At 41.3% G+C, this 243,725-nt stretch overlaps 2 protein-coding genes, 2 long non-coding RNA genes and 1 other non-coding gene across 10 annotated transcripts; 3 read left to right on the plus strand and 2 right to left on the minus strand.

Annotated features, from left to right (window-relative positions):
- Positions 1–13,831: 13,831 nt before the first annotated feature.
- Positions 13,832–75,669, plus strand: LOC140188747 (uncharacterized). The gene is made up of 3 exons (XR_011883376.1): positions 13,832–13,930; positions 67,011–67,123; positions 75,171–75,669. It is a non-coding gene; the product is annotated as an uncharacterized lncRNA (long non-coding RNA).
- cep104 (centrosomal protein 104) lies at positions 36,403–171,050 on the minus strand. 5 transcript variants are annotated; one of them, XM_072245347.1, is made up of 23 exons: positions 170,917–171,050; positions 167,460–167,514; positions 164,621–164,747; positions 162,675–162,848; positions 160,849–160,987; positions 147,720–147,782; positions 139,491–139,567; positions 135,360–135,528; positions 129,739–129,894; positions 128,460–128,675; positions 122,493–122,714; positions 120,845–121,012; positions 107,897–108,070; positions 100,218–100,394; positions 94,086–94,292; positions 93,687–93,803; positions 85,350–85,386; positions 80,689–80,764; positions 76,986–77,094; positions 72,031–72,169; positions 62,528–62,595; positions 45,352–45,439; positions 36,403–39,091 (listed from the first exon to the last, which is right to left on the minus strand). In XM_072245347.1, exons 3-23 carry the CDS (start codon positions 164,731–164,733, stop codon positions 38,955–38,957), a joined length of 2,826 nt encoding a protein of 941 aa, XP_072101448.1. In that variant the 5' UTR covers positions 164,734–164,747; positions 167,460–167,514; positions 170,917–171,050; the 3' UTR covers positions 36,403–38,954. The 5 variants fall into 5 exon arrangements, with proteins under 5 accessions (XP_072101448.1, XP_072101447.1, XP_072101449.1 ...); XM_072245346.1 differs by having other exon boundaries at positions 170,937–171,043; XM_072245348.1 differs by lacking the exon at positions 170,917–171,050 and adding an exon at positions 170,831–170,854.
- Positions 74,323–74,476, minus strand: LOC140188816 (small nucleolar RNA U109). Its single transcript, XR_011883402.1, has one exon. It is a non-coding gene; the product is annotated as a small nucleolar RNA U109 (small nucleolar RNA).
- A 64-nt stretch (positions 171,051–171,114) lies between the features above and the next one.
- Positions 171,115–195,027, plus strand: LOC140188613 (uncharacterized). Its single transcript, XR_011883339.1, has 5 exons — positions 171,115–171,218; positions 171,407–171,532; positions 190,903–190,982; positions 193,550–193,632; positions 193,753–195,027. It is a non-coding gene; the product is annotated as an uncharacterized lncRNA (long non-coding RNA).
- A 9,019-nt stretch (positions 195,028–204,046) lies between these two features.
- dffb (DNA fragmentation factor, beta polypeptide (caspase-activated DNase)) lies at positions 204,047–232,777 on the plus strand. Of its 2 annotated transcripts, XM_072244735.1 has the most exons (8): positions 204,047–204,458; positions 213,214–213,340; positions 215,999–216,193; positions 217,219–217,298; positions 222,300–222,476; positions 225,860–225,960; positions 228,560–228,632; positions 232,466–232,777. In XM_072244735.1, the coding sequence occupies exons 1-8, from the start codon at positions 204,351–204,353 to the stop codon at positions 232,496–232,498; spliced, it is 894 nt and encodes a 297-aa protein (XP_072100836.1). In that variant the 5' UTR covers positions 204,047–204,350; the 3' UTR covers positions 232,499–232,777. The 2 variants fall into 2 exon arrangements, with proteins under 2 accessions (XP_072100836.1, XP_072100834.1); XM_072244733.1 differs by lacking the exon at positions 232,466–232,777 and having other exon boundaries at positions 228,560–228,884.
- Positions 232,778–243,725: the final 10,948 nt, after the last annotated feature.

Genomic DNA, 243,725 nt, shown 5'->3' on the forward strand with positions numbered 1-243,725 from the left:
TGGATTGACAATGCTTCTTTTGAACTACATATCTACAGTGGGACGCTGGAAAATAGTCCAAAAAGTTCTGAAGACTGAAAGCCAGATACCCAAAAATTAATGTTGTCAGGATCATCTCTGAGTAATCCAATATCCTGAATACACAAAAATAATTGATTGCCTACACCCGTGATCATGTTTGGGATGTCAAGTGACAACACCGGTTTGGTCTGCCAGTGGGAACTCAAGTCAAAATGGTGCAAATAACCTTGCCTATGCTTATTTGCAAAGGTGTGCTGTTAACTCCATTTAGTCATAGTCATAGTCATAGTCATACTTTATTGATCACAGGGGGAAATTGGTTTTCGTTACAGTTGCACCATAAATAATAAATAGTCATAGAACCATAAATAGTTAAATAGTAATATGTAAATTTTGCCAGTAAGTTATGAAATAAGTCCAGGACCAGCCTATTGGCTCAGGATGTCTGACCCTCCAAGGGAGGAGTTGTAAAGTTTGATGGCCATAGGCAGGAATGACCTCCTATGACGCTCAGTGCTGCATCTCGGTGGAATGAGTCTCTGGCTGAATGTACTCCTGTGCTCACCCAGTACATTATGTAGTGGGTGGGAGACATTGACCAAGATGGCATGCAATTTAGCCAGCATCCTCTTTTCAGACACCACCGTGAGAGAGTCCAGTTCCATCCCCACAACATCACTGGCCTTACGAATGAGTTTGTTGATTCTGTTGGTGTCTGCTACCCTCAGCCTGTTGCCCCAGCACACAACAGCAAACATGATAGCACTGGCCACCACAGACTCATGGAACATCCTCAGCATCGTCCGGCAGATGTTAAAGGACCTCAGTCTCCTCAGGAAGTAGAGACGACTCTGACCCTTCTTGTAGACAGCTTCAGTGTTCTTTGACTACTACTGAACTTTCCATTCCACATTAAGAACTGAAGTCTGGTTCTTGTTTGAACCATATTTAAATAACTCCAGAATACTACCTAGCAATACATTAGTGATAATAATCCTGATATGGGAGGGGGTAAGGAGAGGAGGGAGATAGATGGGAGTATAAGGTATGTGCTGTAGCCAGTTAAAGTGAAGGTAGAGTGGCTGGGAGCTCATTTTGTTTTATGTGTGCCATAGTATTGAATTTTCTGGATTTCAGTGATGTTCTGCAACATTTCAAAAACCTAACAGCTATGCTTGGCTTTGCCAATTGTCGTAGGCTTTCTGGACAGTTTCTTGGATAGCTCTTCTGGCACACCCCTGATTTCCTACCACATCTCCCAGAACTCTGGCACTACACTGGGGCTGTACTGGTCTGGCCCAGGAAGATCAACCGTTTGGATTCAAACCAAGTTAGATGGGGTAATGGGGAAACAGAGCAGTGGATATGCAGTAAGTCTTGTCAGGAAAGCTGTTCATGAAAAAGATCTTCAAAACCATCTAGTGAACTCCTATCTGCCTTTTCTTGACAGAAAGTCAAATCTTACTTCCAAACAATTGTGTTATTTTCTTGCTATTGCTTTTCCTTATTCCTTTTCACATCTCAAGCTAGCTAGCTTAAGTATTTGCAGGTTTTCAGTAAAATGTTAATTCCAAATATAGGCCATCTTTTTTCTAATAAAGCTGCTAAAATCTCTTGTGAATGTAAAAAGAATTATTAAATAGTTTCCCATTGCATGTTTTGGTTCTGTGAAGGTGTTTTTTGAGGGGCATATTTGCAGCACTAACAGCTTTTCACAACTTGACCATACTGAAGTACTCACATTTACAGAGGAGGGTGCTTTCAACTGGATATATCGTGAGATTGGTCTATGTTTCACGGTGGCAGTGTACTGTGAAATATACCATATTAAGCCATGTGTTGGTCAGCCTGTCAGATCCTATGACGTGATTTGGGTTACTGATTCTCTTAGTTCCTCTTTTCCATTTCACTCTTCTTCCCCAGCATTTCTGACTTTCTTCTTTTAAGAGTTATAAGCTCTATATTCTTTTTATGTACATGCAGAAGTTTCAACAGACCACCTTTATGTTCCATGTAAGCTTAATCTCATACTTTGTCTTTGCTCTGCTAAGCAAACTCTTGATCCGAAGCAACACGCACAAAATGCTGGAGGAACTCAGCAGGTCGGGCTGCATCAGTGGAAAAGAGGAAACAGGGAACATTTCAGGTGGAGACCCTTCACCTTTACTGTATTTTGAACCACTTGATCCATTTTGATGAAATATGAACTAATCCAAATCCTCATTATTGCTATTCTTGCTGACCATTTTATTCACATCCTCCTTACATCTATTTGTAACTTCTTTGGTTCATTTTGCATTTTTCCTTCTGTGCTTTTATTCCTAAAAGATTTGACAATTGGTACATCTGTGGCATTGGTTTCTTAAGTATCATTTTTCGTTGTAACTTCCTACTACACATTCAATCTTAATGCTTTTAGAATGTAGGACTTAGATCTGGATTGAACATTGCACTGTAATAAAGTTAAGATCATCCTTCACAACATAATAATTAACTAACTCCTTGTTACACAGTACCTAATCCAGAATAATTGGTTCCTTAATTGGCTCCTCAGTTTATCAGTCCAACAAAAATCATCTTGTGCAGTCTCCAGAAATCCTCCAGTGTAAAGAAAGGAAAAAAAAGGATGAACTGTAGCAGTGTAGATTAAAGAGGAGAATAGAGAGAGGAACGCACAAAGGGATCTAAGGCACAGAGCTAAGAAACTGTTTTTGGAAGATATACAGGTAGGACATATGGAATAGTCGGCAGGGACCTTAGGGTTGTTGACGTACAGGTAGAACTTGGGGTGTAAGCCCTTAGCTCACTGAAAGTGGCAAACTAGGTGCATAATCTACTGAGTATTCCAGGCATTTTCTGCTTTATTTTAGATGGGCAGATTTTTTGGGCATTCTAACAGAAGGAACTAAATTGATTTGCTGTCTATGGTGGGACTACTCAGAAGGCTGGGAAGCATGATTGGACAGAAAAGTAGTGAACACTTCAGGTCAACGAACTTTCGATTCTCTCTGTCATACCACCATCCTGGGAGTCCAAGATTGTTCAGGCATACTGCAGCCACTGACAGCAAGATCTGCCCCTCCTGAAGCCCTCTGATTCTGACAATGTTCAGAAGACTAGGCGCCCTGAGGAATGAATGGTTGGCATAAAAACAGCGCAGTTAAAGCTGCTCCTACACAGGTCCAGTGACCCAAGTTTGATCCTGACCTTTGGTGCTGCTTATGTGGAGTCTGCACAACATCCCTGTGATCCTGATCCTTATCCCTATGGATTCCACTGGATGCTCCAATTCCCCAGACATCCCAAAAGCACATTCATAGGATAGATGCGGACTAAAATTGCTCCTCGTGGAACAGAGTGACATCAGAATCAGAGTGGAATGGATGGGCATGTTAGAGAACAGCTGGCAAGGAAGTAAGTGATGGAATGGAACCAATATGAATGGGCTATGAACTGGCATAGACTTGATGGACTGAATGGCCTCATAAGTTATGAAAAGGTTGCATTTGCTCAACTGCATTAAATTTATCAATTACAGCACAAAATTTGAGCATGTGCCCTGGGTCACTTTGAGAACAGGGAAAGGACAAGCATTTACCATTAACAGGTTAAATGCACTGGCAGGGTGTAACTGGAGAAAATGAAATGGAAGAACTTTTGAGGGACATGATTTTGCACTAAAAAGCAGAGAACCCGTAATCAAAGAACGCAGTTGTCTAAGCTGTGGGACTGAAGGTAGTTATGTACGTGATAGCATAATGATTCTGCTATTGGATCGAGTCAGCCCTTCCATTTGGGACTGAGAGTTGAAATCTCCCTATGGTAGCTGGTAAATTTAAATTAAATCTGCCTTGAATTTGAAATAAAACTAACATCTCAGTATTGGCGACCATGAAATTATCAGATTGTCGTAAAATCCACACTTGGTTCATCAGTTCCCCTGAAGACAGTAAGTCTGATTTCATTACCTTGTCTAGCCTGGACATCACTGGACTCCCACGAGTATGATTGCTTCTTAACTGCCTGCTCTGTTTGGAGGCAGTTAGAGATGGACAGACAGTGTGGAAATACTAATAAAGTCCACACCCTGTGGCCAAGGAAGGAAATGAGAGTGGTTGACAATTTCAAAAGAAAGGTTTTGGTGAAATCTGAGCAGCAGGGGAGTGATGGATTAACAAGGCTTGGTGTGAGTTAGGACGTTGGCAGCAGAGTCTGAAATGAGATCAACTTTATGGAGAAAACCCAACAGACCAGAGGGCTCTCACTGGTGGAAAATAATGAACTCCACAGATCACCAGAAAGCGTGGGATGTGTTCAATACCTCTCACCCCTGTAGACATGGTAACAGTTGATAATGCTTTCATAACTTTCTCTTCATTCCACTGTTCTGTTTCTACTGTCACTGGTAACGAAGATCCTCCTTGTTTTATCATAAAATCTTAAACTACATAATCCCAGTTTCACTAGGGACAAATGCCAGGAACCAGACCAAAGTATATTTTCAGAAACCAAAATTATTCTCTTACATCTCGGTGTTAGTCACCTTTCACACTTAAGGCTGATTTATACTTGTGCGTATTAGCTTACGCCGTAGCCTACGCAAGTGGGCTACGCCGTTGTGAGCATTTATACTTGTGCGTTGGTGTGTCTGCATCACTCTGCAGTTCACCGCCAAAACACTAGTTGGTGGTGGGGTTTCTATGCCACTGTGTTGAGTTTCTTCATGTTGAAACTCAACACGAAGAAACTCAAACTTCAAACAATGGCGACTGAAACTGAAGGAGGGTGAATTTTCTGTGCTTGTCTGGCCACTGAGAGACATGGTTGAGGAAATGCATTTCAAATATTTTCAGATGTCGGCAGGTAGATTTGACGATTTGGTTCATCGTCTCCAACCCTTTATTTTGCATCAGTGTACGCACAGTATACTCAGGGACTGGCAATAACCATTCGAGTTTTAGCTTCAGGTGGAGGTCAACAGGCTGTAGCAGCCAGCTACAAACTGGCATCAAGCACAGGGTCCTCCATAATTTTGGAGGTCTGTAAAGCTTTATGGAAAATATTGCTTCCAGAGTTCCTTCCCAGCCTTTCATTCGCTCAATGGGAAGCTATTGCAGAGTAGGAGGAAATGCGATGCTACCAAGTGGACCAATCACAGTTGTTGTGATCTGTGTCGCCACGATGCGCAGTTACATTTTTGGGGAGGTGCACATCAGGCTAAGGTGTAGGGTAAGGTATAGGGTATGCGGCTATGCCGTACCTACGACGTACATTTGATGCAGAAGTATAAATTGGGCTTAAGAGACAGGCATGGCTCATTGAGAAACCAATTTGGTACTTGGTTTGGCATACATCCTGTATGAAAGTACAGATTCAGATTGTTATGAAATAGCATTTAATATAACATTTCACAGTAAAAGCAGCTTCTGAGTGGTGTTGAACACCAATTGACTTTCTGATTAGAGTTACGTTTGATAAGGATATACATTTACCCCTTCACCTCACCCAGCTTTTCAATTTCCAAACACAATTGGGCAGCCGAGCCAATGCTTATTGTTACACCACCTTCAGTGTCCAAACCCTCTGGGTCTCTAAAGTTGTTTCACCTCTGTGATGGGGTCCTGAATTACCCCTATAAACTGTGCTCGATTACCCTAATGAACTGTGCTTTTTAAAAGAGAAAGAGAGAGTTATTTAATACTGACATCTTGTTTTAAAGAGAGAGAGAGACAAAGACAGCTCACGAGTTGTTTATACTTTCTCCAAGGACATGACCTGCTAGTGCATTCTTACACAGAGAAAGGAAGGAGGAGTTATTTGAGAGACAGTTGGTATTCAGCACGGTGAGATAAATAGAAGGTCAGATGATAGACCTGAGACACACGATTTTGGACACTGAATGAGCGTTGTTGTGCCCACAGAAAACGTGGGCTTTTTGGAGGATCGATCAGTGGCTCTTGCAGTGTGAAGAGGAAGTGACCGGTGGGGAGTTGTTCATGTGTCCAACGCTCGGTTGATAGCTCCACCACAGAAGAACGGTCCCCTTGGTTGTGGTCACAGTCGGTGACTTTTAAAGGATTTTGGAGGACAACAGGAAGATCGATGGTGTCAGCTCACCTGAAGACTCAAATCTCTCCCTCTCTCTCTCTCTCTCTCTCTCTCTCTCTCTCCATCACTACTCAAGTCAATACCACAAACCGAACTGAAATTTACTCATTATCGTAAGACCGTATCTATTTACCCCTAGACTTGAAGAAGCTTGGTTTTCATATATTTCCACACTTACTTATATATAATCATTGCTAACCTGTTTGATTTATCTGCATTTATTTTACTGTATTGTGCAGTTACTAATAAATATGATTAGTTAATAGCAATACTGAACCCCAAAGTTTTTTCCATTTCTGCTGGTTTTTTAACCCATCATGGGGTATGTGACACCTCCAAAATACAAACAGCTTTGGCTGAATGCCAAGATTTTTTAAGGAATAGTGAAGCCAGTACAGTTCACACTTACAACCAAAGGTCCACGGCGTTTCCTCTTCCCACACCAGAGACACCGAATCTAATTGTATTTTCTCAGCTGAGAACAATTAACACAGCAAATGTCACCAAGGTGAACATATTACACCTCCAGCTATACAAAATAATAGGACAAATAAAATGTATTTTTCTGCTTGCAATTTTCTTGTAAGTTGTTAAACTGCAGCATGCAACAATTGAGCATTCTTTTCCTCAAAATTCTGTATCAAACCTCAAATGAAATTAGTCTGTATGGGCCAACACTCCATTTGGCATGACATTTACTGATGGAGACAATGGAATACTCAATTGTTTTCCCTCCCATGGGCATTAAGGCCCATAAGTTCTACTGCATGATTTTTAAAAGAGCAGCTTTATTTGTCACATGTACATTGAAACGTTAAAACATACGGTGAAATGTGTCGTTTTGGCAAACACAAACTGAGTGTGTGCTGGGAACAGTCAGCAAGAGTTGCCATGCTCCTGCGATAGCATTGCATGCCCAAAACTTACTCACCTGCACGGTTTTGGAATGTGGGAGGAAATCGAAGCACCTGGAGGAGAGCAATGGGGTCATAGGGAGAATGTATAGACAGCGGCAGGAATTGGACCCCGATCACCAGCGTTGTTAAGTGTTATGTTAGCTGCTTTGTTACCATGCCACCTGTATCCTATATCACAAACTTCTATCCAAAACCAAATCAAGCAAGCATACGAGAAGATGAATCACACACAAGAATTCATGAGGCTGAGTTTCTTTCCCTGCGGTACCACAGTGCCTTCCAACAATAAAATTTATGGGGAGAACCTGGAAAATGCAGACCATTTCCTATCTCTAAGGAGTTACCTCTTGGCAAAGGCAAACATCAATGAGACAATTCACCTCCGCCTTCAAAGCCCCATCACAGCTTTTGGTTAATTGAATAAAGGATATTTGAAAATTAAGGCATCATGACAAACAAAAAAAAAATCCTGGTCTACTTATGGCAGATATTGTCTGAATATCCACCAAATGCACCAGAAGGAGAACAAACATCTCAGCATTGAGATACAAATAATACTCTGTCGAATATGTTGGGCAAACAATTCATTCACAGCCTTGAAATACAACATTCCTTCTGACTCCCATGGACCTCTGACCCATGTGTACTCAAATCTGAGAATGCCAAGGGAATGCATTGAGAGTATATAGCATCTCACAAACTGCCCATCCTCTCAGCCACCTCCTGCCAGACAAATGATAGAATCTATGGCTCCCACAGTGACCTCATCAGCTCCGTGGATTCTGAAATGGACGGAGCAGAATCACGCTTGGACCCATGTACTAGCTGAGAAGAATGAGGGGAAGAAGGCGATGGGAGAGAGAGTTGAGATATTCTAAGCCAAAATGGCTCCATGTTCTTTGCAACTCCACAATTTCTGATCTACTGTAAAGACGACATTCTCTTTCCAGCCAGTTTCTCATAATGGATCCCATCTAAAAGTTTAACAATCCTGTGAATTGCACAATGATCTAAATTTGTAAATGTTATATTGGAAGGTGCTTTGGACTTTCCTCTTATAATTTTGCATTAGAACACACCAATTAATAGCATGAGAGTATATAAGCATAAAAATATGTAAATGCTTGCATGTATGTGCGTGAGTACATATGCATAAGCATAGCCATTTTTGTGTGCATCACTATGGGGACACAGGATGTAACCAGGATGTTCATATAAAATCTTTTGTCAGCTTCCATTGCTATCAAGTGACTGGTATAATATAGAATAATAAACAAACCACTGGAAGAACTTAGCAGGTCAAGCAGCATTTGTGGAGACAAAAGTTGCATGTTGATTTTTTTAAAGTCCAGATCTTGCATCTGGACTGAGGGGGATTGCGGATATAGCAGTACAAGGGAGCGTGGTACTGAGGCTCATGGGTAATCAGAGGAATTGAGGGGGCAAGCATCAATAGGCAAATGGATCCAGGTTCATGACGGGTAGGGATAGGCGAACAAGAGAATGAAAAACCTAGGACGTCAGCTGAGGAGGAGAGCACTGGTGATGAAATTGGAATTTCTTGTTCAAGAAAGGAAATAGAGATAACAGAGGAAATTATAGACCAGTGAGTCTTACTTCAGTGGTGGGCAAGTTGTTGGAGAGGATCCTGAGAGATAGGATTTATGAGCATTTGGGGAGACATAATCTGATTAGGGATAGTCAGCATGGTTTTGTCAAGGGCAGGTTGTACCTGAAATTGGAAAATACGGAGTTAATATCATTGGGTTGTATAATGGTTTGTTCATTGTGTCCTGTGTTGTATGACGTGGGTGATCATGGTCTTTCTATGGACATGACTGCTCTTGGAAAATTTTTCTACAGAACTGGTCTTCCGTTGCCTTCTTCTGGGCAGTGCCTTTTCAAGTTTGGTGACCCCAGCCGTTACCAATACTCTTCAGAGATTGTCTGCCTGCTTGCATAACAAGAGCTTGTGATACGCACCAGCCGCTCTTGCAACCATCCATCACCTGCTCCTACGCTTTCATTTGACCCTGATCGGGGGGGGGGGGGGGTTGGGGAATTTAAGCAGGTACTGTACTACACTTATTCCAAGGATGACCTGCAAGTTAGCAGAGGGAAAGAGCACCTTGCACCTTCTTTGATAGAGATACGTCTCCACCCTACCACCCATGAGGTATAATACCCAAGCTGAATATGAGATGATGTTAAGGTGGTGATGAACAATTTGCATGTATCATCGACATGGCAATAGAGAAGGCTGCAGGCAGACAGTTTGGTTTAGAAGTGGAAAGGAGTTAAAATGAAGTTTAAGATGGCACAGCATAGCCACATCACAAAGCAGTAGCCTGGCATTTCAGAACAAAGGAGATGTCCTCTTTTGTCAAAGAAAGGGGCTTCTTTTCCTCCACCATCTACGCTGCTCTCAACCATATCTCTTCCATTTCATGCACGTTAAACTCTCACCCCATCCTCCCACCAGGGACGAGGTTCCTCTTGTCCTCACCTACCACCCCACCAGACTCCGCATCCAGCACATAATTACACACCATCCTTACACACCTGGAGAAGAACGATGCCTATGTGAGAATGCTGTTCTTGGACTACAGTTCAGCATTCAACACCATGATTCCATCCGGACTTGACAAGAAGCTCAGAGACCTTGGCCTTTACCCTGCCTTGTGCAGCTGGATCCTAGACATCCTGTCAGATTGCCAGCAGGTTGTAAAAGTGGGCTCCCTCACCTCTTAGGCTGTGTCCTAAGCCCCCTCCTTTATTCTCTGTATACCCATGTTGCCACCCACAGCTCCAATCTGCTGATTATACTACGTTGATTTACCTTATCTCAAATAATAACGAGGCAGCCTACAGAGAAGTCATCAACCTGACACAGTGGTGTCAAGAAAACAACCTCTCCCTCAATGTCAAAACAAAGGAGCTGGTTGTGGACTACAGGAGGAATGGAGACAGGCTAACCCCAGACATCACTTCAGTATACACATCACTGAGGATCTCACATGGTTTGTACATACTGGCTGTGTGGTGAAAAAAAATCATAACAGAGCCTTTTTTACCTCAGATGGTTGAAGAAGTTTGGCATGAGTCCCCAAATCCTAAGGACTTTCCAAAAGGGCACAATTGAGAGCATCCTGACTGGCTGCATCACTGCCTGGTATGGGAACTGTACTTCCCTCAATCGCAGGACTCTGCAGAGAGTGGTGCGGACAGCCCAGCACATCTGTAGATGTGAACTTCCCACTATTCAGGTCATTTACAGAGATAAGTGCGTAAAAAAGGCCCGAAGGATCACTGGGGACCCGAATCATCCCAACCACAAACTGTTCCAGCTGCTACCATGCGGGAAATGGTACCATAGCATAGAAGCCAGGACCAACAGGCTCCAGGACAGCTTCTTCCACCAGGCCATCAGACTGATTAATTCATTCTGAGACAGTTGTATTTCTATGCTATACGACTGTCCTGTTCTACATACTATTTATTACAAATTACTATAAATTGTACATTAAGACAGAGAAGTAACGCAAGGATTTTTACTCATGTATGTGAAGGATGTAAGAAATAAAGTCAATTCAATAATTCTCTGGAACTTGTGCCATCTCCAACAGGATGCCACCAGCAAGCACATCTTTTCCATTTTCTGCTTTCTACAGTGATCGCTCCCTAAATGACTTCCTTGTCCATTCATCCCTCCCGACACTTATCCTTGCAAGTGGAACAAGTGCTACACCTACCCCAACGCCTCCTCCCTCACTACCATTCAGGACCCCAAACAGTCCTTCCAGGAGGGGCGACACTTCACCTGGAAGTCTGTTGGGTTCCTATACTGTGTCCGGTGCTCCCGGTGCTCCCGGTGTGGCCTCCCATATACCAGCAAGACCCGAAGTAGATTGGCAGACCGCTTTGCCAAGCACCTATCTGCCATCCACCAGAAGAAGCGAGATCCCCCTGTGGCCACCCATTTTAATTCCACTTCCCATTCCGATATGTCCTCCACTGTTGCGATGAGGCCACACTCAGGTTGGAGGAACAACACTTTATATTCTGTCTGGGTAGCGCCCACTCCTCTCCTTCACCGTTCCCCACCCCGTTTTCCCTCTCTCACTTTATCTCCTTGCCTACCCGTCACCTCCCTTTGGTTCTCCTCTCTTCCCCACACCTTTCATTCCTCCATGACCTTCAGTTCTCTCCCACTAGATTCCCCCTTCTCCAGCCCTGTATCACCTTCACCACTCAACTTCCCAGCTCTTTACTTCACCCCTCTCCCCACTCCCAGTTTCACCTATCAATTTATGTTTCTTTCCCCTCCCCCACCTTTTAAATCTACTCCTCAGCTTTTTCTCTCCAGTCCTGCTGAGGGGTCTCGGCCTGAAATGTCGACTGTACACTTTTCCGTTAATGCTGCCCGGCCTGCTGAATTCCTCCAGCATTTTGTGTGTGTTGCTCTACCTTCACCAGTGTGTCTGCCAATTTTCTCTTATCTGAGTTGGGTCTAACGCTCGGTTTCACCAATGTAGAGGAGTCACAACGTGAGCATCGAATGCAGTAGGCCAGGTCGGAGGAAGTGCACGTGAACCACTGCCTCACCAGCAAGGGTTGTTTAGATCTCTGGATAGCAGTGAAGCAGGAGATGGTCAACTGTTATGCCTGCTACTGCTGTTGGTTAAAGTACCAGAGGATGGAGTCAGTGGCTGGGAAGAAAAGAGCTGGCCAGGGAATCATGAGGAAAGAGGTTCCAGTGAATATTAGAAAGGGAATATTTGAGCAGAAGGGAAGGTTGAGTGGTACTGGGATCACATTAGAGCCGGTGGAAGCAGCGAAGGGTGACGCATTGGGTGCACGGAAGGGAGGGGGGATGGCAAGGACCAAAGAAACTCTCAGAACATAGAAATCTACAGCACATTACAGGCCCCTCAGCCCACGATGTTGCACCGACCATGTAACCTCTAGAAACTGCCTAGAATTTCCCTACCACACAGCCCTCTATTTCTCTGAGCTGCGTGTACCTATCTAAGAGTACACCACTTCCACCACCACTGCTGGCAGTACATTCCATGCACCCACCACTGTGTGAGAAACTTACCCTTGACTACTGTACCTACTTCAAACTTACTGCACCTTAAAACTATGCCCCCTGGTGTTAGTCATTTCAGCCCTGGGAAAAAGCGTCTGCCTATCCACATGATCAATATCTCTCATCATCTTGTACACCTCTATCAGGTCACCTCTCATCCTCCGTCGCTCCAAGGAGAAAAGGCCAAGTTCAATCAACCTATTCTCATAAGGCATGCTCCCCAATCCAGGCAACATCCTTGTAAATCTCCTCTGCACTTTCTCTATAGCATCCACATCATTCCTGTAATGAGGTGACCAGAACTGTCCTCCAAGTGGGGTCTAACTAAGGACTAATATAGCTTTAACGTTGCCTCACGACTCTTGAACTCAATCCCACAGTTGATGAAGGCTGACATACCATAAGCCTTCTTAACAACACTGTCAACCTGCAGAAGAGCTTTGAGTGTCCTATGGACACAAAGCCCAAGATCTCACTGATCCTCCACACTACCAAGAGTCTTATCATTGATATTATATTCTGTCTTCAAAATTTGACCGACCAAAATGAACCACTTCACACTTATCTGGGTTGAACTCCACCTGCCACTTCTCAGCCCAGTTCTGCATCCTATTGATATCCCTCTGACAACCCTCCAGACAATCCACAACACCCCCAACTTCTGGATCATCAGCAAACTTATTAACCCATCCTTCTGTTTCCTAATCCAGGACATTTATAAAAATCACAAAGAAGAGGGGTTCCAGAACAGACCCCTGCAGAACACCGTTGGTCACCGACCTCCATGCAGAGTACAAACCATCTACAACCACCCTTTGCCTTCTTCTGTGGGCAAGCCAACTCTGGATCCACAAAGCAAGGTCTCCTTGGATCCCATGCCTCCTTACTTTCTGACTGAGCCTTGCAAGGGGAACCTTATCTGATATCCACATACACTACATCCACTGCTCTACCTTCATCAATGTGTTTTGTTCCATCCTCAAAGAATTCAATCAGGCTTGTAAGGTACAACCTGCCCTCGACAAAACCATGCTGACTATCCCTAATCAGATTATGTCTCTCCAAATGCTCATAAGTCCTGTCTCTCAGGATCTTCTCTAACAACTTGCCCACCACTGAAGTAAGACTCACTGGTCTATAATTTCCTCGGTTATCTCTATTCCCGTTCTCGAACAAGGGAACAACATTTACAACCCTCCAATCCTCGGATACTTCTCCCGTCCCTATTGATGATACAATGATCCTTGCCAAAGGCTTGGCAATCTCCTCCCTCACTTTCCACAGTAGCCTGGGATACATCTCGTCTGGTCCCGGTGACTTATCTAACTTGATGCTTTTCAAAAGCTGCAGCACATTCTCTTTCTGAATGTCAGTATGCTCAATACAATTGCTGTGCTGCCTGGAGAGGCTGCAATGGTGGGGGGGGGGGCAGGGGCAGAGATTGGGAACAGACATGCAGGAAATGGAGGAAATGTATGTTAGAGTTCCATCAATTAGAACAGATAGGAAACCACATCTCAGGAAGGAGGATATTTCAGAAGCACGCTTAAGAATTGATAACATGGAGATGGAGAAACTGAGGAAAAGGGACAACATCTGATTGCAAAGATAATGGAAATAATGGGTGGGTTCTCGATGAGTTCAGGAAACAGCATCAGTGTAGTTATTGGTGTAACTGAGAAAGAATTGGGTACGAATGTTGGAAAAGGTTTGGATCAAGAACAGTTCCACTGAACTGAAAGGACAGGCATTGCTAGGTCCCAGGATTACAATGGAAAGAGAAGCTGTATAGGTAAGGACAAGTTCTGTTTTAGTCGAGGAGAACTGGTTGGGTATTTGATCAATAAAAAAACGAGGGCCCCTAGACTTTCCCTGCTGTGTGACTTGAGGTTTATGGAGTCTGGACATTCACGGTAAAGGTGAACTTATTGGCACCAGGGAGGGGATTGAGAGTGCATGGGGGTGGAGGGCATGAGATGTGTCCAATGTGTAAGTGTGCCTAAAAGCATAAGTATCAAATGGGTAGGTGTTTTCATGCCTCTGCAACTTGCAGAACTTAACACAGTTAAGAATACAGTGCTGTTGCCAACATGGGCAGAATCCTCGTCAAATTAAAGCCAGTTTTTTTTTAAAAGATAAACAACATGCTTAACTGTTTAGTTTGAAAAACGTATTACAAATATTTCCGAGACCAAAGTAGCACAGATGCATTACATTCGTCACACCATCCGGAAAGTAAAGAAAGGAAGGATATTGAAGAAAACGTTCATCCTGTTCTCCATCAATGGTCTTAGATTCCTCCTGAACACTGCAGAATTTCAACAAAAAGTGCTAATCCTTAACTAATGTTCCCTTCTAAGTTATTTGGCCTCAAGGCTTTAAATACAGTCTACCAGAAGTGCAAAAAAGTACCACAACTTATTGCTTTACTTTTCCCAGAACTAATTATCTCCAATGTAGAAATCGCCTTCTCTCACTTGCAAATCTTTGATTTTCTATTTTTTTTTTGTTTTTCAGTACCTCCTGGGCCCCTAGGAGCATTAGAGTCAATGAGTTATTTCTAAAATGACACTAGTTATTTAAAAAACAAAGCAGCCAACAGATCCACAAAACAATTTTCTACAATAAGTTTAACTCAACAATTTCAGGAAAATTATCCAGAGACTGAGTATCCCTGCCCCACCACACATTTGTCTATACTAGACACTAACATCATTGTGCACCAAACTCACTGTTATTTTGACAGCAAAATCCAGGTTTATCTCAGTTGATAATACATAAAGTGAATGGACAATTGCATAGGAGTACGCTTAGTGTTTATGCATTAACAACTTAACTTCAAGGTCCCGAAGTCCCAATCACAACCTCACTGCGTTTCCTCGGGTTGCTTGTTTTTTAGCCTGCTTCCTCTCCATCTGAGCTCATTTTTAATGAACAGTGGCAATTGTGTCTTGGCAAGTTGGTTTAAACAGCAGAAAGACAAACATCATTAGGACTTCAAGGAATACTATCCTTTTGGAAAACACAAGCACCCTGAGAACTCCAGTCACAGTTACATAACAAGTAATTCAAGCCAACATGAAGAATTTCACTTCCATTTGCAGAAATTAATGTGCTCTTGCAAGAAAAAAACAAACCTTTCTTCAATAAAAACCCTATGTTGGAGATAATTAGCAAGTGGAGAGAGAGAGAGAGATAATTTTTCAAGTTGATGGCCTTTTCATAAAAGCTGGACAGGTAAGGCAACAGGAGCAGAGAGCAGTGGGTGTGGGGCGTGGATGGCTGAGAGCGAAAAAACAACAGGAACCTATGTAATAGGATGGATGCCATCTATCATATCCCAGGAGACCTGAAATCCTGTTAACTCTCTTTCTTTCTATGGATTCCGTCTGACCTGATGGTTCCCAGTATGTTGCTTTTATTTCAGATTATGAGCTTTTAAAATTCACTAATCTTTTTTATGTTATTATAGTAGCCCTTCATAATCTGAGCTCATCAAACTGATCCATAAACTCAAGTACGCATTTGCCCATCATTGTTTTGCTCACTGACCAACATTGCCTCCTGGATCACCAACATTTTGATGTTAAAATTCTCAACTTTCATTCCTCTGTAGCCTCCACCACCCATTTGAGATCTCTGTACAAGAGAGACTTATTTCTCTGAGGCAGTAGGCATTGGAACAACTGGCTGTCCTGTGAAACACATGCCAAATCTCTCAACTCAGATAGACAAGATTCTGGCTAGGCCAGCATAACCAGATTCTAATTACTAACTCAACCGGTCTGGATGCATAAATATTGTGGTTATCAGCATTGCTCAGATACCTGGATACCCTGTGCTGAGCGACTAATCTCTTACACCTGATAACCTTTCCACTATTTAAAAGGCACATCAGGAGTGTGCTGGAATACTCTTCACTTGCCTGGAGGAGCACAACTTAAGCAATCATCAAGCTCAACACCAAAGTTAGGTGCTTGAATCACTCCATCAACCACACTAAATATTGGTTACCACCACCAGATGGACACCAAGGCTGTGGTATATACCATCAGACATTCCACCCTGCAAAAACTCATTTCAGGGAGGTAGCACCCCTGCCCCCCCGCAACCCCATATCACCCCTCCCCCATCAACCTCCAAGGGTGTATGTAATACTTTGTTTAGTGATTTTGTCTAATCTGTAAACCAAGTTGGGTATATGCGAAAATGTGACATTAAAATACGTACTTATATTATCATGTTTATTCTATTACAACTTTAAGCAAGTTTGCCCTCATCACGTAGGACATCAATACAGTAGCTCCTTAGCAGCTATCCAGCTAGTTTAAATAACGTCAGCTACGCTAATGAATGACTGACACCTGTTAAACTCACCTCAACATGTCTTTTACATTTTAAACCACCATGGGCAATAGAAAAGTCACTGTTGCAAACAGTGCAGCGAGCAACACTGTCATTATTTTTGAGGTCAACTGTAAAGCCCGCCCACAGAGAAAACTGATAGGTCTACTTAGCACAAAGTAGACCAATCATCCTGCCAATCAGAATGCTCACTCTCGCTCTCCCTCTCAAAAAAAATTGATTTCCGGGATATTGTATATAATTTCCGGGCATCAGGGAGCCGCTATCAATATACGGGAGACTCCCGGAACTTCCGGGAGAGGTGGGATGTCCGATACCATCTACCCTGAAGTTATTTGCCAAAGGCAATCTGATAGCACCTTCTAAACCTGGACAAGAGCAACAAATACTCTGAAACACCATCATTTGTAGTCTCCTCCATATTCATCTTTAACTGTCTTCCCTGTGCCACTGGGTCTAAATCCTAGACTAACTTATCCTACTGTACTGTGAGAACCGCTCCCAGTAGAAGCAAAGTAGTGGTTCTAAAAGGTTGCTCAGTACCACCTCCTCAAGGACAGTTAAGGACTGGTGTGACCAGGATTTATCCTGAAATTTGAATAAATTAATATGCATGCAATGGTGGGATCAACTTTCAAGGCACACCAGTTTTTCTTATTAGCTTTGTAAGAACATTGCTTGCATATCAGAAGGCCTTAGATATCCACAAGAAAATGGGGAGACATTGTGCTCAGCCTAATCCCTACATCATATTTCCTCTCCTCCTTACAATTCCTGTAATTCCCAAAGTTTTGTGGCTTCATTGAACAAAACAGAAGAGATGCTAACAGTGACCAGACACTCAGGAGTTGGATTCTGAGGTTCACTTCTGGACTGCTGATATGGCCTCATGACATCTCTCAATTCTTTCTGAATATTTCTGAATAACCAGACATTTGAAGACTATCATTGTACATTTAAATTGCTAAAATTAAAATAAATAAAACATGCATTTACGAACATATTTAACTGAAATGAAATCACTTTAAAAATCTTTCACACTGCTTTCCTTTTCATATCATAGCCCCCTTGTAAATGGTTGGTCATTAAGTTACACACACCAGGAGTTGCTGGTGAATGCAGCAGGCCAGGCAGCATCCCTAGGAAGAGGTACAGTCGATGTTTCGGGCCAAGACTCTTCATCAGGACTAACTAAAAGAAGAGCTAGTAAGAGATTTGAAAGTGGGAGGGGGAGGGGGAGATCCAAAATGATAGGAGAAGACAGGAGGGGGAGGGATGGAGCCAAGAGCTGGACAGTTGATTGGCAAAAGGGATATGAGAGGATCACGGGATGGGAGGCCAAGGGAGAAGGAAAAGGGGGAGGGGGAAAAAAACCCGGAGGATGGGCAAGGGGTATAGTCAGAGGGACAGAAAGAGAAAAAGGGGAGGGAGAGGGAGAGGGAGAGGGAGAGGGAGAGGGGGAGGGAGAGGGAGAGGGAGAGGGGGAGGGAGAGAGGGAGGGAGAGGGGGAGGGAGAGGGAAAGAGAAAAAAAGAAAGAATGTGTGTATAAATAAATAAATAACAGATGGGGTACGAGGGGGAGGTGGGGCATTAGCGGAAGTTAGAGAAGTCAATGTTCATGCCATCAGATTGGAGACTACCCAGACGGAATATAAGGTGTTGTTCCTCCAACAAGAGTGTGGCTTCATCTTTACAGTGGAGGAGGCCTGGGCCTCCTATCCCATGATTCTCTCATATCCCTTTTGCCAATCACCTGTCCAGCTCTTGGCTCCATCCCTCCCCCTCCCGTCTTCTCCTATCATTTTGGATCTCCCCCTCCCCCTCCCACTTTCAAATCTCTTACTAGCTCTTCCTTCAGTTAGTCCTGACGAAGGGTCTCGGCCCGAAACATCGACTGTACCTCTTCCTAGAAATACTGCCTGGCCTGCTGCGTTCACCAGCAACCTTGATGTGTGTTGCTTGAATTTCCAGCATCTGCAGAATTCCTCGTGTTTAGGTCATTAAGTTAGGAGGTCTGATACAAAATGTGTCCAGTGTGGTCTAGTCCCCTAAGTCAGTGCTGAGTCCAGAGCTGGAGTGGGAAGTCAGATGAACACACACCATTTTGCTCCTGATATCTATGTCTGAAAGTTCAGATGTGGAAGTCTGTCACATGAAGACCAGCTTGCCAGCAATTCCCCCGGGATCAATAAAGTATGACTATGACTATGACTACTATTCACCGTGATACAGATAAAAATAAAACAGAAAGTGGAGATGACGCAGCCACAGGAAAACTGGAGATGGTTGAACATCCCGATGCTTTTAAACTCTGTATAGAGATGTCCATTGTACTATTTTCTGCCGTCTGAGTTTGGCCTAGCCCTCTTATGACTGGTGTTGAGGCCACACCCTATAGTTATTATCTAGTTTACACAGCTAAAAAAGTTACTTTAAACGCTGCTCCAACAAGTATATAATGGACTGTATATTAGTAAAGGACAAGGAATTGCTTTTGTATAGAACCAGACATAAACAAAACAGCCTCGAACACTTTGCAACCAAGTGCATAGTAATTGTTGAAATTCTGCCAGTTTGCATACTACATGCCATCATGTATGGAAATATGTTAATATAATAACATATATTGATTATTAATTATATTATATTATATTAATATAATAACACTGATTGATAAATGTTGTCTTAGCTACAGGAAGAAATTCCCCTGCAATTATTCAAAATAATGTCATAGGATTTCATACATCTGCACAAGAAGACAGAATGAGCAGCTTTAACAGCTCATACCCAAAGGCTCAAGCATTAAAAAGGGCCACTTTTCAACATAATTGTATAAGGGCTAAGAGAGTTGTAAAAGAGCACCTGAAGGCTTTGTGTATCAATGCAAGGAGCATTCGTAATAAGGCGGATGAATTGAAAGTGCAGATTGTTATTAATGATTATGATATAGTTGGGATCACAGAGACATGGCTCCAGGGTGACCAAGGATGGGAGCTCAACGTTCAGGGATATTCAATATTCAGGAGGGATAGACATGAAGGGAGGGAAGGTGGGGTGGCGTTGCTGGTTAAAGAAGAGACTAACGCAATAGAAAGGAAGGACATAAGCCAGGAAGATGTGGAATCGATATGGGTAGAGCTGCGTAACACTAAGGGGCAGAAGACGCTGGTGGAAGTTGTGTACAGGCCACCTAACGGTAGTAGTGAGGTCAGAGATGGTATTAAACAGGAAATTAGAAATGTGTGCAATAAAGGAACAGCAGTTATAATGGGTGACTTCAATCTACATGTAGATTGGGTAAACCAAATTGGTAAAGGTGCTGAGGAAGAGGATTTCTTGGAATGTATGCAGGATGGTTTTTTGAACCAACATGTCAAGGAGCCAAATAGAGAGCAGGCTATTCTGGACTGGGTTTTGAGCAATGAGGAAGGGTTAATTAGCAATCTTGTCGTGAGAGGCCCTTTGGGTAAGAGTGACCATAATATGGTGGAATTCTTCATTAAGATGGAGAGTGACATAGTTAATTCAGAAACAAATGTTCTGAACTTAAAGAGGGGTAACTTTGAAGGTATGAGACGTGAATTAGCTAAGATAGACTGGCAAATGACACTTAAAGGATTGACGGTGGATATGCAATGGCAAGCATTTAAAGGTTGCATGGATGACCTACAACAATTGTTCATCCCAGTTTGGCAAAAGAATAAATCAAGGAAGGTAGTGCACCCGTGGCTGACAAAAGAAATTAGGGATATTATCAATTCCAAAGAAGCAGCATACAAATTAGCCAGAGAAAGTGGCTCACCTGAGGACTGGGAGAAATTCAGAGTTCAGCAGAAGAAGACAAAGGGCTTAATTAGGAAGGGGAAAAAAGATTATGAGAGAAAACTGGCAGAGAACATAAAAACTGACTGGAAAAGCTTTTATAGGTATGTAAAAAGGAAAAGACTGGTAAAGACAAATGTAGGTCCCCTATAGACAGAAACAGGTGAATTGATTATGGGGAGCAAGGACATGGCAGACCAATTGAATAATTACTTTGGTTCTGTCTTCACTAAGGAGGACATAAATAAACTTCCAGAAATAGTAGGGGACAGAGGGTCCAGTGAGATGGAGGAACTGAGCGAAATACTTGTTAGTAGGGAAGTGGTGTTAGATAAATTGAAGGGATTGAAGGCAGATAAATCCCCAGGGCCAGATGGTCTGCATCCTAGAGTGCTTAAGGAAGTAGCCCAAGAAATAGTGGATGCATTAGTGATAATTTTTCAAAACTCGTTAGATTCTGGACTAGTTCCTGAGGATTGGAGGGTGGCTAATGTAACCCCACTTTTTAAAAAAGGAGGGAGAGAGAAACCAGGGAATTATAGACCGGTTAGACTAACGTTGGTGGTGGGGAAACTGCTGGAGTCAGTTATCAAAGATGTGATAACAGCACATTTGGAAAGCGGTGAAATCATCGGACAAAGTCAACATGGATTTGTGAAGGGAAAATCATGTCTGACGAATCTCATAGAATTTTTTGAGGATGTAACTGGTAGAGTGGATAGGGGGGAACCAGCAGATGTGGTATATTTGGATTTTCAAAAGGCTTTTGACAAGGTCCCACACAGGAGATTAGTGTGCAAACTTAAAGCACATGGTATTGGGGGTAAGGTATTGATGTGGATGGAGAATTGGTTAGCAGACAGGAAGCAAAGAGTGGGAATAAACGGGACCTTTTCAGAATGGCAGGCGGTGACTAGTGGGGTACCGCAAGGCTCAGTGCTGGGACCCCAGTTGTTTACAATATATATTAATGACTTGGATGAGGGAATTAAATGCAGCATCTCCAAGTTTGCGGATGACACAAAGCTGGGTGGCAGTGTTAGCTGTGAGGAGGATGCTAAGAGGATGCAGGGTGACTTGGATAGGTTGGGTGAGTGGGCAAATTCATGGCAGATGCAATTTAATGTGGATAAATGTGAAGTTATCCACCTTGGTGGCAAAAATAGGAAAACAGATTATTATCTGAATGGTGGCCAATTAGGAAAAGGGGAGGTGCAACGAGACCTGGGTGTCATTATACACCAGTCATTGAAAGTAGGCATGCAGGTACAGCAGGCGGTGAAAAAGGCGAATGGTATGCTGGCATTTATAGCGAGAGGATTTGAGTACAGGAGCAGGGAGGTACTACTGCAGTTGTACAAGGCCTTGGTGAGACCACACCTGGAGTATTGTGTGCAGTTTTGGTCCCCTAATCTGAGGAAAGACATCCCTTGCCATAGAGGGAGTACAAAGAAGGTTCACCAGATTGATTCCTGGGATGGCAGGACTTTCATATGAAGAAAGACTGGATGAACTGGGCTTGTACTCGTTGGAATTTAGAAGATTGAGGGGGGATCTGATTGAAACGTATAAGATCCTAAAGGAATTGGACAGGCTAGATGCAGGAAGATTGTTCCCGATGTTGGGGAAGTCCAGAACAAGGGGTCACAGTTTGAGGATAAAGGGGAAGCCTTTTAGGACCGAGATTAGAAAAATTTCTTCACTCAGAGAGTGGTGAATCTGTGGAATTCTCTGCCACAGGAAGCAGTTGAGGCCAGTTCATTGGCTATATTTAAGAGGGAGTTAGATATGGCCCTTGTGGCTACGGGGGTCGGGGGTATGGAGGGAAGGCTGGGGCGGGGTTCTGAGTTGGATGATCTGCCATGATCATAATAAATGGCGGTGCAGGCTTGAAGGGCCGAATGGCCTACTCCTGCACCTATTTTCTATGTTTCTATGTTTTTCTGGAGTAGGATTTAATCTACAACTTCTACCTTATGGACAGGAGTAATACCATTAAATTCAAGGCAAACTAAAATGGATTCTGTTCTTTTAAACTGATAATTGTACAACATATCAATATCTAGCTCTAGATTATTACTCAACAATCAGGAAAAGCAGGAACTTGGCTTTTAAAGTACTTCCTCCTCTTTGTACTCTGTCGTGAGCAAAGTTCATTTTGACCCGAACGGTGATGAGTTACCTGTTGTTAGGACAAAAGCCTTATGCAAGTTATTTATAAATTTTTTAAAGCTGCCATGGCAATGCTTCACTGGGTATCGACACACATCATAGATCTATAGTGGTTAAGTTATACAAAATAGTAATTAAATAAAATATGTCCTTTCTCTGTCCCTGTGCCTTTGATTTTTCATGCCTGGTGGTGCTGGTCACTGATACTGGGGATGATTGTTCTCTCATCAGAACAATAAATCACATGACCATAAACCAGCAGAAAATCAGGATTACAATCCAAAGGATCATGTAACTCTAAACATACTGGAGTGTCAACCCAGATTGTGTACTATTGTATATTAGGTTAGATTATGAGGACACGCAGTCCTCTTTTATTGTCATTTAGTAATGCACGCATTAAGAAATGATACAATGTTTCTCCAGAATGATATCACAGAAACACATGACAAACCGACTGAAAAACTGACAAAAACCACATAATTATAACATATAGTTACAACAGTGCAAAGCAATACCATAATTTGATAAAGAACAGACCACGGGCACGGTAAAAAGTCTCAAAGTCTCTCGAAAGTCCCATCTTCTGATGCAGACCGTCAACCTCCAGCACCGCAAACTTGCCGATGCAGTATCCTGGAAGCATCCGAACACAGTCCGACTCCGAGTCCGTCCAAAAACTCTGAGCCTCCGACCAGCTCTCCAACACCAAGCACCATCTCTGCCGAGCGCTTTGACCCTGGCCCCAGCAACAGGCAATAGGCAAAGCTGAGGATTGTATATTGTATATTCTTCATGACACTTCCATAAACCAGTGCCTGGATCACACATTTCACTGACATGGGCATACATCATTGTTCTTTCACCCACAAAGGCAAAAAAAAATGTTGGAAGAGTAGATTTAAAAGGTCGGGGGAGGGGAGGGGATCTCCTTTCTAGCACTTAACCTTGCAAGTGCTACACCTGCCCCTACACCTCCTCCCTCACTACCATTCAAGGCCCTAAACAGTCCTTCCAAGTGAGGCAACACTTCACCTATGAGTCTGTTGGGGTCATTTACCAGCGTGTTACCAGCGTGGCCTCCTGTATATTGATGAGGCCCAGCATAGATTGTGAGACTGTTTCCCCAAGCATCTACACTCCATCTACCAGAACAAGTGGGATCTCCCAGTGGCCACCCATTTTAATTTCACTTCCCATTCTGATATGTCCATCCATGGCCTCCTCCACTGTTGTGATGATGCCACACTTAGGTTGGAGGAATAATATCTTATATTCCGTTTGGGTATCCTCCACCCTGATGGCATGAACATCGATTTCTCAAACTTCCGGTAATGCCCCCCCCCCACCATTTCCCATCCCCATCTCACCTTATCTCCTTGCCTGCTCATCACCTCCCTTTTGTGCTCCTCGCACCCCCCCACCTTTTTCTTTCTTCCATGGCCCTCTCTTTCACCAATCAACTTTCCAGCTCTTTACTTCATCCTTCCCCCTCCCCCTACACCTTTTAAATCTACTCCTCAGCGTTTTCTCTCCAATCCTGCCGAAGGGTTTCGGCTCGAAATGACGACTGCACTTTTTTCCATAGATGTTGCCTGGCTTGTTGAATTAATTCCTCTAACATTTTGTGTGTGTGCTGCTCGTTCTTTCACTTCTGGTGTATTTAATATTTCAGTAATATTCAATATTGTAAATATATGACTTAAGATTCTTTGTTTGGTTACATAGTTCACTATGGGTTATATACAAGATGTGGATGGCATACATCATCACGGTACCAAGTCCTACGTGCATGCCTCACTAAAGAAAGCAAAACTAAGTAAACATTTTTCCAGCTCCCATGTTTTCATTTCGATTAGTTTTTGGAGTTACTAAACATAACATCACCAATTAAACAAGATCCAAAATCTACTTATCTTTAAGCAATGTGAGAATAACAATATCACATAGATGGCAGTGTTTCAAGAAAACCCACCCAAATGCAGCTTTTCAAGCAAAGTTGTCAACATCTTGCTGAAAAAGACCAACATAGACTTGAAGCTGCAATTCAGATAATTGCAGGACCAGCAGCGTTAATGAAAAGATGTTGAGAAATGACGTAATGTCTGATATTACTCCCAATATCGTGTCTACATTCTCAGGTCAGAAGCAAATTACAGGAAGAGACTCTCATGATTTTGTGGCCTGCTTTTGGGGCATCCAATAAAATAGTAATATTTCACTGAATATTGCCACAAATTACAGAGCACGCAATACTCTTGATAAATATCTCTGTCTCTCTTCCACCCACCTAAGATATTTATCAAGAGCCCTTAGGATGGTCAAGGATCCCTCTCATCTGTCTCACAATCTGTTTGAGCCCCTACCATCAGGTAGGAGTACTGTAGCATTAGGACAAGGACTGTTAGGACGTGGAACAGCTTCTTCCCACAGGTCATGAGATGACAGAATGCCCTGCCACCACTAGCAGTACACGGTTTACTTTTTAAACTTGCATTGTAAATGCACCTTACACTAAATGTCAGCCTACTGGAATAAATGTTATTATTTGTTAATTTATTTCTGGTAGTATTACTTTATGTGCTTGTGCACAAGTTATACATACTGTGTTGTACCTTGGTCTGGAGGAATATTATTTTGTTTGGCAGTATACATGTACAGTATGTGGTTGAATGACAATAAACTTGAACTTATCCAGAACTTCATACATATTTATTATGGCTAATGTGTTCATTTAACCAAGAGTAAAACATAATTGCAAGTAACTGTAGTAATGAATGCAAGTCCCAAAACATCCAAGAAGTGCATCATTGTCCAGGACAGGACTGCCCAATTGACTAGAACTCCATCCACCAACCTGAAGATTCAAACTATCCATCAGCACTGATTTCTGGCTACAGTGTGCAGACCTCACAATATTCATTCTATTACTTCATCTCAATGAAAATTACATCCTTTCACAAGAGATACCTGACATCTTATAGTCTCAAGAAATGATTGACCAATCTCCATGAACATAGTAGGCACAGACGCAGGTTCAGATCACTTGTAGCCGATTTGGTGATATGCTACTGTTCTAATTCCTTTCAAGGTGTGAAATATTTGAAGACAAAGTTTAGAACTAGTTACAAAATAAGATATATTTTGTCAACTTTGATTTGAATAGCTGCCACTTAACATTTACTGGCATTCAAATATTAAAACATTGAAATCATTTACTCCAATAAAAAGATTTTTCTGCCAACTAACTTAAAAGTTATCATGCAACACACATCAAAGTTGCTGGTGAATGCAGCAGGCCAGGCAGCGTCTCCAGGAAGAGGTACAGTCGACGTTTCAGGCCGAGACCCTTCGTCAGGACTAACTGAAGGAAGAGTTAGTAAGAGATTTGAAAGTGGGAGGGGGAGGGGGAGATCCAAAATGATAGGAGAAGACAGGAGGGGAAGGGACGGAGCCAAGAGCTGGACAGGTGATTGGCAAAGGGGATATGAGAGGATTATGGGACAGAAGGCCGAGGGAGAAGGAAAGGGGGGGGGAACCAGAGGATGGGCAAGGGGTATAGTCAGAGGGACAGAGGGAGAAAAAGGAGAGTGAGAGAAAGAATGTGTGTATAAAAATAAATAACAGATGAGGTACGAGGGGGAGGTGGGGCATTAGCGGAAGTTAGAGAGGTCAATGTTCATGCCATCAGGTTGGAGGCTACCCAAACGGAATATAAGGTGTTGTTTCTCCAACCTGAGTGTGGCTTCATCTTTACAGTAGAGGAGGCCGTGGATAGACATGTCAGAATGGGAATGGGATGTGGAATTAAAATGTGTGGCCACTGGGAGATCCTGCTTTCTCTGGTGGACAGAGCGTAGGTGTTCAGCAAAGCGGTCTCCCTGTCTGCATCGGGTCTCGCCAATATATAGAAGGCCACATCCGGAGCACCGGATGCAGTATATCACCCCAGCCAACTCACAGGTGAAGTGTCGCCTCACCTGGAAGGACTGTCTGGGGCCCTGAATGGTGGTAAGGGAAGAAGTGTAAGGGCATGTGTAGCACTTGTTCCGCTTACACGGATAAGTGCCAGGAGGGAGATCAGTGGGGAGGGATGGGGGGGACGAATGGACAAGGGAGTCGCGTAGGGAGCGATCCCTGCAGAAGACGGGGTTGGGGAGGGTGGGAGGGAAAGATGTGCTTAGTGGTGGGATCCCGTTGGAGGTGGCGGAAGTTACGGAGAATAATATGTTGGACCCGGAGGCTGGTGGGATGGTAGGTGAGGACCAGGGGAACCCTATTCCTAGTGGGGTGGCGGGAGGATGGAGTGAGAGCAGATGTGCATGAAATGGGGGAGATGCGTTTGAGAGCAGAGGCGATAGTGGAGGAAGGGAAGCCCCTTTCTTTAAAAAAGGAGGACATCTCCCTTGTCCTGGAATCAAAAGCCTCATCTTGAGAGCAGATTCAGCGGAGATGGAGGAATTGTGAAAAGGGGATGGCATTTTTGCAAGAGACAGGGTGAGAAGCGGAATAGTCCAGATAGTTGTGAGAGTCAGTAGGCTTATAGCAGACATCAGTGGATAAGCTGTCTCCAGAGACAGAGACAGAAATATCTAGAAAGGGGAGGGAGGTGTCGGAAATGGACCAGGTAAACTTGAGGGCAGGGTGAAAGTTGGAGGCAAAGTTAATAAAGTCAACGAGTTCAGCATGTGTGCAGGAAGCAGTGCCAATGCAATCGTCAATATAGTGAAGGAAAAGTGGGGGACAGATAGCAGAATAGGCACGGAACATAGATTGTTCCACAAAGCCAACAAAAAGGCAGGCATAGCTAGAACCCATACAGGTGCCCATAGCTACAACTTTAGTTTGGAGGAAGTGGGAGGAGCCAAAGGAGAAATTATTAAGACTAAGGACTAATTCCGCTAGACGGAGCAGAGTGGTGGTAGAGGGGAACTGATTAGGTCTGGAATCCAAAAAGAAGTGGAGAGCTTTGAGACCTTCCTGATGGGGGATGGAGGTATATAGGGACTGGACATCCATGGTGAAAATAAAGCGGTGGGGGCCAGGGAACTTAAAATCATCGAAAAGTTTAAGAGCGTGAGAAGTGTCACGAACATAAGCAGGAAGGGATTGAACAAGGGGGGATAATACCGTGTCGAGGTATGCAGAAACGAGTTCGGTGGGGCAGGAGCAAGCTGAGACAACAGGTCTGCCGGGACAGGCAGGTTCTTGGGTAGGAGGTAGAAACGGGAAGTGCAAGGTGTGGGAACTATAAGGTTGGTAGCAGTGGATGGGAGATCCCCATAGTTATCATAATTTTAAACAAACACATTTCATCTTTATGGACTAAAGAAAATAATAACACTTTTCCAAGAAGCATGCAGTACAGTCCTACTAATACTTTATGATCTCTAAGCACTGGCCATCAAATGCAGAATACTGGCTCATAGGAATGCCATCAATTGTTCAATCTGATATCCTAACTGATCTTACCATCATGGGCCAATAATCGAAAACCTGTCATCGGAATGGAAAATCAGAACTGTACAAGTGCTATCAACCACAGGAACCAGAGAGAAGGAACTGTACAAAAAAAACAACCATGTAGCATATCTGATACCAATCAAGGAAGCAGTGCAAGCTCCACTAATTACAAAAGGTGGATGGACAAAGAGAGGATTATGTTACTTGAAACCTTGGATCGTGTTACTGCATTATAATTCTGACATACCCTTCTATCTTTCTTAAATAATAGTGCATACAATTTGCATTTTAATCAATCCAGTAACTTCCTGACAGACTTCTCTGAAGGCCCTTGAAATATAAGAAGGGTGAGAACTTAAACTTTGCTCTCATTCCCTAACAAATGGATCTTCTATTGACATATTATCAAGCAAGCATTTCTGTATAAGTAAGTCTGAAATCAACATGTTCTCCAACAGCATTTATATTAAAACTATAGCATATTTGTGATACATGGCTGGACTACCAGCATGTTAAAGTGAGATACTTTGGTGAAGACCAGATTTTGCTGAAAACTATCTGCCAACACATGGGCCTCCTTTTTATTTTAAGGGAAGATCGACATGCTCTGGGTATATATCCAAATTGATTTTACATTTTAGATCTATGATTATTATTCAAATTATATTGTATGTGAAGATGTAATATGAAGGAATGAGACTGGCTTGTTCAGCTTGTTTACACTGAAAAGAAAGGAGTGATGAGGAATTCAAGGAGCCTGTTGACCAGATGGGTAAGAAGTACATCCAGCTGCAGCTCCTGGTTAACCACTTTAAGGAGCTGGAGTTGTGAATGGATTCACTGTAAACTATTGATGATGCAGAGATGTGCTCGCACAGCACCCTCAGTGAGGTCTTCATACAGCTGGTAAAGAATGCCAGGCAGAGTGGAGGAAGATAAGTATACAAAATTTCCCCGTAGTCACCACCCTCTCTAACGCATACCACTTTGGATTACCAGTTGGGAAGAAGGCTTGTTTATGTATCACCAGAGGCTTCTACTGCACAGCAAGGAAGGAAAAAATGGGAACATACAGATTTTTCTGTGGCTGCAAAGGAAATTCCAGGAAGATTCACTGCTTCCCTGGTACTGGGGCCAAAGATGACTCAGATATTCTGGACCTGGAGGGAGAGTGCTGCTTTAGTGGTATGTAGGGTAAAAAAAGAAATAAGACACTATAAACCGAATGTAGGACATCAAAAGGCAATTTAAAATGTAGAAGCTCAGAATTAATTATCTAAACACTACTCAGTGAAATTAGTCTTGATGCCAGGTCTTGACCCAAAACATTCTTCAGTCTGCAAAAAGTAGATGAAATAACAGCAAATTTTGATATGGCTGCATGGTCACCGAAGAAAGGAGATGAACATTTAAGAGTATTGGTCTTTTAAGAGTATTTGGTAGAAGGAATAAAAGCAGAGACTATTTTCTAAACAGGGACCTACTTCAGAAATCAGAGTTGCAAGGGGACTTGGGAGTCCTAATATTGGATTACTTAAAGGTTAACTTGCAGGGTAACTCAGCAGTAAGGAAGGCAAATGTAATGTTAGCAATCATTTTGAGAGAACTAGAATGCAAAAACAAGAATGAAATGTTGAGGCTTTACAAAGCACTGGTCAGACCACACTTAGAATATGGTGAGCAGCATTAGGCTTCTTATTTAAGAAAGGCGGTACTGGCATTGGAGAGGGTCCAGGGGACATTCATGAGAATCTCAGGAATGAAAAAGTTAAGGTTATGAGGAGCATTTAATTGATCTGTGTCAGTACTCGCTGGAGTTTAGAAGAATGACGGGGGAAGGGAGTAATCTCATTGAAACATAATGTTACGAAACCACAGGTTTCGTTTACTGTGGACTGTCACTTCAAGAGTGCCTAAATGAGGCGGGACTATGATGTCCTTCACTGGCTGACTTGCAGTTTATAAACAAGGACACAGACAGTCACAGTCGAGGGAGGAGAGGGAGAGAGAAACTGGGAAGCTAGTAGCTTCAGCTGGTCGCAGCTGAGGCTTGGAAATCTTTTATGCCCACAAGGGTGGGTGAAACATCGTCACGGAGTACATAACAGAATGTGCGTCTGTCACTTCGTATAATCCCAAAGGAGTGGGTTTTTCGGGATATCCTGTGGAGACCACTCGTGTGTTAATCCTTGCCTGGGTATGTTGTGTGGTGCTAATCCCTTGAAAACGATATCCCTGTGACATATCACTTTTGGTGATAACTTGTATGTGGATTTGGAACAAAACGACGACGACGATACTTTCGTTTACCTGTGGAATTCAACGTATCCACCTTTTCTCTACATTCACCCTGGATTACAAATATCTCTCTCCCATCATTCCTTCCGTGGATGAACTGAACTTTCCTATTTACCATTTTAAGACTCGAAACTTTGTTTCCCCAAGCTTAACTTAGTTTGGGAGCTGTATTTTTTTTACACACATACATACACTGTTAACATTTGTTTATCTTGGTTAAGTTACGATATTATAAGTAGATACTAATAAAGATAGTGGTGTTAGCATTAAACCCCGACTCACTGTGAAATCTCTTGCTGCTGGTTTATTTCTAAAACGTTACAGTTCGTAACAATATTAAATATTGAAAGGCCTAGATAGAGTGGACAGGGAGAGGATGGTTCCTATAGTGGGGGTCTAGAACCCGGGGGCACAGCCTCAGAATACAAGGACCACCCTTTAGAACAGAGAAGAGAACTTCTTTAGCCAGGAGGTGGTAAATCTCCGGAATGCATTGCCACGGGCAGCTGTGAAGACCAAATAGGCTCTTGATTAGTAAGGTTACATGGAGAAGGGAGAATAATGAGGTTGACTGGGATAATAGATCATCCATGATGAAATGGCAGAGAATGGCCCAGTTCTACTTTGTGAATTATGGCCTTAGTTTTATTCAATATTTTGGAAGGACAAGCAAAATATGAAATGGGGTGGGATAATGATATTAGTAAATAAGAAAATCTATTCAATCACAGAAAATAAAGATTTAGAAATAAAGTCACTGCTGTAATGCAGAGAAATAAATAAATCATCCATATTAATATAAATCATATTGAGCCTGAAGAAATGACTGCTATTTTTAAACAGGTCTAGCTGGTGACCCCTCATTTTGGATACTGCAGCCAAAAAGTAAAATTGAAGCAATAATATTCATTATTAAATTAAGATTAAAAATAGCAGGATGAAGGCAAAATATAGTCACAAAACAGGTAGACCATGATGCCCTGTCCAAGCCAGTCCCATTTGCTTCTAAATCTCTGTACCTGTCCAGCTGTCTTTTAAAAGTTGTTATTGTACTTGCCTCGACAAACTCCTCTGGTAGCTGATTCCACAAAGATACCATCTTTTGTGTAAAAAAAAACATGTTGCCCCGTGAGTTCCTCTTAAATCTTTCCCCTCTCCTCTTAAATCTATGCCCTCTAATTCTTGACACCCCAACTCTGGGAAAAAGACAGTACATTCACTCTATCTATACTCATCATGCCTTATACACCTCTCAGTCTATGCTCCATGGAAGAAAGTCATAACTTGTCTAACCAATGCAGTAACTTAGTCCTTGAAGTCCTGGCAGCATCCTTGTAAATCTTGTCTGCTCTTCTTCCAGTTCAATAACATCTTGCCTATAGTAGAGTAGCTAAAACTGAACACAATACTCCAAGTGCAGCCTCAACAGCCCTCTGTACAACTGCACAATGACTTTTTAACTTTTATATCCAATGTCTTGATATATGAAGGCCAGTGTGAAATAAGCCTTCTTCACCACCCTGCCCAGCTGTGACTCCACTTTCAGTGAACCATTTTCCCTTTAACTGACACTTTGTTTTAGCCTGTAAAATTGCCACATATCACAATGTGGTCTCTCCAGTCGAAAGACTGAATGCAGATTGGATATTTGCTTTCCTTATGCAATATGTGATATTCAAGATAAAGCAAGTACCTAATCTGTGATTGAATATATTGATAAATTGAAAATACAAGTAAATTACCTTTTCATAGGTATACTGAGAAGAATGGAGGTGAAAGAGCACATTTTGAAAAACGTGGTTTTGTATGGGAGAAAAAAACTTGTTTAAGTGCTGGTACCTTTACAATCAATATGTAGAAGATTCTTTAGCTTGAGATCAATAACCAGGACTGCAGATTTCTGCCTAACTGGAAGCCAGATCATTTGAGTTTGTCAGTACTTTGAAAGGATGGGCACTGCTTCAGACCATTTCACGATTCTATTGTGCATGGTGTGGAGTACCAAGATGAAACAATGATGAGGTGGACATGAGTGGATATTCTATTTTTGAGATTCTTTCCTGGATGTTTTTGTTGCAGAGATGGAGGCAAGAAATAAGGCCCTTATTTTGAAAATCCCGAGCAGGTCAATGCAACGTCAGAATATCTGGTCACTATGTAGTAAAGGGTGACAAAGCAGCAAGCTTTAACTACCAGCAATTAATCAGCTAATTTACTATTCCTGCAACTTTCACACTTAACTTGCACATTGCAATATACAGTATATTTCTGACTAATCAACCATGTTCATTAAAAGACCAGCTATAAAGTAGTCACCAGGGATAGCACTACGTGATTCAATTTTAAATATATTTGTAAGGAGGCTCTATTTGCAAATACTGTATTTTACATTAATAAATAAAACAGTACATCTTTTTACAAACTTTATCAGGATTGGCTCACTACATTATAATTAATTCCATACCAGCCATGTAATTATGTCAATGAATATTGACTTCCAGCAGTTTTTCTTCTCCTTCCTCCCTCAGTGAGCTCAACCGGAAGAATGACTCAAAATACATTTATCATCAAAGTATGCATATAGAACACAGCTCTGAGATTCGTCCTCTCACAGACAGCCACGAAGCAAAGAAACACCTTGCAACTAGCTCAAAAAAACTTCATCCAACACGTAAAAAAACAATGTATTGTGCAAATGGCATAAAGCAAGTGGACAACACATGCTTTATGCCATCAAACCAATCAAACCAGGAGTCCACTAGTATCTAGTTTAGTTCAATTAAGAAGAGTTACTTGACCCTCCAGGAAACATGGACCATGGTCATGGACACGGACACGGACCATGAGAAAAGTTCTGTAATAATCAAGTGCATCTTGAATGTTGAGTAAATAAAAACAAAGGGATTGAGAATTTTTGATGGGAATCTGAGCTGCCTGAATTTTGCTGCCAGATCTCCATGACACACAAGGTCACTTCCTTAGAAATCAAGATACATGGTTGCTCAGTTCCAATGATATTTCTAACACCGCCGACAATTTGCCACCTATAATGATCCTTACAGTAAGTAGTGGAAGTTTCTAGATTCTTGACCTATATAACAATGGCTGTCCATATCTGGTGATTACTCTCATTATCTCAATTACAACACTTGGAAACTCAACACTTCAGACCTTGTTCCTCAGAGATTAAGATGGGATTGACTAGTATATGGTTGGTGAAGCTAAAATGGCAGCAGGAGGTGATTTCTTCTAGCTCATCAACAAAACAGCTTTAATTCCTCTCTTTGATATCTCTTTTCTCCCTTTCAAGGTGGCTGGGTTTCAATTGGAGTCCATGATCTATAGCTGCATTCTAATTGCCACTCTTCACGGCAGTGGGTTCTTATTCCTGGAATTCGCCAACAGGCCACTTTCAATATCTCCAGGAGCGGCCAGGAAGACACCCATCTACAGGGTGCAGCCTTGTGTACTCAATTCCTCATTGGTGTCGGCAGCTGAGGCATTTTGGGAGATAGGAACATTGGGACAGCAGGCGTGGCATCCGCAAGCCTTGGCACTTGGGGCAATCACTTTCTCTCTTGATGGTAGGGGAGGAGGGTGGAGTTTGCTGCCAATTCTCAAGTCAGAGGAACTTAGAATAAAAACAACGCTGCAGACTGTAACATCATAACAGCGAGCTGTTTGTTGGTCTCTCCTCTCACTGTGGAAGAGGTGGGTGTTAATGCTTCCTGCTGCAACAAGTGGGGGGAGTGGGGAGGGTTGATCCTTTGCTGCTGCTTGTGCATGGGAGGGGGAAGGGGCTTTGGGATTCTAACGTTTTTGTCTTTCATTCTTTGGGGTTCCCTTCTGTTTCATGGATATCTGTGAAGAGCAAGAATTTCAGGTGGTATACTGTATACATTCTCTAATAAACGGAACCATTGAGCTTGTAAACATGGCATTTTTGCCACATACACTTGATTCCTCTCCCAGGCATCCAAAACTCCTTTTGAATTTGTGATCAACAGCCTTAAATTCCTGTTTAAGAAATGCCTCTAGTGGTCTAATCAGAGGCATACATTATTCACTTAGTAGTTCACAGAGAATTACAGCACGGGAAACAGGTAATGACATTTCTAGTATTTGGCCCAACCTATCCACGCCAACCAGAGCTACTCCCATTTGCCAAGAATTGGGCAGTATCTCCCCAAACCTTTCTTATCCACGTATTTAGTAAAAAGCATTAGCAATTAGTTTCAAGCACAGCCTGAACATTTTGGAGAACAAACAAGCAGTGAGTTTTAAAGCTGCTTGTTAAGACTCTTAGAAGTGCAGAGTATTCACAAAATAGTTTCTGAATGGAAAATGTCTTAGGTTGTGCATCTTGCTCTTCTGATTGGTAGATAGTTTTCTGCAGCTGAAATTGCATTGATCATGGGAAGAACAACAGAGCGTCATAGGAAGTCATTCCTGCCTGTGGCCATCAAACTTTACAACTCCTCCCTTGGAGGGTCAGACACCCTGAGCCAATAGGCTGGTCCTGGATTTATTTCCTGGTATAATTTACATATTACTATTTAATTATTTATGGTGCAACTATAACGAAAACCAATTTCCCTCGAGATCAATAAAGTATGACTATGACTATTAAACTTCCCGTGGAGTGCCTTTTTTTCAGAAAAAAATGTAATTTTGTTTTACTGAGTATTATGTTTTGCAATCATACAGCTATAAAACTAATACAATCATATTAATAACAAACTCCATTTCTCTCCTTGGTAACTGCTGGAAACCAGCTATAATCTTGGCACAAAAATGAATTTCAGACTATAAATTCATCAATATTACATATTTCCATCTGACATTGCCCAAATCTGCCCCAATTTCAACTCATTCAAGCCTTTATTATTTTAAAAGTCAACGATTCCAATTACTTCCTAGCTGCCATCCAATCCTCTATGCCTGAGATCATTGAAAACCTTTGCTTATGTGCTAATTTGCATCAGGTTGCATCCATCCATGAAGTATGTGTTAATGGGTTTATTCTGGATTCAAATTAAATCCTGCCCTTGGTTTTCCAATTCTCATGCTTTTCAAAATACTATCATCTAGTATCTCCATATCTGCATAATCTCTAGTCCTATAACCCTCTGCAAGTATCCTTCATGAAATTCCTTGATTTTGCCATCTGCCTTAATATCTGAATTAATTTTAAAAACAAAACACTGGAAACCATCAGATTAAGCAGTAACTACGGAAAGAGAAACAGGGTTCATGTTTCATGTTGAAGACCTACTCTAATTTTTTGCTTTAGAACTGTTAAATATAGTTTGATAATATTCCTGATTAGTGGATCTGGAAGAAATTCAGCATTTAATGGGGAAGAAAATTATTCACGCAAGACTTACTCAGAGATTGGGAGTCATTACCATTATGACTCAAACGGACAGAAATACATTTCGAAGTATTTTGAACAACTAAAGTGCAAATCTTTCTCTTTCCTTTGCCTTGCTGGATATAGTTTAGTTTAATTGAACATTTGCAAGGCAGTACAGGAAATGGGCATTAAGCTTCTCAGTATTCTCACAGGCTTTTCTTTTCAAAAATAGCCAGTTCCTTGAGTGATCTGTAATTTTCTTTAAACATTAAAAAGTGAAGAGTATATGCTTTGTTTTTCTTCTGAGGCCTGCTTATGAATATAGGCCTGGAAACTGTCTAGTTCTCATACTGATCAGCACAGCCAGTCTATCCATAAGCAAGATGCTTATGTTCTATGAAAGCAATAATACTTGTGAACCAGAAATTCTACAATGGGCCTCACCTTTCTTTCATAAGAGTGATAAATCAGTTAAGCAATTAGCTCCAAGAATTGGCAGGGACTCATTTCTGGAAGGATGTACACAAAAAGATAAGATTGGGATTTGTTTCATTTTATGCTTTTGTTTGAAAACTACCTGCTATACAGGGGCAGTATGAAAAGTTATTACTGGAACAGTGATCATCAACCAAAAACTTCTCAAGTGGGGATGGGAAGGAATAAAGGGAAAGGATCTGTTCCCAATGCATATAGTGCTGCACAGTACATTTAGGAAAGCTGAATGTATAGGCTCATGGAAACTATTTAAAAGATTGCGTAAGATCCAAAATGAATTAATGAAAACAGATTAAATGTTACAGGAAAGTGTAATAAATACAAAACATCCGACAAAGATACATACAAATCAGCAAAAAATATACAATAAATATTTGATTTAAGCTAAACACAGTAGTAGAATCTGGAATAAGTAGATTTCATCTCTAATTACTGAACGATTGTGATTAATCATTAATAACACATCATTCATTTAAAAAACTCAAACCCAACTTTACTCAGTTGTGTTAAACACCCTGAAACCATGAATCTGAAGCAAAGAAGATTAAATCAGATTATATAAAAACTTTGAATTACTGTCATATGCTGAAGACTGTTTTGGCAATTTTGTTGGTAATCACCAAAATAAGGCTTCACAGGACTGCAACAGTCAACATGAGCAGCAGGAATGAAAATCTTTTTCTATTACCACTCTTAGCAAAGTTTGATCAAAAATGCCTGTCATGTGCACAGCAATTTTGAGTCATTTTAAATCGTAACAAAACTAGTCAGATAGTTAACCTAGCTCCAGTGATTCAAGGTGAAGTATTGAAAATTTTCACTGTGCTTCTAACATTTAATATAATACTTTTCTATGACTTTGATATTGTAGGACTGAATCTTGCTTTTGATCGGAACAAACACCTCAGATAGCACAGGATGAAAAGAAAGTACTTTTTGCATAAACACTGCATTCAACACAACCCAGGAAGGAATGGGGGGCATTTAACATCTTTAAAAGACAAAATGCGCATTGCAGATGAAGACACCGAGGCATTAAAGATTTCAACCAGGATTTGTTTGCAATTTCTTTTTTGCACACATTCCAGTATTTCACTAAATGTCCAAAGTTAAGTAGATCAAAAACCAGGTGAATTTTAAAAGTACATCTGTTTTCAATTGACGTTTCATTATGTGCTCCACCCAGGTAATTATTTAACATCAATGCATGAAACTAGAAATACTGTCTTTTATTTTATTTCATGGATCCCATCATGAATGTTTTAACATCAATGTTTTCCCTGTCAAGAGTTTACATAAGCAAAGTTAAGTCACTTGACTGTGAATGAACCTATTCATAATCAGACCTGTACACCAGAGATTCATGAAAAAACTGCAATAAGAGTCCTGTTGCCTAGCTTTTCTCAATCTCTTCCAGACTGAACTCCCCATGTAAAGGTCGTAGAAATATTTGCTGCAGATTTACTGCATAAAAATTTTACAACTTCATGAAGAATGTTTACAGTAAATGGGAGTACTCGCTTTCAGTCCAGCCTCAAAATAATGAATGATTTTTCTTATCATGATAAGTTTGATTCAATGCCTCTTTGGTGATTGTATAAAAATTTTACTTTCAAACAGGCTAATAAGAGTTTAAACCCTTTACGTGAATTTAGCACAACTGAGATTTTAAATATTATTGGCAGTGTTAAAAGGGACACTGTGGCTGGTCAGAATGCCTTAATCTGAAATGGAATTCACAAATTAGACATCAAAATTTTAACCAGAATGAATTCCTCTTGAATAAAACGTGGCAAAATTCCATCTAATATAAGGAACAGTTGGACAGTTCTTATTCCCAAGTCTGAAGATGACAATAAATTAAAAATCATTTAGAATTAGTGATCCATCATCATCAGGTCAATACTATTGAGGACAGTTATCAAAATCTTAACCAAACATTTAGCTAATATGAAACCCTTATGGTCATCAGAAAGGATTTGCTGTGGCCACTCACTGACGTATCCAAAAAAATGGCCATTTTAAATAATTTAATTATGTGGGCTATGAGTAATTACAAGGATCTGGCGGTGCTTTTTAAAAAATAGATAGATAGATAGATAGACAGACAGATAGATAGATAGATAGATTTAGCCAGAGCATCTGACCATCAACCACCAGCTGATTTTTAAGGCTTTGGGCAGGATGGGTTTTGATGCCCACTTTATGTATCTCACTTTAGATGTAAGTACAAACATAGGCATCTTTATTGAAAATGCCAAAGGACCAGATCCATTCCTTCATACAAACTATGTGCATTCTGCAAATTCAATTGTTGCTCTGGCCGTCTGTTCAACCAAGCACAAAATTTAAAGGAATGACTGCATATATATTATTTTCCCAAAAAGAATGTACTCTAAGGACTCCTATAAATGATTACTCCACAGCTGTGTAATTGCATTCTCAGCCAAGACTGGTGAGTCAAAAGAAGGCAACAAAAAGTGTAAATTGTACAATGAAGTAGCTCTGTTAAAACAGGATTCAGTAGATTACTTCCTTTCCAAGTGTTCTGCTTCTGGTTCCTAGGCATGTGTCTGCTACAAAATAAATCTATTGAACTCCATTTTTTCCTTGGTACCAGCAGAGTTCTTTAAAGAATTAAGTGCTGCCTGAGTAGGTTTTTGTCAGAACTTCAAAATGACTCCAAGAGCTCAGGAGTTCTTTACCTTCATGCTAAGTCTTGTTAATTATATTGTGATTTTACAGCCCTGTGTGCTTTCACAAACGGCAACGCAAACCCAAATGCTTTGAATTGATGATGTCGAGGTTTCATTAGGTTTGCTGCCTGCCTTATCCAAACTGAATTCAACGACGATTTGCAGTTCTGCTCGTGGTTTTGTTTAATCCTGCTCTTGGAGCAGGAATTTTACTGCTGGTGGTTGGAGAACGTCCTTTAATTCCTGTAGGTCCTGGCCTAGGAGGAGCTGTAGTTCCTAGTTTTGCTGTGTAGGAAAAAAAACACAATTACATTAATTAAGAACTTCTAATAATATTCTAATAGTCTGAATAGTGGCTAAAAAAAACTGGGAGCTAATTTTAGTAACAGTCCTAATCCTTTCATCACAGAAGATTCAACTCAAACCAATCCATTAGAAACAAGAGGAAGACTGCTTAAAAGCAGAACAAAAATCAAATTTCTTTACGGTTAATATGTATAAATAACTTGTAAAGGGAAGTACTTAATCTCCTTTCAGAGGATGTAATTTTATAAGAAAAGAGCTGGGAAACAAACACTTTCTCTGATTACAATAATAAAAGCTTTGCATCAATAAAAGTCTATACAACAAATTAATTTTTGCAACACACAAAAAGTGCTGGAGAAGCTCAGCAGGCCAGGCAGCATCTATGGAAAAGAGTACAGCTGACATTTCGGGCCAAGACCCTTCAACAGGACTGCTGGGTCTCTGCCCGAAACATCCACTGCACTCTTTTCCATAGATGCTGCCTGACCCCGAGTCCCTCCAGCATTTTCTGTGTTGCTTGGATTTCCAGTATCTGCAGATTCATTGTTTGCGACTGGAAATTAATTTTTGTTGAATAGGTCGGTACGGTACGAACGCTGAACATTTGGAGGGTTTGAGATTCCCAGAGCTGCTGGCTTGTAAATTTTGAGTGATTTTTGAAAAAGTGAGTAGGACAGTAGGGATATTTATCAATCTTGAGATCATAGGGTTATTCGGTATTTGAGAAGGACCAATAAAGAGGCTTTAAACAAGACGGACATTGTTGGTGTGGACAGAACTGGAGTGGAGAGCTTGAGGCATTGGCTCAAAAGGCTTCACAAGAAGAGGCACAGGCTAAGACAGGTTTCCAGCAAGTTAATCTCTTCCTTTCTTTTTGTGCAATTAAAGTAGTGGAAATGCCAGGCAAGATAGCGGAATGCTCACGCGGGTTGTGGGAGAGACCTCCAGTGTCCCTGATGACTACATGAACTCCAGATCATGCAGGAGGTTGGGGGGGGGGGGGGTTAATTGATAGGCAACAGAGGGAGGTATAACACCCAAGCTGCAGGATACAGTTAACTGGGTGACTTCTAGGGGAATAGGCAGACAGTACAGGGCACCCCTGTGGCTGCCCACCTCAATAACTCAATAACAAGTATACTGCTTTGGATCTGTTTGGGGGGGGGGGGGGGGAGGATGAACTAGCAGTGGAAAGCCACAGCGGTCAGATCTCTGGCACTGAGCCTGGCTCTATGATTCAGAAGGGGAGAGAAGAGGCAAGCAGTAGTGATAATGACATTGGATTGGACCAGTGGTTCTGTAGATGAGAACAAGATTACCAGATGGTATGCTGCCACTCAGGTGCCATGGTCAGGAACATCTCTGAGTTCACAGCATTCTTAAGTGGGAGGGTGAGCAGCCAGAGGTCGTGATCCACATTGGTGCCAATGACATTGGCAGGAAGGGAGATGAGGTCCTGCAAACTGAGTTCGGGGAGCTGGGTGATAAGTTAAAAGGACGGGACCTCCAGGGTTGTGATCTCAGGTTTGCTACCCATGCCATGTGCTACTGAGGCCAGAAATAGGAAGATAACATGTGGCTAAGGAGATGGTGCAGGAGCGAGGGGTTCAAATTTTTGACTTGTTTGGCTCACTTCAAGCAAACACGGGACCCGTACCGACAGGATGGTTTGCACCTCAACTAGAGGGGGATTAATATCCTTGTGGGAAGGTGCTACTTTGGCGGATTTAAACTAGAGTTACAGGGGTATGGGAATCAGAGCCAGGACAGATAGGTGAGTGGATGTAGGGAAAGATGTTGTTAAGCCAAGACACAAAGACAGGAATCTAAAGGTTAAGAATGGTGGAAATAATGTTCTGGGTTTCATCTACTTCAATGCAAGGAGTATTGTAGGTAAGGTGGATGAGCTTAAAATATGTATCAGTACATGAGACAGGGCAGGTGACAAGAGTGTCTGTAGGGAAATACTTCCAATCTTGTGATCATAATTCCATTAGCTTCAAGATAATTATGGAGAAGGATAGTTCTGGTCCCCAGTTTAAAATTTTAAATTGAAGAAGGGCCAATGTTAATGGCAAGTGCAGATTGGGACAAGTTTTTTCTGGCAAAGACATGCCCAGTAAATAGGAGGCCTTCAAAAGTGAAATATTGAGGTTACAGAGTCTGTATGTTCTTGTCAGAATAAATAGCAAGGCTTAGCAAGTTTAGGGAACCTTAGTTTCTGAAAGATACTGAGTCCCTGGTTAAGATGATGTTTCCTGTGGTTCAAATGCAGTACGCAATCCCAAAAACTTATATGAAGACTGCTAGACTGAAATTTCATCTACATGGAGGTTATACAAACCAGTGGAAATTACTACTTAGATAGAAAGTGTTAATGAATTAATTTGTAGGGTGGAAGTGGGCTCATGATTTCATTAGGCAACTCTTGCTAAGGCCCAAATAGTAACACCATTCATGAATACTTTCTAAAAGCTGCTTTAAGTCCGTGATTTTTTTTTACAAAAAGTTTCCTGAGCAGTAGTTACTGGCACCCAAGGACAACAGCAATCGAAAGCAATACTCGGTGGTTGAGAATGAACAAAATATTTACATTTCAATGTTTTTGTATCATCGAAAGTGGCTTTTAGAGATGTAAAGGGCCACTACTGTTGAAATTTTACATCACCAGCAAGTGCATTGGTGGGTTTAATGCAGATCTACTTTGTTACCAGATGGATTATAGTAACATATTTTCTTCTTAAGAATAGGACACTAGCTAAGCAGCAATGCTCCTCAATGCCACATAGGAAAGAACTAATTCAATACTTAAAAGTTGACAAACAAATGATTAATGACATTTTGCAGATTTTTGAAGAGGAGGGGCAAGAAAAGAAGAGGAAAACAAGAAAACAAAAAAACCACTTGGAATTGAGCAACACACACAAAATGCTGGAGGAACTGAGCAGGCCAGGCAGCACCGTTGGGAAAAAGTAAACAGTCGACGTTTCGGGCTGATATCTTCCATCAGGACTGGAAAGGAGGGGGGAAGTCAGAGCAAGAAGGTGTTTGGAGGGGGGAAGGAGAGAGGGGAGGAAGTAGTACAAGGTGACAGGTGAGACCAGGAGAGAGTGCAGTAAAGAGCTGGGAAGTTGATTGGTGAAAGAGAAAAGGGGCTGGAGAAGGGGAAAAGGGGAAGGAGCACCAGAGGGAGTGATGGGCAGTTAAGGAGATAAGGTGAGAGGGAGGAACAGGAATGGGGAGTGGTGAAAGGGGCTGGGAGGGGAAGAGGAGGGGCAATTACCAGAGGTTAGAGGCTACCTAGACAGAATATAAGGTGTTGCTCCACCAACCTGAATGTGGCCTCATCACAGCAGTAGAGAAGGCCATGGACTGACATGTCAGAATGGGAATGGGGAAGTCGAATTGAAATGGGTGGCCACCGGGAGATACAACTCTTTGTGGTGGACGAAGCGAAGGCACTCAGCGAAGCGGTCTCCGAATCTGTGCCTGGTTTCACCGATATACAGGAGGCCACACACTAGGAGCACAGCATACAGTAGGTGACCCCAACAGACTTGCAGGTGAAATGTCGCCTCACCTGGTAAGACTGCTTGGAGCCCTGAATGGTAGTGAGGGATGAGGTATAGGGGCAGGTGTGGCATTTGTTTTGCTTGCAAGGATAAGTACCAGGAGCGAAATCAATGGTGAGGGACAAGTTGACAAAGGAGTCCGATCCCCACGGAAAGTGCACGGGGGGGGGGCGCGGTAGCGCGGGTAGGAAAAGATGTGCTTGTTGGTGGAATCCCACCAATTACAGTGCCTATTAAAAGTATACACCCCGCCCCCCGCCCCCCCAGAAGTTTTTGTGTTTTATTGTTGGATTAGGATTTAATCTGGCTTTCTTTTGACACTGATCAAAAGACAACTCTTGACACTGTCAAAGTGAAAGCAGATCTCTGCAACGTGATCTAGATTAATTACAAATATAAAGCACAAAATAATGGATTGTATAAGTATTCACCCCCTGCAAGTTAGTATTTAGTAGATGCACCTTTGGTAGCAATTACAGCCTTGATTCTATGTGGTTAGGTCTCCACCAGCTTTGCACATCTGAACACTGCAATTTTTCCTTATTCTTCTTTACAAAACTGCTCAAACTCTGTCAGATTGCATGGGGATCATAAATGAACAGCCTTTTTCAAGTCCAGTCACAAATTCTCAACTGGATTGATGTCTGGAACCTGACTTGGCCACTACAGGATATTAACTTTGTTGTTTTTAAGCAATTTCTGTGTAGCTTTGGGCTTTATGCTGGGGTAATTGTCTTGCTCGCAGACTGCATTAGGTTTTCCTCCAGGATTTCCCTGCATTCATTTTACCCTCTTCCTTCACAAGCCTTCCAGGGTGTGCTGCAGTGAAGCATCCCTACAGCATGAAGCAGCCATCACCATGCTTCACGGTAGGGATGGACTGTTTTTGATGATGTGCAGTGTTTGGCCTTCGCCAAATATAACGCTTAGTCTGATGGCTAAAAAGCTCAATTTTGGTTTCATCAGATGCATAGACCCTTCTTCCAGCAGATTTCAGAGTCTCCTGCATGTCCTCTGGCAAACTTTAGTCGAGATTTCATGCGAGTATTTTTTTTCAACAGTGGCTTTCCCTTTGCCACTCTCCCATAAAGCTGTGACTGATGAAGCACCCAGGCAACAGTTGTATGTGCAGTCTCTCCCATTTCAGCCACTGAAGCTCGTAACTCCTCCAGAGTTGTCATCAGTCTCTTGGTGACCTCCCTCTCTAATCCCCTTCTTGTACGGTTCTTCAAGTTTTTGAGGATGGCATGCCCTTGGCAGATATATATCTGTGCCACATTCTTTCCATTTCTTGATAATTGATTTGACTGTACTCTAGGAGATATTCAGTGAGCTGGAAATTTTCTTGTATCCATCTCCTGACTTGCAGTTTTCAATCACCTTTTGTCTTCATGGTGTAGTTTTTGCCAAGATACTGACTCACCAGCAGTTGGACCTTCCAGATACAGGTGTATTTCTACTACAACCAATTGAAACACCTTGACTGCACCAGTGACGATTAGGTGTGTCATATTAAAGGGGGGTGAATACTTATGCAATTAATTATTTTGTGTTTTACAATTGCAATGAATTTAGATCACTTTGTAGAGACCTCTCTTCACTTTGACATGAAAGAGTCTTTTTCTCTTGATCAGTGTCCAAAAAAAAAGCCAAATTAAATCCACTGTGATTCAATGTTGTAAAACAATAATGCTGGGGTAATTGTCAGGGGGGTGAATACTTTTTATAGCCATTGTACGTGCTGGATGCAGAGGCTGGTGGGGTGGTAAGTAAGGACATGATGAACCCTACCCCTGGTGTACTGGTGGGAGCATGGGGTGAGGGCAGATGTGTGCGATATGGAAGATATCCAAGATAACAGAAATAGAAAGAAAGTGAATCCTGAAACAATAATTTAGACAAACAAATTGATAGACTAAGTTGGCTTATTAATAGAACCTTAAAAGGTAGATCCTGCAATCAAAGGCTGAGTTGTTTTTCACACATCTTCAAGTAGCCCTCCACTGAATACCTTGAAGAGGAAGAAATGATGTTTGCTGATCTATTAACAGCATCTACTGGATCAGCAGTGAGTGGGACATGAAGGGCATTAGAAAGGTGGGACACTTTCACTGCCTGAATTCAATGGAGCATGGTCATATTTTATGCACTGCCAGTTAAACATTGCCAAATAACAGTAATAACACCAGTAAAAGAAGCAATTAGAATGAGAAAACATGTGGTGACAGAAATGATTCAAGTGTGTGAAAATAGTTCCTAAGTGTCACTCAGGTGTGAAGGTTGAAATTATATTGAAAGGCTTTTGGTTAAAGCTTTTGCACTTTGCAGATGTATCTTAGCCTTTGAAATAGTGGGAGGGTAAATCCACCAGTTTTCAAAATTTAGATTTGAGGGAGAAATGCATAAAAAGAGAGATAACTACCTATTGACCAGTCTAACCATCTCTATTTCTCTACATTGGGCTGAAAGACAAAATGATTACATGCAATCTTTGCACAGACTATCTGGAAAAAAAATGCCTCCATTACCAATACCAAAAAAATTCCTAGATTGAACAAATTATTTTGTTTGTGTAGAAATATGCATTTTGCTTCAATGCATGTGATTAAATTGAAGAATTATTTAAAAACTTATTAAAATGGCTTTGATTTATAAGAAGTATTTTACCTTGGAGTTGCTGGGTCCTCTGTAATGTCTGCATTCTGCGGGAATTCATTTTACAGCCGTCTCTTCCCATGAGATGAAGTTTCCAAGGCTAAGAAAATTGGAAGAACAAGAAGGCCTCTGTTAGTCACAATCTGTGCAGTGAGCAGCTCCTTGTGGAGCTGAGATGCAGACAGAGTGTTGGTTGAAATATGTGTAAACCACACAGGGCGAGCAGGTCACCATGTCTGCCAGATAGCATAATTCTTCCTTTCAATGTACAAAGCCATAGCTTTATTCAAAGACTCAACGTACTTTATGAAGTGAAGGTTTAAAACAGGACCACAGTATTTTCTGCACATTTTTCTCTTAAGACTGTAATGCTGAAGTATTCATGTGTCTCTGCAAACCAGACTTTGATAAATTGGAAACCCTAACAGGAATCTCCCAGTTCTTTGCACAAAAAAAGTCACAAGTTTATCTTCACTGTTCAATTGGGTTAATCTTACCTTACCTCCATTGCAAGAAGAAAATAAGATCAGGAGGATGAACATAAGTCCCATTCATAGACTACACCATTTTAAATCATTAAATCAGATATTTGGAACTCAATTATACCAAAGGAACACCCATCTATTCCATCATTATTATCAGTCGATTACCTCATGCAGAAATGGCCTTGGTCCTAACAGAAGCACACCCATTTTCCTTCAGCTGTCAGAACTTTGCTGTGCAGTTCCTAACGCTGGGCCTCAGCCCTTTATGACACATGCCTCCACGGCAGCCAGAGAGCAGAAAAACATATACTTACTGCCATGAAGCAGAGAGAGTACAGGGAAAATGTGGAGAACACTGAAATCCTCCGAGATGCATTAATAAATTGTTGTTGATTAGATCAATGCAAAATATATGTCAGAATGATGGTTAAGGCAGTTAGTTAGTTTGCTAACGTACTATATTCCAGGACTGACTTAATCCATATAATGCAAAGTAGGAAAAATACTGTCACCTCTCTGAATGTGAAGAAGTGCTCTTCAGCACTATTAAAAGCTTTGCATTCACGTGTTGAGACCATCTCTTCCCCACTTTGTTGAATCATTTACACAATGCATCTCCTCATTTTAGGCAGACTGCCAGCAACCAAAGACAGGCAAAAAGAGATTACAGGAAAGACCAGAAGATATCAAAGTCCAAAGTAAAGTTATTACCAAAGCGCATGTATGTCCCATATTCAACCCTAAGATTCATGTTTTGCAGGCATTCATCCAACAGATTGGGCAGACAACCAATGTGCAAAAGGCAACAATCTGTGCAAATGCAAAAATAAAGAAAAAAACTATCAAGAATATGAGATGAAGCATCCTTGAAAGTGAGTCCATAGCTTGTGGGAACAGTTCAGTGATGGGGTGAGTGAAATTATCCCATCCGGTTCAGGAGTCTGATGGTTAAGAGGTAATAACTGCTCCTGAACCTGATGGTACAGGTCCTGTACCTCATTCCCGTGGCAGAACTTCATGCAGATGTGCTCAATGGTGGGGAGGGCTTTACCCGTGATGGACTGGGCTGTACCCACTACTTTTCGTAGTCTTTTCCACTCAAGAGCATCTGTGTTTCTATATTAGGCCATGATGCAACCAGTCATTATACTCTCCACCATACATCTATAGAAGTTTGTTGAAATTTTAGACAACGTGCTGAATCTTTGGAAAGGAAGTAGAGGTGCTGCTGTGCTTTCTTTATAATTGCACTTAAGTGCTGGGCCCAGGACAGACCCTTCAAAATAATAGCACCAAGGAATTTAAAGTTGCTGACCCTCTTCAACTCTGATGAGGACTGACTCATGGACTTCTCGTTTCCTCCTCCTGAAGTTAATAATCAGCTCCATGGTCTTGCTGACATTGAGTAAAAGGCTGTTGTTGTGGCACCACTCAGTCACTTATCTTCTTCTTGTAACTCCTTTTTCTCTTCTATTAGTGAGTGTACAAAGAAATAACCAGGAAGTTCCAACAGCTATTTTTTTCTTAACTGCAGTATGCCTCTGTACTAAGGCTAATGGTACTCTTTAATTACTCTCCTGATACTGCCCTAGAGCCCTCACAATGATACACAGCTATAATATACAAAGTGCAGGCAGGTGCAAGAAACCATGCAAGGAATGCCACCCAAGATCCTTCTGTCATGGCAATGCTATCTGCCAAAGAAGTCTGTTAAACTGGAAGGAATCAACTGACAATGATCACCAAAAGACCAACCACATCAATAGCCATTGCTATTAAATTCAGTGTATGCTTGGGAAGTCCATGTGAGCAGCATAGTAAATGGCAAACTATCCTGCAGAAGTATGTAGTCTCACAGTTTCCTCAGTTGGGACTATACATGGTTTTTCTCCTCGAAGTTAGCAGCTGGAAGCAGACACCTCTAATGGTATGCAGTGTAATCCATGGCATGATGGGCTTCAGTAAGACTTTTGACAAGGTCTCAAATGGGAATTTGGTTAGGAAAGCCAGTTCCCATAGGTGAGCCAGCAAATTAGGTACAGAATTAGCTTGGTGGCACTGGAGGATTGTTTTTCATATTGGAGGTATATGACCAGTGGTGTGCTGCAGGGATCAGTGCTGGGTCCCTTGTCATTTATATTAATGATCTGAATCAAAGTTCAAAGTATATTTCTTATCAAGTATGCATACAGTACACAGCTTTGAGCATCGCCTTCTTGCCGGCAGCCACAAAACAAAGAAACACCATAGACCCCCACTTAACGAAATGCCGTAAAGAACAAGACCATCAAACATGTGATAAAGAAGAACAAGTCACACAAACAAATAACACATAGGACACTAAACACCAAACCACAGAATCCCTAAAAGTGAGTCCACAGCCACAAGTCCCAAGACAAGTGATGACGGTCCAGGAGTTAATGGCCGCGACCACAGCCACAGACCCAGTTCCGTGTCTAAGTACCTCAATCAATTGCACAAACAGCAAAACATGCTCAGCGCTGAGGACATCAAATCAGGCCAAAAGTGAGTCTACATCAACGAGCTGCTGAGGAGTTGAATCTTGCAGTTATAGGATCCAAGACTCCTGCACCTTTCCCCGGCAGAAGCAAGAGGGAGACCGACCAAATGCAGATAGATGGCCCTGACCATGTTTGTTTTCCACTCTTGTTCTCGTTGATTTTAATCTTGCTCGTCACTTCAATCGGCGTGAAGTAATGGAACTGACCATAGGCTTGTGGTCTGCCATTAGGAATCAACGCAGCCAGCCCCAGGGACAACAGTATTTGCATTCTACACCAAATCCCCCAAGTGATTGCAGAAGCGCTAGATTGTTCAGTCGGTCAAATACACATTCCTAAGATGGGAATTACAGGCTGTAACCAATTGCAGTTCGGAAGAAGACGTGCATCTAGGAGAGGAGTATCCAGTAGTTTTGTCAGCTACTTGCAAGATGTCGCCATCTTGCCGGAATAAGAATGCAGATGGCACGATTAATAAAGTTTGCAGATGACAGCAACATTGATGGTATAGTGGAAATGAAAGGTTATCTGAGATTACAACAGAATCGAGATCAACTAGGAAAATGGGCATGATATAGCAGATGAAATTTAACTCAAGACAAATGCAAAATTAATAAGTTAAATGAAAGCAGGACGTACACAGTAAATGGCAGAGCTCTGGAGTACAACAGACAGACCTTTTTTTTGGGGGGGGGGGGTTGTCTTGTAGTTTCCCTTAAAGTGGTAACTAAGGAGAAAGGGTGGTGAAGAAGGCATTTGGATTCTTGCCTGTTCAGTCAGGGCACTGAGTACAAGAGTTGAGATGCTAACAACAGGAATTCTGCAGATGCTGGAAATTCAAGCAACTTTGATGAGTGTTACAAGAGTTAGGAAATCAGGTTTCAGCCATACAGACATTGGTGGATCCACACTTGAAGCAGCTGTGGTCACTAGGCTATATTAAGCAAACAAGGATGCAAAATAAATTCTATTTGTTGCTGGGACTGGATAATTTAAATTATAAGGAGGAACTGGATAAGCTGGGACTACTTTCCCTGGAGCTTGAGAGGGAACCATAGCAATTTATAAAATCAAGAGCATAGATGAGGTGGACAATCACACTCTTTCTTTCCCCCTCCCCTCCCCAAACCGCCCACTTCCAGGTAGGCAATTCTAAAACTTGAGAGCATAGGTTTAAGTTAGAGAGGATAGATTCCAAAAGTACTTGAGGGGCAGTTATCTTCCACACTAAGAATGGTATGTATATGACCCAAAGTGGTAGAGAAAGGAACAATTAAAACATTTAAGATATTTAGACAGGTACATGGATAGCAAAGCATTAGAGGCAGATGGGTCAAAAATAGCTCTGCTGACTATTCCTGTATAAACATAAATCCAAGAACTGATGCATTAAAGAAAATAGATTTATTTAATAATTCTTAACCAAAGGGCCAAGTAATGGTGTCCTTGTTTGCTGAATTCAGTGAAGCTAGGCTGGGCTCAGAGGACAATTTGACTAACTGTAGCATTGTGTACACTGCATCACAGAAACAAAAAGTATTAATGCAAAGGCCCAAAACTGCAGAGAATCTGAGGCTTGCTCTAAATATATTCATTAATACCGAGCATGAATACAATAACACAAAACCACTGGGGTAATGTGTGGATTTAGCTGCAAGGAACATACAAGTTTAAAATCAATGCCTTTGTGACTATTTGTGATCCAGTGTGGTACTGGCTGACTAAGATATCATTTTCTTCAATGTTAAAAATTATGTTCCGGTAGAAATACAGGAAAGACTAATATTTATTCTAGAATATATTTCATGTTTCATCTACTGTGTCAATATTCTTCCATTTACCATCTACAGTACTAACAATATGTCAATTTCAAGATGCACAATGAAATACCCACTGAAAATGTATTAATCCTACTGCAGGTTCTAATTTACAATGCAAAATACAAACGTATGCTGCAGTTCAATACATAGAGCCATGAGGCACTTAGCTTCATTCAATATACCAATAAATAAAACAGTAAACACCATCAATATCATGGAGCTCATTTGATAGCAGTGGCAGAATACTGCCTACCCATTCTCCCTAGTGAATGGATTTGAATGGTTGAAGAGGGAAAACAAGTTACTATGGAACAAGCACCTCACGATTTCTCAAGTGAATTTAGTTCACTTGTTCTAGAAGTGGATCCCATTACTACTTGAACACTGTTTTATTATTTGGTAGCAGGACAGCCAGCCAAATAAATGAATGAGAAAACAAATCTGAACTGTATTACGCAATTCTCTTTGGACCATGGCCTTGTTAGTGAACTAAATACTTATAACAATTTTAAATAGTGATTTTAATAACTTTTTAAAAATTAATTTTGCTAATGACTCATGGTGTCAAATAAAAATGTACCACATGTGTGCAAAACTAGTCAACATAGTCAAGTTTGTTACAGTGCCAAATTTCTCAGTGGAAACTTGAATGGGACAACTATTCAAATGATACCTTTTACACATAGGTTTAAGCTGTCAAGTATATTAACAAAGCTAGTCCATAGGAAACATTATCAAGTATAATTTGAAAAACTATATCATGAAAGATAATATGCAGCATGTTAATTTGAAAACTTTTCAATTTCACCCAAGTATCTATTCGCTGTTGAACTGTTTACTCTACACAACATTGCAAGAGGCAGATCTCTCCTTAGAACTCAAGGCCTTGAAATTTGTCAGATGATTTTTCTTCCAAAACCTAAGTACCACTAACTAGAGTTAGCATTAAAGTGTGATTATTCTAAATCGCTGAAATTTTGGTGGCAATAATAAATCTGCAGACATCTTTATTTTTATTCAGATATCTTAGAACAAACAAAATCATACTTACAATGGTTCAGGGCCTCAAACTCTGAGATATAAACATCACCAATTGCTTGCCCTGGTCTAACCATGTAGATGACATGGCCACAAAAGCACAGTACTGTCTCTAACTAGAAGGCTAAGGAAATTCAGCAAGTCTCATTGACCCTCAATTTTTAATCGATGCGCTACTGCTCGGTATGGCAACTGCTCTGCCGAAGAAATTGCAGTGTGTGGACACAGCTCAGTGCATCACAAAATTTGGCCCTTATTCCATGAGCCCTGTCTATACTTCCTTCTGTTTGTGAAACTCCACCCAGATGTTCCATTGGGCAGAAGATACAAAAGCCTAAAAACACACATCATCAGGCTCAAGAACAGATTCAATCCTCCTCTTACAAGGATCTTGAATGGATCTCTTGTACAATCGATGAACTTTCTTCATGGCCCTTCCACATTATTATTTACAGGTATACCCTGCTTTACGTCACTTCGCTTTTACGAAAGACCTACATTAGTACCTGTTTTCGCTAACCGAAAGAAATCCAAAGAGGACTTTTGCTTTTATGAAAAAAGGCAAAAAGCGAAAATAGTGTTCAGTGAATGTTTTGCAGCGAGCTATTATAGAGGCAGCGCGCACCCTGAGCAGCGAGAGTGGCGACAAGTGAAAATAGTGTTCAGCGTTTGTTTTGCAGCCAGCTATTATAGAGGCAGCGCGCACCCTGAGCAGCGAGAGTGGCGACAAGCGAAAATAGCGTTCAGTGAATGTTTTGCAGTGAGCCGTTATAGAGGCAGTGCGCACCCCGAACAGCGAGAGTGGCGACAAGCGAAAATAGCGTTCAGCGTTTGTTTTGCAGCCAGCTGTTATAGAGGCAGCACGCACCCTGAGCAGCGATAGTGGTGCTGCCAAGCTCCCTCCCCGGGAACTACACTTAGCATCAAGCTGCCATAGCTTTGAACTGCGTGAAATTTTTGCTACGATTGACAGTGCTGCAATGATTGCAGAAAAGTATGACTTTAATTTTGAAAGGGCACGTAGGTTTAGGGCAGGTTTGCAGGATGTTTTGAGTGCTTCCAAAGAACTGTATGATAGAAAAATGAGTGAACTTTCCAGTGTGCTCGCTGTCTTCCCGATTCTGGTAAGTAAAACTACACTGTACTTACATTATTTCTAATTTATATAGGCTGTGTATTTATCAATTATTCCGTCTTTTACTATATGTTAGTGTCATTTTAGGTTTTATGTGTTATTTGGTATGACTTGGTAGGTTTTTTTTGGGTCTGGGAATGCTCAAAAAATTTTCCCATATAAATTAATGGTAATTGCTTCTTCGCTTTGCGCCATTTTGGCTTACGAAAGGTTTCATAGGAATGCTCTACTTTCCGATAGCGGGGGGACACCTGTACCTGCACTGTAAACAGTATATTTTACATCCCCATTGGCTTTTCCCTTTGTTCTACTCTGAAGTAATTTTGAAATGATCTGAATGATTGGAATGCAAAATAATGTTTCTTTTAGTACAGGGGTCCCTAACCTTGTTTGCACTGCGGACTGGTTTAATATTGACAATATTCTTGCCCCGAGAAAGACTATCATGACCATGAAGCCTTGCGTGGGCACCTGTGCTCGCATGTGTGTAGGTGCCGATTTTTCTCTACAAATCGTTTTTGGCCATTCTGTTCGGGGGCGGAGTTGTTAATCACGACTAGAATATAGGTGATAAATGGCTAATACACTCAATTTCGTTTCTAAAACCGCTTATCTAACGAATTTAATATTAAACACACAGCACGTATTTTCCTCGCATGAATATAGTGATAAGTCAATTATCAGGGGAGGACAGGTGAGCTTGAAGTAAGTGTTGAATGAACTTCCAGTAGAAGTGATAGAGGCAGGTTTGATATTATCATTTAAAGAAAAATTGGATAGGTATATGGACAGGAAAGGAATGGAGGGTTGTGGGCTGAGTGCAGGTCCATGGGACTAGGTGAGAGTAAGCGTTCGGCATGGACTAGAAGGGCTGAGATCGCCTGTTTCCGTGCTGTAATTGTTATGTGGTTATACAAGTCACTTATAAGTCAATAGCATCATAACATTTTAAGTAACATTTGGATATTAAACACACAGCACATATTTTCCCCATATGAACATATAAAATCATTGCAACACACCAATATCGCTGAATCAGTGGGAGCCCTGGGCTTGTTTCCCTGCAACAAGATGGTCCCATCGAGGGGTGATGGGAGACAGCGATACTCGGACAGGGTTCCTTATGTCCAGTCTCTTCCGCAATTTAGTTTTCATTGCATTCATTGCAGAGATATGTTGGAAATGGAAGCAAGGTTTTCAGTGTTTTCATGGCTATCTCAGGATATTTAGCCTTGACCTTGATCCAGAATGCTGGCAGAGATGTTATGTCAAACATACTTTTCAGCCCGCTGTCATTTGCAAGCTGACATGGATGACGCGCGGGTAATGACCTCGCATGCATTCGAGCTCAATAGTGGGCGTGACAGGGAATGAGGAAAGGTGCAGCTGACTCACATCACCAAATCATAGGGTTTCCTCGCGGCCCGGTAGCACATGCTTTGCAGCCCGGTACCAGTCCGCGGCCCTGTGGTTGGGGACTGCTGTCTTAGTACATGTGATAATAAACCAATTACTTAAACTTGAGGCCGAGTTGGGTATTGAAAATACAACTTGCATTTAAAAAAATCTGTTCACAGACAGTACAGCAGTAAATCAATTGGCTGGCAAGCAAAACTGAGGCACCTTTTATATTTCATGTCATCTTTGCCATAAGAATGCAATTCTTTGTGATGCATTGCAGAGTTCTGCACTCATTATCACTCTGATAAAAGGTCACTGACCTGAAAGAAGAATTCTTTTCATTCTCCACGAAATCTGCCTCATGATGAATATTTTGATAAATTCCCAATGTCAGTTTTGCTTTATAAATACAACTGCTATACTTTAGCACAAAGCAAGCAAACAGAATCAATGAAATGTTCCATGCAGCTATCTGGCTCTTCAGTGAAGGACAAAGAACCCATGACATGGATAAAATATCTAAGTTAACATTTTCTTGTTCAATGGAGAAACACTTGACATGATTTATGCACATGAATAAAGTCTATCTGAAAACTTGGGAGTTCCTCTGCAACTGTACATAGATAAATTTACTTATTGGTTAGATTTCAGTATTGATTTTAGCAAAACAAAAGAGCTGCTTATTCACCACAGGAAGAGGAAACCGGAGGTCTATAAGCCAGTCCTCATCAGAGGATTACAGGTGGAGAGGATCATAAACTTTAAGTTCCTCAGTGTGATCATTTCAGAGGATCTGCCCTGGGTCCAGCATGTAAGTGCATTACAAAGAAGGTACTTCTACTTTCTTAAAGGTTTAAGAAGATTCAGCATGTCATCTAAAACTCTGACAAGCTTCTATAGATGCACAGTGGAGGGTATATTGACTGGGTGCAGCACGGACTGGTACGGAAACACCAATGCCCTTGAATAGAAAAGCTGATAAAAGAGCAGTGATTACATTCTACCATCATAGGTAAAGCCCTTCCCCCCACTGAGCACGTGCACAAGGAATGCTGCCACAGGAAAGGGCCCCTGCCACCCAGGGCATATTCTCTTCTTACAGCTAACATCAGGAAGGAGGTAGAGAGCCTTAAGAACGAGCACTTTTTCACTGATTCTGCTGCGTTTCTTTGTCCTTACAGTGAATGACTGCAAGAAAATGAATCCCAGGGTAGTATGTGGTGACATAGATGTACTGTAATAATAAGTTTACCTTGAACTTCAAATTTAGACAAGGACAACATTGAGTCAAGTTGATTTACACACAGAAACCCACGCTAAAATGGGACACGTTTAGTTCCTGTCGGCACCCAGCTTAAATGAAAGCAGACGATACTGCTGCAAATTAATTACAAAAGGGTATTAGTCTTTCGAGGCACATTCCCACTGCAGAGGAGGGCAACACTTTGTACTGATCAATCTATTGATTGCAAGCCAAATGAAACAGAGCTTCTATTATTGAAACCTGGCACTTGGGACCCCATTTGTACTTGGAAATGATCAACTGTGGTAGCTGCTTAAAATGAACATAATTTGGAGTTTTATAAGGGAAATCTTATTGCTGAATGATTGTGGACTTTGTTGGCTTGAAATGTCGGTCCTACAGGGCATTTCCCTAACAACTAAATGAGAATACTTTTGTTTATTACTCACACTTGTTGTGCCTATAATATTGAGCACCAGTCCAACTCTCAACCAGTATTCTGACCTGAAGAGTGAAGATGTTCTAAGCAAAGCATATTTTGTGCAGAGGTCAGATTGAGACAAAAATCACTCACGTCAAAACAGAATTGCAGCAGGCCATTGACTGGAAATCAATCATTACTGCAGGATGAGACGGGATCTTGTGCACCATCTAGACATTCCAAGCTGATTGTTGAAGAACTACACAAACATGAGGAAATCTGCAGATGCTGGAAATTCAAGCAACACACACAAAACGCTGGTGGAATGCAGCAGGCCAGACAGCATCCATAGGAAGAAGCAAAGTCGACGTTTCAGGCCGAGACGAAAGGTTGACTGTGGATCTTCCTATGGATGCTGTCTGGCCCGCTGTGTTCCACTAGCATTTTGTGTGTGTTGATGTATTATTTTAGTTTAAAAGTAGCTGTCTGAAAACTGAGATTTGCTTCGCATTAGGGATTTTTGCATTTTTCTTATGAAGGAAGTCCTTGTATCCCAAATGCCCCAGATTCCAGATTTCCTTCTCTTTGTGTACTATTCTCTTTTGGCAAATTATTGCAGCCAATTGCAGATAAGTCACCACTTCTTTCTATCTTTCTGGAAACCACAACAATATTCTCTAAACTGCAGAGAAAAGCTTCTCATTGTATCTGCATTCTGGTGAGAAATCACACTGGAGTAGGCGAGGAAGTACAGCACATCCTTGTTCTCCAAGATTTATCCCTACGACAGTGCAGCTACTGAAAATGCCCATTCAGTGCACTAGATGGATAAAGAATGCATGCTTTCCATAAATGTGGATTCATCATGCTGTGATCCACAATAACATACACAGTAATGGAGTAAAAATCTTCCCTGCTCATAAGATGGTAAGTGCTTCACAAGGATACCAGTGAAACCTACGGCTATCAAGGAAGCCAGCAATAATGGCATATCCCAATACTTGACTTATCACCTACCCATCACTGAAATCAAAACAAGTGAAAGCATTTGTTTAAGAGTAGAGCTTGATGTAGAAGTGAACAGCAAATTGCACAAGGAAAGATCTGCTGCAGTCTTTAAAAAGAACCTGTTGCAAGGAGTACCAAGGTGGAAGTTAACTTCAACGGAGTCCAGTCAATGTATCTAAAGGTTTTGCTGTATAAAGTTTCATGTATCATTGATAACAACCTTGGGAAAACTCAAAAGCTGCAAATGCTAGTTTACTGGTCCAAGCTTCATGGTGTTTCTGAAGACACTGGCAGTAGATTAGGTGATTACAAATAGCCTAAAGTTCCTGATTTATTCATGGGCATCATAATTTTATTCAATAATGAAATTCGAAGTTCAACATAAATTTATTATCAAAGTACATATGTCACCATATACTACTTTGAGATTTGTTTTCTCAAATGCTACCACAGTGTCACCATTGAGGCAATAAATCAAGAAGTTTCTTACAGCTAAACATGGAAAATAGCATGGACTTTAGAAAGTGTTTGAAACATCCATAATCAATGAAATGATCTGTTATCAGCAGCTTTGAGAGCATTAAACCATAAGACACAGGAGCAGAATTAGGCCACTTGGCCCATCAAGTCTGCTCTGTCATTTCATCATGGCGGATCAATTTTCCTTCTCAGCCCCATCTCTTGCCTTCTCACCACATCCCTTCAAGCCCTGACTAATTAAGAATCTATCAACTTGTGCCTCTACGGCTGCCTGTGGCAACAAATTCCACAGATTTAACACAGTCTGGCTAAAGAAATTCCTCATCTCCATCCTAAAAGGATGCCGCTCTATTATGAGCCTGTGTTCTAGTATTAGACACTCCTACCATCGGAAACATCCTCTCCACATCCACTCTATGAAGGTCTTTCAATATTTAATAGATTTCAATTAGGTTGTCCCTCGTTCTTCTGAATTCCAGTGAGTATAGGCCCAGAGGCATCAAACGCTCTTTAAATTACAAGCCTTTCAATCCCGGAATCACCTTCATGAATCTCCTTTGAACCCCCTCCAATGTCAGTATATCCTTTCTCAGATAAGGGACCCAAAATTGCCACAGTACTCCAAGTGAGGCCTCACCAGTACTTTATAAAGCCTCAACATTACATTCTTGCTTTTATATTCTAGTCCTCTCGAAATGAATGCTAATATCACGTTTGTCTTTATCACCATCGACTCAACCTGCAAATTAACCTTGAGGGAATCCTGCACAAGGACTGCCAAGTCCCTTTACACCTCAGATTTTTGAATTTTCTCTCCATTTAGAAAACAATCTACCCTTTTATTTCTTCTACCGAAGTGCATGACCATACACTTCCCAACAGTATGCTATCTGCCACTTCTTTACCCATTCTCCTTCTGTAGCCTCTCTATTTCTTCAAAGCTACCTGCCCCTCCACCTATCTTCATATCGACCACAAATTTTGCAACAAAGCGATCAATTCCATCATCCAAATCATTGACATATAATGTAAAAAGCAGTCCCAACACAGACAGACTCCTGTGGATCACTAGTCACCAGCAGCCAACTAGAAAAAGCTCCCTTTATTCCCACTCTTAGCCTCCTGCCAGTCTGCCACTGCTTTACACATGCTAGAATCTTCCCTGTAATAACCTTGGGCTCTGCAGACTTCCTCCTTCCTTACCACTACCTTAACCTATCTTTGTATCATCTGCAAAATATTCCATAAGTTATCAATTCCATCATCCAAGTCCCAATGCCAACCCCTAGTCACCAGCAGCCAAGCAGAATAGGTCCCTTTATTCTGACACTTTGCCTCCTGCCAATCAGCCAAGCTTCTATCCATGCTAGCACCTTTCCTGAAATACTAAGGATAATGTTAAGCAACCTCATGTGTGGCACCTTGTCAAATGCCTTCTGGATATCCAAGTACACAACATCCACTGATTCTCCTTTGTCTATCCTGCTTGTTATTTCTTCAAAGAACTCCAACAGATTAGTCAAGCAAGATTTTCCCTTGAGGAAACAGTCTATTTTATCACATGCCCCCAAGTATCCCGAAAACACATTCTAACAATCAACTTCAACATCTTCCCAACTAGTGAGCTCAGACTAACTGGTCTATAGTTTCCTTTCTTCTGCCTCTCTCCCTTCTTGTAGAGTGGAATGACATTTACAATTTTCCAGTCTTCTGGGGTCATTGTAAAATTTAGCGATTCTTTAAAGATCATTATTCTTGCTTCCACAATCTCTTCAGCCATCTCTTTCAGAACCCTGGGGTGTACACCATCTGGTCCAGATGACTTAACTACCTTTAGACCTTCCAGTTTCTTAGGAATTTCCCATTACTTCTCCCTAGTAATGGCAACTTCACACACACTTTTCCCCGGCATTCTCGAACTTCCAGCATACAGCTATCGCCTTCCATAGTGAAGACCAATTCAAATACTACTTCAGTTCATCCAGCATTTTTCCCAATGTCTTCTGTTGGTCTTGAAAAGCATCCCAATCCTCTAACTTCCCACTAATTTTTGCTCTATTATATCCCCTCTCTTTGGCTTTTATGTTGGTTTTGACTTCTTGTGTCATCTTGCCTTTACAGTACTTCTCCCTCTTTGGCATGTATATATTTGTGCCTCCTGAACTGCTTCCAGAAATTCCAGCCACTGCTACTCTGCCATCATCCCTGCCGGTGTCCTTTTCCAATCAATTTTGGCCAGTTTCTCTCTCAGGCCTTCTAAATTCACAATTTGTGGATCACTCGTCAGTAACAAACCTTGTCAGCACTAACAATTTAGGTAGCACAGCAGAATACATAAAATGATAAAAGGCAACATGGTGTATGAGCTGCATTGTTTCCCCATTATCCTGTAAACTGCACAAGTATTTCTTAGCATCAATTTAAAATTTTAAGCAACATCTTGATATTCTTGCTATTGAGGGAGTGCAGCGGAGGTTCACGAGGTTAATTCCCGGGATGGTGGGACTGTCATATGTTGAAAGATTGGAGCGACTGGGCTTGCATACACTGGAATTTAGAAGGATCTGATTGAAACATACGAGGCATTGGACACGTTAAGAGGCAGGAAACATGTTTCCAGTGTTGGGGGAGTCCAAAACCAGAGGCCACAATTTGAGAATAAGGGGTAGGCCATTTAGAACAGAGTTGAGGAAAAACTTTTTCACCCAGAGAGTTGTGGATCTGTGGAATGCCCTGCCTCAGATTGGAGGCCAATTCTCTGGATGCTTTCAAGAAAGAGTTAGATAGAGCTCTTAATGATAGCTGAGTCAAGGGATGTGGGGAGAAGGCAGGAACGGGGTACTGATTGTGGATGATCAGCCATGATCACAGTGAATGGCGGTGCTGGCTCAAAAAAGGGCCAAATGGCCTACTCCTGCACCTATTGTCTACTGTCTATCCTGTTTTGGCAATGTCTAAATTGTCAAGGCTCCTTGAACTATAATACTGTAGAATAAATTGTTCAGATAATACCTACAGTATTTTCATTTCATTCTATACCTAGACAGTGAAGGAGAAAACCCATGTGATCTTTTTCCAGCTAATTAATAGACAATAAACAGAATTTATGAATTCACAAAAGAATGAAACCATATTCATATTTTAAACTAACTTCATCCTTAATTGACCTCAAGTCAGCTCACTCTGCTGGTGGCACAAAATAAAACAAGCTCCTGTTTACATCAACAGTACTGACGTCAAGAGAGCTGAAAGCTTCAAGTTCCTAAAAGTAAACATCACCTATAGCCTGCCCCAGTCCAACTACATTGACATCATTGAAGCTCACCAGTGCCTCAACATCCTTAAAAGCCTAAAGAAATTTGGCATGTCACCTTTGATCTTCATTGATATTTATCCATGCATGATACAGTGCATCGTGCAGATGGGGCTCGCCAGCCATGATAGGTAGCTCATCTAGGAGAAGGAAAACTCTGATCACAAACCTTCACTGTCTTATGGCTATACCCACTCATGTTGAAGACTTCAGGAGTAAATCCCGAGGGGAAAATTCTGGAGCTGGAGTCCCTAAAGCAGTCTGATGTTGAGTTCAACATTGACTGGCAACTTCTGCAATGTTGCTGGTGCCAAACTGCATCAGTCTCTGCTTTTGCTTTGGGTTCATCAGAATCATGGAGAGGAGGAATTTGTTAAATGGGCAACAGTTTGTTCTCCACTTTGTACTGCCCTGGCTTGCGTATCTAGACAGCTGGGATGCAATATCCTTGGTCAACCCTGAAAAGCATGGAGGCCCCAGTTAGAGTGCATCCTATCTGGATGCATCACAGCTTGGTATGGCAACTGCTCTGCTTGTGAAAAATAACTGAAGAGATGTGAACACAGCTCAGTACATCAGAGAAACCAAGCTCCCTTCTATGGACTCCGTTTATATTTCTCACTGTCTCAGTGAAGCACCGGCATAATAAAGACCCCACCCACACCGGACATCCTCTGTTCTCCACTTCCCATCAGACAGAAGATAATAAAACTTGAGAGCACATACTGACATTATTGAATGCATACTTAGTATAAGATGGATTCTTGACCCCACAGTCTAACTCCTTGTGACCTTGCACCTTTCTTTCTACTTGCAATGCACTTTGTCTGTACTTTAACATTTTATTCTGTGCTCTGTTATTGTTCTGCCTTGTACTACCTCGATGCACCATTGTAATGAATTCCATCAGCATGGGTAGACTGCAAAATTTCCACTGTACCTCAGTACATATGGCAATAAACCAATTCACCAACTTGGCTTAATACCTTCATTTGCTCATGTGAACTTACGTGAGAATGTTGTTCTTCAACACCATAATTCCCTCCAGGCTCCACAAGAAGCTCAGAGACCTCTGCCTTCACCCTACCATGTGCAGCTGGATCCTGGACTTCCTGTCAGATCACTGGCAGGTTGTAAGGGTGGGCTCCCTCACCTCTGCCCCTCAGGGTGTGTCCTAAACCCCCCTCCTTTATACTGTGCATACCCATGACCGTGTCGCCACCCACAGCTCCGATCTGCTAATTAAATTTGCTGACGTTACTACATTGATTGGCATAATCTCAAATAATAACGAGGTAGCCTACAGAGAAGTCATCATCCTGACACAGTGGTGTCAAGAAAACAACCTTTCCCTCAATGTTGCAAAAACAAAGGAACTAGTTGTGGACTACAGGAGGAATGGAGGGACAGGCTAGCCTCTATTGACATCAATGTATCTGGGGTTGAGAAGGTGAATAGCTTTAGGTTCCTCATCACATCACACACACAATAGCATACACATCACCGACGATCTCACGTGGTCTGTACATATCGGCTGTGTGGTGAAAAAAGCACAACAGCACCTCTTTCACCTCACACGGTTGAAGAAGTTTGGCATGGGTCCCCAAATCCTAAGGATTTTCTACAGGGGCACAATTGAGAGCATCCTGACTGGCTGTATCACTGCCTGGTATGGGAACTGTACTTCCCTCAATCGCAGGACTCTGCAGAGGACAGCCCAGCGCATCTGTAGTTGTGAACTTCCCACTATTCAGGACACTTACAAAGAAAGGTGTGTAAAAAGGGCCCGAAGGATCATTGGGAACCCGAGTCACCCCAATCACAAACTGTTCCAGCTGCTACCATCCGGGAAACGGTACCGCAGTATGAAGGCCAAGACCAGGAGGCTCCGGGACAGCTTCTTCCACCAGGACATCAGACTGATGAATTCACAGTGATACAATTGTATTTCTATGTTATATTGACTGTCCTATTGTACATACTTTTTATTACAAATTACTATAAATTGCACATTAAGATGAAGACCTAATGTAAAGATTTTTACTCCTCCTGTATGTGAAAGATGTAGGTAATTAAGTCAATTCAATTCGAGGAAGGATATATGCATGAATAATGACTAATCACAAAGCTGATGCATTCAATTTAACTGCTATTACAAACGTATTATCATAAACTTTCAGAAAAACAGGTAACAGAAGCCAGAAACAATACTGGAAGTATTTACTACAATGAAAGAAAGGTTACATCTCATCTATAATGTAAAAATGAAAAAAAACACTGCACCAAAAAGATGAATTCACACAGTATTTTTAAGGTTCTTACTTCCTCTCCTGGTTGAAAATTTTCATGGCAGAGCGGACAGTGATTGGCAATTTTCTCAGGCTTTGCAGCTGTAGAAAGAGATAGAAGAAAACAGCTCAAAACTCTGTACATTATGCATTTTAATTGTTAACCATTTATCCAGCTTTATAAACTGTCCATATAGGAGAATATTTACACATATTGCAAAAGATTACAATCTATTGGAATTCTGACCTGATGAGTTTCCACTTCAACCTTGCTACCACATTTTCTATATCAAAGATCATTTGTTAATCAGTATGATAGCATAATCGCTGCATGACTGATCTAATATCTGGAGGCCTGGATCACTAACCTGGAGATAAGAACCTGAAGCCTACCACAGCAGACAGGTAATTCAAAATCTACTAATTCAATAAATCTGAAAAGTATTGGTAACTTTGATCATTCTAAGACAGTGAGTTTAAGTTTCTGATGACAGAGGAATGGACTCTTAGAAATAAATTCTGTTTGCAGCTCATTGTCCAAAAAAACACTGCACCAAAAAGTCCATGATCACTTCATTGATAAACAACATATAAAACTATTTTAAAATAACCATAACAATGGTTCCATTGCATTGCTATTGGAACTTTCCAACTTACTGTTTTTTTTAAATCTTAAAACCCATGAAAGGATATGTCTCAGCCAGAATGCCAAGTGACTGAACCACCTGGAGCAGCATTCCATGGGGATTGTGTCAAAAGCCATGCTAATTCTCATGTAGATAACATCCACAGCTTTTACTTCGTCAACTTTCCCTGTAAACTCCTCGAAAAAGACACAACCTACCCAGGGCCTGTCTATCAAATACTTATACAGAGCTTTGAAAAAGTATTCAGCCCACCAAACTATTTTTACATTTTACCATCTCATTTTCTGAACTTAAAATATATTGAAGTGGGATTTTTTGAGCTAATCTACAAAACCTGTCAGCAATTTACTAAAAATTAAACACTAAATTGAGAGGTTGAAAAAATATTCATCCCCTTTATAATTACTACACTAACTTTCCTTTATCGCAACATACAGTATTACCCTACCAACAAATTTGTTGATGCAGAAAATTGAGGATCACCTGTTCTCAATGAATTTATCAGGATAAATACCCCTTCTCTCTGTAAGGTCCAACAGTACGGCAGATTTTCAAAAGACCAAACCAAAATGAAGACAAAAGACAAGGCAAGGAAATAATAGAGAAGCACAAATCTGCAGAAGGATAAAAGATCATCTCAAAGGCACTGAACATACCTTGGAGCTCAGTGCAATCCTTCGTGAAAAAGTGCAAAAATTATAAAAACCACAGCCACGCTGCCTAGGTCAGGCCACCCCTCTAAACCTGAGTCACTGGAGAAGAATGGCACTTGTAAGAGAGGTTACTGTGATGCCAACAGTTATTCTGAGTGAACTGCACAAGTCAGTGGCTACAACCGAAGATGATGTTTAATGGCTCGAGAATCTCTAAGATCTTGCACAAGAAGGGTATTTATGGAAGAGTGGCAAGGAAAAAAGTCCTGGCTTTAAAAAAAATGCATATCCTTGCCCATAAAGACTTGGCAAAGCATCACCTAGAAGATACTGTAAAGATCAGGAAGAAGCTCTTGTGCTCGAATGAAACTAAATCGGAACTTTATGGCCTCAACACTAAGCGGTATGTGCGACGCAAATCTAATACTGTGCATAAGAGTATCACCATCCCTACTGTAAAAGGATGTTTTCAGCAGCAGGGACTGATAATCTGGTCAGGACCGATGGGAAGATGAATGATAAATACAGAGAGATCCTGGATAAAAATCTGCTAGCTACAGCAAGTTTAAACTTGTGAGGAAGTTTGTTTCTCAGCAGGACAATGAACCAAAACGCACAGTCAGAGCAACCATGGAGTGGCTGAGTCAAAGCTCTGACTTTAAACTGATCAAACATCTCTAGCAAGACCTCAAGATTGCTGTCCACCACCACCACTCCCCATTTAACCTGGCACAGCTTGAGCATTTTGCAAGCATTGGGGGGGTGGGGGGGGGGGGGTTGAATACTTTTTCAAGGCACTGTTCCTTAGCGTACCATCCAATAATTGTCCCACAACTGATAATAGCCTCACCAGACTTGAATGTTCCATCTTATTCTTTGAACCTTTCTCGCACATTTGCTGTCCTCCAGCACCTCACCTGTGGCTACTCTGCCAGTGCCCCTACAATTCCTACAATAGATCCCACAAAGACTGAGAAGACAGCTTGTCAAAACCTTAGGGATTTATCCACTCTAATTTGCCTCCAGATAGCAGGCACCACCTTTTCTGTAAACCAGATGCAGTCCAAGACCTCACTACTGTTTTGCCTCAGTTTTACAGACTGTGTCACTCTCCTGAGTAAATACAGATGCAAGAAAACCATTGAAGAATTTGCCATCTTTTTCAGCTCCATGCACAAATGACCACACTGATCTTCAAGTGGACTGACTGTGTTCCTTACTACCCTTTTGCTCTGAATATATCTGTAGAAACTCCTGGAATTCTCCTTCAACATGTCTGTCAAAATAATCTCATGCTTTCTTTCAGCCCTCCTGATTTCCCTCTTGTATTCCCCTGCGTTTCTTATACTCAAGTATCTCATTTGTTCCTTACTGCCTATACCTGCAATGCACCTCCTTCTTAATCAGGGCATCAATATCCCTCAAAAACCAAAGTTCCTTAAATCAGTTAGCCTTGCCTTTTACTCTAACAGGAACATACAAATTCTGTACTCTCAGAATCAGAATCAGGTTTATTATCACCAGCATGTGACATGAAATTTGTTAACTTAGCAGCAGCAAGGGACTTCTGCCTGCTGCCTAATGGAGTGACATACAATTTGTGTGGCTGCATTTAATTCTTCCTTTTCTCCAGCTTAAACTCTTAATTTTTAACTTTTATTTGTCGGATCTTAGAGGGGAATAGTTGTTATTATGTCACAATCTTTAAGAAGTGGAAAGCAGTTCTCTGAATCCAGCAATGGAAAGGGAAAAACTTCGAAAGAAAAATCAAAGGATATGCCTATTTGGGCTGAGCGTTTAGAACATGTGTTGATGGCTCTCGACAAGAAAATAGATAACAACACTACTGAGATGAAGTCATTTTGACTGAGTTTTCATTTCGTAGAGGAAAGTATTATTTCCTTGAATTCTGAACTTAAAGAGTTGAAGCGTCAGATAGTGGAGATTTCAGCCCTCTTGGAATAGTCTCAACGCAAGATTATCGATCTGGAAGCAAGATCTCGTCGGAATAACATTTGAATTGTTGGACTGAAGGAAGGATCTGAGAGTGGGGATTTATTGGACTATTTTGCTAATTTGTTTCAATCTCTGTTTCCGGATATTTTACCTCAGTCTCCCGATATTGAAAGAGCACATAGAATTTTCACTTCGAAATCTCAAGATCCGAATAAACCAAGGACAGTTTTGGTCAGCTTTCTTCATTTCAAAGTTAAAGACCAAATCATGAAATATGCAAGGAAGCACAGAGTTTTTAAATTCAAGGGTTCCGAGATTCGTCTTTATGAAGATTATCCACGGGAAGTTATGGAACAGCGGTTCAAATTTGATCCAGCTATGAAGATAGCCCATGATAAGGGATTATTCCCATCACTTCGCTATCCAGCCCGATTAAAATGATTTCCTAAAGATTCGACTCCACGTGTTCTTCCGGATCCCAAAGCGGCATTGGACACTGTTAATTCTATTTTGGAGGTGGTCGAGGTTTGAATGGCATTAGGTCTGCTGAATAATTTTCTGAAAGAAAACAAGCTTTGAAGATTTCTGATATGTTGAAAATGTTCTTTGATCGATGGACCATTTAAAGAAGACGCGAGCTTCTTGATTTGACTGATGAATGGCTTTCCTGAAATCTGTTTGGTATACTGAGTGAATTAACACAGCAGATAGATCGTTAACTGGTTTGATTGTTTGTTTTTATCCTTTTTTTCATTAAGTGATAGTTTTCAGAGTTTATAAGGACTTTTTCTTTTATATGTGTGTGTGTATATATATATATACACATACACACACACACACATATATATATATATATATATATATATATATATATATAGAGAGAGAGAGAGAGAGAGAGAGAGAGAGAGAGAGAGAGAGAGAGAGAGAGAGAGAGAGAGAGAGAGAGAGAGAGAGAGAGAGAGAGAGAGGAGAGAGAGAGAGAGAGAGAGAGAGAGAGAGAGAGAGAGAGAGAGAGAGAGAGAGAGAGAGAGAGAGAGAGAGAGAGAGAGACACTTAGTAGATAGATAATTAGTTTCAGTTTTTCTTCTACAAAGTTTTTTTTTTTAAATTGGGCACGCAAGTCAAATGGATAATGGCATCGACATAGACATTTTTCTTTTTGTTTAATTTTATTGTTTTGACATCTTTGGAGATTGTTTTTGTATTCCCCAGCTTATTTTTAATGATTAAGTATAAACATCATTTTTTTCCTCCTCTGCAGGGCTTTCTTATGCATTTAGGAAACTGATGGCAGAGAGGAAGAAGCTGTTCCTGAATCGCTGAGTGTGCCTTCAGGCTTCACACCTCCTACCTGATGGTAACAGTGAGAAAAAGGTATGCACTGGGTACGGGAGGTCCTTAATAATAGACGCTGCCTTTCTGAGACACTGTTCCCTGAAGATGTCCTGGGTACTTTGTAGGCTAGTACCCAAGATGGAGCTGATTAGATTTATAACCCTCTGCAGCTTCTTTCGGTCCTGTGCAGTAGCCCCCCGCCCCCCCCCCTTATCAGACAGAGATGCAGTCTGTCAGAATGCTCTCCTCAGTACAACTTTAGAAGTTTTTGAGTGTATTTGTTGACATGTCAAATCTCTTCAAACTCCTAATAAAGTATAGCCGCTATCTTCCCTTCTTTATAACTACATCAACATGTTGGGAACAGGTTAGATCCTCAGAGATCTTGACACCCAGGAACTTGAAAATGCTCACTCTCTCCACTTCTGATCCCTTTATGAGGATTGGTATGTGTTCCTTCGTCTTACCCTTCCTGAAGTCCTCAATCAGTTCTTTCATCTTACTGACGTTGAGTATCAGGTTGTCGCTGCAGCACCACTCCATTAGTTGGCATATCTCAATCCTGTACGCCCTCTCGTCACCACCTGAGATTCTACCAACAATGGCTGTATCGTCAGCAAATTTATAGATGGTACTTGAGCTATGTCGAGCCACACAGTCATGTGAATACAGAGTGGGCTAAGCACATACTCGAGGTGCACCAGTATTGATCGTCAGCAAGGAGGATATGTTCTCACCAATCCGCACAGATTGTCGTCTTCCAGTTCGGAATCTGAAGATCCAATTGCAGAGGGCCAGGTTCTGCAACTTCATAATCAGGATTGTGGGAATGATGGTATTAAATGCTGAGCTATAGTCGATGAACAGCATCCTGACATAAGTGTTTGTGTTGTCCAGGTGGTCTGAAGCAGTGTGGAGAGCCATTGAGATTGTGTCTGCCATTGAACTAAGAAGGAATATAACAAATATGTGTCGGCCGTTGACCTATTGTGGCAATAGGCAAATTTCCCTTACAAGGCCTCGCAGTTACCAAGTATTCTTCTGTCAGAAAACAACCTATCCTGCTCTACACCTGCCAAATCTCTATGATGCCATCAAAATTTTCCTTTCTCCAATTCAGAATCTCAACCAGAAGGACCAGTGTTATCCTTCTCAATAAACATCTTGAAACTAATGGAATTATAATCACCAGATCTAAAATGCTCCCCTACACACACTTCTGATAATTACCCTGTCTCATTCCCTGATAGGACATCCCATATCTCGCTCTCACTCTAGTTGGGAACTGTATATACTGATCAAGGCAACTTTCCTGAACACAAATTCACAAAATCAATTCCATCCAGTCCTTTTACAGAATGGGAGCCCCAGTCAACATGCAGAAAGTTAACATCAACTACTCTCACAACCTTAGTTTTCTTGAAACTCTCTGCTACCTCTACAAATTTTCTCCTCTAAATCCTGTTGACTATTGGGAGGTCTACAATCCCAAATCTGATCATCCCCTTCGTAATCCTCAGTTCAACTCACATAGTCCCAGTAGACAAGTCCTCCAGTTTCCTCCATCTGAGGCTGTCATGACAATTTCCCTGAAGAATAATGCTATCCCTCTTTAATTACCCTCCCCCCCCCCATCATGTCTAAAACAACAGAAGCCCGGAACACTAAGCTGCTAGTCCCGACCCTTCTGCAACCAATACAACTATTGGCTACAATATTATAATTCCACATGCTGATCCATGCTTCAAGTTCATTTGACTCACCTACAATACTCATTGCATTTAATTAGAGCAATTCAGAATATTAGTCTCACCATGTTCAACCTTTCAGCTCCTATCTTTAGTGGCATTTCCTACATTTACTTTCCCCACAACTACTCCACTATTTGCCTTGGTACTCTGGTTGCCAACCCCTGGAACTCCAGTTTAACCCTACCCCCCACCCCCACCCCCAAGAGCATCACTAGCAAACCTTTTCGCAAGGATATTGGTCACCGTCTAGTCCAGGTATAAACCATCTTCCATGGAAGGTAATCCAATGATCCAAAGATCCAAAAATGTGAAGCCCTCACTTCCTACACCATCACTTTTGCTATGTGCTAAACTACATTATTTTCCTATTTCTTACTAACATGTGGCACACATAACAATCCTGAGACTGCCACACTGGATTTTCCCATCCTTTAACTTAGCACCTCCCTCCCTGAATTTGTTTTGCAGAACCTTGGATCTCTGTCTATGTCTGATGTGGACTCCAGCCTCTGGCTGCTCAATCCCTGCCACCCCCCGCCCCCCAAAGAATAGACTTGAACACCATAAAATTGCAATATTATGTCCCTACTCTTAAACTTGATGCTGTGACTGATGAAGATACGCTAAATGCCTTCGTCCGCGCTCTATCTGCTTGCAAGACTGCTTTCCATGAATTATGCAGTTGTACTCCCAGGTCCCCGTGTCACAACATTCATCAGTGCCATGCCTTTCACTGTACAGGCCTACCGTGGCTTGACTGTCCAAAATGTATCACCTCATATTTACCCAAATTGAAATTTATTTGCCATTTCTTAGCCCATCTTCCTAACTGTTCAAGATCTCTGCAATTCACTGTAATCTGCTTCACAGTCACCAAGATCCCCAAATTTAGTATCAGCAAACTTGCTCACCAGGCAACTTACATTCACATCAAAATTATTTATATAAATAATAGGTCCCAGCACTGACCCTGTGGCACTTCACTAGTTACATGCTTACAGTCAGAGAATTGACCTTCAACCATCAACCTCTGCTCCCTATCATCGAGCCAATTCTGAATCCACCTTGCTTACTCTCACTGAATCCCTTGCAACCTAACCTTTTAGATCAGTCTGTCACATTGGATCTGACCAAAGGTTTAACTGAAGTCCATACGGACAACATCCACTGCACTACCTTCATTTATCCCTTTGGGAAAAACTCCAAAAGATTCATCAGGCATGACCTCCCACCAGGCTGACTGTTCCTGATCATGCCTTAACTATCCAAGCAATGGTCGATCCTGTTCCTCAGAATTCCCTCCAGTAACTTCACTCTAAATGAAGTCAGCTTTACCAGTCTTTAGTTCTCTGGTGTCCTTGTCCCCTTCTTGAACAATGGAACAACATTTGCCACCCTCCAGTCCTCTGGAACCTCACCAGTAGCTAATGATGAAGTCTCTACAAGGGCCTTAATCTCCCATAAGATCTGGGAGTGCATTTGGTCAGGCCCTGGAGAGTTGCTCACCTTAATGTGCTTCCAAGTTGCAAATAACTTCTTCTTTGTAATATGTATATGTCCAAGACCTCACTGTATACTATCATTTCTTTGCATCCATATTCTCCTTTCTAAACACCATGGAGAAATAGATCAAAAATCTCTTGTGGCTCCACACATAGGCCTTAGATCATAGATGATCTTTAAGAAAACATAGTCTCTTCCTGGTCATCCTTTTACTGTTAATATAACCTGAGATTACCTTTAAATCTGCTTCCCTAATCCATTTCATATCCACTTTTTGCACTCCTCGAGTAAGCCTGCTCTTAAGCATTTTTTGTCAAGGAATTCAAGCCTAAATACAATGTGTGCTTCCTTCTTTTTCATGACCACAACTTTGAGAAACTCTCATCAGTCAGGATTAGAATTTAGTCTCTCTACCCTTCACCCTAACAGGAACATGGTCCACCTGGATTCGTGATATGACCCTTTCAAAAGCCTCCCACTTGCCGTATGTTCCTTTGCTTTTAAAAGTCACCCAATTGACCCCAGCTAGACGAACCTAATGCCTTCAAAACTGGCCCTGTTCCAGTTCAGGTCTTTAAAATATGTATTTTTTTAATATTAGCTTTATTTGTCACATGTGCATCAAAACATACAGTGAAATGCATTGCTTTATGTAAAAAAATCAGATTGTGCTGAGCAGCGCACAATGTCACTATGCTTCTGGTGCCAACATAACATACTTACGACTGGCCCTAACTGTACATCTTTGCAATGTAGGAGGTAACCCATGCAGTCACAGGAAGAACATACAAACTCCTTACAGACAGGGTAGTAATTGAACCCAACCAGTCATCACTAGCACTGCAGAATGATGCGCTAACTGCCACACTTCCATGCCACTTCCCTGGAACCTTTTCTATCCATACCATAACTATTTTAAAATAGAAATATGGTCATTGGACCCAAAGTGTTCATTAACTGCTAAATCAGTTACGTGGCCTGCCTCATTCCTTCAGAGTATGCCCTTGGTCCTTCTAGAGTAGATTCTTCTAAGTTTGTATTGCACCACACAAAATTCTACCTCATCCAGGTTATTTGCACGCTGTCAGTACCAGGAAAAAATGAAACCTCCCTCTTGCACTACCCTACCATTCTCAGAACAATATGCAATTTCTTGATATAACTGCTCCTTAAGAGGGCGGAGAAGTCTATAATATAACCCTACCAAGGTGAGTGTACCCTTCTACGTTCTAAGTTCTACCCAATAGCTTCATTAAATGACCACTCAAGATTATCCTCTCTAAACACTGCTACTGTATCCTCCCTAACAAAAAAGGCCACATTCCCTCTATTCTTCGCTGTTGCTGTCATACCTGAAGCATTAGCATCCCGTAAAATTAAGCTGCAGTCCATCCCTTCTCTCAGCCATGTCTGTTATGGTCACAATATCCCAATCCCTAGAGGCAATCCATTCACTCAGTTTGTCCAACTTATCTGTTAAGCTAAGTGGAGAAAGATCCTGATCATATGTTGTCTGTAGGTAATCGAGAGCTTTACAGCATACATGTACAGTGTACAAGCATGTTGATGAACTCTACATATATAGTCACATGGGATTATAATCATGATGTTCTCCCAAATAGACTGCTCAATCAGTACATTAGTTTCCTAATACTTAACAAATTAGATTGACAAACACTTTTTTTGGCTTACCATTGCAGTTCTTCATCTTCAGATGTTCCTGGAGATCCTCTTTTGCTATTGCCTCATTACAACGAGGACACTTCCCAAAGCTATCTTTCTTCTCACACTCAGTCAGCCTGTGCTCAGTGAGACTGGCTATTTCTACTACCTGGATGGAGAAAAGGAATCCAAAATTATTTTTGTACCACAGCAATTGAATTAATTGCTCACAGAAATAGAATAAGTTACATATATGGAAGACTGAGGGAGAAGACTTTGCCATCTCCATTATGGTAACAGCTGTTGTTAATTCCAGCTCCTGCAAACAAAGTTCAATCCTGACCTCCAGCACTGTGGAGGTTACACATTTATCCTGTTACCATGTGGATTTCATTTAGGTGTTCAAGCTTCCTTCCACACCCCAAAGATATGCAAGATGGTGGGCTAATTGGTCATTATAAATTAACCTTATTTGTATAGATGAATGGTAATGTTGGATTAATTTAAATGGGAGCTTGCTGGTCAGCAGGGACCCAGTGGGCTGAAGGACCAATTTCCATGTTTAATGTCTCCACAATCACCCTAAGAATGTGATGAGGTGCTACATGCATTTTCATTAACTAAAAGTTAATTTCTCATGCACTGCCTTAGGCAATAGGGATATGAGGTTGGTTAAGAGTGCAATGCAAGTTCCACTGAACATAGACCTAAGTAAACATGTAGCCTTCAGCAAAATTGCACAGACAGATACCATGAGTGTGCTATGAAAAATGATGGCACTGTGGTAAGCATCTTGGAGGAGGAAAAAAAGCCATCAGGCTTTATTTGACAACATACCTTTTCAATCACATACATCGCACTTTATTGATTGGCTTAAAATTAAACGTGAGATTAAAAGTACCACATTTACCCTTTATTCTGCTCTCTAATATGATCATAACTACTCATATGACCCTAACTGCTTACATTTGTCTTTCAGATAACTTTCATTACCTTTTGTTGAAACATTTATCTATTTGTGATTATAAAAGAACAATATCAAATATCATTTACAGAGGAGTCGTGAATTACTCTTCCCTCTGCACAAACATGAGTTTCCTAATTAGCTTGGTTCTTTTAACCTATGCTTGTTTAACCAAGGCTTCTTAATTTTTTAAACATTATTTATACCTCTTTTCTTTTTAAAAAAAAAACATACTTGAAAGCTTATCCTTTAAACTTCTACATTTCATGTAATATAACCAAGGCCAAAAATCAGCCAGAGACAGTGCCTGTAAGTATTCAGTTCTGCTAGAATTTTTCCATGGCATTTCAATTATCTACATAAATAGCCCTTTAGTCTGTTGGATTTCCAGTGCTTTATCATTTTACTGTTTTAAATTTTATGCCTAAATCCAAATTGGATGACCCCAAGTTCTCAGTCAGTTTCAGTTTACAGCTCTAGATGCTTAACATCCAGTTGGTTACAAAATGTTAAGTATTTTGCATCTCACTGCAAATGCAAAGACCAAGAAAATCAAACCTTATAAAAAAATTATTCCTTGAAAGTCTATTTGCCCAAAAATCTGTCAAATCTTTTAACATCCCTTTGTAATTTATGTAACAGCCTGTTCACAAAGCAACAGAGCAATGGCTTGTATCACTGGCCATTCCCAATTTTAAATTATCTTCAACTATAATATATAGCTGCAGCCCTAATGTAAATCTTCTGATATCCTACTTGACATATCTTGTCATTTTGAATACTTAAACACAACTCTATGAGGTTTGAGAGACTTTAAAACTAGCCTTTTGTTTTTTCATTCATAGATAGCAAGGAAAACAATTATAAGGAACTCATCAATTCAAGATGCCAGCCAGATTAACACATTCAAAATCATGAATCATTCTTTTTGTGTAGATTTTTCCAAGTTCATTCCTCCACTATTTTTCCTCAGAAACTAAAAGTTGTTACCTTACTTGAACATCTCTGTAGTAGAATGGATAGACAAACTTTAGGATTATGGAAATTGATGGGTTAAAGTTTGAGCAAATCTTGCAGAGTGAGTTGCACATTTAATCAGTAGGCAAGTCTTTGAGTCAGGTACAAGTTGAGTCACAGGATTTCAGTTTACAGCTCTAGATGCTTAACAGATTAACTGGGTATCTGGTTGGTTACTAAATGTTTCTTAATAAGTACTTGGCATCCCACTGCATATGAAAAGATCAATAAAATCAAACCTTCAAAAAAGAAACATTTCCTTAAAAAGTGTTCATTCCGTTGACATTATGCTAAAACATAATACTCCATGGTAACTCCAGAGTTACTAAGTATTATGTTAGTTATGTTGCAGACTTATACTACCGTTGAGTCTGTTCTTTAGAGACTCACGGCCCTGATATCCTCATTTACTCTAGCACGTTGTTGAAATACCAGTCTTTATGAGAGAAAGAGCCGATATCAGACCTCTCAGCCAGGGAGAGGAAAAACGTGCATGTTAATTCACAACAATGGACATCACATGCAATATACTGACCAACTCTTTCTTTTCCTTATACATTTATTCTTTTCATCTCTTACTTCTATACTGTCTAGACTAGTTTTACAGCAGTTCCATTGCGTTTCAACACATAGTACAAGAAATGTGAACTTTTGGGTTACTATATCTCCAAAGTAGGCACTTCAACACAATACTGTCGGTCCCCAATGGGGAATGAGAAAATGAAGAGTATTAATCACCTTGTGTCCTACTATCACCCAATGTGCATATATGCAGGCTTCTGATTGCTACCTTTTTGCCCCTCATTCCAAATCAAACCACACAGCAAAATCTTAGACAAAATCTCCTGCATCTCAGCCCTAATGCTTTGAAGCCAACTATAATTTAAATCTTGGAACTTCTGATTTGCACCAAGGTGCTGCATTGAACATGTATCTGCAGTATCATTAGCTGGAATGTTACAATTATTTCATAATATTCATTACATTCCAGAATATTTAAGTGCAACTTTCTATAAAAGTACAAGTAGAACCAGGATGCAAATAATGAGCCATTTGTAAAAACATACATTTTATAGATGCAAATAACATTGCTCTTAGGAGAACGATGGCACCTAACGGCAAATCCTTTGCTTGCATCTTTGGAAACAGCTCTATTTCTATTTTTAATATCTCTATTTTCCCTTTTCAGGGTTCTTTTGAAGACCCTGACCTGGAGTTACATGCTGACTTCAATTCTTTGAAGGAATGGGACCTGCTCTCGGAGTCCCATGACTGACCGCTATTCGATATGCCAAGGATGCGGTCTTGTAAACTAGCATACCTTCAGGGTTCCGGGATTTCGTGGTTCTGGAGGTGGGCGGACTCTAGGTTGGTGCCGCTGCAGGAAACTGGTGTGTCGTGGGAGACAGAAGATCGAAAGCAGCAAGTTGACTGCGTGCTCAGAGACCCGAGTTCTTTGGGCACAGAGCTCGGAAAAAGCGATGCAACAGACTTTTAACATTGTAAATCAGCAAGTTGTTTGTTATGTCTCCCCCCTTGCTATTAAAAGGGGAACACCTCTTTTTCCCTTATTAGGGAAAGAAAGAGAGCCTGTGGTATGTCAAATTACCAGGTGAACGAGTAGTCTTTGAGGTACTGCAAGTCTGTGTCTTTATTGATGCTTTGCTGCATGCTTCAGTGCTCGGTGGGGGGGCCAATGCTTTTTTGCTGGTGGGGGGAGGTTCGTTGCTTTGCTATGCATGGGTGGGGGGAGCTGGGGGTGGCTTTGGGGTTCTAGCATTTAACTGCCATTCATTCTTTGGGGCACTCCTCTGTTTTCACAGATGTTTGCAAAGAAAAAGAATTTCAGGATGTATACTGTATTCATTTCTCTGACATTAAATGTACCTTTGAAACCTTCTCTATTCAAGTGCTCCACCTTCAACACTTGCATAACATGGACATTTCACCAAATCAAAGTGCAAAAACAAAATGGAATTAATATTAAGTATGCTGATGACTTGTTAACTTAAGTTGACAAACTCAAAGCTGCTCGAGTGCACAGGGTATCTAGATTGGCTGGAAGAAAAGCAAGAATGAACATGGTACATAATGACAGGTGCAAAACAAATCAGTATGAATTAAACAAACTAAAAGAAAATCTGATCAATGGTTAGGACTGGGAGGAACAGGAAATACAAAAATAAATTCCACACATTAATAAAATCAATATCCTTGCAGAACAAGTTTACTAGTGGTAACTGGGAAGGTTTGAATTTGTGGTGGTGGCTGGGAATAGGAATCAGAGCAGTTGGTCAGAAGTGAAGTTAGATAGATGGGGTTTGTCACATGTAATATACAACATTAAAACATACAGAGAAATGTATTATTTGTGTCAAGACTAACATTCTGATGATAAGCTGGGCAGCTCACAAGTGTTGCCATGCTTCCAATGTCAATCTAGCATGCTTACAACTTACTAACCCATAAACCATACATCTTTGGAATGTGAGAGGAAACTAGAGCAGCCGGAGAAAGCCCACATGGTCACAGGGAGAATGTACAAACACCTTACAGACAGTTGAACCCGAATCACTAGCATTGTAAAACATTGTGTTAACCACTATGCTGTTGCGCTGTTTGCTGGTGGAGACTTGAAAAGTTAAAGAAGGTTGGCTCTTTTCTTACAGGGAGTGGTAGGTGTCTGGAACTCATTGCCAGGAAGATGGTAAATGCACAAATGATAGCAATACCTATGAGTCATTTAGACAGACATGAAGTTAGGAAATAGAGGGATATGGATCATATACACAGGCTAATAGGGTTAGTTTAGACATTGTGGTCAGTGCAAATAGTGGCCAAAAGTTCTGTTCCTACAGTTCTATGAATTAAAAAAAGCTTGAGGGTGCTTACTCCTATGTAAATAGCATTTTTGCATATAGTGCTTGAAAACACTGACCTCATTCTGACAAGAAAACAAGATTACAGTGGTTAGGAAATAAGACTGTAAATGAATTCCACATACTTGTTTGCAATGCTCACAGCGTTTCAACATTGGGCAGTGCTTCCAGTAATGGATATCCAAGCCTTCATCAGTAAACATTTCATTCCTCTCCCCACAGAATATGCACAAACTGAAAAAGGAAATTGAGACATCATAAAAAAAACCAGTCAATAACAGAATGCAAACCAGCTTAAAATTTTAAACAGGCTGACCTCTGGATTGTTCAAAATATGGATCAACAGAGAAGCAGGCACAGACAACTTTTGTGAACACACTGTTGAAGGACAGTATATTAAGAATGCAAATTGATGGCAACAGTGCAAGCGCCCAAAGCAAAGAACATTTACTTAAACAAATATGAGTACAATCATAATTCACGTACTGGTTTAGACAAGTTCTAAGAAATGAATGACTGATTCATTGGTACATGGTTTCTACACTGTTTTATACAAATGATCAATGTTTCAATTCCAGCAAGTTTATATAGTACATTACATTTTTGCCACAAAGGATGCCAGTTTCTTCCCCTCCGCCATCAAATTTCTGAATGGACAATGAACCATGAAAACTACTTCACTACTTTTTTGCTCTCTTTTTAATTTAATTGATATATATTTCTTAATTATAATTTAGTTTTTTTCAAAAATTATGTATTACAATGTACTGCTAATGCAAAACAACACATTGCATGACATTATCAATGACATTAAACCTGATTCTGAGCTCTTCTTGGAAATGTTGAGTGTTTGCCTTCACGCTCTTGCTCCTGCTCAATGATGGATGACACCTTTTTGAACCATAGCCATTACGAGGAGATCTCGATACTGGGGAAGCTAGTGCCCATGATAGAGCTGGCTGAGTTTACAACTTTATACAGTTTTTTCACATCCTTTTTATACTTTGAACATTGAGGTTTGGTATCCTAGAAAGGCCAGACTAGTTAGGATGGGTATGTTTTCTTCTGCAATATTTTAAAATGATTTTTTAAAATGACATTCCAATAGTTTGTCACCATTACTGATACAAACTTTAAATTCCAACTTAAATTTAGTTAAATGAATTTAGATCACCTCACACCATTTATCTCCAAAATTGATATTCCATATTTGTCAACACTAATCTTTTAATTTTAGAACAATCCCACCTGATTTTGCAACAAAACAAATAAATATTTTGGTATGGAAAAAGTATCTGAAAAAACCCTCCATTCAATATAATCCCGTTCTGTAATAAAATAGTATGACCACCACCTTCAAAGAGCAAAGGACTGCAGACCTCAAACTAACTAATCCCATTTTCCCACATGAGGCCAGTATCCCTTTAATCACCTCCTGTTCAAAACATTTCTCACTGAATTTACTTTGACAGGATTGTACTAAAGTTAACTGGAATTACTTCAAAGACAGCTTGTCAGGATGTTCGTGAAATAGAACACAGTTTTTGTCAGAGAAAGTGGCTGAAGTACAAATGAAGGCAACAAACTTGGTAGGTACCAGAGCACAGCATGGGTGTATATTGTGGATTTGGATTTGCTAACTGGTTGCACAGTATCAAGGAACAAGAGACTACACAAGATGTAAGAGAAAAAGGGAGATGAGAAATAATTCAATTTTGGAAATGATTAACAGAGAAATCAACATCAATCCAGGTGAAAGGTATAGGATTTTGAAACAAAGGATCCAAATCAAAAAGCCAAACTAAAGTTATATAAATTATTTTAATATTGAAACCTATTAAGTCAGTAAGTGACAGTAAAGACACACAGATGTGAAGGTATCAGTTTTGACCTTAAGTTCAAGTTCCTTGCAAGCTGTTGTTGGGAGATACGGCAGATGATTTGAAATTGATTTCAGTGATGAAAACTGATCACATTCCTCATATTTTATGTAGATAAGTGGAGTGGTTGATTGACCATACCTACATTCACTATGCACCAATATTTCGTTTAAAGAACAGTCATTTGGGTAATCTACCAAAGAGCAACTGATTCTTGAATAATTTAGGAGACAACACCTCAACTGTCAGGGCAGGAAAACTGATGCATGTGAACATGAGTGCGCATAGAGTTGAAAACGACAAAAATAAACTCATATATAAATAAGTAACAACAACATCTCATGTTACATTGTGCCCTGCAAAGCTATATAATCACGGAGCTCAGAAGACCTTATTCTGTCCATACAGTAACTTAATACATACAATTAGAGCAGGCAAATAAAGTTTTGATTGCTTTAATAAAGGAACAATGTCCTTTAGTATCTTCAGTCAAGTTGCTGCTACATTGGCTGATAAGTGACTGCCAGTATACTGTATCTAAACATTGCATAAAAACATTTGATAAAATAAGGCACCTACACATCTATTCTACTTTGCATAAAATGTTCACTCAACTCACAGTTATTACCATTTGATTTAACAGCCTTGGACAGTTTCAGCCAGCAGTGTAAAAATGTGATCAGAAATATTATTGATTTCCTCATGATGAGTTTCAGAGGCAGGGAGAGGGGAGGGAGCAGAAAGCACCAGAGCGATATTTTATTATGATCAATATTGTTTGGAATCAAATGACTGTGTCTGGTGTCAGGGCTGGGTGTGTCTGCACCTCCCTACCCCTGACAGTCCTTCTCTGCCACACCCCTTCTGCAGCACACCACCCTCACTATTCCTATCATACTTTGTTCCCGCAAAATTTACAAACTCGCTCTCTGCTCCACCTTGACAAATACAGTACTGTATGAATTTACTTTAGGATGGATTCGTCAGCCCTGGTATAGCCACATTACCATGATTAATCAGTGGTGGACAAACAGTCAAATAGCTGATGAACTGTACCTAAATGTTTTCAATATAAAGTACAAAGATCCCCTCTCATCCTTCAGAGAATCAGAATCAGGTTAGTCCTGACGAAGGGTCTCGGCCTGAAGCGTCGACTGTACCTCTTCCTAGAGATGCTGCCTGGCCTGCTGCGTTCACCAGCAACTTTGATGTGTGTTGCTTTAATATCACCGGCATATGTCGTGAGATTTGTTGGCAGCAGTACAATGAAATACATGATAAATAGATATAGAAAAAAAACCTGAATTACAGTAAATATATGTCTATTACATAGTTAAGTTAAAAGTGCAAAAAAAAAGTAGTGAGGTAGTGTTCATGGGTTTATGTCCATTTAGAAATCAGATGGCAGAGGGGAAGTTCCTGAATTGCTGAGTGTGTGCTTTCGGGTTTCTGTACCTCCTTCCTGATGGTAACAATGAGAAGGCATGTCCTGAGTGGTGGGGGTCCTTAATGATGGGTGTCGCCTTCCTAAGGCACCACTCCTTGAAGGTGTCGCCTTCCTAAGGCACCACTCCTTGAAGGTGTCTTGCATACTATGGGGGCTAGTAACCATGATGGCTCAGAGTAATCTTACAAGTTTCTGAAACTTGTGCAGTAGTTGCCCAACCCCCGCCCCCAACCCCATACCAGATGATACCAGATACCTTGGAATTAAAATCTAGATAAACCTGACGATTGTTTATAATTACATACCAACCAGCTTGGGACTGAATGTGGATGTAAAGTTACTCACAAACACACCCTAAATTCTATTCATTCATAATTGCTGAAGTGCTACTTATCAAATCTTACACAGTTTACAACATAACCAAAATGAAGAGAAATAACTAAAGTCATAGTGCAAAGGAATCTGGTTGTTACAGGGTTGTAGTGTTAAATGTGGGCTTACTTATCCAAATAATCAGCAACTGTGGACTGTTCAATTGATATCTCTGGTTGCAAGGCAGGAACTTTTGTCCCATGATCTAGAAAGAAAAATAGTTAAAAATCCAATAAATAATTACCTTTTCAGTTAATTACAGAGATTGATAGAGTTTTAAATGTTAAGGACACCAAAACATTTATGACTGTTGTCAGAAAGTAGCCCTGACACAAAAGATCTGCCACGATATTACTGAATGACCAAAATGTATGAGAGGACACAACAGCATCTTCCTGGTTTATTTCTCACATTATTTTCATTGATTTTAATTTCAAATATTATCACGTTTTGTTACTTCAGCCTGACATTAATTAATAATACACAAATAAAATTGGAAAATTCACACACGTGCTGCAATATTTGGATTGCCTCAGATCGCAGCATAATCCTTCTAAATGTTTGTATTGAATCATATTTCATTTTTATTGTTAGAAGCAATAAAGCAATCAGGAAGGAAATCAAGATACAGGTGTCCTCCACTTTTCGAACGTTCGTTTTACTAAACCTCACTGTTTAGTACCCTGTTTTCGCTTTCAGAAGGTGTTTTCACTGTTACGAAGAAAGGCAGCGTGCGATAAAAAATCAGCGCGCATCCCGAGCAGCCACTCTTCCCCGGATTCGGAAAGGCACTGCTTAAACACATGCCTGTGAGCAGCCGCAAGCAAGATGAGTTCTGAGGTATTCGAAAAGCTTAAAAGAGCTCGTAAGGGTGGTACACTTAGCGTAAAACTAGACATAATTAAGCGTTTCGATCGTGGTGAACGAAGCAAGGACAAAGTGAGTTTGGCTTGTGGAAGTTGACGAAGATGATGTTGAAGAGGTTTTAGCATCCCATGACCAAGAACGGATAGATGAAGAGCTGATGCAATTGGAAGAGGAAAGGATAACAATCGAAACCGAATGCAGTATCGAACAGACCAAAAGGGACTGCGTGAGATTTTCGATGCAATGATAAAGTACAACTTTAATTTTGAGAGGGTACGTAGGTTTAGGGGATATTTGCAGGAGGGTTTGAGTCCTTACAAACAACTGTATGATAGAAAAATGCACGAGGCTCAGCAGTCAAGCAAGCCTTCCACATCAGCCACAGCAGACGACGAACCTCGATCTTCGACATCGAGGCGGGCAGTCACAGGAGAAGATGAGCTGCCTGCCCTGATCGACAATGAGGTGACACCCCATGTCCCACCACCCCAACACCTGGGCCCCGGACAGATACTGTACCGATTCGCGGAGAATGCAGCAGTAGCCGGGAGGCACACAACACATCTTTAAGAAAAAAGCCGAAATAAACAAGCTAATTAATTAGGTGCCACCGACACGTAATTGTCGGCCCAGATCAGTGCCGATTTCCGATTGTATCTCCTCTGATCTGGGCTGACAATTATGTGTCGGTGGCACCTAATTAATTAGCATGTTTATTTCGGCTTTTTTCTTAAAGATGTGCTGTGTGCCTCCCGGCTACTGCTGCGTTCTTCGCGGCAATGTATCGGGTAGGCGGCCCGGAGGGTGGGGGCCACTGCACCACCCAGCCTGCAACGACTCAGTCTAACACACCATCATCAGTTTGCTCAGCAAGCTGTCTTCCCGATTCCGGTAAGTAACACTACACTGTACATACATTATTTCTACTTTATATAGGCTGTGTATTTTTACGTGTTATTTGGTAGATTTGGCAGCTTCACAGCTTAAAGGTTACTGGAGAGCGCGTTTACGCCAACAGCGCTTACATGAGATTTTCTGCCGAGAGCACTTGCGTGAGATTTTCGCTATGGAGATCTCCGCAGGCAATCGTTGTAGAGAAGTATTTCTACTTTATATAGGCTGTGTATTTATCGTATCATTCTTGCTTTTACTATATGTTACTGTTATTTTAGGTTTTATGTGTTTGTCATAATTTGGTAGGTTATTTTTGGGTCTGCGAACACTCACAAAATTTTCCTATATAAATAAATGGTAATTGCTTCTTCGCTTTACGATATTTCAGCTTACGAGCAGTTTCATAGGAACGCTCTACCTTCGGATGGCGGGGGAAACCTGTACAAGTTTATTGTCATACACACGTGCACACATACGCGTAGGTGCAATGAAAACCTTACCTATAGCAGTATCTTAGTCACATAGCATTAGAGACTTTTATAAAAAAGGGGAAAAAAATAAACAAAATTATACAAGAAAAAACATTTTGAACAAAAAAAAAGTCAGTTGTAGGGCCAAGTTATCAAAGTGGTGGTAGTTTTGCTATACTGAGTTAGTAATTAGGGGGTTCTGCAGGTGGCTCAAAAACCAAATGGATGAAAGGGAACAGCTATCATTCTAGACACTCAAATTTGAGCATGTGGTGTTATTTCTATTGCCCAGTTTGTAAGTGATCATTCACCTCAGAGTCACTGTTAAACATGGAAGCAAAAACATTTGCCAAGTACATTAAGTCTTTATGTAATATTAACATCTTTATGCAAAGTGTTATACTATATGAAGAATTGAGCAGAAAAATTGTGCCCTAACTTTTTTCATGAAGCAGTAAACGACAGACCACAGAGGGAACAAAACATTGCTCGAGAATATGAACATGTCTACCTATATGATGAAGCAAAGACTGATGCAAATTCTTTGTTGTTACCAGATCTAAGAACAACTTGGAAAAACTTCAACAATTCACATCAGATATCACATACTTGAAAGAAACAAGGGACCGAAACCTGCAAAATGATGGTACTGAACACAAAAGTTGTACTACATTCTTTTCTGTATTCATTCTTTTGAGCAAACTTGTTAGCAACTAAGCCTTCCATTCCTGCCATAAAAAATGTCACCATGCACCCAGACTTGCTAGGGAAAAGCCTTCATAAGTGCACTGGTTTAGGATTCACACCCAGATGCAAGTCCTATTTCTTTTAATACTCTTCATGAAGTCCAACAGTGCAGCACAAATTTGATGGATACCTCAGCAGTTTTGCAGGGAAATCTGCATCAGGTTAGATCCAGCAAATATGCATGTCTTATTTTCAATGGAGGTATTACAGCCAAAAAAAAAGGGTAAAGGACCTCATTCAACTTCTTGTCATCAACTGTTAAATTGATTTTAACAGCTTTTCAACAATTGCAAATTATTTCTGCTGCAGCACCACCAAATACTTTTAATGTAACAACAAACAAAAGCAGACCAGATTCCTACTTAATATCCCTAATCATTTGCCCCTCTGCTAGTTGAGAAACAGGGAGTCAGCAATGTAAGGCTGGGCGGTAACTGACAAACTGCAAGGGGGTTGGGGAAGAAAGAGAGCATGTGCAGAATATGCTGTGCTTTATGTTGCTCACAGGTGTTTTTGAAAACCTTTCGGCAACAGAATTTCATTCAGCTGCTTGTTTACAGCAGTGCTCAGAAGTTTGTGAACCTTTTAGAATTTTCCCTATTTCTGCATAAATATGACATAAAATGTGATCAGATTTTCATGCAAGTCCTAAAACTAGATAAGGAGAACCCAATTAAATAAATAACACAAACATTATACTTGCTCATTTATTTATTGATCTAATATTACATGTATTTGCTGGAAAAAGTACGTGAACCTCTAGGATTATCAGTTCATTTGCAGGGGAAATTAAGAGTCAAGTGTTTCAACCAGTGGGATGACAAACAGTTGAGTGTGGGACAGCCCGCCCTATTTAAAGAACATAAACCTGGGTCTTCACTATCAAAGTTTGATCTTCACCACACACGTTTACAGAAGTGTACCATGCTTTGATCAAAGGAGATTTCTGAGGACCCCAGGAAAAAAATTGTTGATGCTCACCAGACTGGAAAAGGATTCAAAACCACTCCCAAAGAGTTTGGGCTTCACCAATCCACAGTCAAGCAGTGGTATACAAATGGAGGAAATTCAACACCGTTGTTACTCTCCCCATGATGGCCAACAAAAATCACTAAGTGTAAGGGTTGTAATATTCCAGGAGGTCACAATGAACCCCAAGGTAACAACTAAGGAACGACAGGCCTCTCTTGCATTGCGTGAAGATCTGATCAAATTTTAGGTCATATTTATGCAGAAGTAGAAAAAATTCTAAAGGGTTCACAAAATTTCTAGCACTACTGTATATAGATAAATTATTTTTAAACTATTTAATTGCTATTAAACAATGAGAATTTCAAGAGATGATAATTTGGATGGGAGATGTTGAGCCTAATCCAGCTTCAACCAGTAACTGAGTCAGGTTAAAATTGGAAATTCAATGGTGTAAATGATTTCATTCCCGAGTAATTGCCAAACCAATGGAGTTAAATCAATAGATCCAGTGAATTTTGTTATGTATTTTGTCAAATGTATTGGAAAATTCTCTTAGAACATTAGTGTTGTGGAATATATTTAAAACAATAAGAAATCTGTTTAGTTCCAGTAGAAGAAAGCATGAAATAGTTGTTTACATCCTTTGACTGCCTTGCTCCGTTTAATATCAGAAGCTGAAACATTTTTTCTATCCTGCTTACAACAATTCTTGCTTCATTGTGAAGAGGGAACAAGATCTAAATTTAAATCCCAGCCTCAGTAGACTCATCACTGAAGGATAAGTCTCCAATGGCTTTTCTTTCATATGTGCATTAGTAATAGAAAGAAAGTTACACAAACCTGATTTAGAATGTTTGCTGCCTTCAACATCTTTCCCCTGGCAAAAAATGTGAAATTTAAATCATTAGAATCCCAACAACATGCTTAATTATTGAAATAATCAATGCTTAACATTCAACTGCAGTACCAATGAAAATGCTATACAATTTAACAAAAAACATCCAGAGAAAATATTCTGTTTAAACTACCATACAATGCCTGGCTTCAATGAACAGTTCGGTCAGATCAAAATTGACTGTCCTGTTATGCAAACTATAGTTGGGTTAATTTCCAATTTAAAGACATTAAAATCTTTTTTAAAAATTTAAACAATTCAATACTATCCCAGTCATTTTTATCATACAAATCAAAGTTTTATTACTTTATAAAGAAATTCTCAAACTGAAACTGGACAAACTTATTACCCATTCTGAACACTCCTAAAAAGAGTAATTAGCCTAGAGCTAATCACTTTTCATTCTTGATGGCGGATTTTCTTCCCAGAAGGATCATATTGAACCAGTTTGATTTTGAAATAAAATAATTTGGTTTGGTTTATTACTAGTGTCATATGCACAGAGATACAGTGAACAGTTTGTCTTCCACACTGCTCATACAGATCAAATTATTACAGTGCATTGAGGTAGAACACAGTAAAAAAAAACTGCACACAGACCCTGGATAACACTGATTCATTACAACATGGTTATTCAATTTTTAACTGAAATTTTTAAAACGACAAAAGTGTTAAACAACACTTAAAACTTCTCAAGAGTGGCTGCCATTACAGTAAACAATCAGCCAATGAGCGTGCTTTACATACGTTCTGAGCCACTCCCAACCACCTATTAGTTCATGCCCTGCATCCCATGTGTATTAAGCTTTCTTGCTCCCTCACCAACTTATTGCATTTTTTTTGTAACACATGCCTGGGAAACGGCCTGCAACTTCCACTGAGGGTAGTACAAATGTATTGGAAAACCATTTGCATAGATGTGAAACTGCAATTGGTACAGCGTTTGGAAGCTGGTGAGTGTCAGGTTGATGATGGCGCCTCTTTGAAATTGGCTACATCAATGATCAGAACAATTATAAAAAATACAGACAACATAAAAGCTTCTGCAATGACGACATCAAAGTTATCAAAGGTGAGTCGTTCAAGGAGCCATTTGCTTGAAAAAGTGGAAGACAGACTAAATATATAGGTGGATGACCAACACAACACGCCCCTAAGCCAGCTGATAATAATGGAAAAGGCAAGAAGCACCTTCAATCATATTCAAGAAGATGATACGTTGATAACACTCACAGACAGCAGAGGTTGGTTTGATAGATTTAAACAGTGCAGTAACCTCGATAGCATACCTATCTCTGGTGAAGCAGCTAGTGCGGGCAGTAATGCAGTCCAGGATTTTCCTGCAACAGTAAAGAGCATAATCAAAAAGGACGACTATCCTCCTGAGCTGACATCAATGTAGATGAAATGGGCCTATTTTAGAAAAGAATGCCTTCTCATAATTTCATCTCCTGAGAAGAGAAACGTGCATGTGTTCAAGGCAGCAAAGGAGCGGTTAACTCTCTTGCTAGGAGGCAATGCTAAAGGTGACTTTAAGTTAAAGCCTGTGATCGTGCATCACTCAGAAACACCACGAGCAATGAAAGGTATTTTAAAGTCAATCTACCAGTGACTGGAAATCAAACAAGAAAGCCTGGATGATGACTGATGTTTGCCAAAATTTGTTTGTTTCACATTTTAGTCCAGCAGTGAAGCTGTATTGTTAGGAGCATGACTTTGAACCTAAAGCATTGCTGGTGCTTGACAATGCCCCAGGCCACCCTGAAATCCTGACATGCTTCAGGCCTCTATTCCTGTAGAAGTGGTTTACTTTCCACCCAGCACCACTTCATTACTTCAACCAATGGATCAAGGAGTAATATCGAATTTTAAAGACTACTACTGTACCTTTGTCGCACATTCAAGCAACTTGTAGAGGAAACAAAAGGTCAAGACAAACAATTCATCAGGCAATTTTGAGAAAACTACAATGTCATGAAAGCTGTAGACAATATCAGAGCAGCCTGAGATGAAGTAACTTCAAACTGCATAAACGGAGTGTGGAAGAAGCTATGCAACAACATCTGAGAATTTCAGGCGGAACTAATCGTCCAAAACATCACTGAACTGGCCAGTGAAGCGGGATTAGAGGATGTTAATGATGGCGATGTTGAAGAGTTACTGCATTCTCATGGTGAGAGCCTTAATAACAAAAGAGCTTCAAGAACTGGCTGAGCAACACATCCTGGGTGAATCTGAGGACACAGATAGAGAAGAGGAAACACCAGCAAGAAACCTCACCACAAAATTCTTCAGCACTAACATCACCACGATCACACAGATCATTGACCAGTTTATCGATAATGACCCTGACTGGCAGCAGAGGCAAAGAGAGGTGTTCTTGACATGATTTCCTGCTACCGAGAACTTAAGAAAAGGCAGACAAATCTTGACACCTACTTGAAGGTGGCAGCAAAGTTAGAGGAGAACTCACAGCTTTGTCCCTCCTCTGAAACCACCGCCCGCCTCTCTCCACTGCTGCTGTGAAGTGTTGCTGCTCCACCGATATACAGGTTAGGCTTATTTGCAGGTTTGTTACTCCACAAGTTACTCTGTATACATAAAATATCATATATCTCAGGGTTTTTTTTCCTTCACAGATGTCAGTTTACATAATGCTATAATGCCCAGAGCGCTGATTTACATAGTGCTCCACCTCCAAGGAACTCATCCTCAGTGTTAAGTGGGTCTGAGCGCATAACAATGCAGAACAAAGTGCACAGCTACACAAAAAGTGCAGTGCAGGTAAACAAAGTGCGAGATCATGACAAGGTTAATTGTGAGGTCAGAAGTCCATCTCACTGTACAAGGGAATGATTAGTCTTTTAACAACAGGGTAGAAACTGTCCTTGTGGTACGTGCTTTCAGGCTTCTGTATCTTCTACTCAATGGGAGAGGGGAGACAGAGTGTGACTGGGGTGGGTGGGATCTTCCATAGATGCTGCCTGACCTGTTAACTGTTTGCAACATTTTGTGTTTATATATGTGTGTGTGTGTGTGTGTGTGTGTGTGTGTGTGTGTGTGTGTGTGTGTATATACATACACACACATATAGTAATTAATCAGTCATATAGTAATTATATTAATTTAGCCATTAAATTCAAAGCTTTTATCATTAGACTTTTTAAAATCATATTATGCTTAAGTATTAAATTAGCATTATCTAAAAAAAAATATACCTATACAATACTCTAGAAATACTTGACCTGTAAAGCAGTGTGAAGAATGAGAAGAAATTAATAAAATTGTTCAGCTACTGAGATGGCTTGAAAAGCATCTGTATTTTGTCCAAAGTATTAAATAACTGAACATAATTCCATTAATTAAAAAGGGACATTTTCCACTAGCTTTAATTTCACTATTTGATTAGTTACTCGGCAAAGTAAGGCAGTGACCTAAATTGATATATGATTATGGTTATATTGCAGTGACCTTAGTGACGTGTATCAAACCATTGCACATCTGAAACATTATACTGAATGGTGTCAAGTTTGTAAATTTGCATTATTCATCAAAAAAGTGCCAAGCTCACTACGTATCAGGAAAGAGAAAAGACATTCACCACTTCAAGATGGAGTCTCAGGTGGCAAGACCTCTTGGCTGCAACACAGCCTGGTATGGAAACACCAATGCACTTGAATCAAAATCAGGTTTAACATCACCTGCATATGTTGTGAAATTTGCTGTCTTTGCTGCAGCAGCACAATGCAATACATAATAATAAAGGGGAAAAAACTGTGATTAAATAGTTAAATTAAATAAGTAGTGCAAAAATAAAAGTAAAAATAAAGCAGAGAGTTAATATTCATGGATTCAATGTCCATTCATAAAATTGGATGGCAGAGGGGAAGAAGCTGTTCGTGATTGTTGATTGTGCACCTTCAGGCTCCTGCACCTCCTTCCTGATGGTAGCAATGAGAACAGGGCATATCTTAGGTGCTGGGTGTTCTTAATTATGGATGCTGCCTTTTGAGGCACTGCTCCTTGAAGATGTCTTGGATACTAAGGAGCTAGTGTCCATGATGGAGCTGACTAAGTTTACAACTCTCTGCAGCTTATTTCAATCCTAAATGGAAAATCCTACAAAAAGTAGTGGATACGACCCAGTCCAACATGGGTAAAGCCCCCCCCCCCCCCACCATTGAGCACATCTACATGGAGCGCTGTTGCAGGAAAGCAGCATCCATCATCAGGACCCCCACCACCCAGGACATGCTCTCTTCTCGCTATTGTCATCAGGATAGTAGCACAGGAACCTCCAGATTCACACCACTGGGTTTAGGAGCAATTATTACTCCACAACCAGTGGGCTCTTAAACCAGGTGGGACAACTTTTATGAACTTCATTATCCCAATGTGGATAGATACTGGATATCACCAAAAAAAAGACATGGAATGTGCAATAATTATGTACCCATATTAATAGGTTAAGAGACACGAGGACTGAGGTTATTCGGTGCGGTGCACCTCTGCTGTGTATATTTACTTTTGCCTTTATATTTTTCTCCCTTTTGCTGCTCAATATTTAATTTGATTTTATTAGTGGCCTTTGTGGGTGTGCTGTATTATTTTTTGTTTTTTTGTTTGTAATAAAAAAATATTAAAAAAGATACAAGAGAAATGAAATAACGTACTTACATTTGTATGACCACAATGTGACCAATTGTTTAACCTGAGCATCTATATTGGGGACACAAGAGTTTCTACAGATAGCTGGAAATCCAGAGCAACACACACAAAATGCTGGAGGAACACACTGTAGGTCAGGCAGCATCTATGTTAATGAATACATACATTTTAGGCGACACCCATAGAAATGTTAGCTGTTTATTCATTTCCATTGATGCTATCTGACCTGCTGGATTTCCTTTAGCATTTTGTCTGTATTGGGGTTCTCCATTTCACTATAATTATAATACATGGCATAGAAAGAGCAACATAAATTCATTCATACTAACTGATATCATCAAATGATGCAATAGTACTGAGGGAGCGGAAACTTGCAAAGGGCAGATAGATTAAGTTATAAATAAACTAACAGAAAAGGGTTTCATCCTCTCTAGACCCAACAACATTCTAATACTTTCTTCATGAAGTGGAGCTCAAAACCACAGAGAAGCAGTTATCTTTAGGCATGCATACAAAAGGACGGGCCAATAGGAGTAAGTCAAAGGACATAAACATGCAGAACAGAAGATCAGTCTTTCAGTGAATCCATGAAAGGCATCCAGCCCTGATGGTGTCCCTGGCTGTCTCCTTATCTCCTGTGCAGATCAGTAGGCAGAGGTATTTTCAGACACTTAACCTCTCCACGCTTAAATCCAAGGTTCCCACCTACATTAAGACCACTATCATTTTGGCACCCAAGAAAAACAAGGCAGTGTCCCTTAACAAAAAGAGCCCAGTGGCTCGAACATCACCTTGAAGTGCTTTGAGAGGCTGGCCATTGCACACTCACCTCTGGAGCACTTGGACAGTAAAGACATCTACATTAGACTATTTTTTTTATTGTCTACAGCTCTACTTTCAATACTACAATTTCAACTCGCTTCCAAACTCCTCGACCTGGCATGGCAATACCTCTAATCTACAATTAGATCCTTGACTTCCTAATCAGACACTAATAAGGATAGGCAGCAATAACTCTGCCATGATTATTCGCATTACTGGGGCCCCGCAAGGATGCATCCTCAACTCCCTTTTTAACTCCCTGTACACTCATGACTGCGTGACCGGATTCCACTCTTATTTCATTGACATATTGACAAATGACACCATTGTAGTGAACCATGTCTCAAATAACAATGAGTCGGTGTACTGGAAGGCATTTGACAAGGTACCCCATGCAAGGCTAATTGAGAAAGTAGAGAGGCATGGGATCCAAGGGGATATGGCTTTGTGGAGCCAGATCTGGCTTGCCCACAGAAGGCAAAGAGTGGTTGTAGACGGGTCATATTCTGCATGGAGGTTGGTCACCAGTGGAGTGCCTCAGGGGTCTGTTCAGGGACCCTTACTCTTCGTGATTTTTATAAATGACCTGGATGAGGAAGTGGAAGGATGGATTAGTAAGTTTGCTGATGACACAAAGGTTGGAGGTGTTGTGGATAGTGTGGAGGGCTGTCAGAGGTTACAGTGGGCCACTGATCGGATGCAAAACTGGGCTGAGAAGTGGCAGATGGAATTCAACCCAGATAAGTGTGAAGTGGTTCATTTTGGTAGGTCAAATATGATGACAGAATATCGTATTAATAGTAAGACTCTTGATAGTGTGGAGGATCAGAGGGATCTTGGGGTCCGCGTCCATAGGACGCTCAAAGCAGCTGCGCAGGTTGACTCTGTGGTTAAGAAGACGTACAGTGTATTGGCCTTCAACTATCGTGGAATTGAATTTAGGAGCCAAGAGGTAATGTTACAGCTATATAGGACCCTGGTCAGTTCCCACGGGAGTACTGTGCTCAGTTCTGGTCACCTCACTACAGGAAGGACGTGGATGCCATACAAAGGGTGCAGAGGAAATTTACAAGGATGTTGCCTGGATTGGGGAGCATGCCTTATGAGAATAGGTTGAGTGAACTTGGCCTTTTCTCCTTGGAGCGACGGAGGATGACAGGTGACCTGATAGAGGTATATAAGATGATGAGAGGCATTGATCATGTGGATAGTCAGAGGCTTTTTCCCGGGGCTGAAATGGTTGCCACGAGAGAACACAGGTTTAAGATGCTGGGGAGTAGGTACACAGGAGATGTCAGGGGTAAATTTTTTACTCAGAGAGCAGTGAGTGTGTGGAATGGGCTGCCAGCAACGGTGGTGGAGGCGGATACATAGGATCTTTTAAGAGACTTTTGGATAGGTACATGGAGCTTAGAAGAAGGGCTTAGAAGGGCTATAGGTAAGCCTAGTAATTTCTAAAGTAGGGACATGTTCGGCACAACTTTGTGGGCCGAAGGGCCTGTATTGTGCTGTAGATTTTCTGTTTCTGTGTTTCATAACAACCTTCCCTTCAAAGTCAGCAGAACAAAAGAGCTGGTCATTGTAAATGCAAATGTTTACATCAGTGGTGTTGAGTTCAAGACGAAAACTTCAAATTCCTAAAGGTAATGATCACCAGTAACCTATCTTGCTCCAACCATGGTGAATGGCACAATGAAGAAAGACCATCAGACCCTCTGCTTCCTCAGGAAGCTCAAGAAATTTGGCATGTCCTCTTTCACTCACCAAATGTTATTGACATACTATAGCAAGCATCCTATCTGGACACTTTACAACTCAGTATGGCAACAGATCTGCCCGTGACTACAGGGAACTGCAGAGAGTGGTGGACACTGCTTAGTACATCTCAGAAACCAGCCTCCTCTCCATTGACTCTGCCCACACTTCTCAGTGGCTCAATAAAGCAGCCAGCATAACCAAAGAACCCAACTGCTCCAGACCTTATACCCCACCCCCCAAATGCTCATCCGACAGAAGACACAAAAGCCTGAAAGCAGGCTCAAGGATAGCATTTTTCATTGATATAAGACTACTGAATGTTCCCTAGTATGATAATATGGACTCAATCTCACAATCCTCATCATTATGACCTTTCATTGTATTGTCTTCCTGCAATGTACTTTCTCTCTGTGACCACTACTCTTCATTCTGCACTCTTACTGATTTAGTTTGTACTACCTCAATGCACTGTTGTACTGAGTTCACCTGTATAAACAGTCTGTAAGGCAAGAATGAACTTTGGTACATTTTGACAATAATAAACCAATTTACTAATTAACCTCCTTATAGATCTATATTCAGTATGGAGCACTATATTTTAGGAAGGACATTTTGCACAACATAACTGAAGAATGCAACAGGGTGGTAAGAACCACTATTCACTGTCTATTGATTAAACAAGATTAGAGCTTGTCATTGATGTTATGGAACTGTGGTGTGTATTAATATAGCAAAATTACAAACAAAACTTAGTGGGTAGCACAAAGTAACCAATTAACATCTGAGCCATATGACAAAATGAATTTCTCTTCTTTTGTCTGTTCACCTATCATCTCCAAGACAACAAATGATTAAGCCCATTGGCCATGTGAAAAGTACAGAACAACATGGCAACTCATTTAGTCCATCATGTTTCTTTTGGCTCCTTGAGCCATCTAATTAGTCTCTCATTTGGATTTTAACCCCACTGCACATTTAATTTATTGCTTTCCTACCAACAGTTGTAAATTGCACCTGAAGTCACATTTATACACCTTTTCAGTTTGGACTTCTGCCTGCATTTCTCTCAATGCTGCTAGCTGTTCCTGAAGAGCTCGAATTTCCTCCTTCTTCCGCCTCTCTGCCTCTTCGGCAGCTGCCTTTTTATGTGCCTATCAGAAACACATGACCAAATAAACCATTTAAAAACATTTGTATCTGCATGAGTGATCATTACTCAGATGGCTTTCAATAATTTTTAGTATCATTTCCCCTTTCTTACATCGTTTTTAATGAATTGCGATGCTTCCTTAAAAAAGTCATCTTTCATTTATATCATCCAATAACTATTTAATTTTCTTGAAAGTCAGATATTTTCTGTGAACTGGAAAGTGTTAAAAGATAAAATAAAACATCAATTGACAGAAGCACACTTCCACCACTGCAGAACTTACTCGCTGTTCAGCTTTTGTTGGCTTCCCATCAATTTTTGCGAACCCATCAAAAAGTGATTTGTACAGCACATTTTTGCGAATATTTGCATCTTCGGATGGAAGGTAATGCAAAATTGCACTCCTATGCTGTCGATACATATCAAAGATAATCCGTATAGCTGTATCTCTGACTTCCGATGCTGAGTGTTCCAAAGCTTCTGCTGCAAACTTAGAGAAGTTTGAGAGATTATTCATTATCTTAATCAAAACAAAATATATCTATAAATATTCAACCAGTTTCCCAGTAGGAGCCACAAAAAATCTTTCCTTCCACCAACAAAATGACCTGAAAGGTGTACTGAATTCACTCACATATGACACTTCCAATTATCGCCATTGGTTACAGAACATTTCTTCCCCTTATTCCAACTCTCAAACTCCTTGTACTTGATCCAGTACTCTTTAAGCAAGAGTACTTCGATAACTACAGCTGTACCAGTGTTAATTACAATCACATTGGGGAGCCTGGAGTCACAGAGGCCAAACTGGACAAGAACAAACCAGATCTAATTCCCTCAAACAAGAGAGAATCTACCTCGGTCCTGTTGAAGGATCTTACCCTGAAACGTCGACTATACTTTCTTCTATAGATGCTGCCTGGCCTGCTAAGTTCCTCCAGCATTTTGTGTCTGTTACTCTCATTCCCTCAAGACTGGTTTTAAATATTTTGTTTACAAAAGATCAGTGGCAACATCACCACCATTACTAAGAGCAGTTTTTAATTCCAGTTTTATTTAAAAATAACAACTGACATGGTGAAATTAGAACTGTATCAATAACCCAACTCTCTGGAAACAAATCTAATAACTTAAGTCATTCAAGAGTCCCAGTCCAAAGAATTACTCTCATTAATTAGACAAATTTGATTAATTAATCAGAACTTTCCTGTTGTATTGTTGGCATGTATCAAATTACAGTCTTCTACAGATGTTTAACTTGATTCTTTCCCTGCATTACCACTAATATAGCAACACAGATTCCCTAAAAATCACCTTGAAAATTCTTGGAGAATCTTGGCAATCTTTTTACTAGCTTAATTTTTCACTGGATGGATAGCAGTTATCTTGAAAATCCTCAGCAGCAACAGCGTGTATGAGTTTTTATCTGCCATCAGCCTTGAAGGATCACAGACACACATGCTTCCCTACTGATCTGTGCTTCTGCCAGAGACTGGGACTTAAGCACCATCTCCTTGCCCAGCTGCAGATAAATTAAGGTATCCAGATATACAATCACTTTCAAACAGTTATGCTACCTATATAAAACAAACAGACTTATGCTAGAAGGGCTCGCACAAAGCTATTTTGATAGCTGCATTCCTTTTCTTAACATCCAAGCTGGCATTGCCTGTCCTAAGATTTTACTACTGGGCAATTAATATCCGATACTTAATATTTTGGACACAAGATTGGAATACGACTCCAAGCCCACATTGGGAAAACCTTGAAGGCCATTCTGTACAAGGGATTTCTTTAGCCTCCATTCATTGCCTTTTGCACTATCTAAAATGAATAAACAAATTTTCAACCCTATAGTTAAACATACATTGTGAATATGGTTTCAATTTTGTAAATTTTTTGGCCTGAATGAATTTATGTTATCAAGTCCTATTATATCTAATTTCTTTTTCCAACCTTCGGTAATGGACCAAGCCTTTTTGATATGGAAAACGAAAGGCATGTCTTCGTGATTTATTTTTGGATAACTGCTTTATATCTTTTGAGCAGTTATCTGAGAAATTTGATTTGCCTAGATCACATTTTTTTAGATACTTACAAATAAGAAATTTTTAAAATATTACGTTGCCTACCTTTCCGATTTCCAATCCTTCTGGCACTCTTGATAAAATTTTAGGTTTTAATCCTTTGCAGAAGGGATTAATAGCAATAATTTATGATATAATTATGAAATTACAGCCAGATATATCTGATAAAATTAAAAATGAATGGGAAAGGGAACTTCAACTTTCCCTACCTACAGAGAAATGGGATAAAATTTTTAATTTAGTTAGTACTACTTCTATATGTGCTAAGCATACTTTAACACAATTTAAAGTAATACACAGAGCTCATATGTCCAAAGATAAACTAGCTCGTTTTCATTCCCATATAAACCCTACCTGTGATAAGATGTCACTCTGAAGTGGCTTCTTTAACTCATATGTTTTGGTCCTGTTCTCTTTTGGAAAAATATTGGAAAGACATCTTTGATATTATTTCAACAGTTCTATGCTCTGATTTAAAACCCCATCCTATTATGGCAATCTTTGGATTGCCAATGGTAGAACATAGACCTTCGTCTTCTTCAGCCTGTCGAATGATAGCTTTTGTTACTTTAATGGCGAGAAGGTCTATTTTGTTGAACTGGAAGGAAACTAATCCTCCAACTACATTCCAATGGTTTTCTCAAACCATATTAAGTTTAAATTTAGAAAAAATTAGAAGTGATATTTTTGACCCTTCGGTTAAATTTGAAGAAACTTAGAAACCTTTCATGCAACATTTTCATATAATGTAATCTGACCTTTCTGAATCTTTTTTCTCAACTTAAATTATATGATGAGAGGAGCGGAGTTAACGACATTATTGAACGTGTCCGATACAAGCTGTTGGTCTAGCCCTGAACAACAGGAATTCTGCAGATGCTGGAAATTCAAGCAACACACATCAAAGTTGCCGGTGAACGTAGCAGGCCAGGCAGCATCTGTAGGAAGAGGTGCAGTCAACGTTTCAGGCCGAGACCCTTCGTCAGGACTAACTGAAGGAAGAGTGAGTAAGAGATTTGAAAATTGGAAGGGGAGGGGGAGATCCAAAATGATAGGAGAAGACAGGAGGGGGAGGGATGGAGCCAAGAGCTGGACAGGTGATAGGCAAAAGGGGATACGAGAGGATCATGGGACAGGAGGTCGGGAAGAAAGACAAGGGGGGGGGGGGGACCCAGAGGATGGGCAAGAGGTATATTCAGAGGGACAGAGGGAGAAAAAAAGAGAGTGAGAGAAAGAATGTGTGCATAAAAATAAGTAACAGATGGGGTACGAGGGGGAGGTGGGGCCTAGCGGAAGTTAGAGAAGTCGATGTTCATGCCATCAGGTTGGAGGCTACCCAGACGGAATATAAGGTGTTGTTCCTCCAACCTGAGTGTGGCTTCATCTTTACAGTAGAGGAGGCCGTGGATGGACATGTCAGAATGGGAATGGGATGTGGAATTAAAATGTGTGGCCACTGGGAGATCCTGCTTTCTCTGGCGGACAGAGCGTAGATGTTCAGCAAAGCGGTCTCCCAGTCTGCGTTGGGTCTCGCCAATATATAGAAGGCCACATCGGGAGCACCGGACGCAGTGTATCACCCCAGTCAACTCACAGGTGAAGTGTTGCCTCACCTGGAAGGACTGTTTGGGGCCCTGAATGGTGGTAAGGGAGGAAGTGTAAGGGCATTTGTAGCACTTGTTCCGCTTACACGGATAAGTGCCAGGAGGGAGATCAGTGGGGAGGGATGGGGGGGGAACGAATGGACAAGGGAGTTGTGTAGGGAGCGATCCCTGCGGAATGCAGAGAGGGGGGGAGGGAAAGATGTGCTTAGTGGTGGGATCCCATTGGAGGTGGCGGAAGTTACAGAGAATAATATGTTGGACCCGGAGGCTGGTGGGGTGGTAGGTGAGGACCAGGGGAACCCTATTCCTAGTGGGGTCCTGTTTTGTTTTCTTTTCTTGGGGTTTTTTTTAACCTTTTTCTTTTGGGGTTTTTTTTGTTTATATATTTTTTTTCTTTTTATTTCTTTTTTAATGTTTAATCTTATTATGAGTTTGGAAGTCTTTTATATCTATGTTACTTAAAATTCATTTTATATATGCTGATGAACATTTTTCCAATCTCTTTGTACCAACTTTGTTATTGAGTTTATAATTTTGAAAAATTAATAAAAAGATTTAAAAAGGAACATCCAAGCCAATACTGCATATCACTTGCTCATCCACAGCTCTTCAATTAAACTTCCAAACAGCTTGAAGGGAAAGTCAGGTCTAACACAAGGACAAAAGTTCCTTTTGGTATGGTCAAGTTCTTTTTATTGACCACAAATCTTTTGCAAGGAATAGTCCAGTAATTTGCTTTAAATTGTGTTTAACTAAATGAAAATACTGTTCTTTAACATTATTAAAAGAAAGCAGGAGAGGGAGAGTGAATTAGATGGTTCATACAGATTAGATGAATTGCCTGTTTCATTGACCCAACATTCTATGCATCTGGATCCCAAATAGCCTCAACCTTCATTCAAAACTTGAATGCACTTAAAACATGAAAAACACTTGCCCTTTTCTCAGTGAGAATACCCAATCCACATTTGTAATATCCCTTTGAGTTCTGAAATGGCCTTTGAATGCCACTGCTTAGACCAATTCAAGATAATGAATACAGCCCCTTTGCTATCCATGAATGTTTTCCAACAACAAATCTTCTGTGCAAACAGTTAGTGCCCTTTTCATTTACATAATAAAAGCTAAACTCAGGACATCCTCCCCCTGCCACAGTGTTAGTTAGCTCACCAGGTGTGACTAAAATATCTGCACCTAAACTCAATTTTGACTTGCCCACCAGTATTATAATTCCTACTGTTTAACACCCAAGAGCTAAAATCCATCCCAATTTGCACACTGAAAATGTTATATTACTATCTTTCATCAACCTCTTTCCTCCTTCACAATTCACTCAGTGTTAGTAGCTCTTTAGATACAAAACAGTAATTATGAACTAGATTAAAAAGTAATATAGAACTGCATTCTTCGGCTTATTCAAGCAATTCTAGTTACAAGGTTTTATAATCCAAGTAGCTATACAACAAAATCTCATATGGAGATAGATGGCAAGTTTTCAGTATTCTATATAGCCTTTTATCAATAAAGCACTTGGTAAATATCCAATAATTTAAAGTTTATTCCATCTTGAAGCAATGTCAGGATTCAGCATCCCTAGAAAGGTAGACATTTCTCCTGCCAGTCACTTTTCTTGGATTAAGAGGTTTGTGGCAGCTGTCCAGATGCAGACAGCAAATTGACAACTATAAAAACCTCATCCAGGCTATCCTTAAGTCCCACACCAAGAATGTCTTCATTATCTTTCAGTTAAAATCTTTGACAATTAGAATCCTTTGAAACCTTTGAAAAGAGCTACAAACATAATGCACAACACACTTACACATTCAAATTTAGGATATTGAAGCCAAAAAAACGCCTTCTTTTTGGTCAACAAGCTCCAATTCAGTTGAGTGGGCAAACAGCTATACAAAATTATGCAGGGTACAGATAAGATCTTTTTCCACTGAGGTTGGGTGAGACTAGAACTAGAGAATTTAAGTTAAGGGTGAAATATTTAAGGGGAAAACCTGAGGAGGAACTTTGTCACACACAAGTTGGTGTGAGTGTGTTCAACTGCCAGCTGAAGTGAGGGGATACGGGTTCGATTGTAATATTTAAGTTTGAATAAATACATGGATGGAAGGGGTATGGAGGGCTACAGACCATGTGCTGGCAATTCAACAAGGCAGAATAATAAGTTTGGCATGGACTTGAGGGCCCTCTTCTGCCAGTATGACTCTGTTGTTCTCTGCACAGGGGGGAAAAAACCTGCCCTTTGATAAGTATACAGAAGCACCAGGAAAGCACTAAATGGATCCTGCTTGACAATGGACTATTCAATTTTTTTTAAATGAGGAAATTAAATCTGTTTCCATTTGCAAACAAGAGGCTAAAAGGTAATGCATCAACTTACCCCAGGGTGTAACACTGTTTTATTAAACTGTAAGAAATTTCCTGAACACTAGCTTAAGATTTGCTGCACTATTACTTGTCATGCAATTTACACCAAATGGGTTATAAATAATATATTCAGATGACAATTATATTAAAAACATTTAAAATAAATTCCAACTCTCCGCAGGTCAATATGGACAGAAATCTTCTATCCCATGCCAGAGTTGGTGGGAAAATAGGAGAGAGGAAAGAGGCCTATTTTTAATTAGATATCCTCCTTGGATTTAATATTTGTGCAAAAATGCTCACTGATCCCCGAGGATTTGCCTGTCACTGCAGGGTTTCACTTACCTTCATGACATTGTCTACATTGAAGCCACTATTGTCTGCGCCCAGCTCCTTCAGTAAACGCTCCACCAATTCAATCTGATTTATTACCAAGCGGACTGGAACTTGTGGTTTCAGAGGCTGCATTAACTGGGGTGGGATAATATGAAGCGGTCGTACTTCTTTCAGCAGTGCCATTTCCTGTGAAGGAGAACATGTTTTTTCCCCAATATTGTTGCTTACTTTCATAAATATCAAAGCTGTCTTATCAAGGACAGCACATTTGGTCACTTATTACATAAGTTGGCATTAATAAATTAGAAACTGCAAATAATATTTTTACAGTTATGGGTTCTTATAATATTAGTACTGCTCAACTATACTTTATATCTAGCACCATCATTTCACCACTGAAAATGTACACACTTGCTATTTCTAAATCATAACATGAAATGACATTTTTCATAAAGGTAAGGATTTCTCAGTTCCACCGGACCAAACAATAGCTCCCAGACCTATTCTTAGCCTTTTTGAATATGGTTTGGTAATAACATCTCCTCCTCAAACAGTATAGCTGCACCACAAGGTTGTGTGCTTAGCCATCTACTCTACTTGCTTTATACCTATGATTGTATGACTAAGTACCACTCCAATGCCATATTTAAGTTTGCTAATAACACCACTGTTAATGGCTGAATCAAAGGTGGTGACAAATTGGTACAGAAGAGACTGAAAATCTGGATGAATGGTGCCATAACAACAACCTCTCACTCATCAGCAAAACCGAAGAACTGATTATTGACTACAGGAGGAAGAAGCTGGAAGTCCATAAGCCAGTCCTCATTAGAACATCGGAGGCAACTTTAAATTTTTTGCCATTATCATGTCAGAGGATCTGTACTGGGACCAGCAGAAAGTACCATCACAAGGCATGAAGGCACCTCTACTTTCTAAGAAATGTGCGCAGATTTGGTATGTCATCTGGAACTTTGACAATCTTCTATAGCACAGTGGAGAGTATCCTGACTGGTTGCATAACAGCCAGGTATGAAAACACCGATGCCCAAGAACATAAAGCTCAAAAAAAAGCGGTGGATATAGCCCAGTCCATCACAGGTAAAACCCTCCCCATCATTGAGCACATCTACAAATGCTGCCACAAGTAAGCAACATACATCATCAAGGATCCCTACCATCCAGGCCATCATTTCTTCTCGCTGCTGCATCAGAAAGGAGGTACAGAAGCCTTACCTCCCATGCCACCAGGTTCAGGAACAGTTATTACCCTCAACCATTAGACTCTTGAAGCAGCATGTCTAACTTCACTCACCTCAATTCTGAACTGACTGCGCAACCTACGGACTCACTTTCAACGACTCGACACTCATGTTCTCAGTATTATTTGTCTACTTTTCCTATTTGCAGTTTGTCTTCTTTTGCACATTGCCAGTCTTTGTATATAGTTTTTCATTGATAATATGGCATTTCTTTATTTCTCTGCAAGAAATGAATCTCTGGCATGTGCATTGATTATAAATTTACTTTGAACTTAGTGTACTTCAGAGTGACAGAAGATGCCATTATTTCCTTAGGCAGCATGGGAGTGGTACATTACTAATTTGTGTTGGTGCAATACAACAAACTGGTGTATGGAAGGCTAGGGCTCAGCTATGGGTCAATGGGACTAGGCTGAATAATAGTTTAGTGTGAGCAAGATGGGTTGAAAGACCTGTTTCTATGCTGAGGTGCTCTATGATTCTAAACGTCATCATACCGCACAGCAACAGGTCCTGCGGCACACTGAGTTCACACCAACTATCAAGTGCACATTTATACGAACACTATTTTCTTTTCCCTACATTCTCATTAATTTAGAATTGGGATAATTTATAATGGCCAATTTGCCTAACCCACACTTCCTTGGAATCGGGAAGAAACTTGAACATCTGAAAGATATTCGTATGATCACAAGGGCAATCTGCACCATTTTGCAGGCCAGTTTTGAAACCATGTCACTGAAGACGCTCTACTAGCTGCACAACTTTGCCATCCTAACTGTGTTAATGTGATTTGGATAGCACCAAAGTTAGAGTTTTCTTATAATCTCTTTTACAAAAAAAGGCAGAAGAAGAGTACTGCTGAAATCCTCCAGTCAAATGTGCAATTTGGGCAAAGCACATAAAAGCTTCTTCATGTTAAGGTGCAACTTTTTTTCCCCCCCAATAACTGAGGGCGACAACCTCCCACCCCCCATACCCCAAACACAGCCAATGTTCATTTGCCAGCCAAAGATGATTTTGGCTGCTTATGAATATGCAATTTCAAAGCTTTGACATATAGTCAAATAATCCCAAATAAGTTGATATGCACCTTCATCATTTAAAAAGCATGACAACAATTCAAAGTTAATCACTGGCAACACACAAGCCTTTTCTTCATAGCTACAGTACATTAGGTAAGAAAGACACAAAGTGCAAATTAAAGAACATCTGTCTCAAAGACATTTCACTACTACCTGAAGAAATGATCGATGTGGCTGTACAAATGCAGCCCTGAAGTTGTTAAACAGTCAGTAAAATCAAACCAATCAGGATCCCTACCCAGAATTCTGTTAATATAGTTAAGGTAGGTGGTAATTGGCTAGACACTTTGTTTCACCTTTCAATCAGAACTCTCAAGTGCATTCCTACCAAAGTTACTTCACTGTGCTTCCACAATCAATATAGCAATCTATTCCATCAATGGAACAAGACCAGAAGTTACCAGTTATCAACAAATAAATTGGTATATATGAAAATAAAAACAGTAAGTGCAGCACCATAGAGTAACCAGCAACTGGGTTCAATTCTCCCCATGACCTTGCAGGTTTCCTCCAGGTGCTCTGGCTTCCTCCTACATTCCAAAGACGTACCAGTTGGTAGGCAGGTTAATTGGTCATTGTAAATTGTCCTATGATTAGGCTAGGATTAAATCAGGGGATTGCTGGGTGGCACGGCACTGTATGTCAATAAATACATTTACAGTAGCACAAACATCTGAGAGGAAAAGAATCAACATTTCAAATAAATGGCATGTTAGACCTGGGGAAAATTAGATATAAATGTCACGTTTGAGGGGAAAATCTTTAAGTGGTAACCAAAAGAGACCAAGGAAGGCAAGCTGTGGTGTTGGTAGCTGAGAGAGGGTGGTAATTACTACTGAAAAACAGTTGTTATGATTAAGGGTGAAGAGGAAAACAAAACTGAAAGAAAATTGAGCCTATAAAAGCAAGTGTCAGTAATTACCTCATCAAAAGTAAAAAGGAAAACAGAACAAAACTAACCATCAAACACCACCTAGTGGATTCTGGTTAATTGAGTCACTGGTTAACCAAGATACCCACTTTCTTGGGACAAAAACCTAATCAAGAAAATAGCAAAGATTCCCTTGATTATTTGGTACACTATACCACTTAATTGGGACAGGACACTGTTACCAAATAGTTTCTAACTAGCATCAGTCGCGTGCACTTTTGTGGCCGTTAAGACACATCATATTTATTGTGTACAGTTTTTAAATAACATCAGTTGCACGTGTATATGTTCAAAATCAGTGATTTTTGTCACTGAGAGCTGGCAAGAAATAAGCAGTTATGAAAAATCAGATCTAACTATCTTGCCCGCGACATCTTCAAGCATTCAGGATTGGAGATGCCAGGAACTGAGTGAAAATTAAACGATTTCACTATTTCCTAACCAGTAAGGAATTATGAAGAATTTACTGATATTGTTCATTTACAGTCAATGAAAAGAACATGGCAGCATACACTGGATGAATTCCTCCATGGATAACTACAAGGAAATAATAGTTTTATAGTAGTAGTATAATAATTTGTTCTGTATTTCATTTAAGCACATAAATTGTTACTCAGTAAAAACAAACTGCAGTAGCATCTGAACCTGCACTCTGGCAGAAAGCTTTGGACCAGGTGCTGCACGGCTGTCCAGGCACTCAGTGTTACCTGTATAACATCAATGTTACTGGTAAGGAGGACAAGGAACATCTCCAAAATCTCAAATCAGTGTTAAGAGGATTAAAATATTATGGGCACAGAGCATGATGCAATAAGTATGAATTCATTAAACCAAGCATCACTTACTGTGGTCACACCATTGATGCACAATGATTACACAAGTGTGTTGAGAAAATTCAAACAGTGATGAATGGCCCAAGGCCAAAGGACATTTAAAGTTCAAAGTACATGTATCGTCAAAGTATGTATACATGAAACAACCTTGAGATTCGTCTCCTTACAGGCAGCCACGAAACAAGAAACCTCAAAAGAACCCATTTAAAAAACCATCAAACGCCTAATGTGCAGAGGGAGGGAAAAAATCATGCAAACAATAAAAATAAGCAAATAGTTTCAGAAATTAAGTTTTATGAAAGACACAAAGCCAGGAATCACTGCAGACGAAAAATGCCACCGCCTCAGTTCAGCACAGAGTTGAGTAACAGCATGAGCGGCAAGCAGAACTGGCCCTTGCCTCACCTCCTGTCCTGACACCATGACCTTTTCAATCTGGCCTAGTGTTTAAATTGGCCAAACATCAGTCACTCCTCATTTTCGAACTGCTCTGGGGCCTGAACCCCTCTGCCACAATTCAGCCCGGCACTTAAATTGATCTGACATCGGGACTTCCCTCACTCTTTGGGATGCCACGACTCTGCCTTGACAATGCTTCAACCCCACTCCACCTTTGCTTGCTTTGACCATGCCTTACCTGCGCCTCTGTCATTGCTTTCCTTGACCATTTCTTCCTCTGCTTGCTTCTCAATTGTTAGAGTTGATCTTATTAATAATGTGTTATTAGTAAGGTATTTAATAGTTTTCCTTGCTGCCAGTTAGTTGTCCCTGGGCATCACCAGCAACATCTTAAACCAGAATCACAATTTTTGGTCCTTTTTAAGATTTGTCAATTACTTATTCAAGTTCTTGTCAAACCTGGCTACTGTGCTCCACCCCTTGAACCCTTTTCGACAGATCAAGAAGAAATGGCAATGGACTAAACAATGTGAGGTGGCTTTACAAAAGGTAAAGGAAATAACTGAAAAATTTACAAAAAAGGGCACACTACTTGACATATTCTCCCTGATGCAAATCTAGAGTCTCCCTATTACAGGACAGATCATCCAAAGAGAAACCAGAAAAGACTCCACACTGTGTCAGGTCTACATGGCCACTCAAAATGGCTGGAATGAGCAGCAGAAATTCCAGTTTTTCCATTTTTACTAGCACAGGGATGAACTTGCCCTTGATGAAGGTTGCTTTTTGTTGGGATTGAGAGATGTTGTACCATCCAAGCTGAAAGTTAAAAGTGTTGGAAGAACTACATGCTGGTCTTTGAGCACTGTCAAAATGAAAGGGTTTGCTCTAAGCTTTATCTTGTGGCCTAGGATAGATCAGCAGATTCAGCAGCTTGCCGTGTCCTGTTCGGGATGCCAAGGCACCCAGAAGATGCCAAGAGCAGCACCTCTGCATCCCTGGGAATAGCCTCCATTGCCCTGGCAGTGTCAACTGTTAGAGAAGAAAGGTGTCCGAACCACTTTGTACTGTCCCATAGTCAACTCCTTCAATCACCATGGAGGAGGCCCCAAAACCTAAGATTGCTTCACAGCCACAAGCCTCATCTGCCAAGCAGAGTGAACCAATCCCCCCCCACCCGACTTGTAGCATTTGTACTATGTAGTATAAACATATGTATTTTATTTATAAACCAAATACACACATTGACTAGAGAGCAAAACATAACATATTTGAGTTGAGATGCATTATATATTGAGATTTTCCCGCTGTCCTGTGTTTTTCTTTCGATTAGCTTTGGAGTTACAAAACATAACAAGAAGTACCCAATAGAGTAGCAAAAAAAAAAAAACCCATCATTGCTGATTCTGCAGTTACTGGTGAATTGTCCAGATGGACAAAAGGCATGCAGGAGATCAATTTCAGCAAGTGCATCAACAACTCACAACACCTCAAAGAGGATGCAAGTCAATAGATTGTCAATTTGAGACTTCGTCGTGTCTACAATTATTACTGCCATTGTTATTTGGGTTGCAGCATGAGCAGCAATCGGAGTTGAGCAAATCAACCACGGGGGGGAAAAAACCAGTGCAGGTTTGGGAGAAAACAATAAATGAAAAAGGAAATGAGATTTCCAAAATAGTTTTCTCCCCAAAAAGAGTAATGATAGGATAGCAAAAGGATGTGGTAGGGCATGAGAAAAGAAATGCTAATATTAGTTAACATGACTACCAGCAGGTTTTGTGAAGTGGAGCGGGGATGTCGGGTGGGACTGGTGTGGGGAAGAACTCAGAAGGTGAATCTCATATATGATGTAGAGGGGAAGATAGCAAAACTATAGAAAGATGCCATATCTGGACATGGGGAAGAAAGAACGTTAGAAAAGGTCTGGATAATGAGATAGAAGTACAGAGAGCAAGAGAAGAGGCTGAACTGATGTCATTAATTTTACCGATAATGTATATAGAGTCAGAGTTACACAGCACAGAAAGCTCTTACCTGTGGTAGCCTCACTTATCTGCGTTTGGACCCTATCCCTCTAAACCTTGCTATCCATGTACCTCTCCAAATACCTTCTAAACATGCAGCTGTAGCCACCTCTACAACTTAGTCATTCCATATACCCACTAACCTGCAAGGAAAACCTGCCCCTCAGATTCCCCTTAAATCTTTTCCCTCTCACTTAAACTTGTATTTGGGAATTTTAGACTCCACTTACCTGGGAAAAAGACTAACTAAAATCTATGCCCTTCCTGAGTTTATAAACCTCTTTTGCTCCAGGCCAAATAACCACAGCCTATCCCGTCTCTCCTATAATCAAGCTCTCCAGACCCCGCAACATTTCTGTGAATCTTCCCTGCACCCTCTCCAAATTAATTGCATCCTTTTTATAGTTTGGCAACTAGAAATACTCAGTACTCCAAGTGTGGTCTTACCAATGTCTTAAATAACTGCAAGATGACATCCTAACTTCTGAGCTCAATGCTCCAGCCAAAGACGAAAATCTAATTCTTTTTCATGAACTGTCTACCTGTGTTGCCACCTCCAAAAACAATGCAAGTTCCCCTAGGTTTCTCTGTACAACAGTAGCACTGAAGGCTGGGCTGGACACTATATCCACCCTGGTTTAATTTTAAGTATAAATGAGGGGAAAATACTGAGGTAGTGTTCATGGGTTCTTGCCCATTCATAAATCAGACGGTGGACGGGAAGAAGCTGTTCCTGAAATATTGAGTGTCTTCTCTTCTCTCCTCAATGGTAGCAATATGAGGAGGACACATCCTGGGTGATGGATGCCGCCTCTTTGCTATAGCCAAGGTCTTCATTCTCCCTCAGAATCCCATGCACAAGTAGTCAGTGCTGTCCATCAATCTTATTTCTGTGCACATACCATTTCCAGCAATATAGCTTTTGACTGGAACAAACTAATTCAATTAATTATCTTCTGCAAATGTATGATTCATACTTGGTAACTGCTCTGAAATGTGGTAAAAAACATAAAATTCCTCCAAAACTAATAAACCCAGTAATAATAAACAGAATTCTCTGGCTGGCTTCTAATACGGCAATGTGCTATTTCTCTAAAGGTGTCACTCTATGGTAGTTAAGGCACAAGTATAACACGGACTCAAATGCTTACTTGTATGAAATTCATTGCAGCCACTCGAAGGTGTGTTGTCGCATCTCCAGTCTTGCTGAGGAGGATGGGTAATGTTTTCTCAACACAATGTGCAATTTCCACTTTGCCAAGTTTGTGTTTAGGAGCATACTGTGTTATCAGCATTTTTAGCAACTTCAGAGAGGCTTGGAAAACCTAAGAAACGATATTGATAAAAATAACAAAGATTCTTAATCTGACAGCAAAAAAATCCCTAAAATTTGCTTGTTTAGAATAGCTACAAAAACAATCATAGTGATTTTAAACTGTGAATGGGCTTTTAGTATTTAAAAATGGTAGGCAATTAAACTGGTCTATCATATACAATGGTGCGAGAAAGTTTGTGAACTCTGTAGAATTTTCTCAATTTCAGAATAAATATGATCTAAAATGTGATCAGATCTTCACATTAAGTCCTAAAGCTAGATAAAGAAAACCCAATTAGATAAATAACACAAAAAATTATACTTGTTCATTTATTTATTTAGAAAAATGATCCAATATTACATGTATTTGTTGGAAAAAGTCTGTGAACCTCTGAGTAATGTCTTCTGAGATGAGATTGGAGATGTGGGTTATGGATGTCAGGCCCTATAAAACAGACACAAAGTCAGGTTACTGACAGAGCCTGCTTTTCTCAAAAAAGATCTGATTATGTGCACAATGCCTCGATCAAAACAACTTTCAGAGGACCTCAAAAAAAAACTTGTACAGGTGCATTAAGCTGGTACAAAAGCATGCCTAAAGGCAGGACTGTTCATCAGTCCACAATAAGAGAAATTAATTTCCAAATCCAGGAAACTCAGTACTGTTGCTACTCTCCCTAGGAGTGGGGATCCTGCAAAGGTCACACCAAGAGCACAGCGTGCAATGCTGAAGGAGCTGAAAAAGAACCCAAGGGTAACAACAAAACCCTGCAGAAATCTCTATAGCTTGCTAAAGTCTCTGTTCATTTGTCCACTACAAGAAAAACACTGAACAAGAATGGTGTTCATGGAAGGACACCACTGCTCCCCAAAAAGAAAACATTGCTGCACATCTCAAATTTGCAAAAAACCAGCTGAATGTTCCACAACAATTCTGGGACAATGTTCCATGGACAGATGAGACAAAAGTTAAAACTTTTTGGCAGAAATGCATATTGCTATATTTGGAAGAAAAAGGGCACTGCACACCAACACCAAAACATCATCCCAACTGTGAAGCATGGTGGAAGGAACATCACGGTTTGGGTTACTTTGCTGCCTTAGGACCTGAATAGGTTGCAATTGCTGAGAGAACAATGAATTCAAAATTGTATGAAGACACCTTACAGGAGCATGTCAGGGCAGCAGTCCGTCACCTCAAGCTTAGAGGGAGGTGAATAATGCAACAAGACAATGATCCAAAAGACGAGAGCAAATCAACAACAAAATTGTTTAAAAAGAAGAAAATTTATATTTTGGAATAGCTGAGTCAAAGTCCAGACCTTAACCCTATAGAAATGTTGTGGAAGGACCTGAAGCAAGCAGCTCATACAAGGAAGGCCATCGACATTCCAGGGTTGACGAAGTTTTGTAAGGAGAAATGGCCTAAAATTCTTTCAAACCGATGAGCAGGACTGATCAACAGTTACCAGAAACAGTGGTTGAAGTTAATACTGTACAAGGGGATCACACAAGTTACTTAAAGCAGAGGTTCACATACTTTTTCCAACAAATACATGTAATATTGGATCACTTTTCTCAATAAATAAATGAACTAAACGGTTTTTTCTGTTATATATTTAACTGAGTTCTGTTTATCTGGTTTTAGGACTTACATGAAGATCTGATCATATTTTAAGTCATATTTATACAGAAATAGAGAAAATTCTACAGGATTACAAACTTTCCAACAGCACTGTATTTAAGATTCACCATAAAAGACATCCTTTAGTAAATTCACAAGTAGCAAGATGAAAATTAAAGGTCACTGAAAGAAATAGCCTATCTAAAATTAGATTAATGGCTTGGGGGGGGGGGAATATCTAAAACTATCAAGTGTGGGGTAATTAATTAATTATTATGGAGAGCAGTCAGACAATCTGGTCCCTCAAACCTGCTCAACTCTTCAACATAATCGTAGCTGGTCCACATGTCAGTCACATTTAGCTCCAAGATGTATCTGCCTTACCTCTAGAATACATGCAACACACTGGGAAAGGTTACACTGCTAATATAATGGTTTCTCTGTAGAAGCAGTGTTTGGGTTATGGTTAGAGATAACGGGTGCTTTGGAACGTAGCCATCCAATCAGGGGAGCTAGTTTTTGTGTAGTGTGCCCACCACCAATGTGAGCTGGGGTCCTTTGTTCCGCAGGAGATGAAGAGAGAAGATGCTGGAGAGAACTGCCCATAGGATTCGACCCAGTGGGGGACTGTGATTGGGTGGAGCAAGGTGGCAAAGTCGACTGAGGATCGGTGAATATGAACTTTGGGAAGAGTTGAGCTCCAACTTGTGCACATTTAAATGTTTAATTATAATGGGCCCTTTTTGTTTCTTGTTCTTTCTTTTCTTTACTAACCCATTTAGCTAAGATTCATAAATATAATTCCTTTAATCGTATGCAGCGTGCTGCCTATTATTTCTTGGCACTGAGTTGAAACCAGGGAGCAAATTACACAACATCCATACAAACCAGGTTTGGGGTAGGAGAGCCGTCTCAATCTCACGGGTTTGGCGGGACCAGAGTGTGCAATCCCTAGACTTACGCAGCCAAAGAAACCAGAGGGGTTTCATGCAGAATTCCAGAGATTCAGTACGATAACACTACTGCTTCCTTATCTTGTAATAATTTCCTCATTCCGGATACCTCCATTGGAAGAAGCATCTCAACATCTGCTTTGCCATGCCCTCTTAGGATCTGGTACCTTTCAATAAGATGAGCCCTCTTTATTGTAACAACCACAAGTCCAATTTATTCTAAAAAAAATGACAGTCTTTTCATCCCAGGAATTAAATTGATGGATCTTTTCAGGACCATCTCAAGTGCTGGCATGTTTTCCTGAAATAAGGGAACCAAAACTGCACACAGTACTTCAGGTACAGTTTCCCAACACTATACAATTGCAACAACGCTTCTCTAAACTTCAACTTCTCTAGCAATAAAGGCCTTCCTAACTGCTTACTGCAGCTGTATGCTAACTTCTGAGTTTCAAGCATTAGACAACCCCATTCATTTGTAGTTTCTCCCTCTAGATCAGGGGTTCCCAACCTTTTTTATGCCGTGGACCAATACCATTAAAGAAAGGAGTCTGTGGACTCAATACTGAGAACCCCTGCTCTAGATAATAGTTTGCCTTTAAGTTTTTTCTACTGCAGTGCAAGACCACAACACTTTGCCTCATTAAACTGCATTTGCCAAACTTCTTGCACACTCAACCTATCACTTAAAATTAAGCCCATTCAGTTTAATTGACCTAACATCCTTAAATCTATAACTGGTGAAATGCTTGCAATTTGTAACCATCTACATGGTTTGTGAAGGCAAATTACTCCAAAATGGAAGACAGGAGCAGAATGTATCATTTCTTTTGATCAGAATTTGAATCATTCTACAGTTTCAAACACATTAAATGAATATTATCATGAATATGTTTAAGAAAAAGAACTTAAAATTGAAAACAAAATGATGCCACATATAAAAGCATCAATGCAAGCCTGATTCATCATTCCAAAGTTCCAAAGATTACTAGGAGTAAATATCTGAAGCTTGGCACCTTTTACACTGCTGGGCCAGAGAAGCATCAGGCATAGAATCAGAATCAGGTAGGTCACATTGCTTGGTGTAGTACACACAATATTCAAATATCTAGGGAGAAGACAATAGCAGACTGACTGGATTCTATTGTTAACACCAAAAATGTGTTTTTATGCAGCATCTTTAACAATTCCAAAACATTTAGAGATATATATTTTACACAGGACATACTAGATGTACCAGAATCAGGTTTATTATCACCTGCATGTGACGTGAAATTTGTTAACTTAGCAGCAGCAGTTCAATGCAATACATAATCTAGCAGAGAAAAATAACAAAATAAATATGATAATAAACAAGTGAATCAACTACATATATTGAATAGATTTTCTTAAAATGTGCAAAAACAGAAATATTGCATATTAAAAAAAAGTGAGGTAGTGTCCAAAGATTCAATGTTCATTTAGGAATCAGATGGCAGAGGGGAAGAAGCAGTTGCTGAATGGCTGAGTGTCTTCAGGCTTCTGTACCTCCTACCTGATGGTAACAGTGAAAAAAGGGCATGTCCTGGATGCTGGAGGTCCTTAATAATGGCCACTGCTGTTCTGAGACACCACTCCCTAAAGATGTCCTGGGTACTTTGTAGGCTAGTACCCAAGATGGAGCCAACTAGATTTACAACCTTTTGCAGCTTCTTTCAGTCCTGTGCAGTAGCCCTTCCATACCAGACAATGATGCAGCCTGTCAGAATGCTCTCCACGGTACAACTATATAAGTTTTTGAGTGTATCTGTTGACATGCCAAATCTCTTCAAACTTCTAACAAAGTATAGCCGCTGTCTTGCCTTCTTTATAACTACATCGATATGTTACAGATTCTGCAGATGCTAGAAATCCAGAACAACACACAAAAAATAGAATGTTTGCCTTCCAACTCAGATCAGCAGGTGGTAGATAAGGGACCCTCATGAAGATTGATGGGGAAAGGATAGGAATAATAGAACATAAATATGAACCAGCAGTTCACCACAGGACAGTCTGACCTTGAATAGAGCTGCTAACAAACAAAACAAAGCCTGCCTATGCTGACAACAACATTCAGTGAGGAGGCAATTCCCACTGAAACTTAGGAAAAGCTAAAGAAGCTACGATTCAACTTGCTTATCTTGGCAGCAGCTGCAGTGAAGTGACATTAAAGTTGCTGCCAAGACCCAATGGACTACACCTATAAAAACTCATCTTTTCAAAACAAATTCAACATTCGCTTAGATAATATATTTTTAAGTGGATTAGATGGAAGACAGTGGTAACTAGAACTATATGTGCTGTTAAAGAATATTTCTGACTATTGTCTCTCACTAGAATAACCCAGTTCAAAGGAAGTGGTCAAACTGCAAAACCTGTGAGGAAGAATAACATTTATGGACTCTATTTATTCTAAGTAATTGTCCTTAAAAGAATGCAGTACTGTTTATTTTAAGCAAACAAGGAAATTCAACAATAGTTTAGGACGTTGGTGAATATTGGTAGCTTGGGTTGAGGGGTTTAATATTGTGGTGTTCAACAAGTTTGCAGATATTTCATTACCAGTCAAGATGACATCCTGAACTGGTGATGAAGTGTCTGCAAGCTAATTGCCAAGCTCAATGAACACCGCAACAATTAACAATTCAGCACGTTTTCAAGGCAATAGCCAGTTAAGAACTTCAATCTAAATTTATTCTGCAAAACTTGAGATCCACTAGTTTGTGAAAATGAAGCCAGTATTTAGAACTACTAGTCTTCTTAATCTGTACTACATTCTCTCTGAGGCAAAGAGTGACTTGCTTCCTCTCCAGTTGTTGTCTCGAGATAATTGATGAGACCAGTGTGGGATCCACAAACTCTGCCACATATGCAGCAAGATACACTTTTGGCTCTTACATTTTGGAGCGTCACTGTATTCCAGAGTTCAATTCATAGGTTTTCCCAAGGTGTTTCTGTTTCTTCTCGCAGTTCAAAGATGTTCTGGGTAGGTTAACCAGTCATTGTAAATTGTCCCATGTTGGGATGGGTTAATCAAGGCTGCTAGGGCAGTGTGACTGAACTGGAACCATGGCTGTGGCCTGCAGCCATCAGCCTCCTGGACTGGCTTCACTCGCCTCAGCGCTGAATGAGCTCCATGGTCGTGACCTACAGTCATCAGCCTCCTGGACTGGCTTCACTCGTCCTAGCGCTGAACTGGTTCCACGGCTGTGGACCCACTTTCGGGGACTCCATGGATCATATTGTGTTTTGTTTGCTTTTTTTATTGTTTGAACAATTTGTCCTTTTTATGCACATTGGGTGTTTCATGACCTTTGCCATCTAGGCTTCTTTTTTTTTAACTGGGTTCTAATGTGTTTCTTTGTTTTATGGCTGCCGGCAAAGAGGCAAATTCCAAGGTTATATATAGTATATGTACTTCGATAATAAATCTACTTTAAACTTAGAACATGGTGGGCATACTTTGCTGGCGCCAGAAAGTGTGGCAACTCTTATGGGCTGCCCTGCACATCCTTAGGTTGTGTTGATTGCGGAAGCAAAAGGTGCATTTGACTGCATCCGTATGTTTATATAAATGAATCTGGAAAAAAGTCTTGATTTTGGCATCAAACTGATACTTGGCTGCCCCCTAGTGGCAATTACAAAATACATTAATTATAAATGAATATAGTGCAACTCACAGTTACATAAATTTGAAATTCACAAATAATGGTGCAAATATTTGAGAAATAAAATAAAATTCACTCCAACAGAATTTGTGTGTGTGGGGAGGGAGAAGAAGCAAGTTTTTCAACTCTTTCTTGACAGATACACAGATGAAGTGCTTTGAGAGGTTGGTCATGAAACATCAACTCTTGCCAGAGGACTGACATGGATCTCCTTCAATTTGCCTACCATCACAACAGGTCAACAAATGACACCACTTCACTGCCTCTTCACTCAGCCCTGCAATATCTGACATTCTTCATTGACTACAGCTCTGCATTCAATACTATCATCCCCTCAAAACAAATCAGTAAGTGCCAAGACCTAGCCCTCAATATCTCCTTGTGCAACTGGGTCCTCAATTTCATAAACTTGCAGACCCCAGTCAGTTTGGATTGCTAACATCTCCTCCACAATCACCATCAGCACAGGTGCATTATAAAGCTGTGTGCTTAGCCCCCTGCTCTACTCGCTTTATACAGGTGCCCCCCGCTTTACGAATGTTCGCTTTGTGCCACTTCGCTTTTACAAAAGACCTACATTAGTAACCTGTTTTCGCATTACAAAGAGGATTTTCGCTTTTACGAAAATTTTTCCAATATAAATTAATGGTTCTTTGCTTTACGCCATTTCAGCTTAAGAAAGGTTTCATAGGAACGCTCTACCTTTGTAAAGGGGCGGGGGGGGGGGACACCTGTACTCAAGGCTGTAAGGCCAAGTACAGCATGAAAGCGCCATCACAAAGAAGGCATGTCAACACCTCTACTTCCTTAGAGGTTTGCACAGGTTCAGCATGTCATCTATAACTTTAACAAATTTCTGTGGAGAGTATCCTGACTGATTACATCATGGCCTGATATGGAAACACTGATGCCCAAGAACAGAAAAGCCAATAAAAAGTTGTGATACAGCGCAGTCCATCAAAGGAAAAGCCTTGCCCACCACTGAGAACATCTACAAGGAATGCTGCCACAGGAAAGTAGCATCCATTACCAATAACAAGAAACCACCAAGGCCATGCTTTCTTCTCGCTGCTGCCATTAGCTGGTACAGGTGCCTTAGGTTTCATACCACCAGGTCCAGTTACAGTTATTACCCTTCAACCATCGGGTTCCAAAAACAACACAGATAACTTCACTCACCTCAACACAGAACTGATACCACAACCTATGGACTTGCTTTCAAGAACTCTGCAACTCTTTCTCAGCTTTGTCTGATCTATTTTTTTATTTATTGTATGTGTACAGTTTGTCTTGTGCATATTGGCTGTTTGTCAGTCTTTGTGTGTAGTTTTGCATTGATTCTACCGCATTTCTTTTTTCTACTGTGAATACTTGCAAGAAAATGAATCTCAGAAAAGTACACGGTGACATATACATACTTCGATAATAAATTTTACTTTGAACTTTGATATGGCTTCAATGCAGACTATTTCCTTGGAATACAATCCACCCATTCAGTAACAGAATTTACCTGTTGTCACCTTAAAAAGTAATTTCCCTTCCATTACATCTTCCACACCATTTATCATATTTCTTGGTCATATTAATTTTTGGGCCATAAATATTGTTCCTCTGCTATACAAGAAAAGCATTTTAATTTCCCAATGCATTCTGGGAGCCAATAAAACTGAGAAAAATCAAATATTAAATTGTTCAGCATCTAGCTCACTTATTAGTGAGCATGAGCAAGTGACTACCAGCAGGGTTTATGGCTGCAACACTTCCTAGGGTCTGAAGAACATCTGGGGCTCAAAGATGCGGGCCTCATGTGCAGCGATCCCCAAACTTCCTGCTCTCTAGGAACTCACCAGGTTCACTGCAAAATCTATTACACTACTGTATAGCATGTTTTTAAAATGCTAATAAAAGGTGTTTGATGCTTTAAGTAACAGAGTAGTTCATATAATCTGCTAGTCCAGCACCAAAGTATGGAGTATGCAAGATTATTTGAGTTTTACATTAATGATGAAAGGTAGCTCCTGCAACTTCACAATTCAGTATGCAGAAATCAAAGCTGCAAGGGATTGAAAATTACAAAACAATCAGTTGATTTTGATGGTGTCAAATAATATACTCCATGTAACGTACATCATTCTGGGTGACTACTTAATCTAGGGGATTGAAAATAGACATTTTTGCAAGAAGTTAATTGAAGATGAGTCTATAAAAGTAAATATATTAGGAGGCCTAGGAATGCAAAGTTAATAATGATTAGATAGGACCAGCTATGATCCAACTGAGTGGCAGAGTGGGCTAAAAGCACATTTTAGCCCAATAGTGGTTCTTGGTTCTTTTTTCTTCTTACCCTCAGAATTTAGGAACAGATACTGATACCAAGTAACTCTGGTGAATTTTAAACCTCATCCTTCTTATTATTAGCATGTTTCTCCTGCCTGTGGCCATCAAACTTTACAACTCCTCCCTTGGAGGGTCAGACACCCTGAGCCAATAGGCTGGTCCTGGACTTATTTCATAATTTACATATTACTATTTAACTATTTATGGTTTTATTACTTATTATTTATGGTGCAACTGTAACGATAACCAATTTCCCCCAGGATCAATAAAGTATGACTATGTCTCAATTTACCCTCTTTGCTCAAAAAGACCCAGCCTATCTAAATCTCTCTTTCTAACTGAAGTCCTGCAATCCAGACAACATTCTTATGAATCCTTTCTGCATCCTCTCCAACCTAATCACATCTTTCCTACAGTGTGGCAATTAGAACTGCACAACATTAATCCAAGTGCAGCCAATCAACATTTTGAACACTTTGTAGAACTGCAAAATGAAACCCTTACTCTTTTGTACTCAGTCTCAACTGATGAAGGCAAGCAAGACACAAGCCATTTTCACCACCCTACCTACCCATGTTACTTTTAGTGAATCATGAGCTTTTACACATAGGTCTCTATTCAAAATCTCCCAGGACATTGCCATTGACTCCATGTCCTGCCTTGGTTTAACTTCCCAAAAGCATTTCATATTTGTACAAATTAAAGTATCAGCAGCCAACCTTTGCCCACTTTCCTAGTTGATCAATATCCTGATGTAACTATAGTTAACCTTCTTCAAATTTCACTGCACCACCAATTTTATTTTTAAATCCTACTGAAGCTTCATGTCTTTTACAGCCATTTGACAAAGTTTCTCATGGGATGCTGAAACAAATTCAAGTTGAAAATCATTATATAAATTCCAGAGATAAAGGTTTTGGTTCAGCAATTATCCTCCCCCAATAACTTGCTTCCACGGTTGTTGACTGTGCATGTACAGTGGTGCTAGAAATTTGTTGGCCCTTTAGAATGTTCTTTATTTCTGCATAAATATGATCTAAAATTTGATCAGATCTTCACACAAGTCCTAAAACTAGATAAAGAGAACCCAATGAAAGAAATAATGCAAAAATGTATACTTTTCATTTATTTATTTAGAAAAATGATGCAATATTACATGCATTTGTTGGAAAAAAGTATGTGAACCTTCGCTTTCAGTAAGTGCTGTGACATCCCCCCCCCGGATAAAGCAGTAACTTCAACCAAATATTTCTGGTAACCGTTGATCAGTCCTGTACATCAGCTTGGAGGAATTTTAGTCCATTTCCCTTTACAAAACTGCTTCAACTCTAGTGGCATTCAAAAGTTTGGGCACCCCTGATCAAAATTTCTATTACTGTGAATAGCTAAGCGAGTAAAAGATGAACTGATTTCCAAAAGGCATAAGGTTAAAGATGACATATTTAATATTTTAAGCAAGAAAACTTTTTTATTTCCATCTTTTACAGTTTCAAAATAACAAAAAAAGAAAAGGGCCTGAAGCAAAAGTTTGGGCACCCTGCACGGCAGTACATAGTAACACCCCCTTTGGTAAGTATCACAGCTTTTAAACGCTTTTTGTAGCCAGTTAAGAGTCCTTCAATTCATGTTTGGGGGAATTTTCACCCATTCTTCCTTGCAAAAGGCTTCTAGTTCTGTGAGATTCTTGGGCCATCTTGCATGCACTGCTCTTTTGAGGTCTATCCACAGATTTCAGATGATGTTTAGGTCAGGGGACGCTGAGGGCCATGGCAAAACCTTCAGCTTGCGCCTCTTGAGGTAGTCCATTGTGGATTTTGAGGTGTGTTTAGGTTCATTATCCTGTTGTAGAAGCCATCCTCTTTTCATCTTCAGCTTTTTTACAGACGGTGTGATGTTTGCTTCCAGAATTTGCTGGTATTTAGTTGAATTTATTCTTCCCTCCACCAGTAAACGTTCCTCGTGCCACTGGCTGCAACACAAGCCCGAAGCATGATCGATCCACCCCAGTGCTTAACAGTTGGAGAGTGGTTCTTTTCATGAAGTTCTGCACTCTTTTTTCTCCAAACATATCTTTGCTCATTGCGGTCAAAAAGTTCTATTCAAAAGGTTCAAAGGAATATCTAAACAAGTCTGATGCATTTTGGAAACAAGTCCTGTGGACTGAAGTTAAAATAGAACTTCATGGAGAATCTGTGGATAGACCTCAAAAGAGCAGTGCATGCAAGACAGCCCAAGAATCTCACAGAACTAGAAGCCTTTTGCAAGGAAGAATGGGCGAAAATTCCCCCAAACAAGAATTGAAAGACTCTTAACTGGCTACAAAAAGCATTTAAAAGCTGTGATACTTACCAAAGGGGATGTTACTAAGTACTGCCATGCAGGGTGCCCAAACTTTTGCTTCGGGCCCTTTTCCTTTTTTGTTATTTTAAAACTGTAAAAGATGGAAATAAAAAAGTTTTCTTGCTTAAAATATTAAAGAAATGTGTCATCTTTAACTTTATGCCTTTTGGAAATCAGTTCATCTTTTACTCGCTTAGCTATTCACAGTAACAGAAATTTTGACCAGCGGTGCCCAAACTTTTGCATGCCACTGTAAAGAGAACCCAATTAAACAAATAATGCAAAAAATATATACTTTTCATTTATTTAGAAAAATGATTCAATATTACATGTATTTGTTGGAAAAAAGTATGTGAACTTTCACTTTCAGTAATTGCCACCGTAAAGCAGCAACTTCAACCAAATATTTTCCGGTAACCGTTGATCAGTCCTGTACATTGGCTTGGAGGATTTTTAGTCCACGACTTCTTACAAAACTGCTTCAACTCTGAGATGGTGGTGGGCTTCCTTACATGGAACTGCTTGCTTCAGGTCCTTCCACAACATTTCTATAGGATTAAGGTCAGGACGTTGACTCGGCCATTCCAAAACATGGAATTTCTTCTGCTTTAACCATTCTTTGGTAGACTGACTTGCGTGTTTAAAGTCATTGCCTTGCTGCATGACCCACTTTCTCTTGAGCATCAGTTCATGGATAGATGCCCTGACATTTTCCTGCAGAATTTGCTGGTACAATTCAAAATTCCTAGTTCCATCAATGACGGCAAGCCATCTTGGCCCCGAGACAGCAAAGCAGGCCCAAAACCATGACACTGCCACCACCACATATCACAGATGGGATGAGTTTCTGATGCTGGAATGCAGTGTTTGCTTTTCTCCAAACATAACACATGTTACTTAAGCCAAAAAAGTTCTATTTTGGACTCATCCGTCCACAAAATATTCTTCCAATAGTCTTCTGGCTCATCCACGTGGTCTTTAGCAAACCTTAGACGGGCAGCATTGTTGTTCTTGGAGAACAGTGGCTTTCTCCTTGTAATGCTGTCATGCACAACATTGTCTGCCTGATGGTAGGCTCATGAACACTGACATTAGCCATTGCAAGAGAGGCCTGTAGGTCCTTAGATGTTCCTTGTGAGCTCCTGGAATAATACACACCTCGCTCTTGAAGTGATTTTTGTTGGCTGACCACTCTTGGGGAGAGTAACAACAGTGTTGAATTTCCCCCATTTGTACACTATTCTGCCAAACCCTTTAGAAATGGTGTTGTATCCTTTTCCAGCCTGGTGAGCATCAACAACTTTTTTTCCTCTGAGGTCCTCAGAGATCTCCTTTGATCAAGACATGGTACACTTCCAAACACCTGTGTAGTGAAGATCAAACTTTCATAGTGAAGACCCAGGTTTATGCTCTTTAAATAGGGCAGGCTGTCCCACACTCACACCCGATTGTCATCCCATTGGTTGAAACACCTTACTCTAATTTCCTCTTTTAATGAATTGATAAAACTAGAGGTTCACATACTTCTTCCAACAAATACATGTAATATTGGATCATGTTTTTCAATAAATAAATGAACAAGCATCATGTTTTTTGTGTTATTTAATTAATTGGGTCCTCTTTATCTAGTTTTAGGACTTAAGATCTGATCACATTTTAGGTCACATTTATGCAGAAATAGGGAAAATTCTAAAGGGTTCACAAATTTTCTAGCACCGCTGTAACTGAAAAGACATATGTAAATACACTGAAAAGCATTGGTGAAACCACAAGAATAATTTCAGGAAGAAGTAAATCCAAAAAATTTTAGGTGAAGAGTATGATCAGTGTTTAGTACTTACAGATGATACTTTATCCTTAATCGCTCTATGAACAAGGAAGATTGCTGCTCGTAACATATTCTTTAGCTCGTCCTTAGTTAGATCATCAGAAACAGTGGAAAGCTTTTTATAAACAGCCAGCAAAGCATCTTCCCTATACGACCAAGTTTTTGAATAGGCACCAGCCACCTTTGACAAACAAAATTTTTGAACAGAAATATACAAAAGGTATTTGAATGAGTTAACAGAAATCATGAATAGATTGAAAATTATGCTACTGTATCTATCTGTGGTAACTACAGAGATTTTACCCATAAACAGCTTCCATGACAATGGAACCACTAGTATTCTTTACAATGATTAGAAACACTTGAGGATCATAATGTTTTGACATAGTAGAATTTTGATAATCTAGTTCTGATTGCTTCCAAATCCTCAAGGTCAGACATCCAGCTCATGCATTAGTCTGGACTGCAAGCGGGACGTGTGGTCAAAGCAGAGGTTGGGAGTATGGCCAGAGTTCGAGGGTCCAGAGATTTGTATTTTTCCTCACACCACTTAAAATTTTCAGTTTACTGGAAAATATACACTATTACATACCATGGACATTAAATAACTATGTTATTATTAAATAACTATGGTATTAACATCCAACACCCAGAAAGTCTGCTAATCTCACAAGACCATAGTTTTACTGTTTAACCTGATGCACAGGATCTGCTCATGCACCAGATAATCTATATAATTATACAATTAATCTACAAACGTTTGTATAGAATTAATATTATCATTTCTGCAGCCACCTCAAATTCCAGTCCTCCCCTCAGGTAAACTAAACAATCAGGTAAGGTGCAATCGAAATGATGCCAATACTGGTGAAGTGGTGGCCTTCTGGGAGACTGTAAGTGCAAAAATATATGTACCTGATGACCAGCAATGCTACAACCTCAATCTATTCAATTGTTGGGAAAATATGATCAAAACAGAGTATATGAATTATTTTTCCTGAATGTAGTACTGATGGAGTGGGTTATTAGCAGTTCTGGATTTGTTACCTGGAATGTAATGCTGAGACTTTATAAGGCATTGGTCAGACCACATTTGGAGTATTATGAACAGTTTTGGTCCTTATATCAAAAAAGCGATGCTTTGAAACACTTGCTTTGTTTCATATGGTATCATTCACCAAGTCCACCTACTTCCAGTTTGAGTAATATTTCTCACCTTTCCCCCATTCCATCCCATTCTTCAATAATATTTTCAAGTTGTGCCTGACTCATCTGATCTAATTAATCTTCAGAGGTCTCCAAATCTGAATGATCTTCACCAGTTTCATTTCCTTTGTCCCACTCTCATCTGTTTTACAGTCTTTGTTCTTCACAACCACTCAACCCCCCTCCCCCAAACACTACCCCATATTTTCCCTACAAAGCATTTGTACTTCTAACTCTTTCCTTTTCTGCTAAAGGGTCAACCACACAATTTGCAATTCTGCTTCTCTCCTCAGAGCCACATGACCTGAGTATTGCAGAAATTCCTGGTTTATTGAAATTGCTACTCGTTTCAAGCACTTGTCTGAAAATCAAAATCTCACCAGTAATAGAATGCACTTCCTAAAATAATAATAGCCAATATCACATAATATACAAATGCTAGAGGAAATACTCACCAGAGACTCTCCAAATAACTCAATGGCGAAACTAGCTTCTCTGAAAGCTTTCTCAGTTAGTGGCTCTGGTTCTCCAGTAATCCCATATCCTGATGTAGGCAAAGTGTCTGTGTTTTTAGCAGGATTCTCATTAATGTCTAGCTGGGGAACACTGTACAATTCTGAGGGCTTGCGTTGAGCTGGCAGGGGTCTCTCATCATAGGGAAGTGAGCTTGCATCCACCTACAGAAAGAAAGTGAAAGCAGAAATGTGATGGTAAAGCTTGTGTTTATGTTTTTCTTGTGAATTCTCCTTGTATGATGCTATGTTTCTGTGATGCTCATGCAAGCTTTTCATTGTACCTGTGCACAGATGTACTTGAGCATGTGATTGTGAACTAAAGTAACTTTGATGAAGACTCAGGCCTGTTTCTATGCTGTTCTAAGTGTTATAGGTCTCTATCACCCTACAACTCATTCTCAGTATTCTTTATTTACTTATTTCTGAGGTTTATTTACTTATTACTTAGGTTCTGAACTTAAAGAGGGGTAACTTTGAAGGTATGAGACGTGAATTAGCTAAGATAAACTGGCAAATGACACTTAAAGGATTGACGGTGGATATGCAATGGCAAGCATTTAAAGATTGCATGGATGAACTACAACAATTGTTCATCCCAGTTTGGCAAAAGAATAAATCAAGGAAGGTAGTGCACCCGTGGCTGACAAGAGAAATTAGGGATAGTATCAATTCCAAAGAAGAAGCATACAAATTAGCCAGAAAAAGTGGCTCACCTGAGGACTGGGAGAAATTCAGAGTTCAGCAGAGGAGGACAAAGGGCTTAATTAGGAAGGGGAAAAAAGATTATGAGAGAAAACTGGCAGAGAACATAAAAACTGACTGGAAAAGCTTTTATAGATATGTAAAAAGGAAAGGACTGGTAAAGACAAATGTAGGTTCCCTACAGACAGAAACAGGTGAATTGATTATGGGGAGCAAGGACATGGCAGACCAATTGAATAATTACTTTGGTTCTGTCTTCACTAAGGAGGACATAAATAATCTTCCAGAAATAGTAGGGGACAGAGGGTCCAGTGAGATGGAGGAACTCAGCGAAATACATGTTAGTAGGGAAGTGGTGTTAGGTAAATTGAAGGGATTAAAGGCAGATAAATCCCCAGGGCCAGATGGTCTGCATCCCAGAATGCTTAAGGAAGTAGCCCAAGAAATAGTAGGTGCATTAGTGATAATTTTTCAAAACTCGTTAGATTCTGGACTAGTTCCTGAGGATTGGAGGGTGGCTAATGTAACCCCACTTTTTAAAAAAGGAGGGAGAGAGAAACCGGGGAATTATAGACCGGTTAGCCAAACGTCGGAGGTGGGGAAACTGCTGGAGTCAGTTATCAAAGATGTGATAACAGCACATTTGGAAAGCGGTGAACTCATCGGACAAAGTCAGCATGGATTTGTGAAAGGAAAATCATGTCTGACGAATCTCATAGAATTTTTTGAGGATGTAACTAGTAGAGTGGATAGGGGAGAACCAGTGGATGTGGTATATTTGGATTTTCAAAAGGCTTTTGACAAGGTCCCACACAGGAGATTAGTGTGCAAACTTAAAGCACACGGTATTGGGTGTAAGGTATTGATGTGGATAGAGAATTGGTTGGCAGACAGGAAGCAAAGAGTGGGAATAAACGGGACCTTTTCAGAATGGCAGGCGGTGACTAGTGGGGTACCGCAAGGCTCAGTGCTGGGACCCCAGTTGTTTACAATATATATTAATGACTTGGATGAGGGAATTAAATGCAGCATCTCCAAGTTTGCGGATGACACGAAGCTAGGTGGCAGTATTAGCTGTGAGGAGGATGCTAAGAGGATGCAGAGTGACTTGGATAGGTTGGGTGAGTGGGCAAATTCATGGCAGATGCAATTTAATGTGGATAAATGTGAAGTTATCTACTTTGGTGGCAAAAATAGGAAAACAGATTATTATCTGAATGGTGGCCAATTAGGAAAAGGGAAGGTGCAACGAGACCTGGGTGTCATTATACACCAGTCATTGAAAGTGGGCATGCAGGTACAGCAGGCGGTGAAAAAGGCGAATGGTATGCTGGCATTTATAGCGAGAGGATTCGAGTACAGGAGCAGGGAGGTACTACTGCAGTTGTACAAGGCCTTGGTGAGACCACACCTGGAGTATTGTGTGCAGTTTTGGTCCCCTAATCTGAGGAAAGACATCCTTGCCATAGAGGGAGTACAAAGAAGGATCAGCAGATTGATTCTTGGGATGGCAGGACCTTCATATGAAGAAAGACTGGATGAACTGGGCTTGTACGCGTTGGAATTTAGAAGATTGAGGGGGGATCTGATTGAAACGTATAAAATCCTAAAGGGATTGGACAGGCTAGATGCAGGAAGATTGTTCCCGATGTTGGGGAAGTCCAGAACGAAGGGTCACAGTTTGAGGATAAAGGGGAAGCCTTTTAGGACCGAGATTAGGAAAAACTTCTTCACACAGAGAGTGGTGAATCTGTGGAATTCTCTGCCACAGGAAACAGTTGAGGCCAGTTCATTGGCTATATTTAAGAGGGAGTTAGATATGGCCCTTGTGGCTACAGGGATCAGGGGGTATGGAGGGAAGGCTGGGGCAGGGTTCTGAGTTGGATGATCAGCCATGATCATAATAAATGGCGGTGCAGGCTCGAAGGGCCGAATGGCCTACTCCTGCACCTATTTTCTATGTTTCTATTTATTATTTGTATTTGCACAGTTTGCCTTCTTTTGCACATTGGCTGTTTGTCAGTCCGTGTGTAGGTTTTCATTGATTCCATTGTATTTCTCTGTTCTACTGTAAATGCCTGAAAGAAAATGAATCTCAAGGTAGTATATGGTGATTTGCAGTACCTATAAAAAGCATTCATCCCCTTGGAGGTTTTCATGTTTTATTGTTTTACAACATTGAATCACAGTGGATTTAATTTGACTTTTTCGACACTGACCAACAGAAAAATACTCTTTTCATGTCAAAGTGAAAATAGATCTCTACAAAGTGATCTAATTAATTACAGATATAAAACACAAAATAATTGACTGCACAAGTATTCACCCCCTTCAAGTCAGTATTTAGTAGATTCACCTTCGGCAACAATTACAGCCTTGAATCTGTGTAAATGTAACTTTGCTAAATCAAATAATAACAGCACAAAAAGATCGTTACTTATCTTTTCACCCGTTTACTTCTTTGAGCTCAGCCGGCGAGTGAACTTGGACCCGACATCAGGGAGAGAGAGACCCTTTCTCATCTCCCCGGTGGTTCTACAAGTTCACTGCCTGATGTCAGAATTGTCAGAAGTTATAAGGCCACCGATACAAAAGAACAATCAGTTTGATAACCATTCCGGCCAAGTCAATGGACTATTGATACAAAAGTACAATCAATTTGTTAGACACTCCAGCCATCTTAATTAAAGAATGTCCTACCTGGTTTGCTGGAGCCACAACTTAATTACAAAGATAAGAACATCCGTCAAATTTATGCTTTAATTAAGAAAGGAATGTTCTGTCTAATTTCCATCAGGTACTGCTTTTGTCAAAATCAAAAGGTGTGAAAAGCCCAGAGACATCTATGTGGATCTGGGCAAACTTTAATCATCTTGCTCCAAAGAAGGCATTATTCAAACACACTGCGGTCACAGACATAGTCAGTACTACATAATGGACTGGTTGGGCATAGGAGTACATTCAGCCAGAGATGCAACACAGAGCGTCATAGGAAGTCATTCCTGCCTGTGGCCATCAAACTTTACAACTCCTCTCTTGGAGGGTCAGACACCTTGAGCCAATAGGCTGGTCCTGGACTTATTTCCTGGCATAATTTACATATTACTATTTAATTATTTATGGTTTTATCACTATTTAATTATTTATGGTGCAACTATAACGAAAACCAATTTCCCTCAGGATCAATAAAGTATGACTATGACTATTGTTTACAGGGATCTGAGAATCCCCCATTCCCTTAAACTTTATCATCTGTGTGGATAGGTCTCCATCAGCTATGCACATCTGGATACTGCAATTTTCCCCCATTCTTCTTTACAAAACTGCTCAAGCTCTGGAGATTGCATTGGACAGCTCTTTTTCAAGTCCAGCCACAAATTCTCAATTGGATTGTGGTCTGGACTCTGGCTTAACCACTCCAGGACATTAACTTTGTTGTTTTTAAGCTATTCCTGTGCAGCCTAGCTTTATGCTTGGGGTAATTGTCTTGCTGGAAAACAAACCTTCTCCCAAGTCGCAGTTCCCTTATAGAGTGCATCAGGTTTTCCTCCAGGATTTCCCTGTATTTTACTGCATTCATTTTACTCTCTACCTTCACAGGGCCTGCTGCAGTGAAGCATCCTCACAGCATGAGGCAGCCACCACCAGGCTTCGCTGTAGGAATGGTGTATTTTTGATGATGTGCGGTGTTTGGCTTATGCCAAACGTAGTATTTAGTCTGATGGCCAAAAAGGTCAATTCTTGTTTAATCAGAATACAGAACCTTTTCCGGCTGACTTCAGTCTCCCATGTACCTTCTGGTAAACTCTAACCATGATTTCATGTGCGTTTTTTTCCAACAGTGGCTTTCTCTTTGTCTCTCTCTCTCCCCTCCCCACCCCATAAAGCTGCGATCTGCGAAGCACATGGGCAATAGTTGTTGTATGCGCAGCCTCTACCAACTCAGTCACTGAAGCTTGCAACTCCTCCAGAGTTGTTATCGGTCTCTTGGCAGCCTCCCTCATTAGTCCCCTTCCTGCACGACCACTCAGTTTTTGAGGATGACCTGCTCTAGGCAGATTTACAGCCGTGGCATATTTTTTCCATTTCTTGATGATTGACTTAACTGTACTCTAAGGGATATTCAGGGAGTCGGAAATTTTCTTGTATTCATCTTCTGTCTTGTCGTGAAGTGTTCTTTTGTCTTCATGATGTAGTTTTTGCCAGGATACTGACTCACCAGCAGTTGGAACTTCCAGATACAGGTGTATTTTTACTGCAATCAAATGAAACACCTTGACTGCACATAGGTCTGCAAAAACAGATCTCCATTAAATTAATTATGTGACTTCTAAAACCAATTGTTGGCACCAGTGATGATCTGGTGTGTCATATTAAAGGGAGTGAATACTTAAGCAATCAATTATTTTGTGTTTTATATTTGTAATTCATTAAGATCTCTTTGCAGAGAAATGTTTTCACTTTTACATAAAAGAGTCTCTTTCTATTGATCAGTGTTAAAAAAGCCAAATTAAATCCACTGTGACTCAATTATGCAAAACAATAAAACATGACAATTTCTGGGGAGGGGGGGGTTTAATAATTTTTATAGGCACTGTATACAGTATGTACCTAGACAATAAATTTAATTTGAACTTTTGAGCTCAAGCCTCCACACAATCAAGGACATCTTCAAAAGGCGGCATTAAGAACCCTCACCAAACAGGACATGCCCTCTTCTCATTGCTACCATTGGGAAGGTGGTACAAGAGGCTAATGACTCACACTCAACCTTTCAGGAATATCATATTCCCCTTGCCATCGCATTTCTGAATAGCTAATGAACACTACCCTGTGTTCGGTTTTCGTACAGTTTAGTTATTGTAACTTACAGTAGTTTCTCTTGCACTGCTGCCACAAGACAACAAATTTCACATCATATATCAGTGATAATAAACCCGATTCTTATTCTAAAATAAATCTGTCCAGATTAATTTCCTTTGATATGTCAACAAATTTGACAGTGGGAGAGTAGAACAGAACCTCTTGGAGCATTAGCAACATCAGTGGTGTTAATATCAAATATATCACAATTGTCTTACATTAATATGAAGACTGCAATTCCAGGTTCCAGCAATCTTGCACTTGTAACTAACCATTCTAAGTATTTTCATTCCTTCTTTCAAAGGCCAGTAACTAAAACTCATGTTAAAACATGAAGCATACCTTTGGAGAAGGTAACCTGACAGGTGGGGCAGGAGAATGCAGTGGTGTAGGAGACACCACAGAGGTCTGGTATTGTAGATCAGAATTTGCTTGATGTGCTTCTTCCAGATGGGCTTTCACAGATGCCTGTTCAAATTCGACTCCCAGATCCTTTGGTTGTTGAAGCTTACTGGGGTGATTCACTGGTTCAAGAGGAAACTCTGGAAGCTTTCGAATCTGTACAGTCAAAACAACATTAATTTCTAAACTATTAAATATTAGAACTAATGGAGTCATCTGGTCAACTATAATTACTTTCTTCATGACAAGATGAATTCTAGCATGGTAAACTAAATAATAAAAGATACAGTAAAATATTTAACATCAACTATCCTGATTCTTAATTGTGATTCATGATACATCTAGCTCAGAAAGAAGGTGATTTGCTCAAGGATGACTGAAGCGCAAGACTTGGATTTATTGAATGATTCTTACAATTCCACTTAACAGCCAATAAAATGCTTTTACTGCCATAATGCCGAAACTACACAAATTCCCCAAAACAGAACATTGTGGAACCAGCAAAAACAAAAACATACTCTTTCTGATGTATCACTGGTTACTTCATTGCCTCCTGTAGAGGGTCCAATGCATAGGATCAAAAAAGCTGCTCAGGATTGCACACATACCCAGCTCCATCAAGAGCACTAGCCTCCCCACCAAGGACATCTTCAGAAGGTGGTGCCTTCAGGCAATGGCATCCGTCATTAAGGACCATCGCCATTCAAAACATGCCCTCTTTTCATTACTTCCATTCAGTAGGTGGAAAAGAAGCCTTAAGGCACACACTCAATAATTCAGAAACAGCTTCTTCTCTTCTGCCATCAGATTTCTGAACAGTTTATGAAACCATTATCTCTATCTTATTATGCATATTTTACACTATTTATATTTTTTTATAAATTATAGTAATTTTTGTCTTGCACTGCACAGTTGCAGCTATTTCACCTTTGCCAGATTTCCAAACAGTCCATAAACTCTTAATATTTCTTATTATAATGCAGTCATTTTTAACATCTTGTACTTTTCGCCTGCCACAAAACACCATACTTACATCAGTGATAGTAAACCTGATTCTGATTCAAAGATTCATGAGCATCTTACAGAAGTAATTTCCAATCTCCTTTTCAATTGAACATGAAAATGGAAACAAAATCAGAATGGTAAACTGGCTTAAGGAGCTAATTACTTGGCTGAAGATGTTACCAAATTTAATTTTGTGTGCAGAATTTATACTGACCATTCCCATGTCCAATAGGTTGTGCAGCTCCAGTTGCTTGTAAACTTTCATTCTATAATCATCCATTTGTAGTTTCTTCTGCTTCGCCAGATCATAGTCCTCTTTCTCTATGGCGCATCGCTTTTCCACCTCGTAACGGCCCAGACGTTCTCCAACCTGAATAACAAATTTGAACAACTTAAAAATAAACATTTACATAACAAATTGTCAAAATCATTCTTAAAATTACTTCTACAATAGTATAAATATAATGATCATGCTGGACTTTGTTAATTGTCCCAACTTCTACTTATTTCTTCAAAAGACCCAATTAAAAACCTAAATTCGAAATTCTGATTTTCTTCTAAGTTCCGTATTATCTTTTGCATGGTTGTCCAGCAAAATCGAACTTACTTTTCAAATATTTAAAACCTACAGCATTTTTGTAATAATTACTCATTACCTGGTGTAACAATTTTGAAAATATGTAACACTAAAAGATGGTGGTACAGGAAAGGAAATGATCAATACTGAGCCAAAAATAAAGTGACTTTGTATTCAGAGATTATTTTCATCTGTATTTGGATCGTACCAACACTAAATATCATGGCCCTTTCGCCTGAATCAATAGGTAAAACATAAATTTAATTTTAAAAACATCAGATTAAATCAGAATTATAAAATAAACAAGTTTTAATTATATGCTCTTTTTAGACCAGTGTTGAATGATACTGGTGGCAGCGCTAGCTGCACATCGTTGCATTATTATATTTCGCCACCTGCAAGGGAAGGGTGGAAAATGCTCCCTTTAATCGAACTCTTCAACCTCAAGTAACATCTGAACAGAACAGCAGGGTGTCAAAATGGATAACCTTTCTTTTGAGCTTTGGCTTCCAGGAGCCAATGAAGTAATTAAAAATTATCAAATTCAAAATGAATTTTCTAGAACATAGCATAACACCTTCAATCTAACATTTTCCATTTTGCTGCAATTTAATCTTTTTAATTTAATGTTAATAAACAGGAAACTCTTCCACTCTATATGTAGGACTTCTGAATGCTTGGTTATTTGGCAATGCCTAGAATGTGGCTAGGGCAGAGAGGTTGTGTTGAACTGACAACAGAATTCCCAGCATATATACAAGTCAAACCTTGCTTTTACAACACAACTGCCTGGTTCACACCATAACAGATAATCTGACCATCTTATTGTTATTGGGCTGTTTGTGACAGTTCTATAACTCAAGAGTCTGTCACTTTAATTAGAATGGCAATCCAATGTAAAAGTACTTCATGCTGAATACATATACTTTCCCAAACCTGCCCCAATTTATGCAATTCATAAATTAATGCAAAGTACAGGTTTATTTGTTCCCAATTTATTCCCCAAATTTTGTTGGTCAGTGGCATTTTGTATCAATGCTGAATATTGAACAATGTTATCCTGTTGACCAAACACATTATACGTGAGACTCACAGAACGAAAGCATTCATCCCATCAGTTAAGACCCGCTTTCAATCTTCTTGGCAAGAATAATAAGCTATCAAATTCACTTACAATGAATTGTATTACTAATTACTGGCAGTTCAGAATGGAATCGAAGTTATTTTCTTTCAGGGCTTAAATACACTTTAATGAATTGCTGTTGACATTTTTTTGCCTTCCAAGAACATATGAATACAATCTACACAGCAATGTGTTTGCAAGTTATTGCAACCTCAGTAAAGGTAAGGTCACTATTTCTGCTGCCAGTTAATTGTCTCTCAACTTTCCTAAATACAATGGGATTTTAAGAACTGACCTTCAATCTGATTAAACCTGAACTTAAAGGTCAGTACAACCACGAAACACTGACATTGAAGTATAATGCAACAAAACATTTCACAGCACATCAAAGTCCTCGGAAAAATATGATAAATATATGAAGTACATTACAAAATCATTCTTAAAAGGAGATAGAGGTTTAATGAGAGAACTCAAGAGCTTGGGACCTAGGCAGTTAAGCACAGAATTGCCATGGACAGGATGGTAAAAAATACAGTACATGCAAGAAGAGCGAAATAAAGTTGAAACTGCGTAAAGATGTACTGGGTGGGCACAGGAGTACATTCAGCCAGAGACTCATTCCACCGAGATGCAACACAGAGCGTCATAGGAAGTCATTCCTGCCTGTGGCCATCAAACTTTATAACTCCTCCCTTGGAGGGTCAGACACCCTGAGCCAATAGGCTGGTCCTGGACTTATTTCCTGGCATAATTTACATATTACTATTTAACTATTTATGGTTTTATTACTATTTATTATTTATAGTGCAGCTGTAACGAAAACTAATTTCCCCTGGGATCAATAAAGTATGACTATGACTAAGATGAAAGGATTAGTTAAGACTATTGGAGAAATAAGAAAAGGTAACTGGAGGAATGTTTAAGGGCGAAATATTCCTGTAATCCTGTGCTTATCCTGCAAAACCCATTACAACTAATAAATTAATTTTCACTGTGCTACAAATACAATTGCAAATTTGCATACACCACAGTCACGGACACAATAGAATGTACGACAAATTAATCCATTGCAAGATGATTAATTGCTGGTCAGGATGTGAACAACTCCCCAGCCTTTCTTCCCCCACTCCTCACAGATTTTGATACAGAATTCTACATAACTAAAAAGGGTCTTCTGCTAAGATGGCAGCAGCACCTTCTGCGGGTCAACAAAAGGTACTACTCTCCTATTTAAACATATTTTTTGATTGCAAGATCACAAGATCCTGCTAATCAATGAGAACTTAAAGTACTGTAGGTCTACCCATCAGCAAGTTGTTCATTGGAGGAAAAAAATGAAGAAACTGTGCATTGTGCTGTTGCCTGAGTCGAAGGAGGCATACAGACTAATAGAGGGTGACTATCTTGGTCACTTTTCTTGTGACCACAAGACCCTTTTTGAACATTGTTAATGTGGAATGCCACAAGTTTGACACACTGATTTATTAGCTGACAGCAGCAGTGAACAGCAGGGGAGCTGTATGGCTTCGGTTGTAGCGAGGATTAGGTCACAAACTGCGGTGTCACCTGTTTACAGCCACCAAGAGAGAGGCATCGGAGCTGGTGCACTCCACCATGTTTGGTGTGGCGCGGCATCAGTGCTGCCTGCCCAGTTTTCACTCAGCAGAAGATCAGCTCTATGTAATTGAGTGCAGATATCTGCAGCATTGATGAATTAAGGGTCTAGACTACAAGGGGTGATTGATAAGTTCGTGGCCTAAGGTAGACGGAGTCAATTTTAGAAAACCTAGCACATTTATTTTTCAACATAGTCCCCTCCTACATTTACACACTTAGTCCAGCAGCCATGGAGCATACGGATCTTGGACCTCCAGAAAGTGTCCACAGCAGAGGTGATTGATAAGTTCGTGGCCTAAGGTAAGAGGAGATGAGTTATACAGCTCTCATTACATGCACATGCAGTTCAACTCTGAGTGATTATGCAGAAAGTTTGAAGTTAGTAACTCATCAGGGGTGATTGATAAGTTCATGGCCTAAGGTAGAAGGAGATGAGTTATCAAGATCCAGATGCCCCATGACCACTGAAGTAAGTGTGTAAATGTAGGAGGGGACTATGTTGAAAAATAAATGTGCTAGGTTTTCTAAAACTGACTCCTTCTACCTTAGGCTACGAACTTATCAATCACCCCTCCTATATATACTTTTTGCATGGTTGTATCTTACTGATATCCTATACGTGCTTGCTATCTTGTATGTTTTTTGTCGAAGCCTCAAGCCGCAGTGTTGCCACACCCAGGCTGGAGTTAGTGCCGCCCCCCACCCCCACTTGACAGAAGACAAGCTCTATCGTGGTCGACTGCAGATTTCTGCGGCTCCAGTCACATCTCTTTTATTGTGTGGCTGTATCTTACTGATGCACTTATGTGCTTGCTATTGTGTACATGCTATGTGTGCTTTGTGCTGTGTGACTATTGGTACTGTGCTCTACAACTTGGCCATGGAGCAATGCTGTTTCATTTGGCTGTATTAATGGGTATTTATATATAGATAGTCAGAGGGTGGTAAATCTGTGGAATTTGTTGCCACAAGCGGCTGTGGAGGCCAAGTCACTGGGTGCATTTAAGGCAGGGATAGATAGATTCTTGATTAGCCTGGGCATCAAAGGCTATGGGGAGATGACTGGAAGAATTGGATCAGCCCATGATTGAATGGTGGAGCAGACTCGATGGGCCAAATGGCCTACTTCTGTTCCTATATCTTATGCTCTTATAGTTGAATGACAATTAAACTTGAATTGAATCTACAAGATGGCCATTTACACTTGAAAGCAAACACCAACATAATAATCACCAGTGTCTTTACTTCCTGAGAAAGCTAAAGAAATTTGGCCTGTCCCCTAAAACCCACAATAATTTTTATAGATGCACCGTAGAAAGCATTCTTCTAGGGTACATCACAACCTGGTATGGAAGTTGTCCTGTCCAAGACCGGAAGAGGCTGCAGAAGATCGTGAACACAGCCCAGCACATCACACAAACTAATCTTCCATCCTTGGACTCACTTTACACCGCACGCTGTCAGAGCAGTGCTGTCAGGATAATCAAGGACACCACCCACCCAGCCAACGCACTTTTTGTCCCTCTTCTCTCGAGGAGAAGGTTCAGGAGCTTGAAGACTCGTAAGGCCAGATTTGGGAACAGCTTCTTTGTGATAAGACTGCTGAACGGATCCTGACCCAGATCTGGGCTGTACCCTCCAAATATCTGGACCTGCCTCTCGGTTTTTTTTTTTGCACTACCTTACTTTTCCCTTTCCTATTTTCTATTTATGATTTATAATTTAAATTTTTAATATTTACTATCGATTTGTAATCCAGGGAACGCAAAGCGCAGAATCAAGTATCGCTGTGACGATTGTATGCTCTACTATCAATTGTTTGGCGACAATAAAGTAAAGTAATCTTACTTCAGTATCATCCTGATTATAACTTTAAACCAATCATTCAGATTACTTGAATTGGAGATGTAATTGATATCGTGGCTGATCAAAGCATAGCATTAAAATAGCTGGTTTCAATAAACAGGATGTGCTAAAGGACTACTTCTATCTGTCTAAAACCTACTTCCATTTAAAATTCAGTTTTTCTATGGTTTCTATGTGTACAGGTCAGTGGGACTAGGCAGAAAATGGTTCGGCACAGCCAAGAAGGGCCAAAAGGCCTGTTTCTGTGCTGTGGTTTTTCTATGGTTTCTATGGTTTTCTAATGAATTATGTTATAAAATTATTTACAAGCATCATTCCCATTAATTATTTCTGAAATATTGTCACAGTGCAACATCTGTGATGACACAAATTACAGTATGTAAAACCTTCAATTCAATCAATACCATTTTCAGGCACATATGCCACATCCAATATTGTCTGTAAATAATAGTTATCTACGTATTTCAGTAAAATATCTTTAACACAGAAGCCCAAAAATTAGTGCAGCCTTGATCAGCTTTATATTCAAATATCAGACAATTAATGTTGAAAATTTAACTAAAATTCTGAATGTTTAATTTATAAAGCATAATTAACATGTTGCTGTGATAACTCCACAAATTAGTATATATATTTGAATACCACATTTTACCTTCTGAAGATCAGCTATAGCTTGTTTAAGTTTCTTTGCAAAATCATAGCGCTCATGTTTAACTGCTTCATGTTTCTCTTCATCCAATTTACGTATTATTTGGGCCACCTCAGGATCTTGGTACATATCAAAGGCCAAATCATCCAAGGGCGAGATAACCTCTGACTTACTGAAAACAAAAGTAATGATAACTTGAATAAATCAGAGTTTTTAATACAATTGAGTTGGATTTCACTTTCTCCAACTCAAAAAAAGTAAATAAAATCATTTTTTCTGTTGTTCAAAGTTGAAGTTTTGCAACTGATATACAGCTGCAAGTCTAATCTCGTTCTTGTTATTTCAATATGGATTGAGAATTGGTCAAAAGAAAGCCAACAGTAGGTCAAACAGATCTGTCAACGCGGCATACTGTAACTAATGGGATATGCAATGGAACATATATATATCAATTTATATCAACCATTTGGCAAGGAGACAAAATGCCATGTTTGCTAATTAAATAAAAAGTGACAATAGATTGGATAACACCTATGATCAAAAGGAACAGAGGTGCACTTGTACTCAGGTAACTGAAAGTCAACACATAGACACAAGAAGTTATGAGGGAAGTAAATAGTATAGTCATAATCATACTTTATTGAAGGATTTGATAGCGCCTCAGAAAGACCACACCTTCAATACTGTTTACAGTTTTAGTTTCTTTAACTAAAGGAGGATAGATTTGTCAAGGAGAGTGAGCTTGACTGGAATCCTGGAATTCTGGCTTTGCTACGCAAAACGTATTTTGTGAAGTTGAATAAATATCAATTACAATAAAAGAGAGGACACTGAATAATATTGATGAACCGACCAAAACTGCTTCTCTGAGTACAACAACACCATTCCCTCCGCAGCTTTTTCTGATCCTGTGCATTGGTGCCTCCATACCAGTGATGAAACCAGTCAGAATGCTCTTCACAGTACATCTGTAGAAATATGCATGAGTCTTTGGTAACATACTAAATCTCCTTAAAGTTCTAATGAAATATTACCGCTGGCATGCCTTCTTTCTAATTGCATCAATATGTTGGGTCTAGAATAGATCTTTGGAGATCCAGGAACCTGAAGCTGCACACCCTTTCTATTGCTGAGCCATCAATGAGGACTGCTATGTGTTCTCCCGACTTCTTTCCTACAGTCCACAAACAGTTTCTTGGTCTTACTGACACCGAGTGCAAGGTTGATGTTGTGACATCATACAACCAGCCGATCTAGCTCACACCTGTATGACTCCTTGTCATTATTTGAAATTCTACCAACAGCTGTGTCATAGATGATTTTTGAGCTGTGCCTAGCCACACAGTAACCAGCGGAGAGAGTAGTCACGGGCTAAGCATCCATCTTTGAGGTGTTGATTGTCAGCAAGGAGTTGCTATTTCTGATGCAGAATGAATGTGGTCTCCTGATGAGGCAGGATCCAGTTGCAAAGGGACGTACAGAGGCCCCTGTTTTGAAGCTTGTTGATTAGTAATGAATTACAATATCAAGTTAGTTATTTAACTAAGCCAATAATATTCACAGAATGCAGATGAGACACAATGCCAGAATTTATGATCCATTAATTCCCTTGAATTAAACAGAAAATTAACCACATTAGTGGATCTGGAACTAAATATAGCTCAGATAAAGCAAAACAAGGCATTTCCTCTCCAGCGATATCACAACTGGTCAGTTGAAAGATGACAATTTTTGTGCAATATAGCACATAGGCAGCAGAGTTTTGGGGAAGTGAAATTAACGGAGTGGACTAAGTGAGAAATAACTTGCTAGAACAAGAAAGTACTAGAGGGACAAAATACATGGATGCAAGTTCCAGCAGCAGACAAACTAAGCAGCAAAGTGATGTTGCAGAAATTCAAGAGAGGTAAACTCCATCATAGTCTGGTTATCAAGCTGAACTCAAAGTCAATTTTGTATAAAGTCAAGAACAAGGCTTCACGCAGCTGCCAGTGAATTTTTGGCAGAGACAAAATATGAACTATTTTCAAGAAATTTATATTTAAGTCATGAGTGTCAGACAAATAATCTACTGTGAGTAGACAATTAATGTCTACTACTACTATGAATACGATAAACACAAAAAATTCTGCAGATGCTGGAAATCCAGAGCAACACACACAAAATACTGGAGGAACTCAGCAGGTCAGGCAGCGTCTATGGAAACGAATAAACAGTTGGTATTTCGGGCCAAGACCTTTTTTCTGGACTAGAAAGGAAGGGGGAAGATGACAGAATGATATGAGTTTGTCTATTATCTATTACACATTACTGTGTGATTACTCCACACTTCCCAATTTTCAGAGATTGAGAACAGCTCACTCTTTCACTAAGTGCACAATCACAGGCCATCGTGGTGTGCCACAGGATCCACTGAGACAGTTATCACTTGCAGACTGTTCCACCTCATGAAACAACCATGACAACCAGGTTTGAGATCGATTAGCACTGAATTTGCTGTACCATTAATGCAGCTGTAGTTAACATTATAAGGAATATTACTCAAAAAATGCCTTAAAATTTTCCAATTACATCTGCCTTTGATCAAATCTATACTTATAACCTTGCTCAGCTTTTTCAAATGATTGTCTAAGAATAACGGTTAACTTTATTCCTAAGATTCTTAAATGTACAGATACTGACTTAAATATTTTCAGAATCAGGTTTACTATCACCTGCCTGTGATGCAAAATTTGTTAAATTAGCAGCAGCAGTTCAATGCAATACATAATACAGAAGAAAAAAATATATAATAATAATAAATAAATCAATTACAGAATATGTCTATTGAATAGATTAAAAATTGTGCAAAACACAGACATACTATATATTAATAAAAGTGAGGTAGGGTCCAAGGGTTCAATGTCCATCTAGGAATTGGATGGCAAAGAAGCTGTTCCTGAATCACTGAGTGTGTGCCTTTAGGCTTCTGTACCTCCTACTTGATGGTAACAATGAGAAAAGGGCATGCCCTGGGTGCTGGAGGTCCTTACCAATTGACACTGCCTTTCTGAGATACCGCTCCTGGAAGATGTCCTGGGTACTTCGTAGGCTAGTATCCAAGATGGAGCTGACTAAATTTACAACCCTCTGCAGCTTCTTTCAGTCCTGTGCAGTAGCCCCCTCATACCAGACAGTGATGCAGTGATGCAACCCCAGGAAGAAGTCAATATCTGCACACAGCAATTTTCCCCGTTCCCACCAGGCCAAACAAAATTTTTCCTATCCATTTAATTGTTCAGTTAACAGAGTGCACACAAAGCAATTTATATTGCAGGAAACCTTCATTAAGGTCTGAACTGTGTTCTCATGACGGCCAGTTGGGACAGGCTAATCCTGTTGGAACTGTACTGAAGTGAACATCTAATAAAAGGGCTGTAACAAAAACATCTGTGCATCGATCTTAACTTCCAAAGAACCTCTTGATAACAGATCTAACAAGAGCCTACATTTTTCTTATCACTATGGTGCAATGTTCTTCAACACAGAAGGACACCAGATTAGTTACAAAAACCTGTTTCAACTGGCAAACAAGTCAACCTACTGCCAAATTTCTGCAGCACAAGTCAGAATACCTTTATTAAACTTGCTAATCAAAAATACAGAATTTCATTGAAAACTGGGCTCCTGATTGACTCAATGTCTCTGCAAGAAATCAATGGTTTGTTTGTTCAGTGAAGGCTTTATCATCAACATCAAGAGATTTGTCAATATTTTTCTGAAAATTGTTGAGGGAAAGTTACTTAATGACACTTTTTGTAGTAAGGAACTATTCCATCCTAATCGTTCTTTTTAAGTTTCAAAGGATTTGTTCCTTTCTTATATGCTTGTGTGGCAATTCAACTAAAGGCATGGGATAAAAAGAACTAGGACACTTCCAAACAGATTCATATTAATATACAATTAATATGAATTATGAATAGTTCTCTACTACACCATTAAATAACTTTCTATCAAGAACTCAAAATTAAAACTCAAACTTGAGACTTTACTGACAAAATATGTACAAACATTTGTACATAAATCTGCACTCCATGATAGAGTGCAACTACTCTCACAACTTTAGTTTTGCTGTTTAAATACTCAACTACTTACCCAAAGTAAGTTCCATCAAGTGCTGGATCATCTGGGCTACATCCAAGATAGCGATCAATCAACTTATCTTTCGAAGGCTGCAAGAAAAAAAAGTAAACTTTACAATGTATTGCTTAAATTGAATTATTTTGGGATCAACAGAAAGACTGTGGCCTCAGATTGTGCTCTGCACTTTCGTCACATGGTTTCTCCTCTGCCAGGGGTGGCAAGACTTTGATACATGTGCCCAAGATGGCATACACAAAAATTTTGTTGGCACACATGATGCGGTGCTGCCCCATTGATTCTTTAAATCCTGCCCATAATAAAAAAACAATAATTATCTTTCCTTCCAAATGAAGCAGAGAATAGCTTTTACAACCCGAGCAACGGGATGTTTCACAGGAAAGGACTCGCACTAGCTCTGACACAGTGAACATGTGACATTGGACAATACGTTTTGAAATCCTTGTAGATCTAGTGTACTAGATAGTTTGGATAGTAAACAGTTACAATAACATTACTATTTAGAACTGTTATTTTTCAATTGCCTTTTTAAAATAATTTTTGAATAGATTTTCTAAAATAATTATTTGTTTCAATCCGTCTCATACTTTCACTAAGGCAATGAAAACAATGTAAATATTGTGACTAATTCATTAATCAGTGATAATCTCTGCTCAAGACTACCATGGCATGTGAGAGAATTTTGTTTTTGGGAACACATTATCAAAAACGTTCGCCAAGCCTGTACCAGGTGCTTTGGTTTCCTTGCATATAAAATGTGGATTAATTGGAATTAATTAAAATTAACTGTCTACTCATATGATCCTTTAGTGTGGGAAAAGAATGAAAAGTGAGTGTTAGGCATGAGAGAACAATTTGAGGGGACTTCCAGTAGCGCTCATGGAGTGAAGTCGTGTTCTTGACTCGCTCCATTACCTCTGAGTTTTTTCCTATGATCAGCTACATTTAACCCAACCATTAAGGCACCGATTTTCATAACTCCTTGCAACAAATTCTGTTTTTTTTTGATACTTGGATGTTTTTAAGATCTGCTATGTCTAAGAACGGGAAAGACAGGAAACCTCCGGTTAGACCGAAAGCTCCTGATCCTCCTCCCACTGAACCAGCATTAACTTAGAAAGCTACATCGGATCTGATTCAAATGGAAATTTCAACTACTATAACGGATCTGATTCCTGTGGAAATTTCATCTAAACTGGGGAGAATTCTTGATGTAATCGATAAAATGCAAACATCTATTACGGAACATCAGACTGCTATATCTAACCTTCAAAAATCCACGCAACAAAATGAACTCAAGATGGGGAAAATTGAAGAGACAATTACCGGAATGAAGAAAAAACTTGACTTTCTGACTTTTAAAAGCTCGGACTTAGAATGCAGAATGTGACGACAGAATATTCGAATTATTGGTATTCGTGAAGCTGCTGAATCTGATGACCCTATGAAGTTCTTTTCTCAACTTTTAAAAGATGCGTTCCCTACCTTATTTCCTGACTAACCACCACTATTGGATCGGGCTCACAGGGTCCCAGTATATTCATCTAAGTCAGATAAACCTCGGCATGTTATTCTATGATTTCATTATCTTCAAGACAAGCAGAAATTGCTTCAATTCGCTCGACCTAAAGGTTACATTGATTATTCACAGCTTCGATTCCGGTTGGTAGAGGATTTTAGTAAGCCGGTTCGGGATCAACGTGTCCGTTATAGATCTGTGATGTTAGAACTTTATAAGATGGATTTAAAACCAGTGTTGCTTTATCCTGCATGTTTGAAGGTTCGTTTGCCTGAAGGCTCTTCCCCTTTTTTCGACTCTCCATTGGAAGCCCAGAGTTACCTTGATCAATTTTCGCCTTCAACATCTTAATCGCAATTATTAAACCATCTCTGTTTGGTCGGATGCAGTTAATCTGTTTTGGTTTATTTTTAAATTTTTTTTGCTTTATATGAGAGCAAAAAGTTCTTTTTCGGTTAATTAATATGGTTGCCAAATTTTTTTTTCTAACTGCGTCATTCCTTTCTTTTTCCCTCTGGATTCTGGATGGTTATTTCCTCTGCATCATTTTATGTATTTCCTTTGAGGCCTTAAATTTTGTAGTTTTCAAATGTATTTTTTGTAGTTTTCCTCGCTAGTCTATGTTAATTGTCTCATTTTCTTGTTTAACTACATGGTATGTTGTTGGTTAACGGTTTTCTTTATATTTACCTGTTTTTTCTTAGTATTATATCGGGTTTGCTTTAATCGGTGTACTTTTCTTTTTATTTCTCTACTGTTTTATAACTTTAGCTGATCCTCTTATATATACACTTTTTTAGCGAGCGTCTATCGGAAGTCATGGGGGTAGTTCTAGTGCTTGCTTCTTTCTGGCTGGTCTATCTTAAATTCAGCTTTGGGGGTTCGGGGGGGTGGTGGGAGGGGCTTCACCTTTTTAGTTTTTTTCTCTTGGGCTACTTATATTACTGAACTATTGGCCGCATTCTCCTTCCCGTTATCTCTTGTTTGTTCTGTTCCCTTTCCGGGTGTGCGGGTCAACCCTATTGTCAATCCTCCTCTTTTTGCAGGTTGACTTTAGGGTTTATGGAGTCTACCATTAATTTTGCCTCTTGGAATACTAATGGTCTTAATCATCCAATAAAAAGGAAAAAAGTTTTTAAAGTATTCTGGAGACTTAAAGCACATATTCTATTTTTACAAGAGATCCATGTGCAGAGGGGGGACAGATTACGTTTTTTCAAATTCTGGAAGGATCAACACTTCCATTCGAATTCCAACGCTAAGATTCGAGGGGTTTCTATTTTTATAGATCCCTCAATCACTTTTGTACAACACGATATTATTTCTGATCTCAATGGCAGATTTCTATTGGTTAGTGGTTTACTCTTTAATAAAAAGGTAGTTTTGGTTAATGTTTACGCTCCCAACATGGACTGTCCGGAATTTTATAAATCATTATTTAATTTGTTTCCAAATTTGAATGAGTTTTCACTAATCTGGGGCGGGGATTTTAATACTTGTTTAACTCCATCTTTGAATTGTTCGGCTCCTTTATGGACCTTACCAATAAATCTGCAACCTTGATTAACTCATTCCTTTCAGATTCCGGATCGACGGACATTTGGCGTCTTTTGCACCCTCAGGAAAAAGATTTTTCCTTTTTTTCACATGTTCATCGTTCCTATTCAAGAATTGATTATATTTTTATTGACTCTCGTCTTATTCCTTCAGTGGTCAAATGTGAATATGACTCTATAACCATTTCGGATCATGCTCCACTTAAACTTTCTATTAAAATATTGGCCAACACACCAAATAATAAACAATGGCATTTTAATTCGCTGTTGCTTCAGGACTCGGATTTTGTTAACTTTATGAATGAACAGATTGATCTCTTTTTTACAATCAACTATACAGAAGATATTTCTATGAACATCCTTTGGTACACTTTTAAAGCTTATATTCGTGGTCAGCTCATCTCGTATTCTGCTGCTTTGAGGAAGAGGTTGAAGGATAAGGAGCTGGTCATTGTAGACAAGATTAAGGAAATTGATAAGACATACGCTACAGCTCCCTCTGAGAAGTTGTATAAACAAAGAACTGAACTTCAAATGGAACACAGTTTATTACTTTTGTCCTCTATTGCAAATCAATTAATGAAAACAAGAAGTGAATTTTATATACATAGTGCCAAAGTCGGTAAACTGTTGGCTAACCAGTAGAAGACTAACTATTCCAAATTTCAAATTAATCAGATTTATAATCAAAATGATCACCTGATATCTGATCAAGCTGAGATTAACCAACCTTTTTTTGATTTCTATTCCTCTTTATATCAATCAGAGTTTCCACAAGACTCTAAATATATGTATGACTTTTTAGATAACCCAGATTTCCCTAAGATTTCACATGATATATCTTCTATGCTTGACACTTCCTTCACTACTGATGAGATTAAGAAGGTTATTTTCTCTATGAGTCCAGGGAAAGCTCCTGGTCCCGATGGGTTTACCGTGGAACTTTATTAATGTTTTGCATCTTCATTTAATCCCTTGGTTATTCAGGGTTTTGGAGGCTTCATTAAAACTCGGTAAACTTCCTGAATCCTTCTATAGAGCATCGATCTCTTTAATATTAAAGAAGGATAAAGATCCTGCTCAATGTGCATCTTACAGACCAATATCCTTATTAAACGTTGATTCTAAAATCTTTTCTAAATTATTAGCAAACAGATTAGAAAAAGCACTTCCTTATATTATTTCGGAAGACCAAACTGGTTTTTTTAAAGGTCGTTACTCTTTTTATAACATTCGTACACTGTTAAACATTGTTTATACTCCCTCACAAAATGATCCTGAGTGCGTCATTTCCTTAGACGCTGAAAAAGCCTTCGACAGAGTCGAATGGCCTTACTTATTTAAGGTGCTTGAAATGTTCAATTTCAGCCCGAAAATTATATCCTGGATCAAATTGTTATATCACTCTCCTATGGCCTCAGTCCGTACTAACTCTTTAAGCTCACCTTTTTTTCCCTCTTTTTCGAGGCACCAGACAAGGTTGTCCTCTTAGTCCTTTATTATTTGATATTGCATTAGAACCTCTTGCAATTGCCATTCGAGAATCTCCAAATATTATTGGGATAATTCGGGGTTTAAAGTCCCATAAAGTATCACTCTATGCTGATGACTTTTATATATTTCTAATCCTCAAAAATCTATCCCTGCTGCTTTAGATTTATTAGCACAATCTAGTCTTTTTTCAGGTTATAAGTTAAATCTCGGTAAGAGTGAACTTTTTCCGATTAATAAGCAAGTTCCCTTATATCAGAATCTTCCGTTTAAATTGGTTAATAATCATTTTTCATATCTTGGGAATAAAGTTACCTGTAAACAAAGATTTATTTAAGGCTAATTTCCTACCCTTAATCAATCACATCACTCAACTCTCATTTAAATGGACTCCATTTTATTTAATTTTGATGGTCGTATTAATGCTGTTAAGATGTTTATTCTTCCAAAATTTTTATATGTATTTCAGGCACTACCGATTTTTGTTCCCAAATCCTTTTTTGATAAAAGTTGACTTTAAAATTTCTTCATTTATTTGGCAAAATAAAAATCCAAGATTGGGTAAAATACATATACAGAAAGCTAAGAGAGATGGAGGTTTCGCATTACCTAACTTTAGATTCTATCATTGGGCAATTAATATTCAACATATGAAATTTTGGTTACTTGACCAAGATACACTATCCATTCCTAAATGGGTAGTATTGGAATTACAATCTGCTCAGGGCTATGCACTTGGCTCCATTTTAGGTTCTTCTTTTCCTTTTGATTTGAAATGCTGTAAACTGGTTTGTAACCCGATAGTTAAATATACCTTACATATTTGGTTTCAATTCCCAAAATTTTTCGATCTTAATCAATTTGGGCTTGCCATTTCTATTTTAGGTAACATATTCTTCCCTCCCTCTTCCACTGACCATGCCTTTCAAATTTGGAAGACTAATGGTATTTCACGGTTTTTGAATTTATTTTTAGATGGTTCCCATGTCCTTTGAGCAATTATCTAACAAATATAACTAACCAAAAATACATTTTTTTTTAGATATCTTCAAGTTAGAAATTTCCTAAGTACTATACTCTCTTCCTTTCCGACACTACCTCCTACATATATTTTAGATACTATAATTAACCTTAATCCATGTCAGAAAGGTGTAACGGCTATTATTTATAAATACTATTATGAAACTTGGGAAAGCTCCATTTGATAAGATTAGGTCAGATTGGGAAAAGGAATTGGGTCTTATTATTCCGGTGGATGACTGGGCGCATATTTTACAACTAGTTAATATTTCCTCTATCTGTTCTAAACACTCCCTAATTCAATTTAAAGTTGTCCATAGAGCACATATGTCTAAAGATAAATTAGCTCGTTTTTATTCTATTAACCCTTTGTGTGACAGATGTCATGGGGAGATAGCTTCCTTAACTCATATGTTTTGGGCCTGTCCTACTCTGGAAACTTTTTGGAAGGATATTTTTAATATTATTTCAAAGGTATTGAATATAGATATTTCTCCCCATCCTATTACTGCTATCTTTGGATTACCTAAAATTTCCAGTAATCTCTCCCCTTCAGCCCGTAGATTGATTGCATTTCTTACTTTAATGGCGAAAAGATGTATTTTACAACATTGGAAGGAGATTAATGCTCCAACTACTTTTTTTTGGTTTTCCCAGACAATACTATATTTAAATCTGGAGAAAATTAGAAGTAATCTTTATGATTCTTCAGTTAAATTTGAACAGACTTGGAGATCTTTTATTCAACATTTTCATTTAATGTAACTTTTTTTTTCTTTCTCTGGCCATATTTACATTCCCTTCTTGTTTTTTAACTGTTTTTGATGGAGGTCGGGTTTGAGGACGTGATTGTTTTAAGTTGTTTAACTCTACTTGATACCTAGTTAGCCCATTGCTTTGCTTTTTAGTTTAGTTGCACGGTGGGTTTTTTTTTGCTTATTAACATATTTGAAAATTAGTATACTATTATATTACCTGGTTATTTTATATCTAAACTGCACTGCTTGTACTAACTTTTTTTTGTGTATTAATATCTCTTGTTAAGTCATATTGCAACTGTGTATCAGTGCCTATATGGTTTACCTTTTGTGTACTAATTCAATAAAAAGATTTAAAAAGAAAGAAAGGCATGAGAGAACAATTTGCAGGATTCCAGGGAATCAAATTGATGGGGTTGTTGTGCTACATTCACAAGCCAAATAGTCTCCTGCTCTAAGTACACAAAAGATACTTCCCTTGGATTTTCAAAACCATGATGTAGAGGAAGTAAAAGGGACCACAAGGCAGCAATATTGAAATGACCAGAGAAAAAGTAATAAATTACTTATTTGGAGTAAAAGACATGAGGTGCCAATAAAATATTAACGACTTAGAATTATGATGCATAATAAACCAGTATGTGCTGAAAATGCTAAACTAGCAATGAGAAATATGCACAGAAGCTGAAAAAATGATGTCCATGTAGAGTTTTTGCATGCTCCATGCCCCTCAGCACCACCTGCACACCCCCCACCTGAAACTGAGTGGTTAGCTGACAGAATCAGTGAAAATAACATGAACTTCCAGTAAGATGCGGCGCCTCGGACGCAGTGGCCTCTACGGGGCCAACCAAAAGAGTTATGGTCCTTTTTTTAAAAATGTATCTTTTTTTTATGATTGCAAGACCCTGATGGATATTAAGGACTTAAAAGTACTGCAGGTCAACCCCATTAGCCAGTTGCTCGTTGGCACAGAAACCGAAGGAGCTGGACTTGGTGCGGATTGTACTGCTTGCTGCCCGCATCAGAGGTGCCTCAGAGTGGATGGGCGAAGGTGTGTATTCTAAGAGTGAATGAACATCTTAATTGCTTTTATTGTGATGGCATGATCCTGTTGGACTTTGTTAATGTGGATTGCTGCAAGTCCAATTCACAGTTTTATTAGCAAAAGGCGGGGGAGCTGCATAGCCTCAGTTGGAGCAAGGACTAGGCCTCAAGCCATGGTATTGCCTGTGTGCTGCCCTCCAGTGTTCACTCAGAAGACAACATGTATTGTAATCAACTGCAGACTGTTGCAACATGCATGGACTCAGGGACTTGAACTGTATTTTTTTTTGTGTGTGATTGGATTTTATTGTTGTCTCATATATGCCATGTGTTCCTTGTGCTGTCGGAACTGTGTTTTGCATTGAAGTAATATTGGTCCATTTGGCTGTATCCATGGGTATTCATGTATAGTTGAATGACAATCAAACTTGAAACTAAATGTGCTTCCTGTTCCACAAGAACTAAATGGGTGTTTGATGGTTAGTGCAGCCAAATCAATCTCCTGAGGAGATTGGTGGTTAGTGCAGAAATCATTCCTAGGCACCTTCAATATTCTATACTTTTCCCATTACTGTAATCAAAAGTGAGGTGAAAAATCTAATCTGAAATAACCAACCTCTTCAAAAATGATGTGCACATCAGTTCTTATTCCATGCTTCTGATCACCTTTCACCAGCCAACAACCCTCCCCAGCTTTCACATATTGTTTACATTGTCTTGAACACTTTCAGCATGACATACAATTTTTTTTCTACTTTCCAGCTACTCAATGTACTCCAGCTATACCAGCTCCAAATTAAGAATAGCATATGGAAATAACATTTCTACTCACAGTTATGCACATCTCCTTATATTCCATCAGTTCTCCAAGGATATTTACAGCCACCAGTGCTACCTAAAAATTAAAAATATTTAGACCATCAAAATGTCTTCTTGTGTGCTGTGTATATACAGTGCCTTGAAGAAGTATTCACCCCTCGCAACTATTTTCACATTTTACTGTCTCATTTTCTAAATTTAAAATATATTGCACACTTTTACAAGACACTATTTCCCACTTTGGTCTCTATGCAAACATCTATTTACCACTATGCTGTGATACAGATACTCTAGATTGATCCTTGGATTTGGTAGGGGTCAACCAAAGATTCCAATGAGGGAGAAACTGACCAAGTCCAGCCTACATTCATTGTAATTTGAAAGAATGCAAGGACATATAATAGAAATACAAGATACTGAAAAAGATTTGGATGATGAAAACCAGAAAGCTTCTACCTCAAGCTGTAACATCTTTGGAATTGCTACTTGGTGCTGAGTAACTTATCTAAAACTAATTCAAGTTCACTTTATTGCCATTCAACCTTACGCATGGGCAGTATACTGCCAAATGAGACAATGTTCCTCTGGACACACAAAGTAGTATTACCACAAATAAATTAACACGCTTACAAAACACGTTAAAAAGTAAACAGTAAAACATCACTGGTGGTTCAGAAGTGATGAGACCTGTGTGGTTAGCAGAGAGTTCGGTTGTATTATTACCAGGGGGAAGAAGCTGCTTCCCATCCTAACAGTTCTTGTACTGTCTAATGATAGGAGATTAAAGAGATTGTTGGATGGATGGGAGGGCTCACTGACAATGCTAAGGCTCCTGTGTATGCAGTGCTCCTGATAAGTATCCCTAATGGGTGGAATGATCCTGTTAAGGACTTGCGGTCGGATGCCTTGCAATTGCCATACTAGATGGTGGTGCAGCCTCTCAGGACACTTTTGATGGTTCTCCTGTAAAAATTGGTTACAATGTAGCAGGAAGATGGGATTTAAAGCAATCCATAACTGGCCACTCAAAGCATTTCATTATTGTTGAGGTCAGTGCCACTGGATGGTAGTCGTTGAGGCAGGTTACTTCTACCATCTTGGGCACCTGAATGATGGTGGCCACCTTAAAGTCGGAGGGGACAGCAGAATGTTCCAGGGACACACTTAAGATGTCTATTAGAACCTCAGTTGACTGGACAGCACAGTCCCTCAGCACCAGGTATGTATCTTGCCCTGCAGCTTTACATGGGTTGACCTTGTTTAGGGTCTTCCTTATGTATGCTGCCGCCAGATATTGCCTTCCTTGCCGGTACATAGTTCTGTGCATCAAACGAAGCGTTATGTCTCTTTGTACTGTACCTTTGAAATTTTCTACCTGAGACTTGTGGATTATCAGTCATTAAGTTTAAACAAGATCAAAGGCCAATAGGCTCCAAAGGAGCTCAATGATATGAGAATCACAAAATACTGGACAATTGCCCGCAATCATTAAGGTCCATAGCTAGGCAAAAGATCAATGTGGCCTTTTACTTTCGTCCATTTCTAAATGGCCTTTTATAGCCCGAGATGAAACAAGTGAACGTCTCAGCAGCAATAAAAAGGGATTAATGTATCTTTGCATTTGCACTACTGCTCTATCCCAATTTCAAATGCTAAAAATCTTCTATCTAGAACTTTACATTCATTTTTCTGTCTCAAATGATATATTTACATACTAATGGAGATTTTCAAACAAGTAAACATTCCATCAGGAACACCTAGGGTTCAATAAGAAATACGTGAGATTTAATCTGAAGTGTTTTTAATTTTGCAGGTGGCAAGATGGCACTAGCAACTAGGAAGGAATTGATTACCCTGTTCTAAACTAGCCTACTTGCAAATCCAAAAAATACAGATGCTGGAAATCAAAATTAAAAGTAAAGAAATTTTGGAACTACACAGGTCAGGAAACATCTGTGGACAGATAATGTTAAGAGATAACTGACTTTCCTATTTATACTAGAACTGACCATTTCCTAACAAAAGTTGTCAAGTTGTAATATTAACTGCATTTTTCATCAATGCTGCCTAATCCGCTGGGCACTTCCAGCACTGTGTTTACTTAGGAATTACAACACAAGTCTTAGGAATCAATGGGTCGGGCAGCATTGGTGGAAAAGATGAGTCGACGTTTCGGGCTGGAACCCTTTGTCAGGACTGAAGAGGGAAGGGGCAGAGGCCCTATAAAGAAGGTGGGGGGAGGGTGGGAAGGAGAAGGCTGGTAGGTTCCAGGTGAAAAACCAGTAAGGGGAAAGATAAAGGGGTGGGGGAGGGGAAGCAGGGAGGTGATAGGCAGGAAAGGTGAAGAAGGAATAGGGGAAAACACAATGGGTAGTAGAAGGAGGTGGAACCATGAGGGAGGTGATAGGCAGCTGAGGGAGGGGGCAGAGTGACATAGGGATAGAGGAAGGGAGGGGGAGGGATTTACCGGAAGTTGGAAAATTCTATGTGCATACCAAGGGGCTGGAGAGTACCTAGATGCTATATGAGGTGTTGCTCCTCCAACCTGAGTTTAGCCTCATCATGGCAGTATAGGAGGCCATGTATGGACATATCTGAATGGGAGTGGGAAGCAGAGTTGAAGTGGGCGGCTACTGGGAGATCCTGTCAGTTGTGGCGGAAGGAGCGGAGGTGCTCGAAGAAGCGGTCCCCCAATCTGCAAACAACAGGAATTCTGCAGATGTTGGAAATTCAAGCAACACACATAAAAGTTGCTGGTGAACGTAGCAGGCCAGGCAGCATCTCTAGGAAGAGGTGCAGTCGACGTTTCAGGCCGAGACCCTTCGTCAGGACTAACTGAAGGAAGAGTGAGTAAGGGATTTGAAAGTTGGAGGGGGAGGGGGAGATCCAAAATAATAGGAGAAGACAGGAGGGGGAGGGATGGAGCCAAGAGCTGGACAGGTGATAGGCAAAAGGAATACGAGAGGATCATGGGACAGGAGGTCCGGGAAGAAAGAGGATGGGCAAGGAGTATATTCAGGGGGACAGAGGGAGAAAAAGGAGTGAGCGAAAGAATGTGTGTATAAAAATAAGTAACAGATGGGGTACAAGGGGGAGGTGGGGCATTAGCGGAAGTTAGAGAAGTCGATGTTCATGCCATCAGGTTGGAGGCTACCCAGACGGAATATAAGGTGTTGTTTCTCCAACCTGAGTGTGGCTTCATCTTTACAGTAGAGGAGGCCATGGATAGACATGTCAGAATGGGAATGGGATGTGGAATTAAAATGTGTGGCCACTGGGTGATCCTGCTTTCTCTGGCGGACAGAGTGTAGATGTTCAGCAAAGCGGTCTCCTAGTCTGCGTCGGGTCTCGTCAATATATAAAAGGCCACATTGGGAGCACCGGATGCAGTATATCACCCCAGCCAACTCACAGGTGAAGTGTTGCCTCACCTGGAAGGACTGTTTGGGGCCCTGAATGGTGGTAAGGGAGGAAGTGTAAGGGCATGTGTAACACTTGTTCCGCTTACACGGATAAGTGCCAGGAGGGAGATCAGTGGGGAGGGATGGAGGGGAACGAATGGACAAGGGAGTTGCGTAGGGAGCGATTTCTGCGGAATGCAGAGAGAGGGGGGAGGGAAAGATGTGCTTAGTGGTGGGATCCCGTAGGAGGTGGCTGAAGTTACGGAGAATAATATATTGGACCCGGAGGCTGGTGGGGTGGTAGGTGAGGACCAAGGGAACCCTATTCCTAGTGGGGTGGTGGGAGGATGGAGTGAGAGCAGATGTACGTGAAATGGGGGAGATGCGTTTAAGAGCAGAGTTGATAGTGGAGGAAGGGAAGCCCCTTTCTTTAAAAAAGGAAGACGTCTCCCTCGTCCCCCAATCTGCGTCAGGTTTCATCGATGTAGAGGAGGCTGCACCGGGAGCACCGGATGCAATAGATGACCCCAACAGACTAACAAGTGAAATGTTGCCTCACTTGGAAGGACTGTTTGGGGCCCTGAATGGTGGCAAGAGGAGAGGTGGTTTCAAGGCCACCAAAGTAATTTAACTAATCTGAAGGGAAACAGTGTAAAGGTTAATGGCTGATACAGGGTTATCCAATACACAAAATTGGAAGTATATTACTCGTGACTTACAGAATTTCTCCATATCCAAGTGGGTCTGAGGAAAGCTAGGACACCTTATAATTCAAAAAAACTTTTGGTATTATTTACTACAGTACTTGATTATTCAACTCTTCAAAATTCAAAGTAAGATTTATTATCAGAGTTCATATATATCACCAGACATAACCATTGGATTCTTCTGCGGGGATGCTTAGCAAATCTATAGAACAGTAACTATAAACATCAGGAACAGTTAATTCTAAACAAACTGTGCAAATGCAGAATAAATAAGTAGCAATAAATAGCAAGCATGAAATAACAATATAACAGAGTCAGTAAAAGAGCGTAGCTATCCCCTTTTGTTCAAGAGCCTGATGGTTAATGGATAACTGTTCTTGAACCTGGTGGTGCGAGTCCTGAGGCACCTGTACCTACTACCTGATGGTTGCAGTCAGAAAGAGCATGGCCTGCGTGGTAAGGACCTTTGATGATGGATGCTGCTTTTCAATGGCAAAGTTTCATGTAGGTACATTCAATGGTTGGGAGGGTTCTACCCGTGATGTATTCAGCAGAATCCACTACCTTTTGTAGGGTTTTCTGCTCAAAGGCAGAAAAGGTTTTTGATGACATGCCAGCCCTCTGCAGACTCCTGAGGAAGTTGAGGCACTGTCACGCTTTCTTTGCAATACTTACATGATGGGTCCAGGACAGGTCCCCTAAGATAGTGATGCCCAGGAATTTAAAGTTACTGACCCTCTCCACCTCTGATCCTCCAATGATTACTGGCTCATGGACCTCTGGCTTCCCTCTCCTAAAGTCTACAATCAGTTCCCTGGTCTTATTGACATTGAGTGAAAGGTTGCTATTATTACTCCACTCAGCGAAGTTTTCAATCTCTGCCCTGTATGCTGATTCATCAATCCCTTTGATAAAGCCCACAGCAGTGCATCGTCTGCAAAATTGTATATGGTGTTGGAGATGCACCTAGCTATACAGTCATAGATATAAAGCCAATAGATAAGGGAGGCCTGCCGTGCTCCTGTGCCGATGGAGATTGTGGTGGTGATTTTTTCCACTCTGCACTTTTCCCAAAGGTCTTCAGATGATGTTCTTTTACTTGATCTCACCCAGAGATACCAAAACAAAAACACTTTGGAAACTCTACATTATTCTTTGTTGAGGCAATGTAGTTTAATAACTCATGACTCCTACCACTCAAAACATTTTCCACTCCTAAATGACTGAAAATTTTTTGAATTACAGTATATAGATATAATAGAGCTGCTTGGATACACCCACAGTAACAATTTCTCCACCCTTATAGTAAGAGAATTTATACAGAATGCCACAGATAGTCAAGCCAATTAAAAACATGTATGGCCACAAAATGTATTGTCAGCATTCATAATAAGACAAATTTCAAATTACTAATTTGAAACCAAACATATTCTCATCATAAAGCAACTTTGTAGAAATTTTATTCCATAGTGAACAGCTGCTCTCTGATATTCTTGAAGGAATAATCAGTCGACTGCACAAAATCTGCTTAAATAATCAATATTTATAAAGACTATATTCAACAAAGGATTTGGTATTCTCATTAAATTGGCATGGTTGAATGAGCGAGCACGGGTCTAGCTGATGGGAGTACAATTTTAGTAAATGCAAGATCATTCACTTTGATAGAAAAACAGAAGATCACATTATTTAAATGATGAAAGATTGTAGCATTCTGTTGTGGAGAGGGACTTGTGAGTGTTTGTGCATGAATTGCAAATGGATTGGTTTGCAGCTCCAACAGGTTATCAAGGCGGGCAATGGAAAGACGACCTTATTGCCAGAGGGACTGAGCAGGAAGTTGTGCTGCAACTGTACAGGGTACTGGTGAGCCTGCAACGGGGTACTGTGTGCAGTTCTGGTTTCTTTACTCAAGTAGATATATACTGATATGCTGGCTTTGGAGGCAGTGCAGAGGAGATTCACCAGACTGATGAGAGGGCTGGTCTATGAGGAGCGATTGACTCGTCTGGAACTTTACTCATTGGAATTCTAAATAAGATGGGATCTTGTTGGCTCCAGTCTCGGGGTGTTGGCAAGGCAACATAGAAACAAGTCCATCCTCAGTGTTGTGAGTTGTTTGTGACTACAAAAGGACAAGGCAGACACAGGCAGTTCTATTTGCAGCATATTTACAAAAGTGAACTAGGGCAACCAAATCCAAGGAAATAATCCAATATCCACAATATGAAAAAACAGATCAGAGCACAAAGACTACAAGTTTGTTAAAACCAAAACTAGCATGATTCTTTAACTATCAATTCTCCCCAGCAGCTCTCTCTCTCCCCCCACTTCCCGGATGCCGGTTTAAGATGCGCTCTCCAATCGCGACTGGAGCCGTCCTGACAAGGATGCAGGTCCAGCAGCACTCCAAATGGAGAATGACAGCAGCTCTACACACCTAAGGCAAGGAAAGCTGGAGACAGGGGAGTAAGGGCGGGTTGGAGGGGGTGCATGTGTAGAGGGGTGGGGTGGGGGAGGGGGTAGAGAGGGAATAGAAAACAAAAACACAGGCACACACTGCACACCCCCATCTACAAGAACAAATTTGTCTTAACTTTGCAACAAGAATAACACTAACTCATGGACCAAGACAATGTGCCTGCTAATAAATTTTCACTCCTTTTCTTAAAACGAATATTAATATTATAATTTTGGGCAATCAAAGACCAGCGCATAAGGCACTGGTTCTGGTTCTGCATACTAGAGGGAAAGATAATGGGGTTGGTGGTCTGTTATACTAATACAGGGAAAAAAGCTGGAACCTATGTAAATTTCGAAGTGTTGTAATGGAAGCAGGAGAGATGGACATTCATTTTCAATGGCGGAGTAGTTACTTTGGTGCTTGTCAAACTTTTTAAAAAAGTAACTTACAGGGTGATGAATACCATTATCACCCTCCTGCAACAGTGCTGCGCCTGCACCTGTAGCGCAAGTATCAATCTCTCGCTTGAAAGGTTTGCTGTAATCAAGTGCAGCGAGAACAGATGTATGACATAACAGCATCTTCACACACTCAAATGACACCTTCCCTCAGGGGTCCACGTAAAGTAGGCTAGTAAGAGCAGACACAACTGTCAGAAATATTGACAGAAACATTGATAATAACCAGCCATACCAAGAAAGCACCAGAGCTGCCATTTCATATCAGGTACAGAGAAGGAATGTATTACCTTGACCTTCACGTCAACTGGATGGACTTGACTCTGGCCAACAATATTGCCTAGAAGGGTGACTGAAGCTTTCCCAAAGTCACACCTAGCCAAATTAAAAGTCAACAGGGCCTCACCTAAACACACAAATACACGCTGAAGTGTCTCCATGTGCGACAGCTAGTCAGCAGACTAGACCAGTAGATCATCTAAATAAACATCACAGTTGGGCACCCCCTCTAAAACTTGGGACACAAGTCATTGGAATGTTGTAGGTGTGTTCCGCATTCCAAATGCCATGACATAGTACTGGAGGAAATGGTCCAGAATAACAAAGGCAGAGAATTCAGCGCCACGAGGAATTAGCGGGACCTGCCAATATTCTTTTAACAGGTCAAGCTTACTGAGAAACTTGGCTAAACCTACTCTGTCAATGCAATCCTCCATTCACAGCAATGGAAATGAATCAGGCACTGTCTCAGCACTTACTTTCTGATAATCTGTGCAGAAGAGGACAGTTCCATCGCTCATGGGCACCAGGATGTAGGGGGAGCTCCATGGACTAGAGATAGGATGGGCTAGCCCATGACTGAGCAAGTAGGTTACCTCCTGCTGCATCAATGCTCTTTTAGTGGGGCTCACCTGGCATGCATGCTCCTTAGTAGGCTTAGCTCCATTCACAATAATGTCATGCTTCAACACATTTGTTCGAGTAGGCACATCATTGAACAAAGCCGGATAATCCAGAAATGATTGTAACAGATCTGACTGTTGCAGGGGATCTAGGTGTGACAACTGACCAAGGAGCTGCTGTAACACAGAAGAACTCTGCAACCTGGCACAGTGATCCAGGGTGTTCCACAACACTAGGCTATCTTCATCAGTGCTGTCAGCTAGCACAGAGACAGCAACTGCAATGGAGCCAGTGGCCTTACTTCCAAAGACAGTACTCCCATTCTTAGATTAGATTAGATTCAACTTTATCGTCAATGTGTCGAGTACAATACAAACCCAATGAAATGCAGTTAGCATCTGACCAGAAATGCAAAGAATAGTGTTATTTACAAAATAACTGCGAATAAAAAGTAAGTGCTACAGCATACAAATACAAAATACTGAGACAGTACAATATGGGTGCAATACTACTTAGCGCTGTGATGTGAGGTTCAGCAGGGTCACAGCCTCAGGGAAGAAGCTCTTCCTGTGCCTGCTGGTGCTCTGCTCAATCGTAATACAGCCCTAGCACATTGATGTGGCGCACATGGGTCTGTCGCCTACAGTCAGGGGTATGAATTATGCAGTCAGTTTCAGAGAGTTTGCAAGCAATCACGCAAGGTCCTGAAAAATGAGCTTGAAGAGCTGATCCAGATATGGGAAAAAAAATACCAGAACCAAATCCTTAGGACTGAAGCAGCAAGGCACAACTTTTCTATCGTAAGGTGCATTCACCTCAGCCTGCGAGAGTGACAGAGCCTTACTGGCGTACGCACAAGCAGTGTGGAGATGTTCTTTGAATTCCCTAACATAATCCAACACACTGGATGAGGACTTCAGGGAATCTCCTAACAGCTGCTCTTAAGAGTAGTTTAAGCAGTCCTCTAACAGTTTGCTCAGACTAATTCAATAGGACTGAATCTAGGGACTCTTATACAGTTTTGCACACTGCAAGTAATACAAAAGGAATGCCAGTGTCCCAGTCTCTGCCATGTTCCAAACAACAGGAGTGCATCATAGGCTTTAGCATTTGATGGAATCGCTCTCACACGCCCTGCAACTCAGGATGATAAGCACCGGAGGCCTTATGATGGACTGAAATTGTGTTCGTAACCTAGGCAAAAAATTCATATGCCCATCAGTCTGTATAATTCTTGGCAGAATAGATATGGAGGCGAACTGCATCAAAGCTTTAATTATAACAGGGGAAGTAATTTTGTGCAGGGAAAACGGGTGTCTGTGCACATTACGTTCAGCAAAAACTGGTTCCCCGACTTAGTTAAGGGTCATAAGCAATCCACCAACACTCGCTCGAATGGCTTTCCCATCACAGGAATCAGGCGAAGAGGCACAGATGAAATAACCGGCTTAGGCTTACCTGCGCACTGGCATACCAGATAGGTTCAGCATTAGTCAGCCATGGCAGACTTCATTCCAAGCCAAATGAAATAGCATAAAATGCAGTTATATGTTTTATTATCACCTAGGTATCCTGCAAATGGTTGGTCATGCGTTAACTGCAGCACTTACTGTCAGTAATTTGTAGGCATCACAAACTGAAAGACAGCAACCCAGCCCAAGCACATCAAACACACTGGCACCTACTTACACATAAGCAAGCCATTTTCCTCAAAGTAATAATTCTTTTTGCCTGTCTGAATCACCCTCCCTCGCAGCAGATCAACATAAAGTGAGGGAAGGACTTGCCCATTGAGCCGGTATCAGCTGCTTGTGGGTGGCCAACAACTCAAACATCAGACTACTAGATGGAATTTCCTTTGGATGCTTCACAGCGGAGTCCAGCACTACCGGAGCCCTTGCAACTGAGCCAGGTTGAGGCGACAGAAAGGAGTCAGAGAGTTTCACTGTACCTCAAATCTGTAGGACTGAGCACAGGTCACCACAGAGACAGGAAACAGAGGGGAAATCGTGGGCAGGCTCCTCATTCTGGGGTTGTTTCAAGGGTGTACCCCTGCGGCTGGTAACAAAGGCCTTACCCCAATTGTGACAAACCCACTCACTGGTATGACAGTAAATGCATCATGTGTAGGGGAAATTTTAAACACCCATCTCAATTTCCTGCACAAAAGGTGTCCTCACAAAAATCTATAGTCCATCAGAGTGGATAAGAGACTGTGTTGCGCCAGTATCACGCAGCATGGCCTCCGAGACCTGCTAATCTGGTTTAGCAGACTTAGAAACTAGCCCATGAAATAAGAAAGGTGTATTGCTAGATCAGGCTTTGATTCTACATATGCTGAAGCCCAAGGAATACCACGGTCAGCTTTAATCAGACCCACACCTGGAGACTGGTCCAACTGCTGCCATTGCTGTTTACGCCCCAGGCTCATGCCATCCGCGATTAAGCGACCTGACCTGTGACAATAAAAACATATATGATCTTCCTTAGAATGAGGTGGAGTAGTAGGAGGCTGTTTCTCATTGTGAGCCTTCGCCACACTGACCCCTTTCTCAGTGCTCTGAGCTACTGCACGAATACATTCTTGTGCAACACACACCAAATGCGAGAGGAACTCAGCACAAGGCTGAATTCATCCATTAACACAGCAACTTGAGACAAGGAATGTACTTCATGTTCATTCAGGTACAGAACAATACGCTCAGGTAAACATGCTCCAATAGCATCAGCTCCTGGAGAAGCAAAATCTGTCATATTTGACATGCACCATTTACCAAAGAGATGGCCCTTCTTCCTTGCAAACTCAACATACGTCTGAGTTGTGATCTTTCTATAAAGCTCAGTCCATATGCCTCGAGCACAAGCTCATATGCACACAACACAGCAGCCCTAAGTCTCATAATTGAGGCTATCAGACAGCAACAGAGCTTTCACCACAAACTTCCACTGCAATAAGAGGCCAGACACCCTCAGGCCATTGCAAAGACGCTGCTATGCGCTCAAAAGCACCGAAGTATGAATCTGGCTCACTCTCACAAAAAGATGGCACTAATTTGATGTGCTTACCAACATCAAACCCAGTCTGTGGGGTCACTGGCTCAGAGCTCACTATGGGCGAAGAAGCAGGAGTCAACCACGCAACCAGAGCTGCAACAATTTTTGCTGCTTCAAACTCCAGCTGCCACAGTTTAATCTCCTTCTCAGCCTCTAGCACCAATCTGCAAACACCCAGCCTCCAGCTTAGCTTGGTTTGCAGCACATGCTTTTTCTCCTCTGAGGTGAGCTGCAGCCATGTCAGACACACCCCAAACCGAGGATTGCACATACTGACCAGTGAACCTTCACCCTCAGACACAGAGAACACATAACGTGACTTTGGCCCCAGCCTCAGCCACCTGCTGTACCTCTTACCCCCTCAGACTTCTCAGCTGTGGGTACCTCTCCCCCATCAGGTGCCTGAGTACCAAACACAAAAAGCCACGATCCATTAGACATACCAGCACAGCATCCTTAATGACCTCTTTAAGGGCTTGTTTAGCTGCAGGAATACTAAAGTGCTCTGCCAGAGGCAGCAAGTCGTCCTTAAGGCACTTGTTTAATTGCTGTACTATAGGATCTTTCAAAAATGCCCACACACTAAACTGGTCTATATCCACATTGAGAAACTTCACCCAAACGGCTGTAAGTTTAAACACAATGAGTGACACCAACCAAACCAGCCAACGTGGTTAAGAGCACCCTCCGATGCCTGTCTACCTAACCAACAAACACTACCTAAATCCTAGCTGCTTTAAAGGGCGGCTTTAAATGCTCAACTCTGAGGCAAAATGTCCCATAGCATACGCCCACCAAAGATTAAATCCCCACCCAGGATTACCCTCCAAAACAAAAAATAACAAACTAGTGTTCCAATGGAAGGAATGAACACACCAATTTAACAGAAGAACACTCAATAATACTTCGATCACTCATAAAAGAAAAAGAAATTCAACTCACCCTTTACAAAAGAAACCAACTCCAACAGTACGTATCCCAGACAGGCCCCCAATTTATGTTACATCCCCCTGCTGGATCTAGTCGGGGATGCAATATAAAAACAAGTCCACCCTCAATGCTGTGAGTTGTTTGTGACAAGTACAAGGTAGGCGCAGGCAGTCCTATTTGTAGTATATTTACAGTTTTTACACATATTTACAATATGGGGACAAACAAATCCAAGGGAGCAATCCAGAAGTCAAAATCCATAATATGAAAACACAGGTCGAATCACGAAGACCACAAGTTTATTAATACGGAAACTAGTGCAAATCTTTAACTATCGATTCCCCCCAGCGGCTCTCTATCCCCAAATCCCAGCTTGCCGGCTTCTTTAAATTGTGCTCTCCGAGTCATGATTGGAGAGGTCCTGACAAGGAGGCAGCTTCAGCATGCTCTAAACGTCAAATGAAAGTGACTTGGCACACCTAAGACAAGGAAAGCCGAACGGCGAGAAAGAGAACAGAAAACCATAATACAGGCACACCATGCGCATGCACATAACAGAAAGGATAGATAAGGTGGAGGCAAGAAAATTTTGTCGAGAGACTTGAACTGGAGGACATAGCTTCAAGATTCAGGGGAATAAATTTAACATGGAGATCAGGAGAAACTCCTTTTCCCACCTGTGGAATTCTCTGCCCAGACTACTTCATAAAATATGTTTAAGATACTGTTAGATAACTTTTGCATAGCAGGAGAATTAAGGGTTACGGGGGAAAGAGGGTAGGTAGAATTAGGCCATAGCCAGATGAATCTGATGAACCAAGTGGCCCCTATGTCATTGGTGACAGAGGAGTTTTAAAAAACCTCCCATCTTCGATAGATGATCTCTTCTGACTTCCATCAGAAATCACGGCAAGCTCCATTATCAATACTTAAATTTCTGTTTGACTTTTCCTTGGCTTTGTTCAATTTCTCGTCTAGCGTGGATTTAAATCTGGAGTTGCTTGTAATTTTACAATCTAATTGACATCAGCCATGATTTTATTTAGTGGCAGAACAGGTTTGATGAGCCAGATGGCCTATTTCTGCTCTTATTTCTTACGTTTTAACACTATGTTCCAAGTAGATAAAAGGAGTGGTACATAAAAGATAAAACTTGAACAATCCTTGAATACAAGGATTCCCCTCATAAATACATTTTCAAGTGTGCATAAAATTATCACATTACCTGGTTGTACAAGTTATATCTGTTGACGTGATTTTTGTGGAAAGTTAATTTCAGATATTTTCCAACTGCATCAACGTGGACAGACTTAAGTTCTCGAGCTTTGAACCCTGTCTTCTGGTTATCTGACAGGGAAACATAACTGTAAAAACAAGTTAATGTACATAAATATTTAATAAGCTGTATGAAACAGATGAACTTCAGCACTTTTAAAGCAGTATCTTGCAATTAGATAGTAAAATTTCAAGCAACTCCATAGTAAAATTCCACTTGCTCCCTGGCATCAAGTTCCAGACATCCACCACTCTATGTAAAAAAACTTAACCTCTGATATCCCCCATTCTTTCCTCCAATCACCTTAAAATTATGCCTCCTCATATTAGCCATTTCCACCCTGGGGGGGAAAACTGTCTCTGGCTAACCACTCTATTTATGCCTCCTATAATTAGGTGACCAGAACTAAACACCAGGGCTTTATAGAACTGCAGCATTTCCTCACAACTCGAACTCAATGCCCCAAGGAAGGCTAACACATAATTTGTTTCCTTAACAACCCTATCAGCATACGTGGCAACTGGAAGGGATCTGTGGACATGGATCCTGAAATCTTTGTTCTTTTAGATGGTTAAGAACCCTGTATTCTGCCTTAAAAATATGACCTTCTAACATTTATCACTTCACACTTTTCTGGGTTGAACTCAATCTGCCACTTCGTAGCTAGATCTGCAAAGGAGATTTACCAGGATGTTGTCTGGATTAGACAGCACGTCTAGGAAGGACAGGCTGAGTGAGCTAGAACCTTTCTCATTATTGTTCAAGAGGAAAGGCAATGTGATAGAGATGTACAAGATGTATGAAGCATAAATTAAGTGGATAGCCAAAGACAGGTTCCAAAGTGGAAATGGCTAATCCATGAGGGCATAAATTTCAAGTGATTGTGAAAGTATAGGGGTGATGTCAGAGACTAATTGTTTTTTTTCTTTTTAAACAGAATTGTGGGTACACAAAATGTGCTCCCAGGGCTGGTGGTAAGGGCAGATTCATTAGGGGCATTTAAGAAACTCAGGAGAGGCACATGGATGATAGAAAAATGGAGGAGGGAAGGGTTACAGTATGTTATCAGATCAGCACAATACTATCAGCCAAAGGTCTGTACTGTGTCATTTTCTAATGTGCCATTGTAACCTAGAGAAGTGCCACAAAGTTTGTGAACCCTATACAACTTTCTCTACTTCTGCATAAATATGACCTGAAATGTGATCAGATCACGCAAGTCCTAAAACTAGATAAAGAGAACCCAATTAAATAAGAATCATACTTGTTCATTTATTTATTGGGAAAAAAGATCCAATATTACATTTATTTGTTGGGTGAACCTCTGAAGTAATGCCTTCCACAGAAGCTATTTGGATTCAGATGATCCAATCAATGAGAATGATCGAAGGCGTGGGCTGTAGAGGGGCCCTACCCTGTCATGATTGGTACATTTAAGAGCCTGTTGGATGATAAGAAAAATAGATACATAGATGAAAGAAAAATGGAGGGCTATGTTGGAGAGAAGCATTAAGATTGATCTTGAAGTAGGTTAGAAGGTCGGCACAACATTGTGGGCCAAGGGATCTATACTGTGCTGTACTATTCTATGTTCTATGAAAACACTTAAAGAAATATATTTCCCCTTTCCTATTTGAGAATATTTTCAATTTCTTAAGATGTTTTCTCTGTTTGGTTTCTACTGAAGGACATTTCAAAAACCTTATTGCTTTAAATTTCTCAACAGGTGGCAGCATAGTTATGTTGAAATCTGCTGATCTGACATTCAGCCATACCCAAGTCTACGAAACGTGTCCACATGTTGCAACCCAAAGTGATCTGGAAGACTGTCACTGATGTAAAATTCAATTTTTGTAGAAATCAAATACTGGTGTGCAAGTAACTGAAGTTTGCGAATCCTACAACGCTCCACCATTTGTAGGATAATCTCCTGTGGGTAGAGGCAGAACCTAGAGAAATCAAATTAAACAGAATTCATTAAAATATGCCTCTTTCCTACTACCAATCCCCATTTATTGTACCATCTAGAAACAAAAGAATTGAATGGAAAAGAATTGAATGGAAACAAAATTGGAGTGCTACAATTTTACTTCTTTTGTCAATGCATAGCCACAGAGTCATGGTCTAATTAACTCAAATCAGTCTTGGCTTTTTTACAATCCTTTTTGCAGAACTCACAATTAATGTGATGACTTGATACTTTGCACTGCTTATCAACAAAGGATCCTGGAGACTCACTCAGACAGGCAGACTGTTCAATCAGAGGCACAAGAATAAGAATCAAGTATAAAATCAGGTACAATGCAGTTCTATCAAATAGCTGATGTCCAAATGCCAACAAGCACTTCAGATAATGGCATTACTAGGCTGGTAAGCCAGGTGAAGCCAGTCACGAGCTCCAGATACAATGTGAGTGGTTGCACTCAGCTGCATACATGCAAAATGATGTATCTGCCACATTGAGCTGCAGAAGTTGTACAGTTCTGTCTGACTGGCATGGCACAAGTCTATGCTAAGAATACAGATTTAGAGATACAGTGCAGAGCGAGCCCTTACGGCCCAACAAGTTGCATTGCCCAGTAAACCACCTTTTAACCCTAGCCTAACTGTAGGTCAATTTACAATGACTACAAACCGGGCCTCTTTGGTTGATGGGAGGAAACCGGAGCACCCAGAGGAAATCCACATGGTCATATGGAGAACATAGGTACTTACAGACAGAGCTGGAATTGAACTCCGACATCCCAAGCTGTAATAGTATTGTATGCTACCGTGGATACATACAAATACTCAACAGATCACAAAAAACTTAAAATCTTTTGAGAACTGAAGTTTCAAAATATATCAGATGTTTGACACAAACAACTGATGCCTGATTGCCCATGCAGCTGTTCACACTCGGACATCTGCTCATTGACAGATCTGCATTGTACCTGATTTTTACTGGGCAAAAACTTCAAGCAATTTGAGATTTTTTAAAATAACGTTTATGTTCGAAATAAAGCCAGCATCTAAATCAAATGAAACATTTTTAAATAAGTGTATTTCAAACACAAAATATTCTGAAGCAGAGCAACAAGGGCCTGAAACATGCAAGTTACTAATATATCAACCATCTTCATGCATGTGGAATATGCTAACTTAATGGATTAGAAAACTGCAACCCATTAAGCAAAGCCTTGTGTGGCTCTAACACCATAATCCTGTCATTGGGACAGGCCAGACCAAGTTTCACAAATGATAAACCCAAGGAAAATGTAATTGCCAGAAGCTTTACCAGACAGTGTTTCTAACCAATCCTGATAGTCAGCATTCAAAGCTTCAGTAAACCTAATTGCAGAAAACAAACAATTCTACTTTTCATCTGCTGTTGCTATTAGGTAATTCCAGAAAGTTAATGCTCCATTGATAGGCCATCCAGCTGTGGAGGGCAGTTGGGAGACTAGTGACAGTTCTTCCAGCAACACGAAGGCTTTAGTATTCATGCAAAATCCAAATCTGCTAGAAAACTAAGAATTAAGCAACTAGAAATTCTTAGAGCAACACACATAAAATGCTAGAGGAACTCAGGTCAGGCAGCACCTATGGAAATGAATGAAAAGTTAACATTTCAGGCCAAGAGCCTTCATCAGGACGACAATTACTAGAAATTCTCCGCTGTTTCCCATTTGGAAGCGTAAATCTGCATGGGAATTAATAGCAATGCTTTGATTTTCCTTACCTCGGAGACCGCCAGCCACTAACTGTTGGAGCATGCACCATCAGTTCATTTGAATTATAACCATCTTCATGGCCAGATGAGCTTATAGTAACAAATCCAATTTTGTGAGGCATTCTGGAAAGTTAAGCTGTAATCAGACAAATTAAAACAAATGAAGGAGCTTCACAGATGTCCATGTATTTAAATATTTTGGTAATACTGTAGCAATCAAAAAATTGCTATTTCCAAGAAGCATTCAAAACCCCAAATTAGGAAGGATGTGCACTTGCCTTAGATAATTTGAAAATAGGTTTAAAGCCAATGTTTTTAATGTCCCAGTTAATGATTCAGCAGTCATAGCAACAAATTAAAGAGACTGTTCCATGATACAGCAAGGGCAGCATGGTAGCGTCGTGGTAGCACATGCGGCCCAGGTTCAATTCTCGCGGCCGCCTGTAATACGCACGTATGTTCTCCCTGTGACCTTATGGATTTTCTCTGGGCACTCTGGTGTCCTCCCTCAGTCCAAGGATGTAACAGTCGGTAGGTTAATTGCTCATTGTAAATTATCCTGTGATTAGGCTAGGATTAAATCAGAGATTGCTGGGCAACATAGCTCGTAGGACCGGAAGGGCCTATTCCACAATGCATCCCAATAAATAAACAAAATGACTCGAGCTTAAAGATTCTGCAAAGGGAATCCAGAAGGATTCAATTTCAAATTGGAATACAAGCCTAACGTTTCAGAGAATTTATTTTCCTCCGTGCAAATCAATATGAAACACTGCAAAGTCTACCAAAATGGGAAATTTTAAAAACCTTCACTAAGATATTGAACAAAAAGATAGTTTCTATCCTGCGATTAAATTTCATTTATAGTCAGTCTGATAGTCATTGGTTACATAGAATCTACATCTGCCTGTACCTTTATTTTGACCATTGAAAATATGCTATCATTGATTCATTATTGAAGTGGCTGTAAAGGATGGTGTGATTTTCAGCTTATTAAAATTTTGATTGAAAATGATAAGCATTGTGACATCACCAAAATATTCCTGAATGAAGTGCTAACCAGTTAAACACATAACACGGACACTCGCATGGCACACCTGCCTCTTTATCGGCTATATAGAACAGTCAATGTTTGAAGCCTTCTCCTGTTATACTCAACTCTTCCTCCACTACTCTGATGACTGCACTGGTAGTCAGTTTTATCAACTTTACCTCGAACTTTCACCCTGCCCTTAAATTCATTTGGTCTATTTCTGACACCTCCCTCCCCTTTTTTGATCTGTCTCCATCCGTGGAGACATATTGTCAACTGACTTCTTTTATAAACCAACTGATTCCCACGATTATCTCGACTATACTTCTTCTCAGACAATCTCCTGTAAAAATGCTATTCCCTTTTCAGTTTCTTTGCCTCCACCACATCTGTTCCCAGGACATGGCTTTCCTTTGCAGGACATCAGAGATGTCCTCCCTTAAAGCATATGGTTTCCCTCCCTCTCACCCGCATTTCCTGAACATCCATGCCTACGCTGTCTCTCCGCCACTTTAACAGTGATGGAGTTCTTGTTGTCGTTACCTACTACCCTATCAGCTTCTGCATCCAACACATTATCCTCCGCAACTTCCGCCATTACTAAAGGGATTGTACCCCTAAGCACATCTTTACCTCCCCCTCTTTCCCCACCCCCCCACCGCTTTCAGCAGGAATTGTTCCCTCCTGTCCATTCGTCCCTCCCCACAAATCTTCCCCCAGGCACTTATCCCTGCAAGCGGCCTAGAGGCTATAACTGCTTATATTCCTCTTCCCCCACTTCCATTCAGGGCCCCAAACAGTCCATGTGAGACAAAACTTCTGTAAATCAGCTGGGGTCATCTATTGTGTCCAGTGCTCCTGATGTGGCTTCAACCACTTTGGTGAGAAATGTCATAAATTGGGGGACCACTTCGTCAAGCACCTTTGCATCATCTGCCACACGCGGGACTTCCCAGTAGTCAAACATTTTAATTCCCATTCGGAAGTGTCGGTCCGTGGCCTCCTCTTGTGCCAAGAGGAAACCACCCCCAGGATGGAGGAACAACATGCCTGAGTACTCTCCAACTGATAGCATATCCATTTCTCCTTCCAGTAAACAAATTCCCCCCTCCATTCCCATTCTGACATGTTACTGCTTCTCATCTGCCTATAACTTCCCCTTGAGTCCCCACCTTCTTCCATTTCTCCTATGGTCCATTCTCCTCTCCCATCAGATTCTTTCTTCTCCAGCCCTTAACCTTTCACACCCACCTGCCTTCACTTCCAGCTAACCTCTTTCCCCTCTTTCCACGTTTTTATACTGGCCCTTCCTTCTTAATTCTGAAGAAGGGTCTCAGCCTGAAACATGAACCATTTATTCTTTTCCCTAGATGCTGTCTGACCTGCTGAGTTCCTCCAGCATTTTGTGTGCATTGCTTAACATGAAATACAAAAGCTTCTAATAAGCCAATGTTAAAATGATCTAAAAGCAACTGTATTTTAAAATACTTAATCTAAAAGAACAAAGTGCGTAGTTGCACTTTTTTTTTATTAAAGACAACAATTAAGAAGGTTGATCTTCTACCACATATGTTTTAACAAACAAATCAGGCACAATGACTGTCAAAGTTTATGCAATAGAACTAAAGACAAAATGATCCATTATACTGAAACTCAATTCAAATAAACTATGGAATAGCAGAACTAGATAGGCAAACAAGCAAAATTGATGGAGATCTAAGTGCAAATCAAAATGAGTTCAATGCCAGATAGAACAGATTAGAAAGTGTCAAGATCTATCGACAAGGTGAAACCAGTACACATGTACAGTATTACCTTCCAGCCTCTGGCAGCAGGCAGTCTTATTGCTTTGCCCTTCCAGAAGGGCAGCCTAATAGTAGGGGGAAAAAAAAACAAAACAAATTTTCAGTAATTTCCCACCTGGCTGGCTGGAAAATTCAGCACCTTTAATTATTTTTTTACCCATATTTCACAGTAATATGAAAGTGGTAAAGGAAACATTTGAACTGAACAGAAAATGTACCAACTAAGTTATTATAAAAGGCCACTTCCTCAAAGATTAAGCATCAGAACTCCTAAAATATGTTAAATGCAATTATACTACCTACGTTAATGCAGTTCCAACTGAATGTGGTAGAATTTTCAAACACAATCCAAAAATCAAAATTGCATAACATGAGCCATGCATTTCTAAGGTAATTACCTCAGGGCATAGGAAGCAATTTTGAGATTATAATCCTAGAAGTCCTGCTTTTCAACTTCTACAAAACACTAGAATTTCAGGACCTCATCTCTCTTCTTACCTACGTCAATAGGACCAACATGGGCATCAACTTTTAGTTGTGGATTCACAAGGAGGCTGAGCAGTGACAGGCATGGCAAATCAAGGCCAGGTAGTCTTTCTTTTTTCAGCACAGTATTTCATTCAGAGTTAGAAGTTGAATTTAGTGGAGTGGGTATGCTCCTCCTGTGAAATTTGGAAGATCACTATCAATGGCAACTGTATTTGTAGGAAGTGTCCACCAACAACTTTTCTTGAACCACATGGACCAGTTGAAACAATAGTTCAGCATTCAATACTGTGATTCCCCTCCAAGCTGACCGCCAGCTTGGTATCAGCTCATCCTTCTGCAATTGGACCTTGGACTTTCTAACAGACCCCAATCAGTTAAGTTAGACAACCCCTCCTCCTCCACTCTCAGCCTTAACACCGGCATGCCTCAAGGCCGTGTGCTGAGCCCTTTTCTGTACTCCCTTTTCACCACTCCCTTTTCACCTATGACTGTGTTCCTGTACATGGTTCTAACTCCATAATCAAGTTCACAGACGACACCATGGTGGTTGGCCTGATCATAGGGGATGATGAGACGGCTTACAGGGACGAGGTCCAGCACCTGGCCGTGTGGTGTGCTGACAACAACCTGGCCGTTAACACCCAGAAGACCAAGGAGATCATTGTGGACTTCAGGCAAGCTAGGAGCCATACTCACATCCCCATCTACATCAACGGAGCTGTAGTGCAGCGTGTATCAAGCTTCAAATTCCTTGGTGTCCACATTTGCCTGAACTCCTCCATCCTGATCAAAAAGGCGCATCAGTGCCTTTATTTCCTGTGGAGCATCAAGAAAGCTCACCGCTGTACCATTGAGAGCATACCCACCAACTGCATCTCAGAGTAGTATGGCAATTGTCCCGTATCGGACCACAAAGCACTCCAGCATGTGGCGAAAACTGCCCAGCGGATTATCAGCACCCAATTGCCCACCATTGAGAACATCTACCATAAATGCTGCCTGGGCAGGGTGAAAAGCATTATCAAGGATGCATCTCACCCTAACCATGGACTTTTTACTCTCCTCCCATCCAGTAGGCGCTACAGGAGCCTCCGCTCCCGCACCAGCAGGCACAAGAAGAGCTTCTTCCCTGAGGCTGTGGCCCTGCTGAACCTCACATCACAGCACTAAGCAGTAGTGCACCCATATTGTACTGTCTCAGTACTTTTATATTTGTGTGCTGTAGCACTTACTTTTTATTCACAGTTATTTTATAAATAACACTATTCTTTGCTCTGGTTAAATGCTAACTGCATTTCATTGGGTTTGTATCTGTACTCGGCACAATGACAATAAAGTGGAATCAAACCTAATCTAATCTAATTATGGGCCTTGATAGACACAGACATTATTCAATAGGTCAGACTGACATTTCGGAGGACACACAGTGATTCCAAGATGATACGTTGCCTTTCAGGCATGGGGGTCAGAGAAGTCACTGAGAAATTGATCAGGAAATAGGAAGGCCGTGTCAACTATGGGAAACTGTGCAGGTGCAGAACATTCTGAAAGGGAGGTGAGCAGCCAGAAACTGTGGTCCATATTGGTACCAACAACCTGTGCAGAAAGAGAGATGAGGTCCAGGAAAAGGAATTTAGGGAAAATTGAAACAAGGGACTTTTAGGGCAATTATCTAGGATTATGTCATATGGTAGTAAATTTAGGAAGAGCAAGATAAAACAGCTAAATATATGGCTAAGGAATTGATGCATGCAGGCCCTTCAGATACTCAGCAATCCTGAGGAAGGGTCTCAGCCTGAAACATTGTCTGCTTATTCGCCACCGTAGATGCTGCCTGATTTGCTGAGTTCCTCCAGCATTTTGTGTTGGCACATATTGAGATAATTGAAATCTTTTCCAGGACAGGGCTAAATGAATCTCCCTACATCCAATAGCTCAGCAGGGAGATATGCCATGTTGAGATGATATTAAACTAGTAACACAAGAGTGGGACCCAAAATTGCAGTGCAGCAGAAGAAAAGAGAGAAGCACATATTGTGAATACAGCAGGCAACTCCAGTGGGCAGAGTCGGGGGGGGGGGGGGGGGGGGAGAGAGAAGGTCATGAGTGCTGGGAGGTTTAACTGCATTCCATTTAATGCAAGGAGATAAAGCAGATTAACTGAGAGTTTATATCAGCCTGTAGGATTAAATTGTGCTAAATGCTAATCACAGAAACATGGCGAAGGCAAGGCAGCTCAATGTTTCTGGGGTGATGGGGCTCGAGGGTTTCAAAGGGGTGGAGGGGGAAACGGCTATTGAATTAATCACTGGTTAGGGAAAACAGTACTAGGAAAGATACCTGGAGAGATTGGCAACTTAAGTTTTATGGGTAGAATTTATAAGGGGGAATCACATTAGGGTATTGGGATTTAGGGAAGTGTGTAACGGAGACCCGAGAGGCAAGTTTTATTTATCCAGAAGCTTATGGGAAAATGAAACAAGCTGAAAGAGGTAAGTACAATCGGGGCATTTATGAATCATTTGGACGACTACATGAACAAGAGTATCATGGACCAAGCGAGACTAATTAACTAGGCATTTCGTATTACATGATCGAGTCGAGCCAAAGGACCTTTCTCCGAGGTGGAAGAGCAAAAAGGGAAAACGCTGGAAATGCTCAAAGGGTCGGGCGGCCTCTGCATTAGGAGAAAAGAGTTCTGAAGAAAGGGCGACCTGGCACGAGGAAAGTTGAAAAGCAAAATAAAACTCTCCAAAGGTGCGAGGAGTGTGGGCGCGGCAAGCGACCGCAACTGCCCCGACACCCAATGAGCAGGGCCGGGCCGGGCTGGGCGGGCAGCCGCCCTTCCCGACAGATGCGGCGGAGGGAGCCAACCCGACAACGTGCTAGAACCTTATCCGGATCCCAGGCTCTGCACCCAGTTCCGTAGGACCCGTCGCCCTGACGCCGGAATCCTCGTCTACGGCCATCATACACACATCGTTCCCGTGAAGCCGACCTGCCCTCCGGCGCCGCGATTTAACGTCCAGCCGCCAACAGGTCTCGCCGCCGCAGGCCCGGACACACACCACATCTCCATAACCACCGCCGCCAACAGTGCACACTGCGCAGGCGCCGGTTCCCCCACCGGAAGTGACCGGGCTGAGAGCGACGCATGCGCACACTGCATCGCGGCTTCACCGCTGTCTTTGCCACCTTGGTGGTGTTATTTATTTATTTACAGATACGGCATGGTAACAGGCCTTTTCGGCCCAAGAAAACAATATCAAGATACAAAATGGTGAATCAAAGTTCAATTGGACCTTTAAGTATTATGTATAAGATACTTTATTATAATTACATGCAGGAAATACGATTTGCAAAAGTCTTTATCTGTATTCGTTGTACTCTTAAGTTAATACATTCTTTTCCAGTGAGTCAATGCCAGTCATGTTTCCTCTGACACTGTACACCCATGAATTGTTTCAGAGGCTGTCTCGTCACTCCATGTTCAAGACATAGCAGAACCCGAGACTGTAGTCCTTCGGCACAAAGCATCCCCGGTGGCTGCACGGAGCTTCCTCGAGCACGTACTTCTGCGTCCTGGAATTACTGGTCAGCAGTGTTCGCTTGGGGGGTGGGTGGTTATCTCCTTGCACACACAACCAACACATTTCGGCAGAAAGTCAAAGTAAATTTATTATCAAAGTACGTATATGTCACCATATACGACATTGTGATTCATTTTCTTCCTGGCATTTATAGGAAGGTAAAGAAATACAACGGAATTTATTTAAAAACTATACGTAAAGACTGACAAACTATGTGCAAAAGAAGACAAAATGTGCAAGTTAAGTAAATAAATACTGAAAACATGAATTGTAGAGCTCTTGAAAGTGAGTCTGCAATTTATGGAATCAATTCAGAGTTGAGGTAAGTGAAGTTATCCACGGATTCTGGAGCCTGATAGTTGCAGGGTACCTGTTCCTGAGCCTGGTGGTGTGGGATCTCAGGCCCTTGCACTTCCTGCCCAAAGGTAGAAGTGAGAAGACAGCATAGCCTGGACTGTGGGGATCATTGAAGATGGATGCTGCTTGTAGATGTGCTCAAAGGTAGGGAGCACTTTGCCTATGACGGACTTGGCTGTATCCACCACATACTGAAGACTTTTCCATTCCTGGGCATTGGTGTTTCCATAAAAGGCCATAATGCAACCAGTCAGGATACTCTCTACCGTGCATCCGTAGAAGTTTGTCAAAGTTTTAGATGACATGCGGAATCTACACAAACTTCTAAGAAAGTAGAGACACTGTTGTGTGTTCTTTGTGATGGCACTTATGTGCTGGTTCCAAGGAAGATCCTCTGACATGATAATGCCATGCAATATAAAGCTATTGATCCTCTTCATTACTGATCCCCTAACGAAGACTGGCTCAGGGACCTCTGGCTTCTTCCTCCTGTACTCAATACTCAGAAGTTTAGTTTTGCTGGCCTTAAGTGAGAGGTTATTATAATCTCCCTCTTATATGCTGATTCATCACCACCTTTGATTTGGCCAACAACAGTGATATCATCAAATATAGTGATGGATCGGTAATTAGCTACACAATCATTGGTATAAAATGAATAGAGCAGAGGGCTAAGCACATAGCCTTGTGGTGTACCTGTGCTGATGGAAATTGGGGAGATGTTGCCAATCTGAACTGACTGGGGACTGCAAGTGTGGAAATCGAGGAACCACTTGCACATGCAGGAATCAGCACCTAGGCATTGGTACTTATTTGTTAGTTTTGAGTGGATGATAGTGTTAAATGCCGAGCTGTAGTCAATGAGGAGTATCCTGATGTGGATTTGCATCTTTATTGTCCAGATGTTCCAGTGCTGAGTGAAGAGCCAATGAAAAGGCATCTGCTGTTAACCTGTTGTGGCGGCAGACAAATTGTACCGGATCCAGGTCGCTCCTCAAGCAAGAGGTTATTGGAAGCAAAGTCTCTTACAATGTTTAAGAAGTATCTGGACAAACAATTGAATCATCAAGGCTTGCCTTGATCAAATGTTGGGAATTTAAAAACGCAAACAACAGAAATTCTGCAGATGCTGGAAATTCAAGCAACACACATAAAAGTTGCTGGTGAACGCAGCAGGCCAGGCAGCATCTCTAGGAAGAGGTACAGTCGACGTTTCAGGCCGAGACCCTTCATCAGGATCTTCCTAGAGATGCTGCCTGGCCTGCTGCGTTCACCAGCAACTTTTATGTGTGTTGCTCAAATGTTGGGAAATGGGATTAGTAGGGCCTTTTTCTGTGATCTATGCTGTGATGACTTCTATAATCAGTGGAGCAGACAGTGTCAGTGGAGAGAGAAAAACAGAGTTAATATCACAATTGGATTGCTAGTTCTAAATACAAACAGAAAAAAAATCTGAATTTGTTGAATATTACATTGAGTCCTGAAGGCAGTAATATACCCAGATAAAAATTAGATGCTGTCAGCTTTGTTCTGACCATTCAAGAGGGTCGATACAGATAGATTAATGCAGGATTGGGATGGAGAATTAAATTGGAGTTCAGGAAATACGTGGATTACAGAATAGAATGCTTTGCAAGCAGTCACCCAGTGCGTATTCAGTTTCTCCACTGAAGAGAAGGCCAGATTGTGAACCAGATGTTGCCTTCCAAATACTCACAAGCTTTTCCCTGTGTTCTTTTCCTGCTCTTCCTCTGCATTTTAATGTCTGATAACTGATACAGCTATATAGGACCCTGGTCAGACCCCACTTGGCGTACTGTGCTCAGTTCTGGTCACCTCACTACAGGGAGGATGTGGGAACTGTAGAAAGGGTGCAGAGGAGATTTACAAAGATGTTGCCTGGATTGGGGAGCATGCTTTATGAGAATAGGTTGAGTGAACTCGGCCTTTTCTGCTTGGGGTGATGGAGGATGACAGGTGACCTGACAGAGCTGTATAAGATGATGAGAGGCATTGATCGTGTGGATAGTCAGAGGCTTTTTCCCAGGGCTGAAATGGCTAACACGGGAGGGCACAGTTTTAAAGTGCTTGGAAGAAGGTACAGAGGAGATGTCAGGGGTAAGTTTTTTACACAGAGAGTGGTGAGTGTGTGGACTGGGCTGCCGGCAACAGTGGTGGAGGCAGATACAATAGGATCTTTTAAGAGACTCCTGGACAAGTACATGGAGCTTAGAAAAATAAAGGGCTATTGGTAACCCTAGGTAATTTCCAAAGTAAGTTCATGTTCGGCGCAGCATTGTAGGTGGAAGGGCCTGTATTGTGCTGTAGGTTTTCTATGTTTCTATGTTTCTAACTTCTATCAAAGTTCCAATGAAGGGTCATCAATCAGAAACTTTCAGCCCGTTTCACTCTCCATATATACTGCCTAATTGGCAAAGTGTTGCCAACGTTTTCTACTTTTCATTTTGAGTTCCAGAAGCTGATGTGTTTTACTTTTGCGGACTCCAGGAAATGACTGAGCAGCTCTCCAGTCCATGCCCACGTACATCTTTAGGATATTTCTCACTGCACTATGGCCCACAAACAGCTCGTTCCTCCATGCCAACCATCTGTATTCTCGTAGTGTGACTCTGTAACTTTGTGATTTCACTCATCCAGGCTGCTGTCCCCTACTACTACTACGTGACTCAGGCCTAGGGGGCCCCCACCTGCTTCAAATCAACCACCATCCCTGTACCAAACAACTCTACACCTTCAGAACTAAACGACAGCCGCCCAGAATCACTGGCACCAATCATCATGAAGTGCTTTGAATGGCTGATAACGGCACATGCCAAAACCTCCATTCTTCCACATTGGACACTCGCCAATATGCTTACTGATAGAACTGCTCTATGACAGATGCCATAATGTCTGTCGTGCGCCTCGAAAACAAGGACACTTGTGTCAAAATGCTGCTTGTGATTTCATTTTCGTATTCAACACTACTGTCCCGCTATTGTTGGACCTTGGTGAACAACCCCCTACTTCTCAGTTTGAACACATCACTGTACACATCTGGGTGTTGGACTTCCTAACAAACAGACCTCAGGTTGTCAGGAGTCCTTCCTTCCCAACATCCACAACATGAGTGCTGCCCAGGGCAATCCATTGAGCTCATTGCTGCACACTCTGCCCACACGTGACTGCACGGCCAAACACCCGAATAATCACAAACAAGGAAAAATCTGCAGTCCTTCCAGGTGGGGTGAGACTTCACCTGTGAGGCTGTTGGGAACAGATACTGTGACTGGTGCTCCTGGTGGGGCCTTCTGTATATCAGTGAGACCCGATGTAGATTGGGAGACCGCTTTGCTGAGCACCTACGCTCCATCTGCCGAAAGGAGCAGGATCTCCGAGTGGCCACCCATTTTAACTCCACTTCCCATGCCCATTCCGATATGCCAATCCATAGCCTCCTCTACTGTTGAAATGAGGCCACACTCAGGTTAGAGGAACAACACCTTTTATTCCATCTGGGTAGCCTCCAATCTGATGGCATGAACATTGATTTATCGAACTTCTGGTGATGCCGACCCCTTCCCCCCCTTCACCATTCCCCATCCCCTTTTCCTCCTCTCATTTGATCTCTTTGCCTGTCCATCACCTCCCTCTGGTGCTCCCCCCACTTTTCTTTCTTCCATGGCCTTCAGTCCTTCGGGTTGGAGGTGACATCGGATGCACAGCAACTCTGGCAGGGTCTGCAAGACATTACTTCCTACAAGGCGAAACCCAATAATATGAATGGCAGTGATGCATGGAACTCAATGTCTTCCATGCACGTTTTGAAAGGGAGAACACAACTACAGCTGTGAAGATCCCTGCTGCACCTGATGACCCTGTGATCTCTATCTCAGAGGCTGATGTTAGGCTGTCTTTAAAGAGAATGAACTCTCGCAAGGCGGAAGGTCCTAATGGAGTACCTGGTAAAGCTCTGAAAACCTGTGCCAATCAACTAGTGGGAGTATTTAAGGACATTTTCAAACTCTCACTGCAACAGGAGAAAGTTCCCACTTGCTTCAAAAAGACAATTATACCAGTGCCGAAGGAGAATAATGTGAGCTGCCTTAATGACTATCGCCTGGTAGCACTCACATCTACAGTGATGAAATGCTTTGAGAGGTTGGTCAGGATTACACTGAACTCCTGCCTCAGCAAGGACCTGGACCCATTGCAATTTGCCTATCACCCCAATAGGTCAACGGCAGACACAATTTCAATGGCTCTCCACATGGCTTTAGACCACCTGGTCAACACAAACACCTATGTCAGGATGTTGTCCATCAATTAATACGAGGGGTGATTGATAAGTTTGTGGCCTAAGGTAGAAGGAGTCAATTTTAGAAAAGCTAGCACATTTATTTTTCCTTCATTTACACACTTAGCCCAGCAGTCGTGGAGCATACGGATCCCTTCTTTATAGAAGTCGGCATCTTGGACCTCCAGAAAGTGGTCCACAGCAGGAGTGATTGATAAGTTCGTGGCCAAAGGTAGAAGGAGATGAGTTATTAACTTCAAGCTTTATGTATTTTCACTGAAAGAGTTGAACTGCACGTGCATGTAATGAGAGCTGTATAACTCATCTCCTACCTTAGGCCACAAACTTATCAATCACGCCTCGTACCATCATTCCCACAATCCTGATTGAAAAGATGCACAACCTGGGCCTCTGTACCTCCCTCTGCAATTTGATCCTCGAGTTCCTAACCAGAAGACAACAATCTGTGTAGATTGATGATAACATCTCCTCCTTGCTGACGATCAACACTGGCACACCTCAGGGGTATGTGCTTAGCCCACTGCTCTACTCTCTATATACACATGACTGTGTGGCTAAGCATAGCTCAGATATCATCTACAAATTTGCTGACGATACAACCATTGTAGGTAGAATCTCAGATGGTGACGAGAGGACATACAGGAGTGAGATATGTCAAATAGTGGAATGGTGCCGCAGCAACAACCTGGCACTCAACATCAGTAATACAAAAGAGCTGATTGTGGACTTCAGGAAGGTTAAGACGAAGGAATACATACTAATCCTCATAGAGGGATCAGAAGTGGAGAGAGTGAGCGGTTTCATGTTCCTGGGTGTCAAGATCTCTGAGGATCTAACCTGGTCCCAACATATTGATGCAGTTACAAAGAAGGCAAGACAGTGTCTATGCTTCATTAGGAGTTTGAGGAGATTTGGCATGTCAAGAAATACACTCAAAAACTTCTATAGATGTACCGTGGAGAGCATTCTGACAGGCTGCTTCACTGTCTGATATGGAGGGGCTACTGCACAGGACCGAAAGAAGCTGCAGAAGGTTGTAAATCTAGTCAGCTCCAACTTGGGTACTAGCCTACAAAATACCCAGGACATCTTCTGGGAGCGGTGTCTCAGAAAGGCAGCGTCCATTATTAAGGACCTCCAGCACCCAGGGCATGCCCTTTTCTCACTGTTATCATCAGGGAGGAGGTACAGAAGCCCGAAGACACACACTCAGCAATTCAGGAACAGCTTCTTCCCCTCTACCATCCGGTTCCTAAATGGACATTGAATCTTTGGACACTACCTCACTACCTCACTTTTTTCTAATATACAGTATTTCTACTTTTGCAAGTTTTAAAAAATCTATTCAATGTATGTAATTGATTTACTTGTTTATTTATGATTATTATTTTATTTTATTTGTTATTATTATCTTTTTTTCTCTGCTAGATTATGTATTGCATTGAACTGCTGCTGCTAAGTTAACAAATTTCACATCACATGCCGGTGATAATAAACCTGATTCCGATTCAGATTCTCCTCTCAGATTCCCGCTTCTCCTGCCCTGTATCTCTTTCACCAATCAACTCTCCAGCTCTTTTCTTCATCCCTTCTCCTCCCAGTTTCACCTATCACCTTGTGTTTCTCTCTCCCCTTCCCCCACCTTTCAAATCTACTCATCTTTTTTTCTCCAGTCCTGCCGAAGTGTCTCGGCCCGAAACATCAACATGCTGCCTGGCCTGCTGAGTTCCTCTAGCATTTTGTGTGTGTTACCCGAATAATCACATAATCAAGTTTGCTGATGACACGACAATGGTGGTGCTCATTACCAACAATGGTGAGACATCCAATGTTGAGTTGGTGATGAGGAAGGCAAATGCAATGTTAGCATTCATTTCAAGAGGTCCAGAATACAAGAGCAGAGATGTGATGCTGAGGCTTTATAAGGCACTGGTGAGGCCTCACCTTAAGTATCGTGAACAGTTTTGGACCCCTCATCTTAGACAAGATATGCTGCCATTGGAGAGGGTCCAGAGGAGGTTCACAAGGATGGTTCCTGGAATGAAGACCATCATATGAAGAACATTTGATGACTCTGGGTCTGTACTCACTGGAATTTAGAAGGATGAGTGGGGATCTTATTGAAACCTTTCGAATGTTGAAAGGCCTAGACAGAGTAGATGTGGAAAGGATGTATCTCATGCTGGGAGAGTCTAGGACAAGAGAGCACAGCCTCAGGATAGAGGGGTATCCATTCAAAACAGAGATGTGGAGAAATTTCTTTAGCCAGAAGGTGGTGAATTTGTGGAATTTGTTGCCATGTGCAGCTGTGGAGGCCAGGTCATTGGGTGTATTTAAGGCACAGATTGATAGGTTCTTGACTGGACATGGCATCAAGGGTTACAGGGAGAAGGCCGGGAACTGGGGTTGCAGAGGAGAAAAAAAAAAGGATCAGTTATGATTGATTATTAGAGCAGACTCGATGGGCCAAATGGCCTAATTCTGCTCCTATGTCTTATGGTCTTATGGTCCTACAGCGATGAGGTGGGGAGCTTGAGGCCAGGCAAATAACTTCTTTCGTAATGTCAACAAGACAAGGGAGATGATTATTGACCCTAGGTGAACTTGCACCACTCAGATCCCTTTTTACATCAGTGGCACAGAAGCAGAAACTGCAAATAATTTCAATTTCCTGTGAGTGCGCAGAACACATCCTACGCATTCAGGAAAGCTCACCAATGCCTCTACTTTCTGAGGAGGCTGAAGAATGCTAGACTATGTAATCCATACTCACATCATTCTACAGGTGCACGATAGCATCCTAACAAGTTGCATCACTGCTGATACGGAAACTGCACTGTGGCAGACAGGAACACTTTACAACAGGCAGTCATAACTGCCCAACATGTCACTGGCAAAATCCTACCTGCTATCAAGTACTTATATATAGAAGGGTGCTGGAAACAGAACAGTAATCTCATGAAGGATCCCACACACCCTGCTCATGTACTGTTTGTCCCACGCCCATCAGGGAGGAGGCTAAGAAGCATTAATGACAGGACTACCAGAATCAAAAACCGTTCCTTTCCCCAAGCAGTATGGCTTATCAACTCCTCCACTCAGTAACCCACCCAACCACCACTACTTTATTATTCCTTGATATTTACCTTATGTATTGACACCCCTGTGCCTAGTATCATTTTATGGACATCAATTGATGTCTATAAGCTATCTTATATATTTATATATTGTGTTTTTTTATTACTGTTGTATTCTTTCTCTTTTGTGGGGCTTTTTTATGCACTGCATTAGATCTGGAGTGACAATTATTTCATTCTCCTTTACACTTATGTAAGTGGACAATCATCCCAGCGACTGTGTTTTTCTTTCAATGAGTATCTGGAGTTACAAAACATTACAGTGGTGATGAAGAAGTTTTAAAATGTGTTCTTGATGCAGGGTAAGGTCACGCTTTTCAATGCACATTGAGTAAGGTCTCCACAACTTTCACTCCTTAGTAGGCATCTCCTGATGAAATTCCATGGAACTGTTGTTCTGGAGTACTTTGAATAAGTGCTTCTCTTCCCCGGCCTGAAGTTCAGTGGTGCTGCAGTGTGATTGTGCTCTCTTAAATAAAGTGCAAATGCAGCTTTTCTTGTAGTAGGCTGGGTGGTCCTATGGTAGTTCAATAATTGGTCCATGTAAGTACCCTTCTAGTAAGCGGGTACTGCCTGTCCTTCTCGTGACAATTAAAGTGCCTATAAAAACTATTCAACCCCCTCTTGGAAATTTTCATGTTTTATTATTTTACAACATTGTATCACAGTGGATTTAGTTTGACTTTGTTGACACTGATTAGCAGAAAAAAGACTTTCATGTCAAAGTGAAAACATCTCCACAAAATGATCAAAATTAATTACAAACATAAAACACAAAGTAATTGATTATATAAGTATTTGCCCCCTTTAATATGGCACCCCCAATCATCACTGGTGCAGCCAATTGGTTTTAGAAGTCACATAATTAGTTAAATGTGTGCAGTCAACATGTTACAATTGATTGTAGTAAAAATACACCTGTATTAGGAAGGCACAACTGCTGGTGGGTCAGTAGCCTAGCAAAAACTACATCAGGAAGACAAAAGAACGCTCCAAGCAACTCTGTAAAAAGGTTATTGAAAAACAAAAGTCCGGAGATGGATACAATAAAATTTCCAGTTACTGAACATCCCTTAGAGTACAGTTAAATCAATCATCAAGAAATGGAAAGAATATGCCACAGCTGTAAATCTACCTATAGCAGGCCGTCCTCAAAAACTGAGTGACTGTGCAAGGGGACTAGTGGGGGAGGCCACCAAGAGACCTATGATAACTCTGGAGGAGTTACAAGCTTCAGTGGCTGAGATGGGAGAGACTAAGCATACAACAACTGTTGCCTGGGTGCTACATCAGTTGCAACTTTACGGGAGAGAGGCAAAGAAAAATCCACTGTATAAAAATACTCACATGAAATCTCAGCTAGAGTTTGCCAGAAGGCATGTGGGAGACTCTGAAGTTGGTTGAAAAAAAAGGTTCTATGGTCTGATGAAATCAAAATTTGGCCTTTTGGCTAACCCACTAAACGCTATGCATGTCATCAAAAACACACTATCCCTACCGTGAAGCATGATGGTGGCTGCATCATGCTGTGGGGATGCTTCACTGCAGCAGGCCCTGGAAGACTTGTGAAGGTAGAGGGTAAAAATGAATGCAGCGAAATACTGGGCAACCCTGGAGGAAAACATGCAGTCTTCAAGAGAACTGTGACTTGGGAGAAGATTTGTTTTCCAGCAAGGCAATGACTCCAAGCATAAAGCCAAAGCTACACAGGAATGGCTTAAAAACAATATAGTTAATGTTCTGGAGTGGCCAGGCCCAGACCTCAATCCAATTGAGAATTTGTGGCTGGTCTTGAAAAGGGCTGTTCACTCACGATCCCCATGCAAACTGACAAAGCTTGAGCAGTTTTGTAAAGAAGAATGGGGGAAAACTGTAGTGTCCAGATGTGCAAAGCTGATAGAGACCTATCCACACAGTCTCGAGGCTGTAATTGCTGCCAAAGGTGCATCTACTAAATGCTGACTTAAAGGGGGGAATACTTATACAATCAATTATTTTGTGTTTTATATTTGTAAATAATTTAGCTCAATATGTAGAGATCTATTTTCACTTTGACACGAAAAAGTCTTTTTCTGTTGATCAGTGTCAAAAAACCCAAATTAAATCCACTGTGATTCAATGTTGTAAAACAATAAAACATGAAAACTTCCAGGGTGGGGTGGATGAATACCTTTTATATCCAGGAATGCGAGTGGGTTCTTACTCACCCTACTCGTGGACTGTTTATCCCACTCCCTTCAGGGAGGAGACTGCATAACATCCATGTCAAGACCACCAAACTCAAAAACAGTTACATTCACCAAGCAGTGAGGCTCAACAACATCTCCTCCCCAACTCTACCACTACTACTTTATCATTTCCTGTTGGTTATCTCATGTACAGACAATACCATGCCTAATGTCACTTCATGGACATATAATCAATCCAAAAGACCATAGGACATAGGAGCAGAATTAGGCCATGCAGCCCATCGAGTTTTCTCCATCATTCCACATGGCTGATCCCAGATCCCACTCAACATATCCTTTTCTTCTTGCTCTATCCTTTGATGCTCTGTCCAATCAGGAAATGATCAACTTCTGCCTTAAACATACCGACGGACTTGGCCTCCACCACAGTCTATGGCAGAGCATTTCACAGATTTACTACTGTATAGCTAAAAAAAATTCCTCCTTGCCTTTGTTCTAAAGGGTCAAACCTCAGTTTTGAGGCTGTGCACTCTAGTTCTAGATACCCTCACCATCAGAAACATCCTCTCCATGTCGACCCTATCTAGTCCTCTCAACATTCAGTAGGTTTCAATGAGATCCCCCTGCAGTCTTCTAAATTCCAGTGAATACAGGCCCAAAGCTGCAAAACGTTCCACATATGTTAACTCCTTCATTCCCAGAATCACCCTTGTGAACGTTCTCTGGACTCTCTCCAATGACAACACATCCTTTCTGAGATAAGGTGCCCAGAGCTATTGACAATTCTCCAGGTGTGGTCTGACTAGAGTCTCATAAAGGCTCAGCATTATCTCCTTACTTTTATATTCTATTCCCCTTGAAATAAATGTCAACATTGCATTTGCCTTCCTTACAATAGACTCAAATTAACCTCCTAGGAGTCTTGCAATGAGGACTTTTAAGTTCCTCTGATGTTTGAGCCTTCTCTCCATTTAGGTAATAGTTTACACTATTGTTCCTTTTACCAAGATGCATTATCATACATTTCCCAGCACTGTATTCTATCTGCCACTTTTTTGCACATTTTTTCAATTAGTCTAAGTCCTCCTGCCATCGCATTGCTTCCTCAGCACCACCTACCCGTTCATCTTTGTATCATTCGCAAACTTTGCCACAAGGCCATCAATTCCATTATGCAAATTATCAACTAACAATGTGAAAAGTAGCGGTCCCAATACTGACCCCTGAGGAAAACCACTAGTCACTGGCAGCCAACCAGAAAAGGCCCCCTGTATTCCCACTTGCTGCCTCCTGCCTCCTGCCTGTCAGCCATTCCACTCCCCATTCCAGTAACTTTCCTGTAACGCCATAGATTTTATCTTGTTAAACAGGTCATGTATAGCACCTTATGATACGCATCTGGAAATCCAAGTAAATGACACCCGCTATCTCCCCTTTGTCCACACTGCTTGTTACTTCCTCGAAGAACTCTAACAAATCTGTCGGGCAAGATTTCCCTTTACAGAAACCATGCTGAATTTGACTTATTTTATTACTAGTCTCAAGTACATTGAAACCTCATCCTTAATAATAGACTGCAACACTTTCCCAGCCACTGAGGTTAGGCTAACTGGCCTATATTTTCCTTTCTTTTGCCTTCCTCCCTTCTTAAAGAGTGAAGTGACATTTGCAATCTTCCAGGATCACACCAGAATCAAGTGGTTCTTGAAAGATCATGACCAATGCATCTGTTATCTCTTCAGCAACCTCTCTCAGGACTCTGGGATGTAGTCCATTTGGTCCAGGTGATTTATCCACCTTAACACCTTTGAGTTTGCCAAGCATTTTTCCCTTTGTAATAGTAATAGCACTCACTTCTGCTCCCTGACACCCATGGACCTCTGGCACACTGCTAGTGTCTTCCACAGTGACGAAGGATACAAAGTACCCATTAAGTTCATCTGCCATTTCTTTGTCCCCCATTACCAGCTCACCAGCATCATTTTCCAGTGGTCCAATATCAACTTTCACCTCTCTTTTACTCATTATGTAACTGAAAAACTTTTGGTATCCTGCTTTATATTATTGGCTATATTTCACCTTTTCCCTTATAGCTTTTTAGTTGCCTTCTGTTGGATTTTAAAAGCTTCCCAATCTTCCAATTTCCCACTCAATTTTGCTGCCTTATATGTCCTTTCCTTGGCTTTTATGCAGTTCCTAATTGTCAGCCACGGTTGCCTACCACTGCTATTTGAGAACTTCTTCCTGTGTGTGACATATCTATCCTGCGCCTTGTGAACTATTCCCAGAAACTTCAATCATTTCTGCTCTGCCATCATCCCCACCAGTATCCTTCTCCAATCCATCTGGCCAAGCTCCTCTCTCATTCCTCTGGAATTCCCTTTATTCCATTGTGATACTGATACAGGTGAGTTATGTTTCTCCTTCTCAAATTGCAGTATGAATTCAATCATGTTATAATCACTGTCTCCTATGGGTTCCTTTATGTTAAGCTCCCGAATTAGATCTGGGTTATTACACAACACCCAATCTAAGATAGCCTTTCCCTGAGTAAGCTCATGCACAAGCTGCTCTAAAAAGCCATCTTGTAGGCATTCATCAAATTCCCTCTCTTGTGACCTGACACCAACCTAATTTTCCCAATCCCCCTTGCATAATGAATTACCCCATTACAATTGTGTCATTACCCTTATAACATGCCTTTTCCAGCTTCCTTTGCAATCTCAACCCCACATCTTGGCTACTATTTGAAGGCCTATATATGATTCCCATAATGTTTTTTTGACTCTTGCAGTTCCTTAACTCTACTGACTAAGATTCAACATTCTCTGACCGTACGTCACCTCTTTCTAAAGATGTAGTTCCATCTCTTACCAATAGAGCCACACCACCGCCTATGCCTTCCTGCCTGTCCTTTCGATACAAAGTATATCCTTTGATGGTAAGCTCCCAACTATGGCCTTCTTTCAGCTGTGATTCAGTGATGCCTACAATGTCATACCGACCAATCTCTAATTGCGCCACGAGTTTGTCCACCTTATCCTGAATGCTACACACATTTAAATACAGCCCCTTCAGTCCTATATTCTTCACCCTTTTGAATTTTGCCTCTATGATACAATTTAACTCATTGCTCTCTCTGCATTTGTACCCAATCATTGGCTTGTCCTTCCTTACACCCATCATCTATTTGTAAACCTGCTTTCTCATCCTCAGCTCTATCATCCTGGTTCCCATCCCTTTGCCATATTGGTTTAAACCACTCCCAACAGCTCTAGTAAATCTGCCCGCAAGAATATGGCAGGAATCTGCTCTCAGATTCAAGTGCAACCCATCCCTTTTGTACAGGTCCCACCTGCCCCAGAAGAGGTCACAATTATCCAGAAACCTGAATCCCTGCCCCCTGCTCCAATTCTTCGGCCACACATTTACCTACCACCTCATCCTATTACTGTACTATCCTCACTGCCGTGTGACACAGGCAGCAATTCCAAGATTACTACCTTTGAAGTCCTGCTTCTCAGCTTCCTTCCTAACTCCCTGCATTCTTTTTCAGGACCTCCTCCCTTGCTGTGTCATCGGTACCAGTATGTATGACGACTTCTGGCAGCTCACCTTCCCTTTTCAGTATATTGTGGACACACCCAGAAACATCATGGACCCTGGTACCTGGGAGTCAAACTACCATCCATGTTTCCTCTTCCCATCCACAGAACCGCTTGTCCGTCCCCGACTATAGAGTCTCCTATTACTGCTGCCATCCTCTTTGGTTCCCTAGTCTTCTGAGCCACAGGGCCAGACTCCCCCCAGCCCACAGTACTCAAAATGGAGTACTTATTGTTGAGGGGGACAGCCACAGGGGCGCTCTCCACTATCTGACGTTTTCCCTTCTCTCTCCTGACAGTAACCAGTCTGTCTCCTCTAGCCTTGGGCTGACTACCTCCCTATAGCTCCTGTCTATCACTGTTTCACTTTCTCTAACAAGCTGAAGGTCATTGATCTGCAGCTCCAGTTCCCTAACACGGTCTCTAAGGAGCTGGATCTTGATGCACTTGGGGCAGATGTGGCCATCGGGGAGGTTGGAGGTCTCCTGGAAATCCCATATCTGACACCCAGAGCAGAACACTGGTGCTATGTATATGTGCTATCTTATGTACAGTATTCATATTTATTGTGTTCTTTACCTTATTGTGTTTTTTTTGTGTTGCATTGGTTCCACAGTAACAATTATTTCATTCTCCTTTACACTTGTCTACTAGAAATGACATTAAACAATCTTGAAACCAATTTTTAAAAATTCTAGATCAATTTATTTGGCAGTAATGATCACCATGAAATGCTTCTGATCCATTAAAATTCTCCAGATGTGAAATCTGCTATTGTTAACCAGATTTCTAACTTCATTATGTCTGGATTTTCTTCATATTCAGAAATCTTAACAATCTCTGTCATGAAACTCCTACCCCTCCTCACAGTCCCCCACCCTGCTCTCATGACTATACCCCTTCCCCACACGAAACCACCATGGTGGGCTTCACAGCTGAAACGTCTCAACCCAAGCAAGGCTGCAGGACTGACTGGATGGTGTCAGTACCAGGGTGCTCAAAGCCGGTGCCCCTCAGCTATGTGGAGTACTTCGCCATGTATTCAACCTGAACCTGAGGCTCCGGAGGGTTCCTGTGCTGTGGAAGACGTCCTACCTCGTCCCTGTGCCGAAGACGCCACGCCCCAGTGGCCTCAATGACTACAGACTGGTGGCATTGACCTCCCACATCATGAAGACCCTGGAGAGACTTGTTCTGGAGCTGCTCCGGCCTATGGTCAGGCCACACTTAGATCCCCTCCAGTTTGCCTACCATCCCCGACTAGGAGTTGAGGATGCCATCGTCTTCCTGCTGAACCGTGTCTACGCCCACCTGGACAAGCCAGTGAGCACTGTGAGGGTCATGTTTTTTGACTTCTCCTGTGCGTTCAACACCATCCGCCCTGCTCTGCTGGGGGAGAAGCTGACAGCGATGCAGGTGGATGCTTCCCTGGTATCATGGATTCTTGATTACCTGACTGGCAGACCACAGTACGTGTGCTTGCAACACTGTGTGTCCAACAGAGTGATCAGCAGCACTGGGGCTCCACAGGGGACTGTCTTGTCTCCCTTTCTCTTCACCATTTACACCTCGGACTTCAACTACTGCACAGAGTCTTGTCATCTTCAGAAGTTTTCGGATGACTTTGCCACAGTTGGATGCATCAGCAAGGGAGATGAGGTTGAGTACAGGGCTACTGTAGGAAACTTTGTCACATAGTGTGAGCAGAATTATCTGCAGCTTAATGCGAAAAAGACTAAGGAGCTAATGGTGGACCTGAGGAGAGCTAAGGTACCGGTGACCCCTGTTTCCATCCAGGGGGTCAGTGTGGACATGGTGGAGGATTACAAATACCTGGGGATACGAATTGACAATAAACTGGACTGGTCAAAGAACACTGAGGCTGTCTACAAGAAGGGTCAGAGCCGTCTCTATTTCCTGAGGAGACTGAGGTCCTTAACATCTGCCAGACGATGCTGAGGATGTTCTATGAGTCTGTGGTGGCCAGTGCTATCATGTTTGCTGTTGTGTGCTGGGGCAGCAAGCTGAGGGTAGCAGACACCAACAGGATCAACAAACTTATTCGTAAGCCCAGTGATGTTGTGGGGATGAAACTGGACTCTCACGGTGGTGTCTGAAAAGAGGATGCTGTCTAAGTTTCATGCCATCTTGGACAATGTCTCCCATCCACTACATAATGTACTGGTTGGGCACAGGAGTACATTCAGCCAGAGACTCATTCCACCAAGATGCAACACAGAGCGTCATAGGAAGTCATTCCTGCCTGTGGCCATCAAACTTTACAACTCCTCCCTTGGAGGGTCGGACACCCTGAGCCAATAGGCTGGTCCTGGACTTATTTCATATTTTACTGGCATAATTTACGTATTACTATTTAACTATTTATGGTTTTATTACTATTTATTATTTATGGTGCAACTGTAACAAAAACCAATTTCCCCCGGGATCAATAAAGTATGACTATGACTATGAATGACTGGGTCTCCACAGCTCTTCATGGTGCAGATTTCCATGGATTCAACTATACAGTAACATATTCAGTTCTGTATTCCACCCTTTTTGATTCTTTCTCTCTTTTACATTGCAATTCATTCCATTGACTGCAGTTTTACCCTATCATCAGCCTCTCTTTATTAGCAGTCTCACTACACACTGCCTCTGTTTGTAAACCAACTACCCCAACTTCAGCCCTATCCCTCTGCCAAGTTAGTCTAAACCTCCCGAACAGCTCTGGCAAACCTGTCCGCAAGTTTACTGGGCCCCCTTGGGTTCAGGTATAACCTGTCCCTTTTGCACAGGTCTTGCCTTCCCCAGAAAAGGACCCAATGATCCAGAAACCTGAACCCCTGCCCCCTGCACAGGTTCCTCAGCCACACATTCATCTGTCAAATCATCCTACCTCACTGGTGCGTGGCACGGGCAGCAATCCAGAGGTTACTACCCGGGAGGTCCTGCTTTCCATCTTTCGACCGAGCTCCCTAAGATCTATCTTCAGGACCTCCTCACCTTTCCTACCTATGTCATTGGTACCAATATGTATCAAATCTTTTGGCTGCTCCCCCTCCCCTTCAGAATGCTGTGGAACCAATCCGAGACATCCCTGACCTTGGCAAATGGGAGGCAATATAAACATCCGGATGTCTCTATCGCATCCTTTATTCCTCTGACTATGGAATCTCCTATTACCACTGCAGTCCTCTTCATCTCTGATCTCTTCTGAACCACAGTGCCAGACTCAGTGCCAGAGACCTGGTTGCTGCAGTTCCCCCCAGTAAGTTGTCCCCCGAACAGTATCCAAAGTGGTATACTTATTATTGAGAGGAATGGCAACAGAGGAACTCTGCACTGGAAGCCCACTTCCCTTCCTTCCCCCAACAGTCACCCAGTTCCTGCCTCCTGCAACCCAGGGGTGTCTACCTCCCCGTAGTTCCAAGCTATCACTTCCTCAATCTCCTGTATGAGCTGCAGCTCCAGTTCCTTAACATGTTCCCTGAGGAGCTGCAGCTCGATGTACCTGGTGCAGATGTGGTTATCTGGGAGGCTGGAGGGCTCCCAGAATTCCCACATCTCACACTCTGAACAAAACTCTGCCCCAGGAGCCATTCTCAGTGCACTTACTGCCTCTAACAGACAACGAATGAGAAAGATAAAGGGGAAGAAGAAACTTACCAGGCACCTTGCCTAAGCCTGATGAGCCAAAGCCACTGCTACACTGGTTCACTCACACAATGGCTGCTCTGCTCGCGCCTGCTTTATTTTGATTCGCCCTTTATAATGAATCCTGTTCACTGATTGGGCGCAGTCCAACTCTGAAAACTGCTGCCAAGCGCTGTCTGTTTTCAACTTCAGCCATGGGCCTAATTGAAACATTTGCTTTTTGTCATGCTCCTGTTCACTAATTGGGCGTGGTCCAACTCCTACTTAGATTGTACAAACTTTATACACTATAAATTTCGTATAATCTGACCTTCATAATAAGTTCTATCTGTATCACAAAACCCAGTACCAATGTGCATTTTTAAAAACTTGCACTCTCATAGTCATAGCCATAGTCATACTTTATTGATCCCGGGGGAAATTGGTTTTCTGTCATGAGTACTGGAGAAGAGCCTACATTTTAACACAGCTGTATCAGATTTAATACAGAATTCATACTTTCATGTACTTTCAAAGCAGTCAATACCTTTGATGTTGCTTTATGTTTCAATGACAAGTACAGTACAGTAAAACAGTAAGAATCCCCTTCAATATTATCTGATTTGGTTTCTGGCTCACTGGCTGCTGTTTCTCGCACTACCTTTGAATCCATTGGAGTCCTATTCCTGTGTTCTCTCGAAACTCAATGGATCCCTACTTATTGTGCTTCCTTTAAGCACACAGAGACTTCACTTCTCACATTCACTTTTAATTTATCAGCTTCACTGGAAAATTTATTATACCACTGCATAACATCTTAGAAAAGTTAATAGTGTACCAGGATATTCATATCTTTCTTAGTAGCCCAGTACAATATTAACTTTATTGAGATGTTATGCGGTGGTAGAACAAATTTTCCTGATAACTTCCTGAAAAGTCTAGCACCAATGTGGCTGGATGGGAGACGCCAGAGAGTGGTGGTGTGGTGGATAACAGTTTGTCAGATTGGAGGCTGGTGACTAGTGGTGTGCCTCAGGGATCTGTACTGGGTCCAATGTTATTTGTCATATACATTAATGATCTGGATGATGGGGTGGTAAATTGGATTAGTAAGTATGCAGATGATGCTAAGATAGGTGGAGTTGTGGATAATGAAGTAGGTTTTCAAAGCTTGCAGAGGGATTTAGGCCAATTAGAAGACTGGGCTGAAAGATGGCAGATGGAGTTTAATGCTGATAAATGTGAGGTGCTACATTTTGGTAGGACTAATCAAAATAGGACTTACATGGTAAATGGTAGGGCATTGAAGAATGCAGTAGAACAGAGAGATCTAGGAATAATGGTGCATAGTTCTCTGAAGGTGGAATCTTATGTGGATAAGGTGGTGAAGAAAGCTTTGGGTATGCTGGCCTTTATAAATCAGAGCATTGAGTGTTGGAGTTGGGATGTAATGTTGAAATTGTACAAGGCATAGGTGAGGCCAAATTTGGAGCATTGTGTACAGTTTTGGTCACTGAATTACAGAAAAGATGTCAACAAAATAGAAAGAGTACAGAGAAGATTTATGAGGATGTTATCTGGGTTTCATCACCTAAGTTACAGAGAAAGGTTGAACAAGTTGGGTCTTTATTCTTTGGAACATAGAAGGTTGAGGGGGGACTTGATAGAGGTATTTAAAATTATGAGGGGGATAGATAGAGTTGACGTGGATGGGCTTTTTCCATTGAGAGTGGGGGAGGTTCGAACAAGAGGACATGAGTTGAGAGTTAAAGGGCAAAAGTTTAGGGGTAACATGAGGGGGAACTTCTTTACTCAGAGAGTGGTAGCTGTGTGGAACGAGCTTCCAGCAGAAGTGGTTGAGGGGGGATTGAATTGTCGATTAAGGTTAAATTGGACAACCATATGGACAGGAAAGGAATGGAGGGTTATGGGCTGAGTGCAAGTCGGTGGGACTAGGTGAGAGTAAGAGTTCGGCATGGACTAGAAGGGCCGAGATAGCCTGTTTCCATGCTGTAATTGTTATATGGTTATATGGTTATAATGTCTTGGTCATAGCAGTTTAACAGATTTACTGTACTTCGTAATTTTTGGCACAAATCGTAGCAATAATGATAGGATTTGCTGTTTTACAGGTCTGCATTTGCGATTCAAAACTAAATCAGATTATTTGAAATAGAACTGCGACAACTGAATGAGAAAGTATCCGACAGAGGTATGAAATTGCAAGAACTTCACCAAAGTAAAATGTGATCCCTAATGTTTGCTCCCCTTGTATTTTCAAAATAAAAGTTTTTATTTTGTGATAATCAAACAAGTACACAGAAGGCAACGTTTGATGGTAATCTTGAAATGTACTTTGAATCTTTGAATTGGGGTTCTTCTTCCTTCAACGGGTAATAAATGTATTTCTTGTCCCTTAGTGTGGTGTCGTAGTTTGAAAATGAATGAATGTCTGAGCACACTGTAGACTTGTCTACTCCAGCTGTACTGAGCACCATGTGGACTCCGCACATGTAAAGATGACGGTCTATTATATCTTTGAATCAGAGTATGGAACTCTTTATAGTCACTGGCTAATATTTAACCCTCAGATAACACCATTAAGAAGTGGAACGTTCACATTATTGTTTTTGGGACCTAGTTGTCTGCAAATTAGTTGCCATGTTTCTCCATGTTCACAAATGGTTGTACTTCGTAATTATTACTATGGCTGTTGAGCATATTGGAATGATCTGAGGCTGTGAAAAGGCTTTATAAATGTAGGTACTTTATTTTAGAGAAGCTTCAGTATCGTCTCAGATGAGAGCTGCTGTTCAGGTCATCCATGCATGGCGACCTGGAAGTACGTGTCATTATTTTGAATATTTCTTAAAGCTTCCTGAGACTTTGCTGATGTCCATGCCACCATAATTAAAGAAAAATGATAAACACCTAGCTTAGCCAGCATCTCCCTTAACCAGACCAAATTCCAGCATTCCTATCCCTCGGGTTCAGAATTAAGGAACGCAATATATAAACAGAAACTCGGTCAAAGTTTGGCGTGGAATTCAAAATAATTGTCAATTTTAATTAAGACTCATGTGTGTGTTTTTTTTTAATTCAGACTTCACAATTTCTCCCATGCCCTTTCTATTCTTCTGTGGAACCAGCTTCTGTTGCATCTACTTGCATTTATATAGCTCCTGAAGTATCCCAGCACTTGACAGGACAAGCAAAAATCAAAACAATGGTCAGTGACAGAAATATAAAGGCAGACGATCAAAAGCTTGGTCTCCAAGTTAGATTTTAAAGAACAGATGTGGGAAGAAATATTTGATCTTCTTCCTATGTGGATTGCTGAAGCAGTTAACTGCATAGGAGCCTTGAACAAGTATGAATCTGAAAGCATGGTTGTCAGTGTTGGACCTATGCAAATAATTCCTTGCATATATTCTCATTCACAGTCTTTTATGGGAAAACTATATTCCTTCATTCTAACCACATTCTACTGGAGCACCATCGAGAGTACTCTGACCAGCCGTATCACAGCCTGGACTGGGAATTACAAAGCATCTGACCAATCTCATCATATCTGCACAGACTGTGAGGACTGCTGAGAGAATTATTGGGGTCTTCTTAACCCCCCCCCCCCACTGATCCAGCACATATGCCAGAAGGCTGCATTCACAGAGCCCTCAGCATTGTCTGAGACCTCTCCCATCCATCTCATAATCTCTTTGACCTCCTACTGTCAGACAGAAGGTACCACAGTATAAGAACAAGGGCTCTTAGGCTGGGTAAAATCTTCTTCCCCCAGGCTATGAGACTTATATAAATCCTGCTGCCACTCATAAGACCATAAGACTATAAGATATAGGAGTAGAAGTAGGCCATTCAGCCCATTGAGTCTGCTCCACCATTCAATCATGGGCTGATCCAATTATTCCATCATCCCCACTCTCCTGCTTTCACCCCATACCCTTTGATGCCCTGGTTAATCAAGAACCTATCTATTTCTGCCTTAAATACACCCAATGACTTGTCCTCCACAGCCACTCATGGTAACAAATTCCACAGATTTACCACCCTCTGACTAAAGTAATTTCTACGCATCTCTGTTCTAAATGGACGTCCTTCAATCTTGAAGTCGTACTCTTTGTCCTAGAATGCCCTACCATGGGAAATAACTTTGCCATATCTAATCTGTTCAGGCCTTTTAACATTGGTAATGTTTCTATGAGATCTCCCCTCATTCTCCTAAACGCCAGGAATACAGCTCAAGAGCTGCCAGATGTTCCTCATACGGTAGCCCTTTCATTCCTGGAATCATTCTAGTGAATCTTCTCTGAAACCTCTCCAACGTCAGTATATCCTTTCTAAAATAAGGAGCCCAAAACTGCACACAAGTGGTCTCACGAGTGCCCTATAGAGCCCCAGTACACATTATTTATGGCAGTGCAAGTAACATTATGCTTATGTATATCTAACTATATGCAGTATATGCAATTTATGTCAACTTGAACATCTACAGATTATATTTTATTATCTGTTGAAATTATTGTGTTCATATTATTTTTTCTGCTACATCTGATATAGTGTATGTACTGAGTTTGCACTCTGGCCTGGAGGAACATCGTTTCATTTTCTTTTTATATACCTATATATAGAGCTGAATGACAATAAAGTTAAAATTGAACTTGGATTTGAACTGAGCTGTTTTACAACCCCAGTCTAATTATATTCAAGACTCAGTGAAAAGAGGAAACCTGATTACTGTAAATGTATAATTTTCTTTTGCAGGTTAGGAATCATGGTAATGGACTTGATGGAAACATGGTGAATATGTATGATTCCTTTGTGAAAAGAATAGAGGAACACTAAATGTAAGTATTTCAATGATTGGTACTTTGACAGGAACACAAACAAAGGAAGTCCGTTTTGTGATACTGATGGACATTTTAATTGCCAGGTTGATTGATTATTGATTTTCTTTTGTTTCATAGCTTTACAGTAATCACTGATAAAGCCAGTCTTAATAGACATCGCTCGTTACCCTTGAGAAGACAACAACAACTGAATGCCCTTCCAAGACACTTCAAGAACACTCTACTTAAGAGTCAACAGCCCCTGACAATAAAACTGACATTGTAACCTAAAGTGGTATAAAAGTAAAAAGGAAGGACATGTATTTTCTGTGGCATCTCTAAAGACAAAAAGAATGGATTACAGTCAATGTGGCATAGCCCGTGACATCTTCTGGTTAGTCAGAGTCAGGGGATCGGAGGTAACTAATGAGGCTAACGCGGAAGCACAGACTCCTCAGCAGTCATGGGAGAGGTTGTGGACAGGTGGGTGGATAGTTGGTGAGGTTGCTCATTCACTGATTATACAGAACCTCAGTGAGCTCCTGATGTGTGGCCTTGACATTTGCAGCAGCACCCTGACTGCTCCTTCTCCAGTCATGGGCCGAGGATTCCCTGGTCAGTGGGCATACAGTATGTGCCATCTGTGAAGCATTTTTATTCTCATAACAATAAAATAATTTGCTTTCAGACATAAATATCAACTAAAATGTTGATTAGAACTTATTTGTTCTCTTTTGAAATAAGCTTTTGGATCTTTCATGTCCACTGGGAGGACAGACATGGCTCTGGTCGAACCTGAAAAGCACCACTTCCATTGGCACTGCATCTTGTCAGTGCTGCGATAGAAAGTCCACCAGAACTTTGCACTCATTTCTTTTGAATGGGGTGCAAACACACAAACTTAGAGCAGATATCCGGTGCTCCCGATGTGGCCTTCTATATATTGGCGAGACCCAACGCAGACTGGGAGATCATTTTGCTGAACACCTACGCTCTGTCCGCCAGAGAAAGCAGGATCTCCCAGTGGCCACACATTTTAATTCCACATCCCATTCCTGTTCTGATATGTCTATCCACAACCTCCTCTACTGTAGAGATGAAGCCACACTCAGGTTGGGGGAACAACACCTTACATTCCGTCTGGGTAGCCTCCAACCTGATGGTATGAACATTGACTTCTCAAACTTCCGCTAATGTCCCGCCTCTCCCCCCATACCCCATCCGTTATTTATTTATGTACACACGTTCTTTCTCTCTCCTTTTTCTCCCTCTGTCCCTCTGACTATACCCCTTGCCCATCCTCTAGATTTTCCCCCCTCCCCCTTTTCCTTCTTCCTGGGCCTCCTGTCCCATGATCCTCTCATATCCCTTTTGACAATCACCTGTCTAGCTCTTGGCTCCATCCCTCCCCCTCCTGTCTTCTCCTATCATTTTGGATCTCCCCCTCCCCCCCCCCTTCAAATCTCTTACTAGCTCTTCCTTCAGTTAGTCCTGACGAAGGGTCTTGGCCCGAAATGTCGACTGTACCTCTTCCTAGAGATGCTGCCTGGCCTGCTGCATTCACCAGCAACTTTGATATGTTTTGCTCGAATTTCCAGCATCTGCAGAGTTCCTCGTGTTTGCAGATATTTTTACTATATTTGGATTTCTTGTTACCTCTCTGGAAACTATTTATGTACCATTGTTTATAAGGAATTAGGGGAATACTGTGGAGTTTCATCCATTTTGTTTGGATCTGGCTGATAGAGCACAATCTCAACTGAAATATCTCCAAGGAATAAATCTTGCTATTTAAGCAATGTCATCATCCAATCTCCTTTCAAGGCTAAACGTAATGTCACACTGAAATAAGTGATTTGCTGCTCATTTCCAGGGGTCATTTGACAGTAATTCCTGTAAGATTCGCCATTCCACCAATGCATATAGTAGCAGGGAAGACAAAATTATCTTCAGTATCTGGAATCCAGATCATACGTAAGTGATGAAAGCTATTTTTTTTCCAAGAAGATTAGGGATTGTTACGTACCCCGTAACTGGGTTGCCAAACCAGCAGAAATGGACCACTTAGTTGGAGTCTGGATTACTGGAACTAAGAAAGTTTTATTAAAGAAATAAGTAACACAGTACTCTAATCGTAAGGATATAAATGCAACAGGTTAGCAATGATAAAACGCACGTGTACACAGAGCTAGGGTAATAGGAATCAAACAAGCTCTATCGCAGTCTAAGGGTAAAATGATAAGTCTCAAGTGACGCAGAATTCAGTTCAGCTTAGTACAGTTCACAGTAATCGCTGTTGTGCCGTTGGAGAGAGAGAGAGAAGGATGATATGCAAATCGGATTCAGACAGACCTTGATGTTATCCGCAGTTAGCTTTCGGGCGAACCTTTTTAATGTCTTCTGTGGTCACCGACTGTGACCGCTCCATTCCGGATATGACCGTTCTTCCCTGGTGAACCCGGCACCCAGGCAAGGGCGGACACACACACCAGGTTCCCGCCGATCGTACCTTTTCACCCTGTGCGTATATGGTCGGTCCTGCGATCAGACCTCCAAACTTTCACCAACTTGTGGGGGCACACCACTTTCCCAGGGTCTGGTTATCTCGTGATTTCGTGGTGTCTGTCTTGCCTTAGCGAACCTGTTCCTTTTATCCCCCTGCTGGGGTATCGCCTGTCCATCAAACTTCAAACAGTTCAGGTTCAAAGCAACCGGTCTGTCAATACTCGGAACTGTGTCTCTTTTTGTTAATCTCTCTCCTCTCTCATTAACATTTTGAACGCTTCTCCCTTTGTCTCTCTTATCTCTCTCATCAGCATCAATCTTCTGATAACTTGGTTTTTCGTCAGAGGATAAATTATGCTTTTCTGAAAGCATGATGCCATAATTTTTATTTGTGCTAAATTGTCATTAAAGTGTTTGCCTTCATCACCACTCTATCTATCTGGCATGCCATTTTCAGAGAAGTACATACTTGCAATCCTGGATGCCTCTGCTCTGCAACATTCTCCAAGGCCCCACTGTTCTCTGTGAAAGTCTGACTCTGGTTTGACCTCCCAAAATGCAACTCCAAGCTTCAAGTTGTCTGTCACATTGATTCTCATCCCACTCCTCACGAACATCTACCCTTGGCCTCCTTCACTGTTGCAATGATGCTCAATTGAAGCTCATAGAATGCAACTCATTTTTATTGGTATATAACAAACTTCTGAATAAACACGAAGTATCAAAAAAGGGCAGATGTTGAATAAAAATAGAAAATGTTAAAAAGCACTCATTAGGTCAGAATTAACAGACCCTTTATCAAAACTCAGAAAGTGGGAAAACAAGTTTTAAATTGCAGAGACAATGTGGGAGGGAAGAATGGATAGGACAAAGGAAATATCTCTGATTGAGTAAGGCCAGGGTAGTCAATATGATTCCTCAAATGAAGGATAATAAAGAGGGAAATAAAACATAATCAAAGGACATATCAAAGCAGAGAAATGCAGATCGGAGTTGTTGCTGTAACGTAAAATCAGAAGAGGAGTATGAAATTGTGCATTGCATATCTTAACATGACAATAGCCAACTTTTCCTCAGAGCAGAGTTGTCTACAACCAGAGGACAAAGATTTAAGGTAAGAATTGAGAGGTTTAGAGGAGAGATAAGAAAGATTTGTTATTGTCTGAGAGAGCTGTTAGAATTAGAGGCTCCTTCAATGTTTAAGAAGTATCTGGACAAGGAATTGGGTCATCAAGGCTTGCCTTGATCAGATGTTGAGAAAAGGGATTAGTTTTGACGGGGTGGCCAGAAGGGCCTATTTCTGTGATGTATGATGTGATGACCTCTGTACACCAGTGGACCAGGCAGTGTCAGTGGAGAGAGAAAAACTGAGTTAATATCACAAATGGATTGCTAGTTCAAATTCAAACAGAAAAAGCATTATCTGAGTAGCAACAAACCCAGAAGAAAATGAGATGTCAGTTTTGTTGTGATCATTAAGGAGAGTAGATACAGATAGATTAGTGTGGGATTGGGATGGAGAATTAAGGAGGAATTCAGGAAGAATGTGGAGTGGAGAATAGAATGCCCTTCAGCAGTCACCCAATGTATATTCAGTTTCTCCACTGAAGAGAAGGCCAGATTGTGAACCGAATCTTGGCTTCCAAATATTCACAAGCCATTCCTTGTGGTCTCTTCCTGCTCTTTCTCTGCATTTTAAAGTCCCAATGAAAGGTCATCAAACAGAGACTTTTATTCCACTTTCACTCTCCACATAGGTATACTGCCTGAGGTGCAAAGTGTTACCAACGCTTTCTAAGCTTTTTTCTCTTGTGATGATGAAAGGTTTCAGCCCGAAACATCGACTTTTTACTCTGTTCTATAGATGCTGCTTGGCCTGCTGAGTTCCTCCAGCATCTTGTGTGTGTTGCTTGCATTTCCAGCATCTGCAGGTTTTCTCCTGTCTGTGATTGGCCAACGTTTTCTACTTTACATTTCGAATTCCAGCTGCTGAAGAATTTTCCATTTGCATTCTTCAGAAAATGACTGAAAATGCAACACTGAGCGTCATAGGAAGTCATTCCTGCCTGTGGCTATCAAACTTTACAACTCCTCCCTTGGAGGGTCAGACACCTTGAGCCAATAGGCTGGTCCTGGTCTTATTTCCATCTGGCATAATTTACATACTATTATTTAATTACTTATGGTTTTATATTGCTCTATTTATACTCTATTCTTGGTTGGTGCAACTGTAACAAAACCCAATTTCCCTCGGGATCAATAAAGTATGTCTGTCTGTCTGTCTGTCTGTCTGACTAACTCTCCAGTCCATGCCTACAAACATCTCCAGGATATTTCTCACTGCACTATTGGTTACAGAGTCAAACATTTCTGAAATAGGCCCTTCAGTCCATTCCTTCAAAATCGGAATCAGAATCAGAATGAGCTTTAATATCACTGGCAAATGTCATGAAATCTGTTAACTTTGTGGCAGCTGTGCAATGCAACACATGATAATAACATGGGCCACAAGACCATAAGTCATAGGAGCAGAATTAGGCCATTTGCCCCCATCGAGTCTGCTGGTTGATCCTTTTTTCCCCTCGTCAGCCCCACTCCCTGGCCTTCTCCCCATAACCTTTGATGCCATGCCAATTAAGAACCTATCAAGCTCTGCCTGGAACGCACCAGATGACCTGGCCTCCACAGCTGCCTGTGATAACAAAAATTCCACAAATTCACCACCCTCTGACTAAAGAAACGTCTCCGTATCTCTGTTTTAAATGGATGCCGCACTATCTTGAAGCTGTGCCCTCTTGTCCTAGACTCCCCCACCATGAGAAATATCCCTTCCACATCTACTCTGTCTAGGCCTTTCGACAATCGAAAGGTTTCAATGAGATACCCCCTCCCCAATCCTTCTAAATTCAAGTGAGTACAGGCCCAGGGCCATCAAATATTCCTTGTATGATAACCCCTTCATTCTTGGAATCATCCTTGTAAACCTTCTCTGAACGCTGTCCAATGTCAGCACACCTTTTCTTGGATGAGGAGCCCAAAACTGTTCACAGTACTCAAGGTGAGGCCTCACCAGTGCCTTACAAAGCCTCAGCATCACATCCCTGCTCTTGTATTCTAAACCTCTTGAAATGAATGCTAACATTGCATTTAGAAACATAGAAAATCTACAGCACACTACAGGCCCTTCGGTCCACAGCTGTGCCAAACATGTCCCTATCATAGAAATTACTAGGCTTACCCATAGCCCTCTATTTTTCTAATCTCCATGTACCTATCCAAAAGTCCCTTAAAAGACCCTATAGTATCCACCTCCACCACCGTTGCCGGCAGCCCATTCCACGCACTCACCACTCTCTGCGTAAAAAACTTACCCCTGACATCTCCTCTGTACCTACTCCCCAGCACCTTAAACCTGTGTCCTCTTGTGGCAACCATGTCAGCCCTGGGAAAAAGCCTCTGACTATCCACATGATCAATGCCTCTCATCCTCTTATACACCGCTCATCCTCTGTCGCTGCAAGGAGAAAAGGCCGAGTTCACTCAACCTGTTTTCATAAGGCATGCTCCCCAATCCAGGCAGCATCCTTGTAAGTCTCGTCTGCACCCTTTGTATGGCTTCCACATCCTTCCTGTAGTGAGGCGACCAGAACTGAGCACAGTACTCCAAGTGGGGTTTGACCAGGGTCCTATATAGCTGCAACATTACCTCTCGGCTCCTAAATTCAATTTCACGATCAATGAAGGCCAATACACCATATGCTTTCTTAACCACAGAGTCAACCGGCACAGCTGCTTTGAGCGTCTTATGGACTCAGACCCCAAGATCCCTCTGATCCTCCACACTGCCAAGAGTCTTACCATTAATACTATATACTGCCATCATATTTGCCTTCCTCACCACAGACTCTACCTGCAAGTTAACCTTTAGGGTGTTTGCACAAGGATTCCCAAGCCCCTTTGCATCTCAGATGTTTAGATTTTTTCCCCATTTATAAAATAGTCTGCATATTTACTTCTACTACCAAAGTACATGACTATACATTTCCAACATTGTATTTCATTTGCCACTCTCTTGCCCTGCTCCTAATCTTTCTAAGTCCTTACCTGCCCCTCCACCAATCTTCATATCATCTGCAAACATGGTAACAAAGCTATCCACTCCATCATTTAAATCATTGATATACAGCATAATATAATTCATCCCAACACTGACCCCTACGGATCACCACTTGTCATCAGCAGCCAACCAGAAAAGGATCCTTTTATTCCCACTCACTGCTTCCTTCCTATCAGCCAATGCTTTAACTATGCCAGTAACTTTCCTGTAATACCATAAGCTCTCAACTAGGTAAGTAGACTCATATGTGGCACCTTGTCAAAGGCCTTTTGAAAGTCCAAATATACAACATCCACTGCATCCCCTTTATCTATCCTACTTGTAATCTCCTCAAAGAATTCCAACAGGTTCATCAGGCAAGATTTTCCATGCTGACTTCGTGCTATTTTGTCCTGTGTCACCAAGTACTACATCACCTCATCCTTACCAATTGACTCCAACATCTTCCCAACTACTGAGGTCAGGCTAACTGGTCTATAATTTCCTTTCTGCTGCCCTCCTCCTTTCTTAAAGTATGGAGTGACATTCAGAGTTTTCCATGCCAGAGTCCAATAATTTTTGAAAGATCATTACTAATGCCTCCACAATCTCTACCATTATCTCTTTCAGAACCCTAGGGTGCAGTTCATCAGGTCCAGGTGAGTTATGTACCCTTAGGTCTTTCAACTTTTTGAGCACCTTCTCCCTTGTACTGCACTGACTTCTCTTCCCTCAAACCCTTCAACATCTGGCACACTGCTAGTGTCTTACACAGTGAGGATTGATGCAAAATACTCCTTTAGTTCATGTGACATCTCCTTGTCCTCCATTTTTATTTCTCCAGCCTCATTTTCTGGAGGTCCTCTATCCACTCTCTTCTCTCTTTTATTTTTTACATGCTTGAAAAAGCTTGTACTATCCACTTTGATATTGTTTGCTAGCTTGCTTTCATATTTCATTTTTTCCCTCCTAGTGATTCTTTTAGTTGCTCTCTGTAGGTTTTTTAAAGTTTCCAAATCTTCTATCTTCCAGCTAATTTTTGCTTTGTTGAATGCCCACTCTTTTGCTTATATATTAGCTTTCACTTCCCTTGTCAGCCACGGTTGTACTTCAATAATTTGAGTATTTCTTTGTTTTTGGAATACATCTATCCCGCACCTTCCTGTTTTTCTCCCAGAAACTCATGCCATTGCTGCTCTGCTGTCATTCCTGCCAGCATCCCCTTCTAATTTACTTTAGCCAACTTCTCTCTCATACATTTACTCCACTGAAATACTGCTATGTCAGACTTTACTTTCTCCCTAGCAAACTTTAAGTTGAACTCACTCATATTGTGATCACTGCTTCCTAAGGATTCCTTTACCTTAAGCTCCCTAATCACCTCTGGTTCACTAAATAGCACCCAATCCAGTATAGCTGATCCCCTAGTAGGCTTAATGACAAACTGCTCTAAAAGTCCTTCTCTTAGGCATTTAACAAACTCACTCTCTTAAGATCTATTACCAACCTGATTTTCCCAATTGACATGCATGTTAAAATCACCCAGGACTATCATAACATTTCCCTCTTGACACACCTTTTTCTATTTCCCATTATAATCTGTGGCCCAAATCCCAGCTACTACTTGGAGGCCTGTATATACCTGCCATCAGGGTCCTAATACCCTTGTAGTTTCTTAATTCAACCCACAAGGATTCAACATCTTCCGATCCTATGCTACATTTTCCTACTGATTTGATGCCATTCTTTATCAGCAGAGCCACACTGCCTGCCATGTGACCTTCCTATACCTCTGATACCTTGGACATTCATTTCCTAACTACAGCCATCCTTCAGCCATGACTTAGTGATGGTCACAACATCATACCTGATAATCTGTAATTGTGTAACAAGATCATCCACCTTATTTCTTATACTCTGTGCATTGAGATATAACACTTTGAGTACTGTATTTGCTACCCTTTTTGATCCTGAATCCTTAATACACTGGCTGCAATTTTGTCCTATCATCTGCCTGCCCTTTTTGATAGTCTGACTGCACGCTAGCTTTGCTTTTTTTTACCATCCCTCCTGTCCTGTCCCTTCAGTTCGGATCCCACCTCCCTGCCAAATTAGGCTAAACCCTCCCCAACGGCTCCAACAAACCTGTCTGCGAGAATATTGCCTCGCCCCCCACCCTTGGATTTAGGTGCACCGGTCACTTTTGTACAGGTCATGTCTCCTCAGAAGAGATCCCAATGATTCAAGAACCTGAAGCCTTGCCCCCTGTACCAGTTTCTCAGCCACACATCTATCTGCCAAATCATCCCGTTTCTGCCCTCACGGGCACGTGGCACAGGCAGCAATTCAGAAATTGCTTCTCTGGAGGTCCTGCTTCTCAGCTTTCTGCCGAGCTCTCTAAATTCTCTCTTCAGGACCTCTTTGCTTTTCCTTCCTATGTCATTGGTACCAATATGTACCAAGACATCTGGCTGCCCTCCCTCCCCCTTCAAAATGTTGTGGACGTGATCCTGGTATCTGAGAGGCAACATACCATCCGGGTGTCCCGTTCACGTCCACAGAATCTCCTGTCTGTTCCGCTGACTATTGAGTCCCTGATCACTACCGCTCCCTTCTGCTCCCTCTTTCCCTTCCACACTCCGGACCCAGCCTCAGCGCCGGTAACCCGGTCTCCGTGGCATTCCCCTGGGAGGTCACACCCCACAACAGTATCCAAAGCGGTATACTTATTATTGAGGGGGATGACCACGGAGGTGCTCTCCGCTAACTGGCTATTCACATTTCCATTTCTCCCGACAGTCACACAGCCAGTCGCCTCCTGCAACTTAAGGGTGACTACCTTCCCTGTAACTCTGATCAATAATCGCCTCACTCTCCCGTACAAGCCAAATGTCATCCAGCTGCTGCTCCAGATCTCTAACACGGCCTTCAAGGAACTGGATTTTTAATTAATATAAATTTAATTAATAATACTGTAGTATGTAAAAGTTGAAAGTTACTGTCATTATATATGTATATTAAATAATTAAATTAATTAAGTAATGCAAAAGCTGAAATAAAAAATAGTGGTAGTGTTCTTGGGTTCAATGTCCCTTCAGAAATTGGATGACAGAGGGGAAGAAGCTGTTACTGAATCGCTGAGTGTGTGCCTTCAAGCTCCTGTACCTCCTTCCTGATGGTAACAATGAGAAGGTATGTCCTGGGTGGTGGGGGTCCTTAATGATGGACGCCGCCTTTTCTAGGCACCGCTCCTTGAAGATGTCTTGGATACGACGGAGGCTGGTACCCAGGATGGTGCTGACTAAATTAACAACTCTCTGCAGTTTACTCCGATCCTATGCGGTCGCCCCCTCCCCATACCAGACGGAGATGCAGCCTGTCAGAATGCTCTCTACGGTATTTCTGTCGAAATTTTCGAGTGTTTTAGGTGACATACCAAATCTCACCAAACTCCTGATGAAACATGGCCGCTGTCTTGCCTTCTTTATAGCTGCATCGATATGTTGGGACCAGGTTAGGTCCCCAGAGATATTGACACCCAGGAACTTCAAATTGCTCACTCTCTCTCTACTTCCGATCCCTCTATAAGGACTGGTATGTGTTCGTTCTCCTGACCCTCAGGAGTCAGCTGTGGCAACACTCAACTAGCTGGTATATTTAGCAACCACCCTGCCAACCATCTGTGTTCAACATAACACACACAATGCTGGAAGAACTCAGCAGGCCAGGCAGCATTTATGGGAAAAGGTACAGTCGGCATTTCGGGCCGAAACCCTCTGGCAGTCGACTGTACGTTTTTCCATAGATGCTGCCTGCCCTGCTGCGTTACTCCAGCATTTTGTATGTGTCGCTCGGAATTCCGGCAGCTGCAGATTTTCTCTTGTTTGTGTATTCAACATAGGTGTGATTTTGTAACGGCCAAGTCCCAAATAAATCGAAGGAAGGAAGAGGAACTTGGCCACACGCAGTGATCTTCTACAACGTAAGGTCTTTGACCTGTAATGTTAAGTCAAGCCGAGTGCAGAGTATTTTCTGTCCTTTGTATCGCTGATCGTGGCTCCTCCTCGCTTCCACCGGCCGCGAGCCGAGCCTCCGCACGGAACGCGCCTGCGCACAGACTCCGGCGGTAACAATCATGAGCGCCAGACCATTTAAAGTGAAGAGTTTGCACAATGACACAAAATATGGAATCGTGGCCCACAGCTTGGACGAGCTGTTACAAAAAGGATGTAAGAAATTGCAGGTAAAATTTTAATAGATTGAATACAAAAGAACTTGAATAATTGAAGCGGGATCTGCTGTGAACAAGCAACCCGGAAATGTCTTTCATTTCCCTAATGTTGAATTTCACGTTCTTGAGTTGACTTACTTTACAAACTTTTATTGTCACCAAAGAACAATGTCTTCTGTACTTGGTAGCACGGTTTATTGGTTTATATATTGGTTTTAGAACCGTTTGAAGTTGAACCGGAACGAAGTCTAAAAGAATGACACCCTTTTCTTTTGAATCAGGAGTCGGGTCCCAGGTCAGGCGAGAATAAAAGGGTCTCTTGCCACTCAGTTTGAAACATGCTTTGGATTCCGCAAATTGGACAACATGATTAGACTATCGTTTCCACCGATGTTACAATCTATCCGAACCTATAGATGTTAATGAGACCCCCCCACCCACCCGCTTCCACAGTTGATGTTTGCCTCGCTAAATGTTTCTGACAGTTTAGCTCAGATTCCAGCACCTGCAATCTCTTGTTGCTCCAGTCTTGAATACGAACACGCCACCAGTTAGTGCTCACCGCTCATGCGTTGCCAATGCAGCTCATCAAAACAGCAAACACCGATATGAAGCCGAGGATAATGTGGTTACCATACTACCTTTCACATCTTCACCAGAATGAGTAGGAACTTGCGCATTATAACACAAAAGAAGATCAGGTCCAGGCCAGTTGCAATCAGTCCCAATGCCTGTTTCATTATTTCTCTGGAATCCTGTCACATCTTCTCTCATAATGTTCTTTTGACTTTTTTCCCCTCACTCGCACTCAGAGATAGTGACATAATGGAACCAAAATAGAGAGAATTTAAGTATTTGAAACATCTGAATGATCAAAGCAGTCAGGGCTGCGGGGAATTGACACAGTAGAAGAGTTGGTGTCAGCATAGATCAGGCATAATCATCTTAAATGGTCGGGCACCATTAAGAGGTTTGTGATTCTTCTCAGCCTGGAAGCTTACAGATTGTGCAATGTGCAAATTGAGGAACTGGCCACCATTTCAAAGCATTTTTATAAAAAATAATAAGCTATACTGATCAAATCCTCAGTTGAGTCTGACTTGGGTTTCAAAGCCCTTTCCAGAAATTTGAACATAAAGTTCAGTCTAAGATCCCCTCATGTTTTAAAAAGGCAACAATAATCCCAGTGCCGAAGGAGAGCAAGGTGGCATGCCTGAATGACTATCGACATGTGGCTCTGACATCAATTGTTATGAAGTGCTTCGAGAGATTGGTTATGGCACACATCAACCACAGCCTACCAGTCAACCTCAATGCTTTGCAATTCGCCTACCAGGGCAACAGGTCAACAGCAGATGCCATCTCTCTGGCCCTACATTCCTCCTTAGAACACCTGGAAAATAAAGATGCATACGTAAAGCTCCTTTTCATTGACTACAGCTCTGCCTTTAATACCATCATTCCAAATAAACTGATTCCTAAGCTCCGGAACCTGGACCTTAGCACTCAGATCTGCAGCTGGATCTTCAACTTCCTCACAGACAGGACCCAGGCTGTAAAAATAGGGGACAAGCTCTCCTCTACAATCACTCTGAGCACCAGTGCCCCACAAAGCTGTGTACTCAGCCCCCTGCTGTACTCACTGTACACCCATGATTGTGTAGCCAAGTGTCCATCAAACTCAATATATAAGTTTGCTGATGACACAACAATTGTAGGCCGTATCTCGGGTAATGATGAGTTTGAGTACAGAGAGGAAATTAAGAACCTGGTGGCATGGTGCGAAGACAATAACCTATTCCTCAATGTCAGCAAGACGAAGGAATTGGTTGTTGACCTCAGAAGGAGTAGTGGACTGCACGACCCAATTTACATCGGTGGTGTGCAAGTGGAACAGGTCAAAAGCTTTAAGTTCCTTGGGGTCAATATCACAAATGACCTGACTTGGTCCAACCAAGCAGAGTTCACTGCCAAGAAGGCCCACCAGCGCCTTTACTTCCTGAGAAAACTAAAGAAATTTAGCCTGTCCCCTAAAACCCTCCCTAATTTTTATAGATGCACCATAGAAAGCATTCTTATAGGGTGCATCACAACCTGGTACGGAAGTTGTCCTGTCCAAGACCAAAAGAAGCGCAGCACATCACACAAACCAATCTTCCGTCCTTGGACTCACTTTACACTACACACTGTCAGAGCAGTGCTGCCAGGATAACCAAGGACACGACCCACCCAGCCAACACACTTTTCGTTCCTCTTCCCTCCAGGAGAAGTCTCAGGAGCTTGAAGATTAATACGGCCAGATTTGGGAACAGCTTCTTTCCAACTGTGATAAGACTGCTGAACGGATCCTGACCCGGATCTGGGCCGTAACCCCCAATTATCCAGACCTGCCTCTCGGTTTTTTTGCACTACCTTACTTTCCACTTTTCTATTTTCTATTTATGATTTATAATTTAAATTTTTAATATTGACTAACTTTTACTATTTTTAATGTTTACTATTTGTAATCCAGGGAGCGGAAAGCGCAGAATCAAATATCGCTGTGATGATTGTATGTTCTAGTACCAATTGTTTGGCGACAATAAGGTATAAAGTATAGTTGAAGCTTTGGTCACTGAGGTGTGAGCTTTTTGATTCAGCTACAAATCAAGACCCCATGTGATTTCTCAAGTTTGACATCTTGTGACATGATTCTTGAACAAATGGGGAGAAATCTGTCGTTTGGCTATTATTATTGAGAGGAAATTATCACATTGCTGTTTGTCAGAGTTTGCTATCTGTAGAACGGCTGTTGTAATTCCCACATATCCACAGTGCCTGCACTTCTAAACTACTTTACTGAATATAAAGCCCATTTGGATCATTGATTATCATGAAAACCACTATGTGAAGGCAGATTTTTCTTCCTCCATTTCTTCTTCTTTAGGATCTAGGATGACATGCATTCACTCCAGATTACCGGGACTTGAAAAAGGTGATAAGACCAGTGTCAGACCCACAGATTGTCACAGGTGGAGAAGGAGGTTCTCACCTCAAAGGCTTCATATTCCTTCCTATGTTTACACTAGGCTCCTACATTCTCTCGACAAGGGGACTCAGGCTCTCAGTATGATTGAAAGCCCTTCAGCTGTTTACTCTGTTCTTCTTGATAATCCCTTACCAGGACAGAGCCCAGAACTGTGGCATGTCCATGTGAGCCAGGCGAATGTGCTTGGGGTTGGCACCAAAGACTCAATTATGTTGTGACCAGATCTTGTTGGCTATTCAGAACCTCAAATGAATTGCTGTCACTTGGTCATGGTGCTGAGATTTGGGAAACAATCTGTGTTTCGCAGCTCTCATCGTGTAGCCTTATTTATTTATTTTTAATTCAGTGGCACAGCATGGAGTAGGCCCTTCTGGCTCTTCAAGGCATGCTGCCCCAGCAGCCCTCAACAAACCCAATTATCTCTAACCTGATCACAGGATAATTCAACCTAATGAGCAATTAACCCACCCGGTACAACTTTGGACTGTGGAAGGAAACTGGAGCCCCCATGGAAAACCCTCACATTCCTTGGGGAGGTTGAGTGAGTTAGTTGTGGAAGTGAGCAGAGGTTGGCAGTAGCTGGTTTTGTTGTGCAGCAGGTCTGGATGACCTTTGGATTATGATGGCTCACAGCAATAAGACCTGTTCTGTTGAATGCTTCTATAAATTAGTTGACAACGACTTGGAGCTGGTCCTCCAAACATGTGGCACCCTTATGCTGTAACTCCAAGACTGTCGTTGGAGTGATCTTGGTCCTGGAGGGGACATTGCATGTACAGGTTTCCACCTGCCTCACAGACTAGCTCCATTCAGCATAAAGGAGAAAATCAATGTTTACAGAAACCACTATAAATCATTTACAAAGCTGCTGACAACAATGAAAAATGGAGACAGCAAGGATCTGGACCAGCTGCAATTTGCCTATCACCACAATTGGTCTGCAGTGGATGCAAACTCACTGGCTCCCAACTCGGCCTTGGATCAGCTGGACAATACTTTCATCATGCTGCTGTTTATTGACTACAGCTCAATATTCAACACAATCATACCCTCAGTCTGCTCAACAAGCTCCAGATCCTGGGCCTCTGTAACTGGATCCATGATTTCCTCACCGGGAGACCACAGTCAGTGTGGATTGGAAACAATATCTCCTTGTCGCTGACAATCAACACTGGCATCCCTCAAAGCTGTGTGCTTCGGCCACTGCTCTACCCTTCCTACACCCATTATTGCGTAGCTATGTACAGCTCAAACAGCATCTATTAATTTGCCAATGACACAATGATTGTTGGCAGAATTTCAGGTGGTGACAGGGAGGTGTAGAGGACCAAGATAGATCGGCTGCTTGAGTGGCATTGCAGCAACAACCTTGCAATCAACATCAGTTAGACCAAGGAATTGATCTGCAGACTTCAGGGAGGGTAATTCAAAGGAACACAGACCAGTCCTCATTGAGGGATGAGAGGTGGAAAGGGTACACAGTTTCAATTTCTTGGGTGTCCACATCTCTGAGGATCTATTGGACCTGGGCCCAACATACTGATGCAATTAAAAAGAAGGCACAACAGTCGTTATATTTCATTCGGTGTTTGAGGAGCATTGGTATGTCATCAACGGCATATAATTTTCTAATTCTGTATCAAATTCTTACAGATGTACCAGAGAGGGCACTCTAACTGGTTGCATCACCCTCTGGTATGGGGGGGGGGGTGAGCGGGGGGGGGGCACTCCACGGGATCAGTAAAAGCTGCAGAACGTGCTAAACTCAACCAGCTCCATCATGGGCACCAGCCTTCCCACCATCCAGGATACCTGAGAAAGACAATGCCTGAATATGTGGACATCCATCATTAAGGACCCCCATCACTCAGAACATACCCTCCTGTCATTGCTACCATCAAGGAAGACATACAGGAGCCTGAAGATACACACTCAATATTTCAGGAATGGTTTCTTCCTCTCCGCCACCAGATTTCTGAACCCATGAGCAGAAATTTATGATTATGAAGACACGTAGCCCTCTTTTATTGTCATTTAGTAATGCATGCATTAAGAAATGATACATTATTTCCTCCGGTGTGATATCACAAAACATAGGACAATCCAAAACTGGAAAAACTGACAAAACCACATAATTATAACATATAGTTACAAACAGTGTAACGATACCACAACTTAATGAAGAAGTCCATGAGCACAGTAAAGTTCAAAGTTTCTCAAATGTCCCACATCTCACGCGGACGGGAGAAGCAAGAAAAACTCTCCCTGCCATGCCGACCACAATCCGACCCTGAGTCATCCGAAAACTTCGAGCTCTGATCAGCCGTCCGACACCGAGTACTGAGCGCCATCTCTATCCAAGCGATTCGACCTCCTTCTCGGTCGCCAAAAGCAGGCAAGGCCGGGGATTTTGAGGCCTACCCTCCGAAAGATTCAGGACCACACAGTAACGACAGCAGCGAATGGGCGTTTCAGAAATTTCTGCAGGTGGATCCTCTGTGCTTTCACGTCCATTCTCCATCAAATCAGAATTGTCCACGGCCCCTATTTAACAGATATGATATCATTCTCACCGGAGTGCTGTGCACACACGGCGCGCTGCCATCTTCTCCTCCTGCCTATTTGCATTACTTATTTAATTTAACCTTTTTAAAAATATATTCTAATTGTAATTTATCATTTTTATTGTTACGTATTACAATGTATTACTGCCAAAAAAACAAATTTCATGACATATGCCAGTGATATTAAATCTGATTTTGATTCTGAGTGAGCTGTAGCACTTTCATCTTTAATGAATACATTATATGTTGATTTGAACAGAAATGTTTTCAAATTGTTAACAGTGTAGCATGTCAGATAAGCTGTGCCCTCTTCTAATCAATATATTGTGACATCACACTTCAATAGATACATCGGATGTTGAGTGTCATTGAAGTAGTTCTGAAACATGTTTCTTTTGTGTATCTATGTGCTTATCTTTAGTATTGCCAGTTTGGCCCTGAAGTCCTACCCATTGAATAGTGAATTCGACTGACACTTTTCACCAATTCTCAGTAATTCAAATACAAAATATTAAACTTTGCTCTGGTGTATTTCCTCAGAAAATAACCATGCTATTTTATCATCATTTGTAAATCCTCCCCCCCCCCCACCCCAAGCTACTTAATGATATATCCATGCGATCCTGGATTTGCACGCCAAATAGCAAAATAATGGTACTAACTGAATCAACTCTGTGACCTGCACTAATGTAGAACACATCAGTCCAGAATTACCATCATATTTATTTAAACTGAGCCCAGAATCCATGATCATGCTGATGTCAATGGGAAGAATTGTGGAATATAAAGGGAGAAATTTAGTTCCAATTTTTATTCTGGTTTTGTTCAATATTTTTTAAAAATATTAAGTGTTTTATATATTTTCTTCTTTATCTTTAAATGAATTTTAATGAACCTCCCTACTTTTAAGTCAGTGCTGAGGCAGATACACTTAGATGCAGGAAAGTTTTGGGGACAAACATTTCTCAGTTTTTTAATGGAACCCTTTAACTACTCTTGGCTCTCTCTGTGTGCTAGAGCCTTAGTTGAGATAGCCTGATGACTGCAAACCAGGGCATGCAGGACCAAAAAGATAAGAGTCTCCACATTCAGACATTCAACGAAGACTCTTCTTCCTCAGAAAGCTGAAACAGGCTAAACTCCCACAAAAGCTGTTGCTTAACTTCAAAGTCAGCATGGATTTGTGAAGGGAAAATCATGTCTGACGAATCTCATTGAATTTTTTGAGGATGTAACTAGTAGAGTGGATAGGGGAGAACCAGTGGATGTGGTATATTTGGATTTTCAAAAGGTTTTTGACAAGGTCCCACACAGGAGATTAGTGTGCAAACTTAAAGCACACGGTATTGGGGGTAAGGTATTGATGTGGATAGAGAATTAGTTGGCAGACAGGAAGCAAAGAGTGGGGATAAACGGGACCTTTTCAGAATGGCAGGCGGTGACTAGTGGGGTACTGCAAGGCTCAGTGCTGGGACCCCAGTTGTTTATAATATATATTAATGACTTGGATGAGGGAATTAAATGCAGCATCTCCAAGTTTGCGGATGACACGAAGCTGGGTGGCAGTGTTAGCTGTGAGGAGGATGCTAAGAGGATGCAGGGTGACTTGGATAGGTTGGGTGAGTGGGCAAATTCATGGCAGATGCAATTTAATGTGGATAAATGTGAAGTTATCCACCTTGGTGGCAAAAATAGGAAAACAGATTATTATCTGAATGGTGGCCGATTAGGAAAAGGGGAGGTGCAATGAGACCTGGGTGTCATTATACACCAGTCATTGAAAGTGGGCATGCAGGTACAGCAGGCGGTGAAAAAGGCGAATGGTATGCTGGCATTTATAGCAAGAGGATTTGAGTACAGGAGCAGGGAGGTACTACTGCAGTTGTACAAGGCCTTGGTGAGACCACACCTGGAGTATTGTGTGCAGTTTTGGTCCCCTAATCTGAGGAAAGACATCCTTGCCATAGAGGGAGTACAAAGAAGGTTCACCAGATTGATTCCCGGGATGGCAGGACTTTCATATGAAGAAAGACTGAATGAACTGGGCTTGTACTCATTGGAATTTAGAAGATTGAGGGAGGATCTGATTGAAACGTATAAAATCCTAAAGGGATTGGAAAGGCTAGATGCAGGAAGATTGTTCCCGATGTTGGGGAAGTCCAGAACAAGGGGTCACAGTTTGAGGATAAAGGGGAAGCCTTTTAGGACCGAGATTAGGAAAAACTTCTTCACTCAGAGAGTGGTGAATCTGTGGAATTCTCTGCCACAGGAAGCAGTTGAGGCCAGTTCATTGGCTATATTTAAGAGGTAGTTAGATATGGCCCTTGTGGCTACAGGGATCAGGGGGTATGGAGGGAAGGCTGGGGCGGGGTTCTGAGTTGGATGATCAGCCATGATCATAATAAATGGCGGTGCAGGCTCGAAGGGCCAAATGGCCTACTCCTGCACCTATTTTCTATGTTTCTATGTTAACTTCTACAGAAGCACAATTGAAACCATCCTGACCAACAGTGCCACAGTGTGGTATGCCAGCTGCATAGTCACTGAGCGACAAGACCTGCATCGCGTGGTGAAGGCAGCCCAGCGAATTGTCGGGATGGAGCTCCCAGGACTGGACACCATCTATTCCAGCAGACTCAGGAGGAAAGCAATCAGCATAACCAGAGACACCACACACCCCGGCCACTCCCTGTCTGACCCGCTGCCGTCCAGCAAAAGGTTCAGGATGCTAAAAGCCAGAACAAATAGACTGAGGAACAGCTTCTATCCCAGAGCTGTGGCCTCCATCACACCACTCCCACAGAACAATGACTGAGACTGTGAGCACACACGGGCACACACAAGGACTCAAATACTTGCAGTAACGGCACTTTGTGCATTACTGTGATATGCTGGTGCTGCTGCAGCTTATTTTCTGCTACTTATCTATTTAATACTGTTTTTCTATTACTGTCTTGTTTTTATCTACCACTTTATTTAATTGCCTGAGAGGAAGCCAGAGTTTCATTTTACCTATGTATAATGACAATAAAGATCATTCAATTCAAAAAGTCTGCACATGGGAGACCACAGGCAATGGAACCAAGTCACAAATGAATGTCTAAAAATTATTTCATTGAAATGACAACATTGTTTATTATATTTGATAATAACTACTGGTTATTATTTTGATTAGCTGCCACCAAACAAATGTCGTGTGTGCCTATCTGAAGATGGGACAGAAATTGATGCAGAGTATTTCTTAACCTTGAAGGATAACTGTGAGCTGGTCATTCTGGAGGAAGGACAGGAGTGGAAAGAAGGTAAGTGAGGGTGGTTGGCAATGAACAGGGTGGGCTATTTTGGTAGAAGATTGGTGGATGACATGGCAGGGGAGTGGTTTCATATTTAGAGAGAACCATTCCAGGGATTTGGGTTTAGATGTGGTGGGGTGGCAATGGAAATCATTAGTGTACAGGGAAGAAGTTGAACTTGATAGTCCAGAGCAAATACATCTTCCCTTCTTACTCGAAAAAAAGTGATCTGCACAACACACAAAGAGCTTGGGGTACTCAGCGGGTAAGGAGCATCTATGGATGGAAATGGACTGTCTATATTTCACATTGTGAGTTCTCATCTGGACCTATTTGGAGTCCAGATGAACAGTGTTGACCCAAATGTCAACTGCCCACGTCCCACCGTAGATTCTGCCTGGCTTGCTGAGTTCCTTCAGCACTTTTTGTGCTGCTCTAGACTCCAGCACCTGCAGTTACTTGTGTCTCAGAGGTGATTGCCATCTTGCTTTAGCTACACTGTCTCAACACAACTCCAGTTCTCACCATTAAACAAACCCAGTGCTTTTATGTTTTGTTTGTCGAAACAGTGGACGCTAAATTTTCCACACTGTACCCATCAACCATGTTTCTATGCACTCATGTAGCTTGTCTATTTCTTGTGGAAATCTCTTTACATCCTCTTCATTATTCACAATCCTTCAGGGTTTTGTATCACTAGCAAAGTTGGAAATATGACCTCTGGTCACCTCAGCCAGATGTTTAATATAGATTGTGAAGATCCAGGAACTAAGCTCACAAACCTTTCTAGACATACTTTAATTATTCCCCTCTTTTCTCACTAGTCTCTTGGTTCTCTTGTTTCTGGTATATCTTCCATGAAAACATATGCAAGTACTTATTTAATTTCTCTATCATTTCCTTGTTCTCTGATACAAATTCTCCTATCCCTGAAAAATAAAGCTCTACTTGCCTTTTCTGCTCCTTCATGTTTGATACATCCATAGATGCTCTAACTGTTAATTTTCCAATTTTTTTTTTGTTATACTGTAATTCCCATTGCTCTTGTTTTACTGATAGATTTTATCCTCCTCCAGTCCTGTATCCAACTTCTACTAATAGTTACTATATAAAACACTTCTTTTGATTTAATTTCAGCTATCAGTCACTTTTCCTGTTGCATTTATGCTGTAAAGGAACTTTGTTTTGTTAATTGTGCACCTTTGCTTTGTTTGCTAGCCACTGTTTCCTGTTTACAGCTATAGAGGACCCTGGTCAGACCCTACTTGGAATAGGACGTGGAAACCATAGAAAGGGTGCAGAGGAGATTTACAAGGATGTTGCCTGGATTGGGGAGCATGCCTTAAGAGAATAGGTTGAGTGAACTTGGCCTTTTCTCCTTGGAGCAACAGAGGATCAGAGGTGACCTGATAGAGGTGTATAAGATAATGAGAGGCATTGGTCGTGTGGATAGTCAGAGGCTTTTCCCCAGGGCTGAAATGGCTAACACAAGAGGGCAAAGTTTGAAGGTGCTTGGAAGTAGATACAGAGGAGATATCAGGGGTAATTTTTTTTACACAGAGAGCGATGAGTGCTTGGAATGGGCTGCCGACAATGGTGGTGGAGGCAGAAATGATAGGGTCTTTTAGGAGGCTCCTGGATAGGTGCATGGAGCTTAGAAGAATAGAGGGCTATGGGTAAGGCTAGGTAGTTCTAAGGTAAGGACATGTTCAGCACAGCTTTGTGGGCCGAAGGGCCTGTATTGTGCTGTAGGTTTTCTATGTTCTATGTTTTATACCTATATAGTTTCATTTGTTTAGATTTATGATTGAATTGCACTGCCTACAAATTAACTTCAAAGTATCTTTTACCTGAAAGTCTTCTTTGCATCTACCTTCTGAGAGATCTCTGTTATGACCAGTTGGTTGGTCAGACCAACATCTGTTCTTATTTGTTGATTCAGACGTAGAATGTATTGTATTGGAACAGCAATACTCCATGTGTCGTTTTATGTAACAAGACACAATGTAAACAATATGAAGGATGCTTTGCAGTTTGTTTCAGCTTCTGTTGAAATTATTGAGGGAGGAATGTTTGGATAGGTACATGGGTGGTAGGTGTATGGAGGATTATGATTCTGGGGCAGATCAATGGGAGTAGGCAGTTTAAGTGGTTTGACACAGACTAGATGGGCCAAAGGGCCTGTTTCTGAGCTGTAATTTTCTCTGACTCTATGACGCTGACAAATTACAGAGCAACTTAAAAGGCGTTTTCTTCCAATGCACCCATTCATGATCAAGGTTGATATGGCTGGGATGGTAATGTAGAATTGTTTCTCTCCCATTACCTTTTGTGAAAAGACCTCAATTAAACATTCCAAGGCACCTGGAGGTTGGATCGGGAAAAGAACAAGAACTGTAGTTGAAATTGGGGCGGGTGAGTTTTTCCAGAGCCCTGTGACTTTGGTCATTGGAGGGTGGGGTCTTTTGGAACAGCACTGGGGAAGTTTGAGTGGGGGAGGGCAGCACTGAAGGAGGATCAATTGGAGCAACCTGCAGGGAGTGGATTGAGTTGGCATTGGGCAGATTTGTAGATTTAATGAATAATAATGCTTGGCTGTTATTTATAATACTTATTGCTACTTCAATTCAGACAGGTTTAACACTTGTATCTCCATTTAATTTACAGGGTTTCTTGTCTCTTTGGATATTGTTTGCAATTCATTGAATAGTAAAGATAGTGAAAAACTAACTCAGGTTGCAAACCAAGAGCTTTTGGGCGAGAGATCAGCCAAGAGACGGAAATTGCTACAGGAGTTTATCATGTTAGCTGGTGAAAATATTTCAGCTGAAAACCGTAAGGAAGATCCAGATTGGTTTAAAGGTGAACTGTGTGTTATATCTTAAAATCATGTTCATCTGGACTAAGTAACTTACTCTCATAGACCATACATAATTTGCACCACATCCTTTCCTTCCCTTTACTCCATAATTTTCTGAAGACCTTGACCTTTGCAGTGGTTAGAGCAATCCTCCAGATCAGCAGTGTTTGTAATTAGCCTATAGCATTTCCTGACTCGGTTATGTTCCTACCTTTAGTCCACACACATCTACACAGAGTAACTTTCCATGTTTTATAACTGGGATCACTAACTCATCTCCCCGTGTTCAGGTTCTTTTTAATGCTAATTGTAAAGAAAACATACTATCAACAGTAAACTATGTATAATCTAATCTTCATAAGTTCCACCTTTATCACAAAACTCAGTCACAAATTGCATGTAAAAAAGAAACTCACACAGACTCTGACATTAATTTTTTTTCTGTAATGGGCCCATCAGTACTGGAGACACAGCTGTATCAGATTTAATACAGAATTCATACTTTCATGTACTTTCATAGCAGTCATTACCCTTGTTGTTTAGCTTTATGCTTCAATGACAAATATGGAAAATGACAATAGTTCCTTTAAGAAAGATCAGGAATCCTGATGGTTTGGTTTCTGGCTCACTGGCTGCTGTTTCTTGCACTCCCTTTAAATCCATTGGAATTCTGTTCCTGTGTTCCCTCAAAACTCAATGGAGCCCTATTTATTGTGCTTCCTTTAAATACACTGAGACTCTATTTCTCACATTCACTTTTAATACATCAGGTTCACTGGAAAATTTATTATACCACAGCAAAACATCTCAGAAAAGTTAATAGTGTATTGAGATAGGGTATTGAGATCTTTCTTAATACCAGAGTACACTAACTTTTTTGAGATGTTATGCAGTGGTAGATCAGATTTTCTCGAAAATCTTTTAGTCTATCACTAATGTCTTGGGCTTAGTAGATTAACAGGTTAACTGTACTTTGTAACTGTTGGCACAAATCATAGCAATAATAATAGGATTTGCTGTTCTGCAGATGTGGAATCACGATTCAAAACGAAATCACAATACATGAGGTACAACTGTGCCTGTCGAATGAGAAATTATCTGAGAGAGGTATGGAATTGCAAGGGTTTATCAAGGTAAAATTTGATCCCTAATGCTTGCTTCCCTTATGATTTAAAAATAAAAGCTCTTAAGGTGTTCTTTAGATTGCTACAATCAAATATATGGAAGGCAACATTGGTGTTCTTTCTTCTGGAGTAAGTAAATGTATTTCATGCCCCTTAGTGTGGTTTATTCACTTTGAAATTGAATGCATGTTTGAGCAAACTGTAGACTTGTCTGCTGCAGATGTACTGGGCACCATGTGTTAGACTCTACACCTGCAAAGATTTGGACTATTATATCTTTGAATCAGAGTATGGAATTCATTATAGTACATTGGCTAATATTTAACTTTCAAATAACACCATTAAGAAGTGGAACTATTATTCACATTATATCTTCACATTATTGTTTTTGGAACCTAATTTTCTCCAAATTGATTGCCATGCTTCCCCATGTTCCAAAATACATTTATTATAGTCATAGTCATAGACATACTTTATTGATCCCGGCAGAAATTGGTTTTCATTACAGTTGCACCATAAATAATAAATAGTCATAGTACCATAAATAGTTAAATAGTAATATGTAAATTATGCCAGTAAGTTATGAAATAAATCCAGGACCAGCCTATCGGCACAGGGTGTCTGACCCTCCAAGGGAGGAGTTGTAAAGTTTGATGATCACAGGCAGGAATGACATCCTATGACGCTCTGTGCTGCATCTTGGTGGAATGAGTCTCTGGCTGAATGTACTCCTGTGCCCACCCAGTACATTATGTAGTGGATGGGAGACATTGACCAAGATGGCATGCAACTTAGACAGCATCCTCTTTTCAGACACCACCGTGAGAGAGTCCAGTTCCATCCCCACAACATCACTGGCCTTACGGATGAGTTTGTTGATTCTGTTGGTGTCTGCTACCCTCAGCCTGCTGTCCCAGCACACAACAGCAAACATGATAGCACTGGCCACCACAGACTCGTAGAACATCCTCAGCATCGTCCGACAGATGTTAAAGGACCTCAGTCTCCTCAGGAAGTAGAGACGGCTCTGACCCTTCTTGTAGACAGCCTCAGTGTTCTTTGACCAGTCCAGTTTATTGTCAATTCGTATCCCCAGGTATTTGTAATCCTCCACCATGTCCATACTGACCCCCTGGATGGAAACAGGGGTCACCGGTACCTTAGCTCTCCTCAGGTCTACCACCAGCTCCTTAGTCTTTTTCACGTTAAGCTGCAGATAATTCTGCTCACACCATGTGACAAAGTTTCCTACAGTAGCCCTGTACTCAACCTCATCTCCCTTGCTGATGCATCCAACTGTGGTAGAGTCATCCGAAAACTTCTGAAGATGACAAGACTCTGTGCAGTAGTTGAAGTCCGAGGTGTAAATGGTGAAGAGAAAGGGAGACAAGACAGTCCCCTGTGGAACCCCAGTGCTGCTGATCACTCTGTCGGACACACAGTGTTGCAAGCACACATACCGTGGTCTGCCAGTCAGGTAGTCAAGAATCCATGACACCAGGGAAGCATCCACCTGCATCGCTGTCAGCTTCTCCCCCAGCAGAGCAGGGCAGATGGTGTTGAACGCACTGGAGAAGTCAAAAAACATGACCCTCACAGTGCACGCTGGCTTGTCCAGGTGGGCATAGACACGGTTCAGCAGGTAGACGATGGCATCCTCAACTCCTAGTCAGGGCTGGTAGGCGAACTGGAGGGGATTTAAGTGTGGCCTGACCATAGGCCGGAGCAGCTCCAGAACAAGTCCCTCCAGGGTCTTCATGATGTGGGAGGTCAATGCCACCAGTCTGTAGTCATTGAGGCAGCTGGGGCACGGCGTCTTTGGCACAGGGACAAGGCAGGACGTTTTCCACAGTACAGGAACCCTCCGGAGCCTCAGGCTCAGGTTGAATACATGGTGAAGTACTCCACATAGCTGAGGGGCACAGGCTTTGAGCACCCTGCTACTGACACCATCCGGTCCTGCAGCCTTGCTTGGGTTGAGATGTTTCAGCTGTCTTCTCACCTGTTCAGCTGTGAAGCCAACCATGGTGGTTTTGTGTGGAGGAGGGGTATAGTCATGAGAGCAGGGTGGGGGACTGTGAGGAGGGGTAGGAGGGGAGAGTGGAATATGTGTTGGTTGGGGGCCGACAACAGATGGCTCATGTGGGGGATGGGCATGGGCCACAATGTCAAATCTGTTAAAGAACAGGTTAAGTTCGTTGGCCCTGTCCACACTGCCCTCAGCTCCTCTGTTGCTAGTTTGCCGGAACCCAGTGATGGTCCTCATCCCTCATACATCAAAGAATGTATAAGTTATACAACCTTGAGATTTGTCTGCTTACTGGTAGCCACAAAGTAAGAAAGCTAAAATAACCCAATTGATTAAAAAAAAGACCATCAGCCAATGTGCAGATAGAGAGAAAAACACATATCATGCAAACAATAAAAGCATTCAGAATCAAACTGAGTCCATAGACCCCAGAGCCTGGAACAGTCTCAGTCTCTGACACGGGGGTAGGTTGCCGCAAAGCTCACAGTCGGAGTGGGCTCACCAGCCTCAGCACAGCAGAAAGAGGAGTAAACGTTGTGGAAGGGCAAACAGCATCGGCCCGACCCTCAGCTCCCGTCCAGACATCATGCTTTTTCAGTTATTGGCTGTACTTCATAATTATTTCTTGGTTTTTGAGCATAGTAGAATGATCTGATGCTGTGAAAAAGCTTTATAACTGCAGGTACTTTAGAGAAGCTCCAGAATCATTATTTTGATAATTTCCTTGAAGCTTCCTGAGTCTTTGCTAATGTTCATACCACCGTAAATAAAGAAAAATGAAAAACATCCAGGTTAGCCAGCTTCTCCCTTGACCAGACCAAATTCCTGCTTTCTTATCCCTTGGGTTTAGAATTAAGGAACACAATATATAAACAGAAACTCAGTCAGAGGTTTGGCATGGAATTCAAAATAATTGTCAATTTTAATTAAGGCTGATGTGTGTGTGTTTTTTTAAAATTCAGACTTCACTATTTCTCCCATGCCCTTTCTATTCTTCTGTGCAACTGGCTTCTGCTGCAACAAATTGCATTTATATAGCTTCTGAAATATCCCAGTCACTTCAAGGGAGAAGCAAAAATCAAAACACAGGACAGTGCCAGAAATTTTGAAAGGTTCAAAGGTTCATTTATTATCAAAGTATGTATGCAATATACAACTCTGAGATTCATCTTCTCTAGATAGCCATAAAACAAAGAAAAACATGTAAGTTGTTCAAAAAAAGAACATCAAAACCATCCTCCTTCCCGCACAAAAAAGAAATATAAAGGCATACGATCAAAAGCTTGATCTCCGAGTTAGATTTTAAAAAAGAGATGAGGGAAGAAATATTTGATCCTCTTACTATATGGATTGCTGAAGCAGTTAACTGCATAGGAGCCTTCAACAATCATGAATCTGAAAGCATGGTTGTCAGTGTTGGACCTATACAAATAATTCCTTGCATATATTCTCATTCACAGTCTTTTATGGGAAAACTATATTCCTCCATTCTAACCACATTCTACTGGAACACCATCGAGAGTGCCCTGACCAGCTGTATCACAGTCTGGTCTGGGAATTACAAAGCATCTGACCAATCTCATCATATCTGAACAGACCGTGAGGACTGCTGAGAGAATTAATGGGGTCTTCCTCACCCCCTCCCAACTGATCCAGCACATATACCAGAAGTACTGCATTCACAGAGCCCTCAGCATTGTGTGAGACCCATCTCACAAACTCTTTGGCCTGCTCTCAGGCAGTTGGACAAGATATAAGAACAAGGAATATTAGGCTGGTTAACAGCTTCTTCCTCCAGGCTGTGAGACTTCTGAACACCCTGCTACCGCTCAGTACACATTATTTATGAAGGCACCAGTAGCTTTATACTGCTGGATATTGAACTAAATGTATTAGATGCTCTTCATATCCACAGAATATTATTTTCATAATCTGTTAATATCATTGCATTAATATTATTTTATGTACTATGATATATGTACTGTGTTTTGCACCTTATCCCTTGCTTCATTTAGCTGTACATTTGTGTACACTTGAATGACAATAAACTTGAGCAACACACATCAAAGTTGCTGGTGAACGCAGCAGGCCAAGCAGCATCTGTAGGAAGAGGTGCAGTCGACGTTTCAGGCTGAGACCCTTCATCAGGACTAACTGAAGGAAGAGTGAGTAAGGGATTTGAAAATTGGAGGGGGAGGGGGAGGTCCAAAATGATAGGAGAAGACAGGAGGGGGAGGGATAGAGCCAAGAGCTGGACAGGTGATTGGCGAAAGGGGATACGAGAGGATCATGGGACAGGAGGTCCGGGAAGAAAGACAAGGGGGGGGTGGACCCAGAGGATGGGCAAGGGGTATATTCAGAGGGACAGAGGGAGAAAAAGGAGAGTGAGAGAAAGAATGTGTGCATAAAAATAAGTAACAGATGGGGTACGAGGGGGAGGTGGGGCCTAGCGGAAGTTAGGGAAGTCGATGTTCATGCCATCAGGTTGGAGGCTACCCAGACGGAATATAAGGTGTTGTTCCTCCAACCTGAGTGTGGTTTCATCTTTACAGTAGAGGAGGCCGTGGATAGACATGTAAGAATGGGAATGGGATGTGGAATTAAAATATGTGGCCACTGGGAGATCCTGCTTTCTCTGGCGGACAGAGTGTAGATGTTCAGCAAAGTGGTCTCCCAGTCTGCGTCGGGTCTCGCCAATATATAAAAGGCCACATCGGGAGCACCGGACGCAGTATATCACCCCAGTCGACTCACAGGTGAAGTGTTGCCTCACCTGCTGCGTTCATCAGCAACTTTGATGTGTGTTGCTTGAATTTCCAGCATCTGCAGAATTCCTCTTGTTTGACAATAAACTTGAATTTGAATTCAGTTGTTTTACAGCTCCAGTGTATTTACGTTCGGATTCAGTGCAGAGAAGGAGCCTGATTATTGTAAATGCATACTTTTCTTTTGCAGGTTAAGGAACATGGGAAAAAACTTGGTGGAGACATAGGGGAAGTGTATGATTCCTTTGTAAAAAGAATCGAGAGACACCTTAAAGATAAGCGTTTCAATGAATGGTACTTTGACAGGAATGCAGCAAAAAAAGAAGGAACGCCGCTTTGTGATTCTAAGGGAGAATTTAAATGCCAGGTAATTGTTGATTATTAATTGTCTTTTACAGTAATCACTGAAAAAGCCGGTCTTAAAGTGCATACCTCGTTACCCTTGAGAAGGTGATAACAAATGAGCGCCCTTCCAAGACACTTCAAGAACATGCGGCTTCAGAGTCACAAACCTCTGACAATAAAATTGTCATTGTAACCTAAAGTGGTATAAAAGTGAAAAGGAAGGACATGTATTTTCTGTGGCATCTCTAAAGACAAAAGGAATGGATTACAGTCAATGTGGCATAGCCCGTGACATCTTCTGGTTAGTCAGCGTCAGGGGATCGGAGGTAACTAATGAGGCTAACGCGGAAGCACAGACTCCTCAGCAGTCATGGGAGAGGTTGTGGACAGGTGGGTGGATAATTGGTGAGGTTGCTCATTCACTGATTATACAGAACCTCAGTGAGCTCCTGATGTGTGGCCTTGAGGTTTGCAGCAGCACCCTGACTGCTCCTTCTCCAGTCATGGGCCAAGGATTCCCTGGTGAGTGGGCATGCAGAATATACTACCTGTGAAGCATAATTAATCAGAATCAGAATCAGAATCCTTTATTATCGCCAAGTATGTGAACACATACAGGGAATTTGATGCCGGTTTCCCCGAGCTCTCGCTGAACAGAATCAAAAGCAAACAAAACAATAGTGCAAATAATCGTGAACTATATACAATGAGGTGTACCTGTGTATGTACAGGTGGACTTGGTTTATAATAGACTAAAGTTCAAGTGTTCATAAGACTGATGGCATACAGAAAGAAACTGTTCTTGTGCCTATTTGTCCTGGCATACAGTGATCTAAAGCACCTACCAGAAGGAGGGAGTTGGAACAGGAGATGTCCAGGGTGTGATGGGTCTACAATGATGCTGCTTGCTCGCTTCCTGACTCTAGATGCATATAAGTCCTGGATTGAGGGCAGCTTCACACCAATAATCCTTTCCGCAGCCCTGACGGTTCTTTGGAGTCTATTCTTGTCTTGTTTGGTATCTGATCTAAACAAGACAGAGATGGACGAACAGAGAACAGACTGGATTATTCCTGAATAGAATTGAATCAGCAGCTCCTGAGGCAGGTTGTACTTCCTGAGTTGATGTAGGAAATACAACCTCTGCTGAGCCTTTTTGATAAGAGTGTCCGCGTTGGGTGTCCACTTCAAGTCCTGGGAGATTGTGACACCCAGAAACCTGAAGGTCTCCACAGCAGACACAATATTGTTGAGTATAGTGAGTGGGGGGAGTACTGGGGGGCTCCTCCTGAAGTCCACTGTCATCTCCACATCTCCACAGTCTTGAGCGTATTTAGCTTCAGATTGTTCTAACCACACCAGAGGGCCAGCCGTTCCACCACCCATCCGTATGCAGACTCATCACCATCTCGGATAAGGCCAATGACAGTTGTGTCGTCTGCAAACTTCAGGAGTTTAACAGATGGATCCTGTGAGGTGCAGTCATTAGTGTAAAGGGAGAAGAGCAGTGGGGAGAGCACACATCCCTGGGGGGGCACTGGTACTGATTGTCCGGGTGCTAGAAATGATGCTCCCCAGCCTCACTTGCTGCACCCTGTCAGTCAGGAAGCTTGTGATCCACCGACAGATGGCGGGGGATACAGTGAGCTGGGTGAGTTTGGAGTGGAGGATTTCTGGGACAATGGTGTTGAACGCCGAGCTGAAGTCAACAAACAGGACCCTCGCAGAAGTTCCTGGGTTGTCGAGGTGTTGTAGTATGTAATGCAGTCCCATGTTGACTGCAGCATCCACTGACCTATTTGCCCGATAAGCAAACTGTAGGAGGACCAGCAGGGGGCCTGTGATGTCCTTCAGATGAGACAACACTAGTCTCTCAAAGGACTTCATGACCACAGGTGTCAAGGCAACAGGCCTGTAGTCATTTAGTCCCTTGATAGTTGGTTTCTTAGGGACTGGAATGATAATGGAGCGCTTGAAGCAATGAGGGACTTCAGACAGCTCCAGTGATCTATTGAAGATCCGTGTGTAGATGGGGGGCCAGATGATCAGCGCAGGTCTTCAGGCAGGAGGGTGACACGCCGTCTGGGCCTGGTGCTTTCCTGGTCTTCCACCTCCGGAACAGTTGACTCACCTCCCTCTCACAGATCCTGAGCGCAGGTACAATAGGGTTGAAGTGAAGGGGGGTAGGAGGAGCAGGTTTTGTAATGTGGGGTGAGAAAGCAGATACTGAGATGTCGGGGTGATGGATGATAGGGGTTGCAGGTAGGTCTGTGTTTTGGCTGGGGGGAGTGAAAGTGTCGAATCTGCAATAAAACTTGTTCAGATTGTCAGCCAGTTGTTGATGGTTCTCCACAGCCTGGGGGAATGGTTTCTTGTAGTTGGTGATCTCTTGGAGCCCCTTCCACACTGACACTGGGTCGTTGTCTGAAAACCTGTTTTGTAGTTTTCCAATGTAGCGCTTCTTCGCTGCGTGATTCTCCCTTGTCAGCGTGTTCCTGGCTCGTTTGTACAGAATCCTGTCCCCTCTTCTGTACGCCTCCTCCTTCTCCCAACGAAGCTGCCTGAGTTGTGATGTGAACCAGGGCTTGTTGTTGAATGTGCAGAAGGTTTTTGTTGGAATGCAAGTCTTCACAAAAACTGATGAATGAGGTCACAATGTCAGACAGATCATGAAGATCTGTAGCTGCAGCCTCAAAGACACTCCAATCCGTGCTGTCGAAACAGGCCTGAAGCTCCATCTCCTTGGTCCATCTCCTGACTATCCTGACAACAGGCTTAACCGATCTTAGTTTCTGCCTGTATGTCGGGAGAAGGTGAACCAGGCAGTGGTCGGAGAGTGCCAAGGCTGCCCGTGTAACAGAGTGATATGCATCCTTTATTGTCGTGTAGCAGTGGTCTAGTATGTTAGTGTCCCTGGTGGGACACTTAATTACTTAATTACTGTCATAACAATCAAATATTTTGCTTTCTGGGATAAATATTGCCTAAAATGTTGGTGAGAATTTATTTGTTCTCATTTGGAGCAAGGCTTGGGATCTTTCATGTCCACTGGGATGACTCTGGTCGAACCTGAAAAGCACCACTTCCATTGGCACTGCATCTTGTCAGTGCTGCAATAGAAAGTCAGCCAGAACTTTGCACTCATTTCTCTGCAATGGGATGCAAACACAAACTCAGAGCAGATTTTTTTTTTATCCCTATTTAGATTTCTTGTTACCCCTCTAGACACCATTGTTGTACCATTGATTAAAGGGAATTTAAACAGTATTGCAGAGTTTAGTATTTTTTTGGATTAGAGCAAGAACTCAACTATAATACCTCCACGTAATAAGTCTTGCTATTTAAGCCAATCTCCTTCCAAGCTAATGTCACACTGAAATCAAGTGATTTGCTTTTCATTTCCAGGGGTCTTATGACAAAAGTTCCTGTGAATTTCATCATTCCATTAATCCATATAGTAGCAGGGAAAACAGAATTGCATTCCGCACCTGGAATCTGGATCATCAGTAAGTCATAGTCATAGTCATACTTTATTGATCCCAGGGGATCCAGTGATGAAATCTAAACTTATTTTTCAAGAAGATTAGGAATAAATTGCACCTTTCTGAAAACATGTTGCGATGATTTGCATTTGTCAGCCATTTAAATTGTAGCCTTTAAATGTTAATGTTCCAGATTGATACAGGAGTTCAAAAGCTAATTCTCAGGATTCTATTCAGATAAAATACCAATCCAATGAGGTATATTAGGTTTTCTTCAAAATTTTGAATCATTGGTCTGATCTTGGAGTAGGTTAAAGGATCTGCTGAATATCTTGGGCCAAAGCGCCTGTATTGTTCTATTTATAAACTAAACTTAAAACTCTCTCATCTTGCCCAATTTAAGCTGATGCATTCTCATCTGTGTATAAATGTGTTTTCTTTTCATACTCCTGTCCAAATTTTAATGACTTTTACTCTTATCCATCACATATTAAAATTATTCATTCATAAAAATCACTTACTTTTGAAGTTTTCTACTTAACACTAGATAGAAAAAAAATTGGGAACTTTGCCGAAATCTATACAGTAAAACTCTGCTAGCCTGACACTGTTAAGGTTTTGGTGCTTACAGGGCTGATGGATTTTCCAGACTTTCTGGTGTTATTTACATTTAATACCCCAATACACTTTCAATTTGCTTTTTTAGATGTTATATGGCCTTATAATAAATGTACTAATGAACTGGGTATTTAAAAGGAGCACAGGAATAAGGGGTGTTGGTGTATGGAAATGGTGCTTGGTAACTGGGTTCCTGGGTGTGGAAAGAAAATGCAGAAAACATCATGATGACATAGATGCAGATACATCAGCATTTCAGAACAACTGAACAGCAGGCTTCTATTCTAATAGCATTTGCTTTAGTCAGTCAGTATTCCAAGCATATAAGAAAACCTATTTCTTCATTATAAAAACATCACCAGGTTTAGGAACAGTTCAACCATCAAGCTCATGAACCAGCATTGATAACTTCACTCACCCGGACTCTGAACTGATTCCACAACCTATGGACTCTCTTTCAAGAACTCTACAACTCATGTTCTCAATATTTATTTATTACTTTTTTTTTGTATTTTCACAGTTCGTCTTCTTTTACACTTTGGTTGTTTGTCCATCTTTGTATGCAGTTTTTCATTAATTCCATTTTATTTCTTTGTATCTGCTATGAAATACTCACAAGATGAAGAATCTTAGGGTAGTATATGTGACGTGTGAAAGTTGATAATAAATTTAAACTTTGAACTGTAAATCTTTCTTGTAATATCACTTTAAATGGTAAGATATATTAAGAGAACTGATGTTAACTGGGGTAAAGACAGTGGCCCATGCCCATCTCCATGGCACAAGAGAACAGGGAAATTACAACATGCCACTTTAAGCCCTGCCCCAACCCTGCCTGGAACTGATGGGGAGTGGATGATGGTCATTTGCCTGGAACATAACTCCACAAAGGGTTGAAGGAATGATGCTGAACTATTGGGTGCAGCATAATGTCCCAGCCATACGCAAACTGTGCTAATGGATTAGTAGCCTCCAGGAAGCAGGAAAAATGTCGGCATCTGTGGAGGCTACAAGGCATTGGCAAAGCCCATGAGCAAGGGAAGTCAGCAGGCGAGAGTGACCTGCTCCCAGGACAGGACTGGCCCTGGTGTCTCCTCAGCCCAGGTTTGAGAGGTTATGAAGCAGGCTCTGGCTCCAAGACGGCAATACTTACTGTTAGCTTGCTTGCTGCTGGTCCTAGTGAAGAACATTATTTAACGCTGAAGGAAGGAGAGAGCTAATTCTCAACAGGAGCCACAAGACAAAATGAAAAATTGCATATCCGGGGAATCTAAACAAAAGACATCGGAGCCAGGCTATGGTCACTTGTCCCCTTGAATCTGCTCCACAGTATCCCTCTCAACCTTCTCTCGTAACCTTTGACACCATGACTAATCAAAAATCTATCAAACTCTACTTTAAGTATACTTAATGACTTGGCTTTCATAGCTGTCCATAGCAGTGAATTCCACAAATTCACTACCATCTGGCTGTAGAAATACCTCCACATCTAAAAAATGGAAAATACTGGAAAAACTCAGGAGGTTAGACAGCATCTGTAGAAAGGGAAGCAGAGTTATCTTCTTAGGTCAAAGTCTATTTGTCAGAATTCTTCAGAACCTTCTGACAAGGGATCTTCAAACTGAATTGTTAACAATATTAACAACAGGAATTCTGCAGATGCTGGAAATTCAAGCAACACACATCAAAGTTGCTGGTGAACGCAGCAGGCCAGGCAGCATCTGTAGGAAGAGGTGCAGTCGACATTTCAAAACGTCTTCCTACAGATGCTGCCTGGCCTGCTGTGTTCACCAGCAACTTTGATGTGTGTTGTTAACAATATTACCCTGTTCATAAATGCTATCCATATTACAGTTATGCAATTTTATCTGTATTACCTGCTGAGGGACATTTTTTTAAAGTGTATTCCTTAGTTTAGGCAGAGCCTTACTTTGTTATTGTTAAGTTCCAACGTGTAGATCTATTATTTAATTTTATCATCCTTAGTCCAGTATTTTCTCCACAGGGTAGAGAAGAAACGGGTTATAGTTCCAGATATTGTCAAAGCTGTGGAAAATCAGGACACGAATGATAACAAGGTTATAGAATTTTATGAACTCTTGTTTACTATAAAAAATCTGAAGCTCGTTGACAACATCTGTCATGATAAAACAAAGCACAATCTTACTGCATGATTTATCTCTGATGTGCAAATGAAAGTTGAATATATGTAATGATTTTAAGAAATGTAATCAATATCAAATTGTGCACTTTTTTATCATTTTATCAACATGATCATTGACCATGATTACTGTCTATGACAGATTATTTAACATTGCTGAAATAAATAAAATTATTTACTTTCATCTCATAGAGTAATCATGTCTCTATTACTCGAAAGCCGCTAGACTTGCGCAGTGTGGTGGTTAAATTAATGGATTAGTATCCAAGGGCAGCATGGTAGCATAGTGGTTAGCAGAATGCTTTACAGTACAGATGACCCGGGTTCAATTCCCGCCGCTGCCTGTCAGGAGTTTGTACGTTCTCCCCGTGACTGCGTGAGTTTCCTCCGGGTGCTCCTGTTTCCTCCCACTGTCCAAACATGTACTGGTTGGTAGTTTAATTGGTCAGTGTAAATTGTCTGGTGATTAGGCTCCGATTAAATTGTGAGATTAAAGCGTGGCTTGAAGGTCCGGAAGGGCCTCCCCTACTCTGCCCTGCATCTAAATAAATAAATAAACTGACTTGGCGTGGGCAGGGAATGAATCAGTTGTCAATGTCCCATCTACAGCATTTGAGTCATGGACCAAGGAGATGAGTCTGCTGAAGGAGCAGCTGGGATCAAAATTAAAAAAGCAAAACAACAGAGGCAATATTGGCTCGAGTTCATCAGAATCACAAATGTTAATGTGTGGATGTAAGTTTGGTATTGGAGAAATGGGAGCAGGTCCTATGAACAGGCTTTACCTGAATCAGGCGGGGCTAGTATCGGAGGGAACTGAATAGCATCTTGTCTAACAGCTCAATGAGATAGTTGTTTGAGAGAGAAGCTCAATTGTAGGGGCTAGTGTTCAGATGAGGGGAAGTTTTGAAAGTTAGAGAGAAAGATAGTGCAAAGGAGGGGAATGGGGAATGATAAATGGAGTCCTTTTGGATATGAAAAGCAGAACCAGAAAGACTGATACATGTTATGAAACTTGTCTGTATCCAGCACCTCATTCTCTCCAACTTCCATCGCCTACAATGGGATCCTGCCACTAAGCACATGTTACTCCCACCCCCCTAACTCTTCACTTTCTGTAGGGATCATCCTCTACACGACTCTTGTCCATTCGTCCCTCCCCACTGACCTCCCTCCAGCACTTTTCCCCGCAAGCAGGAAAAGAGCTACACCTGCCCCTACAGCTGTCTCACCACCATGATTCAGGACCCCGAGCAATCTATTCTGGTGAGACATCAGTTCATCTCTCTAGATTTTGGGACCGCATCGCTGAGCACTTTCACACTGTCCACCACAAAAGCTGAGATTATCCATGGCTTCCAATTTCATTTCTATTTCCAATTTTCATTGACGTTCTGACACGGCAGTTTATGGCCTCCTCTACTGCCATATTCAGGTCAGAGGACTACCACCTTACATTACATCTGGGTAGACTCCAACGGGAGGGCATCATCTCTCACCCCTTTTCCTCCCCTGCCTAGTGCCCCTCCTCCTCCCCTTTCTTCCCTGGTCCACTGTACTCTCCTATCAGACTCCTTCTTTACAGCTTTACCTTTTTCACCTATTACCTCCTTATTTCTTATTTCAACCCCACATTTCCCTCCCACCTATCTTCCCCTCAACTGGTTTCACCTATCACCTGTCAACTTGTACTTTTCCCCCCTCCTCACCTTCTTATTTTGGTTTCTTTTCCCTTCTCCATTTGAACAGTCTCAGTCTGAAACATCGACAGTTTATTCTAAGTCCTGTAGCCTCTCTACTTCCTCTAACACGTCCTTGTATCGTCTGCAAACTTTGCAACAAAGCCATCAATTCCATCATCCAAATCATTGACATATGATGTAATAAGAGTTCTATTATTCATTTCCATTGACGCAGCCTGACCTACAGATTTGCCCCAGCAATCTGTGTGTGCTGTTCAAGATTTCCAACATATGCAAAAGCTCTTGTGTTTATTGTTATCTATGATTTATATAGTTGCAAAGTGTTAGAGGTTTGGAAATGTCAATTCCAAAATACTTAATATTTATTTGAGATAGGCAAAATGAAAAAGTGAGAGTGATAATTTCAATTAAAAAATGGGATAAAGTTCCTAAAATACCTGTATTAAAACTTGGAAAACCAACAAGTAGAAATTTAGTGACCTGAGAAACAATGAGCAGTAGAAAATATTGTTGAGAATTATTTGTTGACTCCCAAGCAGACTACTATAGGGTACAGCATAAACCAAGAATTAGAGGAGCATGTAAAAAGTATGGCAGGCTTCAATATGCATCAGGAGTGGGCAAATTGAATGAACAATATTAGCAAATTTTCAAGTTTAGAAAGTTGAGAATCTAATGAGAGTAGGTTACTGCATTTTTGATCTAGTATTGTGCAATGAAGTTAACAATACTTTTTGGAAAAAGTGATTATAATATGATAGAATCTTTACACAACTGCAGTGCCCTGGTTCACATCTTTACTGTTATGCCGTGGATATTTCATATAGCAGCTCTGTAAGAGCAGTTTGTAACACTTGTGTAGACCAGTCTTACCGTGTGTGACTAGTCATTGCACTCTTTAGAGAAAATCAAATTACACGAGGTGCTAATAGGCCATCAGAAGAACCCAGGTATCTGAAGGAGGCAGAGAATAGAAACCACACTCTTCTGGAAATTCTTTTGTTTATAAGTAAAACATTATGTACTTAATATTTACACGAGCAAGAACAATTCAAAATTCAAACATTCTGTTTAGATTCCAAATCTTAGATATCAACAAAAGCCAAATTTCTATTTAGTTAGAATCAGTGATATTCATTAGAATACTCATTATCACACCAATTTCTCTAACTGCTTAGATCTAGTGTTATTCCCTATTTAAAAGTTCACGGACTAAACTTCCCTTTTTACTTATCCCTAGCTAGTTAGAAAACCAAATACAATCCCTATTCTCAAGTATGATAGTTAACTTCAGTTTCAGTTCCAGGCAGTATATCTACAAGTTTAAATTCAAAAATTATATATACACACAGTTTAACTCCTTTCATGACAATTCTCCAATATCACAACTCTTTAACAACGAGGATCTCATTCAGTAACTTATCAAAGTCTTTGCAAAAACAATCAGTTCTTGCAGAAAATCAAATTCAGATTCTTCGAATGAAAATAACATACATCCAACGATATTAAATCCTCTGCATCATTACACATTTCGATCGGGCGCTGGTTCTTCACCTGGGTGGCTCGCCATCTTGGTTCGTTGAATGAAATAATTGATCATCCACAGAAAGTTAATTCACAAACTTGTACAAAACTTGACCAAATGCCTTGATATGATTTTGCAGAACTAATTCCCAACTACACGGTAGGGATGTTGAACACTAGTCTCTGCCGATATTGTCTGGTTAAAGCTGCTGCATGTTATAGCTGTAGCTTCATTAAATCTTTTATCGCTGTTGTCTCTCCTCCAGGGGTTTCAAGTTAGTAAGGTAAAGATACTCACTACTAATTCCACTGTTAACAGTTCATGTCTTCAGCTTCTAATTGATGTTGCGTTTTTCTCCTTGTCCGTCCTGTGTCCAGCCCGCCCCTCCCTTGCATAACGTTTTTTTCCAAATTCTTTTTTTAAATCAGTAAACCTTGTTTACATCCCTCCGCAGGCAGAGCTTTCTAACATTACAGTTTTGGGGTTTAATTAACCTGGGTAACAAGTTTGTTCTGTTTTCAGCCTGTCTGGGTTACTGTTGAAGATAAGGGATGACGAGGAATATCTGCCATCCAATTAGCGGGAGGTTTTCTTGTTGAGGGACAATAAGACTGGTTTTGGCTTGTGTTCAGCGGAGAGAGAAGACGCTGAGGAGAACAGATCATAGCGGACGATGCGGCGGGAGACCTGTTTGTTCGAGATGGATTGGGAGCGACGTTCGGAAGGTGGTGAGCGCATTCACGTTGACCGAGGGCCCAGCTCGTGAGTGACAGAGAAGTTCAAGATGAGCTCCAACTTCTGCAGATTTGACTATTTGATTAGAATGGGCCATTTTCTTTTTGTTATTCTTTACTAGCCCTTTAATTAAGTTATGATTCATAAATATAACTCATTTAACCATATGCTGTGTACTGTCTGTTATTTTGCAGCACTAACTTCTAACAGGGTAGCAAATCACACAGCATCCACACACACCGGGGTTTGGGGTGGGACGAGCCTTTTAATCTCACAAGTTTGGTGGGACTTGAGAGTGTCTTCCCGACACTTACATAGCCAAGGAAACCAGGGTCTTTCATAACCATTGAGAATAATTCTGTGTAATATTAAATCAGAGGATTTGCTCCTATTCTGTCTCTCCAGCTTTTGCTTAAGATGACGGGGAATGAATTGAACAGGCTGAAACTAGCAACTAATATAGAAACATAGAAAACCTACAGCACAATACAGGTCCTTTGGCCCACAAAGCTGTAACGAACATGTCCTTACCTGAGAAATTACCTAGGGTTACCCATAGCCCTCTATTTTTCTGAGCTCCATGTACCTGTCCAGGAGTCTCTTTAAAGACCCTATTGTATCCGCCTCCACCGCTGTTGCTGGCAACCCATTCCATGCATTCACCACTCTTTGTGTAAAAAAAAATATCAACTTACCCCTGACATCCCAACTGTACCTACTTCCAAACACCTTAAAACTGTGCCCTCTCATGTTAGCTATTTCAGCCCTGGGAAAAAAGCCTCTGACTATCCACACGATCAATTCCTCTCATCATCTTACACACCTCTGTCAGGTCACCTCTCATCCTCCGTCGCTCCAAGGAAAAAAGGCCAAGTTCACACAACCTATTCTCATAAGGCATGCTCCCCAATCCAGGCAACATCCTTATAAATCTCCTCTGCACCCTTCCTATGGTTTCCACATCCTTCCTATAGTGAGGCAACCAGAACTGAGCACTCCAAGTAGGGTCTGACCAGGGTCTTGTATAGCTGCAACATTCCCTCTTGGCTCCTAAACTCAATTCCACGATTGATGAAGGCCAATGCACCGTATGCCTATCCTTAACCACAGAGTCAACATGCGTAGCAGTCTTGAGTGTCCTATGGACTTGGAATCTAGGATGCCTCTGATCCTCCACACTGCCAAGAGTCTTACCATTAATACTATATTCTGTCATCCTATTTGGCCTACCAAAATGAACCACCTCGCACTTATCTGGGTGGTGGTTATCACACTCTGCCACTTCTCCGCCCAGTTTTGCATCCTATCAATGTCCCGCTGTAACCTCTGACAGCCCTCCACTCTATCCACAACACCTCCAACCTTTGTGTCATCAGCAAATTAACTAACCCATTCTTTCACTTCTTCATCCAGGTCATTTATAAAAATCACGAAGAGAAGGGTCCCAGAACAGATTCCCGAGGCACACCACTGGTCACCGACCTCCATGCAGAATATGACCCATCTACAGCCACTCTTTGCCTTCTGTGGGCAAGCCAGTTTCTGGATCCACAAAGCAATTTCCCCTTGGATCCCATGCCTCCTTACTTTCTCAATAAGCCTTGCATGGGGTACCTTGTCAAATGCCTTGCTGAAATTCATATGCACTACATCTACTGCTCTACCTTCATCAATGTGTTTAGTCACATCCTCAAAAAAATTCAATCAGGCTCGTAAGGCACAACCTGCCTTTGACAAAGCCATGCTGACTATTCCTAATCATATTATGCCTCTCCAAATGTTCATAAATCCTGCCTCTCAGGATCTTCTCCATCCACTGAAGTAAGGCTCACTGGTCTATAATTTCCTGGGCTATCTCTACTCCCTTTATTGAATAATGGAACAACATCCACAACCTTCCAATCCTCTGGAACCTCTCCCGTCCCCATTGATGATGCAAAGATCATTGCCAGAGGCTCAGCAATCGCCTCCCTCGCCTTCCACAGTAGCCTGGGTTACATCTTGTCCTATCCCGGTGACTTCTCCAACTTGATTCTTTCCAAAATATCCTCACATCCTCTTTCTTAATATCTACATGCTCAAGCTTTTCAGTCTGCTGTAAGTCATCTGTACAATTGCCAAGATCCTTTTCCATCGTGAATACCGAAGCAAAGTACTCATTAGGTGCCTCTGCTATCTCCTCTGGTTCCATACACACTTTTCCACTGTCACACTTGATTGGTCCTATTCTCTCACGTCTTATCCTTTTGCTCTTCACATACTTGTAGAATGCCTCGGGGTTTTCCTTAATCCTGTCCGCCAAGGGCTTCTCATGGCCTCTTCTGGCTCTCCTAATTTGTTTCTTAAGATCCTGCCTGCTAGCCTTATAACCTTCTAGATTTCTATCATTACCTAGTTTTTCAATCTTTCGTAAGCTCTTCTTTTCTTCTTGACTAAATTTACAACAGCCTTTGTACACCATGGTTCCTGTACCCTACCATCCTTTCTCTGTCTCATTGGAATGTACCTATGCAGAACTCCTCGCAAATATCCCCTGAACATTTGCCACATTTCTTCCGTACATTTCCCTGAAAATATCTGTTCCCAATTTATGCTTCCAAGTTCCTGCCTGATAGCCTCATATTTCCCCTTTCTTCAAGCCACACTTTAATCTCACAATTTAATCCTACCCTAATTATGACACAATTTACACTGACTAATTAAACTACTAACCAGTACATGTTTGGACTGTAAGAGGAAACAGGAGCACCCGGAGGAAACCCACGCAGTCACGGGGAGAACGTACAAACTCCTGACAGGCAGCGGTGGGAATTGAACCTGGGTCGTCTGTACTGTAAAGCATTCTGCTAACCACTATGCTACTCTGCTGTCTTTGGATAGTAATTGGATGGTAAAAGGGTGTATGGGGTGTTAGGGAGGGGTAGCACCTCTGGTGGGGGAACATGCCGCGTCCTTTTCAAGGCGGTTAGTCCACCTTTGGTCCCCACCTGGCACTCAGCTCTCACCTGTGGCTCCCTGTAGCTGTTTGCATGCGACAGCGGCCACACCCTGGGCAACGGCTTCGACAAGCCGGCTAAACCAGGTGAGGGTAGCCGACGGGTCTCAAACCCTCGGTGAGATAGGGAGTTGTCTATCCCAGCATGTGAAGACAGACTCCAGCGGATTGAGCCGAGGAGACCAATGGAAGGTCCAACGATCAAGAAGGCGGTCTCTGCAAGCGTCGTGGAACGTGTAGAGCAGGACAAGACACAGAAGACGTCCTGGTCATCCACTGCACCTAGTCCCATCTCCAGCCACCTTGACTCTGTCTTGCCACTGGATCCAGATGGGAATTGGGAAGAGAGAGCGAGGCTGACGCTGCGCAACTCTCCCTCACTCAAATCCGAATCACATGCTAGTCTCGACACCATAATAATGGTGACAAGGTCTTCATTGACGTCGACGACGGACAAACACATGGATAGTAATTCATTAATTTAACCACCACACTACACAAGTCTAGCAGCTTTCGATTAATAGAGACACTATTACTCCATTACTTTATGAGATGAAAGTAAATATTTTATTTATTTCAGCAATGTTAAATAATCTGTTTTAGACAGTAATCATGGTCAATGATCATGTTGATAAAATGATAAAAAAGTGCACAATTTGGTATTGATTACATCATTTCTTAAAAATTACATATATTCAACTTTCATTTGCACATCAGAGATAAATCATGCAAAGAGATTGTGCTTTGTTTTATCATGACAGATGATGTGAACTAGCATTAGATTTTTTATAGTAAAGAAGAGTTCATAGAATTCTATAACCTTGTTATCATTCATGTCCCTGTCTCCCTATCTGCTCCTTGTTGTCCCTGTTACCATTGGGTGGTCTATAAAAAACACCCAGTAGAGTTATTGACCCCTTCCTGTTCCTAACTTCCACCCAGGAGACTCTGTAGACAATCCCTCCATGTCTTCCTCCGTTTCTACGGCCGTGATACTATCTCTGATCAACAGTGCCACGCCCCCACCTCTTTTGCCTCTCTCCCTGTCCTTTCAGAAACATCTAAAGCCTGGCACTTGAAGTAATCATTCCTGCCCCTGCACCATCCAGGTCTCTGTTATGGCCACAACATCATAGCTCCAAGTACTGCTCCATGCTCTAAGCTCATCTGCTTTGTTCACGATACTCCTTGCATTAAAATAAACACATCTCAAACCATTGGTCTGAGCGTGTCCCTTCTCTATCACCTGCCTATCCTCCCTCTCATACTGTCTCCAAGCTTTCTCTATTTGTTAGCCAACCGCCTCTTCCTCTGTCTCTTCGGTTGAGTTCCCACCCCCCAGCAATCCTAGTTTAAATTCTCTCCAGGAGCCTTAACAAACCTCTTGCCAGGATATTAGTCCCCCTGAGATTCAAGTGCAACCTATCCTTTTTGTACGGGTCACTCCTGCCCCAAGAGAGGTCCCAATGATCCAGAAATCTGAATCACTGCCCCCTGCTCCAATCCCTCAGTCACGCATTTATCCTCCACCTCATTCTATTCCTATACTCACTGTCACGTGGCACAGGCAGTAATCCTGAGATGACTACTATTCACTGACATTCACGTTCGTACTCGACGCCAATTTATTGTGTTTGTACACCTACATATCAATTCTTCACGTGCTTTGGGTAGGCAAGCCCAAAGTCAATGAGGGTTAAAAAAATACCCCGATGGCTACTCTCATCTGGTTTGGCCGACCTGTTGAAGCCGTTGCCTGCAGTGTGGCCGCTGTCACATGCAAACAGCTTACTTGGAGCCACACGTGAGTGCTGAGTGCTGAGTGCTGAGTGAGGACCAAAGGTGAAGGACCTACCTTGGAAGGTACGACAGGTCTTCACACCAGAGGTGCTACCCCTCCTTGAGCACCAGCGGATTCAACCGGCAGGAAGGCATTCCATAGCACACGTTGTCGAGCGCGAAGAGCACGTAGGTCGCCCCGGTCATCCACTGCATCCTGACCCATCTCCAGTTGTCTTGAGTCTTGCCTTGCCATTGGATCCAGATAGACTAGGGTGAGAGAGCGAGATTGACAACCGGCGCAACTCTTCCTCACTTTAATCAAACTCAGCACAAGTCACGACATCCCATCCAAGGATATCAGTGGTCCCTATTGCACAGGATGGATGGACGCTCACACACACACACACACACACACACACACACACACACACGCACACATCAATTAAAACAAAAGCACGCATGAGAAGAATGGGTTTAACTGGTGTATTCGCATTGCACTGAGAGAGAGAGAGAGAGCAATGCACACGCATAGACAACAGATCAGTGTGCATAGGTAAGTTATCAGTCCATACGTTGTGCTAAGGGAAGCCATTAGTTTAAAAGAAATAGATCCATACATTACACATACAAAGTTTTTCTTTTTTATTTCAAGAAGGGGAGATATATTGGTAGTTAATTATAACCGGAATTGATTCGTGGCTTTAAGGTAAAAGAACTCTTAGGGGTAAGTGATGATAATACGATCGAATTCACCCTGACATTTGAGGAGATGCTGAAGTCTTCAGCATTACAGTGGAGTGAAGAGAATTACAGAACCATGAGAGAGGAGCTGGCCAGAATTGACTGGAAAGGAACACTGGCCAGGATGACAGCAGAGCATCAATGGTTAGAATTTCTGGAAGCAATTTAGAAGGCACAGGATATATACATCCCAAAGAGGAAGAAGGCAAGATGACACAACTGCGGCTAACAAGAGAATTCAAAGCCAACATAAAAGCCAAAGGGAAGGCATATAATGGAACAAAAAGGGTTAGTGGGAAGTTAAAGGATTGGGAAGCTTTTAAAACCACCAGAAGGCAACTAAAAATGTCATTAAGAAGGTAAGGATGGAATACAAAAGAAGCTAGCCAATAGTTTTAAAGAGGATACCAAATGTTTCTACAGATACATGAATTGTAAAAGAGAGGTGAGAGTGGATATAGACCACAGGAAATCGATACTGGAGAGGTAGTAATGGGGGGACAATGAAGTAACGAATAAACTGAATAAGTATTTTGCATTAGTCTTCACTGTGGAGGACAATGGCAGCATGGTGGAATTCTAGGTCTCAGGGGCCATGAAGTGTCTGAAGTTACTGTAACTAGGGAAAAGGTTATTGGGAAACTGAAAGGCCTGAAGATAGATAAGTCACCTGGACTGGATGGTGTACACCCTAGAGTTATAACAGAGATGGCTGAAGAGATTGTGGAGGCATCAGCATTGGTCCTGTAGTTCCCAGGGAACTACATCTGTGTGAAGTGCATCCGGCTGCAGCTCCTTGAAGACTGTGTTAGGGATCTGGAGCAGCAGCTTGATGACCTTCAGCTTGTACGGGAGAGCAAGGATGTAATTGATCAGAGTTATTGAGGAAGTACCCCGAAGTTGCAGGAGGCGAGTAGCTGGGTGACTGTCAGGAGGAATGGAACTGTAAATAGGCAGTTAGAGCAGAGCACACCTCTGGCCATTCCCCTCAAACTTAAGTATACCACTTTGGATACTTCTGTGGGGGATGACCTCCCAGGGGAATGCCACGGCGACCGGGTTACAGGCACTGAGCATGGGTCCGTGGTGCGGAAGGGAAAGAGAGAGAAGAAGGGAGCGGTAGTGATAAGGGACTTAGTAGTGAGGGGAGCAGACAGGAGATTCTGTGGACATGAATGGGACACGCAGATGGCATGTTGCCTCCCAGGTGCCGGTGCCAGGGTCACGGACATCTCAGATCGCGTCCACAACATTTTGGAGAGGGAGGGAGGGCAGCCAGGTGTCTTTGTACATATTGGTACCAATGACATAGGAAGGAAAATCAAAGTGTTCAAAAGTGACGGGTTGCACCTGAGCCCAAGGGGGACCAATATTCTCACGGGCAGGTTTGTTAGAACTGTTGGGGAGGGGTTAAACTAATTTGGCCTGAGTGGGAACCAGAGTGATGGGATAGGAGAGATGGTAAAAAATTAAAGGTAGTGTGCAGTCAGACTGTCAGGAAGGGCAAGCAGGGTCAGTATCAGTACATTAGGGATGCAAAATCAAAAAGGGTAGAAAGTACAGTATTCAAGGTGTTGTATCTCAATGCGCGGAGTATATGAAATAAGGTGGATGACTTTGTTGCACTATTACAGATTGTTAGGTATGATGTCATGGCCATCACTGAATCATGGCTGAAGGATGTAGTTGGGAGCTAAGTGTCCAAGATTACACGTTGCATTGGAGGGACAGGAAGGTAGGCAGAATGGGAGGTGAAGCTCTACTGTAAAGAATGGCATCAAATCAGTAGAAGGATGTGACATAGGATCAGAAGGTGTTGAATCCTTGTGGGTTGAGCTCAGAAATTGCAAGGGTAAAAGGATCCTGATGGCAGTTATATACAGGCCTCCCAACAGTGGCTGGGAGGTGGACCACAGATTACACCAGGAAATAGAAAAGGCGAATCAAAAGGTCAACATTATAGAACATAGAACATAGAATAGTACAGCACAGTACAGGCCCTTCAGCCCACAATGTTGTGCTGACCCTCAAACCCTGCCTCCCATATCAGTCCCCACCTTAAATTCCTCCATATACCTGTCTAGTAGTCTCCTAAACTTCACTAGTGTATCTACTTCCACCACAGACTCAGGCAGTGCATTCCACACACCAACCACTCTCTGAGTAAAAAACCTTCCTCTAATGTCCCCCTTGAACTTCCCACCCCTTACCTTAAAGCCATGTCCTCTTGTATTGAGCAGTGGTGCCCTGGGGAAGAGGCACTGGCTGTCCACTCTATCTATTCCTCTTATTATCTTGTACACCTCTATCTGGTCTCCTCTCATCCTCCTTCTCTCCAAAGAGTCAAGCCCTAGCTCCCTTAATCTCTGATCATAATGCATACTCTCTAAACCAGGCAGCATCCTGGTAAATCTCCTCTGTACCCTTTCCAATGCTTCCACATCCTTCCTATAGTGAGGTGACCAGAACTGGACACAGTACTCCAAGTGTGGCCTAACCAGAATTTTATAGAGCTGCATCATTACATCGTGACTCTTAAACTCTGTCCCTCAACTTATGAAAGCTAACACCCCATAAGCTTTCTTAACTACCCTATCCACCTGTGAGGCAACTTTCAGGGATCTTTGGACATGTAATCCTAGATCCCTCTGCTCCTCCACACTACCAAGTATCCTGCCATTTACTTTGTACTCTGCCTTGAAGTTTGTCCTTCTAAAGTGTACCGCCTCACATTTCTCCGGGTTGAACTCCATCTGCCACTTCTCAGCCCACTTCTGCATCCTATCAATGTCTCTCTGCAATCTTTGACAATCCTCTACACTACCTACAAACACCACCAACCTTTGTGTCGTCTGCAACCTTGCCAACCCACCCTTCTACCCCCACATTCAGGTCGTTAATAAAAATCACGAAAAGTAGAGGTCCCAGAACAGATCCTTGTGGGACATCACTAGTCACAATCCTCCAATCTGAATGTACTCCCTCCACCACCACCCTCTGCCTTCTGCAGGCAGAATTATGATAGTTATGGGAAATTTCAACATGCAGGTTAATTGGGAAAATCACTTTGGTAGTGGATCTCAAGAGAGTGAGTTTGGCTTTTTAGAGCAGTTTGTCACTGAGCCTACCGAAGGGGATTAGGGAGTTTAAGGCAAAATAACCCTTAGAAACCAGTGATCACAATACGATAAAATAGGCCATAGTGAGCATGGTTTCCTCAAGGGAAAATCATGCCTGAGATATCTAACAAGCCAAATCGACAAAAGAGAATTGGCTGATGTTGCGTGCTTCAATTTTCAGAAGGCCTTTGATAAGGTGCCATACATGAGGCTGCTTAGTATGTTATGAGCCTGTGGTATTACAGGTGTAAGATTTTTACCACTATGCTGTAGGTATTTCATTTTAGCAGTTTTGTAAAGCAGTCTGTTCTGCTTTCAGCCTATTTTGGGTTTCGGGTTGAGCTGAGATAAGGGGCTTTGTTGTTCAACTTAGGAATGTGGTGTTGGCCAATCAGTATGGTGGAATTGGGAGAAGGTTCTCAAGAACACTGGGCAGACAGGTTTTGGTGAGGGACACTGGTGTGGGTCGAGGCCGGAAGAAGGCTGAGAATACCAACCCTGTTGCACAAGGTGCTTTGTGCAGATGAATGGCTTCAAGGATGAAGGACCAGTACTCCTGGTGGAGAGCCTGTTTGTTCAAGATGGATTTTTGGAAGGTGATGTGTGCTTTCAAGCAGTCCTGAGTGTCCAGCATGTGAGTTCAAGACAAATGCAAGATGAACTCCAACTTACGTGCACATTTGACTGTTAAGTTATGATGGGCCCTTTTGTTTTTTTTCTTTCCTTTCTTTAACAAATGTTTGGTTAAGTTAACATTCTTAAATATACTTTCTTTATAATTGTATGCAGTGTTTGATTGGTTATTTCTTGCTGTTGGCAATTGCGGGCGATGGCAGTAAATCACACAGCCTTCACACAAACCGGGGTTTGGGTGGGCAAGACATCCCAACATCACGGGTTTGGTGGGACCAAAGTCATATACACTCTAGATATACGGAGCCTGAGAAAAGTGGGTTGCTTGCTGCAGAGTCCAGTGGCTGTTAGCGAGGGGCTAATGGACTGTATTTCCAGAGATGCCCAGTAAAAACGGGCTTCATTGTGGGTGCTGTCGTCCGGGTTTGAATTCGTTGAATGCTGTGTGGTTGCCTTAATAATTGATTAAGTGGTTTTGCGTTTAAACCTGTGTTAAACTATTGTCTGGGAAAGTGGTTAAGATACGTGGTTATGAATGATGCAGGGATTAAGTGTTGGTGCGATTCAAAGTATTCGCTCGTAACTAAGGTTTGTATTCTGAGCGGAGTGGATATCCACAGCCCAGATGCATTGTTGATCAGGCTTTTAAGTAATGTTGAAGTGTCAGGCAAAGTTACGATCACGGAACAGCAACTTGACCGAACGGGGGGCACCGATGTGGTTTTAGTTCAGACTAGCAATGACGTTACGGAGTGGATCTGCCAGTTAACATTGGAGCCCCGGGAAAGGCAGGGCCATGGGCTGTCCATACTTTCAGAGAAGAGGGAAGTGTAGGCGAGGCTGCCGAACTGGAAATCGAGTTTCCCGTAGCTGAGGGTGGAGACTTTAACGAGAAGTTGCTCCCGTTCCGGCAGAGTGACGGGAAGGAGTTGTCTGATGTGACAGGACCAATGAGTCCTTCGGCTGTTGATTTAAATTCTGGGCTCATTTTTGGCTATTACATCACTGGTTGATAAACGCAGTATATCTGTGGAGAGCCAAAGTTATTGTAGGCTGGGAGTGTTCTCTGGGGTCAAGCCCACACCCGATTGGGGAAAAAGAATATGATACTTGGGCTGAACAGGCATCTCAGTTACTGGATTAATGGCAGTGCTGAGATAATATGTAAAAAAAAGTGAGACTGGTAGAGAGCTTAAAGGGGCCGGTGGCTGATATAGTGAGGTTCCTCAAGGCATAAGTCTATTAGTCACGTCAGCTAATTACCTGCAAGCTCTGGAAGATGCTTTTGGCAGTGCTGGAAGTGCTGCGGATCTTAGGCACACATTTCAGGAGGATGGAGAGAAGTTGCCTGCCTACTTTTTCAGGTTGGAGGAACTGCTGCTTTGTTTGTGCCACAAAGGGGGCATTCAGCTGTCTGAGAGAGATTGCTTGAGGATGGAGCAAGTTGCGAAGGGCGCGTTGTCACATGACGTGATTGCTCTACAAATACATATTCGAATGACCCACAAGATGCGCCCGCCTCCATCTTTTACCGAGTTACTCGGAGAAATTAGGAGGAAACGCGATGGGGAAGCGGGAGGCCTCCGTCAGCAGGGCACAGTCCTCGGTAGTAGCCTCTGTTGCTAAAACGACTGCCGATGCCAGGCAAGCAGGGGTTTTACAGGATGTCGGGAAAGATCCGATGGCCGAGGTATTTTGGATGGTATCGGTTGGTGCTGCCATGAAGCCGAACAGGGCTGATAGGAAACCGGACCCACCGGTGGGACGTACCAAGGTG

The sequence above is a fragment of the Mobula birostris genome, chromosome 27, assembly GCF_030028105.1.
Source record: "Mobula birostris isolate sMobBir1 chromosome 27, sMobBir1.hap1, whole genome shotgun sequence".
In the NCBI taxonomy this organism is placed as follows: Eukaryota; Metazoa; Chordata; class Chondrichthyes; order Myliobatiformes; family Myliobatidae; genus Mobula; species Mobula birostris.

Excerpts from the sequence above, each read along its gene's own strand:
- cep104 (XM_072245347.1), bottom strand. The coding sequence starts at position 164,733 with ATGCCTCACAAAATTGGATTTGTTACTATAAGCTCATCTGGCCATGAA. Across the intron at positions 128,676-129,738 it reads ACCTATTGGACATGGGAATG|ATTCGAAAGCTTCCAGAGTT; the intron begins GTCAGTATAAAT and ends TTGACTGTACAG. Across the intron at positions 45,440-62,527 it reads ATTTTCAACCAGGAGAGGAA|CCTTGGAAACTTCATCTCAT; the intron begins GTAAGAACCTTA and ends CAATTTTCTTAG.
- dffb (XM_072244733.1), top strand. The coding sequence starts at position 204,351 with ATGAGCGCCAGACCATTTAAAGTGAAGAGTTTGCACAATGACACAAAA. Across the intron at positions 204,459-213,213 it reads AAGGATGTAAGAAATTGCAG|CTGCCACCAAACAAATGTCG; the intron begins GTAAAATTTTAA and ends TATTTTGATTAG. Across the intron at positions 213,341-215,998 it reads AGGACAGGAGTGGAAAGAAG|GGTTTCTTGTCTCTTTGGAT; the intron begins GTAAGTGAGGGT and ends TTTAATTTACAG.